Raw genomic sequence first — 278,766 nt, 5'->3', positions numbered from 1 at the left:
CACAGTGGACCTCCCCCCACCCCCTGTCCGTGGCCACTGTGCTCTCCCTGCCCCACTGACCTGGAGGCAGGGGGCTCTGTCCTTCTCCCACCAAACCCCTGACACGTTAGGCTGTTCTCCCTGGCAGCCACGTGGGGAGCTGCTTCCAACCCCAACCCCAGCCCCTCCCTGCCACTGCTCTGCAGTGCAGCAGCTGCCTGCGAGAGAGAGCTTGGCTGGGGGAAGCAACTTCCCCTCCCTGCCCAGGCTGGCTGCTGGACAGAGTCTGAGTGAGCCAGAAACATGCCGGGGGGCCCCTGAGCACCTACGAGTGTAAATCCAGAGTCATGCAACAGCACTGGAATCTGGGGGCCAGAGGGCCATGACCCGCCCCCCCCCCCAACTTTTTAACATGGATGTAATTTGGGGGCAGGGTGGTGGCATTGCTCCCCTCCCCCTCCCCCAGCTGCATGCCTTGGGCAGGTGCAGAGCAGGCTGTGCCCACCTTCATGCCCCCATTTGTACAAGCACTTACAGCAACTGTGCACACAAATCAAGTACGTGCACTTGTCCTGGTCAGTTACATTATTTGTACGGGCAATTCTAGCATGGCAAATGCAAGTCGGGGCAACGTTGCACGTCTAGTTTTGCATGGGCCCGCCAACAAGGTGGGGGAGAACAAGGAAAGCAATTGCCCAGGGGCCTGGCGATATAAAAGAGCCCGGGGCGGGGAGGATAGAAATATATCCTCCTCTCCTCCACAGCCCTCCTTCCCCCAAGGCCCCTGACGCTCACGTGCTCCGTCCCTTTCCTGAGCTATGCTGATTTATTATGCACCATGCAGGTTCCTGGGCGAGGAGATGATACCTGTTACTCAGCTTCATCAATAATCTCCCTGGGGAGACTCAGGGAACCCAGGAAGCTGAGTAGCAGATACCACCATATCAGCTGCCTGGGGAACCTGCATGGTGCATAATAAGTCAGTAAAATCTTCCAGCAGAAGCCCACTCAGGCCTCCTTTCCTAGGGAGCTATTGACTGTTTTGCCCTGGGGCCTGGAATAGTTGTGCACATTCCCCTGAGGTTTTGCCCATCAATCAGCCCCAGCAGAGGGATGGGTTTTTATTTCTTCTGAGTGTGATGAGATTCTCCGATCACCCTGCTGGAAACTGGCACATGACTGACATCGTTAAGAAGGCCCCACAATCCAGTCAGGATGTGGTGATAAGAGAATGCATAGAAATACCCAGTTCCTATGGGCAGAGCCGTATTGGTTTATGTTAGGTGTGTACAAATTTATACATGTGCCTTATTGAAAATCAACATCTTTAGATCCAGGACCTGCAGACCCCGAGTTCCCCTGTCCATGTTCCCAGGTTGTAACTCCAAATGAAGGTGTCAGTACGACATAAGCAAATTGCCTGTAAAATCTCTAGCTCTGGGTCATGTGCAGCTTTTAATCATCCTCGTCAAGCGAGGAGATCCCAGGAAAACAGCTGCTCACTCCCACCCCCTCTGCCATCTCAGTGCTGCAGTTTCAGTTTGACTCAAGGTATGGAGCCCTCAGTGAATCTCCCTGTGCTGAACTCAGCTCATCTTTGTTTCAGAGGGTTGGGAACAACGCAGCAGACGTCAGCCTAGAGTATGAGGCTATAGATCCTGCTGCAGACACTCACCAGACAGGATTTTACGCCAATGCCGAGATCCTTCCTAGCTCAGTGAATCCTGACAGCAGCTACGCAGAAATCCAGCCCCACAGCCAGGTAGGAAGAAAATACAACAGCCACCACCAGGCACTCAGGGCTGTAGTTGATTCAAGATCACCCACTCGGGACTCTGAGTAAAACACTTAACGAGGCAGGGAACTCCCCTACCTGCCAGCTCTGCAGACTTAAGATAGACCATTTGACTCATTTAAAACTGGACTCAAGACTACAGGGCCCAGTCTGCAGCCCTCACTCAGACAAATCGTCCCAAGCACTTCAATGGGGCTACCTGCATGAGTGAGAGCTGCTGGGTAGATCCACAGCATAGGAAACAATCCGGAGGCAGCATTGGGGTAGGCAAGATGACCTAGTCAAGTTTTTCCTAGAAGAAAGTCTCCCTTTCCCCTCTGTTCTCTGCTAGAGCAACTCCACACACCACAGAGCCTCCTGCACCTCCCTTCACTTACTCAGGACACCGGAGCAGGGGCCAACAGCAGGAACAGGAACAGTTCTTAGGGTGCTGTGCAGGCCGACACCAAGCTGCCAGACAAACACGTCCCCTTTGAGAGCTCTCCCCACCCCCAGCTAACCCCAGCCAGCCGAGTTCCTAGTGTCCTCAGTGTTCTAGGAGGCAGGCTGGCTTTCTCCTTTCCCCTTTCATACCAGCTCAGGAGAGGAGCCACATTGCCCAGTTCACAAGGCCCATAGCTCAGAGCCCAGCGTGAGAACAAGGCGTCTAGGGCCAAGGTCAAACTAACCACCTAGGGCCTGCGATTGCCAACGTGCAGTCGAGTTTCAGTTCCCTTTTCTCCTGCTTGCTTCCTTTTCCTGTTTATACAGCTCAGCCGCAGGGCAGGGCTCCCCGATTGCACCCAGATTGCTGTGGCTGAAAGGGTCAGTACACCCGGCCACAGCTACTTTAGGGATCTCAGAGATAAGTCCTCAGTATACAGCCCAGACAAAGTCACTGGGTTAAAGGGACCCTCTGCAGTTCATGAAGCCAGGGTCTGCTCAGCTGCGGATACTGGGGCTCCTCTCCTAGCAGCGTCTCTCTGATCAATGATGTTTTTATTTCAGGGTGCAGCAGGGACAGAAGAGGTTTCCTATGTCACTCTGACGATTTCCACCCCTGACCAGCAGCCCATCTATGCCAACACAGAGCAGCGCCCCAAGGCAGTGCATCCAGCCAGTCCCCCGGAGAAAGTCCTGTACAGTGCTGTGGAGAAGCCTAAACACTAACCCTTGACATTCAGGGGGTGTTGGGGTGTGAGGCTGCACAGCCCTTATCCAAACGGCTTGATCCCTACCCAGCAAACTTTGAAGCAACAGGTTTCATAACGAAATCTGACCTGTACAAACTCTGGCAGCTGTTGTAGGCAGAGAAGCTATAGACACACCCAGACTGTAACTAGAATCTGTTGGTTTGTAAGATGGACAGGTGGCCTGGTGGTATTGAACGGTTGCTGTTATCTTGTGAGAAGTGAATTCAAAGAGCCAATTGCTGGGCTTACGAACAATAACTTCTGAAAATTTTACTAAGTACCCCAACACTTAATATTCCATGGGATTTTATATTGACAGACTAATGTGAGCCATACCTTGGAAGACGAGCTGAGTATACAAGGCCATGATAGGACAGATGTCAGGTCTAGTGTGGGTAGGGTTACCACCTTTACACCAGGGGTGCACACCTCAAGTATGTACCTGGGCTAGAGGTGATGTTGGCCAAAGCCAGGAGGCTTTGAGCGGATGCCAATGCTGGGGAATATAAAGCACCGCGCCAAGTTTTTTGCCATAGATATGAGAAGAGGAAGGGGTGAGAGAGAGAGAGATAGGGAAGGAGGGCGAGAGAGAGAGAAACAGGAGAAGAGGGTAACTGGTGAAATCTGGGCCTGTCATCGTTGTCAATGTCATTGCTCAGCTAGGGCAGTGAAATTGCCAAGTTTTCTGGGCACCGGGCTTTGAGCCAGGGAGGGGGGCTGCAGCCTGGCTGCCAGCCCAGGAGGTGGGCAACTGCCACCCAATCCGAGCTGGGGCAGAGGAGGCTTCCGCGCCGGCTGGGACCCAGGGATGTGGGCAGGCGGCTGCTGCCCGTCTTCAAGCCGGGGCGCTGGAGGCTGTCCCTTGGCTCGGAGCTGGGGCCCGGGTGGCTGCCACTCAGCTGCGAGCCCAGCTCACAAGACTCAGGAGCTGCCACCGGGCGGGAAGCAGGGGGCTGCCACCCACCTCGGAGCTGGGACCTGGCAGGAAGTGGGCAGCTGCCACTCACTTCCCAGTTGGGAGCTGGGACCGGGTGGGAAGCGGGCTGCTGCCGCCCGGCTTCCCCAGCAGTCGGCAGCTGCTGCCCGCCTCCCCTTCACTCAGTTCCACCCCGCCCCCTCCGAGTACCCCCTGCCTGTGTCTCGCGTACCCCCAGGGATACGCATACCACAGGTTGAGAAACTATGCTCTAGACTATTGCTATTTTAGATGGGTGCTATAGACTCAATAAAAACAAGGGATGAAAGTTCTCTTGTGTATACCTCATTTATCAGACGGGAGCTGTGACACCCCCACCCCCCATTGATTTATTTCCTGCCACCGCCTGGAAAACAGTGACTAGTTATCATAGTTTTGGGTTCATAACCCTGGGTAACATTCCCACACACAAAAACAAACAAATAAAAGGCTTCCATGAAACCATATTTTTTCAGTAAGAATTTTTTTATCATATCTAAGGATAAATTAAACATCTTGAGATATGTGATTCTACCGCGTGGGTTCATATGTTGCTGCTCTTAGTTACTGTTTTATGGGGCCCATTTTTCTGCAAGTCTGGGTGGTTCACACGGCAGCAGGAGCTGATTTACACACTGCCCAGGGTGAAACCTGCAAATAAGAAAAGGCTGGGAATATTGTATATTTAAAGCGAAGATTTTGAGTGTGGAAGTCAGCAGCAATTCAGCGACACCCTGCTAGATCAGCAGCTGTTTTCCACCAAACCCTGCAACAAAACCCCAGGCTTTGTCTCTGCTTCAGAGTTAGGTCAATATAATTAGGTCGACATAAGCTGCCTTATGTCAGTGTCTACACTATAATGCTGCTTCCACTGCAGTAAGTGGCCAGCTGCACTGACAGAATAACTCCACCTCCATGAAAGGTGTAGCACTTATGTCGGTGTAGTTAGGCTGATGCGGTGTCCGTGTAGACACTGCATTACTTCCATCAGTTATTGGCTGTCAGCCCTGAATGGGACTCATAGCTGTGAGCCCCTGCCCCGGATCTGACAGCGGGCATTAGGGGGGGCAGCTATGAGCCCCGTGCCTACAGCTGGGGCAGTCAGACCCAGGGCTGCCAGGCTCCCCCTGTTAGTGTCCCACAATGCCCCACTTCAGTTGGTGGAAGCACTCCTGGTGCAGATGTGCACTGCTAATAGAAGGAGCAAGTGTGGACATGAACCACCGCTTTAATTACTGCCGTGGCTTTACAGCAACTTAACTTAAGTTGACTTAATTATGTAGTGTAGGCACACCCTCAGCTGGAGTTACTGCCCTCCCAGCCTTTTCTGAGGGACGTGAGGCAGCTGAGACTGCGGGAAGGCTTACAATGAAAGATGCGATTAGGCAGCCCGTGGATTTTCACTGCAAATTCCTACCATGGAAATAGGGGCCTAGTTCTTCCTAGTAACACCAAGAAAAAGGATTTTCCTGTAACAGAATCAAGAGCACAAGGTTGGAGGCCAAGGGGAAGCAGGGCAGAGTCTCCATCAGAGACAGTTACACCCACCACACATTTCTTGTGACTATAAAGAACCTGACATTGGGAGATGCGGGGACTTACTGGTGTGAGGCCTACTCCACCATCCACTCCAGATTCCAGTTCAGGGACCCTCTAATCAGCAGCCAAGGTCTGTTCCCAGCTGCCTTTCCCTGAGCCCCCTCCTACCTTCAGCTGGGTCTTCCCTCTGTCCAGGAAGTCACTGAAAAGTACTTCCCTACAACCTCCTTCTCTGCTAGCAGCTTCCTAGCTTTGTAGAAGCCCTGCCTGTCTCTCACAGGTGAGCGTCTCTCAAATTAGCTGCCTCCAGCCTAAATTTCCCCCATTTGCAGGCTAGTTGGCTGATTGGGCCCACTTGGCCTGATTCGGCTCTTGCAGAGCCAGTTTGGAGATTACACTCCATCACACACCCTGATTAGCTGGACAGAAAAAGCATGTCTGGAATACGTGAGAGACCATGAGCAACACTGCCCACAACTAAAAACATCTCCTGTAATGGTGTTCAGCCTCCAACCCTGCATGGTAACTGAATGCTGAGAGTCAGATTCAGCTCCCCTTACTCACACTGAGTAGCAGCTTACTACACAAGTAGCCCATCATTGATTTCAAAGGGTCTATTTATGGACTAAGGCGTTACTCGATGTGAGCAAAAATATCAGAATCTGGCCCTGAATTTTTTACACTCCAAGATTCCCTTCCTTTACCATTAATGTGTCATTACACGGGAGCATGGCTTGAGAGCTCTGGGGAGCCAGCTCCGCTCTGATCTCTCTAGGATTAGTTATGTGTAGACAGAGTTGGCTCATTTCAGTGTCAATCAGTCCCCTGGGACCAGCCATTACTAAAAATACTCTGCAGTAACTTCCCCAAATGTTCTAGTGCAGCAACTGTACGCTGTGGTGCATTGCACCGCTCCTGTACAATAGGGCAGTACGTTTTCATCTGGGCGACTCTGCTGACAATTAAGGGTTAAGGCTGTTGTGCCAGTTGGTTTGATTTAGCAGCTACTCCAAATTGGGTTCCGTTCATTAGGCGACATCAGCAATAAGGTGAAGGAGAAGATCAAGATTAGCTCAGAGGGCTGTGTCTGGGAGGCAATGGGAAGTTGTCACTGACCAGATCAGTAGATTGGGTTTGGGTTGCTGGAACTTTGCTCTAATGATTCTGATCTATTTTCTGTCTCAGCCAGCTCTGGCAGGAGAATCTATGCAGAGGGACAAGAAAATCAACCTACCAAATTTGGTAAGGCAGATCATAATATGTCCTGTTACCATCCCATCTTACATTCTGTCCTAGGCAGGTGCAATGTCCCAGGTGGAGCTGGGCAAATAATGTAACCAGGGTTCTGCAGATTCTCATTCAAACTTTGAAATTAATTTGTTTCAGCCATGTTCGGGTCCCTTTAACATTTGCTCCCTGCAAATATTCTAGGGAACAATCATGAGTACTCACCCCAGAAAACACTTCAAAGGCCATGCTCATCCAGTCAAGGAGTAGAAATGTACAATGTGACCCACCTGTCCAATCAAAACAGCTAACATTTTGAATCGTTACAACAAATTGCTCATGTACAAGCTACAGACGAAGAGTTACTCACTGAAATTGTTCATCAAATAGTTTCTAATAATAATTTAAAAAAAAACAAACCCCTGAAGTAATGGAAGAAAGTTCAAACTAACCAAACAAATCACTCAGTAGGAATTGTTCACCCAGCTCCATTACGGGTTAATTTGCTTCCCATGGCCTTGCAGCTCCTGCAGCCATCTATAGTGTGATTGTGAGATGACAAAGTAAGAGCAGAAAGGATTCTGCTCTGTGATTAGCAGTAGAATTTCTCAAATCTGTTTCAGGGGTGATAATGAGCACGTCTGGACTGGAAAAAGTAGCTTACGCCATGCAACCACCTGGATACACAGTTCTGGAACCTTGGCAACACAGAACCTGGGCACCAAACCATGGCGATGTCTGTGTCAGTTCTCCAGTAGCTAAGAAGCACCAGATGTCTTTGTAAACAAAACACGGCCCAGGGGCTCTGAACACAGCAGCCCGTGGGACTGCACATCATGTGAGAGATGCTGGAGGGTGGACCTTCAACCGGGGACTCCTTAGACTGACTCACATCTGGACTTCACTGATTTGCACCAGTGACCTGCTGACTCATTTCCAAGAAGAGAAACTGAAGAATGGAGAAGCTCTCAGTCACACAGGAAATAATTTGGTTATGTAGGCCCCTTGGCCACAGCAAGTGTAAAACAGAACAATGAGTCACAACAGGGTGTGTATTTGGAGGCTACTGCAGCACACACATTGGCCGTGTAATTGGTCTCATGCCTTCGGCTGCCAGTAACTCATTGACGCAGTCCCCACAGTGGCTTATCGCTAGTCCAATACTGCAGGGCTCATGGAATATGCCGTTCCATTGTAAGAAGTCGTGAACCACACACACACACCTTGGGCTCAATTCTTCACTCACCCCAGGGTAAATCCAGGGTGACTCCATTAAAGTCAATGGACGAGTGTCTCCCCTACAGTACACATCTTTGTACTCCTCCGTCAGAGCACAGCTTCCTCAAAGTCAGCGGATCTCGCTATTAGAAGGTCATCCCAGCATGGGGGAATCATTGGGTGATGTCCAGCTTATATTGAAATTTTCTTACATAGTAGCTCTTATGTCAGGTTTGCCCCTCTCATTTTTATCCCTGTATGAATCATAATGGACTGGACTTTCCAAATCTCAGGATCCCAAGGCTTTGTGCATCTTCATGCAGAGTTTGCCTGAACAATACAGCAATTGTGCACACAAATGAGGTATGTGCATGAGCAAACAGTTAGCTGATTTGTGTAAGCAAGCATAGTATGGCAAGTACAGTTTAGGTGCACAATTATTCCTGCATTTTCACGTGTGCCTGGGGGCTTTGACCATCAATCAGACCCACAGGGTGCAGGGATTTTTGGGGTTCTTTGAGGCTGGTGAGATTCTAGTGCTGGCCTGCTGAGAATTGATACATGGTTGTATCTTCATCCAGAAGGCCCACCAATCCAATCAGAATGTGCCGGTGGATGGATTCCAATGGGCAGAAGCATATTTAGTTAAGCTAGGTGTGCAAGAGCCTGTGCACACGCCTCATTGCGAATCAACCCCTTAAAACCCAGGACCAGCTGCCTCCAACGTTCCCAGTCACGCTCATGCTGGCACTCCAAACAAGTGTCTTTATTACACTATGATATAAGCAAATTCCTTGCCTTTAAAAATCTCTTGCAGCTTTTAAGTGCCCTCAACAGGAGGGTGGGTCCCATGGGGAGAGTCACTCGTTTCCAGCCCCATATCCCTCCCAACAGCAACATTCTGACTCTGATTAAGGTGGGATCTGTAGTGTGTGTCTAGCTCTTTGTACTGCACTCAGCTCACCTCTCTTTCAGGGGGTTGGAAACAACGCAGCAGACATCAGTCCAGAGTTATAGATCCTCCTGCAGACACTGACCAGACAGGAATTTACACCAATGCCGAGATCCTTCCTAACACCGAGAGTCCTCACAGCAGCTACCAGGAAATCCAGCTTCACTGTCAGGTAGGAAGAAAATGCAACACAGCTGTGAAGAGCTCAGGGCTGAAGCTAATTCAGTATCACCCATTCAGGGCTGGGAGAGTCTAATGCTTAACAAGCTAAGAGAGCTCCCCTGCCTGCCTGCCTGCTCTGCAGACTTCAGATAAAAGAACTTGGCTCATTTAAACTAGGAACCATGGGCAAAATAGGGACACTGGGCGCTGTAGCTGGGCCTACACAGACAACATAATAAAGAGACCGGAGTGGCTTGTGTTTGAAATGCTGGACGAGGGTTTATAAAATCTAGATTCAATTCTCAGCTCTGCTACAAACTTCCTGAGTGAGCAGGGGCAAGAAGTGATGTGCCTGATCTACAAAACCGAGATAATAATACTTCCCTCCCTTGCAAAGATGGTGTCAGGGTACGTGCACTAATGCATGTGAGCAGCTCAGTTACTGTGGGGGTAGTGAGCATAGGAGTGTCTAGAGAGAGAACGTACAGGCTTTAATTCAGGAGTCATTTTGTTTCTTTATTCTTGTCGCTGACCTCACCGACGCTATGGCCAACTGCAAGAGATCCAAAGTCATAAATCAGACCCACAAAATCATCCGATTTGCCTCAAAACTCTTGGGTTTTTTTAAATGAAGATGGTATTGGGGGTTTTGCTGGGTTTTTTGATTGTTGAACTGAGCGTGAGTGAGAGAATTCACGGTGCCCACTCTCCCACATTTATTAGGTGTGGTGATTTTGTTCTCCACTGCAGGAACTCTCACCCCCACCTCTGTATCATTTCAGACCCATCACCAGCCCCCCATCAGTTGTACTCCCACCCAACTCCTACTCACCCCCAGTAGTTCAGCCTCCCCCCTCCCCCAGAAGTTTGGCACCCCCATCCCAAGTCAGTTCAGCCCCCACCCTCACCTCTGCTTCTCCTTCACCCAGGCCTCAGGGCACTGCAACAGGGGCACCTCCCCACTTCCAGGCTGGGAGGAGGCAGCTCCAGGGGTTTTTCACCCCCCTCTGCCCCTCCCCCAGCTGGGTGGTGCAGAGGAGCAGAGGAGCTGTCCCCTTTGCTCAGGTGGGGGGGGGGGGGACGGGACTGGAGCCAGCCTCTTTCTGCTCCCTCCTCCCCTCCCACGAGAATGAGCTGGGTTGCTGAGGGAGGGGCGGGGGCAAGAGCTCTTCTACAGCATCTCTGCTGGGTTGCTTTGCCCCGGGAAGCGAGCAAGCAGACAAGCAGAGGGGTATTTCCCCTCGCTAGAGGGCTGGAGCTGCTAGATTCATTGCGAGTGGGTCCAGCCTGGCTGAAATCCCTTCGCTCACCAAAAACCCTGAGCGTTGGCACCACGGGACACAGTCAAACCTCTGGGCTCCACCTCCACTCTCAGCCCCCTTGTTTTCTTGCTAAACCTGCACGAGCAATGCAGGAGTTTCAGGCTGTGCATTAGCCACATGCTAGTGGCCAGCCGGCCACCGCTAGATTCCCCTAAGCCCACGCCGCTAGCCCGGATCGAGCTATTAAACGGAGCACTCCTTGCGGCAGGGAGCATCGGCTCCTGCATTCTGTCTTCTCCAGCAGAGGCTGCAGATCTCTCACGTTGCGTGTGGGGCCTAGTGTGCAGGGAGCTGCGCCCTTGCGATGAGGTGCTGCACGCGCTTAGCTCTCATTTGAGGTGAGGGGGGTGGAGCACCCTGAGGCAGGCACTCAGCAGCCTTTGGGAAGCCAGGTGATTTCATTTAGCTGGTACAGATGGGGTTTCTTCCCCGGGGGGGGGGGACACGCCTTCGCAGCAGGGGATACTAACGCCTTTAAAACGGCAGTGAATACACTGCAAAGCAGGTGGATGGGTTCTTTCGATGTTCACATGCAGCCCTGGGAGTTCTCCCTCGGAACCGCTTCTCTTGCCGGCTGCGGATGCCCCGCTTTCAGAGCTCCCACCCCACGCCCCATCGACTGAGGCAACACACTCCCTCCCCCGCCCGGCTGTCATCTCTGCATTGTGAGGGGACCAGGTGTCCTGACTGTCTGAAGACAGCCCCATTTTCCAGCAGCCACTCCCAGAAACATGGAGCTCTGACAAGGGGCACAGAAATGTTAGACTCATCAGCTGCCCTCACGCTCCCCGCCTAGCATGGGGAGCTGCTGCAGACTCTGGGAAGCTACTCTCCCTAGCCCCTGGGAGACCAGCGGCAGCTGTGATGCCAGGCAGCGGCACCCAGCTGATACCACCCCTGCCACGCCCTTGGAGGCAGTAGCCCCAGGCTGTAGGAGCAGGGTGTGCCCAGCACCACTGGGGCCTAGCCAATGGTGGCACCAGCCCAGGAGGTGGTGCATGGGGGAGCGCCAAGGGGTCCCTTTAGTTTAGATCTGTGCCCAGCAGGGGCAGGTAGAGGCACGGACACTATGGAACTATTCCGGGGAAGGTCTCCATTTGCTGAGGGGGGGAGTTATGCAGTTGTTCGTGTGCTTGCAGACTGGTGGATGGACAGGCCTATCCAGATTCTCAGACAGAGCCCCTCACTGCAGGACCTGAGGTACACCCCCACCCCCCTTACTCCCTTTGAGTAGCACCTCGCTCGGTGAGTAGTTCCACTGCAAGCCATCGGAGTGGCAAGGTACTCTCCAGCATGGACGGGGGTAGCAGAATCTAACCCTAACTATGTCCTGCCAGGCGAGAGAGCCTGGCTGGAGACCAGGGTACCAAGAGGACAGCCCCCTGCCTCTAGGAATGGAGAAACAAGCTGGACAAACGCACGCGCAGCTGTACACCTAAAATATATTCCTATTACACGCACCCCCCCCACAGGTTCCAATCTCCCGGCACTCTCAGGAGACAGGAAGCAAAGCGCACGCCAGAAGAACCGGAGGCTACAGAGGCTGTGTTTTAATTCCCCCGCATCCTCTGCAGTCACTCGCTCTGCGCTCACAGATCGCAGCAGGCCACACCCAGACTGCAGGGCCTCAAGAGAGCTGATAGACCTGATGCTCCAAGCCTCTTTTGGTACCGGGGAGTTTCTGGAGGATCTTCAAGGCTTTGCCACATTCTCTAACCGAGAGAAAAGAGACCATTGAGAGATTGGGGTGGAAAGGAGGGATTGCTGCCGAGAATTTCACCTCTGAAACCTTGATTAGCCCTCTGCCCCCCCTTCCCCCCCACGGAGATGTACAAAGCTCTGCCTTGGGAGGCCACGTTCTTCATTTCCTGCACTTCTTCCGGGCTAGCATATGCCAGGCCCATTTCTTACTGCGCTACAACCCATCTGATCTTATTCACGTCACTCCTGGTGCACCAGAGACCCGCCTTTGCCACCCAAAAACAAGCAGAGGTGACCTGGAGGAGTTTCATTGCAGAACTGCAGCAAATCAACCCCTGAGACTCCGCCACTACCCCAACATCTCAATCCACCTTGGTCATTATCTCTGATCCCTAAATCTGCCCTGTACCTGGCGACAGCCCCATCTGTCTGTTCCTTGAGCATCAGGATTTTCAGCACGTGTGTGTTGTTCATCCCCAAGGTGCAAAACGCCCTAATGACCTGCAGTGAGGAGTTACACACACAGGTGAGACCTCTGCTCCTGCACACCAAGCACCGCACACAACACTGAAAAACATCACTAACCTGTATGCGAACTTCCGGACTGCCGTCCAGCTCCAGCATTTCCAGCAGAGTGAAGAACACGTGCTTATTGCGAAGACCAAGGACACCCTAGTGACAGCAGACAGAGAAGCAGAGAGTCACGCAGCGCTTTAAAAGATCAAAATCCAGAGCGGTGTGAACAAAACCTAACAGCGTGATGATTAGTTTCCAAAGCCGGTTTGGCACCACATTGTGCTTCTCATTGGCACACGTCGATCATGCACAGGAACATTCCACCAGGGGCGGTTTAATGAGTGACTGTAGTGCTGGCGGGAGAGGGAGATGGAGATCAAAGTCTTCTGTTTGCCCCCAAAACAGCTACAGCCGGGGGTGCAGTATTGCCAGTCCCCCACGTCGCTGCACCAATGCACCTCAACCCTGACCCGGGATCACCTCCAGGGCCGGTCCCTCTCTGTGTCCAGTCAATATTTGGACTCTGCCAATACGGACGCAGTTTGAGAGATGGACGCTGTCCAGCGCAAAATGAAGAGAGAGCCGACCGGCCAGTGGGGGGTAATTGCTTTCACTAGCCAGGAGCCTCGGCTGCGTTTTGCACCCTGAGAAGGCTCCATGGTCCCACTGGGGGCTGACCGAGCTCTGAAAGGAGGCTGGCTGCGGGCAGAGAGAAGGAGGTGGTGGTGTACCAAGAGATTAATACACGGCTCGTGGGCGAAAGGAAATCACATAGACAGCGGGGAGTCCTAGCATGAGGAACCCCGGAGCGAGGCAGGACAGACTGGACTCAGCACGCAGAAGCCGGTTTGGATGTGGAAACACAGGGAAGTGACGGCCAAAGGAAAAGGCAGGTGGGGATACAGCCCGCTCACCCCCATCACCCACACACTGCCTGTAGGGTAACCTATGCCTGAAAAGTCTCGTGGTTCAGGACAGAAGGTCACTTACCAGGGAGACCACAGCCTGCCTCCGGCTCACCTTGCTCTTCTCCTTCAGCTGCCTGCCATGGTGAACGCAGCATTACCGGAGGGAAATGAGGATATTTCTTCCCCTACTGCAGGATTTAAAGGGAGGGCACTCCCGCTATGCTTCCATCTTCCACCTCCACTGTGAGGGGATGCAGTTCCCATCCTTTCTACGTAAGGGACCATGGTGGTGCCCTGGCCCTTTAAACCCCTGGTTTTCCAGCCTCAGCTGACTACTCTAGGTTACAGTGGGAAGTTAAAGTTCTGAGAAAGCCGGATCCTCTCCCCAGCCTTGTGCGTGGAGGGAAAGAAATCCTCTTAGCTGTTCCCAGAAATCTTGCCCCACTTTCTGTGGGGTTGCTGGGTCTGGGCCTCAGATGGCTCCTTGCCTTGAGATAGCCCCCAGCCTCTCTGGCAGCCACCCCCTTCTGCCTGAGCTGCAGCCTTTCCTCCCGCTGGTGCTAGCCAGGTAATTAGCAGCAGGTGAGGAGGCAGCCGCTCTGCACAGTAAGCCCTTGGGAGGGGCGTGCCTTTAATCTGGTCTCAGATCATCCAAAGTGAAACCGTTTAAACCCTCGTGTTTTTAAACTTCCCCTGGTTTTGTGACATCCACCAAGGTGATTCAGTGACTTCCCCGGCCCCAAACCTGGGGGCATGAGCTGTAACTCTGGGTGCGTCTAAATTTCACCCCACACCCACTGGGGGAAGAGGAAGACTCTGGCTAGCAGGCCAAGGCTCTTCCCCCTCCCCCTGCAAGCTGCCACGTCTGAGCCCTCCCTGGGCTTCTGCCTTGAAGTCGAGTCTCCACTAGACACCGTCTGGCCGGGAGGAAAGGCTCAGCCCCTGGAACCGTGGGAACCAGGAGCGACGCGAGCGATCCAGTGAAAATCAGCCCAGCAGGCAGGTTCCTAAGGACGTGGGCACTGGGAAAACACCGTGGAAACAAACCCAGACCACCCCAGCAGCCTCTGGGCTTTCTTCAGTGCACACGGTGGGACAGAAGCAGGAGAGCACTGGATCTCTTGCTCTTCCGCTTGCAGCTTACTTCTCCACAATATCCCAGATTCGCCCCTTCATCTGCAGAGCTGCCACAGCCATTGCCACCGTCTGTCTCACTACCTGTGAATGGGACAGAGTGGTGGATCCGGGAAAAAGATGCCGCGCAGGCTGTGGGGGGAACATTTCAGAGCCGGCAGGGGGAGGACGGGGTGTGTGTACATGGGGAGGGTCTTTAGCCTCAGCCCAAGATCTTTTCAGTGTTTTGCTGACCCCACGTGAATTCAGAGGGAACTACAATCAGATCAAAGCTGGGATTAGCCTAAACCAAAACCTGGCTCTGGGTTCTGGTGATCTGGATCCAAACCTCTTGGCTGGTCTCTACGGCTCTAATGGCTAAACCCCAGACTGAAATACCCCTGGACTTTGGATCCTGACGGTGCCTTGGGCCCGTATTTCAATGTAAGTGAATTCACTAGCACATCCTCAATACTGATGGCCCCCCAGAGAGAGAGGTAGTTGGGGTGGAAGCTTGTTACATTAAATCACTTCTTCGGAGCCGGGAAAGCAAGGGGGTGGGTCCGTGACCCTGACACGCTCTCTGGAGAGCCCCTGCTTGGAAAGGGAGCCAGCTACCTGATTTCATTGTGATTAAATCCTCCACGTCCCAAACCTCACCAGAAATGGTTCCTGATGCAGCTTTTCCACTAGCAGCTGAAACACCTCCTCTTCCAAGCCTTCCTGTCGGATCGGCTCCAGCCCGACGGTGCTCAGCAAATTGGCGGCGTCCGCACGATGCTGCGGGCAAGAAGCATAAAGAGAGCGTGCCGGGGCGGGTCAGCCCCTCCCAGGCCCTCGGTGCAACACAGGCAGCGTCTGTGTCGGCATGTTGTGGAGGAGAGCAGTGAGAGGGGCTCTGTCTGCCAAGTGAAGTAACTCCACATCTCCCCAGTCTGCAAGAAGCAAGTGCCCGGGCTAGGGAGCCGTGCCAGCAGTGCCACCAGCCAGATAGATCATTGCTGTGCCGTTAGCCCAGAACGGGGGACTGAGGTGGTGCCATCCTAGGAAGAATGGAGACCCACTCCGGATGTCCCTTTAAACCAGAATCCAAGAGCCTCTCCGATTACAACAGACAAGGAGCTGTGGGCACTGGGCACAGGGACGATAGCAACCAGATGTTTAGGCAGGAGTCTGAGGGCACATCAATAAAGACGCTCAGACCTGGGGGCAGCCAGAGCCCTACCTACTGGCCAAAGGACATGTGGCCAGAGAAGCCAGGCTCCTACTTATGGACACCTGGAGCCCAGCAGTGGGGGTCCTGAATACAGGAAAAGGGTGGAGTGGGAGGGAAAGAAATCCTGGCAGTGGGTTAGCTTGCCTCTCCTGACCCCCAGAGGATAAGGAGGGCAGTCGCTTTGCCTCCTCACCTTGTACACCGGAGAATGGCGAAGCTGGTCGAGAAGGGCCTGGATGATATCGGCGCCGACGACCGTCCCGTGCTTCACCAGCATGAGCAATGCCTGGGGGGGGAGGGAGAGGAGAGAGGGGTCAGAGACATCGAGGAAGAATTTGGGCCTCAGGGCCAAACACGTGTATCAATAACACGCCCAGTTTTGTACTCAGCTCTGTAACAGGTTCTCCCACCCAAAGCCGGGGCAGCCACTGGCAAAGGGAGCCCCTTGGGGAGGGTAGCCGCTGCACATCTGCACAGAAGGCAGAGAGGGGCGCGGCTGAGCAGATGTGCCTATCTAGACACACTGAGCACGCCGAGATAGTGGTGTCTGGATCATCACCCTGAACCAGGTCACGGATGAGGGAACAGCCTGGGGCCACCCCACCTCTGCTTTCATCTTCCCCGGGGAATGGAAAACAATGGGCAAAGCATCTGGGAAAGGTTCACGGGTGCTGGACTGAGGAGAGGATGGAAGACAGAGACACGTTCTCCTTATGTGGTCAGGCAGGATCCCCACCTGCATTTTCTTCTTCCTGTTCTCCTGGGTCAGGCACCTCAGCAGTGCCTCATGGGCAGCAGGATTGGATGCATCCAGGTACACCAAGCAGGTGGCTGCGGGCAGGACCGAGTCATCTGTGGGGTCCTTTGAGGCTGCCAGCTGCTCTAGAGTGCCAATGAGACTGGACTGGGCACCCACCACGCTCCGCTGGGGACAGAACGGGAGAGCAGTGGTGTTGATTGCGCTTTATCTCATGCTGGGGCTGCCGGTACCAGCACCCGGAAAAGGCAAAGCCTGAACCCTTCGGTCCAGTTTCAACAGGAGGCATCACCTTGGATTGGGGAACTGCAGCCCACATGTGGAAAGCCACCGTCAGAGCAGCGAGGACATCCTTTCTCTGCGTCGGGCTTCCCTTCTTCAGGTGTCTGATCAGTTCCTTCACTACAGCAGCATCCAGGCAACCTGCCCCGAGCACAGCACAAAACCAGAAGACAATGGCCAAATAAGAATGCCAGAGCCAGACAGCTGGCAGCTTGCTGGGAATCGGGTGCCAGGGGCAAACGCAGCAGAGTGGCAGGATGGTACGCCGCCGATTGCCGCCCATTGACACAGTAGGCTTGGGATGACGTCTCGTGCAGGAATATAAAAGAACCCAGGAGCAGAGAATAGACAAGAATCCCTCCAGCATGGGGCGCGGGGGGGGAGGGGGCAGTGTCCATGGAGAGGGCTTCAGACCTGAAGATTAGAGGCAGACCATGGAACCGGCCAGGTTTGGTGGAGGCAGGTCCCTCTGATCCTCAGTCCTAGCCTGCCAGGGTGCCTGGACCCCATTTCCTCGCACCACTTTTCTACAGAGACGGGCCCAGCTGCAGAGTGCATCAGACCGGACCCAACTGCAGTGGCTCAGGCCTTTCTCTGCAATGAAACAGCAGCCACCAGGCAGGAGGAACGAGCATTCCTCAAGGCTGGCCCCCTTCCCACAATTCCCCCCATCACGGGCGCAGTCTGCATTGGGTCAGAGGAGTCCTCTGCATGACCCCCTAGACTCTAGGGCCTAGAGGATCCCCTCAAGGAGAAGAGCCAGTGTGCACATTTCTTCCACAGACACAGACACCCTCCGCCCTTCTCTGCCTTCCTTTCCTCCACCCATTCTATCCTGCCTTGTGTCCCTCCACCCACCTCCCCTGCTCTGTCACCCGCTGGCCAGTGTCTACACACACACATTCCCCTCTGCTCCTGGCAAGCAAGCAGCTGCAAACAGCTCCCCCTGCCCTGTCCTGGCTCTCTAAGGGCAGGAAGGGAGCAGCCCTGCTCTGAGTCCCCCACTGGCTCCCAGGTTATAGTCTCCGAGCCAGACCTGATGGCACAGAGCCATCCTCTGGTAAGGATTAAAGCTCGCTCCCCGGCTCTGATGTGCGTCTCTGCAGCCAGCACAGCCTCTCTCTCTAACACAGCAATGGAGAAATCATCACGTTCAGTCCCACAGAGCTAAAAATGCTCCCGTGACAGGAGGGATCTGAGTGCAGGGACCCCGCCCTGTGCCACGGTGCCTGGGGCTGTAACACAGGCACACAGGACTCACATTCCTGAGCAAATAAGAGCATCTGCAGCCTCCCCTCCTTACACACTCCAGCTGCCCTTCCCTCACACACTGACACCCTATTCTCCGGCCAGGGCCCTCGCTCAGGACTTCCCCTTGTCACTAGCAGAGACTCTGTTCTGGATCCTGCCCCATGACCCTTTGTATCACAGACCTCCCAAATCCTAGTCCACAGCTCTCCTCACTGCCCCTGCCAGGCACCATGGCATCCACACACCCCATCACCAGACCTGCCTGTTCATGTCTCCTAGAACAGACCCCCAGGAGCCACAGACTGACACAACATCAAGGATTCTCTATGCATATAATGTCATTTATTTAGCCCAAGAAATGTTCCTGATGTGCCTAACCCTCCCTTCCCTGGTCTACGAGATAAGTGTGTGCCAGGACTCACTGGATGGAGACTATGTAGAGAGAAAGCGTAATACATGTCGCTATATTCTTTGGGGATGACTAGTCACAACCTGCACATGGCTTCTCTTTACCGCTTTAGAGTACATGGTGGATCCCTGATCCCCAAAACCAGAAAGTGTAGCACACACCGTTGTCCCAAATTCACATGTATACACACCGGTGCTTGACCACATGATACTTACAAAGTAGTTCTCATCTTCAAAGCACTGTATGGGCAATAACTAGTTAACAGGCACAACACATCTGGGAGGGAAATGTTATCCTCATTTTACTGACTGGAAAAATGAGTCCGGGAATGGTTTGCACAAAATCATACAAGGAGTCGATGATGGGATTAAAACTCAGGAGTTCCTGACGCTTGCTCTTGTATTTAGGCAACTGCACCATTCTACCCTACGTATTATGAAGTGACTCGACTCTCCAGAGTTAAGGGTGTGATCAGAGTTCAATTATAAACCCAATTTTCATTCCCACTTCTCTACATTCAGAGAGGGAAAGCACTGTTGGCTGGAAAAGGTGGATGATAAGAGACAGGGTGGAGTAAAACCTTTTCCATGAATGCCAAGTAATTTAATGAGACAATATTCAAGTTACAACTAGATGAAAGTTAGTCTCTTTGCACAACTGAACACATAACTCCTGTTTCTTCAGCCCTTTAACTTCATAATAGAAACATTTACACACATCAGTTGTACATCTCTAGATCTCATTTCAATTACAGTTAAGACTCTTTTTCCCTGGTAAAAAGGACCGTTCAAAAATGTTGTCTAAACCAGTGGTATGATATAGGAAAGGTTGGATGAGAACAATCAATAATCCAAGTGTTATGTGTTGTTCTCTGGATTCGGGGACAGAGCTGCAGTTGGTGTGAATCAGTTCCACTGGAGCTATGCTGATTTCCACCCCTTATATTCTCAACACAATCACAGGAAGATATATTACTTACATAGCAGCATTAGGTAGCAGACTGTTCTTTATGTAATGTCTACTTAATCTGCTCATTAAAATGTTAGCATTCTGCAGTTAGAAGAGGTGTGTATGCAACAGACCTTGAAGGGTATTGTTCTGGAGTTTGGTGCCAGGCAGCTGTAGTTGCTATAGAGATATTAGTGCTGTGAGTATGGAAACAAGACTTTTTAAAATCAGTTTCTCACTGGAACTCAGAGGCTGGAGTCCTGGACTATATTTTTAGTAGCTACATTTTAGGAGTCTGAGTTAAGGGCTAGGAATGTAAAGTTATAATGTTCACATGTCTAGATGTATGGTGGTGCATGTCTGAACTATAAGGAGTTTAGGAGCCGTAACACTAAAGTGCCGTTACAATAAAACTGTGCTCAGATGCATGGTTATTGTATGCCTCACTGATCACTTGGGAGAGAATGCCCAGACCAGAGTGGCTGGTTCAGGGTCTCTGTACCCAGATACTTTTGGTCCTGCTTTGAGCAGGGGGTTGGACTAGATGACCTCCTGAGATCCCTTCCAACCCTAATCTATGATTCTATGGCATCACTCCAGGGCAAAATGAAGGTTGGATGCCTTACCTGCATCTCTTTTACATGTAACCATGTCTCTGAATTTCCTGAGCTTGTAATGCTTGGCTGGGCACTAAGTACAAGTTGCATTCCTATCATGTTCTATGACTTTAGTTTACTGACACATACGCTCAGCCTTAACTCCATCTTAATGTACAGTTTTTTTCTTGGCATTACCGTAAGTTTTTGTTTCCCAACATAAGTGTTGCTGATTTTATTTAAGCTAGCATTTCTTGGTGTCCATGTTTTCTGACATGTCTATTACTTACTGTAACAACCATCATTTTAAGTTACAGAAGTTTTTTGGCTGGTTAATGACATTGCTGTGCTCTGCAAGACACTTCAGACATCACACATGCAGTTTCCTTAACACGCACTACAAGTTAATAGGACCAGATTCCTTTACACGGTAATACGTATGTATTGCAGCCATTGAGTATTACACTGGAAATCCTGAGACTGTGAAGACTGATGCTGTCAGAGGGAATGAAAGAGCAGGGAGAATTTCCTCTCGCTGCAGAGGGACAGGCCAATACCCCAATGTCTAATCACCTTCCCTGATCCATGGGTCAGAGAGCTGGGAGAGATGCTGCATTGACACAGAAGAGTGACTAGGGAAAAAGAATCACTCACCCAGTAGAACAAGGGTCCTAGTTACTTCATATCGCACAGGCAGATTATTGCATACCTGTAGCTAGAAGAAACAGATACCCTTAGCAGGTTGGCCAAAAGCCACTTAGCATAGCACTTCCTGTCCCTGCAAGTCTAACCTTTTACACAAGTTTTCTGTATTAATTAGGGTATCAGTATCCCAACGACTGAATCGCTCCCCAGCCTAAGAAATCTAGTCTCCTTGCCCAGGAGTCTGCTTTCTCCCTTTCCCTGATAAATCACTCTCCCATGTCCAGAATCCTAGACTAATCTAGCCAAAGGAGTGCAGCACGCTCACCAGCCTGGGGGATCCTGCACAGCCTCCGGGATGCTGTGTACTGAGTGATGCTGACTGAGCCATCTTCCTGCCCCAGGCCAAGCGCTTCAGGCCATCTCCTTCCCAGCGCACCTCCCCTTCCCACACTAGATGCATCAACCCCATGACTTTGCAGCACCATGAGTCTGTTTCTCCAAACCAGATCCCATTATGGACTGGTCAGCAGAGCGACCAGCCACGAGAGGAAGAGATCAGGCCCCCCTTCTTTGGCAGTGCGGTGTGAGGCACTACAGCTGAAGTAATTAAAAACACATTATAAAGAGAATGAACGTCCCTGTGGGTTTCACCTACAGTGTTACGAAGCGCAGACAGGACAAACTCATCAGCGATCCTAAGGCAGCCCAGGGCCTAAAGACACGAATGGCAGAGAAATGAATCTTCAGGTCAGAGCAATCATTAGAGACGTCGGACCCAACTCCTAATGACGCCCAGCCCAGCCCAGAGTAAAATCAGAGATAGTACGACAGCCGCCTTGAGATGAACACACAGCAGATTGCAGTGCAGGTCTCGCAAGAGGCCATGGGGACGGGGAGCCAGGGGTCTCCTTGCAGCCAGCCTAGAAAGAAGCCTGGGGAATGGGGTAACATCCATCAGTTACCAGGACCTGGAAGAATGCCTCCAGGGGTACGTCTACACTGCAAAAAAAGCCCCACAGCTCGGCTGTGGCTGGCCCAAGTCAGCTGAGCGGGGCTCATCACAGGGCTCAGGCAGCGGGGCTAAAAATAGCAGTGTAGACATTTGGGCTCAGGTTGGATCCCAGGTTCAGAGACCTCATGAGGGGGGAGGGTCTCAGACCCTGGGCTCCAGCCCAAGCCTGAACATCTACACACCTCAATTTTCAGTCCCACAGTCTGAGCCCTGCCAGGCCCAGTCAACTGACCTGGGCTCTGAGACTCGGTGCTGTGGGTTTTTTATTGCAGTGCAGATGTTCCCCAGGTAACTGCTGCCTTTTGCTGCAGCTAAGCCCAATGAGGTGAGTGCAGGTGAGGTTATTTAATGACTATGAAGGGCTACCTTCAACTCATTGATTTACGCATTGTTAAACTTGAGTCCTTCAGCCTGTCATTGTGCCTGGGGTTTCCCCTGCTAGCTGGGGAAGTTGGAGGGAATTTAGCCATCACCAGATCCTGCTAGGTTAATGACCTTACACGCTATTTGTAGGGACATCCGAGGGATTCTTCCTTTCTCAGTGCCACCCACACTAGTTGACTTCATTACAGTACAACCTGGTCTATATTAAATGAAAGAACCATGGGCATTCCGGAGTTCTACTCTGCACCGATAAGGCCTCAGCTGGAGTATTGTGTCCAGTTCTGGGTGCCACGTTTCAGGAAAGATGTGGACAAACTGGAGAAAGTCCAGAGGAGAGCAACAAAAATGATTAAAGGTCTAGAACACATGATCTGTTAGGAAAGAGTGAAAAAACTGGGTTTGTTTCATCTGGAGAAGAGAAGACTGAGGGAAGACGTGATAACCATTTTCAAAGGACATAACAGGTTGTTACAAGGAGGAGGGAGAAAAATTGCTCTTATTAACGTCTGAGAATAGGACAAGAAGCAATGGGCTCAAATTGCAGCAAGGGCAGTTTAGGTTGGACTTTAGGAAAAACTTCCTAACTGTCAGGGTGGTTAAGCACTGGAAAAAATTGCCTAGAGAGGCTGTGGAATCCCTGTCATTGGAGGTTTTTAAGAGCAGGTTAGACAAACACCTGACAGGGATGGTCTAGATAATGCTTTGTCGTGCCTTGAGTGCAGGGACTGGACTAGAAGATCTCTCCAGATCCTTTCCAGTCCTACGATTCTATGATTTCTCCTCCCCCTCTCACTGCCGGGAGACTTGTGATTTGTTCCAGCCGGGGTTTCTCTAGGACTCAGCTGGAGTGGTCTATGAAACAGGACCGGGGTTAGTTACATCCTAGACAGAGATGAACGAAGTCCTGTACGTCACCTGAGCAGCGTAGATTTGCTCTTGTTCCACAGAAGAAGTCAAGCTCTTTATGAGATCCTGTGGGCACACAAGGCAAGAGAGCTCTGATGTATTAATGGGAGATGGGTTCACAGCACTCCTGCAAATGTTAGCTACATTCTGAAAAGCCTCTCATCCCTTCTTTGTGGAGCATCTGTAACTGTGAACATACCCCGGGTGCAACACGGTCATTCGCACTGCCAAGTACTGGTGGTGACTGGTAAGGAGAGGAAGGAAGGTCTGGGGGCTAAGACACAGGACTGGAATAGGGAGACCTGGCTGTCACCCTTTTGTAACCCATGATTTTTGGCTCCTGACCTTTATCCTTTGCAACTTCTGCATCTTGATCCTAGGATCTGTATCCTTCCATTTAATCTTTTTTGGGTATAAACTGTGGATGGACTTTAGAAACTTTGAGAGGAGGAAGTCAGGCCTGGCCACAGAGAAGAGGAGAAATAACAGGTTATTTCTCTGCTGAATTTCAAGCACATCTAACACGTGTTGTGTTTCACATCTGGATTATGGAGTCATGGTATCTATAGAATCTATGCAACAGAAATCCATACATGTCCTGGGTGCAGAGCTCCTTATTACACCACATCTGATGCATCCATGAATTTTGGATGGGATTAATTAATGGTATTAGATCAAGCCTCATTGTGCTAGGTGCTGTACATTCATATAATGATGAAACAGTCCCTGCCCCAAAGTAAATAGCTGAGACAGAAAAATGAAGTCTTACACCCCTCCCATCTGTAAAATGGGTATCTGAGGCCCAGAAGGATTAAGGGACTTGCCCAAGCTCACACAGGGAACGAGTGGCAGGGCCAGGACTCTCACAAGACCTGGTCTAGAGCCCTACCAAACGGCCACCCCTTCCTCTCCATCTGCTTCTCATGCCCAGTGCTGCACTACTTGGGATTCAAATCATGCAGGGGATTGTTTCCCAGCTTAAAAAACAGAGAAAAAAATACAAAAAGAAAAATGGCTTTCCCTCCCCACTGTCATTTTGTTTCAGAATGACTCATGGAAGCAGCTCAATCGTCCCTACCAAAATAAATTAGGGGGCACATTTGACCTGGCAAGTATCCCCTCAACACCTGTTCCATTGCCAGAAGAACCTTGGGATCTTTAACCACCACAAGGACGTTGGCGTCGCATCAGATCCAGGAGCCGACAGCACCAGCACTCTGGTTCACCTTAACGCCAGGTTGGAGCAGGGGTTCAGCATTGACTCAGAAGGAAGAAAGCTACCCACCAAGTTCTCCCACAGCACACCACAAACCAGTTCCCAGAATGGCTCCACTGGTGAGGCACTAAAAACCCTGGGATACGCCCCCAGAAATGCTAGTGCCAAACATGTGTAGCTGCGGCACCAGTGTGGACATGGGTATATGGGGTGATGTGGCTCAGCAGTCTGGACTCTTGGAGGCAGGTCTGGCTAACACACACCTGCCAGTCAGGATGTAGGCACATACTGCAGTGTAGACACCCCCTAAGTTAGTAACACCACATCCTATGATTCACGGCAGTTCCCTAGAGCACTGTTTCTCAACCTTTTTGATACCAGGGACAGGCTTGCTGCCTTCCTAAGCTGTGTCAGGCAGATCTCAGGGACCGGCGCCGGTCCACAGAGCAGTCATTGAGAAACACTGCCCTAGAGGTCTCCTCTCTAAGTCCAGACCCAGCCTAACTCTTCTTAGCTTGCGAAACTTTGTGGGCTCACAGCAGGCGATAGTAGGGGAAGAAAACTGGAACTGCAAGGGTAAATTAGGCAGGTAGAACGTAATTACTCAGGCTGGAATGGGTCTGAGACTCTAGACTGAGCTCTGCTGGAGAGTGAAAACCTGCCATTATGTCTCTTACTTTTTCTTCTCCATCATTGACTTCCTCCTTTTGGCCTTAATCTGGTACACAGATCGCTGCCTCAGGCTAACCAATGATGGCTGCTCCACCATCCACGGCTGGATAAGGCCATGCTGGATGGGACTTTTCCTCCACACAGATGGGGGAAGCGGGAAAACGTCACGAGGAGTCTGAGGAACGAGAGAATGTTGTTTTAAAAAAAGCCCCATCAGTCTCACCACCAAGATGACGGCTTACAGGAAAATGCCAGATTGAGCCATAGGAACAAAGCAAATCGCCCTGGCTGTCTGAAATGTATTTCACAGGCTGGTGCAGCATCTCTGCATCTGAGACTGTGGATTGCGGTTTCCGGGAGAAAATCTAATATTTAGCACTTTTATCAACTCCTTCCATCTGAGGCTCTAAGAGCAATTTACAGACATTAACTAACTCTCCCAATACCCTGGAGAGGGAATATCCTGTGCTCAGTTTCATGACACCCCTGCCCGGAATACCATCTGGGATCTCCTGTGCCTCTCAACTTCTTTCTCCTCCTTTAAATTCCTCATCCGGACTCATCTTTGGAGTCAGCTTTCCCACGCTGATCTCAAATGTGGTGTCATCCACTCCTGTCTGCTGGCCAGAGTTTGTTCCTTTAAAATGGCAAGCTATAAAAAATAGCTATGCAGGGCCAGATCATCATCTGGTGTAAATGGGCCAAGTTCTGTTGACTTCAAGTGGGGCTACACCCATTCCCACCGGCTGAGGATTTGTCTTACTGTCTCTGAAAATCATACACACCAACCACAGATATATAGTTTAAAAGACATTACCAGGATGTAAATGTAACAGGTGCTCTGCTCCCATGATGAAGAGCAGAATACAAATCACTAGACATATACCAAAGCCTGTCTCATGATGTTTTACCATCATAACCTTTGACCTTCCCATACTCCCCGCCTCACACACTCCTGTTTGTCTTCCCGCCTGTGTTATGTCTACACAGATTGGAAGCGTCTCAAGATAAAAAGGTCTCTTTTACTCCATCTGTAAAGCACTGGACACTTGATGGTTTAGAAATAATTCCTGTTTTTAGGTACAGGTGGACTTAGGCACTGAGCGGCTAAATAACGTCCTCGCAGTCACTCAGCAGGTCAATGGCAGGGGCAGGAATGGAACTCAGGAGTCCCGTGGCATCAGCCCCTCTGATAGAACAAGTACGCACCCATGGTGTTATCACTTCATGGGTGAAAACAAGACTGGCAGATACACTATTCTTTTCTCCAGTAAAGACATTTTGCTCCGGACCCCGCCATGAGGGAAGCCTGAGAACTCTTCCTGGGGTTAGGGAAAGAACTTTGGGAAGAGACCCATGATTCCCTTCTCTGCAACCATGAAGTCTCAGGGGCATCAAGAGCAGCATCAAGGACCATACCTGGTGGCAGGAGGGCTTTAGCAACCTGATCTCCAGCTCCTTCTTGCCAGCTGAGGAAAGGAAAAATATTAAATTACCAGGACAGTGACTGGATGTTGGGCTCTTTCCCTTTCAAGACTGATCACACGACTTCCTGGTCCTCAAGTCCTCACCTGCTCCAGTCTACAAGCTGTCTGCATTACATGAAGTAGCAAATGCCCTTGAGTTAAGGCTAGCATGTGAAAGACCACACTGGTTCTCTCCATCCCAAGCAGAGCCCAGTCCTGGGAATTTACTCCTTACGATTATTTAATATCTGTACAGGGGAAAACCAGCACCTCTTCACAGAACAAACCAGGGTCTAATCCCTGCTCTTTCCCCAGCAGTGTAATTCACCTGTTTTCTCTTCTCTCTCAGTCATAGGCCTCCAGGACATCGTTCCTAAGTTACTGGCACCTTGAAGCCTCTTCAAGGGCATCTTTATACCCCCCATTTCTGATCCTTCCCGGGAGCCTCAAAGCCGCTCTAGAGAAATCCCTGACATTGATCTAGTGAGCCACAGGCTACTGCAGTGGGAGAAGTCACTGACGGACTGAGATGCTGTGGTGAGACCCCACAGTGCTGCTAGGGATTTGCTTCCTGGCAAGAGTCCCAGGAGATGGCCTTAGGATGATGTCATAAGAAGTGACTGTGATGACATCAGCACATTCCTCCACCTCCTTAGTCTCTCTTCCAGGCAACATGAAGTCAAGAAATGTAGGCAAGTAATATCAGATGAGAGAGAGAGAGAGAGAGAGACCAAATCCCAGATAACTAGGGGTCAAGGAGAAGTCAAAGAAAGAGGAGAGAGGCATGGTAGCCACCAGGATTTTGATACTCATTATATGGGACATGTTTTCACAGCTCCCACTGGCATTTTCCACTGTGGGGGTCTGATACAATGGTATCTATAGAAATGGGGTATTTAGAAGCATCACTGGCTAGGAATTATGCATGGGGCTGTAAACCTCTGAATTCTAACCTCTTGGGCGAGTCACTTCACCTTTCTGTAAGTCGGTTTCTCTGTGTGTCAAAGGGGAATACCTGGCCCTGAAAAGCAAGTTCTAACACAGCTAGATGCATTTCTCTGGTTGCAATGCGATAACTTTGGAATGCCAAATCGGATCGACTCCAGAACGATTCAGGGAACGTTGGAGGCATCAGTGGGGACAAGTCTGTTGATTTTGGTGCAAATCAGAATGCTAGAAAAGCCTGATTCTCAGGCAAATCAGGGCCCCTTGACAGCTTGGTTCTGCAGGCGGATGAATCTCTGCCGCCCCCTGCTGCCGCCTATGTATTCAGAGGCAGCATTTTAACTTGCAGCATGTGGAGATTATCTGTAGCCTGAACTCTAACAGAAATAACAGAGCCTTACAAGGAGGATTTGTGGCATTTTATACCCACTGTGCACTTGCCTTGTGCTGGTGCAAATTACTGCACTAGGGGCAGGGCATCAGGCCCCTGTCTGCAGCAAAACCAGCTTTTCTGGCTTGCTTTCACCAGCTTCCTCATTTCACCTCCCACAGTAGGAGAAGGCAGCCTCCCTTCCCCTGACCAGGAAACGCAGGCCATTACTGCTATCTTGACTCAGTTCCCCCCTAGGTCAGAGCTCACTTTGTGTCTCTCCAAGGTGCTAATCAATGGTGATTAGTTCGGCTCTGAAGAAAAGCAGAGCACTGACAAAGTATAGAGAAAAGCACACGGTGAAGTTGGATAAACAAGAACTGTCCTCACAAGGGCTCTGATCCAGCTCCCACTGAAGTCAGGGGAAGCTACAAGTGACTTCAATAGACACAGGCACGGGCTGTGGAAACACCCTGAAGACTGCCCCCAAATCTGCGTCACCAAATATTGTTTAAGAAACCTGAACACCTTCGATAAGAGTGACTCCTCTTGAGAACTCCCAGCTGCACGTTCTTCTACGGCATTGTGCACCTCCTGCCCCAGGCTGCAGCAGCAAATCCCCCAGACATCTTTCTGCATTCATCCAAGCGCTCTCCCAGTCCCAGGGAAGAGTGTTCTTTGTTTGCCCAGCAACCTTGCTTGGCTCCTGAGGTGACTGGTTACATCACCTCTCCCAGAGCTGCTTAGTCTGACCTGTGCTTTATCATCCTCTACCTCCCCTCCCCTTCTTGAAACAGCTCCTTCCAAAGGGGTTCTCTTAAGTGCACTCTTCCTCCCAGGGCTGGGCAATTTCCCTTTTCTCTCTCCCTGCCTGGCTTCTAGGGTCTTAACAACCCTCCAATAACACCTTAGAGCCCGACTTTTGTTTGACAGAATTATTCTCAAACCAAGCTTGTCTGGGCTTGTCCCCATACATTAGCCTTGGAAGCCAGCCTGCTGCTGTGGGATACCAGCGAAGTGTAACTATACATCAGCAAGTATTTGTGAGCGGGAGGACAGGTTTGTCAGCATAATGAAAGCAGTCCCCTAGAGCGATGGTCCACCCTGGTAGTTCTCATAGGAAGAAAGAGCCCCAGCAGCTGATCATGGGCAGCTCTGGCGGCTAAATCCGAGCTGTCTAGGTGCACCTGAATAAATCAGCTCTCGCTCAGCCTCCTTAGGATCAAATCCTTTAAGGCACGAGGCTGCCTTCAGACACCGAGCCCCAGGTGTCTGCTAATCAGAACGGAGGTGAGGCAGTGTGACCAGACAAGAGCTGTGCATTGGTGCAGGATATCCTTGTTTGCGGTTTACAGCCTGTTAAATTGTATGACAAGGCGCTGAGAGGTTTTGTTGCTTGATGGGGTGTGATAGAAAAGGAAAATCCAGTAAGTAAACCTGAAACCCCAGGGAGGGTTTGGTTCTTGTTTAATGTGGACCAGGCTTGTCAGTGCTCAGCCCCTATCACAGGGATTAGCTTTTCAAAAGCTCTTGGCTCCCCTTGGTGTGACACTGGCCTGTTAGAAGAGCTCTTGTGGTTGCATGGCTAGCTGGGCCCCTTTCCCTCTTCTGAGGGCATCCCGCCAGGTGCGGGGCCTTGGGTTTTCACCTCTCAGGGACAGGATCCTGCATTTCTCACTCTCAGAGTGGGCCCGGGCCTCTGGGTAGCAAATGTGTGTTTGCTACCTGTGGCTATTGCCTTTGGGAGCTGTGACCAGGGAGTGAACAAAGTGACCCAAAACAGCCTCCTTAACACAACATTCATCTTAACAGTGAAAGAGCAGCATAATAAGAGAAAAGGGTTTTTAAAACAATAAAAGTCTGTATGCATCTGTTTTACCTAAAGACTTAGGTAGGCTTCTCTTACCCTGACATCTATAGTGTGGGGGCAGACTGCTCCCCCGTGGCCTCTGCCTCAGTTTCCCCCTTAATTGCCTGACCTCCTCAAGAGAGTGTCTGTCTTTTTAAACCCTTCTGAGGCTTTTCATCCTCTCTCCCTACCTCCTAGGGGTTGAACTCTCTCCTGGGCAAAGCTTGTCTGGCAGGGGGTCAATCTCTGGTACCCATGTGAATCTCTTCATTGTTTGCCAATAGCTGTGACTATGAGGCACCTCTTCCCCCCCCCCCCCCCTTCTGGGTGCATCCTGGAAAATCTGACAGGGAATTAACACTGTGAATACAGTCAACAATGACCCAAATCAGATGCAGAAATCCTCGCTTCTTACAGCCAGCTCCAAATCGATCACGTTCTCGAGAGCCAGCATGCACATAGGTTTTCCCAGTCACCTTGTACACACGCAGTAAGTTGTCCATGGGCCACGCGCTCTTGTATTTTGAGCAGAGGAAGGTGAAGGCCAATGTCAGAAACTGTGGTAGAGGGGCTTGAACGTCTTGCTATCTGAGTATTTCTAATGTGCTTATCACCATCGCATCCAGGCTGCCATGTGGAAATAAGGCCAGACCGAGCATAACCCATACACAGCCAGTGCTGGTGTGCAAAGGGGATTGCTGCAAGGATCCAGTCACAAGTCGTGCTCTGTTCACTTCTGTTCCCTACCCTACGCTCTTCTCTAATGTCCAGTGCAAACGGGGTAAACGACTTAGGGGGGGATGTCACACATTTTAACAAGTGGTAGGTTGGGTCCCTGACAGACCTGACGACTCTGAATCATTTTATGCTCAGGGCTCCTTCTCCTCTTGCAGGTGTCCATGCTAAGAGTGTAGTGCTCTGCCTCTTCCCAGACATGTCCACCCCTTTTGTCTCTAGCCCATGATGCACTGGACTCAGACACTGAGCCGAATCCTGCTTGCATCTACCTCAGTGTAAATTAGGAGCTTATGCTGCTGCAGTTACTGGGGTAACCCTGTTGTAAAGCTGCTGGGACCGAGAGGAGAATCTAGCCCAGTGGATCTAAAATCTCTGTGATTTGTTCTAGGTTGTTACAAGCTGCTTCTCGTGAAGCAGTGGATTTGGACTCTTTGCACATTTTTTGCTGCAAAAGGTTGTGAAAGGGCCCCATGACTTCAAAATTAATTGCCACTAGTTCAGCAAGAGGTCCCGCGAATGTTCAGTAGGTTCACTAGCTAATTCCCTAAAGACCTTGGTATGCTGCTTAGACAGATGTGCTGATCAACAGATAGTCAATTCTTCCAATTATTCCCTTACCTGCTGTTCATCAACACCCTCTCTGACAGTCTTCATTACTCCGTTGCTTTATTTTTCCTTTTAAGGAATGACTTTTATAAATCCTCTCACAGCTTCCGGCACTTGGCCTCAGAGCGGCTGAGGGCCAATCCATGCCCAAGCACAGGGGAGATCTACAGGGGAGCAGAAAGTTCTGTACATTTTCACTTCCCGAGTTTCTGACAGCTTGTTCCAGCAAGGAGCAGAATCAGGGATGGAACCAGGAATTCTGACTCCCAGACCCCTGATCTAACCTGCAGTCAATACTCTTGTTTGTTGTTCAGTGAATCATTACCTTGCAGGGACAGAGTGGCCCTCCAACCCCACGGGTAACCCAAGATCTATAGGAAAAGCTCCATGAATCTCAAGGCACCAGTCTGAGATTGGAAAATCCAAGCAGAGGGCCCATCCCTATGTGTTGCTCCTTATTTGCCTCCTCCCCTGGCAGCATGGTTTCCTTAGGAGCCAAATTCCATTGCCCTTCACCCAGGACTGTACTTTGCCTCTCTCCCAGGGGGGGAAGGCAGGGATGCCAGGTTTGTATAATTTCTGGTGGTGCCCAGAATGGGTCCAATTCCTGCCCCCCCACACACCTTCCTTGTAAGCCCCTAGGGGGACGGTACCGGCCAGGCCCACGCTGGAGTGGGGTGGGGCCAGGAGGTGAAAAGTGCATGAAGGAAAAAGTGAGTGGCTGGCCTGGGCAGGGTGGTGGGTGGTGGTATGGAACCTTCCCCCTCCAGGAGCCTGTTTGTATCCAGTCAAGGTTGGTAGTGGGTGAGACGTTAGTTAGAATGTATTAACTGGGACAAAGAGGAAGCTGGGATGGGAGAAGGGGGCGGGAGGGGAGCATTCCAACGTTTATGTTAAATCATAGGACACTTGGTACGTATGGACTCATACAACTAACTCCAACTAAAAATACGTCAGGCTCTGTGGAAACAGCAGCCAGGGTTTGTTATAGTCTGTGGCATGTGCCATGCTGGTGAGTTTGTCCCTGCAATCGCATGCAGCAGTCTGTGATCGCATGTGTACACAGCTAACACAAGCCATCAACGAGCCACATCTAGGGCCGAAGGGATCTGAATTCACATCCTTCTCGCAATGAGTGTCAATGAGACACTTATTAATCTCACTTTACATTTTAAGATCTACCGCAACCATACTCTCTCCCCTGCTTAATAAGGGATGCTTGCTCACGTCCAGCGGTTAGAGGGGGGTGATCACCCACACCCTATTCTTTGCAAGTGTTTCTGTGACAGCAGTAAAACATTCTGTATACTTGCAGACACACCCACAACTCTGGACTTGACGTGATCTATGGTGACATTATTATGTATAGGCTCCAGACTCTACATCACCCTCTGCAAACACTAACATTAGGTTAGCAAAACCTCAGGCCCATGCCCACCTTCTTCCTTAAAACTGTTTTCCGTTGCTCAGCGGAGGTGAAAGGCAATATAGATGGTGGTGCACACTTTGCTAATTGAGGCCTGGTTAGCACATCTGGGAAGCTTCACATCTGGAGGAGAGAAAAGAGAGCAGTTCACTGGCTGAGGAAACTCAGAAATCTTTACAATGCATAAAACATACTCTTCAGACGCAACTAAACACACCTTTATGGAAGAAAGAATAATCTTGGGGGCATGCCCAGACCTTTGCATGTAATCATAGAATCATAGGGCTGGAAGGGACCTTGAGAGGTCATCTAGTCCAATCCCCTGCACTCATGGCAGGACTAAACCATCCCTGACAGGTGTTTGTCTAACCTGCTTTTAAAAATCTCCAATGATGGAGATTCCACAACCTCCTTAGGCAATTTATTCCAGTGATCAACCACCCTGACTGCTAGGAAGTTTTTCCTAATGTTCAACCTTAAACCGTCCTTGCTGCAGTTTAATTAAGCCCATTGCTTCTTGTTCTGTCCTGAAAGGTTAAGAACAACAATTTTTCTCCCTCCTCCTTGCAACAACCATTTATGTATTTGAAAGCTGTTATCATGTCCCCTCTCAGTCTTCTCTTCTTCAGGCTAAACAAATCCAGTTCTTTCAGTCTTGCCTCATAGGTCATGTTTTCTAGACCTTTAAACATTTTTGTTGCTCTTCTCTGGACTTTCTCCAATTTGTCCACATCTTCCCTGAAATGTGGTGCCCAGAACTGGACACAGCACTCCAGCTGAGGCCTAATCAGTGCGGAGTAGAGCAGAAAAATTACTGTTTGTGTCTTACTTAAAAGACCCCTGCTTATACACCCCAGAATCACGTTTGCTTTTTTTGCAACAGCCTTACACTGTTGACTCATATTTAGCTTGTGGTCCACTATGACCCCCTGATCTCTTTCTGCAGTACTCTTCCCTAGGCAGTCTTTTCCCATTTTCTACATGTGCAGCTGATTGTTCCTTCCAAAGTGGAGTACTTTGCATTTGTCCTTATTGAATTTCATCCTTTTTACCTCAGACCAATTCTCCAGTTTGTCCAGATCATTCTGAATTATAATCCTATCCTCCAAAGCACTTGCAACCCCTCCCAGCTTGGTATCATCCACAAACTTAATAAGTGTACTCTCTATGCCATTATCTAAATCACTGATGAAAATATTGAATAGAACTAGACCCAGAACTGATCCCTGCGGAACCCTACTCGTTATGCCCTTCCAGCTTGATTGTGAGCCATTGATAACTACTCTCTGGGAACAGTTTTCCAATCAGTTTTGCACCCACCTTATAGTAGCTCCATCTAGGTTATTTTCCCCTCGTTTGTTTAAGAGAAGGTCATGCAGGACAGTATGAAAAGCCTTACTAAAGTCAAGATATACCACATCTACCGCCACCCCTCTATCCACAAGGTTTGTTATCCTGTCAAAGAAAGCTATCAGGTTGGTTTACATAATTTGCTCTTGACAAATCCATACTGACTGTTACTTATGACCTTATTATCATCGAGATGTTTGCAAATTGATTGCTTAATTATTTGCTCCATTATCTTTCCGGGTACAGAAGTTAAGCTGACTGGTCTGTAATTCCCAGGGTTGTTCTTATTTCCCTTTTTGTAGATGGGCCCTTTTCCAGTCTTCTGGAATCTCTCCTGTCTTCCAAGATTTTGCAAAGATAATCGCTAATGGTTCAGCTATCTCCTCAGTCAGCTCCTTGAGTATTCTAGGATACATTTCATCAGGCCCTGGTGACTTGAAGACATCTAACTTATCTAAGTAATTTTTAACTTGTTCTTTCCCTATTTTAGCTTCTGATCCTGCCTCATTTTCACTGGCATTCACTATGTTAGACGTCCAATTGCCACCAAACTTTTTAGTGAAAACCGAAACAAAGAAGTCATTTAGCACCATTAGCCATTTCCACATTTTCTGTTATTGTTCCTCCCCCCCTTGAGTAATGGGCCTACTCTGGCCTTGGTCTTCCTCTTGCTTCTAATGTATTTGTAGAATGTTTTCTTGTTCCCCTTTATGTCTCTAGCTAGTTTAATCTGGTTTTGTGCCTTGGCCTTTCTAATTTTGTTCCTGCATACTTAATTGTTTATGTTCATCCTTTGTAATTTGACCTAATTTCCACTTTTTGTATGACTCTTTTTTTTAAACTTTTAACATCTCTTGGTTAAGCCAGGGTAGTCTCTTACCATACTTCCTAATGGTTAATGGTAATCCCTATTCTGTCGATGCAGCTGGAACAAGCCAAGGGAAGGAGAAGGGACAGAAGTGGGATGCAAGTCAGTGACCTTTCCACACAAACCATAGCCTGCAGATGCTACTAAAAACAGGCCAGGGAGGCACAGGCAGGAGAGCAAATGCAAAAAGCACCACACAGCGATCCAAGGGGCCGGGTGCAATTAACCAAGTCAATGCACCTGTCTCCAATCAGGGATAAGGTGTCTCAAACGAGGGCTAAGAGGGTGCAGGCCAGCAGCTGGGTGTGGGGGGTCCAGCGGGGGAGGTGAGTGCCTCTCCCTGCCTTGACAGTGTCTATAGCGCTCCCCGTTCTTTCACCGGGGATTGATCCAGCACCGCCACGTGGCTAGTCCTGGCCCCGGGGCGTGTATCTTGGCCTGGCTCCCTGGGGGAGGCGGCGGTGGGTGGGTCCCCGGGCTGTGGGGCGCACGGTCCCTGCAGAGCCGGGGACTCGGCTGTGACTGAGCCGTGGAGCCTCTGTGGGAGCGGGGCGGGGGCTGGCTCCACCCGGGACACGGTGCATCCACCGGGCCAGCTGCATTCTCCCCTCCCCCCACCGCCCGCTCCCGTGCAGCACCAGGACTGCCCTAGCCCGCCCCGCTCAGGCCTGGGGGGGATCACAGCCCCTCCCCCTGCGTGCGCGTTCCCGCGGGCCGCCGCCGTGCGTGCGCTCGTGCCCGCGCGTCTGCAGGGCTGGCTGGCTGGCGCGCCCCCGCCGCGGCGCCCGGCCGGAATGAAGATGGTGGCGAGCGCCCGGGTGCAGAAGCTGGCCCGCCGCTACAAGCTGGCCATCGCCAGCGCGCTGGCCATCCTGCTGATCCAGGGCCTGGTGGTGTGGAGCTTCAGCAGCCTGGAGGAGGACGAGCGCGGGGCGGTACGGGGCGCAGCCGGGGGGGGAGCGGGGCGCTGCCGGGCGGGGGAAGGGGGCGCAGCCGCGGGGAGCGGGGGCCGCTGCGGGGTGCGATGAATCGGGGCCCGAGGAGGTGGTGGGGGGTGTTACAGCGCGTTAGGCGCTGGTGGGGGGGCTGCTGGGAGGAGATGGTGCATTGGGCTCTGGGGTATCTGCTGGGGGGGCGTGCGTGAGGGGTTGGGGGGCTGCTTGGGGGGGGACCGTGCGTGAGGGGTTGGGGGGCTGCGGTCGGTTCGGGCCTGGGGTGACGGTCCCAGGGGGCGGGTGATGGCAGAGCATTTGGAGCCCCCCCCCTCCCCGGGGGTCGGACCTGGAAATGGGGGCTGTAAAGTGTTCGGCGAGGGAGGGTCTGATCTCGGGGTGGGGCGGGGGGACTGCAGCGTCTCGGGGTCCGGGAGCTCGGCCGTGGGGTGTGGAGGGCGCGCTCGGGGCTGGGGTGTCTGACCTGGACGCTTGCTGTGGTGGTGCATTCGGTCTGGACGGGGGTAGATGGGGTGTTGTTGCTGCTGCGTGTGTGGATCTGGGGGGTGCTGTAGTGAGTTGGGGTAAGGGAGTAGGGCCTGGCCTGGAGTGGGAGTCCGGCGGAGGGCGTGTGTCAGGGTGCGTGGGATCTGGGGGAGGTTCCAGTGAGTTCAGACTGAGGAGGTCGGATCTCCAGAGCAGTATTCCCCTATGTTGCCATATAGATGGAGGATCAGGTGCAGCGAGACTGTCCGGATTCAGGGCTCTGCTGTGAGACCGGGGTTGTTAACGGACCATTCCTTGGCATCCTGCCTTTCCGAAGCAAGGGGAACGTTCACCAGGAATCTTGTTCTGAGAGGCTGGTCTGGGGCGGAATATTTGTATGCATCACGGTGGCATAATGATGCCTTGAATTACATGTTGCCCTTCATCTGAAATGTTCAGAGTACTTTACGAAGCCGAGTAAGCCTCCTCGTCCCCTTTTTACATATGGGGACGTCGAGGCAAGGGCAGGTGAAGTGGTTTGCCCAAGGTCACCTACTGAGCTGGCAGGGAATAGAAACCAGATCCCTGGACCATATTGTCTCATCCTGTAGGGCACTCATTCATATGGGTCTGTTTATTACAGGCATGTAGACTATGGCTCTGCCTGCTATATCTGGTCAAACCCAGTTCAGGTCAGTAGTGACAAAATGCCATTTCTGTCAGACATCTGTGATTGAGTTGATGGTCTCGGCGCAGTTTCTCATGGCCCCAGGTCTGCCTGACAGCTGAGACCCTCGCTGGCCGTCTCAGTTGAGAAGCCCAGAACTGTATGGGCCATAGAGACTTAACCGACCTCTTCCCCCGTTGGACACACGACTGAAGCATATCTGGGTCAGCATAAGGAAGTGCTTGTACTTGTGTTGTCTGTTGTGTTCCTGTTCTACAGCTGATTAGAGGCTCTCTGTCCAGACCTGTCAATCCAGCACCATTTACAAGTACTGAATTCATTGGGGGGGGGACCATATACTATGAGTTAGTGGTAAGATCTGGGCTGGGGGAGATTTGAGGGAGGGCAGGCTGATGAATCGGATTGTGCGACAAGGGTGGAAGGTTTGAGCTGGGGAACATGGGTGCACACTGCTGTTGTATTACAATATATCCGCATTCTGGGGGTAGCTGAAATTAGAAAGTTGTGATATCTGTGGGGCATTAGGATTCCACCTTTTCTTTATGGAATGGATTTCATGCCTTTTCTGGTGCTTGGTGGGATGATAGGGATGGGGAAGTTTTCCAGGATTCCCCAATTTTTCACGGGACTAGCAAAGATGTGGTCAGCTGCCCTTGGGCACTGGGTAGAGAGGCAGGAATAGTTGCGGGATCTGGGATGTAACATGAGAGATGCAGGGAGTAAAGTATTTTTGGAAGGTAAACCTGGCCTAAAATTGCCACACTCCCAGCAAATCTCACTTCTAGCCGTGTGTGCACTGTTGTGAGTGATGCTGGTTGGTTTGATGGGTGGCTGGATGGGAAATGAGACCCCCTTCTTGTGCTGCACCTACCATGCATTATCATTGCCATGTGCCAGAAAACCAAGTGGCTTCTGCAGCCCTTAAGGCCCCAAAAGACTCCATTGAAGCTATGGAATAAATGTTGGTGAAAGGAAAAACCTCCCATGATACTAAGACATTGTGGGCCATGGGAGGCAGTGTGGGGGAGAGAGACTGGGACAGAATTAGGAGCCAGGAATTCCTGACCTGCAGACCTGGCTCTACGACTTGCTCTCTTCTTAGCCAGTTAATGTTTGTGAAGCACTCTGAGAACTCCCTAGTGTTAACATAACTGTGTCTGTCAGTCTTGTGCCCTTCTTCAGAAAGAAGTGTTTACTCACCATTCCTTCCAGAAGCCTCTTCTCTTGGCTTTTAAACTTGGTTGGAATTTACCTGATTCCCATACAGCCCTTCCCAAAATCAGACTGGGAAATTGGCAGGTTTTGCCGATGCTCCGGATCATCTTGTCTGGAAATGTGAGTTGTAGTCTGCTTGTTGGTCTGATGTTATGGGCATTAGGGCACAGAGGAAGCAAAAGCCATCCTGAGCCTTTGCTCAAAACCTGAACCTGCTAGCAAGTTCCAGAGGAGTTCAGTTAACTTCTCTTAAAAACTAGCTTTTCACTTTCACCCACCTCTGCTCTTCCTGACTGTGGCTGGAATGGGAGGAGCCAGAATACCAAGGTATTTCTGTCAAATTTGGAAGCGACAGAAGGTTTCCCGGAGATCCTGTGCTAGGATTACCAGCCAATTTTGCAGACGTGAAGGACTTGGAGAGTGTGGATCCTTCTAGTTGCTGGTTCAGTTTTCGCTCCCCCCTCGCTAATGAACGTTCTGTCCCAGTATTGCAGGCCCTGCCCACCTCTGCAGTGAACCAGTTGTACTCTGCTTTGGAGACTCAAAGGCTGACAGTAGCCCGTAAAATGCCATGGACCATCTGGAGCTTTTGGTCACTTGAGGCAGCCTTGTCCTTTTCCTCAGGGGTCATTGCATTTGGCTGGAGTTTCTGCAGAAGGCTGCAAGGACGGCTCTGCTGTTATTGCAGCCAAAGGCCAAATGTGAACCAATGTCCCCCCCAAATGAGTCTGAGTTTACCCACTGTGCCATCTAGCTGCTCTCAAAGCAGCTGCTTATAGCTGTGGTTCTTCTGGCAGGAAGCTTCCCCTGATGTCTGTTTCCTCTCTCCTTCCTTCCCAGCTCTTTTTGCTCTGGTTTTCAGAGAAAGTGTCACACAGGGAGGCTCTAAATACAGAACATGAGGGAGGCTTCAGCTGGAGACTTAACATACAAACTGAACAAGATCGCTGGCCTTTGCTGAATCTGTTTGTTCACAGGTCCAGTCCTGCCATCAGAACTGCTTGCTGACGGGGGTAGGCCCACCCTAAAATTGGCTTCATTTTGGCTGGTTTCTCGCTCTCAGCCTGCATAGTAGGGCTGAGGTTAAAGGCAGGGAAGATAAAAGGACCATCATGCATTGCCCTTCAGACAGGCAGCATCTAAAATCCTATCACAATTGTGCCACCTGTTTCCAGTTCCTGGACAGGCCACCTCAGCGTCCACTGTCCAGTGGAGAGCCACTGTCCAAATCCTTCTTGAGATTACAGGGTTCTTCCTCTGTGCTTACAGCTGGAATCTGATCTCCTTTGTGTGTGAATGCCCTGTTAGCAAGGATCAAGGTCTTGACCTGCAGGTCAGGCACGCAGCATCCTGCAGACCCATATGGTTCTCTCTTTGAGACTTGCCGTGCTCATGGAAGGCGCTGGTTTGACAGCTCTGGGCGCCGTGGGGCTCTCTGTCCGCAGATCGGGTACTGTACAGCACTGAAAGCAGCAGTGACAGCTTCCTCCATGTCACCTTGCCTGTGTTCACCCCTGGTGGGAACACCTGTAACCTGAAAAGTTAACTCAGCCTCCATAGCATGTGCAGTCCTTGGGTTTCTGTGCAGGGGCTAGCCACCGGGGATTGCAGTGACGACTGTCCTGATGTGGGTATCTGTCTGCTAGGAACTGGGCCAAGGCGAGCTCCTTTCACACGAGCTCCTGAACAGCCTGGGCTATGTACAAACTGGTGACTTACAGATGAGAAGCTGTGTACCCTATTCTGATTCCCTTTAAGGCTCCCCGTCCCGTTCCCCACCCACTGAGCATCCAGGCCTCTCAAGTATGTATCCTTCTATGGGCATCACACAGCTCTCTGGATTATTATATTTAGTTGGGATTCCTCCAAATTGCAGTTCAAATGCAGCTGAAGTATTACCCTTAAAGTCACAGTCTGCCCGTGAATGCACATACAGCATTTCCCATCGCGTTTGCTGGGGACTGTGTGTACACAGCGCGATGGCAGGGTGGCCCCTTTAGGCTAGATCAGATTTGAATGTGTGGAAAGCTTGGGTAAGCCACAGAATAGCCTTGTAAATGCGGAGGAGGAATTGTGATTTGGGAAAGGTCCATTATGTCTGATTCATTTATTTAATCTTCCCTCTTGGCTTGATGCTCCTCAGTCCCGATGGTTAGAGGCTGTGACTAACCTGGGCGTTCGTATCACACCCAGCACGGTGAGATCTGGAAAAGCTGCCCCTGAAACAGCGTTTCTCAAAAGTGGCCACGGTGACGGCGTGTGGCTGATGGGCCTTTTCTTGCAGCCACAGCCTCCTGGGTGGTGATTGGGGGAGGGGGGCAAAGCAGCGGCCCCTTCCCCAGGTCCTCCTCCTGCCCCCCTCTGGAGCCACAAACGCTGGAGGAGCAGGCAGCCCGTGTGAGTTCCCTGCCGTCCTGGGGGTGGTAGGGCTTGGGCTTCCGGCTTCAGCCCTAGGGCGGCAGGGTCAGTCCCCCAGTCGCAGGACTTCAGGCTTGGGTCCTGGGCTCCGGCTGTGTGCAGCAGGCACTGGCCCCAGCTCACCACTCCCCCCATCTCCTCTGTCCCCCTGCTGTCTCCGTCTCCAGGCTTTGGCCATGCACTAGCAGATGCTGGCCTCAGGCTCACCTCCCCCATCACTCCTGGCCCCTGCTGTGTCCTCCGGCCCCAGGCTGTGGTTGCAGGGTGCCAATCTCCATCTGTAGGGCTCTGGGCTCCAGCCCCGGACCTGGGACTCACCACTCCCCCTTTGTCCCTGACCCCTGCTGCCTCCCTCAGCCCCCATCTATGCCCCCATTTCCCCTAGCTCCCCACTACCTCCCCATCCAGGCCTTAATTTGTCCCCCAGCTGGCCTAAGTCTGCTGCTGTGAGAAGTGCTTGTTAATATCCCTTTTCACTGCCTCTCAGCTAGCCAGCTGATGTGAAAAGTGATATTAACAAACACTTCACAGCAGCAGACTTACTAACTAGCAAGTCTTTTAAAAAAAAAAAAAAAAGGGGGGGGGGGGGAAGAGCACGCAAAAGAAACAACAACAAAAGACAAGAACACGCAAAGCCCCTTATTTGTGTTTCTGTTCTGTTTGGGTCCAGCAAAGAATAGAGACAACTGGACATTATTTTTGTTGTTTGATCTGAAAAAAACAAAACACCCTACATAAATAAATTACAATGAGTTGGACGTGTATATGTGCATATTTATTTGTTTTTCCTAAATTTAATTAGGTATTTTAGGGAAAAGTGTCAGTGTGGCCCCGGAGCAGGAGTTGGTGGCCACACTCTGAGACCAGCACAAACTGTGCTGTGTGAACCCCTGCTCTAAAATGTCCTTCTCTGTCGGTGCACCTCAAACGGTTGCATGGATCTTCTCCAAAGAGCTTGCTGCTAAAGAGACGCACCTGAGTCCATTTTAGGTATAAGATTTAGAGGTTCAGAGTTGCATAAATAAATGGGAATTGGGTTTCCAAATGTCCCAGGCAGCTTTGAAAAATTTCAGCATAGGATTTTAGTTCTTTAATGAACGCTCCCTGCCCCCGTTTGTATTTTATCCTTCCCCCACAATGACTGCAACCCAAATGCAGTGACATCACAGGATACTTAGAAAGCAAAATGGATCAGTCCTGATTTCATTGCCCAAACTGAAGGAAAAGCAGAAAATAAAATTAAAACAGTTGGCATCCGTGCTGAAAAGTAAATTTTGGATTTGAAAATAAAAATTACTTTAAATCGTGGTGATGTTCGTAATCCAGGTGAGGAAATGAGTTTGCAGATGATTTGCCGAGAGGGCCATTTTCCTTTCATTATAAAAACGCAAAAGGCCCTTTCTACAAACATTTCTGCATCAGAAGCTAGCAGCCATTCTCAACGGAAGTGACGTATTTGTGAACTCCTTGAAGAAATGAGGAGCAGAGTTGAATTGCTCCCCTGGTCTTACCATAAGCAACTTGTTCTGCCGCCAGAACCCCCCATGAGGAACATGGGTCTGGTGAAGGTTCTGGAAGGTGAATAGAGCAGGTGTGCCTGGGCTAGTAAATGTCTTCTGTGATGGATCTCCAATCCTCATCTAATAATAGGTTGTATCATGGGGATACGTGTTTCAAAACAGGCCGATCCAGAAGAAGGAGGGGCACAAATTAGTTGTGCTACCGATATCAGGACTTGTCAGGAGCTGTAATTCTTATTAGATTGCAGGAGTGTCTAGAGGCCCAACCTGAGATCAGGGCTCTGTTGTGCCAGGTGCTGCACATACAGATATTAAGAGAGAATCCAGCCCCAAAGCGCTTACAATGCAAATAGGCTAGCCAGACAAAGGGGAGAGGTGGAGCAGAGTGATTATCCCTTTTGCTATTCCCCCATACGCAGATGATGATCAGAAGGGAATGAGAAAAGGAAAATCAATCCTTTGAAGTAACAAGTTGCAACAAGATATTTATTTCCTAAATCATTTCTCCACTGCGGTATCTTTGTGCCGCTCTGCAGAAGCGGAGGAGAGTCCCTTGTGGGCAGTTTCCATGCCACGCAGGATTTTGAAGGGAGCATGTATATACCTGGGTGAGGAATGTGTTAGAAACGTGCCCGAGAGACCGTCCCTTTGTCAGCGCTTTCATTGTACTGATCTCACTGGTAGCATGGGTCGTGGTATGTCCCAGCACCAAGCTCTCTGCTCATTTACACTGCGGTGAGGTGGGCTTGGGTGTTGAGGAGGAAATCTAGATCCAACAGGTAGGGGAGATAACAGGAGAATGACCTACTGGCAAGCTCTAGAAGTTGCTGCCCGGTGGAGATGGGGCAGATAAACAAGGAGCTCATTCTCCTGGGAACCTCGCCAAATATGCTGCAGAAGTTTTAAGTACAGCTGAGTGATGTAACCGGAGTAATTCTCGTCCTTTTTGCTTGCTGGCTGGGGTGGAGGGATTACTTCAGTATGGTTCAGTAATTAGAGTCTGCTGAGTTCATTAACTGGCAGCTGGAGGAAGGACAGGGGTATTTCCTCCTCTTCCTGCTATTGGGAAGGGGAGCTGGGCACGCTCTGTCAGCCAGGGGCCAGACCACAGGCTCCTTCTGGGAGGGATGAATCCGACTGGAACTATGTGGTGGCATTTCGTGAGGTCGGTGCTTCGAGCCCGGGAGGAGAAGAGGGAGAAGTGAGGAGAGCAGTGGACACTTGTCTCAGCAACGTCTCCCCTCCCCGCCGTGTCACGAGAGCTCCGGTTTGCATGATACGAAAGACAGTTTCGTCCTGAAGGATGTCATGGGTCGGAAAGTGATAGCGAGGGCCGGGGTGTGGGAGAGTGAAGGGAGCATGGCTGGAAACAGAGACGTTTCCACAGATGCTGCGGGGAGTTGAAATCTCAGAGTAAACAGAATGACTTTGCTCCTGATGCCTTGAAGGGGAAAAGGAAAATTAAAGCCAGTCTGGGCAAGAAGTTCTGCAACCTGCCCTGCACGCATTCCTCTGCCTTGCCTTCATCCCCGCCCAGTTCCAGGTGTGTCTCCTGCCCTGCTTGCTGGGTGCCAACGTTTTCTCTGGCCTCCTGGAAGCCCACGGGCAATCCTGCCGGAGCGCCAGCTCTAGAACGTGGGATGGATTTGCTCTTCACTTGTAATCTCTCTCTGCTCCTGTGACTCTTATGCAGAGAAAACAGGTTTCTGACTCCCTGAGCAGATGGGCCTGTGAGGTGACTAACGCACAGCTCTCTCTGCCCGTTCTGGGCTCTCTGCGATACGGGCTTGGAGTGGAAGAAGGGGACGTTTTCAGCCTTGCTCACGCTGGTCTCGCGGAAGGAGCATGGCCAAGAGATGCATGTTAGAACAGCACCTCCGATCTTCAGCTAGCCGGCTGATCCCTGCGTGGCGGGGGAGCAGCCCCGCTCACAGAGCTGCGTCGTTAAACGAAGCGGTTTGTTGATCCAAGCGGGACATCGGCTCTGTATTTCAGCTGACCTGGGAACGGATGTGTGCACAGCCAGGGCCTGGAAGCTGCATGGGTTTCCAAGCCCCCACCTTTGTGCACCCTGGTCTGTCTCGGGTTGGCACTTCCCAGCGTCTGCGCCGAGTAAGGAGGCTGTTGAAGGACACCGCTTGCATCTGTTCAGTCCCTCGCCCTGGTGATGAACCAGTGTGTCGGCTCAGCGATGCTCTTCCCGCACAGCACGCCCTCTGACGGGGGCTGCCCTACTGTAGTCTGGGTCTCTGGAGGTACCTGTCCCATAGTGCCCAGCGCTGTTGGTGGGAGATGCGGCTTTGGGGTAATTTTCAAATGCAAAGCAGTGCCGTGTGGGGTTGCACGTGGAGGACTGGCTGAACTGGGGCAGCTGCAGCACTTCAGCCTGCCTGTCCGTGCCCTTATCAGCCAGACCTGAGCTGATCTGACTGTCAGGTGAAACAATCGATGCTTGTCAAATGCCGGGACAGCTGCTGTTAGGGTGGACTTGAGGCATTGTCCAGGCACTGCAGGCTTCAGAGCGTTTCAGCAAAGGGCATCAGCAATGCTCCTTTGTCTGCGGGAGCCTAGGAAAGCGTGTCCAATGACTAGCTGTGACTCCCCCAGCACCTCCGAGCTCAGTGGTGGAGCCTTGGGAGGTCTGATTCGCCCACGTTCTCTCGCTGTTACACCCGCAGTTGTTCTGTTTTATTCAGACTTGGTCATTTCCTCAGCACAAGAAGCGTTGCTGCCAGAGGCGTTTCTCCTGTCTGCACCCTGCACCAACATCCCTTCACTTTGCCCCATGGTTGGCCCCCGGCCTTCAAATGCTGTACAGCTGTCGAGACCTGACGGCCCCTGCACTCTCCTGCTGCTTTAGCATTCACTGGAGAATGGCCAATGGGCGTCTAGTTTGGTTCCTGTCTCTGGCAATGGCTAATATGGCAAAGCAGAGAGATTGCCGTGGTTCTGGCTTCACAACCATGCAGCCCCCTCCCGTTTTCACCACCAAACTTCACCAGCATCCGGGAGCGATGCCCTCCTCTCCCCAAGGCTAAACGGTGTCTGCTAATCAACCGGCCTGGCCGAAATAACTCCGGGTAATTAACCGATTCCATTACTCATCAGCTTGGCTCCTTGGCAGAGCTTGCTGAGGGGATTTTCAAAGCAGCGGGAGATCCCAGCTCCCTTTCAAACTCCCAGATCCCAGCTCACAGACTAGCTTCTGTGCACCAGAGCTTCTGAAGGGAGTGTGATTGATTAAAGCACATGGGTGCTAATCTAGCATGGACGCACTGTGTGACCTTAGACACAGAGATCAAGTACCTGGCCCTTTTCCACGAGTAGAATAACAACCCTTTGACAGGGCTTTGTACCTGGGATCTCACTGTGCATTTGGCGAGGGTGGCCTCCCAGCCCCTCTTGTGAGGCATGTAACTAGCATTATCCCCATGTAGACTCATGGACTTTAAGGCCAGAAGGGACCATCGTAATCATCTAGTCTGACCTCCTGGACGTTGCAGGCCACAGAACCTCATCCAGCCACTCCTGTAGTAGACCCATCTAGTGTCTCCTCTCCGGCTGCTGGAGATACCTGCTAATAGCAGTCACGGATGGACCCTCTGCCGTTGTAGACAATCTTGTCGTATCATCCCCTCTAGACATTTACCAATCTCAGTCTTGAAACAAGGATTTTTGCCCCTGCTAGTCTGCTGGGAAGGTTGTTCCAGACTTCACTCTTCTGGTGGTTAGAATCCTTCATCTGATTTCATGTAAGAAATGAGGAAACTGAGGCACAGTGAGAGTTGACTTGCCTGAGGCCCCCTGGAAGTCAGTAGTTGTGTTAGCTAGGAATAAAATCCATGCCTGCTGGCTCCCAGCCCTGCACGCCAGCTCTGAGACCACAATGTATTTATAGTGCGTCCAGCACAGCGGTTCCTGAATGCCTGCCTTCCCTGGTCCCCGCCTCCCGAGGAGATTGTGAGGGGGGTTTAATGTTTGTACGGCACATGGAAAATGCAATTGCTATTTATGTGCAAAGTTCTGTTGCTCTTAGTGCTTGGAGAGGAAGGAAGGGCTTGTGGTTAAAGTCTTCAGCTGGGACCCGAGAGATCTGGGTTGTGTTCCCGGCTCTGCCACAGACTCCCAAGCCTCTGTGCCTCCAGTCCCCATTTGTACAGTGGGGATAATAGTATCTCCTTTGTAAGCTCTTCTCCTCCTCGCTGAGGGCAGGTCTACACTGCACACTTCAGTCTAATGGCGTCACTCAGCTGGAGTTACTCAGCCCATGGGAGAGTGCTCTCCCGTCGTCTGAGAGCATCTGCCTCAGAGACGCTCCAGCGGCACTGCTGCACATTGGTAGTGTGCGTAGGCCAGCCCTGAGCATGTGTACAGCACCTAGCACAAGAGGGGCCCTGATCCCAGCTGAGGCCTTTAGGGGTATGTCTGCACTGCACTGTAAACCCAGATCTGTGGGACCCACACTTGTTGAGTTGGTGTTTCCAGGCCCGTGCTAGAGCATCCACACTGCGTCGTAAACCTGGGCTTGGGTGTGGGACCCCAGACCTTGCCCTTGCGTCCACGCTGCACTATGCAGATCTTCTGACTCGGGTGTGCAACTGCAGCTGCGTCCACACTGCAGAACGACAGGGCTTGGACTCAGGTCTCAGCGCCACTCCCCTTGGTGGGTCCTAGGACCCAGGTCCTGAGGACTTGCTGGCCCGAGTCAGACTGATTTGTATGTGGACGCTAGGGGAGGTTGGGCTCAAACCTGGCTCTAAGTAGAGTCAGTGGAGATGTACCCTAGTGTTCCCATGGCACCTCATAATTCTAATAACGAGAGCAGGACACTGGCTGTTGGGGCTCTGGAATTCTGTTCCCAGTTCTGCTACTGACTTGCTTTGTGACCTCCGGCCTGTCACTTATCCTTGGCTGTCCTAGAGCTTTATCTCAAGGTCGCGATTGATTGTCTCCCTCCTTCTCCCCCCATTCCCAGCACAACCATCCCTCGGTTGTGTAGGGCTCCTGGCAGAAGTCAGTGTAGCCGTGCCTCCGTTCCCCTGTGTATCAGTGGGACTGGACAGTATTCACTCCCTTGCAGAGGGGTTAGATAAGCGAGTGTCTGTAGCCTGTGCTGGGGCGGAAGGCTGTATGGCCGGGGGAGCTGCTGCTAATGATAACGAGGCTGTTGCAAGCGTGCGTGGGGAGAGATTTCGGGATGCACAAGTTAACGTTTCCCTTCCTTTTGTGTCTGATCAAACTTGGAGCAGGGACGGCAAAAAAAGGCCAGGCTGCCCGAAAACAGCGAAGGCTCCAAAGATTCGGACAGCTCGGCCGGTCGGCGGGGCAGTGTGAACCGAAAGCACGGGCGGTGGAAGGGCCGCCCGGAAGGCCCTGGCGTGCTGGTGGCGAAGGTGGTGAGAGCCGTCACCGTGAAACACAAACCCGGGCGAAGGCTCCCCGTGGCGCTGGACTCCTTGAGCCGGAGGAACTTGACGGACCTGCATGGGGAGGCCCAGTTGGCCGTCTTCCAGCACGGCGACACGGGCAGCGTGGAGGGGGCTCCCCAGCCCACCGAGAACAGCTTCACCCCCAAGTGTGAGATCACGGGCAAAGACGCCCTCTCGGCGCTGACGCGGGCCGTCACCAAGCAGTGCCAGCAGGAGATTGCCAACGTGGTGTGCCTGCACCAGGCAGGGAACCTGATGCCCCGGGCCGTGCCCCGGCACTGCCAGCTGTCAGGTGAGTCTCTCCGAGCTCCCAGAACAGCCTGGGCCTCGGAAAGACGCCCTGTTAGTGCGCCCCAGCCCATCGTTGCCCTGAATCTGGTGCGGGGGGGGAGAGCCGAACGTCCTGCCATGCACCATGTGCATCGGCTGCCCCTTGCCTGCGACGAATGCCTGGATTAAGGAGGCAGAGATAATCCGATCAAAGCTATGCCAGCCTGTTAGCCTAAGGAACCTCCCTCCTCAGCGAGGCTAGTTTCTCCGGGTGGGTTCGCTCGCAACTGCAGGGATGCAACGGAAAATCACAGATGCGGCCCCCAATGTTCCTGCCTTGGGCCCCCTCCCCCATTGTTAATCGAGAAGATTGTCCCATGGAGATGATGCATCCCGGCGTGCATTTTGTACTTAGTCAGTGTCCTGGCCCTGGCGGATGGCGGGATTTATAGTCCTCCGAGCCCCCCTCTTGTAGTGGAGATGGGGGTGATTGCAGTCTGCTCTTCTTGCGGTCAGGTGTGTCCCTGGGGCTTGTGGCAAGATGAATTTGCAGCCCTAGGTTGGGAATGCTGCAGCTCGGGGGCTGAGCAGTAAGAGAACTCTGTGCTGCCCTGGGAGAACAGCGGGCAGAGGGAGCTGGAGTGATGGCCGCTTCCCTCCCTCTCCCAGGGAGAGGGTGAGCTGAGCCCGGTGTGCATCTGCTCTCTGTCCCGCAGGGAAAGTCAGCCCCGTGATCCAGTGGGACGAGAGCAGGATGCACCAGACCTCTGCGAGCAAGCCGGTGCGGATCGCGTACGTGCTGGTCGTTCACGGGAGGGCCATCCGCCAGCTGAAGCGGCTCATCAAGGCTGTGTACCACCAGCAACACTTCTTCTACATCCACGTCGACAAGGTAGGAGATGGGGGGGGGTGTGGAGGCGGGGGGAGGGGAGCTTCGCAAAAGGTCACGCAGCCGTGGAGGCTGTAGTAGCTGTGGAGTCAGTGGAGGACGTGCCTGAGGTAGGCAGGAGGCAATTGTAACGATGCCCCTGGCTGGATCGTCTGCAGGGACCCGAACCTTGGACTTCAGGGTCTGAAAGCACGAGGCGCTGCTGTTGGAGCTAAAGGATCCACTCCATTAGCTAGGTGGCAGAGCAGGGTAAGCCGCTGTACATAGTCTAGCCAGTAGAGGGGGACAGAGAGCCCCGCTGTGTTAGCGTGGGTCACGCATGGCGCCCGCAGGCGTGTTCGGGCTATGGTGATGGGTGAGCGAGTGGCATGGCAGGAGGGAGAGAGGGAAGCAATTGGGTGCCGGGGCAAAGAATCCTGGCTGTAGGGCAGCAGTTGTGCAGGAGGGGGTGGGGTGGGGAGATGGGCACTGGAGGCAGCACAGAAGGCAGCGTGGGGAGGGGAGAGATGGAAGGTTTGGCAGGGAGGGCTGTGTCAGTAACGCGCTGTGCTGGGGGGCACGGTGCCATGGACGTTGCAGGAGAGGAAGGTCTGGCTATGTTCTCTTGCCCCCCCCCCCCCCCCCCCCCCCCCCGGGTGTCCTGTCACCCCAGAGGTTTCTGCTCCTACAGGGCACATTCCACCTCGCCCGCCCCAGTGAGCCTGCAGCAGACGCCCCGCCCCAAACCTCCCTGGCCTTTGCTCTCTAACGATCCCTCCTTCTGGATTGTTGCCAACAGTTCTCGGGGACTCTCCACCTCCCCCATCCCGGAGAGAAAACGAGCGTTCCCTTCCTCCTCCTCCTGGTTCCCCTCCCCGGCCCTGACAAAGTCCAACTCTCATGCAAAAACACTGAGACAGAGGCGAAACGCCTCCCTGTCCCATAGCTCGTAAACCACAAGTGAGCCGAGTGGCTCAGCTCTTAGCGCACGCAGCCGAGATGGCAGGCGAGAACGGCAGGTGTTGCAGGGGGATTTATTGCCCCCGGCGCCCAGTGGTGTCCCAGCCTTGTAGCCCTGCTGCCAGCAGCCCAGTGGAGAGGGGCTGTCAAAAAGAGCCCATTGTCATCTGCGTGAACAAGGGGCTTATTGCAGGATGACTGCTGCCCTGGCTCTGCTCGGCGTTGCATCTCTGTCCTCCTCAAATTGCTTCCGTGACCTGTCGGAGGGGCTTTGGCTCCCCCAGCAGGACGGGTTCCGGAGCGGGGCCAAGGTGCCCTGGCAGCAAAGAAGTGGCTGAGCCTTTCTGGGTGAGCCCAGCGGGCTGTCAGCCCAGCTCTCTGCTGAGATTCGGAGCCTCCCCAAGCGTGACTGCAGATTAGAGCAGGCCCAGCTGAGTAGGAGGCAGGGCTCAGCGGACTAGCAGGGGCCAGCACAGAAACTCATCATGAAGGCAGGCTGGGGGGCACCGGGTACCAGGCAAAAAAGACTGAAGTACCGTGCAGGCAAAATGTATGTAGTGTTTAGAGCAGGAGCCGGGACCCCTGAGTTCTGTTCCTGCCTCTGTTGCTGATTCACTGTGAGATCTTGGGCAAGTCACTGAGTCGCTGTGTGCCTCGGTTTCCCCACCTGTACAATGGGGCAGTAGCCCCACCCCCGTCTTGGTGAAGCTCTCGCAGGAGGATGCTGTGATTCTCCAAGGCACTGATTAGCTCTGGTTGACGTCAGAGGGAGCTTTAGGTGCTCAGCACCCCAGTGAATCAGGGCCCATGTAACTGGGCGGCACAGAGCTGAGTCCCACCGTTGCTGGGAGGCAGTGCTCTGAAAAGCCCAGTTGCACACACAGTTCCTGAGCTGCAGCCTCTGCCCTTGCAGCGCTCCAACTACCTGCACCGCGAGGCCATGGAGTTGGCCCAGCACTACCCCAACATCCGGGTCACGCCCTGGCGCATGGTCACCATCTGGGGCGGCGCCAGCTTGCTGAAGATGTATCTGAGCAGCATGAAGGACCTGCTGGAGGTGACGGACTGGCCCTGGGACTACTTCATCAACCTGAGTGCCACTGACTACCCCACCAGGTCAGCAGCGGGGAGAGAGGGTTTCCGGGGCCGGGGGAAGAGAGGCAGGAGGGAAGGAGCTGTTTGCTGATGTAGCACCATGGAGCTGGAATCTCAGCTCCCCGCCGGATCTCCCCCCGGAAGACAGTGGAGATGGCCACTGCTGGCTGGGAGTGGAGGTGGAAAGGAGGAGAGAGCTGAGGGGCAAAGAGGGGTGCAGACGGAACCCACATGCCCTAGAAGGGAGGGAGGAGAAGGGGGTCCGGGGAGCCTGTCTGCACTGACCCTCCAGCTGGTGGCCAAGTGTGGTGAGGGGAGGCCCAATGACAGCTGTGGGCACAGTGCGACCAGGGGACAAGGGCAGCTCCGGGCCTGATCCCCCTCTGCAGGAGAGCCGAGGGTCTGGCCGGGAGAGCGGGACCTTGGCTGGGAGTTTATCCTGTTCTGTTCCTCGCCCTCTGAGTGCGCAGTGGAAATGCGAACTCATTCTGCCCTTATTCGCCCTCATTAGGCGCCAGACAGCCGAGAAGGCGGATTTGCAGCTCTGCCTGTCCGCCAGCTTTTGACCTCGGTGTCTGGTGGCTGTGGCGATCACAGCCTGGCTGTGTAAGCACTTAGCCCTGGCGGCTCCTGTTCCCACACCCTTAACGTGCTCTCGTTCATATCGCTGCTCCCTGCAGGACCAACGAGGAGCTGGTGACGTTCCTGTCCAAATACCGCGATAAGAACTTCCTGAAGTCTCACGGCCGAGACAACGCCAGGTAACCTGGGGGCGGAGGCAGAGCTGCTGGGAGATGAGCTTGGGGGTGGGGCAGCATGGGGGGTGAGAGCTGAAAAGAAGGGGGCACTAGGACAATGAGACCAAGCAGCTGAGAGAACAAGTCCTATCTCCATGCAGCCCTGTGTAAATCAGCATTTGCTTTAATGGGGCTGCCCGGAGTCACGCGAGTAGAGGATCTGCCTCTGCACCGTTAACCTGGACCTTGTCACGGCGTCCTGGGAAATGCCCCCGCTCCTGTTAGCGAGGTGACCTCTCCGCCGCCGGGCCTGGGTGGCTCTCCAGAGACCACGCGCCCTTGACTCCACCCCATCTCTGCACAGGTTCATTAAGAAGCAGGGCCTGGACCGCCTCTTCCACGAGTGCGACTCCCACATGTGGCGGCTGGGGGAGCGGCAGATCCCCGAGGGCATCGTGGTGGATGGTGGCTCGGACTGGTTCGCGCTGACGCGGAGCTTCGTGGAGTACGTGGTCTACACGGAGGATGAGCTGGTGTCCCAGCTGCGGCAGTTCTATACCTACACGCTTCTGCCAGCCGAGGTGGGTGGGTGAGGAGGTTGCCCCGTGCCTGGTGGGGGGCTCAGGGCTGGCTTCACGGCAGGGATTTGAGTCTCTCCCGGTTGTATCATGTTCCTCCTCTCGGGAAAATTATCCTGCCTTGGGGCCCGATCCGATTCTCGTTGCCCTGGTTGCTAGTACGGCTAATAGCACATTGGGCTGCATTAGTAGGAGCACTGCCAGCAGATTGAGGGAAGTGATTATTCCCCTCGATTCCAGACTGGTGAGGCCTCATTGGGAGCATTGTGTCCAGTTTTGGGCCCCCCACTACAGAAAGGATGTGGACAAATTGGAGAGAGTCCAGCGGAGGGCAACAAGCGGAAGGCTGGAGCACATGATTTATGAGGAGAGATTGAGGGAACTAGGCTTGTTTAGTCTGCAGAAGAGAAGAATGAGGGGGGATTTGATAGCGGCCTTCAGCCACCTGAAAGGGGGTTTCAGGGAGGATGGAGCTAGGCTGCTCTTGGTGGCAGATGACAGAACTAGGAGCAATGGTCTCAAGTTGCACTGGGGGAGGTCTAGGTTGGATATTAGAAAAAACTTTTTCCCTAGGAGGGTGATGAAGCACAGGAATGGGTTACCTAGGGAGCTGGTGGAATCTCAATCCTTAAAGGTTTTTAAGGCCTGGCTTGACAAAGCCCTGGCTGGGATGATTTAGTTGGGGTTGGTCCTGCTTGGAGCAGGGATTGGACTAGATATCTCCTGAGGTCCCTTCCAACCCTCATCTTCTATGATTCTATGAAGTCAAAGCTGCCAGCGGCTTTAATGACAGCAGGATAAAGCCCTCTAACTGCTTTGCATTGATGTCCTGCCCTTGGAAGGTCCTTTGCGTGCGTGTGTGAGAGAGAGAGAGAGTGGAAGCGGCGATAGGCATAGAGGAGGGTGTGTGATGGGAACGGACGGCGGAAGTTGGGGAGACCCAGCCAAGCACAGAGCTGGAAATCTGCTGCATTCCCCATCACTAAGCTCACCCCTGGGGCACTCTGCCCTGGCGGAAGTGACAGGCTGTCACTGGTGGTGAGCAGGGCAGGCTCTGCTGCCGACCCATCTCAGTTACACGTGTTAGGTGCCTCCAGCCCCTGCTCAGTGGCTCTCATGGCGCTGAGTTAATGTGGAGCTGCCCCAGCTGGACCAGTGACCGTGGAGCTGCCGTCGGCAGGTTCTGCGTTTCTGTCTCCTAACGATGTCTCAAAAGCAGCGAGCTGCCCCGCAGAGCCAAAGTTGCTTTGTGTTTTGGCTTTGACTTTCCTGCCTGCCAGCACCCTGTGCAGAGGCTGGCTCCAGCTCTGCCTTTTCCTCTTCGCCCTCCCCGGGAATAAAGGCCCTGCAAGCGGAGCTTCTGCAGACTTTTCTGGGGATGATTCTGGAGGCTTAATGGACGCCAGCTTTGCTCGCTCTTCTGGAGCTTTGCTGGCTCCATGGGGCGAACGGGAGCCAAGGCGTGTCTGGGTCAGTGATGTGCCATCCAGGGTCTGATTCCCCTTGTGCAGCCATCGAGACCTTTGCAAAGACCTTTGCACAGGTGTCTGTGGCTGCACAGCATGTGGGGCAGGGGAGAATTGGACCCACAGCAAGCAGACGTGCTGAATGAGAAAGTGCTGTTTTTTGGCGGGTTTTTTAAGTCCCTGTTTTAAAACTCTAGCCACCTTTTGTTCGTTGCAAAGACCCACAGATATGAGCAGCTGAAGGGGCGTGAGGGGCTGGTTCTGGGGCACATGCCTGGAATCTGCCGAGCGAGTTGAGGCGTGTTCAGAATCAGACCACCCCCTGGATCCATCACAGGAGGGAGCCAGCTGGGAATCCCAGGGGTTTGCAGACAGGAAATATTAAAGGCTTTTGTCCCACTGAAACCCGCAAAGCTCTGTCTGTTTAAACAGCTGATGCTGGAAGTCTCCTCCTGCTGGGATGAGGCACAATGGGGTGGGCGGGGGGGCAGGGGGGCCGGGCTAGCAGTGATCTCCATCATCGGGGCTTGCTCCGTTGCTCATTGTGGGTCCTGCCTTTTCCTCTGTCTGCGCAGTCCTTTTTCCACACCGTCCTGGAGAACAGCCATGCCTGCGAGACCCTCGTCGACAACAACCTCCGGGTGACCAACTGGAACCGCAAGCTGGGCTGTAAGTGCCAATATAAACACATAGTCGACTGGTGCGGGTGCTCCCCCAATGACTTCAAACCTCAGGACTTCCTGCGGCTACAGGTGAAAATGACCCTCCTCTCCCCCGTCTCTTTCCACCCTGCCTGCTTCTCTCCTCTCACCCCCCCCCCCTCTTTTGTCTTACAAGCAGTTCCCTTCCCAGTCCTAGATCTCCTTCCCTCCCCTCCATACAGATCTAGTGCTTGGGCAGCAGTCCCTCTTGCCTTCCTCCATAGGCTTTGGTTAAGCAAAAAAGTCATTTTTTAAACCTTAATTTCTATAAGGAGGAATGTTGTTAAACCTGGTGCTGATCTGTCTCCTTGCAAACGTGAGGCTGACCAGGACAGGCCAGAGAGCGTGTGAAGTAACACATGCAGTCATCCCAACTGCAGTTAATCTCTGCTAACTGTGCACTAAAACCCTGCTTCGATGTGATGGAAGGTCCTGATCCTGCAATCTGAGCCACTCAGGCAGAACTCTGCACTCACACAGAGCCTCCCTGGAGCTCCAGGGGGGCAGCGGAGTTCACTGGTGGACTCCTAAATTGGTGAGCGAAGTGATGCAAATAAGACCTGTCAGTAATAGGCTTTTCCAAGATATACCGTCCAGTTACAAATATTTCTGGAAAACAAACTGATCTGCCCTTCGAGGAACGTTTTCATTGATTAAGTTGGGAAGAATTTTCATTCATCTAATTCATGATTTAGGCCATTGACTCTTTGCTTGTCTCTTGGCTTGTGCGGTAGAAATTGACTGGTTGAGATTGCTGCTGTTTGTCAGCTTCTAGTTAATGTCTCTGCCGCTCTAGCAGCGGTGGGTTGCCAATGAAATCGGGAATGCCCGTCTCTTTTCAGCAACTCTCCAGACCCACGTTCTTTGCCAGGAAGTTTGAGTCGACGGTGAATCAGGAAGTTCTGGAGATCTTGGACTCCCACCTCTATGGTAACTACCCACCCGACACGCCAGCCCTCAAGGCCTATTGGGAGAACGTCTATGACCGTGTGGACGGGCTGAGCGGGCTCAGTGATATCATCCTGACTGTGTACACGTCCTTCTCCAGGCTAGGGCTGCAGAAAGTGACCTCATCCCAGATACAGAAGGCGGAGAAACTCTGCAGGTAGGAGATCCTGAGATCCCGGATCTGGATTCCGAGTAGTAGGGTCACCTCCCAGCACTGTGGGGTTGTGAGCATGCTAATGGTGTCTTCTCTCTAGATTTGAGGCCCAGGGCTTCCCATCCAGCGTGCACCTGTATTTCTACGACGACCGTTTCCAGGGTTACCTGGTGATGCAGGAGGTGCAGAACTCTGGGACTGGGCAGGTGGAGTCTCTGGAGATGTGGCTGATGTTGCGAGGGGCTCTGAAGCTGGCAGCTCACGGAGGACAAACTAACCGATTACAGAACCTGGAGGTAGGATACCTGTGCACTCCCGTCTACAGCCGTGGCAATCCCTCTCCTTTCCAGAGCTATCTGAACCCTCCAGCTCCCCCATTTTCCCTTGCACTAACTTTGCCCACCCTGGATTTATCTTAATTTTGAAATCAAGGTGGGATATTTTTCTTAAAGATCTGCTCTAGGAATTATTTGGGGGAGTTCTGTCTAGGGCCTGTGTTAAACAGGAGGTCAGGCTAGATGACCATGGTCCTTTGAATGTATGACTATTAACAGTGAGTGAGGCGGGGACGGGGGTCAACTGGAGATTGCCTCTTTAGAAAGTCAAGCCCTTGCCCGGCAGTTCTGCATTGGACTTGGGAGCGACTCGCTGGAAGGGAACGAAGAAGAAAGATTCCAGGGTGGAAATACTGAGCCAGGGAATTGGGAAAAGGCTTCTTGGGCAGCAGCAGGAGCTGAAGCCCCCTGGGGAAGGCTCTGGGGCTATCGCTGCCCGAATTTCTGAGTTTGTTCCTTTGTCTTATGCAAGTGTATTTCTACAGCCACCAGCTCCTATAAGGCAGGCAGGGAGAGCGGCTGGGATAACAGCGCAGGGGTAAGCAGGGGTTTCCTGTGGGGAGCTCTGCTGGAGCCGATAGGAGGCTGTCCAGGGAGGGTGCAGGAGAATGCAACCTGGCACTCCAAACCCATTGGCTGGGCCATCCTACGCTCAGGCTCTCAGCAAGGGAAATGCCCTAGGTAGGGTGGCTGAGGCAACACACCCCATTTCATGAGGGGCGGGGCTGCGAGCATGGCTGTTTTCTCCGAATGTTCAAGCCCTGCTCGCTCTGTGACCCAGCCCAGTCTGGTGGGCGAGAGACCGTGTTGCCTTTTCCTGCCAGGCCGGGGGCACATGCTTCGAAGTGTGATGTAAAAACAGAGGTGGCCGGGGCCTCCTAACCTGCAGCCTGCTGCCCGACTTCGCCCTCCCTTCCTCCCCTTGCAGGTGGGCACGGAGTGGGATCCCAAGGAGAGGATCTTCCGGAATTTCGGGGGCCTGATGGGGCCTTTCGACGAGCCGGTGGCCATGCAGAGATGGTCCCGGGGGCCCAACCTCACCGCCACCGTGGTTTGGATTGACCCCACCTACGTCATCGCCACGTCCTATGACATCACTGTGGATGCGGAGGTGGAGTTCACGCAGTACAAGCCCCCTCTCAACCGGCCCCTACGCCCCGGTGTCTGGACCATCCGCCTCCTCCAGTTCTGGGAGCCCCTCGGGGAGAACCAGTTCCTGGTGGTGCCACAGACCTTCAACCGCAAACTCCCTGTCGGGAAAGGTAAGGGGGCTCGGGGGGTGGCTGCCTTCTGCCAGACACCTCCGGGGATCAATTGTACCTGGTGGCTTTTCCTTGCCCACTGAAAACCACTGGGCCTATTCCACACAGGCCACCAAGCAGCTGCAGGTGGGTTGGTCTGGGCTGGGAGCTTAGGATTTGTCTACATGGCGAGTTACTGCACAGCCAGCCAGTGGACACTTCTAGAGGGCAGCGAAAACCCCGCAGCACCCCACGCTGCCTGCTGGGACTTTCACTGCGCCCTAGCAATGTGCATCGGGGGTATTTCTACCCAGCAAGTCCGCGCGCTGTCGATTCGCCCCCTGGCTGGCCGCGCAGGAACTGGCTGTGTGGCCGCGAGCTGAGCTGCCGTCCTGGTGACGGATCGAGCCTTCGCCACCTGTCACGGGGGGAAAACCTAGAGTCATTCTCTCTGCTGGTGGAAATGAAGTCAGGCTTGCTCCAGCCATTTAGGCCAGCAGAAGGTTTGGTCCTGCAGAATCCACGTTGGCTTGAGCTGCCTTTAGACATCAGAAAATTGCCCGTCCCCAACAGAAAAGGCCGTTTTTGTGAAAAGTTCTTACCTGGGAAATGTTTGGTTTTCATGGGGAGGGGGCAACTCTTCCTCTCCCCCACCCCCCTCGTGACCAGTTCTCCATGCAGCCATGGCCCATCCAGTTGTTGAGGAAACCAACCAGCTCCATACAAAAGCCAAGTGGAAACGTGGGCCGGAGAACTCGGCCATGTGACCTGTGGCTTCCTCAGACTGCAGGTCCTAGCATGCCCTGCGCCATCTTGTGAGCCTCTTCAGTCCGCCCCTCCACTCCCCCCGGGATCTGGCCGTGTGTTGGGGGTGGTCTCTTCTCTTCTCCATGTGGGTGAGGCACGGGCCAGGGAGAGGATTAGGAGATGAGTTGATGAGTGCCTCTCTGCCCTGTTGAAGGGGATGGTGGGAGGAGGTCTTTGGGGACCGTGTCCGTCTGTCTGTCAATCACCTCTCCCTCCCTCTGCCTTTTGCCCAGATGACAGCAGCTGGTTACACGCTGGTCCCCCCCGCAATGAGTACATGGAACAAAGCTTCCAGGGCCTGAGTGGGATTTTGAACCTGCCGCGCTCGGAGGAGGTGGAGAAGGAGGCTCTCCGCAACACGCAGCTGACAGGCAAGGCGCTGGAGGACTGGACGGACAGCGGCGTCGGCAGCTTCTGGTCGGTGGCGGGTGTCTGCGTGAGCGGCTCCTCCAGCTGCTTCTCTCTGGAAACCTGCAGCAAAACCTCCTGGAGTTCGCTTTCCCCAGACCCCAAATCAGAACTGGGGCCCATCAAAGCTGACGGGCGACTAAGGTAGCAGGGGCAGCCTGGGGCAGATCAAATGGAACAAGGGAGCGTCCCCCATGGCGGACGTGGGGGGGAAACGCACACGCACCCCCAGGGGGGGATTCTCTTGACTGTCGTCCTGTGAAATTGCACCTTATTCACTCGGGGAAGAGAGAGAGAGGAACCTTCAGGCTGCGGAAAAACTTTCCCATTTCATTTTGGGGAGAGGTGCGAGAACAGGAGTTCCTGGGCACTGAGTGGCCAGAGAGAGCCTGCGGGGTGCCCGCCATCAGGGCAGCTGGAGGAGCGGTGTATTTATTGAATCCCTGCAGGTGTGACTCAGGTGTTCGGGCGGGGGGAACCTGGGTGATCCGCTGGCTCTGCGCTAAACCCGGCACGTCCTCTGCCCTGCCCCCTCTCCATCCGTGGCTGAATCTCTGCGGGATCAGGACTCCTGCTGCTGATCTTCCACATTCCTGAGCAATTGCTGGCAGAGAGCTCTGGGGACAAGGGTCCATGGGGAGCACCAGAGGCAGGGGCTGCCACTCAGTGGGTCCGAGTCCACCCTGCCCGTGTCCTTGGAGGAGCTGCTGCTGGCTTGATGCCTGCATCTCATCCCCCTCCACCCTGTCCCCTTAGTTTGTATTTTTATAAATATATAGATAAAAAATATATATGAAGCAAAGTGCAATAGCGACAAAGGGCCCCGCTGGCCAGGCAATCTGTGACTCATCTCCCCTCCACTGGAATGTACTTTGGGCTCTCTGTGGTACTGGAGGGTGGGGGAGGGAGTTGTTTTATTTCCTTGTGATGGCTGCTGGGAATCGAATCTTGCTGTCCCTGGGCGAGGGCCCTGTGTCAGGCGGGTTCTCTAGCAACTGAGTGCCAAGGCTCCCTGGAATGGAGCCGCCAACTGTGCCAAATGTTCGCACGGACTGGTGTTTCTCATGCAATGGCTGGAGCCTGGGAATGGGGAATGGAGCCGGGCTCACCCAGGTCACTCCTACTTCAAAGGCTGAAGTCTGATAGGTCCCCGTTGACTCCACCTGCTTGGAGAGCGGCTGCAGGGGCTGGGCACTGGGACTTACTGCTCCCATCCAAAAAGGCCCAGCCAGGGCTGCTGCTTCAGTGGATGAATTAACCCTCCCGCCCCTATAAAGCATCTTTCCTTCCCCAGACGGGTGCTCAGTGCTGTATCCTGTTAGCCCAGTCCCTGGGCTCGGTGTCACTTTCCTTCCCCTGGGTTGGCAGAAACCTCCAACCTCTCCCCATACCTGCCATAGCTTCCACAGCGAAGAGCCACGGGTTCGAACAGCTTTGCCCAGCCCCTCCCTACTTCCTTCCCGTTCAAGCCTGTGACTAAAGCAGAGAAGTGCTAGTTTCCCCCTCTTTCATGGGGCCTAGAGACCAGTCCTCAGAAGCTGCCCAGATACTACTGGGATGGGGGCCTTATAAGCCACCTAGGTGAAGACCTCCTCCAAGGCTTGAGGACTGGGCTTCCCCACACAACATTCACGCCATGTAACCTGTCTGCAAGGCCCCCTTGCACATGAAATGTCACAACCTGAACCTGTTTGGTTCGATTCCTAACCCTGGGCTGGTCTCGGCAGGTGGGTCCCAAAAAGCTGAGACCCCTCTTGAATTCTCCCAGTTGAATGGTGATGACAAGATCTGGGGTTTGTCGTTTTCGAGTTGTCCAGGCAAATGGTCCAAGATTAATTCTCTGGCCGAGGAGCAAGCCTTTGTGTGCCATACTGAACTGCAGAGAGGACGCACAGACTGACTGAGTCAGGTACTGCCATTGCAAAGGAGCTGCGGGTGGATGCTGTTCAATGGGAATGAACCTGACTTTCAAAGTTCTGATCCAGATATGAACTTACCCAGCATTCAGGGATGTGCTGATGGGGGTGGGGTGTTGATTTGACCCATTCTAGAGCCAGGGCTCGCTTGTGTTTCTCCAAAACCTGGGGCATGTCTGGATCAGAGGGGATGAGCTAGGTTCATTTCTGCTTTTAACTTGATCATCTCCCCGTCTCTGGTTTAAGTGGGGTGAGGGGGATGGTGCTGAACGGGACGTGGTGGAAGATGAGTTCCTTCTTTAGTCCAATGGGGTTCTCCAGACCTCAGGTCCCCTCTGGAATATCCCAGTGGGGACTGACACTACACCTGTGCCTATGCCTCACCCCCTCTGTTCCCTGGCTTGTAGCTGGGCACTTGAGTCAATGGCACTATGCCTGGGAAGGGACTCGTCCTGGAACGTGTTCTGTGTTCACAAGTAAACTGGTGTGCTAGGAAATAAGTGGGAGAAACGATGCAGGACTTGGAACCTGTTCCAAAGAGGTAACGCTGAAAGCTTTGTGTCTGAAGCATTATGTAAAGTTGTCTTAAATATGCAACACCACCACAAATATAGCTGTATCTCTATGGCACCTTGTTTCTGTTCTTCTGGTGTTTCCTGGAAATGCTGCCGCAGTTCCTGTTGAGATGTGCAGAGCCAGACCAGCTCATCCATCCTGGGGCATCCCTTGAGGGACTGACACTTGCTTCCTCTGTTTCAGTCCCTTTTTTTTTTAACAGCTACTCTCTCTATTGACTGGGGCCATGGGCCACAGAAGAAAATGAAACTGTGTGCAACAACTTTGCGCAACAGCCTCTGTTAACGCCTTCATCAAAGACTGGAACCTCACTGAGTGTTGGTTAGGGAGTTTCAGCATCTGTCACCCATTTCAAGAAGTGTCGTTCTGCAGCTCTCCCTGCTATCCACCCAGTGCTGTTTGCCTTGGATTTGTTTTAGACTCATAGACTATAAGGTCAGAAGGGACATTATGATTATCTAGTCTGACCTCCTGCACAACTCAGGCCACAGAACTTCACCCACCCACTCCTGTAATAGACCCTAACCTAAGGCTGAGTTATTGAACTCCTCAAATAACGATAAGGTACACAGAATACACCAGCAAGTGACCCGTAACTCATGCTACAGCGGAAGGCGAAAAACTCCCAGGGCCTATGACAACCTGCCCTGGTGGAAAATTCCTTCCCAACCCCAAATCTGGTGATCAGTTAAAGCCTGAGCATGTGGGCAAAACTCACTAGCCAGATGCCCAGAAAATTCTCTCTAGTAACTCAGAACCCACCCCATCGAACATCCCTTCACAGGCTATTGGGCATATTTACCGCTAGTAATCTAAGATTACTCTTTTGTACCCTGGGCAACTGCTGCTTCTGCGTCAGGACATTGCTTGAGGCCCGACTCAAACCCAGGAGGCAAACTGCATGTGAGCTTGGGTGCTCTGGAAGCTGTGGGATGAGAATTGCTGGTCCAGAATGCCTCTGGGGAGCAGATATGGAGATGTTATGCCATATAGTGTTTCCCTACTTCCATTTGCTCCCTAATAATAAGATTCAGTGGTGACAGGCACTATATAAAAATAGAGCGCAATACATATTCAGAGAGTTGAAGGAGTATTGGCAGGGCTCTGGGACGATTGGGTTTTATTCTGGGCCATACACAGACTCCTTGTGACCTTGTACAGGTCATTTCACATGTTAGTGACTCAGTTTCCCCAAGTGTAGAATGGCAATAATGCTGCTGACAATATTTCACTTGCAACTGTGGGGTGAGGCTTGATTCATGAACGTTTGTGAGCAGGTAGAGATGGTCCAAGGGAGGTGCTGGCGCCTATTAATACATCCAGATCCTCTTTATTAGCCGTCATGTGCATTCTTACACCCCTGGGAGCAAAGAGCTGGCTGCCTCCTTGAACTATGTCAGAACCATCTGACAGTCTGAGTCTAAGGACAGCTGATAGAGGAAATGCCACAGGGTTTCAAAGCATTCAGAAAGCAGCCTGTGGAACAGCACCACAGAGACCATTCCCATCTAGCGGGCAAATAACACAAGATGCATTAAACAAAAGCTGCCTCTGTTTTTTCCCCACATACTTGGTTGATTTTCTGTGCGTAGCCACAGCCCTGTGTACTGTGGTCTTCCTTCCTGGCTTTGAATGGAAACTAATTCAAGAGTGCTACCCTTTACACATGCTGCCCATGTTCACACTTAAAAGCAGACCAGGGTGGATTTTGTCTTCCAGTGCTGTGACCATTTTTATTATTTGTGTTTACAGCAGCACTGAGCAGCCTTAACCAAGAGCAGAGCCCCATTGGGTTAGTGTGGATTTGTACAAGCAGCCCCCACTCCCAGAGTTTACTGTCGAACTAGACAGACACAGGGTGAGAGGAGAAGCAGAGGGAAGTGAAGTGACTTGCAAAGTTCACATAGCAGGTCAGGGGCAAGCCTGGAATAGATCCCAGGTCTCCTGGGTCCTACTTCTGTTCCCTGTCTGCTGGCCCATGCTGTCTTTGTTACTTGAAGATTTCTAATCCATGCTGCCACTTATGTGTGGAAGGCTCTCCCTGAACTGATCTTTCAGGTCCTACCTCTCCAAAGCCCACCAGCCTCAAAGCTGTCAGGATACCTTTAAGAAATCAGCCGGCTAATGAAGGGCAGATGGGGACATTGGCACTTTATTTTTGTAGTGCAGATGCATCTCTTTGATTGTATCTTCCTCCTGCTCTTTGTATATTGCTTGTTGGCTTTAGACTGGAAGAGCTTCAGTGGGGAGGATCTGGGGTTTGTACATGTACAGTACAATGGAGCCTCTTTCCTTGCTGGGGCCTCTGAGTGCTACTTTGCAATAGAAATATGAAATACTCCCTGAAGACGTGGAATGGAGCAGTGTTACTTTCTCTTCTTTCATTTTCCACAGGAGCATCTTACAAACCTCCAGACGCTGCTGTGAGCATGAGGAAAATAATACAGGTGTTTTGTTTTTGTGAAAGGTGCTGATTACAGAGTAGATACAGTTCAGACAAAATCAACACCCAGCATCTCCTTCCAAGATGCCTGAATTCTAATAGAAAGGGACCCTTTTCTAGAGGCAAGAGGGAAACTCAAACACTGTTGCAGACATTTGGAAAGAATGTGGTACTCGTGTAAAACGAATGGGCTGAGTTTGCAGTGGTGGCAACTCATGGCAGCTGGTGGTTTTCTTAGTCATACAATTTCATGAGATTCTCACTTCTTTTTAAAAAGAGAGCTAAGTTTTCTAGCCCTTTGGTTTGTGGAGAAAAGCTGGCAAACATGAACTCTAAAGGCTTGACCCAGAAGCCACACTATTTAAAAAAATATATATATTTTTTAAAGCCTTCATGATGTGTGGGGCCTGCTTCCTGATTTTTAAATGCTTGAGGTTGGCAATAATATGCACAGTAGGCAGCTTTATCATGTGTGCAAGTCCATTGGCAGAATCAATGAATGCAGGCGTGGTCTGATCGTGTTACTTAACATTTGTACAGCACTCATGTTCCAGCATTAACCAGTGAACGTTTATTTGTTTGTTCTGTTACCCGAGCGGTGCAGCTCCAGCAGAGGGAGTTCCTTGCAAGAGCTTACATGAATGCAAACCCTAAATTCACTTTAAATGAGCAGGATTTATACAGCCTCCTTCCCAAGGGCAATGAGGGTTTCTAGAGGGGGGTGGAGGAACATTTCGAAAGGCAGCTCCTAACGTCTTGTGAAGTCTTCCTCGTTTCTTTCCCAACACAGGTATAAATAAGTTAAGGGCTCCCGGGACGTGTCTCATTCAGCTGGAGGGAAACTCGGGTGTTTTAAAACCATCTCTCTCCGTGGAGGAGGACTTTGTCGTGAGTTTCGGTGAGACACTTAATGTGTCATACTTTCGTTGTATTTTTCCTCCTTTGTTTAAACAGTCCCCCGAAGCTAGCACGGGGGAAGGCCCTTACAGAAAGGAGAGCCGAAGTATGTGGGGTATGGCGGATAACATATTTAGGATATGTTTTCAATGTACTCGCAGCCCCTGTGTGGACTGAAGAGGTGCTACTGGCTGAGGCTGCATGACACCTAATGGGAGCTCAGTACAGCTGTAACCTACAAGACTGACTGATTGCTGCACCAAGATGCACAATAAAATCCATTGATAATGGGGAGCTGGAGGCGGGTAAGAGCGCCTCTCTTCCTCCCCACGTGCTGCGTCTCCACGGCAACCGCCGACACAACGTTCCATTGGGAGAATGTAGCAATTTTCACTCTGAGCCAATCAAAGCCCAGCGGGAAGATTCAGCCGCCAATGAGGAGCGAGCGGGGGAGGGGTAGGAGGTGGAAGGTGCAAAGATCTACGCGTGAGCCTGGCGGTACCTGGTCGAGCCTGGCCCAGAGCCCAGGAGGCTCGTTCGGTCCCGTCTTGTCCAGTCCGTGAGGTACCACTTGCCAGTGAGTCTGACTATCCCGAGACTGATCCAGCACCCACAGTTCGGTTGTGTGTGTGTGTGGGGGAGAGATGCGCTGCGGGTCCAGGCTGAGGAGCTGCAACAAATCGACCCGGCCCAGAAGTTATTGAACCTTTGAAGGGCTTCCCCGAGGACGGGCTACCGGTTCCGAGCCGAACCGGGCCATATACAATCCTTTGAAGAGAGAAGACGAGGCACAATTCGAACAGTGCTGACAGCAAATAACTTTCTCAAGGAAAAAGGGAGACCAGAACCCAGCAGACCCAGGTCATTTGCATCAAGGAAAGAGAAAGCAAAAGCAGCGTGCCAAAAGGAGGAGACTCCAGAAGCCATAAGAACCAGGTCAGAGGGGGAAGAACAGCTTGACCAGTTTCTGGTGGATTCCAGTTATCAAGAGGGAACTCAGAATTCAGCCGAACCAAGTTCAGGTCTCAGGGAGAGGAGAGAACCCAGTCACGTTATCAAGGAGATGTATAATTAGGGCCCATCACAGATCCAGCTCATCTTACCAGAGGAAGGTGAAAATACAACTCAAGAGGACGGGGTCACATTAGCGGATGAGAACAGAATGGAGGAAGAAAGCAAAAGTTGACTTAGGATTGATTGTTGTTGAGAAAATAAGGCTAGATCAACTTGATGTGAGACTGGATTCAACCAAGAAGTGAGTGAGGATAATTAGGAGGTGGCTGAGCCAAGATCAGAGGGTTTTGGGGGTTTTTTTTCACCCAAAGTGTGGTTGGTGTTTCTGCGTGTAGCCAAGTCTGGTTTGTGTGAGGCGCCAGGAAGCGGAAGGAGAGATCAAATCAGGCAATGCCAGAGATGATCCAGCCCAGTGATGTGCTAACACCCCCTCCCACTGCCAGCGTTTCCATGGACAGCAATGTAGTGGCCATCATCATAGCTGCAAGTGAGTACCCCACCTCCCCTGTCTCTCTTTGTGTTCCCTTCAGTGGCATGAAGGTGAGGAGCTGTTCTTACTGCAGCTCCTTGCAGAGAACAACAAAACTCTCAAACGTCCCCTCTTCCCCCAAGTAAAAATCGCTTTTGTTCCCCTCTTCCTGGGCTTTCCAGGCTCCATTGTCATCTTTTCAGCGAGGGGAGTCTCATTTCTCCACAAGTGCTGCATTTAGGTTGTTGTGGCATGTCTGTGCCATCAGGGTTGGGAATTCTACTCTCTTGAGTAAAAGCGAAAGGTGCTGGGGGTAGGGAGGCAGAGAGAGGGAGAGCACACACCCACCCTTACATCTGGGTTCTCAGAAGGACCCAGCACCCATAGCTCCCATTGGATCTCATCAGAACTTCAGGTGCACAGCATCTCTGAAAATCCAGCCCGTAATGTGCCTGGAGAGTGTGCGAGGGGCAGTTTCCGTGGGTGCTTTTTTGCTTGGAACATGAGGTTATTTTTCTTTTATCTGACAAACATTTTGAGAGGCCTCAGTTAGGGGGAGAAAACTTGCCTTTGCCATAGGCTGGATTGGGGCAGCTGTGCTCGTGTTAATTGGTCTGCCTTGAAATAAGCATTTTGTTTGATTCTGCTTACCTGGGGTTTTATCCCATGTCCATCACAGGTTGTTCAGAACAGCTAGCGTTGGAGCGCCTGATTTCCAGGAGAACCATTAAAAAGCAGACCTGCTATTCCAGCCAATAAAGAAAAGGCAGGTTTCCCGCAAGTGAGCAGCCCATTCTGTCAACCTGTATTGACTCCCTATGGTGGAGGGGAAAGAATTCCCTCCTGTCAGCTGGCATGTTCCATGAAGACTCCGTTAGGGAGGAAGATTGGGTCCTTTAGTCCAGTTGGAAGTGTGATCTCTGAGTCAGGGTGTCTAACCTGAAGTGTTTCACCAATAAAATCTGTTGCAGATCCCAGAGATAGACAGGACGAGACGCTACACTTTCTAAACACCATATTTCAAAATAAATCCCCCTTTTATGTACCTGCCAAGACCTGAGTCCTGAATCCCATGTTTTTCTGTTACATTGGAAAACACCAAAAGCTGCTTAATAGCAATATTCAGCCCTTCTAGGGCACCTTGCCCCAGAGGATTTCAAAAGGGCTTTACATACACAACTGTATTATGGTAAATTGCACAACACCCTTGCCATGTAGGGAAATATTATCCTCTGCATTCACAGAAGGGGAGATTTGAGGCTGGGATGAGAGGAGGGACTAAGTGATTCTCTTGAGGCCACACGGCCTGTCAGTGTCGGAGCTGGCACTAGAACTCAGGAGTCCTGATTCCCACTGTCCTGCTCTAGCTGTTTACACTACCTCTCCTGAGGACTGTAGGAAATGTTTCTCCTCGTGCTGTGCTAATTTAAGTGTCAGTGATGTAGCCGGGAATTCCCAGAACCCTGAGCTCTGGTCCTGGCCAGTGTGTCAGTTCACTTCTAATGTGTTATGCTAGGCAGTCTCTCCTGCTGTCTTGTGTCCTCAGTCCCTTTGCCCCTGTGTAATTAACATGAGATTTCACCTTCCAGCCCTCTCTTGGTTGCAGGCATGGAGGCAGAGGGAGAGACAGAGCCCTTGTGCGAAAGCTAGAGCAGGAATGTGGTCTGATAGTTACAGCTGGGGACTGTGAGTCCAGCCTCGAGCTTCTGCTCTTGGTTCTTCTGCTGATGCGCTTCTTGACTTATAGTGGTTTGCTCATCCTCTTCTCTGGTGTGCAAACAGACTGTAACTAAGACCCACCTCTTGAGAGCTGGGAGAATGAATGAGAGAGAATAATCATCATCATCAATAATAATACCTAGCTCTCATACCCTGCTTTTCACCAGTAGGCAAAGTGGTTTGAGATCCTTGGCTGAAAGGGAATGGCTTATTGGCTTGTTCTGATCCGTATTAGGGCTCCTTCCATTCTGCCCAAATGAAGGATAAGTGGGCACGGAGTCCGTTTCAATAGAGCTCTAGCTGCTGCACCCCCGGCCACGTAGAAGGAGTATTTGCCACTCTATAGGGAGGGAGGCAGAGATACCACTGCCCAACGGGATTTTAAATGTGCTTGGAAAGGAGAGAGGCAGCTGCTACTGGGAAATGGGCTGGTAGATGGCTGAGCGTAGGCCACCTGGCTCCTTGCCCTGGAGCTCCAGATAGAAAAAGAAAGAGGGGAGGTTTTAAGGAGAATCCGGGGTGGTTGTGAGCTGCGGGGCATTCCAGGCCAGCTGGTGAACTTGCTTGTTCTCTCTTATCTTGGCAGCAGTTTCTTCATCTGTGTTCGTAGTGGCGATATTGGTGCTGCTACTGCTCTTGTACCACCGGGACCCCCTATGCTGCCAGTTCCTCTGCTCCTGCCGGTTCTTTCAGAGTCCCAGCCAATATGTAAGTATCCTGCCCATCTGTCCGGCTGTCCAGTCTAATACTCTTGTGTCCTCAGCCTGGCTTGAATATGGGCAAATCCCTGACATCTCTGTGTTGTGCTGGTTTGGAGTTGGATTGCATTTTGGAAACCAAGCAGCAACCTGTTTAGAATACCCTGGTGCGCCTGATCGTCCAGCCATTGTCGAACGGCCTCATTTTGCAGTGCAATGCCCATTTCATAGTCCTCTCTTGTTGAACTATAATGTGTTACACAGAGGGACTCCCAACTTCTCTGCTTATCATTCATTCTCTCTCCAAACAAAGCCCCGCTAGAAACCCTTGCACCCAAACCCAACCTGCCTGACTGTAAAGTGTTCAAAAGCAGCCAATCAGGAGGCTCATCATCAAGGTCTGAGATGGGTATCAGATAACACTCAGGGTGATTGACATCTGCAGTGGCCTGGTTGAGTCCCACTTCCTTTCATGCATTTCTGTTCAGAGCCCGGCTTTGCTGCTCTCCTTCCCTTCCCAGGGAAAGGGCACAGTAGGAATGCTACTGGGAAGCACTGTGGAAATACAAGACGGGGTCACTCTCTGCCGCTGGTTTGCCAGCAACTTGCTCTATGCTCTCCACAGCTTGTGCTGAGGGAGCTAGTCGGAGCCAGAACCCAATTTCTCATGTCTAACGTGCAGGGTTTGGGGCTCCAGCGGAGGGGTGGTTTGGAAGGGTACGAGGCTGATGCGTACAGAGTGGGCTCCAGATACAGACATGGGTACCATGTGCCAAGAAGTAATTAGTTTTCCCTGGTCCTAACTCCAAACTCAGGGGAGCAGAGGGACTAGAGTGATAAAGAGAAACTTCTTCGGACAATGAAAGGCAAATCTAAGAGTCCAACTCAAGTAAGTGCCATCACGGGCTGAGAACTTCCCCTAGCAGATCATACTGGAAACAAGGGCTGCTTTGCCGCCTTTTCCTGCACAAGAGGGGACCAGGGAGAACCCAGCTGGGTCACTGCATCTCTTTCCTCTCTGTTGTTCCAAGGAGATGCTCTCCAAATTGATATATTTAGGGGAGCAGCCAGGAGCTCCCAGCAAACATCTTTGTTCCTGTTCATGGAGGTTGAGCTCCTGTTTTCAGTGAGATGTGAATTTTCAGGAGGCTTCAGCACATGCACCTGTCACACCTGTTCTTTGTGGAGTCTCCACGTTCCCCTGCAGGATAGAGTCCCCGGGAGACCCAGCAGGTAGTGAGCAGCTGCCCTCCTGCACATCAAGCAGATTGCAGTGCAGTTGTGGTGAGAAAAGTGACCATGGCACCATCTCATGCCACAGAGCTGCTCTTTCTGGAGATCCAGAGCCCTCCCTGTGCCTGGGTTTCTGACCATTGAGATGCATTAAGCTGGGTAATAGTTTCCTAGGGGAAGCAGTGGGAAATCTACTTGTTTGGGGATTGTAAAACCAGTGTATTGCAGGGAACAGCCCTATATTTGCAGGGAGGTGGATCAGGTGACCTATTAGTTTGGTTTTGGGAGCGTGAGCTGCTATTCTGGCATCTGCATAATCTAGAGAACTAAATCCTGCTTCCCTGTGCTGTTGTCGCTGCAGAGTGATGATGATGTGCAAGCCAGAAAGAGCCCACGCTGAACTACAAAGGCAAAAGCCATTCTTGTGTCTGGCTCCTTCGCTGCTCCTTTGTGGTAGTTGAGGATGAAGGGGAGGGGGCTGCTTGCGGCTTACATTTGAAATGTCAAATCTTTTGCTAGAGGACCTTCGCAGGATCTTTGGAGGACCCCCAGATATGAGGCTGCACCTCTCCTTACCTACCTACTAAGAGGGGATGTGGGTTCCTTTAGTCTGTATATGGCCTTGTCTTCACTACAAGAAAGGCGTGTTCTTAACTTGAGGTAAAAGCCTCGTGAAGATACTGCCTCACATCAGTGAGCAGTGCAAGTTGATGACTAGGGTTTATCTTGATCTGCTAACTCATGTGGAAATCCAGGCTTTTCACTAGGATTCTAGATCCTGTCAGTGAACTTGAATTCAGAAAAGCACCCGCATCCCTTTTTTTTTTTTTTTGTAGTGAAGACAAGGCCTAAATCTTTTCAGCTCCCCAGGCATCTCCCCAGGGTCCTCCTGCAGAGACAGCAGAAATGAGGAGCTGATATTTGCAAGGTAAACAAACAAGCAGGGAAATATCTGAGGCCTTGTCTAAACACACAAGCGGTCCCACTTTAGCGCTACCACTCTGGTTAAAGCAATACCACCCTTCCACCCCCCTTCCAGTCGTGTGGACACAGTTATATCGGTATGAAGGCACTTTTGTATCAGTGTAGCTTATTACCATATGGGAAGGGGGAATAAGCTATATGGGTGTGATGCACCTCTATAACTGCAACCAACTAGGAGTTATACCGATTTCACTATTTCAGTTAAAAAAAGATTATGTACCCCATACCAACATAGCTATACCACTGCAGAAACTTGAGTGAAGACCAGGTTAGACAGTCTTTATAAGCAGTAAAGAGCAAAAGTAAATCTTTGGTTTGCTTTGCAGTTCATTTTTACAGTTCCAGGGCTGATCTTGCTGGACTGGCAATTAAGAGGAAAAAGCCATGTTTACCAGTAAACAGATCAGATTTTCTCTGACGTCATTAAGAGACAATGCAACCCCACCATGCTGTTTCTGTAGAGCCACTTCCAGCTGCAGAGGCTTACGTTGGAGAGAGAGCCGCAAATGTGCTGATTCCGACAGGAAAAGAGAGACAAAGAGTTGATGAAACATAAAACCCCTGACTGCTTGTAGTTGGTAAAGATCACATGACACTTTTCGCAAGAGTAGGAGTGATTGTCCTTGGCCAAATTCCAGTGAGGGCAGTTACAATCTGCCTCCTCACTTCCCCTGGAGATTGCGTGGAGAAGTTATTCTTTGCTGGAAGAGAGAGGTGTAGTTGGGGCACGTATCTGGGAACAGGAAACTGCCCAGAACTCTAATCCTGACCCTGCCACCAAGGCTTTATTGGAGAAATTGACCAGAATAGCTATTGCAGACTGGCTTCCCATGCCAGTGTTCTTATTCCAGAGTAAGGGTTTGTCTACACTTGAAAGTTATTTTAAAGTACAGTAGGGAATGAATTTAAAGTGCAGTTGCTATTATGGAATAATAGCACCTCATGTGTTGACACTTATGCCAGAATTAGAGTGCCTCGTTCCTGTTTTGTTTAATCCATTTCCAAAGTGGATTAAGGAAAAGGAACTCTTGTTCTGGAGTAAGTGTGACTACATGTCGGGAGCTATTCCGGAGTAGCAATTGCACTTTAAATTCACACTGTACCTTATTTTGAAAGATCTTCTTAGTGTGGCCAACCCCTTACTTTTGCTGTGGCCTTGGGCAAGGACTTACCTCTTGCACTGGTTTTATACATGCTAAAGGAAAGGTGCTCTCCCTCTCTGTCTGTCCCTCCCCCCATAGATCAGTCAAACTAGCTTAACTTGATTGAAAACTCCATTTAACAGTAACATGGACACAGGGTTTGTACCGGTTCAAATTGAGTTAATCTGCTTCTAAAAGGCTAGCATAAGACCGATGCAACACACCACACTGCATTAACTCCACGCTTACTGCAAACTCAGGAGTCTCGCAAGTGGCCGAAGTTTTCTGCAAATTGAATGAGTTCAGTCTGCATCGCTGTCTGCATTCTTCAGTGGCTATCCCGTGTTGCTTTGCAGTTGACCATTACTGACCTGTCTGTTTACTGTGTGCCCTCCCTTGCCCTGGTGTCAAGTTCCCAGGACCACGCCTCCCTTATTTAAAAGTGAGTGCAGGGCCAGAGTTTGCCCATTTGCTCCTGGCTTAGAGGGCATCTGCGTTCCCAGTTCTGCTCCACACACCTCACACGTGCCCATGCTGCTGCTTGGAGGCGTGCGGAGACCCTGGATCTCATCGCCCTGGGGAGAAGCATCAACGCAGGAAGCTAATAAAAACCTGTTTGTGGAGTTTGCAAAGCAGATGTCCCTAACGGGTCATGACCAAGATGCCTGCCAGTGCTGGATAAAGAGCAAGCAGCTCAAGAGGATCTACCTTAAAACAAAGGATGTAAGGAAAACATTGGGCAGGGGACACGTGAGCTGGTGGTTTTGTGAAGATCGGGACAGGATTTTACCCAGTTTTATACAACACCCAACCCGGACAGTTTGTGGTTCCTGCTCGCAGCTCTCTCACCCCTTGCCCCAAGACCAACCAGCAAAGCTCTTTGGAGAGCGAGCGGGATGAGGCCAGAGAAGAGCTCTCCCCTCAGAGCCCAGATCTGCTGGGGACTCAGGGCTGTGATGCAGCCTGAGTCCGGCCCTGCACCAATGCGGCCCGAGCTCCAGCCAGCAACCCAGGCCGGGACCGAAGAGGAAACGTTGGCGTGTAAGCACCTCCCCGTCCAATGTGGTGCTGTTACTGAGCTCGCTTCTGTGGCGGGGGCCCCATGGTGCAGCCGGGGCATTACACATGTGAGCTGGGAACCGTTCTGAGTCTCACCTGCCTTCTCCTTTCTGCCTACGCTCTCCATTCCCCCCTCATCCCATCTACATTCCCAAGATGGTGGCTTCTCCGTGCTGGCACTCGGCCTCTGTTATGTGCAAAAGCCCCGACCATCACTTGTTCTCAGGCCCACGCCGTGGAGGGCACTTACCCATCTGCCTGTTTTCCTTTCCCCTTCCCTCAGCTGTCCTACCCGGCAGATTCCTGCTCCTTCCCCCCAGCTGGGTGAGAAGTGAAGGCATTGGTTGAGGAACCAAAGGGAGAAACGCGAGCACTCGAACCAGCTTGCAGCAGTGGCCAAGGACAGCGTGGGAGTTGCCAGGGAAAGCATTGCCATAGCCAAAGAGAGCAAGGAAAGGGACAGGGAGGTGCAGAGGCAGCTCCTGGAGGCTCTATTAAGCCAAAATACACTGCTGCATCGGGACCCAGCCATGTTCTTCAGCCCCTGGATAATGCAAGCTGCCAGCACCACCGGCAACTCCTCCCTGCTGGATCCACCCAGACATTCCCCTGGCACCTCCAGCCTCTGGGCACAGAGAACACTTGCAGCTGGGAACCCGGCTCGTTTGAGCCCTCCAACACCGCGACGAGATTGAGCTGCGTCACTTCATCCCCGAAGCCCTGCGGACAAGAAGAGGAAGAGCAAAGGTGTAGACCCACCTCTGCCTCTAACCCCCTTAGCTGTTCTGCGCTGCCCTGCCCTGCCCTGCCCTGCCCTGCTGTTGTTTTAATGGCTTTTCCACAGTTGGTGGTTGCTGGCTTGGTTTGTTAATTGTATTTTCAAAGAAGTTGTTTTAATGTTGGTTCAATTAAAATGTGGTTTTTGATTTGTCACACTGCTCTTTGTTGTCTCATAATGAAAACCGTTTAAAACTCATCGCTGTACTGGTGCCAGAAATCCCTTTCCATACAGGTGAAATAATTCATTTTAAGATCCCACTTCCAACATCCATAGACTGTAACACACATGAACCCAGCCTCCCCTCCACGGGCTAACAGCTCGATGTACAGCCGCGCATTTTCAGGTGTCAGATTCAGAACGTGAACAATAGGCATCTCATGTCTCCCCAGCTCTCCATGTAGACAAGACAAGAACAGATTAACACCTTTAACTTAATTTTAGTAGGTTACGTTAGAGCCTATGGTAGCAGCACACATTATATTGTGCAGCAGGGAGGGGCAGGGGAAATTTTGGCCAAGGATTCTCAGGCAAACTGCTATTTCTTTTTTAAGGGTCTTGGGGTCTTTAACATTCATAGAGAACAGACCCTGGGCTTTTAAAATCATCTCTGAAAGATCTACACAGGATAAACTGCAGGGAACTCAACTTCTCTCCCTTGTAAGGACAATGGGTTGAGTCCACCTTGCTGAGGTGTGAACCAAAGGTTTTTTTTCCATTCAGGAGATGATGACTTAATGGTGTGGATATCAGGCTTAAAAGCAATAGGACTTGGACTTGTCCTTCCTTATGGACTATTAGTTGCCAGCCTTAATAATTCTGCTGGCCAGACCAGCAGTGCCAATGCTGCCAAAGAGCATACACATGTGAATGGTGGACACGAGTAGCAGCGGCATGTGCTGGGCTTAGGATGGTGGAGGGTAAGTGGGCAGGAAAGCCAAACAGGATAGGAGACCCAGAGGGGAGGTATCAGGACTATTTACAGAGCTGCACTATTCCGTGTGGGGAGTGTGGAAGGCAGCCAGTCAGGGCTGTTTCCACAACTTCGCTCCTGGTCCCACGCCATAAGGTCTCAGTATGATAGGAGCGGTTACAGGAAGTGTTATGGCCCCTGGGAGACAATCTGCTGAGTGCGTGCAGCACGCCACGCACCTCCCTAACCCGCAGCACGCACACAGAGTGCCAGAGATGGACTCTCACCTTGTATTCATTTATCTTCCTTTCCCTCCCCCTCATGCCATATAGGATTGCCCTCCTCCATACTTCAGCAGTAACCAGCGGCTGGTGGGACCCCAACCTGGAGCCCGGCAATTGGAGAGCGCTGCCGACAATCCTGGGGTGCAGGTGAGGTGGCTGTGGGTACGGCGTCTTCCCTGATGGGGTGGGGAAGGGTGCTTTGGGGAGAGGGCTGTTTGTATTAATTTTGATGGATTAAATGGGCCCAGAGAATCAGCGTTCTTAACCTGACCCTGTCCCTGTCCGACTTTAAACAGCATTCAGGGTTTGGTATCAAGAGACCTGAGTCTGCTTAGTACCATGGCAAACACACCATTACAAATCTTTTTAACCCTTTATTAAAGATACAGAAAAGGAAAAACAGTGAAAACATGTGAAATGTAAAGAGTTAAGGAAGGTTAAGAACACTCCTTGTTTCCTTTCCCTTTAGCCAGAGACAGAGTTTGGAAGGAAGCCCTCCTGTTTTTGACAGACTTGTAGGTGGGATTAAAGATGATAACTGGAGTGGTTGGTGAAGTCTGATCCCCTTTCCTGAAAGATAAAACAAGACAAACACACACCAGAGGGAGGAGAAAAAGGGTCCCTCTCTTTGGCCTGGGCTTGTCAGGACAGTTCTCAGTCTCAGGACAAGGCAGGCCCAACAGTGGAACCTGGAGTCCCAGGAGAAGATGGAGGTTGCAGCATGATGGTAAAGCTTGCGCCTTCGCATCCACCCATCTCCCAGCCCAGCAGTTGTCAGCAGACAGCTTCTGATTTCCCTCCCAAAGTCTTGTCTTTTAAGGAACCCAAAAGGGAGCGATGGGCAGAATAGCCTATTCCGTCATTATTTGGTTCAGCAATTAGGCCTAATTTCTGGCACACCAATTTTGTTTCCGGTCCCACACCCCTCTTGTTTCCCAGGCACGATCCAAACACAGCCCTCCTAGGCCTTTTTGTTTGTACCAATCCAGCCCGTTTCCCTTCTGCACTTTGTTGTGGGTTATTGTGGCATTTTACCAACTTCTTACAGTTGCGCTCACAGTTAGGATAAATTCGTAGGCCCAATTATTACAACCGGGCTGCAAAGAGATCATGACATGTGGTGGAAGATGCCTTGGGTATGGAGGCGGGGGGAATCCTGGGATGCAGGGCAGGGTATTTGGGTGTGCAGCAATTCCTGGGTGTAGGATCTGGATAAAATCCCCTTAAAGGTGGGTGTAGGATGCCAGAGAGAACAGTCAGATTGCAGAGCTGATTTGGGAATCTCCTGGGTGTGAGTGCTGCAGGCACAGGATTGCAGGGAGAACTGTAGGCACAGGGTGCCACAGACACCCGTCTCTCTGGGTGTCTGAGCACTGGCATCCTGAACAGAATTCCTGGACTGAGGAGGTCCCAACATCCTAGGTGCGCTGCCTGACTCAGACACAACGTGACATGTTTCCATGCTGGGTGGCACTGGGTATTTCTAGGGAGATGAACTATTCTGCGTTGGACCCGCCAGCAGCTATCAGCTCCCTCCCTGGGAGCAGCTGCGTCTGCCAAGCTACGAGAGCGTGCGGAAGAAGGATCGCCAGCGGGAGATCCATCAGATGATTGCCGAGCGGTTTGGGCTGTGGGCAGACCCCTCCCAGGAGGTGAGTGGAAGGCTCATTCAGCTGCCAGAATCCTGCCTCTGACCCTCTAGGAGCACAGCCATGTCCTCCCGTCATGTCTCTTTATAGGCCTTTCCCCAACACTCTCTGCAGTGCAGTAGTGCAGGACTCGGCTCTCTGTCTCCGCAGCTGCCTTTCTCGGCTAGCTTGTGTCTCTGGGAGAGGCGCACAGGGTTCCAGGAAATTCCATCTTTACCTTTCTGCAGGTTAATGATTGATCCGGCCCCAGTACATCTGCAGGAAGGCTTTCCCAAAGCCCTGCCTGCACTAGGAGAGGGGACAGGGCTGCTGATCTGTTTGAAGATGGGAATGTTACTTGGGGATCTAAAAGGATTCCAAGCCCTTCTTTTCTCCCCTCCTCATGCTGGCAGCTCTCCTCACTGCTGCTACTGTTGAATGTCTTTTTCCCCTGCCTGGGATTATTCACAATGTATTTGATTGTGAGGCTTTGCCTGTTCCTCACCTTCCAACCCTTCGGCCCCCCCAGCAGACTCTGAAAAGCAGGTGTTCTGGCTGAAATATCCACATCCAGGTGAGATGGGCAGTCCTGGGGCAGCACCCCAGGAGGGATAAGTCTGTTTAACAAATGGCATCCTCTGTCTTGCCACACCAGGTCTGACTGGGATAGAATAGAAGGCTCTGACTCTTTTAATACAGTAGGTTTCCTCCACTGACTGACCTCCTTTAGAGATTGAGCCGTTAAGCCTGTATCCAAAAAATAATCAGTGCAGTTGACACTGCACCACCACCTAGCGCTGCCTCCCGCTAGCACTTTGCACATGCAGCATGCAGTACGTGCACTTACTAAACCCTCCTACCCCCTTGTGAGGCAGAGCACCGGAGGTAGTGAGAAGGTCAGGCCTTGCCTGAGGGGGGGATGGTGTTAGAGCCAGGATTAAAACTCGGCAGTCTTGGCTCCTAGCTCTGTACCACGTCTCACCTCAAACTTATTTCTGTGCAGAGGTGGAGATGTTTTAAACACTCAAGCCCAGATCCTCAAAGATATTAAGGCTCCTGACTCCCATTGATTTCAGTGGGAGCTAGGGGCCTAAATACCTCGGGGGATATGCGCCGCAGATACTACAGTGATGGGCACAGTATAAAAATCTGAAGAGTCAGGTCTGGCTTATAGAAACTTACAAATATAAGCAACAGCTGGCATGAAAATGTATAGTGGGGGCAGGGAATATGGAATGGCTGATTTTATTTTAACAGGAAAATAATCGCTCCAGAGGGAAGATTTCCTGAAAAAAGGCTTTTAATAGAAATGGTGACAGGTCCCTGAATTTAGCTAGCAAAAACCATAGCTGGGGCTGAGAAGACACCAGCGGAGTGGGTGGGATGGGCTGGAATAGCTGTATTGGATTTCCACCTAAACTCTTTGGCAACAGCAGTTGATCTATAATCTCCTCCTGCACAATCCTCTGGGCAGCCATGGGGAAAGTGCTGTTGTTCGAAGAAGAGTTTAATGGAGAGCCCAGAGTATTTAATTGCAGAATTGTGGCAATGGAGTGCAAGGACTCATTTAAACCTGTTACGTAATATGGGGAAATCTTCACCAGTTTATTTCTGATCAGTGTAACGGACTCCTCTTTCCTCTCTCCTAGCAGCCGCCTCCCTATGAGCAAGCCCTAAGGCATCCTCCGGCCCTCCCAGGGACTGGAGCAGCATCAGAGTTACCAGATGGACACAGCTTGCTGGACACCTCCCAACCTCAAAGGAACACAGCAGTGTAGAATGGGAATCAACCCTGGAACACCTCTTCTTCCCTCTGTGGCAAGGACAGCAGTGCCTGTGATGTGTCTCCCTTCCTGCTGGGTTGAGTAGAGCACCTCATGCCTTCAGACAGCTATACACACAGCTGAGAAACACGTGTGCAAATCACAGGCAAACCAGTGATTTCCATCCACTCGCTCCCCCGACAAGAATGAAGGTGGAGTGAATATCAGGATCTACCAGCCATCTCTCCCCCAGTGGAATAAACCTGCAGGGATTTCTGCTTCACTGTTTCACTCTAGTAACTTTATCTTAACCAAAGACCATGGAATAATCCCCAGCCATTTGTTGTATTTGAAGGGGCAGAGCAAAGATGATGGTCCACTCAGCCAAGGATTCTCCCTGGAGGAAAGGCAGGTGCCTCTTTCACTGTAACAAACACCTGTGTGAGGCTGCAGCAGCTACTGCCAAATACTTGAAGTATTAAACCTGAGAAGTGAGGCTGCTCCTCGTCAAATGCTTTATCTTATCTACTTCTTACATTGTAAAAACATTTAACTTATCAGGAGGGGATCCTGACCTGCAAGTGACAGAATGAATGTATTGGTACTATAGCTGCTATCATCAAATCATAGCTACATGCTCCACATCCACATTCCTCTGGGATTTAAAAACGCTGTGCGGTTGTAAGTTCAAACAAGATAAAGGTTCAGCGAGGGCTACGATTCTGAGGACTGTATAGCCAGTTGCTCCACCATGCTGTAAGCAAAGGCAGAGAACAGCAGCATTTCAGAACAGCCGGAGCTGTGTGCCAAGACATGGAGCTCAGAAACAATTAATGTAACAGAGGTCTTTACCCTGAAAGGTGCAAGGGCAGAACCGTGCTGATAACCCAAGTTACTCAGGTCCCCTTCATAAACAAATGGGGATTTGAGTTCTGTAGAGCAGATAACCTAATTATGCCAATGATGATGTAATTGCAACTCAGATTTTCACCTACTTTTTTGTATTTCAGAACAAACTTTTAAAATGTTTACGATGTTATAGATAAAACAGGACCGGTCAGATCACCAGATGTCTGGGATGTGACACTGAGTGCTGTGGAATGACTGCAGACTGCAATGTTGTTGTTTGGGTGTTGTCCTTAGGGTACAGCTCTTTGCCCCTTCAGCTGATGAGTATGAAGCTCTCACAGACTTCTTCATCCAGTTGGGAGTTCCAAACTTAGTCGAATAGCTTTGAAACTGTGGCACATCACCTCCTCTCAGTAAAGGGGACATTGAGGTAATCTGTTGGTTTTTCATATCTTAATATCCACCTCCTCCCTACTCACACTTCTTGTTTTGTGGTTACAAGACGGGAAGGGGAAATTTTCTCTTGCAGTATCTGGCACCTAAACACAACAGTGCCTGAGAACCAGGAGCGAAACTGACTAGGGACAACTAGAAAACCAACAAATCTAGTTTTACCATCCAAGGTGAGTGGAAGTGCAAAATATAATTAACATGAAGGACTCAAAAAAAAAAAAAATGATTTCAAGTTTACTAATCTAAGGAGGTTGGAGGCCAGGATAAGGATTTTTTTTAAAGGCAACTATGCCAGAAATTATAGGTACAGAAGTTTAACATCTTGAATAATTAAAACCAAACATTTTAGAATTTAGCTAGCCTTGTTTTTTCACTGGCTCCTATGCACCTGAACAGTGCTATGAGTTACAAATACAGGAGGGACTCAAAAGCCGGAAAAATTGCCTTGGAGTGAAGCTTTAGAAAGTTATGAAAATATTTCTATTGACCTTAAGTTTTATTTTTTTACCATAATCAATGTGACAGTTTCCCTTTTAAATACACATCAGGGCAAGATTGGGTGTGGCTATAATTCTAAAGCTATTTCATGATTCAGAAAAACATTTTATTCTCATTCTCTGAAGCTGTCTTTTGGACAGTGAGCTCCTGGAATTCCCTTTTCTACCTAAGCAGACAGGAGTGTTACAACAAAGCTTCTGTGTGAGGTCTGTATCTTTGCCAGTACAAGTAGAGCTCACCATGTGAGAAGAACTGGTTGTTTGCATCTCCTTGGACTTTCCCCTAAGAGCATAACCATGAATATTGGAGACAGCTCCTTCTGGTACTTGTTCATGCCAATAAGCTGCAGCATTGGGCATCCAGTAACTCCTTGCATGCAGGTTTATAACTGCTACCAATATGCTGCAAACTCTTTCATTAAGAGGAGGGAGGTGAAGACAGAAATTCAATACAACATCTGATCCCCACCACAATTAGCTCCTGCCTATTAGAAATAATTATCATAGTTAGCACACAAAGAGGCATCATCATTAGACTGAGTCAGTAACTCCTGCATAATAATCCTGACTCTGTCTTCCTCTGGAGTCTTCAGCAACCCTGTGCCTCAGTTTCCCCATATCCCATGGGAACAGCTGCTTTCCCACCTCACAGAGGTATTGAGAGTTAATGTTTGTAAAGTGGTTAAAGATGTACTCATCTTTATCCTTATTTTACCAATGGGGAAACAGAGGCAGAAGTTGAAGCTCACTGCTACAGAGAGAGTTGGTGCCAAAACTGGGATTAGAACTCAGGTTCCCAGTCTTGGACTGACTCTTTCTTTCCCTCCCCACCATCCTTTTCCCCTTTCAGAATTCCCCATGTACATCAGGTACATCAGGCAGTTAGGACAGGACCCATTCCAAGGAATACTGAGAATCAAAATGGCCGTACCTAGAACTGGATAATTCCTGTGCAGAAATTGCAGTATTTCCTGCTGGATTGGAATACGGCTGTCCAGAAGGGAAATGCAGCTTCACTGACCCCCCCACTTTCCCCTTCTGTTTTACATTTATTCCATGAACACCCTCAAGATATTCGAGAATCCCAGAACATTTATTTTATATATAGTTCGACAAACAACATCAAGGCAATCTGGATTACCTTGTAACTCTCAAATTTACACCCAGTGAGTTCCAGGAGCAGGAAAGTGGAATCACAAACAAGTCATTTCAGATCTGGATGAGTCCTCCAGACATCTTTTTGATTGGGTGCCAGGTTTGTCACGGTGATCAGTCCCACCTCAGCAGTCATTACTGTGTGAGGCCTCAGATCATGGTAACTAGCTTGAAGCTCCCCACTTCTTTGGTGGGGACAACATTGATGAAGGTTTTGTAAAGTACTGCCCCTCTGGGTAGACAACAGATCACGTCACTGCTCTCTTGGCTTTCGGGTGGTGGCACGTAGACCTCCTTGGTGAATCGCACAATCCCATCCTCCAGAGCATAGAGAGTTTTGTTACAACCTATCCCCACCTGGAAGAGATGAGCAGTATATTGTTAGAAAGGGAAGGAGGTGTTTAGGTCACTAGGTATTTAACAAAGTGGATCGAGCCATTGGTCCAACTAGTCTGGTGTCTGGACTTCAGCAATGGCCAGGCCTGATGTTTCAAAGGAAGGCAATACACACTAGCCACTAGGGAACCGCAGACAATTCTGCACGCTGTGGGGATGAGGGAGGAGAGATTATTCTAATCCTGAAGCCTGACAATTGATTACCCTTAACTTCAGGTACAAATCTTTCAATTGTAATAGTCAAAATTCTCAGTTGTTTACTAACTCTGGCTCATGCTCTGACATGGTTTTGGATGAACTATAAGAAGTGTTTGGTGATGAAACAATGATTTCAGGATTCTGTAGAATGCAACAGAGAAGAGCCCTGATAAAGAGAAGCGGAGTTAAGGCTTGATTCTGCACTTTGCTCAGGAGAATTGTAGTAGATGAAAAAGTAACTCACATGAGCCCCTGGATGCCAGCGTATCACCCGCTGGGTGGCTAATGTGTTGCCTGCATGAACAAAGGCACCTGCAACAGAGTTATATGGATTCAGATTACAAAAGAATAAGTGTCTCTATAGCCTGAGAGCTGGTGGAATAAGAACTGCTCAAGGGCTCACAAAGCCAGCCTTGCTTGGGATGTTTAAGAACAAATTATCCCAAACTCTAAAAACATTTAAACTAACAATGCTCCTACCAGGGAATACAGGGCAATTGCAATGGCAAAAAGCAATTTTAACCTTTGAAAAAATTAGTTTGAGGGTACAAGGCATTTTCTGTTTGCTGCAGGCATTTTTTTTTTATTGCCTTTTACATCAGTTTTTCTATCAGCAAATCTACCCTAATTGTTAGGCACTCAGTTACAGGCATCTGTACTTTGGCTTCTACTAAGCCTCATAATTCTCCTCTTTATAAATACTTGAAATGCCCAGCTTCTGAGCACAGTGTGAGGGGAAAGAGCACTTAACTTATCAGGTGCCCCCTGTAGTGTTCCTCCTCCCAGCTTCCCCAGAGACAGGCTAAGTTAGAACCAACGCATGTTTCTTATTGGCAACTTCAGTTTGCTGCACGTAGGCAGATCTGGGAGTGAGCTTGTGTCACTTGGGCCTCCTGCTGGCTACGCTCACAATGGTGGTTATGTATGCAGTGTTGTTGCAATTAATGGTGGTTAAACCTTTGAGTTTCTTTCTTTTGTAAAGAGTCACAAACAACCCCTCCCATCTGAACTCTGAAACACATGGCAGTTTCACATATAACATTCCCCAATAACCTGGTAACTGGTGGAGAACACATTCCAGAGTGTGTAAAGCAGCTGGACGGATGGACGGACAAACCGACCTACCATCTGTTTTCTTGAAGCCATAGCGTTTCCCTGGACTGCGACCACCAAGATTTTTTGAGCTGCCTCCACTCTTCTTGGATGCGTATCTCACCGCAACTGCACTCACCTGCGGAGCAGCCAAAACTGTATTTGAAGGAAGAAAACATTTTTTAAAATTATTATCTATAACAATGAATTCAAAATGGGGCAAATATTTATTTTCCTTTTACATCAGAAAAATACATTAATTCAAAGCTCAGTCATTTCAATACAAATGTCAAAGCCAAAGGCAGAAAAAAACCCTTAGAATAAATGTATTAGATAATTCATATTTAACCCATTACGTGCATCTCACACAACCAAGACGTACTTCAGAAAGCATCCTTCTATCTACATGGAGCAGCAGAACTCTTAGCAGTGCATCTAAATGCAAACATTCTGCTATTTTATTTGTTCTGGCCATGCACTTTAAATCCCTGAGCCACAGAAACGGTTACAGAAATCAACAATCAATGTAGTCTACTGATACGAGCACAGAACTGGGATTCAGGACACATGGGGTTTATCTTCCACTAACTTGCTCTGCGAACTTGAGACAAGTCACACATAGTATATGCCTCAGTTTCCCCATCTGTCAAATGGGTATTAATATTTAATCTCACGTTTTAAGGCTTAGTTATTTAGCGTCGGTAAACAGCCCCACATAAATGTCTGTAAAATGCTATATTTAACAGCCCCCATAAATGTCTATAAAAATGCTAAATTTCGTTGTCAAGACCCTGATACAGGATAATACATAAACATGTATATAACTACTGTCCTAAATAGGAATGAATTTAAGCACATCCTCTAGTATCCAAGGCCTGGGATAAAAAAATTAAGTTGTTACAGTAAGTGATTCATCTTTCCCCTCTTTGGAACACGTCGTCTTTTCACATCACAAAGTTCTTCCATTAAAAACCAAATACACAAAATCCATTGTCAATAAATACATTCAAATTTTTAAAATCAAGAAAGTCTGACTCTTTTTTGAGTTCCATTTCATAAGACGTGTATTGGATATAATCAGTTTTTTCACACAATCAACAGCCATTTTCTCTTTATTCTAAATCCTTCTATTCAGCTGTCTAAATAGTGTGCTAAACAGTGGTTACCACAAGAATCTCATCTCTTTATTCAATGAATAGCAGTGGATTAATTTCATCTTAATTAAATTATCAGATACCCTGCAAACTACAAAGTTTTTTTTTGGGGGGGGAAGGGGAGGGTGTCTTTATAAAGAACTATTCACTATATATGTTTAGAATACATTAAGTAAAAGAAAGGTGCTGTGGCTTAGAGAAATAGCAGTAGAATAGGGAAAACTAAGTAATGGGATTTATAGAGCTCCTTGCTGAGTATTTTTACTAGGAGGGATTAAATTTAATCCTTATCTAAGAAACTAACTACCTTTTATTTCCAGTGTAATTATTTTGTATTTTAAAATCACACAGTGCATTGGTATAGTATCTCATGTGATGACATCAAAGCACTTTACAAATATAAAGTAAGCCTCACAACATAAAATGTAGTAGGAAAGTATTCCCATTTTATAGATGTGTAAACTAAGGCACAAAGCTCAAGGGACTTGCTCAAAGTCTCACTATGAACAGTGACAAAATTCTGAGTCCCTCACAGAGAATGCCCTGCCAGCAGCTCTGGTTTTTGTTTTTTAAATAAAGGGCTTGAGCACCACTGCTGATTTAAGCTTGAGCACAACTGCTGATTGGAAGTGCAGCAGCATGGCACACAGAGAGAGGCAGTTTCCCAAATAAGCAGCTGCCAAGCCATGTAAATTTAGTTTACTTCATTTCAGCCAAAACCAGCCTTTTAATCTCCATGTGAAAACTAAACAGTAGTCAGTGCACATCACAGATGTACAGAAAACAAAACTGCAGGTCATTGGTCTGATTCCAGCCACCCCATTTGCCCCAGGCTTGGTGTGCCCTGATAGTACCAGTGGTGAAGGTACCATGGCCTGTTATGAAAAATTCAGAGCCTCAACCAAGTGATGTGCTGGTTGGAAATGTGTATGTGAAATTTCCTGGGTGAAACAAAGCTAAGCCCCCTACTTCAAAAACATTTCCAGGCCAATACACCATTTCCTTCCTCCAAATCCATGTTTTTTTCTACTCCAGCCCAGCACCTATCAACCCAGCACACTTCCCTTTCTACAGTATCTGATGGAGACTCTCCTAGGTGGCTTCTCTTCCATGCAGCTGTTCCTCAAACTCCAATAGATGGGTGCCAGGTTTGCCTCTGGCTGTAAGTTGAAAATGTATAGGGGTTTGGTTTTTTTTGGAAGGGGGAGTTGGGGAGCAGGAGGAACTGCAATGAAAAAATGGTTTTAGAGGCCTGCTCAAAAATGTTAAGATCAGTCTTCAGCCTAAGGCCAAGCTGGTTGCTGACACTAAAGCAGTTGCTGTACTATGGAGCCCCCACTCCCAAAATCCTGTTGTCTCTGCTACAAGAGGAACTTCCCTCCTCCATCTGCCAGCCAGAGTGCATGGGGGACATATTACACGATGCCTTGTTGGCCACTCCAGCAGCGCCAAAGAGACGGTGGCAAAGTTCATGCTGCTGCTCTACTGAGAGGGAGCCCTGCAGCTGCTGCAGCGCAAAGGTTCCCACCTCCTCAGACCCAGCTTGAAATCTGAAGAGGGAGCTCCCATTTGAGAGGGAGACTAGCAGCAACTCCTTGATCCACTCTTCCTAGAGCCAAAATTTCCTAACCCCATCTGACCAACTCCTCCACCTTAAGAACCAATGGAGACCTATTCCCCATCTGACCTCCCAGCCCACCATTTCAAAAGGAAATGGGGGTTAAGATGACAGGGAGGGACAGGAACAACAGACTCCTATTTTAAAAATTAAGAACTCGGATTTTCCTTCTTGGACACAAAGGCTGTTACGTTAAAGGGCCCACGTAAACCCATTCCAACTCATCCGTGAACAGTAAAAAGATAAACTTGAGCAGGTGCCGGAGGATTCCCTACAGCACACTCCTCAACGGGCCAATAAATGTAAAACCAGAATAATTCCACTGTAGTCCATGTGCAACCAGCATTTATAACATATATAACAGATGGCACCGCCCTGCCCCTCCAGCGCTAACAGCCGTAGGCCAGTCACTGGGATCGGGGGCTCACTGCCCGACCCCTTACAGCGTCCCCCTACCACTGCCTCTCCGCGACTACCCTGCACCCCTCCACTAATCGCCCCATCTCCTCCTCGCCCGGCCCCACACCCGACCTCCCCCGATCCTCCCCCCCTCCCCCAGCCCCACACCCGACCTCCCCCGGCCTGCCCCATCGCCCCCTCTCCTCCCCCGGCCCCACACCCGACCTCCCTCGGCCTGCCCCAGCTCCTCTTCCCCCGCCCCCCATTTCCCACCCAGGCCCCTCCCCCTCCGCCTCCCCCCCCCCCCCCCCCCCGGGGCCGACGCGCTCCCCGCGCGCACTCACGCAGCCTGTTCCTCGCCCCCCAGCTCCCGGCTAGTCCCAGCGCCGCCGCCGCCGCCATCTTCTGGCTCCCTCACTTCCGCTTCCGGGGTGGTGGGGACGCTTCCGGCGGCCGGCGCTGAGTGCCGGGTTTCCGGTCGGTCGGGAGTGGGTGGGACGCGGCGGCAGGTTTGAATGCGGGGCGGGCCAGGCTCGGACTCCTGGGTTCTCTCCGCGGCCCGGGGGGGCCGGCGGTACGGCCCCTCCCCAGGCCCCGTCTGCAGGACGGCGGGGGGTTCCGAGGCTGGGTGCCCCCCCCCGTGCTGAGCCCCTGCCCGCCGCCGGCCGCTCGTGGCTCCACTCCCCGTGACTCCGGTTCCGAGAGGCCGCAGCCGGCGCCCCTCGCTCGCTCGCCCGGAGCCGCCACGCGCCATGTCCCTGGAATCGGACGGGAGCGACGCCGAGGCCCTGCCGACGTTCACGTTCCTAAAGCAACAGCTCCCTGCGGCCGCAGGCGACCGCCGCCGCCAGCCTCCTCCCGCGGCGGGAACCGTGGTGATCTGCAGCTCTGACTCGGAGGGATCCCCGCCTCCTTCCCCTGGCGGGAGGAAGGTCCCTGGCAGGCAGAGGGGTGGCCGAGCCAGCTCCCGCCAGGGTGTGAGTGCGCGGCTGAGCAGTGCGAGTGAGGAAGAGGAGATAACGCCCTTGTCTGAAAGGTTAAGGGGGAAACTGGTGAACTGTAAATCCTCCAAAACGAGTCTTTCGCTTTCTGAGTGCCAGCAGCTGGGCCGCAGAGATGCAGCGCGTCAGGCGAGGGGTCCTGTGCTCCCTCAGCACAATGAACAGGTGGTTACCGAGTACAGAGACCAGGCGCTGCCAAAGGCCTTTGACATCCAGAGGAGAACCCCTGCCTCCTCCTGGGAAATGGCAGATAGTGACCCAGACGATGCCACACGGGATTCCAAAAGGCTGCCTTCGCACCGGCCTCCAGTTTGTCTATCAGACTCTCCAGTGCAAAGTAGCAGGTCTCTGGTGGCAGAGGCAGGTTCAGAAATGGCCTCTCCTCAGAAGAAGTCAAAACGCAGCCAGGAAGAGAGGAAGAGAGAGGCTGGTCAGGCAGCGTTGCAGAGGAGGAGAGAGCTGGAAGTGCAGAAGGGGCAGCAGGAGCAGGAGCGAGAGAGGAAGAAGGCTCTTGCCAACATAGTGAAGGCTCAGCGACCAGTGGAGTGCCTGAAACACATAACCGTGGTGCTGGATCCAGGTACCATCTTTCATCTCTTTGTCAATCCTGAGTTAATTGTCAGTCCTCATTGTGGACTCCTGACCTTTGCACCCATCTCAGTTCTCTTACAGGTAGAAGGAGGGGGGCAAATCCTCAGTGCTTTGCAGTCCATGGACTGTTGCTGTGTGATTGAGAGTCAGGCTGTTCCCTGTAGCATCACCTGGAGGAGGAGGGCTGTGTCATCTCAGGTAGGGGACCACAATGACTGAAATTCACACCTTTTTCTTCCTCTGTGCTTAGCACCTGGGGTTGTGTTGCCTGGTAATCTGCTGTTACTGGTGGTACCTTTGTGCTGTCTGTGAGCTACCCAGAGAATCTTAAAATGAGACTGACTTCTTTTTGCATGTGAAACTTCCCACTTGTTCTCACTAGCTGTCTTCTCCATACTATGTAACCAAACACTTCAAGACTTACCTCTCCCATCTCATCTCTTTTCCAGTCCCAATCACCTTGGCTGCTTTCTTCTCAAGCTTCATGTGAGCCACCTTTATCATTTCTGGAGGAAGATTTAGATTTCTCTTTGTTTCCTCTGTTTGGTGTGCCACAGAGTTCTGCTCCCAGTTGTACGTGTCTTTACGTCTCTTAACTCTGTAATGTGTTTTTCCTAGGTTTAACCTTTGGCATTATTTCTAGTGAGATAACACCCATCTCCACACCTGATTTGACTCTCTCTCTAATTGCTTGTGATGGCTCTATCAACTCCAGGCTGAGCCATAATTTTCTACTGCTGAATGTTCCAGAAATTAGTCTTCCTCCAGAGTTTAAAAACTCCTTTATTCCATGTCTCTGAAATCACTAAATTTGGACCATAAGCCTTGGCTGCTAGTGCAGACCTCTTGGAATGTTATCCTTGATCTGAACGCTTTCTGTTTGCCTCTCCCCTGAAACAATTCCAGTCATTTTCTTGGCCTTACTCCTCTGAAATCCTTACCTGCATCTTCAATCCCTTTCTGGACTATTCTAAATCCTTCTTCTTAAATCTCAGCTATGCTTTGGCCAGACTACTCTTCCTCCTGGAAGTGGAACTGTTACATCTCCATCCCACCTTCGCTGACTTCTTCTCCACCTTTGAATCCAATTTCAAATTCTTTCGTTGGTATTCAGGCTTATCGCTAGACATTCTCTCCATAAAACTTCTGAACTTGTGCCCATCTACTCCCCAATCACTCACTTCTCTTTCTTGTTCTCATCACTTCCCAGAAGGATAGCTGATGTTCTCTTTGAACTGGAACTTGCTTCCCTCCCTCCAAGCTACTGTGCGTTCCTTTGTTGAATCTTCCCTAGAGTGACTCTATGTAAAGCAGATAGAAACTATGTATTATGCTATATAAACACAATGAATTGTCCAGGTTCTCAGATCCTTGCTTTCTTCTGAACTTTCTTAATGTTTTCCACTTTGGTGTCACATTTCTCTGCTCCTTACGACCACACTAGTCTCTTGCTGTTTCTAGCCTTTTGCATGCTGTCTCTCTGATTACTAATAACTGATGCTGCATGTGCACTATAATACTCCTCAGCAGTCTGAGTAACTCTGCCTTCATGTCTCTCTTTAGCCATCCTGGCAGCGAGCAAGAGCATCAGCTCAAGGGAGGTGGATCATTAACAAGCTTTCAGACTGAAATGTTTCATGTGTGGCTAAACCCCTGGGTATAAATGAAGCTAGGATCAGAATAGGATCAGTTTCACTGATGCTTTCAATCCAACATGTGTTCAACTCTGGGTAGGTTGAAGAAAGCAGCTGGATAGAAGAACCCAATATCTTGGTTCTGCTTCGCCTGGAGGATTTTATATCTATGATCTATAGCTACAAACAGGTGAGGTTGCTCGTGATTTCTATGTGCTGTCTAAATGTGCCTGAATCAACAGTAGGGTTACCTATTTCTCTTTTTATGGAGGTTTGTTTTGGAGCCTGAGGGCAAATAAATCTTTTCCTGTTTTAAAAATATATGAATGTCCAATGCTGTCAAGCCTTCCAAACAGGTGAGAATGGAACCCCCCATTGCTGCTGTATTGAAAGGATGTCTGGGGAGTGCAGAAATTTCTCTGCAGGCTGAGGGGTTTGATGTAACTGCAGCACTGGAACCTGAGACTCCAGTTCTGCAAGTGGATCTGCGTGAGCAAACCTTTACATATACACAGTTTCAGCTGTAGAATTGGGGCCTGGAGTTGCTCTTTGCTAGAGCTGTCTTGGCCTGTATGATCAGAAAGGGGTTAAATGCTATTTTCTGACTCTCTTTGCAGGAAGTCCATGGTGGCACAGCAGGATCAAAAGAGACTTTACGGAGCTTTGTGGCCTGTGTCCTGGAGAGAGCTCCTGGAAAAACTCTAGCACTGGCTGTAGTTGAACTAGAAAAATATTTCAGGTTAGAATTCTTATTTGAGATTTCTATGCTGTTCTTTGGAGGATAAGTGCTGGCAGTGGCCCCAGCTAGAGTGCCACAGGTGTTCTGTATCATTACTTATGGGATTTCCTATAATCCCATGAAACATGAAAATCATGTAACCAGAGTTCCTCCACTGTTTCATGCAGCATCTCCTATTGGGGAAGGCTGGTAACTATGAGCTCTCCAGCAATCTGCACTCCTGCATCATTCCTACAATGTCTTCTCATCTGCTCCAGTGCCAGCAACACTCCTGAGCTATTCATTTTCTTCTCAGATCTCACAAAGGTCAGTCCCGGAAGAAGCTGCGACAAGCAGTGCTGAATGGAAGCCGAGCTGAAGGACCGAGGAAACAGAAAAAACGGAAGGAAAAGAAGGATTCTGGCCCAGAGCTGTCCAGGGTGGAAGTGGAAGAAGTGGGTAAACTTGGAGCGTTGTTCTCCTTTCCTGGCTCTCTCAGTGATTTAGCATTTTACCTGAGAAGACCCACTCTGGGGTAAGGGGAATTCAACGCTCCTTAATACGTGGGTTTGTGGGTAGAGCATTTCAGCCTCATCTCTCTAGCACAGGCAAAGAGGAACTGACCTGAACATATCTAATAGAAACAGGATAGGCCCAGGGATTCTGCTGCTAGTGAGAATCAGTAGTTGGTTCTGTGTCTTTCTCTTGGCTCTGTTGTGTCTAAGTCCGTTCTCTCGCACTCTTCTTGCAGCTAGGGAGGCAGCCTGAATGAGATAGAGATTTTCATCTGTGATTAGCTGCTAGAAGACCTAATGCTGCACATGAATCTCACCTCCCAGGAGACCAGCATGTCTCCTCCATGTCAATTCCAGAAGTCAGTTCCTTAATGTAGATTTCTGATGTAACCCCCATCATTCTTTCCAACCTCATAGATAACCCTAACCAGAGTGTATACAATAGGTGACAGTGGACACTGGATGGGGTAAATGGTGCAAAACAGAGGTCTCTCCATGGAGGAGTTAATTTGCTACAACTGAAATAGCATTAAACTGACATGTAATACATTTTTCTATAAAGCAACCCAAGAAGCAATGGATAAAACATCCCAAACTGCATCTTTGAATGCTTTAAACTAGCCATTCCCATGGAGATAGGGCTGACTTGAGGCAGCCTTCTTGTTCTCCAGCAGGCTGTAATATGGGACTGGGGTAGTGTCCCAGAAACATCTTGCCCCTTCTGATGCGAAGTCCTATGAAGGCCCCTGTCGCTCCACAATCTTGTATGTGTTTGTTGGTTTCTTGATCAAGTGTAGCTATTTTTAGAGGCTTCTTGGGTTCACATCCCTTCCCAAAACATCCCCTGAAGCAAAAAGGTTAGGGATTGGATTTGAGGCTGGTGCGTGTGAGAGGAGGTGATGAGTCGCCTCACTCACTCTTGGGCCCTCTCTCATCTACAGGCACTGGTGGATCTGCAGCTTCACACAGGAGTCCAGCTTAGACTCCTCGAAAGTTGGAAGGAGCTTGGAGACTTTGCCAGTATGTTCACCAAAGCTGTAGCTGAAGCACCATTCAAGTGAGTGAGAGTATGGGATTTATTTCGTGAGCCATCTTGCTTTTGGGGATATGCTCAGGAGAGGCCTCATTTCCATGAGTATTGGAGGGGACTGTCAGTCATGTGATCTTACTTCAGTGCTTCACAGTATAGTACATTTTTCAGATATGTCTTTGGTGCCAAAAAAAAAAAGTGGGTGTTCTTAACTCAGGTTAGCAAATCACATTAAAATAGCAGTGAAGACACAATGACTTTAGTTGAACTTGGGATAGCAGCATGAGTTAAAGCCTGTAAGGCAGCTTGGGGTTGAATGTGAGTTGCTAACATGAGTTAAAAGCTGAGTTGTTGTGTCTTCACTGCTACTTTAACCTGAGTTAAGAACACACTTTTTTCATAGTAAAGATGCATCTTCAAAGACCAGGCCGTGCTGAGTTACCATTGATGAGATGCCTTAAACGCAAACAATGTTAGCGCGTCTTGCATTGAAACAGGTGGTGCATTTGGGGTTACTTTCCCAAGAGCTTGTTTTGCCTACTCAGTATTGGAGTCTGACTTGAGAGTGTCAAGTAAAGCTATTGTCAAGCTGTGTTTGGCGGTGGAAAGGGGATGTAAATAAGGGTGGACTCTGCCCTGTAGCTGGATTCCATTGCTAGAGCATCAACTTCTATGCTTGACCCTGAAAATATTTGTGGCTGAGAGGTGTCACAGAGGCAGAACCCTATTTAATGAATGACCATAAGAAAACACTGTTGTAATTATGTTCTTACAGCCGCAATCTCACAGGTCACTCCCCAGCAGCGTAAGGTTGAACTCCATGATATGCTCTCATCACAGCAACTTCAGCATTTGGCTGACAGCAGCATCCATGAACACACACAAACCTTTAAAATGCCTTTATCACTGCTTATAACATCCCTTTGACAGCTTGAATTCTGTTTCCCAGATTGCATGTGCATTGGTTTGTCACAGGGTTGCTCATGAGTGCTGGGATATTGGTGTCGAGAATAAAAAACATGGATTATTTGGGTCAGTTTCTGCCCTATACCCAGTCCTTTTTGTGCTGCTCCAATAGCCCAAAGGGGACCTGAGGCTGCTCTTGCTAAGGGGAATCCTGGGTAGAACAAAGCCAGCATAGTTGCCTCTGTGCCCCTTGTTATAGCTGGTCCTGCTTCCGACGTGCCAAGCTCTCTGGTTATTTTCCACTGCAATAAAAGGATCTTGCTAACACTTGTAGGGAAGGTACGTCAGATTTTGAACATCTACCCTGATACCATTGATCTCTCTAATTCTAGGCTGGATGTGAGGCTTCCCTGATCTGTGGCCATTGTTTTTCTCTCCTTATCTACTGAGAGATGCAAAGATTGGTTTTGTGATTGTCTTGTTCTCCTTCCCTTCTATGCCCTCTGCAGGCTAGAGCGAGAGAAGACAGGCTTCTCCTTCTACCTGGAGAGTGAGTGGTGTGGAGGTGTGAAGGTGGACCGCTCAGGGAAGGGACTCTCGCAGGTTTGGAAGAGGCAGATCCAGCAATTCAACCGGGTCAGTCTGGAGATGGCTAGCGCTATTGTGTCTGCCTACCCTTCCCCTCTGCTTCTGAGTCAGGTAAGGGCACTCCCTGCTTACTGATAAATTGTGTGCACATCGCTCACTGGTGCAATGAGGGGAAGAATGTGACTTATGTTAAATAACTTCATAGAGATTAATTCTGAGACATTGATCCCCTGTCACCTTAGAGTACTTTATCTGAAACACCCAGCCCCCTCATGACAGTGTGTGGTGTAACTGTGGCAAACCCTTTGTACTTCCATAGCACCTTTCAGTGGTAGTTGTCACAACACTTCAAAAAATGGGCATTATCCCCATTTTACAGAAAAGAAAAGTGAGGCACAGATTGTGACCCAGCCTCAGCATTCCAGTAAGTGACAGAGCCAGGAATAAAATTCCGGTTTGCTAATTCCTCTGCTCTAAGCATTAGGTTGCAGGTGAGGGAGATACTGACGCCAAGAAGGAGAGCTGTTTATATGGGACACTAGAGTAAGCTGTGGAAAAACTGGGACTGCCTGATAGGCCCTTTTCCTGTTCATGCCAACCTTTCCTCCCTCCCCCCAGATATTTGAAGTAATTAGTAAGGAACTTTCCCTTGTGCTTTTGGCAGGATGTATCTTAAACATGAATGTTTCAGACGGGAGGCACACCTGCATATGAAAATTAATCTGGAATAAAGCAGGGTGTAAATTTAAATCAGACTAACAACCTGTGGATGCTCTGATTCCAAAATTAGCTTTGGCTTGATCTACTTTGGAAGCGGATTAATATAATTTGGGATAAGAGCATCTACACTTAGTCAATCCAGAATAGCTATCCTGGATTAACTCCGTGTAGACAGGCCTCTCTCAATTTGTTGAAACACCTCTCACCAGTGATGACTGATGCAGAGTTTGATTCAAAGGCTTTAAATGCAAGTGATGGTTAACTTCAGTTCACAGAGATGCTGGAGAAAATGACTTCTCTGCATCTATTGGCTTTGGCAGAAAGTCAGACTGGTGTTCACAGCAGAATGAAGAGACGACCTCTATCTTACTGAAGTTCCTTCCCTCACTTGCTTGAATAAGAGTTTTCAATTGCAGAGAGGGAAAACAAATCTCCAGTCATGCATAAGTAAAGCAACCCTGGCTGTTCTAGGTGTGTCCAGGCTACAGTTTTTTTTCTGTTGCAGTTGTGTGCCTGACAGTCCTAACAGTGCACGTAGTCTGTACTTATTGAATTCCTGCTGACAGTGGGCGATGCCTCTTGACTACCAAGTGAGGTCTGGAGGGAGAACTGATGAAAGGCGGGTAAAACATGAAAAGGCTGAAGCAGTGAAGGAACCCTTCCCCTCTGATGTCCTTTGTGGACAAAGGAACATGACAATGGATGAAATCACCCTTCCTTTGTACTGTTTGTAGGCCTATCAGAGATGCCTTTCAGAGCGAGAGCGACAGAACATGCTAGCTGACATACCTGTGCGCCGTGGCGATGGTGTGACTGCCACATCTCGGCGGGTTGGACCAGAACTCTCCAAACGGATTTATCTGCAGATGACCTCTCACAATCCTGACCTCTCTCTGGATGTCACTGGCTAGCCCCAGAAGACATGGATTTTACTGATTGCCTGGTTAAAACATATTCCTCTCCCTTCTGGGAAGAAGTGTTTTAGCTAATGAATGGAGTCCTGGTTCTTGCTTTAAAACTTAAAATCCACTGTTTCTCCAGCCTGCAATGGAGAACACGTCCCCTATGGCACAAGGATGCCTGAAATACTCTACCCGTCTGGTTTTCAGAAGGCACCTCAACATTTTCCTTGGCCAAGGCTATCATACTGCCCTCAAGTGCAATAGTGGTAGCTTTTCTGCCTGTGATAAACTGCATTTTCTGTCCTTGGGATAAATCTTCTCTACTCTTAGAAGTAGGTGGTTTGCTCTTATCAGGACTGCTGTATAGGGCCAGGTCTCTTCATGAGTCAAGCTATTTCCCGTGTCATCCTTTAAAGAAGCCAGCTGCCACTATTTGCCCTTTCCTATATCAATGAGCTTAAAAAAAAACAAACCCTACACCTAGTAGGGAATGGACATTGGCTCATTCATAGCTGTCTAGTAACACTTGCTGGAAACAGTACAACCCTATAGTCAGTCCCATTAGAGTGGGAGAATTTTCTCTCTAGTGCATAAAGGAAGAAGCTTTTTCCCCCTCTGCACCCTTCAACAATGAAAGATGCTTTGTACCCCACTCAGGTACAAAATTTAGAGCTGCACTGACTCAAAGGCTCTAGCCAAAATTTGATCGACTGGTGCCTGAACTCTGATTTATGGATTAGAGAATAAGCTGATCTTTAATCGGCTTCATTTTCAGCAAGAGATGCTTTAAGATACGGAGCATCTGCCTGTGGATATGTGTATTTAACTTCCCCTGAAGCCATCAGCACTCAAATGCATGTGGGGGGGCAGCTGAGGTCTTTCAATATTCATGTAACAAAGCAATGATTGAAATGAGTGCTAAGTAAAGTCAAATATTGTGCAACGCATATAATTATCCATTGCACTAGTGCCACTTCAGAAGAGAAAATATCCATTTTTTGTTACTACATCTATGCTGGGATCAGCACTAGAGTTAAATGATTTTTTTGCATTGCCCTTAATGCTTTTGGGCTAGTCATGCTGTTAGTCTGTGATGAGTGCTACAGCTCTTTCTGCCATGAGGCAAACTTCATGAACAGTTGTTGGGTAGAACACTCTCTACTGGAGACAACCTTTACCTATGATGGGATATTGATGGTTCATAGTTGCAGCACCTCAGCATAACATGCTATTCAGATACAAAGCAAGCACCTGTTGCAGCATGATGGTGATAGTTTATGGTACAAAGGTTAAGATATTTCATGTATGAACTTGCCTCTGAGCATTAGGTAGTGCGCCCCTGGGGCACTTAGGGCTGTATCTTCCCTTTAGCTGAAAGCCCCTCGCCACTATCTGTTACAGTGGAGCTAGGGTGCAGCAGCCGTAGCTTTTGTCCATTTGCATTTAATAGCACAGGTGACAGCTTCTCCCAACAGCACATCAGAGGAGGAATTAAACACTGGGAATGTGAGTGGAGCAAGTCCTCACGTGGTCATGCAGTAATCCCACATGCTACTGTACAGCAACAGAACTGCTGTGCTGCATCACAAGGGCATAAGACACCAGACGTAGACTGTTACACATTAAACACTTGGGCAGTACAATCCTATACAGCTAAGGCCATGGGAGACACTGTGACCTACCACAGTGAGGATGCTAATGTGACACTGGCCAGCGTGAGACACTTAATGGACTTTAATGTATGGTGGGCTCTCCACAGCCCGGCTGTCTTACTGACTATCCTACTGTCCCCCACTGATTAGTACTGTGCCTAGCATAGGGTGGCAGGGAAAGGTTCCATTACCCTTCTGGAGCCTGCTCTGGCTCAGGGAAAACCAAGTTTTTCCTTCGTATAGCTTCTTTGTTGGCACTAGTTTGCTCAGGGTCATGGTCCCATTATGGTGTAATAGTAAAATATCTGTTAGCAGGCAAGACCCTAATCAAAACTGAGACCCTGTACAAACGTGTGTAAGCCATGTAAATATCCATCTTGGAATCAGACACCAAACTGTTGCAAAAACTGTTATATTGACACTGCTGACAATTCTTATTTCAATAGCATTTCATGACTCCTCCACTCTGATGTATGAATACACAGCCATCCTACATACTTCAATTGGTCCTGGAGTGGGCTTATATTCCTATACCATACAGCCACACCACCACTGATTTTAGCAAAGGTTTGCATGAACAAAAGTGTCAGCAAGATGGTTACTCAATCAAAATACTCCACCTTCTTTCAGGGCCATAGTTACCCAGAAGGCTTTCCTCCCTCCTCTGCTGCCTGGCAACCTCCTGCTCCATTAGTAAGGGAGAGTGTTAACATGTTCTAATTTAATGTAGGCAAAGGACAGGAGTTGCAGACCAGCTGAGACACAAGCACAACAAAAATGATCTAAGCAGTAGTTCTGCTCGATTCTGAATGGACCAGCAAATCCAGTGCTGACTGATTAAAGGCAGTTTCACCAGAACACAATTCCATAGGAATTCTGGCTGTGTCAATGGTGGTAAGAGACGCTGACAATGCATGTGTCCAGGTGGCAGCGTCACTGCTGCGAGTTCTGATGTAATACATTTTGCACAATTTTGTGGCTTTGCAAAGCAGTTACCACATCCTCATAGAGAGCATTCACGCTGATGCACAGAGACTGACTCTGCAGCTCCGTCACCCGGCAAACAGCCACAGTACTAAGGGCACACAGCAATATCAAAAGCAGCAGCTTCAATAATGCTTGGAACCAGGAGCGCCTATGCTGGGGCAGCTGAGATGGATGAGAGGCTGATGAACGCTCTGTAATGATATAAATTGAGGAAAGAGAATGGAAACACCAAATAACGCATCAAGAGAAATCTGTATCATGTAAGCATCCTACATACCTATACGAGTCCTTTATGGTAAGATGCTATGCCACATGTTTAGCTCTCCCATAACAAGGAACAATTACTACACCATTTCAGATATCCTTAAGCTTTCATCTGGTCTAAACGTAAGTACAGGCCCCATCCACAAAGGATGAAACATTTCATATTTTTTTTCAGGAAGCAGGTATTTTGATCTCTCAGAAAAACAACCATTCTGCCCGCATCCAAAATTATCCAGATGAACAAACAGCTTTGAAGATGATGAAATGCATTAAATTCATGTTAAGAAGCCTTTTTTGCCAACGAGCTCTATACGTGCACATATTTTTAAAATATGTTCAATAAAGTCTTTTAAAGGCAGAGGAAATATTCGTTAGCAGCAATTGCAAAACTTTGAATCATGCACGTAAGTAATCAAGATCTCAATTGCAAAGATGGTGAAGTTCTGCTTGTTCTCCTAGAGCTATTCATACGTTGAAAGATTCTGAAATAACTGCGACTGTGGCCTGTTTCCTCCCCCCGCCCCCTTGACTATGTTTGATACAAGGAACTACTTCCTAACATTTTGCTACATAATCTGGCACTATCAAAAGCATGGTGGAGCTGCAGGCAGGCAAAACTTCCACTTATTTCCCTGTCACTGCCAAAATATAGATGAAAACAGTTACACCTCCTCCTTGGTGGATATTTCTCTATTGACTCTATGATTGACTTACTTGGGATCTCACTGGTTTCTCTTTTTGTTTGCATTTCCATTTCCTGCCTTGCAGCTCTTAGTGCATCATATTCCCGTCTCCTGCGTTCCTTCTCTTCTGCCTTCTCTCGCCTCCGTAGTTCCTTCTCCTGAGCCTCCCTTGCTCGCTGCTCTGCTTCACGCTTCTTCTCCATTTCTGTGGACCAACACAAACATTTTTTTCCTTTTGTAATCTCACTGTATGACTGCTTCTTCCCCACTTGGAGGGGAAAGCAATTAAATAACTGCCCCATTTTATTTTCCAGAAGTGCTGCATGCACTCCTTCTTTCAGATCTATTCTTCCCTGGAAGCAGTCTTTTGTGAGTTAGTGAAAAATCTACACATTCCTCACCCCTTACACTTTGTCAATAGCATCTCTCATCCAGAGATCTCACCACTTTACAAGTATTATCTTAGCCCCATAATACCATGTAAGAGGCAGTGTTCCCATGTTACATATGCATGAAATGGAAGCACAAAGGTCAAAGGGGCACAACTTAAATTTTGTTAATTTTAAAGAAATCCTAGTTTGATAGGACACTTTATATAGTATGCCCTGTTTAATTCCTTTTAAAAAATTAAGGGTTCTTCTGACTCCAATTCATATTCTTAAGGCCCTGTTTTGCAGAAAAGAAGCTAACCATGCACTGAGTATTGTCAGATGCAAAAAGTATATTGAAATAAATGTTTGTCACTAATTTTTCAATTATAGTAATCTTAGGTATTATGATTCAGTTTGTTAGCCTTCCTTTAAAGGTACATTTACATTCAAAGTTGGAGCCATAATTTATCACTGGTAACAGCAATTGTGCAAGCACTTTTGTGGACAGATCTCATGCATTTTTAGCTCTTTGAGGTAAAACAACCGAACCTTTTCTGCACTAGCACTTCTACTTATGGTGAATTAAAGCTCTGAACTTAGTGTAGACAAGGCCTACATGAAATATTCAGTGTGACTAGCAGTAAGACTCCCGTTCTCTTGCTCCAGCACTCAAACCACACTACCTTTCCAAAAAGAAAAGAAAAAGAAGGTGCATATGAAACACGATCCCCTTTAAGATAAGACAGTTCTCCAGTAGGATATATCAGCGTGGAAATCACAATCTCCAAGGCATACTGACGTAAAATCAGCCTCTAGGTTCTCTGGGTCTCCCAATACCTACTGGGAACCCAACAACCCATCAGGCCTTCCTATGGTTACCCAAATGATCCTCCAGAGACCCACGCGTTTCCTCTAGAGTTGGTCACAGGCTCCTCTCTCCTTTCACAGGTTTAAGCAGTTGGTTATCCAGGGATCTCTTTCTCCAACTCAAAACAAATTCTGTTGGTCAGCAGTGCCATGATATTTGAACAGTCTTTGTTAGCTGCCTTTGAAGAGCAGAATCAGCTGGTTTGGCCATGTAATCACTGGAAGCAGAAAAGAGCTAGAGTGGTAAGGGAGTTGGGGCTTCTTGTGCCTACCTCGCTCTGCTTGTAGCCTTCGTTGTCTTTCTCGATCCTGTTCAGACTGGATAGCTTTCATATGCTGCAGCACCTTCGAGATCCAAGACAAAAGCATGAGATCTATGCAAAGATTCATTGCACTGTCATCTTAATGTGGAAATAGCGTTACAATGCACCCGTAAGGGGGAGAAGGAATGCATTCCTCTGGGATTGACATCTAATTCTGTGGAGCAGAATACAAGTCCCAAGCGGCTCTTACACCAATGCCACAATATCCATGTTTGCCCCTGACAACCTCCATACTAAAGGAATGCATGGTCAGTACAAAAAAAACTGTCATTCAGTGGTGGGACCAGATAACATTTCAATTTATTTTAACAAATAGAGACACCAGACTGATTAAATGAGTTAAACATGAAAATGAATGATACAACCACCCACTTGATTTAAGGGAGACTGGAATAGAATCTAGGAGCCCTTGCTGCAGAGTTTAGGTCCAACTTGCCTCACAGCACACAGGGCTTTGACCATGAAAGTGAGGTAACAGACATGTTAATGATGAAGAAAGCTGTATAACAGATACTGATTCCACTTTTTTACACAAGAGATGAACCCCAGCCTGATGATGTCATCTACCAGGATACATACAAGTCTGATAAAGGAATGTGTACTAAAATCTGCATTGGGTTAGATTCTCAGCCAGTGCAATTTGGCGTAGCTCCATTGAGACTTCCATTACTTTGCTGAGTGTTCGAAGCACTGTCTCAGCTTTGGTCCCAAAGATGCTGCTACAGGATCAGACAAAATCTCACCATTAAAGAAATTCTTGCAGCCTATGCGCTGGTGCTTGGTGTGTGTCCACTGCTCCATGATCACATGGTTTTTCGGAGGCTGAAAAAGGTGATGTGATCCCTGCCTGAGGAATGGCAGAGAATTGCAGCAGCATAGGCTCCAATCTCCTCTAGCCCTGCTCCGTGGCTCCAAGCAGTAACTCTTTACACAAGCCTACAGATTGCCAGCACTTCCTCAGAAGTGCAAACCTGGGGATGGATGGTTTTTCTGAGTACATCTTTTTTCCTGGTGATCAACATTTAAATGCTCCCTCTTAATGCCACCTCAGGCTTAGAACCCTGCTTAGCTCACTTCCTAGATCTCTAGGGTCACGGCCGTAGTGAAATCATCACAGGATTAACAGTGTCATTGAATGGGACTCATTCCCTCAGGACCCTCCCTCATTGCCCTCCTGACTGATACCTTAAAAATTGCCATGTTGAGAGCCTCCAAGCAAGAGGAGGAGAAAGAACAGCCAAGGAATCCAAGTAGGAAGATAAGAATAAAATGCAGAGCAGTTTCCTTACTTTGATAGCGGCCTGTTTACACTGCTTCTCATCCAGGCAATCTCCTGCCACTTTGGCCAAGATAGGATCCAGGGGGTTGTCCTTCAGATCCAACCACTTCAGATTCTGCAGGAAGGAAATACAAATGGGACCAGGATAAAGTAGGCAGGCATCAGTACAGTCATAAACAAAGGGCACAAACAAGGCTGTGTTTATTCTAGAGAATCAAAGCTGAAACAAAGAGCTATTTGTCACATGAATGAAAGAGATATGGGAAACAAGTGCAGATTTCAAGCAGGAATCTAACTGTAACAGAACTGTGGATGTTTTGTCAGGGCAATGCTGCAGATCCCAATTACCTTTTGGAGCCCACAGTGGTCTGCTGGCAGAGACTGACATTTTACTAGAGAAATCAACTACAGAAGAATCATGAGACTCTGGGCTGCACTCCAAGACCTTATCTGAACTGCCTAGTAGAGGGGTTTTACCTTGAGCTGTGCAAAACTGACTGGCAGCATGACTAATCGGTTGTTCAGGAGGTCCAGGTGCTGCAAGTTAATCAGGCGACCAAAGTCTGAGGGGAGCTGCTGAAGCTGATTTTTACTCAGATCCAGTTTCACCAGGTGGGTCAAACTGCAGAAGTCCGACTAGAACCCAAACAGAAGTGAAGAAGTTTATAAGTTTGTCAATTACCTTTACTAAGGTATAACAGATGTAGCAGCTGTCAAATGCTGCACCTTGCAGGGAGCTGAGGAAGATCCACATGGGCTTGGGCTCATTACAAAGTTGTTTGTGTGATGGAGGAAAGTTACCCTCTTCCCCCTCTACCCTGGGACTGTGAAGTAGGGAACAGTGGATACCCTCCTAAACAGGGCTATACATAGCAATATAATTACAATGAAAATAAGACATTCAACAATGCTGTTGGTATCTAGCTGACAGAGCACTTTGGAATGGAAGCTGCTGTAATCTTCACTGAGTACACTCATTTTCTACAAGAAAGCACAGCTAATATGCTGTGCCAGCCAACCTCAATAAAAATCAGTCACTTATACTGGCCCATGTGTAACGGTGGCAATGCCACTCAGCCTCCCAAGAAGCTAAGAGAACTGATAGTTACCACACTCCCACCTGGTCCTCCCATGCAGAAGGATGATAGTACCTTTCAAAAGATATTTCCAAACAGACCCCACCCTCCTCCACAAAGCTTCTCTCTCATCTTACCGGTAGAGAAGTGAGGCTGTTACAGGACAAATCCAATATGGTAGCCTTTGGAAGGGCAGCCTGAAAAAGAACCAAGGAAACCTATATCAAAGCTACACTACTTTAATGCATTTGATACACTGCTGTTTAAGTTTCCATTTTAGTCTTTAAGATTTCTCCCCTACATGGAGTTTTAAGAATTCTCCAATTGCCACCATTCAAGCTACTTTTGAGAGTCTCTTACATCTCTCTCAAATTCAGGGGCTTATGAAAACTGCTCCCCAGGAAATAGGTTCTTCACCCAAAGCATCTGTTTAATCCACAATAGTTGGGAACCCTCTCTTCTTCAGGCCAGTTCAGCCACCAAAAGTCCAGAAGACAGGAAGAGTTCAAGGTTTCATAGCCCTCTCTTCCCCTTTTCTCAAAACCAGGAGAAACAGAGTGTGTGCCTGTAAACACAGAACTGGCACAAATGCACCTTGAGCTGGTAAAAACCACAAAACTTACACAGGGCCCAATGCAATCCCAGGAATCACCCCCACCTGCCCCCTTCTCCCCACCAGGACCAGTACAAAGACCTAGTGTAACTTCAGAGACTCCCCTGAAATATATTACTTCCCCCAGGAAAGACTCATACTGACCAGCTCTTTGACTGGCACCTCATTCAGGTCACTCAGGCTCAAGTCCAACTCATTGCCATCAAGTTTGTCTTTCAGGTTCACTCCTTTTCCTCCAGCTTTTGCCATGATCCTATTGACAGGTAAATAAAGAGTCTCAACTGGCTCAGCAAAGAGCCTTCCCATTCTTGGGAAGGGAAAAAGAAAAGGAACAGAGGAGGGGGCACCAACAGAAATTAACAAACCTACCTATTTTCTGTTAATCTGTATCTACCTAACAAGTACAGCAGGAGTAGTGACAGGGATATTTTGGTCCCCCTGGGCCATTCAGATCTTGCACTGATTCGGATGTCAGAGTGTTTACCAATTCATGCTAACTGTAGATGTGGTTTTTGCAACCTGTCTACTGGGAACTGGACTGACAGCCCATCAATGCATTTAGCACAGGATACTGAACAGCCCACCAAATGGGAACAACTACTGGTCGTTCTGCTTTACCAATTCAAGCTGGATACGGCCTGTCAACCTAGATGTGAGAAGCCCGAAAGAGATCATCAGTGTAGGTCATACCATGCACCCTGAAGCCTTTTCTGACTGAATGAGCAAGGGTTTTATTTTCTCAGAAATAACCCAGCCTCCTCTAATGGCAGCCTCCGTAGGAGCTCATGCCAGCATCTGCGCACCCTGAGAAGAGTGTGAGGTGTCTGTTTGTCCCACTGCCTGAGGGGTTGGTTTGAGTTTGTGGTGTTTTGTTGTTGTTTGGGGGATGGCGTGGGGGATGTTATCCCCAGGATGTTTTTAAAGAGAGCTCTCTGTGTGAAGGGGAGAAGTACCGGGGTGGTAACGTGATCTGGAGTGGATAGGGGTGAAGGAGGCACCGCTGAACAGGGCGTTCGCCCGGCTCCCTCGCTCTGCATCCCAGCACAGCCCGCCCGCACTGTGCTGCTGGGGAGGAAAGCAGGAAGGCGGGGCGGGGAGCATCCCCTCTGGGCCCGGGGCTTTACAGACACGAGCCTGGGTCCCCTCAGCCCCATCCCCCGTGGGAACACCCCGGCCAGACAGGGCTTCCCCCCAGGGGCCAAGAGAGAGCCTCAGACTGCCAGGCCTGCGCAGGCCCCCCCCCAGACATCCCCCAGTGCCCCCCCGATATCCCCCTCCCCCAATGCCCGCAGGCCCCCCCAGACACACACCCCCAGAGACCCCCCTCCCCCAATGCCCGCAGGCCCCCCCCCGAGACTCCCCCCTCCCCCAATGCCCGCAGATCGCCCCCCAGGCGCGGACCAGAGGCGGCGGAGCGCCCCCTCCCGCCGGGCCCCTGCACTCACCGCGCCGCCCCAGCCGCCGCCGCTCCACTGCCAGCCACTTCCGCATCCACGTCCCGGCTTAGCCCGCCAGCGCCAACGAGCCGGTCCGCTCGCCAAGAGGGCCCCGCGCTCAGGCCGGAGGAGGGGGCACGGCGGCGCCCCCTGCAGGGCCGGCGCCTCCCAGCTGCGGAAGGAGAGGGCGGGGCGAGGGGAGCCAGGTGGTGGTGGGGAGATGGCTCTTGCTAGCAGTCCTGGGTGATACTCTTTCCCCCTTAGTAGCTGTGTCTGATGGCGGCTCTGAAGCCCCATCATTAAGCCTGCACCGCAGCTGCAGCCGTTAGATAGATCTGACACTCCTCTGCTTAAGTTTCTGTTTGAGTCTCTCAGATTTCTCCCATTCAGGGAGTTTTACGAGTTCTCCCATTGCCACCCGTGTGATCTCTCCCACTCCCACTCTTAGTCCTCATCAGATGCTCACTCAGCCTCGGGTGTCTGCTCCCCCTGAAACAGGTTCTTCCCGCAAAGCAGCAACTTCATCCTCCATCTACTCGATTTATTAGATCACTTGGGAACCTTCTTTTCTTCAGGCTACCTACAACCAGGTTATTCCGGGGACGAGGGAGCTCCGCATGTGAGTCCAAGGGCCCATGCAGGCGATACTGGCTGCTAAATCTCTTTGCACACGTGTGTTGATCTCTGTTTACGTGACAAGCCTGGCTGCTAAAATAAACCCCAGGGACCAGCCTTGGCCCTGGTGTGACCGAGATGTCATGGATCCAAGGGAGTGCTATGTTTCCTTAAACTAGGGCAAGAAATTAGCATCTATGCTCCCTGTGGAATTGGCTTTCTGTGGTCTTTCCCTGCTTATCTTGCCGTGGGGCTGCTTGTGCCTCAGTTTCCTGATCTCTGTGATGTGGTGTGTACCACACACAGGCCTTAAAGGGGTTAATGTGGGGTTGAGGGTCTAATTAGGATACCTGGCTGCACGTGCAGGGAGAGCCAGGTCTAAATGAACAAGAAGCCCAGCTGGGCAGGAGTAAGCTGGATTTTAAAGCCAGGATGTTTGTAGTAGAAAGGGATGGTAGAGTGCCTAGTCTGCCTCTTTGCAGTTGCTTTCTGGGAGTAGAGGAAAGAGGGAGAATTAGCACTGGAAGAAGAGTCAACCCAAGAGGAGTTGTGACAGAAGAAAGCCTGAGAGGACTAGGTAGGAAGAAGCCTAGGGACACTGTAGCAAGGGGTTGGACTGTGTAGACCTTAGCTACTTGTTATAGGGTGCCTGGGCTGGAAACCAGTGTAAAGGGTGGGTCTGGGTTTCCTACCAGCCCCTGGGAAGTGGTATAGGAATGTTGGAGGTGCCTGCCAGTGGGTCCAGAGAGATTTTTGTTACCCTGGGGCAGGCTATACTTCTGACCTTTATACACTGGGAGTGTGTCCTTCTTAGTGTAGGGCCTGGGGCCTCCACCTCTTACAAGGGGAAGCTGCATGACTCTGGTATTTCAAGACCATGTCCCTGGCTTCAGCACCTCTGTTTCTCACCATGGTTCCGTCAGCAGATCCAAAGGAGCTTGGATCCCTGTTGGAGACTTACCTTCTTAGGAGCCCTGCAACCAGCTGATGTTTCCTGGGACACAGGACAGCCTTTTCAAAATGATATCATTTATTAGTCAGCTGGAAGACAGTATGTAGGTACACTCCAGTTTCTGCTTATTCAGCTAGGTGAGCTCTGCTTTGCCCCAGCCTGGGAATAAAACTGCATGCTGCAGGACCACCTCTCTGTCTTGTCATCCTGGATACTGCCCTGCCCTCCCTTTGAGCAGGATCTTATTGTGGTCCCCCAACACCTTTGTCTCCAGTTCCAGCTGTGTTGTTTTAACATGTCCTGTCAAGTTAATGGTCCAGTCTTTGATCTTCCATTGAATTTAAAAACTATATATAATATATAAAATTTTGATGCTAATAATGGTTTTTTAAGCAATTTTCTAAAGACTTCTAGTGATATAAATGTTCACAGTAGCAGGAAATGATGGGGGGGAGGGGTCAGACAATTATTTCTCAGTAGATATTGAGATTCAAAAATGGCAAGTTGTGTTAATGGTTTATAAAGCATTACAACATCATATGTCAAACATACAAAGTTCATATCCTTAAATCAACCAATCACACCTGTTTTTATTCATTTGCTAGTACATTTGTAACAAGTCTAATTCACTGGGTTTTGACTAAGTTCTCAAGCAGCATCTTTTTCTTTGCTTATCTTTAAATTTTGATCAGTATTGATAGAAATATTTTTGGTTGGTTTGTGCATGTACAATGAAATGTATCCTCTATCCCAGGAAAGAAATGAACTCCTTCATGCTCAATAGGCACCCATACAAAACTGAGTGGGGAAACTGAGTCATACATACATTTCATGACAGTACAGGAATTTCTCGTGTTTTCCATGGTGGTGACCCACTGTAAGCAGTGGGCACAGGGCTTGCTTGCACTGTGACAGGCCACTAGGCCTCCCTCTGCCAGAAGGAGTCTGGAATTAGTGCTCTGGCTTTGAAGCTGAGATTGGCACTGAAGGCAGCATCCTGCTGAGCCCTGGGGTGAGTATGAGCAAAGTGCTTTCTCACCACCTTTACTGCCTCACTGCTCGGGGGGGGGGGGTCAATGAGAGAGTAAAGGAGGCTGCTATGGAGCCAAATTAGGGGTTCTGCTGTAGGGGAATCAGCCAGTGCTGGCCCTGTTTTCTGGGGCCCTGCACAAAATATAAGAGGTGGGGCCTTGAGAAGACACTTGTAACCTCCCCCAGCACGTCAGGGGATGGGACTGTCATGATTTGGGGACCACCAGAACAATAAGGGATTCTGTCACTAATCTGCCCTTTAGCTCTGGGGCCTTTTATGCTGTGCTGCTATCGTTCAATTTCTTGACAAGCATAAGGTCTCACCCTGGCTTTCACCAACCTAGTCCCTCTTTGGAGGGTGACACCAATAGCCCTTCCAGTTGTGACATCAATAGCCCTCCCTGATTTTGTAATAACTAGATATTCAGACTGTTCCCTTCTACTGTGTCAACCCCGAAGGCACGAAACTAGCCGGATACCAGCTCACTTTAGTATACACACTCCACACAGTTGTACATCAGCGAGCTGCCTGGGATAAAAATAAACAGAGATGAAACGGTAAGGGAAAGCAAACATATACAAGTTAGACAGAACATAAACATAAAAATGCAACCTCAGGCTTTACACTTTTTCATATTACATAAAATCCCTTTTCTAATAAGTTACCTATCATCTTAAAACAATTTCCCAGTGTATCCCTTAGCTACAGTGTTCACATGCACACTCCTGCCTTAAGATTGTACCCCCAGTTCTGGGTGGTTTCAAACTCCTTCCACTTTAAAAGGATTTGCAGTTTTTTTCTTTAGTGCCAATAGATATTAAAAGTGGGAAAACTCCCTCCTTTCTTGGGGTTTTGTTTTAGGTATTTGCATTGATGTTCTTCATTGTTTTTTCCTGGGCTGGGTGTTTGTTTGAAACCAGTCTCATCTGATTGGTGAGTTAGCCTCTCCCTACTCTCTACCTGATTGCTTCACTGCCCTCTTGTGAAGTGATGCTGAAGTCACACCACAGTTACAATTATAATTGTCTCTATGTATACACATATCTTGGTAACCTGTATACATATCTGATTTTGGCTATTAAGTTTGGTGCATTACAAGCTTTCATAAAAGATCTTACGTGATGTACCCTTACTGTAAAATAACATAGTGTGCAATCAGTTGGGTTAACTGCTTATTTTGCAGTTAAACCTTCTATTCTCCCCTTGGACTGCCTGGACCCTAATTGTTGTAGGCCTGTCTTGATATGAGTATCTCCACATAGGTGAGGCCTCGTTTCTTGGGAGACAGATTAGAGGTAAATGGATCATCAGGCTGGAAACAGAATATCTGTACTAGCTCTGATAAGGTTACCACTCAGGGTACCACTTACAGTGAACAAGATAACAATGGATAAGAAGTCAGGAATGTAAAGATGAGATAAAGAGTAAGTCATGCATGGACAGCGGATGCTGTACAGGGATTGGTTCCTACAAAGTGACTAAGCCAATTCGACATATCGGTGCTGTGACTCAGATCTGCTCGTCAGAAGCAGGTAACGTATACACCCCTTAGCGTGAGGATCACAACCAAGCATTAAGGTAAAGGGCATTGCAAGGGTTTAAATATAAAGAAGTTAGTACCATGCTGGAGAAGTAGGTTAAATCTAAGAGCAGACCCTATGGACTCCCCAGAGAAGTATTAGGGGTAGACTGGGAGCAGGTAAAAAAGGAACTCCAGAGAGTGGTCTTGGAGGTGGGAAAAAATAATGTTTGGCAGAGGATAGCGGAGCTCCATTGAATGCCACAAATAAAGTATTGGCAAAGCACAGCAAAGGTCTGTTACATGTCACCGACATTTTCAAAAAAAATAGGACCCATTGGCAGCCATGGAAAAGTAGTATCTACATTATTTCCCTAAGGCAAAGAAAATCCAGATCAAGGCAGCAGTTTCACAAGGATTATTTCTGGTGGCTAAAACTTTACAAACAAAATCTGCCGCCTTAAGGAATGAATGTAAAAAGCATAAAGAGCAAATGAAAGTTGAAAAGAAAAAAAAAAACTAAATGGGGAAAAAAATCCTAAAAGGTCAGGGAGAAAACAATGTCTGTTACCTGCGTGGATAATCCAAAGTAAAAAAGGAGCTGTCTGTCAAGAACTGTATTTAGTGAGTACAGCTTTGCCGGCAAAGTGTACTAAGTTAAATAAGTGTAAAAAATATTTAAAAATAAGCTTAAAGTTGCAAATAAACACTGCAAAGTTTGAAGGGAATTCAACAGCTGTGGATTGTGGACATGTTGGTAAGAATGTGAAAAGAGAGTGCTTGGTTTAATGATAAACTTGGTTATGGTAGTATAACTCTGTGCAGTCATACCTGGTAAAACCCTTAGTAATAAAACAGAATATGCACAGGGAAGGTCAGGTGGTGATCTGTCTGCTTTTTCTTTTCCCCATGAGAAGACTTTATAGCCATTCTGAAGAAAATGGGCCTTTCTCAATGAACGTGACTGTAAGTGACCAATTGTGCTGACCACTGTAGGCAAAGTAACAATCTAATTTAAATTATTGAACTATAAATTATTTAATCAAAATCATTAAAAAGGAAATAAGGATTCCTATATGGCTTCAAAATATATTGTAGAAATATAACTGGGGAGGGCCTTAAGAGCAACGCGGGCATTAATCAGCTCAAATAACTGATTGATTCCTTCCCGCACCCCTTTCTTCCCCCCTCCCCTTTTTTTTTTACTATCTAATTCTGCCTCTCAAGAGTGGGCCAGAATTAGAGCCTTTATAGGGGGTATGAACTTCTTGGGAACAGTGAGGTCCGGTTTTTCAGGATTCTCCCTGTGTCCCTACACAACAGGGTATTGGGACCAGGGGAGGACCAGAGGAGGTAATCAGGTAGAGATGGTGGATCAGCTGTTCAGATCATCCAGACATCCATCCCTTGATGGAGCCAATGGTTCCCTATGGCCCTCAGGGCAACACAAAGGGCAGAACCCCTTGACCTCCCTGCCCCAAACTCCAGCACATGGGGTAGATTTAGCTAAAGCCATTTAACAAAGTGGTGTAGAATAAATCTCAAGGTAAATAAAACAGTATCTAATCTCCCATAATACTTGAGAAGCAGCTGCAAGTTTCAAGGATCCTGCATCTCTGGCTGCAGCATTACCCTAGGCCTGGGATGACTCAGATCCAAACCTGCAATGCACAGTGCAGTACTGAATCTGTGCACTTGACATGGCCATGGGCCACATGTAGGTCCAGTCCTGCAGTGCTGCCCGTGACAGATCTCTAACTGACTTTAGTGGGAGAAGGACCGGGTTCTGCATCTGTAAGGAAAAGGCTTGCCTCCTTTGCTTTGCTGCAGATTGCCAAAAATCTTAAGCATCCAGGGAAATCTCAGTGGACTTTAGGCTCTGGGTTTTAACCAGGTCAGGAACACTTGGCTCTTACCTGCACTAGGTCACAGTTACAAAACAGGTCTGCAAAGTCTCCCCACTTGGAATTAATTTGGAGGCAGATTTTAAGACCTGTGGCTTAGTTGGAGACAGTTAAAATCTTACTCAACCCTCAGATTTCACTCATTCATACAGTCACTGTTTTGACAACCTTGACCGTATGTCCTCATTTCGCCAGAGGTGTTGGTCACAAATTTCTGCATATTACCTGGATTAATGTGTAACTGGGATTTAATCTGAATGTGGGAAGGTTAAACTGACATGTGATTTGTTATTAATTATTTGATTATACTTATTGTAAGCTCTTTGAGTCAGAGCCTGTGTTTTCCTCTGCGGTTGTAAAGCACAGTGCGTTTGGCATGCTGCCATATGTAGCACTGACAGCTGACATGGTGCTTTATCAATAAAATACATTATTTTTGCCCTGAATACCTTATAGTCAAAGGCTCCAATCCAACAAACACTCATGCACATGCATACATTTACTCCTGTATTTACCTGTTGATTTCAATGGCACTAACTCACATGAAATAAAGTAACGTGAGTTAGTGTTTGTTTGCTGGATTGGAGCCAAAGTAAGGGAGACAAACAAGACAGGACCCAGGGCTACAGTTTAGGAGAAGGCAGATGGAAGGAATATCAGTGAGGTGGATGGAGGTAGGGATTGCTAAATGAACCTACACTTTGGGTCTCTAATTCTCTGCTCTTTTACCGTGGCGTTAAATCAGGAGTAACTCCACTGAAGTCTGTGGCATTTGATGAGTGTGAGAATAGACTCAGATCCCTATGGCCAAGTTTGTCCAAAGTGACTAGTGATTCGGGGTGCTTCCATTTTTGGATGCCCAATTTGAGACACTGTCAAAGAGCCTGACTATCAGAAAATGCGGAGCACTCACCCTCTGAAAATCAGGCCTCTTTAAGCTGCCTCTAGCTGAGCACCCAAAATCAATAGTCTCTGTTGAAAAATTTGGATTCTGCATTTTAATTTCCCAGTTTTTATTCCCACTGTGCTGCAAGGAGGGCGGCTGTAGCTTGTGGAAGGCTCCCCAAGAGGCTGAAATGGGGCTCTGTTGTGCTAGGTGCTGTACAGACACATCATAAGGCACAGTCCCTGCCCCAAAGAGCTTGCGTTCTGCCAACACAAGGTGGACAAAGGGTAGGCAGGAAGCAGAAGCCCAATGAGGTGAAATGACTTGTTTGGGACCAGTAACTGAGCCAGAAATAGATCCCAGGTCTCCTGAGTCACAGTCCAGTGCCCACTGGTAACATTATTTCATTACTGTTCATTTTGTACTTTAAAGCAGTAAAATGTTCAGTTCCTAGCACTGGCACAAGGGTTCATTATTTCTGTAAGTGCTAAGTATTCACTGCTCTTGCTAGGTGTGGCGAGGCAATTGGAAGTATAGGCAGGCTTATGTCGACAGCATCTCTGCTCCTTGCCCTCACACTGCTCTGTCCCACTTTATCAAAGAGTGTATTTAAGGTTTGCCATGTCTACGTTTCCGTACACCTCCAATGAGCTAACGTGGAACTCAATGCTCCAGTTCAAGGGGTCTGTGCCAGCACATCACTGACCTTGCTAGAGGAAAGTGAAGGCAGGAGCAGCCTCCCGATGTGAGCGAGCCTGAGTGACTGACTCAGAAAGGGGCAGCAATGCCAGACAGGCTGCTACATATCAACCTCATCCACCCCCCAAAAAACTGCTGTGAAACCTACCCTAGACGTGGCTTAATGCTCCATGGGCTTTGGCAATTCTTAAGTGCATACAGTGCTGGTTGACACTGACTGAAATGACAGTGCTGGTGAGGGCGGCCATCATTTTACAATCAGAGTAATTTTTGCAGCACTCTATGTCCCTAAAGTTCAGTGCTGCAGTGATGGGCATAGGCCTGCTTTCTCCCTGTGTCTGGGTTTTGCACAGAGCTGGGTATCTCTGTGTTCTGGGGCTGGGTGTCTGACTCTGCCTTGTTTCCTTAGGTGTGGGGATCATAATTTGGTGTTTCTGGAATAACTGTGCCGTTCCCGGCTGCTCTGCCTATGCCATGGAGCAATGTGGGGGGCTGGGCTGTGAGGCACAGGTGTTTGCCTGGGGACAGGGAGATGCATGACTACTATGCACACATTTGAAGCTAGTGGTTTGGCAGATGATGGTTGCACTTGTAAAGTGAACAGGGCTGAAGGGCATTTGACAGGTTATGTAAGTGAACAGGGTGATTCTGGGAAACAGGCCAAGTTGGGGGCAGGCAATTTAAGATTAGATGGAGGGAAGTGAATGATAGGGGAGAGGAAGTTTGGAGAATAAGTAGGGTAGGGAACACATTTTTAAAAAGGGACAATTTTGGATGGGGGATGGATGCAAGTGGGCCAGGCTGGGGAACATGTAAAGGAAGCAGATAAAGGAACAGATACCAGATGGCAGGGAATAGTTGTATGGTGGGGCGTAATCCAGGGTAGAGGGATAGTTTGGGACAGTGGCAAGACCAGTAATGAGCTTCAAAATTCTCAGTCTCTGTATTCATCCCCCTTGAATTAATTGTCCTTGATCTGTGTGTGTGTGTGGGGGGGGGGGGGGGGCAGTGATGTTCTGCCAGTAGTTTAACAAGGAGCTCACAAACATTTCCCGCTTAGCTTGTGCAACACCCCGTGTCACAGAAGAGTGTTGGAGCACGACTGGTCTTTAAGCTCTTTGTTTAAACGGGAAAATGACGTTTTCCCACCAGAGGAACCAAGCTGGCGGGCAGCAGCACTCCGCAAACAAATTGAAATGAAGCAGCCGCAGGTGTCCATGTGTTGCTTCTAAGAAATACTCCGAGTCTATTGATATAATCCCAGACCTGCCAAGGTACATGGAGAGGAAGGGATGCAGACTTCACAGTAAATTCTGGAGGGACAAATCTTCCCCAAGGACATCCCAATTACCCGTCCCTGATGCAGTCTGCCCCATTCCAAAGGCAAATCATTATTTGTATGAGCCCCCAGTAACATCCCATTTCTGGCAGGCTGACTGAGCAATATCTTGAAGTGTGTGTGTGTCCCTCCAGCTGGGGCAGGGACATCTACCAAATCCTCCCTGCAATCTAACCAGGGCGGTGGAAGCTGTCGAGAAGTGCCGCGGGGCTGGTCAGACAATCGGTAGGGCTCCAGCGGCTGGGACAGAGCGGAGTCGGTCGTGTGGAGTTGTGAGGGCTGTGAGTCGCGGCAGACTCACGGTGAGTCGCGGTGATGTTGTTGTGCAGGCAGCATCTCCCCGTGTGCTGGCCGCTTTGCTGCTCATGGACCAAGCCAGGCTCTTGTCCCCGGGGGTTTCCAGCCCGCACAGAAAGGAGTGAACGCTGCTTATGTCCGTCCGTGTGTTTTTACCCAGGCCCATTTGCCCCTCTTTTCCTGTCCCAGCTATTACCCGGCTGTAACAGGTTTTCCCCTGACTCTCCCCAGCCTGCCTCGCCCGCCCCTTCTTTACTTCCCGAAGGTTTGTCGCTCCTCTGGTCGGCGGACGCTGCCTCTTTAAGAGGGTTTCCCCTGCCTGCCCCCCCGCGCGGCGTGCCGGCTGCCGGGCAGAGATAGTGTGTGCTGCGCACCGGGAGCGGAGGTGCCCGGCCAGGGCGGCGGTGTGGGTGGGTGGCTCGCCGCGCACCCCCCTGTCGAGCCCGGTTCGGGGCTGAGTGCGAGCTGGCTGGGGAGGGAGCGGACCCTGCGCGCAGAAGTGGCTGGGAAAGGACATCTGGGGTCTGAACTCGCCTCCGCCTGCACGCGAGTTCCTCCAGTGCAGACTCTTCCCCGCGCGCACCCCGCCGCCTGCTCCGCCCCCCCCCCCCCCCGGGGCGAAGCTGTTCCGCGCTCGCAGCTGTTACGCGCGGCGGGGCGGGGTGCGCCGCGCCGTGCACCGCCTCCGAGTCCGCTCCGTCCTCTCCCCACAGCCCAACTCGCCTGGGCTGCAGCCGCGCGAGTGAGGGGCCCGCCCGCCGGTGGCTACCTGCCTTCCCCGGGGGCGTGGGGCTGGGCTCTGGGGCACAGCGCCCTCTTCCCCGCCATGGCTGGCGCAGCCCGGCTGAAGCCGGTGGCTCGGGAGGTGCTGACCGCGCTTGGGAAGTTCCCCGGGGTCCGGGGCGTGCAGCGGGTCAGGTAAAGCCTGGGGGAGCGGGTGCCAGGATGGGGGTCAGCCTCGGAGCAGGGGAGGGGTAGTTCAGGGCTAGCTGGGAGGGGGGCAGGTGAGGGGTGGCGCTGGGGGGTGCTCTATGGGCAGTTTGGGAATTGTATGGGGGGGATGGAGCTGGCAGAGCCAGTTTGGAGGTGGGAGGGGCGTGTGACAGTTGGGGTAGTTGGAAGGGGGGCAGATGCCGAGGGGGGGGTGCGAAGAACAGCTAACTTTCTGCCAAAGTTCTCCTTCTCTGTATTAAAGCCCTCGTCCCTCCTTGATTCCTTTAAGTCAGTGTTTCTCAACCTTTTTGGTACCAGGGACTGGCTTGCTGCCTCCCTAACCTGTGTCAGGCAGATCTCAGGGACCCGCGCCGGTCCATGGATCTGTCGCTGAGACACACTTCTAACTCCCCTTTTTCCCTACAGCAGCGTGTGGTGGTCAGAGTCCTTTGGGTAGTTCCCTACAACTTGGGAGCCTCATGGAGGCAGTGCTTAAAGTGTGTGTGTTTGCGGGGGGAGACTTGTAAGGGGTCACAGACCTGGCTTTTTATTAATAATTGAGTTGGGTCTGTGAGGGGCCCGCTTTATGTCCTGTGTTACCAAACCTGCACCCCTGGATTATGCTAGACCCCCTCCCCCCCATGCCCTCAAGACACACACTTTTTTCAGATCACTCTGAGCACTGGCCGGAGGCTGTGACTTTGGGGACTGGGGGTTCACAGGTAGGAAGGGCATCACCTGTATGTCCAGAAACAGACTTCTCAGTACAGTCTCCCGCCCCAGATCCAATCTTCCCCATCACGTATTCTTGATGACGATGATGTAAAAACCTCTCTCAAGTGGCTCCTCCAGCTCGTTCCGCGTTACTGATCCCAGGGGTTGATTTTGCTTGGCTCCGTTGCTGCTCCTTATTGCAATCCAACCGGAGCACCCTGGGGGTGCAGCATGGAACTGAGATGGACGGGACCTTACAGTGTGTGGATCCGCAAGCTGTATGGGGCAGAGGTAGAGGGGGCATTAGGTAGTGAGTTGGTCCTGTGCAAGTTGGTTGGGATATGAAGCTGCCGTATTATGGAGCTGAAAATGATTCTTTGTCTTGCTTGGTTTTAAAGCTTGCTCTGGGATAGTTGGTGAGGAAGGGCAGGTAGCTGAGTTCATGGCACTTTCAAATCCCACCTGCCCTACAGGAAGGGAGTGGCTTTTTCTGAACTCGGTTGAATTCAGCGGCAAGTCCCTGTAGTGCAGGTGAGATTAAGGTTCATCCCAGCAGCAAATGGGAGGAAATACCCATTTTCTTTTTCAGCATATAATTTCTAGCTGTTCTTTTACAACAAAAGATAGGGCCAGGAGGGAGGTGTTTGTAGGTGGGATCAGAGACCAGGCTGGGATTGGGACTTCATTCAGTGGCAATGAAACCTGACAAGCTGTTCTCATGAAATTGCAGCTGCCTTTGCATGGGAAGATAGGCCTCCTTGCGGTCTGGAAGCCAACCCACGACTGTCATTAAGTAAGGGTGGGTTTGGATTCAAGGTTCTGGGTGTCTTGGGGCCCAACTGTAGTTTTAACCAATAACATAAAAATGTTTCTTATTGAAACTCTTCAGAGCAGATTTTTTTGTAGGGAAGGGAGGGTGCAGTGGAAACTTTAAGTCAAAATTCTACCAGAATTCAGAATGCAAAGGCTCCATTAAAACTCAGGAAACTTCCAAGGCCTAGATTCCTAGATCATAAAGCCAGAAGAGACCACTGACATCATGTAGTCTGATCTCTTGTATAACACAGGCCATAGGATTGCCCTAAATTAATTCCTGTGTGAACTACAGACTATCTTTGAGAAGAAAATCCATTCTTGGTTTAAAAATCCCCTAGTTCAAAGCAAAACATTACTCTGTTTCTGGGCAGTAAAACTCGAGATGGGATCGTCTAAAAGTCTATTTTAAAGAGTGGGAAAGATGTGAGGGAACAAAAGAACGGGGCGAATTTTCCTTCCCACCACCACCCTGCAAAAATTGCAATTTAGTGCATTAGAGCTGCTATGGCAAGGCAGTAGGAATCTTCCCAGAGCAGGTGGAAACTGGACTGGGGATGAGTTCGTGAGCCTTCCCTATTGTGAACCTGACCTTTGGAAGCTTCCCAGAGGGGAGGATGCCAGACAGGGGAATGACCTTTGTGGTTGTGATGCTGGAGCCCTCTTGTGTGCTTAGCATGTGGGGGCAGAGAGTGACATAAATGCATTGCTTCCCCGGGCCCATGCACACTGCACCAAGTCCCTTTCCCTTCCTGTGGTAATTTCTATAGGGCCAATATTAGAGGTGAAGAAGAAGGAAGCTACTTATCTTGAATCTGCACAGCCTCAGCCATCTCTCTGAACTTGCTGAGATAAACACATGCAGCTCCTTGCCATATCTGAGAGTGTCTGTGTATGCACCATACTGTCCGCCTGTCCCCACCAGGGAGGAGAGCTTTTGAGAGCTTCCAGGACTTAGAGGCCCTGTTCCTGCAGGAGGAGGAGTTGGGGCCTTTTCTTGGTGCAGACGCCTGAACGGACATCCCTCGGTCTCTGATACGTCTGTGCTCAGTTGCCCTTTCCAAAGGCTGCTGGGAGCAGAGTCTGTTCTGACCCTCAGACATACGGGCAGCAAGGTCCTCCCCTTTGCAGGACCCGCTGTTGTAGTTGGCTCCTTCTCGGACACCAGAGACTGTTGCTAAGGCAGTGTGTGTGCTCTCAGGGAGAGTGCTTTTATCTGGCAGCCCACTCTGCTCTCCTAGCTCTGATTCCTTGGCTCCAGACATCCAACAGGAAATGTAGGGAACAGCTAGATTAGACCTGCAGTCTGTCAACCCCTGTGTCCTGCTCTGACAGAGACAAGAGAAAGAAGCGGGGAGGAATTCCTTAACTTCCATAACACAGGTGACTGGAGCACTTGCTGCCAAATCCCGTGCCTTTCTTTTTAGATCTTTCATGTGGAAATGTTCTTTCATTGGCCAGAGGGTGTAGAGACTGATTGTGTAATTTCAGGGTGGAATTAGTGATGATTAATACTTTGCATGTCGGTTCCTTCCATCCTATAATCTCAAAGCATTTCCTGAGCTCTTTGTGATCCTTACAGCTTCCGGAGAGGTAGGCAAGTCGCATCGCTCCCATTTTACAGATGTGAAAAATGATACTTCCGAGGTCACAAAGCAATCTGTGGGCCTGGGTGATGCTGGAAGGAGAACCAGACTTTTTGGATCAATCTTACTCTTCAGCCATGAGACTGTAGTTCCTATTCCATACACTTACTGTGTTTTTACATCTTCAAATATTAACCAATTCATCCCCAAACACCCCTATAAGATAGGTGACTAACCACTATACCTATTTCACAGATGGAGAAACTAAATGGAGGGATTCACTGCCTAGTTCAGGGCCACACAGTAATTTGGTATCAGAGCCAGGACTAGATCTCAGGAGTTTAGTCCCCAGTCCTATACTCAGTCCCCTATAGCAGTGGTGCCCAACCTTTTTCAGTCAAGAATTGTGGAGAAGATCAATCAGTGACCCAAATTCATGCTGTTTTGTTGGCAATAAACGTTTTTATAGGGTGGCACATAGTCAAGAGTGATCTTTCTCTTTATTGATTTTTCTGTTGCTTAAACAAGGTTCAGTTTACTCTCCAAGAGCTGTTTACTGGCTCCACTCCCTACACTTTTAGTATCCTATCTGTATAACCATAGTGCTATAAAAGTTGCCATGACTTTCTGAGAATCATTGCCTGCCCTTAACATCCAAGCTCTGTGCAACCATTAAAAAAGGGAGGGCCAAATTCAGCCTACACTGAAATCTGTGGTGTTACACTGGCTCTCACAGGACTGTATTTGAAGTAGAGGGTTCCCTATCCAGTCTTAACCCGGGGGGGGGGAGAACAAACATGCTAAAATGATAAAATAACAAACTTTACCACTTTGGGTTGCTCTCTCTCTTAGTGTGGTCCTTGTGCTGTGATGAATGCTTAGAAGGATCCCAGATACATGAGTTGGGTATAAATCCCTTCTGTCTTTCTAGTGGGCAGATTGGTAACACCTTCTCTCCTCGATGTGAAGCTATTGAGGAAGACCTGTATGTATATTCCTTTTTGGTCATTATTAGGGAGCTGCCAGGAAAACAGTCTGCTAACTTACCACATTTTTGTTTTGTTTCTTTTGATGTCAGCATCCTGTGCAATATGAGAGCTACTAGGATGATATGATTTTTATACAGAGGATTCTTGCATTATCAGCATCATAAGGCATGAAAATCAAATGGAGTCTTTTTCCCCCCCTCCCTTTCCTACTGCTTTCATTTCAGCTTTAGCCAGGCACAGAGAGGTTAAAAACATGCAGTGCTTGGGAACAGCTGGATTGTGTGTCATCTATTCAGCGGTAAGCAAAGGCCTACGATTCAGGAAGTCCTGGTTTCTGAACCCGGGTGTGAATCTGAGATCTCGAGCAGGTGGTGTGGGCCAGTGTTTGGAAAAGTGATCGTGATTTGGAGTGCTTCGGTTTTGGGGGCCCAACACACCTTGGGCCTTAACTTCAGAGGTGCCGAGCTGAAGTTTGAGATGTGGATGCTCAGCCCATCTGAGAATCAATCTTGAGGCGTCTTGAGTTGGGCACCTAAAATCGGTAGCCGCTTTTGAAAATGTTGGTCATACCCCCTGTACCTCAGCTTCCTCCCCTGCAGAATAGGGATAATCCCTCCCTCCTAAGGTGGTGGAGAGGATGAATGAATGTTTGTAAAGCACTTGGAAGATGAAATGAGCTACATAGATATGAGCCAGAACAACCTCATGTGCTCTGTTATTAGACACTGGGGGGTAGAGTCTGTCCTCACTTAAGCCTGTGCAGCTCTATTGGAAGTAGAGGCAGAATTTGACCCTGTAACTAGCTCTTCAAAATGCAGGACCCACTTGGGACCTGAGAGCTAGTTTGAAAAGCAGCCTGTAGCTTATTCTTGCAACTGCTCCATGATCTCAGGTTCTGAGGATGACTGACAGATCCCAACAAGTGCTCTTTAGTGAGTGCAACATTCCAGGAGGATTTTCTCATGATAATCTGTTAATCTTTCATTCATCCTATTTGTTGGGGGGGAAAAGTCACTGCCATACAGACTTGGGGCTAGATCCTTATGTGGTTTAAATTGGCTATGCTGACTTTCACCCAGTGAGGATCTGGCCCTTAAACTTCCCATGAGAGAGTTTATCAAGCTGACGGGAGGGACTCTGGTAGATTCCCAAACCAATTAATGCCATGGAGAAAATTCTCCAACACGCAGAGTCACATTCTGGTCCCACTGGAGTCAGTGGAAACAAGGATTGACTTTGCAGGATTGGAGAAATGGGGGAAGAGAAAAGAAGGGTGAAAACATAAAGCCCAAGCTTTCTAACCCCTCCTGAAGTGGGCAGTGCCAGCACATCACTCTTTAATAGGCAATAGGGGCAGCCAGTACGAATAGTGTTTAAGAGAAGATAGTCTATCTGTTTTTGTGGGTGCGGCTTAGCAGGAGGGACTGGATTGGGGTGGGTTTCCTCACCCCTCATCGTCCTCACTTCAGGTTCCCTTTGTTTCTTTTGAGCCACATGATGCAGAGGTATGTGCAAGTCCATTCCCCGCCTGTTAATAGCTGTTCCCTCAGGCCAAGTTCCCATGGAAATGGCAAAGGAGATGGAATGCTGGTGCCATCATGGACTCTTCAGGCCCAATCCCATGAGGTGCTGAGCCTTGGGTCCCAGTGATGTCAGAGGAGTTGTGGATGCTCAGCAGGGGACTCTTGTATAACCTGTTCATGCCAGTCTCTCCTTTCCACCTAAATCTCTGTCAAGGAAGGCCGTGTTTATGCAAGGAGCTGGCACGCTTGACTGTTCCCAGTACAGCTGAGGTCAGGAAGAAAATGAAGGTGTTTGGCTTTAGTGGGAAGAGAACTTGATCCTATGATAACTTTGCCCTTTACTGCTGTGGGACTAAGGGTTGGTTTTCAAGACTCTCAAGTCCTGTATCAATTGAACACCTCAGTGTGGGCTTCTCTACGTTGCCTTCCAGTGTACCTCCATCCTGGCCTGCAGGGACCTCTGCCAGTGTGAGTGAGGGCCATAAAAGTGCCTACACAGATGGAGTTCAGACCGATAGTCCTTGCTCTGTCGAATAACAATGCTAATGCTAGGACTGCTCTGCTCCTGGCAGCAGGACTATTGACTTGGGGCCGCTGAGCAGAGATCAGGAGATAAAGGCTTTTGAGCTGCTCTTTGTTTGAAGCAGTGGTCTAGCAGTGAAATACTGCAGCAGTTTCTGAAGAGGCGCACCCTGGCTTTTCCTTGGGTGAGGATGAATTTCTTCTAGGAAATAAAAAGTCCCTATATAAAAGCCTCTGTCCTAGTTTATTTACATGACCTGCCTCAATAGTTTCCAAACAATAAAAGTTAATATTCTCTAACATTTGCCTTTCTTTATAACCCCCTATTTGCTCCCTTCTCTCACGCTCCCTCACCCCTGCCATGCTATCCTCCTTATGCCCTGTGTGTAAAAGTCAGCTGGGATGAGTAAATAGGTGCATGTCAGAGGCCAAAACTTGCCCCTCAATGTTTAAGGATAGAAACTGGCTGGGGGGAGGTGGTTTTTCTTTTTTTCAGAGGCAGACGAACATGTCTGTGCAAGTGAAAGACAAATACCAGTCAGAATATTGCTTTCACAAAGTCCCACACAGTTCGAATGACGGAAATCTGAGCTCCCTCTGATCTGTGTTCCTCCCTAAGAAGAAATCTTATTAAACACATTAGTTCTCCTTATAGTTTACCAGTCATCTGTGTACACGCCTCCAGCAGTCCCATAAGCCAATGAATCCAAGGGCTATTTATTAACCCCTTCCCCCCTGATTTTTCTTTAATTCAGCAACAGGGTGGGAATTGGGTGGGTGATGTGGGAGGCAAAGCAGGAGATGGGGAAGGAGGAACTGAGGAATCAGGCTAGCTGAAATGGCCAAGTGAAAATTGCAAGCCCTGTGCAGCTGAGCTGGCTAACCCAGAAGAATTGCAGTGGTGGGCTGGGGAGACGAACTGCCGAGTTGGCTCACGGAGTCTGTAAGAGTTACAGCTTGATGATGATGTTACAACCCTTTGATCAAGTCAGGTGTTCTGATCTTCATTGGTACACTACCATGGAGGGGTTAAAATAATAAAAAGTACTTCTTGTGCCCCTGCTCCGCCCTGTCAGCCTCCCCATCTCCATGAGCCGTTTCCGCTTGCTTTCAGGATCAAGTTCAAGCCCCTCATCCTCTGGCTCAGTGCTCTCCACCCCCCGCTATTGCTTAGATCCTTGTTTCCTCCTACAACTGGGCCTCACATTCTTCACTCCTCCCAGCCCTCCTCTTCTCATGCTTTCATTTTCACGCTACCCCATATGCTTGCAACAGCATTCCTCTCTGCCTTTAAAGCCTGCTGCTTTGGCTCTGCCCTCCCTCCTGATCTCTCTGGTGAGAAGATCAGCAGCTTCTGCTTTTCATTGTTACTAGCTACAAAACTATAAATCCTTGGGGCCTGTGACCTCTCGCCCTGAGCTGGTACACATCTGTGGTGTTATACACCGATGCAGATCCTACTGTGGGATTGCCCCTTTATGGTGACCTGACTTTGATTCCCCCCCCCAGCGTTTTTAATCTGTGTAATTCAAACTTTCTGTCCTTAGAATCCTCTTCAGAGAGAGATGCTATGTCTTTCATCTGACTTTATTTTAACCCTCTTTGTCTCTCACTTATCTGTTTTTACCCCATGAAGTTAATCCAACATAAGGGACCTTCCTACAAACTCTTGTTTTTTAGTCCATATCCTCAGAGCAATTTCCACCTTTTCATTTTCCAGGCAACTCAGTAATGATTAAAATCTTCTCTCTGCTTCACACCGTGAAAGGCAGAGATCATTAGCTGTCTAAAGAGCACAGCAGTGATTTGAGAGAGCTCTGGTATCAAACAAAGTATCTGCAGCGTAAAAAATGTTAGGGCTGGCCCAATGGTTTAGGACTAGCATTGTGTACTCCCTGTGGGAAACCACAGTTTGGATTTCAAGCTCTAAGCAAGCAGAGCTAGGCACCCTGGGGCTGGAAGTGGATCATCTTCTGGCGTTGGGTGGGTTAAGAAGGGAGTCTCGCTGTAGGGAGGTCCCTCCTAGGCTGCCTTCTACATTTTCAAAAATGTCCTTAATTTTTGGATGCTGCTTTCTTTCTACGTGAGACACCTAGGACCTGATTTTCGGTGCAGCTGAGTGTCCATAGCTCCCACTGGTTCCAGCTGGAGTTGTGCATGCTCACTGACGATACGTCTACATGGTAACTGGTGTGACGGCAGCACCTGTGGATGTACCCCAGCTAGCTTTGATCTAGCTAGCTCAGATAACAGTAGCAGTGAAGTGGTGGGAGCAGGGGCTGTTCAAGCCTGCCTGGGACCCTGGGTATGATGCACTCAAGCAGATAGCCCTGGCCTGCCGTAGGTCAGCGCTAGCTTGTGTTGCGGTCACACCTCTGATTGCAGTGTCAGCGTCCCCTGACTCTGAAAATCAGGCTCTCTGTGTGTAGAAACGGGCAACCAAAAATGGAGGCAACGTGAAACCAGTGGCTGCTTTTAGCTGAAGGAGCAGCATTGATTGGCCCTGTGGGAAACTGGGTCCAGGGTTTGTTTTTTTTAAAAACCAGCGGCAAGTTTGCTGTAATTTATAGCACCAATTGCTGTAATATCTAGGAACCTTTTAGTGACGTGGGAGGACAACGCCTAGCCTGATGTTTATTTGTAAGGGGCTGGAGAGAAGGACCTTTCCAGTGCAACTCTGACTCATCCCTGTCCCCTCCGTTCTCCTGATGGTGGACCATATCTTTATTGCATCAAAAACTTAACTACACTCAGGTTCTAGTTCAGCTGGGAGGAATGCATTAAACAAACTCCTGCTGTTCTATCAGAACAATAAAAACTCTGGCACCCACACTCTGTGTGTACGTACAGTGCACAGCGGCCATAAGACATCTCATTCTGCATTGACTGTGACAGATGGCAGGGACACGACCTGTTCCCTGGTGAACGTGCCTTCCTCTTCCACGGGTGCTCAGGTGAAGGACTATAACATGGCTGCTTGTGAGACAGATGGTGGAGAACATCAGCTTGCATACCCTGAGTGGGACTGGACTGACGCCCAGGCTGAGCAGTTTCCTGTTACTCTTTAGCCTACCTTATTTGTGTTAGTTTCTGCTTATAAACACTGAGTCAGGTCTTCAGCTCGTGTAAATCAGCATAGCTCTGTTGAAATGGAACTAGTCCCTTGTAGGTCAGCTGAGGATTTGGTCTGTTACCTCTTGAGGAAAAGCGCTTGCACCTGTGTTGTTTAGACTGAATCAGCCTGCCAACTTCCACTGATGGCTTGGTTTCAAATGACTGGGGAATTTAACCTCTCCAACTGTTTGTTTTAAAGATTTCCATGTTTGCCATGAAAGGTTGAAAATGTAACTTGTGTTCTGATGCCTTCTCCTCCCTCCCAGCTCTTTCTTGCACATGCAGTTAGCAGCCTTCTGCTCACTCGGGTACTTAATTCTTTCAGGTAGAATTGAGAGCAAGGATACTTGTCTGCACTCTGGTGAATGAGGCTGAGATCTTTATGGGCCTCCTTTTCAGAGATGCTGAGCATCCACCATGCCAGATAAAGTCAACAGGTGAAGTGGGGCCCGGCAGCTCCACAAATCAGGCCCTACGTGGCAAATGAACCAGGGAATGAGCTGAAGTCTGGTAGAAATATTTACAGAAGAGAGTTCAGTGTCCTCATTCCTCTGCTCCTACCTGCCCAGAGTAAAGCATGAGAAAGTCAGCCTGTGGCTTTCTGACACTTGCATTCTAGAGACCTGGAAGCACAAGATGAATCTGCCAGTAGACTTGTAATGTCTTCTTGGCCAAATAAAATGCAAGGTGTTTTTCCACAGGTACCTGCTGGTACCAGACAGGCAGGAATAGCTGAGAAGCCACAGAGAGAGGAAGGATGGTCCAGCCTTGGACTGGGGAGACTTGCGTTCAAATGCTATGCCATAGACTTCTTGTGTGACCTTGGGCAAGTCAGATAGCCTCCCCATCCCTCAGTTTTCCATCTGTAAAATGGGAGTGCAGTGTCACAATTCAGGGCAACTGCACCTGTATTCTCCCTCTATGGTCCACCCAGCACACTCATTCTCAGGTTTCTGGCTCTGTACCATCACCTCTCTTGGATGGAGACATGCACCTCTCTCCCTCCAGACCAGGGTTTTTCCAGGCTGCACAGTCCCCTGGCTACCCTGTGAATTCCCCAGCAAATCAGACTGCCTGGGCATGTCTCCTTTGCCGTCTCCTCTGAGACTGTAAACAGCATCATTGCTCAAAGATATGTTACCATGCAGCCCTTTCTAAGCAGGCCCATTGATTGTTAAGGTGAAAACATCACACAGAAAATATTAAAAATAATGGAAGAACCCACACCTGTTCTAATAAGCTTAGCAGAGATCAACCCAACTCCCACAAGTCCTTCACACCCCACCAGAGTTTTTTTTCACCTGTGGTCACAAGTTCATAAGAGCTCTTAGCCCTGAACAAGCACCCCGCAGGAACAGGCCAAGTCCTTCCAACCTGTCCCAGGAAGGACTGGGGCCTCCCTTGGACAGAAGGTGCTGTCCATTTGCTGGATCCAAAAGCAGGCCCGAAGTCAATTTAAACATAGATTATTGATCCAAACGTCCTTTCTTTGTCTGTCTGTCTGTCTGTCGGTCTCTAAAGAATCCAGTTTGAAACAGTGTAGGCGAGCCGCTCCAGGTGATGGTATTTTTTGGGAGGTGTTACAACCTGAGTGAATTTGCCCAATCACCCCCCACTGTTCTTAGTTCATGGAGGGGCTGTGGTTCCCTCCCCCATGGAAGTACATACAATCCCTGGCCCACAATGATATATAGACTGAATTCAATAAGGTTTGCCCAGGAAGTTGCGATGGTTGTCACACGCCGCGCTTCCCTATCTCACAAAGATCTTGGGAGGACAAATACATTCGAGTGTGACGTTCTCGGACAGTATGTTAATGAGGGCCATATAAGTACCATAGACAGATAGTTGTAGTCTAGCCAAGGGGTTCTAGTGGCACTGTTTGTAATACAGCCAAAAACACTCTAGTGACTAGACCTCTGTCTTGTTGGGATTGAGAGTCTCATGACCTGTAAATCCATTGTATCTACTTTATAGTGCAGCAAAGCCAATGTGGGCATAGGATGGCCTCCAAATAAGGGCAGTAACCTAGGGAGCGCAGCCTGGGTTGAGTATAGCAAGGAAGGTCTTTCTGGTGACTGTCTCCCCGCTGTTGTTGATCCTCGTCTCTTCCTTCACAGTGCCCTGCACGTCGATGCACCTCCCAGCACGCCTGTAGCAACCAACAGCTACATCCAAGGCGGTGGGGACATTCCACTGCTCACCAAAACTGTGGGTCAGTGCCTGGAGGAGACCGCTCATCGGTTTTCAGACCGCGAGGCCCTGGTGTTCTGTCGAGATGGGGTTCGGAAGACGTTTGCCCAATTCAAACAGGAAGTGAGTGGCCGTCTCGTCTGTTACAGAGTCCGGTCCTCTAGGTCACCACCCTTTAGAATTTGCAATCCCACCTAATCACAGTGTTAGCGGGTGGCTTGCTCAGCCAATCGGAGAAATGAAAAAGTGACTTCGTCCATGGATTGAAAACAGAGGTTGGGCTTGTTTGGTTTGGATTCTGGTCCTGGCTTTCAATACATAGCAAAGTTACATGTTGGTTTATCATCTGATGTGCGTGATAAGATTTGTGTGTGCTTACCCTATCTTCATGGGCTACTCTGTGAGGAATGAGAGCAAAGGCAGTGCACATAGAAGTACTCATGTGTACGGCAGTAAATGTACATTCTTAGGAAGTGGTTCTCTCTCTGTGTCTGATTATCACGGGCCAACCCCTGAAGTTTTTAACTAGCACCTAATCCAAATCCCACTGATTTCGTTGTGACTTGATTTTCAGAGGTGCTGAGCACCTGTAGCTTCCTAGTCGTTATGCAAGTAAAACTCTCATTAAAATTAGTGAGTTTTGCCTGAGTAAAGAATGCAGGACTTGGCCCTGTTTATAATAATACCTATGAATGGACATTCTGAATATGTGAACAATGTTCCATGTGTAAATGGGAAGGTCATTTCCACTAGATTTGCTCTGTGATCTTGGATGTGATGAATAGCCTGGGTTAACCCAAGGTGTTCACATACTGCTTTTTGTAGATTTGCTAAAATTTTGTTAGTTTACAAGAATAAACTCTATTCGTGGAACTCACGATTTTAAAAAAACATTTCACTGACTCACCTGAAAAAGGCCCATTAATTAAACAGAGAGCCCTACAAATAGATTTTATAAGCAGTTACATGGACTAAAATCTAGCTCATATGGAAACACCATAAGGGAAGACCATCAAAAAATTAACGGAACATTACTGTGGACTTTGGACTGTGTGTGTCCAACCTCATCTGAAAAGCATTTGCCGTTAGGCGAGATAAATGATCTTAATATAATGCCTGGGTTTTGACTTGTAGATAGGGTTAAAAAAATGAGACGGGTCAGTTTTCTCATTAATTTGCTTTCTAATCCAAATTATTTCAGAAGTAAGTAATGATGCGTGTATGATTAAAATGCACCCTGTACACGGATCCAGCAGCACCATGTAAGCACTATTTTGAGGGCCTATGTTGGAGTTAAAGGCTTTGACTGCACAGGAATGAAATTCACCCTAACACGTCTGATATACCAGATTTCCAGCTGCCTTTGTACGCATGTTTTGAGTTTGCTCCTCATGGGCTGTCAGTCACCCGATAAGTGCGGGTGGTCTGCTCTTTGTAACTCCACTAGGCATTGCTGTTTATAAAATACAAAATGAACAACCAAGGAACAAGCTGCTGGACTGTGCAGTAGTGCTGTAGACCGCTTGATTTCAGTTTCGTAAACTGGGTGCTAAAATGATGCTCAGCTGCCTTCAAGTTAGTGTGCGAGAGATTAAAATGCCTTGATGCGCCCTGTGAGGTGACCTCTTTCCCTATCTGGCATTGTATGTGTTTTGCAGGTGGACCTGGCAGCAGCTGGACTTCTGGCTGTTGGCCTGAAGAAGGGAGACCGGCTGGGCATGTGGGGTCCCAACAAGTATGAATGGGTTCTAATGCAATTTGCAACAGCCCAGGCAGGAATCATCCTGGTAAGGAGGCTTGTCTGTCTGGGCACCTGGATTTTTTTAGGGGGAGGGGGAGACAAAGAGGAAGATCTTGGAGAAGTTGAATAATGTGCTGGGAAAGGGAACTGAAGTGAAGAGCGGGAATAGATGTCATGCAAGGCCCATGCAGCCCTCATTATTCTGACCCTCCATTACCCAGAAAAGCAAAACGCCAAGCTGGTGAGAGGGCAGTGGGTAACAAGCTTCCCTGGGACATAATGTACAACTGTTGATGGCGTGAGAGAATGTCTAGGGTGCCTCTGGATGAAAATCCATCATAGAAGGTCCCTAAATTGTCTGCCCTGCCTGGAGATAGAGTCATCACCTGAGAGTATCGTCAGGGCTTTGTCTTACTTAGATCAGAAGGTCCTCTGGGCAAGGCCTGGAGTGTGTCTTCCTGGAAGTTTTGTATAGCATCGCCTGCTGTGATGGCATTCAAAAGATATTGTATTAGACAGGGTAAATAGATGGGTTTAGCTTAGTGGACTACCGAAAGACTAAATTTGATAGCGCAACTCCGCTTTGGTGGCCAAAACTCTTCTGTGGGGAGTTATCTGCAATAGGGAAGTTTTCACTCTGTGTGTTATCCAGAAAGGAATCTGATTGTCCCTAGAAATGTAGATTACTACGGTGTAATGGGCTGAACATGGGCCTGGGGGTCAGGGGTCCTGGATTCTATTTCTATCTTTGCTATTGACTTGTCACGTGACCTTGTGCGAGTCCTGTGGCAGGATGTTAGATGAGGTGGGTTCTGAGTTACTGCAGAGAATTCTTTCTGGGTGTCTGACTGGTGAGTCTTGCCCATATGTTCAGGGATTTAACTGGTCACCATATTTGGGGTCGGGAAGGAATTTTCCCCCAGGGCGGATTGGCAGAGGGCCTGGGGGTTTTTCACCTTCCTCTGTAGCATGGGGCACAGGTCACTTGCTGGTGGATTCTCTGTACCTTGAAGTCTTTAAATCAATATTTGAGGACTTCAGTAACTCACTCTTAGGTTAGGGGTCTAGTACAGCAGTGGGTGGGTGAAGTTCTGTGACCTGCGTTGTGCAGGAGGTCAGACTAGATGATCATGATGGTCCCTTCTGAGCTTATTGTCTATGAGTCATTTAACTTCTGTGCCTCAGTTTCCCTATTTGTAAAAATGGGCATAAATGGGCTTTCCTGGTTCACATGAAATTTGGGAGGTTATCCTAATCCTGGTTGTCCTATAGAAGCAAGAAGCTGTGAGTGTATTTCACAGGGGTTTTTTCCTCCAAAGTACCTTTCTCTAAGACTTACAGTAAGTGGTTAGGAGATGAGGTCTTTGAGGCTTTTTCAGAGCCTTAATTAATTCTCCTGTTTCTTCCCCATTCCAGGTGTCTGTGAACCCTGCATATCAGGCCCAGGAGCTGGAGTTTGTGATCAAGAAGGTACTGTAGGCCAGTTACGGCTAATGCCACTTGATTCTGCCCACAAACACTTGGAAACATGGAGATGTTAATGGCAGAGGGTAACCATGGGAACTGTGCCAGTGAAAGAACTTCTGACCAGGGCACTCGGGAAATTCAGGCAGCAGAAAAACGTCTTTCTGGGGCAGCCTGTGTGAACAGGGCCGGTGGGGGGCCCCATGGCCATGCATGCAAAGGGGCCCCATGGTGCAATGATTTGTGAATGCCTAGAATGACACAAGAGGGGGGCAAACAGGCACACAGGCCCCCACAATAATTGTCAGAGGCACAGAACTGCTCCGGCCTGGGGACACGGGGGATGGACAAGCTTCTGCCAGGGCCAGAACAGGACGGAAAGAGCGAGTTCCTACCGGGGCCGGAGGGGAGAACAGCAAGTTCCTCCTGAGCGCTGGAGGGGAAGAAGAGTGAGCTCCTCCTAGGGTGGGAGAGATGGGGAGGGGCACAAAACGTGCCCCTCCCATGGGGTCAAATTTAAACTCCTGCGCACACCCCTGCCCAGGACTGAATCTCCTCCATTATTGTTCCTTGGGTTACCCTTCTCACCCATTCCACAAGGAGACTCCCACCTGCATTCCCCTCTGGCTGCCAGCAGCTGGTTCTCGTCTAGGTGCTGAGGATACCACATGCGTGCCAAGGGTCCAGCACAGGGTCGGTTCTTCTCACCTTGGACAGCAAAGCATGGGGAGTGATGATCCACTGAGAATCTGTGCGCATGGGTGACTGCAGGCTGTTGGGGCAGCGTCCCTCCCAGAGCCAGTTCTAATTCAGCTAGCACTTGTGAGCTACCTCTGTCTGTCTGCGCTCTTGGTCTGCTGCCAGTGCGAAAACACAAAGCAGCTGCTGATCCCACTGACTCTTCCCCTGGCCATAACTGCAGGATCCTGGCACTGCTCTGGAATTTCCTGATTTTAGTGATGAGACAGCCACAAACTTCCCTTGTTTGAGCCTTGTGGGCTGTTAGTTCTGTGTGTACAGTAGCAGTGGTTAGGTATGGTAGATTCAGAGGGTGAAATCCTGTCTCCATTGAAGTCAGTGGCAGAACTCCCATTGACTTCAATGGGCCCAGAATTTCACCCCTTAAAAAGTAGAGAGGGGAAAATCCTCCAGCCACTTTAACCACCGAAGACGGATTGCTCCCAGCAGTGCATTTTCTAGTGCTATGCTCAGTCTGGCTTGGCTCTTATACCTTTGTCCCTGTATTTTATGTTCTGTTCCCATGCGACAATTGCTGCTATGGTTCAGGTCCTCACATGCCTGCCTCGGTTTCAGAGGTGCGTGAGACTTTTCCCCAGCTCTGTGTGACACCATGCAGGGTAATGATTAGTGGCTAAAATGTTCCGGTTTCTAATCCCCAATAATGAGGGATTAAAGCTATTAAATATTTTGTGAATAAAATGAATCTTCCCAGATTAAGGGGCCTCCTGTTTTAACTTGTTCAGTTTGGGAATCTAAAACCCAAGTACAATAGGAGACAGAATCAAAATGCCGGACTGGATCCTCCCAGCCACCCCCCATGCCAATAGCAGATTGACATGGAGAATGTGCAGAAGCAACAGGCAATCTTTCTCCCACTTCAGTGCCCTGGAAGGTCAGCTCCTGGGCTGCGTAGGAACTCTCAAGTTGTTGACATTTTAAATCGGTTGTGTTAAACTCACCAACGTGGCTTCCCCTTTTTGGAGTCAGATGGAACTTTTCCTAGCAAACTGCTGTCTCTTCCTGCCCTGAAGTTTTGGTGCCCACCTGCAGCAGAGGGGTGGGAACGCTGGCTGCATTTAGAGAGAAGTGAAAGATGGTCTCTCGAGCATGAGTTCTGGGGGCCTGTTTTAGCTGTGAGTGTTGGCACCAGTGGGTTCTCCTTGTGGTCACTGCAGCTGTTGTTTGTATCATGTGTCTGAGCCATTTCTGGCTTTGTTTTTGCTTTCCATTCTGATTAGCTCTGTAGGGACAACAGTAGCTTCCCTTTCCTCCTCCAGAACTTGGCTTTTGTTTTTATCTTGGTCTCCTTGGGTCAGATTCTGCTCTCATTTACACTGGTGTAAATCCAGAGCGACTCCATTAAGGTCAGTGGAATCACAGTCTGGATTTACAAAGGGATGGCCAGGAGCAGAACATGTCGTCTTGATTTCAGTGGGACTTGCTTGTATCCTGTGGCATTTATGGCTGTTCTTTGTAGCTTTGGCATTAAGGCTGTTTGCCTGTCTTCATCTCCCTGTCTGTCCTTAGATTGCCGTTGTTTGTTTAATGGAAACCTGCAAAACAAAAACCCTTCCCTCATGGGCTTGGGCTATAAAAATAGATTCAGCACAGAACCCAGCAGCAGTCTCATCCCTTTCCTGACACTGCAGAGTAATTCCCTCCTGCATACAATGGTAAATAGCCTATTTTCCAACTTGCTCCTCTCTTCCTTTGTGCCCCTGCACCAGATTTGCAGGGCTTGATTGTAAATACAAATGGATCATGGCTTTCCCAGTGCAGGTCCTTTACAGAAAGAGCTACCACTATCTGTTGCCAACATCTGTTCAGAGGTGCCCAGCTGCAGCACTTGGATGCTCACATACCACCTTGTCTGTAAAGATAGCTTTGGGATTTCCAGATTAGTATCGTGGCTTGAACTGTCTAACCCTGACAAATGGACACGGATCACGGTGTCCATGGAGTTAAAGGATATGTCTATACAGCAACTAGACACCCACGGCTGGCCCGTGCCAACCAAATCAGGCTCATAGGGCTCAGGCTACAGGGATGTTTTGTTGCTTTGTAGACTTCCAGGCTCAGGCTGGAGCCTGGGCTCTAGGACCACGAGGGGTGGGAAGTTCCAAAGCTGCCGCAGTCCAGAAGTCTACAAAGCAATGAAACAGCCCTGCGAGCCTGAGTTAGCTGGCATGGGCCAATCATTGTTTTTTCTTTGCTGTGTAGACAGAGCCTACGTTAAAAAGCCCCAAACTTCCTCGTACAGATGAGGTGCCCTGGTGGTTTCGGTGTGACCTTTCCAAAAGTGAAAGCACTTGTTGCTCTTTTCCATTGGAAATCACAGAGTAACATGCAAATAATTTCTGGATTAAAGCTGGCATGTCTTGGCCTCCTCGTAATGTGGTGAAGTTGGGGTTGGGGTGAGAGGTGACATTTGTTTTTCTGCGAAGCAGAAAGGGAACTGCAGGGTTTCAGCAACATGCGAAGACCAGGAAGCTACGGAAACCCACAACTGCACATGCAAATCAGGTATCTGACAGGCAGTGCAGCTGTGTGCTCGCTGCTCCGGCAATGTGGCTGTACTGGTTTGAGCCTCTTGCACATACCTCTGTGTAAATCAGGAATAGCACCACTGAAGTCTAGTAAAGCAGTGGAAAGGCGAGGAGAATCAGGCCTTGGTTGGTTAAGCAGTACCTTTTTTAAACCCTGTCAACCCGATACTAAAATCAGGTGTAAACTGGCTTTCAATCTGACATTGGCTCCCTTTGTGCCAGTGTCACCTTTGGGTAGATTGTTCCTGCCAGCATGAGATTCAGAAATGGTACCTTAAACGTAACTTACAGTTTACATGCTCTGGGCCAAATTTAGGCCTGGTACAAGTGGGTGTGGCCCCGCTGAAGTCTGTGGTGTTGCACCTGCCTGCACCAGAGCTCCGTCTGCTCTGGGCAGAGAAGTGTTGAGAATACTGAGCATTAAACCTCGCCCTGCAATGGGTGAGAGCTTGGATCTCGGGGTCACTGTTCTGCTGGGAAATGGGGTTGCTCCTGGGGGCGGGGAGGACAAGAGGGTTGGACTCTTTAAATGTCATCTGGTGTGGGGGAGCGGTTTGTCCCCAGCCCCAGCGATAAGGCTGCGCTATTGGCAAAGGCCAATCCGCCTCCTCTCCAGTGAGCGTCTCAGCCATCTTACAGGATGGTCCCTTCTAGGAAGGGGCTAACATGGTTTGAAAGCTCAGCCTAGACAGGGGCCGTTGTAACATGGGCTCATAGCCGAACAAGTCCTGGGAAGAGCCCCGGAGGAGGGTTGAACTCCTGCCTTTTGGTTTCTCGGGCGCTGTGTGGTTTTCCATCAGCAGTGAGTGCGAGTGCCGGGCTGTCAGGTTTCCAGGGTCTGTTCATTACTCCCTGGGCAGTGGGTGTCATCTCAGACTGACTTCCCTCTTTTCCCACGCAGGTTGGCTGTAAGGCCTTGGTGTTCCCCACTCAGTTTAAAACACAGAAATATTATGAGATCCTGAAGCAAGTTTGTCCTGAGCTAGAGAAATCCAGTCCAGGGGGAATAAAGAGCAAGAGGTGAGTGAGAAACACCAGAGATCCTCTTGCTGTCCCCCAGGGCTGCGCCCTGCAGTCTGTCCTCACACTTGCAGGGGGACAAACCTACTATTGAACCTGGTGGATAATCCCAGAGGAAAAGAGGTCCCACACAAATATCTCTGTCTAGGCTTTTATATCCCTGTTGCACCCATCACTGTGGTATCTGAGCACCAAGTAGACCCCAGATCACTGGCTGATAACATCTGGGACCCGCTCCCTTCCTCAGTTAGGAATCAGCCACAGTAATTCATTATCCGTTCCCAGCAAACAGAGGAGATCTTGCCTAGACCTCGCTCAGCCGGATCCGAGTCCCCTGTATTGCACACAGTTCTCCCACGTAGCCTGTCTTCCAAAGAAGAGAAAGGAAGAGGCATCCAGTATCGCACTATCCCACCTGAGCCTTCTTCATCAGCTCCTGCTTCCCCTATCCAAATGACACAGGGGCTGGTAGGCCCAGCCCAGGTGTTAACCCCTCACAGCACACAAGCGCCAATGCCGTCTGTCCTCTTGACTCCACCGTTGCTGACTGTATTTTCCTGTGTGTCAGGCTGCCGGAGCTATCCGCTGTGATCACCTTAGATGCCAAGCTGCCTGGCACGTTCCAGATGAGTGAGGTGTTGCAGGCGGGGGACAGCAGCCATATGAAGCAATTACGAGACATCCAGCAGACTCTGTCCAGCAACGAGCCCATCAACATCCAGTTCACGTCGGTCAGTACCACACGCTGCTCTGCCCTGCAGCGGGCACCAGATCCGGTGACCCCGGTGCTAAGCAGGCTGCTCTCCTTGATGCCTGGTCACTTGGGGCGGTTGCTGCTCCATCTTCCCTGGCCGTTTGACAACAGAATTTAGGAGGCAATTGAGGATTTTCCCCTTTTCTCCTCCACTCCTGGGGCTCGCCCCTTCCCCAGGGGCTGGCTGACGGCAGGGTGAGGTGGGGGGCCTGCGTGCCATGGAGCTCTGATCCCAGCTGCAGTCGGTCTGTGTCATGGCATTGGTGGTCCGTCGGATCAGAAGCTGCCCTGTCTGGAGGGAGAAATAAAGGACAAGACCAGCGCAGAAATCTGCGGAGGGAGGGGGTCACCGCGGAGAATCAGTGCACCTCGCCCTTTACAAGGACGGTCCTCTGAGAGATCTGGTAATGCTCTCCCTCTTTCAGGGGACGACTGGAAGCCCCAAAGGAGCCACCCTCTCTCATAGAAACATTGTGAATAATGCAAACCTGATTGGCTTGCGGCTGAGACTCAATCGGCAGGTGAGTCTCCTCAGTCGGCGGGGGAAGGGCTGCGCTCTTGCCCTAATGGGCCGGAGCACCTGGAGAAGGCAGATCGCTCCCCAGCAAGATGCAGCGAAAGACACGCTTGAGTGGCGGGTGAGGGGTGCTGAGGGCAGTGTTCGAGAGGCGCTCTAAGGCACAGGTCCCCAAAGTGTGGGATGCACCCACAGAGGAACCTTCGAGGGGTGCGGCAGGGCCTGGGCCAGCGCCCACGGGGGGCAGAGAGGAAGCGCCACCCAGCCCTGCTCTGGCCCTATCTCCACTTCAGCCTACGCTCCCAGCTGCGGCCCTGCACCCCGCTCCTGGTCGTGTCCTGGTCCTCGGTCCTGCACCTGGCCCCAGGCCCCGGCTCCCAACCCCATCCATGGCCCCGGATCCTGGCTTGCGGCCCCAGGGCCCCATCCCAGTCCCAGCCACAGCTTGGGCCCCAGCTCCTGACCCCCGACTGTGGCTTTGGTGCTGCTCCTGGCCCTGGCTCCTGATTGCAGTTCCTGGGGGGGCTGCAGACCAGGTAAAGGGGGGGGTGTGACCCCAAAAGTTTGGGGACTGCTGCTCTGAAGACTGAGTATGGAGATATGTTGTGCGGCCGGGGTGCCAGCAGAGGGCACTCTCACAAGGCTGGGTTTGGGGTGCAGTGACAATCCAGGCAGTTCCTTCTGCCTTCTATCCAGCCCCATATCTTGCGTTCACACCCTGTGAATGTGAGTGGCTCAGGGAGAATCCTGTGCTGACGCCCATGTGCTCCGGGCCTGAGAATGGTTCAGACACAGACCATAAGGTCTCTCTCCTCATTGCTGTCTTTGTTTGGCTTGATCCTAGGAAATCCGCTGTGCCATTCCTGTGCCCCTGTACCACTGCCTGGGCTCTGTTGGAGGCTGCATGGTGATGGCTGCGCACGGCTGCACCATTGTCTTCTCGTCCTTGAGCTTCGAGGCGAAAGCTGCGCTGGAGACAGTGGCTCAAGAGAAGTGAGAATCAAGGGCCTTTGCATGTCACCTGCAGTGTCATTCACCTCACCGCAGCTGTGCTGGCAGGCAGCTCCAGCTCCTGGCCTCTGGCCTCCTTCCCCACTATGGCAGAGGCAGAGTCTCTTGTTTATCTGAGTCCTGTCCCTGCCACACTCAGGAGCCTGTGAAATGCCTCCCTGTCCATCCCAAGCATAGAGTGGTTGCCCTGGTGCCAACTGACTCTTGGCTGGAAGGCATGGCCTCTCCTTGTTTGGGTTAGTGACTGGTGTGTGTCTATACAGAACAGCCACATTCTCCCTCCACCACCCCCTCCTCCCTAGCAGTGGCTGTATTTCAGAGATGCTCTCCAGGTGTGTGTAAAGCTAAGGGGATGCTGCTGCATGAATGAAAAAGTGCCTAATAAATCTCTTATTCCCAGGCCTGCCTTGCAGGCTGAAAGGGTTGATGCAGGCACAGTGCAGAGCAGGGTACGTGGTCCTTACTGCAACAGGCTCTAATTCTGCAGCTTTGCTTTTTCTCTCCTGTCCCTTGAAGATGCTCCCATATACACGGCACTCCAACCATGTTCATAGACATGCTCAGCCAGCCTGACTTCGACAGCTATGACCTCTCAACTCTCCAGGGAGGTAAGTATGGCAAAACCCCTGGTAACTGAACTCCACTGGTTCTTTGCAAGGAAGCCAGCTGGGCAAGCAGACACTCCTGGGCTAGGCTGTGCAAACAAATCCCTATTGTGGAAGAAAGATTCATGTTCCATGCTCTGTCACTGTTAATTTGATAGTGCACTTTCCTACCTTGATGATCTTCTGCTCAGGATTTACATATTTCTAGCACCTTTCTCTTCTCTTCAGAGCAATTGCCTGATGGTGTGAAGGTTTACGGGGGGTTACCCAGCTGTTGTGTCTGATGGCAACAGAGAGGGAGGGGATAGCTCATGCCAGAAGGATTATACTTGTTTGACTTCCATACCTCCATCCACCAACAAGTGGCAGCAGACACCTGCTGTACTGTATTTTGTATGCGTTCCCTCTGGTGACAATGGGCAACGCTGCAATGGGTAATGAATTTCCTACATGAGAAATTTCCTGCTTGTTTAAAATTGCAACCCATGTTTTCAGGTAGCTAATGCACAGACCCATTGCATGGGAGCTTTCCTTTCTCTCACAGAGCATCAATAATAAAAATGTCCTATAGCAACAGCTGAAGCAAGGAGTGGTGTAGAGCTTGTGGGCCACATTAGCCCTCAGAGACTATGGTGATGGGTGAGTTAGAAGTACCTGGATTGACCCTCTGAAACTCCCTGGTCTCTGAGGAACGGGCCTGTCCCTACCAACTCTATTGATTACACTGAAAATTGACTTTGTCTCCGCTTGTGCAATATGGGTCTGATGATGAAGGTTGGGTACTACCCTTCACTCTCCCACCATGGAGCTGGTCCCTCAAGTCAGGAGAGAGGCTTGCAGATATAGGGGTGGGGTTGGGTGGGGAAACTCACCCTCCCGCAGTGTTTGTGTTCCTGAACTGAATGAATCTTTTTTTGCCAGGCTTCAGCCGGGAGTGAATCTGTACCGTAGAATTAACTCTCTTAACAAGTATACTAGGCCAACCCCCCAACGCAGGCAGGGAAATGCACAGCTCTTGTTGCCATGCTGGGACTCTGCTTCTAGAATAATTAGCACCCATGGAAATGGTAAAGCATGTACACAGGACCCAGTGCATCCCAAGGGCCTTGCCAACCTTTAGATCTATCTGTACTGATCCCTTTTGGTGGGGTTTCCTGTGGAAGGAGGGTCTCCAAAGTAATGCTCTTGCCTTCTCTTTTTCAGGAGTCATTGCAGGGTCCCCTGTGCCCCCTGAGATCATGAAGAGGCTTATGACCAAGATGAACATGCGGGATATTGTGGTGAGTCACTTTCCATGCTTGGGCCTGGGCGGCTCCCCCGAGTGGGACCCGGGAACCTGAGCATGCGTGACTTATGTACATAGCGATGGAACTGGAGGCTCCCTAAATGAATGTGAACATGTGTGATGGGGTGCAGAGTTCTCATGTGCCTTCCAGTCTTTCAAGGGGGTACAGGGCAGAATAACAAGACTGGGCAGGAGATTGGAGGCCCAGCCCAACTGGGGACAGGGACAGGAAACGACAAGGCAGCTACTGTGACAAGGGAGAGCTTTGCACCCAGCGTGACAGTATTGGGTTGTACCCCCCGGCTGGGACATGTTTCTGTTTATTTCCTGGTTATAGCAAACAGTTCTGTTTCCCTGTTGTACACGCTGCCCCTGTATACTCAAGGATAAACGCTGAGGAAGAACCTGGCTGAGTCAGAACGGGGTGTGTTTTGCTGCTGAATCAGCCGGTTCCCTTCACCAGCATGAATGACACTCACACGTTTGATCTCCTCTATGATTCACACACACGCCCTGAACGTGAGCCTGGGACCGGTCAGCTCCAGTGCCGTGCACACTGTTAGCTTGCTTGTGTATTCACACACCCAGTGCCTGAGAATGTGGACTTGCACACCATCACTGAGCATGCATATGTACCCTCATTCCTGTGCATGAACAGTGGGGTGCTCTGAGTGTCCAGGCTGGGCCCATCCATCATTCAGTGCCTCCCTTGAGGTTTAGCTGATACGTTTTGCAGCACGTTGGTGTAGTGGAGCACTAGCTCTTTCTGGGTAGTCGGCTCTAGATCCCACCCTCTTTATGCTTTTGAAATACAGATCTGGGAGTACTTGAAGGCGAGTGAGTGTGTACACCCTGGTCATTTTGCTTTAAAGGAAATAACTTCCACCTTCATGCTGGGCTGCTTGTGAAGGCCAAGGAAACACACTGATGTGATGAGTTAACCACATGGGATTAGAAGTCAGATTTCTCTTATTGCTGGCAGCTTCAGGACTTGCCAGTACCAAGGGTTTTGTAGGTCCCTGAAGTGTGCTCTGGAATGGAGCAGCATGAAGGGAGCATGGAGCAGCTGCTCTGAAACAGGGTGACATCTCAAGGGAGATCTGCGGTTTTGCTTCTGTTGTGAAACTGTTCGGGCAGACTTTAAAACACCAGGGGCCAAATTCAACTGTGCCGAACTCCATAGCCTTCATTGGGGTGGCAGCCATGTACTTTATGTGTGGCCTGCATTTGGCCCCACAAGATATTCTCCACCATTCCTACAAAGTGGCCAATACTTGGAATGTGAGAAACGCCTCTTTCGGCAGAGTGGAAGGGCTAATTTTGCAGCGAGTCACCAATCCTCAGGCAGACACATGGAAACTGCTGAGTTCATCTTTGCAGTGAGAGCTTTATACAGAAGATGTACATAAGAAAATATACAATTTGTTTTCTATATAAGAGTGAAAGGAGTTTTCATCCTCCTAAGAGTCATTTACACTCAGTTACAGAGGAATAAATATATATATTTATATAAATCTTTAGGATAAAAAAATGCAGTTAAGTTGAAACTGTGGTATTGTAAAATCCATGACAATAAACCACAGTCATCCTGTTCTCCCGCTAGGCTTTCTGGGTTAAGGGCGGGAGAGGAGGAGGATTGGAGAGCAAGATCACTCCCCAGATATAGGCTGATGTGGTGCAAACCTCTCCTCTTGCATGTGTAGGTACTTTGTGAGGCCGCCTTCCTCTGGGGCGAGAAGAGAATCCAATCTCCAAGCTATTTCAATGTTGAGGTTCCCCAACAGTAGCAGGTCTCATCCCTGACCTAGAGAGAGCACCCCCTGCTGGACTAAAAGGGAAACTCACTCCCCATGTCCACTGAACCCTGGACATTGCTTTACCCGTGGTCCTCTGCCCTGACCTGCAGGGATCACCTCCTCCAGGTAGGAGGAGGATTCTGTCTGCATGAGTTGAGATGGGATGGCTTTCCTGCTGGAGCAGTCGGGGGCTGGGGGAGGAAGGAATCCTTATGGCTTTTTATCACTTGCATCCCACTGGAAGGAGGGGGATGGAGACAAACTAGATGATCAGGGACATGGGTTTAGGCTGCCTCTGGGAAGATGACTGTGTTTTACTGGCAGGATCTAGGTTAGCTTGTCTTAGCATTGTCATGCATAGTTTAGTTTAAAAAATGCCTCTTTTAAAATACATAGATGTCAGAAAAGATGGAAAATTTGGGTTCCATCCTGCAGTCAGCAGATAGGCAAGGATCATGAGGAGGCTGGCGGTGATCAGCTACATCAGAAATGTTTCCTGACAGATGGTCGAAGCTTACAGGTGGACTTGGAAAGAGTCAGTAGTTTTCTGATTGGTTGAAGCGGCTAGTCACCTGGACTAGCCATCCAGAGCCTATTGGGGGGAAGGAGGAAAAGAAAACAAATCTACCCATTTAAAGGTTTTTCACGCAGATCAAGGGACTCGAGGCTTTTTCATGGTCTCATGAATGGCGTACACCACTGAGAGTCAGGAGTCGCTTGACCTCGTTTTCAGAAGTGCCAAACAACCCCAGTTTCCACTGGACATGAGGCTGATGGGTTCTATTACCTTGCTCTGTGACTCTTTTAAGTAACTTACCTAAAATTTCAAACTTGGCAGCCTCAGCATAGACACACGAGACCTAAATTTTTAAAAGCAACAAATGATTTTGGTGCCCACATTGAGACACTTCAGAGAAGCCTGATTCTCAGAGCCCCTTCCCTCTGAAAATCAGACCCCTTTGAGATGTTTCAAGGTGGGCACCTACAAGGCACAAGTCATTCCTAGAGATTAGGCTCTCAATCGACATATATGGGCGTCTCAGTAGGTGACTTGACTTAGTGGTGCTGAGCACCCACAACTCTCAGTGAAAGCAGGGGAAGCTGCAGGTATTCGACACTTCCAAAGATCAGGTCACTTACATGCCTTAGCATGGATTTACGTGCCTAGTTTTAGGCATCCTTGCTTGAAGGTATTTAGTTTTCTCATCTGTAAAACGGATAAATACTCCAACTCACAAGTTGTGAGAATCATCAGCTCACTGATCGTTCGTAAATTACCTTGAGGTCCTCAAATGAAAGGTATTCTAGAAAAGCAAAGTATCATCATCATCATCATCACCACTGTTTTGCTGTTCCACCCTCCCGGAAGAGGGATCTGGAATGGGGGTTTGGCTTCCCCCTCTTCCTGCCCAAGAAGGGAGAGTCTCCTAGGTACAATAAATTAAGCATTGTGATTTAGAAAAGTAAAGTTTCCACCTCCAGGGCGGAAGTCTACCAGCCCTGCCCAGAATGGCTGGTACTGCCATCTGTAATCCATAAAATCTGCCAGCCATCCAGGAGTAATAGCCTCACTCTGGGAAGGGGAGAAGAGCTGCTATCTCCTCTGGCACTTGGGACATAGAACTTTGATTTCTCCATTTATTATCTATCCAGGGCTGTAGAAAACAAAGTTTGGGCCTGGTGAACTGGGAATCAGATAGCAACAGTAGCTGCCCCCTACCGCTTTCTGTTAGAGCAATACAAGTGATTGTTATTCTTACTTAAACAGTGTCATAAAGGTGCATTGCGTGTTACAAACCAAAAGAAAAAAGGTCCCTGTCTACCCAGCTTAAAACTTAGACTCTGATCCAAAGAACATAGAAATCAATGGGAATTTTTCCAATGACATTAGTGGCCTTTGATCCGGCCCTAAGACAAACAAAACACTGACCAGCATCTGAGGCATATGAGGGTGCAGTAACAACATTGGTGAGGTGCTTGGTTTTATGAATGCGTAAGATAATACACCCAGCAGCTTTCAGTAGAGGAAGATGAGTACATGATGTATTTGCATTTTCGGTGTCTGGACTGAGGATAAACGGGATCTTTGCTTGGGGCCAGTCAACCCTATCTCCTGTGTCAACTTCTCCCTTTCTCCTCCCTGCTCTTGCATTCCTGCTTCCTGCACAGACTTTCTGATTCAAAACCCGTTTGTTGCCCCAGCCCTCCCTTCTCTGGGACACAGCTCTGGGCTCAGGACACCATGTTCCAGGACACAAGGCCTTGTTTTTAAGTGATGGCTTTAAATAAATAAATGAGGTGCTGAACAAGGTACAAGATGGGTGACTGTGGTGCCACGTTTCTGTACTGTGCCCTGCCAGTGGGTTTCAAACCTGACCTGGAGAGACCTTTGCTAGGGTCTGAGAGTAGTCCAGGCTCCACAGCCTACGCAGTCACTGGCTTCTTTACTGAGAGTGCCAGCAAGAGTGCAGGTTGGGTCATGGATGCTGTTCCACTAGAAACTACACTGTGGCCACCAGCTTATTTCACAGAGCCCACTGCACAGCTGTCTGATGGCAAAGATTTCTGGTCGTTACCAACCTGGACCGCATTTGACTGAGGCAAAAGATTGAGTGTCCGTCCCATCCCCAATCCTCCGACCCATCCACTTCCCCCAGAAAGACCTTTTGGAAAGGAAAACTAGAAAAATAAAAGGTTTAAAATCCCAAGTCAAGAAAAGACTGTGGGCTAAATCCATGCGTTGATTTCATTGGGTCTACAGCAGGGATGAATTTAGCCTAATGTTTAAGGGTATGTCTGCACAGCAAAGAAAATCCTGCAGCTGGCCCATGCCAGTTGGCCTGGGCTCACAGGGCTCAGGCTGTGGGGTTGTTTCTCTGCTGTGTAGACTTCTGGACTTGGGCTGGAGCCCAGGATCTAGGACCCTGTGAGGTGGGAGGGTCCCAGAGTTCAGGCTTCAGCCCAAGTTTGGAAGTCTACAGAGCCAATGGAACAGCCCTGGACCCTGAGTCTGCATCGACTGGCATGGGTCAGCTGTGGGTTCTTCTTTGCTGTGTAGACATAGCCTAAATACTCATTTCACCTTTACTTGCCTCCGAGGCCTGCGTTTGAGAGTTTGTTTTTGCTCTGTAGAGCTGGCTCCATCACAGACACTCAGGATAGAATCTCCATCCCGGCTGTAGGAGGCCGTGGAGTCATCCACGGTTGCTAGGGCAATGAAGACTCTTGAAGGCAAGCCGGTCTGGGAGGGGACAGACTGGCTGGAGCAGTCAGGAGGGTGTCAGCAGAGTGAAAAGAGGGCACAAGTGAGCACTCATTTAGCACAAAATCGAGATGCTGAGAACAAAATTAATCAAGTCACCAAAGGACAGCTGAACGTGAGCTTCCAGTGTGATACTGTGGCCCAAAGAGCTACAGTGATCTTTGTGTGTATAAAAGGGAATCTGGAGTTCAGGAGGGAGGTTATATTAAGTCTGTATTTGGCACTGGTGCAATTGCTGCTGGAATACTGTGTCCAGTGCTGATAACCACAGTTCAAGAAGGATGCAGATAAATTGGAGAGTGTTCAGCAAAGAGCCACAAGAATAATGAAAAGATTGGAAAATATGCCTTTTAGTGTGAGACTCAGGCATGTGTTCCATTTAGCTTAGCAGGGGGAAGATTAAGAGGTGACTTGATCAGTCTATAAGTACCAACATAGGACACACAACTTTGGCAATAAAGGGCTCTTCAAAGCTCCTATTGCTGGACGTTGAAGCTAGACAAATTCAGACTAGAAATAAGGCACAATCTGTTAACAAAGGAAGTAATTAACCATTGGAACAATGTACTAAGCGTTTTGGTAGATTCTCCACTGGACATTTTTAAACTCAAGGTTGGATGTTTTTCTAAAAGATATTCCCAGTTCAAACAGGAATTACCCCAGGGCACTTCTCTGGCCTGTGTTATACAGGAGAACAGTAGATTATTAAAACGATTCTTTCTGGCTCTGTAACCTGTACGTTTAGGTCTGGGCAGGTAAATGGATTAAGTGTTTTGGAGGCAATCCTTAGTCTCAGTGAAGTCCATGACTTCAGGGGAACCAGGATTTGATGTAAGTCTGTTGAGAAGAGCAAGGAGAGAAGAAGAAGAATAGGGTGTGGTTGTGAAACGCTTCTTACCTGTTTAATGGCGACTTCCTTTCCGGGACCTCTTGCTGGGCAGTTTGCAGCTGCGGAGTGCAGCCGTGTCTCTTATCTGCTGTCCTCGGTACTGAGATGGCGAGGCACAAGCCACATCCGGGCGGGAGCGGCTGGACTCCAACCACCTGGGGAAGGACAAACAAAAAACCCCTCGGCTTCAGAAAAGCACAAACCACCACGCACCTGGGCAGAGCTGCCAGGGGAGGTCAGAAGCTTCAGTACTGACCAAGGGTCAAGTTATTGGTATTGATTCTTCCTCCTCACTTGGCACAACTAACCGGGACCTTCCCCCAGTACCTGCTCAGTGGGGAACAGCTTGGGTAGGGGAGATAGAAAAGTGAGTGTCTCTTACTTGCGCAGAGCTGCGAGCTGACAGGAGCAGTGCCAAGGGTTGTTGGACAGGGTGAGGTTCTCCAGGCTGCTGAATGGGAAGTTCCCAGGCAGCTGGGTAAGTTTGTTGTTCTCGATGTGAACGGTCTTCAGTGTGGTCACTCCAGCAAATGCTTTATCTGAAAACTAAAGCACAAGGGGAGATGCTGATCACTGCGACTTGGGCCGGTGAGAGGTGTTCTCCATTCCCCAGGATCTCAGTGACAGCAGTGGGTCTGGAGAAAGTGGGAGAGGATAAGGGGGAAGATGGGAATCTCCTCTGGCCTCCTGGCGGGATTCAGGAGGCAGAAGAGCCGGCATAGAGGGTGTTTTCCTCCTTGAGCGATGGATTTTAGTTCCTCCCACCTCAGGGTGGCTAAAACCCAAACTCCTCCCCATTTTTCTCCTTGCTTTCCACAGCCCCCTCCCTACAGCCCGAAGAAAAGCTGAGGTCTGGCCTGTCCTATTTGTTTCTGAACCATGCTCCTCTTCTCAAAATGGGCCGAGACATTCGCTGGGTACAAACCTTTCCAGGGCTGGAATTCCTCCGAGTGCCAGTTGCATTCCTGCCTGTGGAACTGTTGATGGAGGGAGTGTTTGTGGAGTCTAACGGGCCTGTAGGCTTTGGCAGAGCCCTGTGGAGTCTGAGCGGAAAGTTACACTTGGCTGCAGAGTGCTGTAGAAGCGGCGGCAGGGCAGGCGTCCAGCACCTCAGTCTCCTCACCTCTCTCTCCCCTCCCTGATGGGCTGTTTGCAAGTTTGCGTGTTCATGGCCTATGGGCAGGCTTTCAAACACTGCCCCCTGCACGCACCTGGGAGTAAAATGCAGTGTGTCGGAGAGAGAAAACTGCCCATCGTGTACCTCCTGCCAACCCTCTTCCCCCCAATCCTCCTTGTCCATGGGCACTTAGTTTGGAAGAATTCCTGTAAAATGCAAACCCACTCAGCACAAACTTCCTTAGAGCCCATTAGTTACAGAGGGAGCTGTTGACTGCATGGGTGCTTCCCTCAGCAATAACAAACTTGTTTTCTTCCCCACTTTCCTGTTCTTTTCAGAACCATGGGGAGGGGAGGAAACAGATTTGTTAAGTCCAGAGAAGCATCCATGGATCCACTAGAAAGCTCTCCATGTCAGATACCCATCTGTGTATTTTCACTTCTCGCTAGCTCGCTCCTCCGACATGTCCCCATCAGTGTGGGACCTGGCTCCTGCAGCTATGCCACCTCAGGCTTCAAACTCGTGATATCTCACAAGCCAAGCAGCGTCAGGTTGGATTAGTCCTTGGATCAGAGACCGCCAAAGTCTTGCAGCAAGTAGAGTTGGGAAGTCAGCTGGTGGCAGTCCCCTACGGCTCAGCACTGAATAAATCCCAGCGGGTTCTGCTATGCTGTTGCCAGTGCTTTCTCTCTGATGAGATGTGAAATCAAGGTCCTGACCGCTTGTGACACTTTGTGCAGCAGGGGTGGTTAGCCCCAGTGTCCTGGCGAAATTCCAATTTGGATAATTCCACACTGACCACCTAAATTCCCCATGTGATTTCAATCTGATGTGGTCTTCTGCTTCACCTCCTGTTCCAAACTGTTTTGTAATGCTGCCCTGTGCTGTTAAACAGCTGCTGTGCTTTATCCCAGAGCTTCAAGCACTTTGAGGTCCTCCAAGATGGTCATTATGTAGATGCAAGATTATTGTTTTGTTCACTTTTTTTGTGGCACATAGCTAATATGGGCCTGAGCCCTGCTAGAAATAGGTGTCATGATATCTTTGGTTAAAGCTTCCAAGAAGAGTCAAGTCTCTTTGTTTCCTGGCGTGGGAGAGGATTTCCCCAGTACCAGATTTGCAAGATTGTTTAAAATCTCTTCCTTCCTGCTGTGACAGTGGTGAAGTTAATTGCAACAAAGACAGGGGTTCTTGAATGGAACCGTTTCTCATACCTGAGTCACTGTAGAATTTTGAAACCCCACACGGAAGAATCCAACCCTATCAGAGAAAAGGCTCTGAGAACGGTATTTTGGGGAGGGAAGTGGCTGGAACTCAGGTGCCACCACCCGTGCATGCTTTAAGTACTGCCATCACCTGGCTGCTGTGTCTGGGGAGGCCTGTAGCATTGTAAAGTGACTTACATAGATACTTATGGGTCATATGGATACAAGGCCTCTGGCAGGTGTGAGGAGAAAGCTGTAATTTGGGGGTGTGTCTACACTGCAGTCAGAGGTGTGGCTGCACTACATGTAGACATACCTGAGCTAGTTTTGATCAAGCTACCCAAAAAGCCAATAGCAATAAAGCCGCAGCAGCACAGGCTAGCTGCTCAAATAATTACCCAGGTGGGTTTGTACAGCATGTGCTGCCTCCTGTGTTACGCGGCTTCACTGCTACTGTTATTCAAACTAGCTAGATCAAAGCTGGCGCAGGTGTGTCTACACACGGAGCAGTCACTCCTCCGACTGCAGTGTAGACATACGTTTAGACTGGAAAAGTGAAAACCCTGGGAGCAGCCATGGCTGACAGTGGTAGGAAATGGTCATCAAATGGCACTCCTCTCTCTCTTGTACTAATCGAATGGTCCAGACTTTGTTAAGAGGACGCTTTGCTGCAGGAGGTGCCATATTTCAAATGAGACCTCAGACAAAGTTCCTGTCCACTACTGACCACTAGTCGGTCATTAAAGAGTCCATAGCACCTTTTTGCAAGGCAAGGGGTGTTAACCCTAGTTTCTTGGTTAATTTGTATAATTCTGCTCTGCCTCCCTAAAATCCTTCTGCAGTTTAGAATGGATATGGCATTCTTTTCTACTTTTGCGTACAAAGGAAGTGGTGTATGCACTGTTAAATAGCTGCTGGTTCCTCCCCAGAAGGGACCGCATTGGTGGATGAAACAATTCTTCTGTATAGCTTGTCTACTAGTAACATGCGATTAGATCCTTCCAGCTGAAAGACGCTACATGAGATGTGAGACAATACAAGTTTTTTACGTTGTAATGTTATTAAAATGATGTCCCAAAGTATGAAAGGTGAGGGGACAGTCAACTTACAGAGTTATACTTAGACAACCACATTAACACAGCAATGCAGCGCAAGGTAATATATGTAGCAAAGAACTACCATGCGTCTTTTGAGCAAGTTCACCACTGGTGAGAAGGAACATAACTCTATGGCAATAGAGTGGCAATGACACACACTTACGTCAGCAGTGAATAGACCCTTCATCTCTAGCTAGCAATCTATTGATCAAACAGATTGAAGAACTGAATCCAAGTCTGTTTGTTGTCAAATTCCATTCTTATGCTCAAAGTGCTGTTCTCCAGACTAACATGGTCACTACATAGCAAGACTGAATTCATAGACTTCCAGTTTTGTCAGATAATTCCTTGCTGGTGTAAAGAGCACTTGCATCTGTAGAGGTCCCAACATCTTGGACTAGTTAAATCTCATCAGATACCAGTTCTTGTGTCTCTCCATCTAGTGTCACATTTAACCTGTACCTTTTGATTCATGCCTGATGAGACCAGATAGAATCTGAGTTGATGCCCACAGTAATGACGTGCCAGCATCACTGAAGGATGACATGCTCGTCATCTATGGAGTCCTTTCATAGATGTGTCAGCAGATAGCTTTCGGGTGAATGAGCGGGATTACATCTGTAATCTCGACAATGGGAAAGATCTAAAATATCGCCAAGGGGAAACGGCTGCTGCTCTAGATGCTGTCCTTCTCCACCTGGATACAGTCCAGCTTCCTAGCTTGGCGTCTGGGCTACTGTATTGCCCTTTATAGCATGGATGCACTCTAACACCCAGCACCTTTTGGCAGCTTTTTTGGGGTCTGTCCTTCTGAATGCAGATGCCCAGCACTTCCCAGCACCGTCTGCTGCTGGCTCAATATTGCTACAAGCTGCTTTTTCTTTTTCCCTGGGATATTCTCCATACCCCTGCACCACATGATGGGTACTGCATTGCTGTGACTTGCTGTCCTACTTCACCTGGATATGCTCCATCCCTTTGCTTCTTGGCACGGCATCCTGGGATCATCACCCGTGCCATCCTTTTGCATCCCAACAGGGCATTGTGGGACACTGCTGCTTTGAGGTGCTGTCCTTCCTGAGCTGGATATGCTCTTTTACTCGCCCCCCCCTCCCCACCTGGCATTCCAGGGGTCCTGTTGCAAGTAGCTCCTTCAGCATGATGCTCCTACTGGTGGTCATGACTCTTTCCCTGAGAAGAAGAGGGGTATTTTGCTGGGTTACCTGAATGTCCCACCTGCTCTCTGGGTAGGAACAGGGCTTCTTTGTAAAAGGCTGCAAGAATTTCTCTTGAGAGATTCTCAATAAACAAACCTTTCTTTATAGAGTGTAAAGTTGGAAGGGGGGGGAAAGTGGAAGGTCTTCGTGTGTGCACAGTCTACCTGTCTGCACTGCACTAGGAAAAACTGCCGCTATTCATAACTCTTCTGGAGGAATCCCCCCCCCCACACACACACTTTGAACCAACAGCAGGTACCCAGGCTGGAGCTGAGGAGACAGGGCAGTTAAGCGCTCCAGTCCACTGTGCCCTGACAATGGGGCAAACCCCTATCTCCCAAGTTTGGGGTTCTTTGCTTGTTTATTTCAGAGCACCAGAATCCATATCCCACTGCCCGAGCTAGAACCCACCACCTTTCCAATGGGACCAGTGAGCCCGGGAGAGCTTAGCATCACAAAGCACAAGAGGATGGCGTCCTCTCATTTTTACTCATCACATGGATGGTCAAAGATTCAGTTGCCTTTTTTTATTGCGAGTCAACCCTTCACCCTTCTGCCGAAACTGTGATCCTGATTCTCCGGTCCCTCACTTCTGTGCGGATCAGGACAGAAGTCCATGGAGTGGCAGAATTGTACGTGAGAAGAGGACCAGGCCCTATGTTTCAGTTTGAAGGGAAGGGAGAGGAACTTACCTTTTCCAGGCTCATGTTGTCCAGACTGAGTGTCTCCATGTAGCGCCCGAAGGACTGGAAGGCATAGTCGGGAATGACTTTCATGGGGTTGTGTGACAGTTTCAGGTCCTCCACTACCCTCAGCTTGCTCATTGCAGCCCCTGGGTAACTGCTCAGCTGGTTCTTATCCAAGTGGAAGACGGCGAGGTTTTCCACGTCGTCCAGGGCTGCGGACTGGATGGAAGAGAGTGAGTTGTCAGAGAGGTAGAGCCAGCGCAGGTCCTTAGCACCGCTGAAGGCCCCCGATCTCAGCTCTCGCATCTTGTTGCTGCCCAGCTGCAGGATGAAGAGGTTAACAAGGGGGGAGAGGAGACCCTTGGGCAGGTCTGAGATCTTGTTGTGGTCCATGTATAGGTAAGTGAGCTCAGCCAGGTCGTCGAAGGCTCCCATCTTGATGACGCCGATATCGTTATTGGACAGGTACAGGTAGACAAGCTGCTTCAGCCCCCGGAAGGCGCCGCTGGAGATCTCCTTGATCTGTGAATGCTGGAGGTGGAGGGACACCAGCCCTTTCATCTCCCTGAAGGCGTTGGTCGGCAGGACGGGGAAGTTGTTCCTCTGCAGGTTGAGGAGCCGTGTTTGCTCAGACACCTTGGGGATCTTCTTCAGCCCAACGTTGTCGCAGATGACGTGCTGGAGTTCTCCGCCATGGCAGTGGCAGCTTGGGGGGCAAGCCTGGAGGGTGGGGAGGAGGCACAGCAGGAAGCTGAGGAAGAAGCCTGACCCGTTCATGGCCAGAACTGGGATCAGTGTGAGAGAGAAGAACAGCAGCAGCAGGAGGAGGGAGAAGAGAGAGTCTGCAGCAAGCTGAACACAGCCCTATTTATAACGCTATTAAAAAACGAAATCCCTTCCCACAAACCGCAGGCAGCAGCCAGACGCTGACTTGGACGCAGCTGACTTTGGGAGCTCAGTGTGAATTTAACCCCTCTGGCTTCTTCAAACCTCCACTGCTCTGCTGCAGAGACCCTGCTGGGGCAGCTTCCCCCATGGGACAGGGAGGTAAATGGACAGAGAAAACAGTGTGTGCACCTGCTTTTTCGGGTGGGATCTCTTCACTCCCCACTGAAACAGGTGGTGATAAAACCCTAGGTGACTCAGAGATGGAGATCTGAGTCCAGGGACAGGGGTGCACAACTCTATCTACAGGAAGACGAAACCTGTCCTCCTTCAGTGCTGGGCTCAGGGGGCCTGGCCGCAACCATTAACTGGTGTAGGGCCCGCTTCTCCTGCACTGATGTTCTCCAAGTGTTTACTGGTGACATTTTAACCTGGGCTGAATCTTGAACTATTTTCAGATGTTTTAAAGACATCCAAGGAGGCACCTTTCCCTGTTGATATATGGGGACAAACCCTGCCCTGGCATCCTTATTCTGTCCATCTCCCACTTAATTCAACTGGAGTTTGCCTAGGCGAGGACTGAGTAAGATTGGGAGCAATTTGGGGTAGATTGAGTGTCCCACTATATGTGTGGACAGTCCCTAGCGTAGTGGGGGTGCTACCGTAATGCTAATAATGGAGGAGGGCTTCAGGATCTGTCATGGTCAGAGAAAGACGGGGCGGGGAAAAGCCTCGTTCCTGCTGAGCTGGTCACACTCTGGCAAGCCCATGACTGAAGGGGAGCTAGCCCCATGGTGATATGGTAATGGAGAAAGACTGTGGTCGGCCTCTGTCAGAGTGAGCTATGGTCAAGACGCGGGTACTGGGGGCAGCGGGTTGGGCACTAGCACACCGTGGCTTTGGTGATGAGGGCAGTGGCTGAGGCCTCCGTGATGTGGCGAGGCAAAGAGCTGAGGAGCCGGAATGGACTAATGGGGTCGTGACCCCAATGATATGATAGCCCGTGGAGCAGTGGCTAAGGTGTGATGTGGTATTCAAGTAGCACCTGGGGCTTCTGAGATGGCGGTGGGATAGAGGGGAAGACATGATGACTGGGGCTTTGGTGAACAGCTCATGTAACATTAGTGTAAAGGCGTCACAGAGTTGGAGCAGGAGGTGGGGCCTTGTTTGGCTGCTTTGGTCAGGTTAAGGGGTTACAAAGAATAGCAATGAGGAGATGAATTCAAACTCCCGAGGGTGCCCCTTGCTGTCCTCCTGGAGGGGAATTAAGTGAAGAAGGTAGGATCCCTGGGTCTCCCTCCTTTTCTGAGTGTGAGAGGGAGAGATCAGGGGAGGAACTGTGGTGTGGAGGTTGTAAATGGAACATTTTGAGCTGGTTTCTAGCCAGTTCCTGGCTGTAGCAAACAACCGAGAGCTGAGCACATAACTGGGAGCTTGTTGAGGCTTCCACCTCTGAAGCTGGCTACAAAGTCCCGATGGAGTGTTTATGGAGGCGAGACAGTCTCAAGAAAGGGAGGAAATCCAAGGGCTGACACAGAGACTGGCTTATTCACAGGGCTCTCTGGGTTTTTCCATTGTTGAGATATGGAATAAGCCATCCTTCCTGAGCATGTTCCAGAGGGTGTTATGCAAACTGGTTGACAGCATCCAAGCCTCTGTTCTGCAGATGTACATTTTACTGGGGCTGTTGTTTACTTTTTTTTTTTTTTTCCCATTTTGGGGTGAACTTTAGTTCTCTAAAACCTTCGAGCCGGCTAAGATTGGCTGATTGGAGGTGTAATACAGACAATCTGGTGCAAACCTTGCAATGCAGCAATTCCAGTACTCCTCACTCCTGACGTGTAGCAAGCTGCCATCCAATGCCTGGATCCTCTTCTCCATCCTCAGTATGTGAGTAGTTCTCACTGACTTGCCTCCTGAGATCGAAGAATAGAGGAACCCTGGGTTTTAGAGCTAGCTATTCTGTGATCAAACCTCTGTTAAACTGATGCCACAAAACTTGTTTGTTTGTGGCTTAATAAGAATTCAAACCTAAGTCTCTAGAACTGAAAGGCGAGTGCACTGATCACTCTCATACCTAGTTTAATGCAATTTTGTTGTTGTCGTGTTGGACCCAGGATATTAGAGACACAAGATGGGTGAGGCAAGAGAAGTTGGTCCAATAAAAGATGTAACCTCACTCACCTAGATTAACGTCTCTTTGAGATTCCTCATCAGGATTTTGGAGCAACTAAAGAAGCATCACCCCAGAAATTCTCTCACAGGCTTTCCGCTGAACTGGCCTAGTGCAGGCTGGGAGCTCCATTGTGCTGTGGAAACCCCCATATAGCATGGGAATGATTAGGAAAGCAATTAACTCCAAAAATGTCATCTTCTTTCCATCTCTGAACATGCTGTGGCTTTCTCACACTTACTCCAAGTTATTTGCTGAATAATTTCCATAGATAATGACTGAACTGGATCTTGTGTGTGATCTGTTCGTTGTCAGCATTTGAAATGCAGGCTGTTGTGGTTGGACACGCAGGTCACATGGTGTATCTCTGTTCCTTGGTTGGATAAGCATAACTCAGAGTTGGGTTTCCTGTATGAATACTTGCCATTATACCTTTCAATATTCACTTTCCCCATCTTCCCCACAAACAATGTTAATAGTTTGCTTTCTGTGGACATTCCTGCCAGCAGGGGTCAGATTAGGAATAAAGATTGTGGTTCTGCTTCCAAACTCCGCCCACAAAATAAGCCCCGCCCATGACCCATGTGTTTCACCTGTGGGCTGCCAGTGCTTTAAAGTAAGGGAATTTTGGGCTTATTGTTTAAAGAGTGGGTGGGCATTTCACCCACTTGCAGCTCGTGGTTTTTCTGCTTAGCTTTGGGATTGATTTTTTTTTCTTTTTTTTCCTGGGACCATGCCTGATGATGCAAAGACACAAACCCCGCCCCCATGGCCAGCGTGATGATGCAAACCAGGCCCCACCCTGCTCTCTAACCCCGCCCCCTACTGTTTTGGATGGCTTTATTAGACCAATCAGGCTTTGTTCTGGCCCCATTAAGTGCAGCTCTGCAGGCTCCAGTGAGCTCATTGAGCATGACTCCCCCTCCGTGGGGCATGAGCGTATCCCATGAGCTCTGCTGAGTTCCTGGAGCCTGGCTGCTCCCTAGCTGGGAAGAAAATAAAGGGGGGTTTGCTCCCTGCAGCAAAATGAGACATTGCCCCCAGTTAAATCGTGCCGCTGTCACCCTCCTCCTTTCTTCCACCAGCAATAAAATAGATAACAATGGTGACATTGAAATGATCAGCACTGGACCTCTGAGTTAACCCCTCACTGAGATGAATGGGGCAGCTCAATCCTTTCGGAGCTGTTGTTCCTAGCTCCCTCCAGACTCATCCCTGCCTCCCGGACGTTTTTGAGGCTCTCTTTGCGACCACAACAGCCAGAGAAGTTTTGAGATGAAAGCTGAGTGGTTCTAGAATGCGACAGTCGGCTCCGAGAGGTGCCAGCTCGGCATATTGATGCCAACTGGCTGCTTCTGAGCCTGACTATTCACTGGATAGTCATCAAAAGCAAACACAAAAGGGGCACAGCTGCCATCTAAGAGAGTTTGCTTAACTATTCAAAGCCTTTTTCATGATGATTTTACTGTCCTCACCCAGCTCTCCTCTGAGATTTGTTCCCCACTGTCCTGTCTCAATGCTTGGACTTAAGGAGCTCCCAGTAAATAAGGACACAGCCTCGCCCCATCACAAACCCCATTGAAATTGTTGTGCGAGTCTGACCCAGCCCTATTTCTCCATGGTGGTGTGAAGGAACAGAAAGCAATTCCAAAACTCGCAGCATGAAGAACCCATGTGTGCTGATGGAAACCTTTGACTGTCCCCAGATGAGGGCCAGTGGGTACCCATTGGCCAGACACCTGTCTGACACCACTAGACAAGGAATTAGTTAACTGGAATAGGAAAAGTACAGGGGCTGAGATGCTAGAACAAAGAGGTCTGATCAGACCTCCAGCTGCTGTTAGATGATCAGGTAACAGCAGTTGTCATAAGAGCTATTTTCCATCTCCATCTGGCCAAGAGATTGCAACTGGTTTTTGGATTTTTTTTTTTTTTTTAATGCTTTCCCTCCTACCATCTGTGCCTTTGTCACAGCAAGATTAAACTCCTGCAGTGCATGGAGCTGCACCCTCAGTCCTTTCAGAATTGGACACTAGCACAGAGGGCAGGAGCCTACTTGCTAAGAGTATGTATCTCATCACGAGCATGGCCATGCTACCTGCCCTTCGGCTTTCAGGTGGAGTTTAAGGTGGTGGTTTGGAGTTGCTGGGAGGGTGTTCTTTATGTGGGGCCCCGGCCCACATCCCTGTCCCAATGAGCCTGAATCTCTTCCTTTCTCCTGCTCACTAGAAACAAAGGTGCGTTCTTAACTCAGGTTAGCTAACTTGGGTTAATATAACCACGAAGACAAGGCAACTCGGCAGGTTTAACTCATGTTTGCAGCTCAAGTTTAAGCCCAAGATGCCTTATAGGCTTGAACTCAACCTGAGTTCAGTGCCTGAGGTCACTGTCTTCCCTGCTGTTTTAACCCAAGTTAAGAACACCCGCTTCTCTTTGCAGTGTAGACATACCCAGTGTCGGTCTTGTGTATTTAGATTGTACACACTTTGAGGCAGGACTGCCTCTCCCTATGTCTGTGTACAGCACCTAGCACAATGGGCCCCTGCACACAACGGGCCAGGCAGTAATGCAGTTGCAAGGGGGCTGTTCAAGCTGAACATGATAGGATTAATTTCATCCCTAGGAAGAGTCTCGCCGTGCTGGGCACCCTCCTACAGCCCATTTGGCACAGCAGAGGTTAAATGGATTGTGTGCCTTCCAGTTGAAACATATCTATTATGGGACAGGGACTGACAGTGCTGCTAGGGGAACAGAGTCTGGGCTCACATTCCACTTTAATGCGTATAAAAGTTTAATAAAAGGAAAATTCTTTCCTCTAATGTTTTCGACTCCCCTGCGTCAGTGAACAGATTCTTGTGGGAGACTTGGGAGCAGGTTGGCGTCCTGCGCAAGCTGGCACCACGCCCAGCTGCTGGGCAGGGCCCATGGGCTCCCAGAGGTTTGTATTTGAGCTTCTTGCTGCCAGGCAGGCAGGAGCTGGTATTTATTCATGGAATTGCACAGGCCTTGAGTGGGGAGGGGAAGGACCGGGCAGCAAACAGGCAATGAGCCTCAGAAGTTCACAGCTTGCCTGATGCATGCCAATGTCTCATGGGTGGCGTGTGGTGTGATGGTGACAATGGGTCCAGTGTTAGTGTTCCTTTCGCTGGGGCAGGAATGCCACAGTGTACTAGGACCCTGGACCTCGGAGATCCCCCAGGACCAGCACTGCTAGGACATCTCAGAAGAGGCAGGATTATCTTGCAATCCCCTCTTTCTTAATTGATTAACAGTTCTGCAAACATTTGCTGTTCTACAAAGAGCGTGAATCCGGTGCCTAGTCATTTGTGAATGAGTGACTCTTCTCTGCTCCTCCGCGGAGGCCTTTGTGGGCTAAGCCAACAAATACACAGCTTTTAAAAACAGAATAAATATAGGGCAGGGTTGTTTCTCTGGTGTCTCAGGGCAGGGCTGTTCTGGTGTCTCGGTTTAGCTCAAGGAGACTGTCCATCTCCTTCTCATCCCCATGTTTTATTTTTAGTCGCGTGTCTTCCTGCGTAGAACTTGATGCACTAGAAACACCCCACACTAAAAGAGCTCATTGTCCTGTGAGCCAGCGTCCCCGTGTGAATTCAGCTCTGATTCTGCGTTCACGCTGGTGTAAATCAGGAATAACTGCGAGCGGTAGAACTACTCCGGTGTAAGAGGGATTTGAGGCGAGGCCTCTGTCTGTAACTGGAGGGAATAGAATAGGGCCAGATTCTAGCCACCCCTGTGTTGACGCACATGGGGCTTCTCCCCCACTTTGCACCCCTGCCCAGGGGCTAGTCAGAATCCCAGCATAGTCCCTGCCTCCTCCTAGCGCTCCCACAGCTATGGGGCGTCAGGAAGGGGGCGAGAGAGAGCAGAGCCATGGCTTCCCCTACCCTCTGCAATGGCCGAGAGCACAGGCAAGGGAAGCCTTGGTGGGGCAGCCCTCACTGCACTGCCTAGGGCTCGGGACCTGGTCGGGCCCTCTTCTAGCGCTTGCTCTTTATGGGGGAGCTCCCTGCCCTGCCGTTAGTAGCCAGCCAACACGAGGCAGCTGCTTTTGGGTGGCTGTAAGCAGGGCCACACACCACACTTCCCACACACCATCCACCACCATCCTGTCAGCTCGGCTTCCTGCTAGCAACGCCTCGCTCTCGGCTGCCTTCCTCTCTGATCCCTGGCCACCTCCCCAGCTCCTCTTCTCCGCAGCTCCTTGAAGCCCCCCACCCAGCTCTTGGTCCCCCTCTCCTCCCCCCCCCCCCCCAGGCACCTGCCTACTAGTCAGCCTGCCCCTTGGAGGCGTTGGGTGGTCTCCCACTTCTTCACCGAGTATCTTCTCCCTTGCTGCTCGCCCACACACTGCGAGTGCCCCATTTTCCCCTTGCCACAACCCTCAACCCCCCTCCATCCTCCTGCTGCCAAGAACCTCCCTTTCCATTCCTGAATTAAACCCATGCACCACCCAGGAATGGGAGGGGGTGACAGCTCTCCAGAGTGGGGATCTAGCTGGGTGTCCCTGACCAAAGTCTCCTCTTCCCTTCCCCTCACGCCCCAGAAAGGGGAAGGATCTGAGTGGTGGGTGGCCTTACAGGCCACACATGCTGCTCTGTGGCTGAGGCCCAAGGGGCTGAGTGCATTCAGAACGGCGATCGTTAATAGATCATCTAACGGTCAAGATACTGAACCAATAAAGTGACACATGCAATAGGTGAAGTTTTAACCCCGTGGAAGTTGATGGGAATGCTGCCATTGACATCAGTAGAGCGTGGATTTTACCAGTTGGTCCTCGGTTTTACTTCTTCATGGGATGCCAGCAGCTTGGAGCCTTCAGATGTGCTCCAAGCCAAGGGTCCCTTGGTCTTTCTTTCTCTCCTCCTCTGTCTCTCTGTGCTTTCTCTCTCTTGGTGTGCTTTGTATTCCCCCAACCACAAGTTGCCCTCTCCCCTGTCAGGTCAATGGGTTAGTTGCATAGGGAAGGCATTTTTTTCAAGGTGTGGATAAAATACCAAGTAACTGTCACATGCTTCATTGCTCGCCAGTGAGTGGAGTTTCTGAAACTCTAGCCCGGCTGGGGAAATACTTATGAGCCTCAAGAATGCTAATTGGCGTGGAAAGAAGAGAAACAGCTTTAACTCCAAACCACCGGGAGCAGTTTGTCCCGATGGTAAAATAACAGGAGGGTGATTTTCAGCAATGCAGGAAAGCAGCTGTCGCCTGGGTTGAGTCTGCCAGGCTGGTTTGGTTACTGGTTTTGGAAACAGCCTACAACACGTGGACATTGCATTGGCCATCTGCTCTTTGGGGGATTCTTTAAGCCTCTTCAAACTGGGATTGTCTTGTGAATCTGGCTGGGCGGGATCTCCAGGAGGATGACCACCTTTGGAGAATGGTCCTACAAGGCAGACTTGTTGTTTGACCTAGAGATGATACTGTCGCTATGGAAGAAAATAACATCCATGGTGTAATGCAAGTTGGAACATATCCAGAGTTAGTGGTGGGGCAGGAAAATTCAGGTTTATCCCATAACATTTGGAATGGAGGGACAACTCCAGAGAGCTTGGGATGCCCACGCCAAAGTCTGCAGAGCTCAGCCCCATTTCCCCTGTGAACATTTGAATGGGGAACAAGAACGGGGATGAGTTAAGGGCAGTTTGGAGCAAGCTACCAAGGGAGGGTCTGGAATCGACTTCAGTGGCGATCTTCAAAGCTAGACAAAACATCCGGCATTGGTTCAGGATAATTAAATCCATCCTCTGGATCACAGGGGGATGGACTGGAGGAGCCAGCGCGAGAACCCTCAGCACTTCCTTTGGTTTGTTATTTGACTTTCTATTGTTTGTTACGCCCTCTTCGAGGCCTGCAAATCACTTTTATTTTCCTGGCCAATTCCACCCTTCTCTCTGGGGCCAATACTGTGTGTTCTCCTGTGTTGTTAATGGGATTGAAATGAACAGGGCTTTGGATTTTGGTTGGTGTCCCAGTATCACTGTGCAGCCCTGGCACTAGTGTGTAACTACTGCTGTAGAGCGAGCAGGGTGAGCACAACATTTTTCCCCCCGTCCTTGCCCTCCAAACAATATAATCACAGGTTGCAATGACACAGTGCTGTTACGTGGCTCTTAGGGCTCTAATTCTCTACTGCAGTCCTCCCCCAATGGAACTCCAGTTTGAGTAAAGCAATGATGAATCAGGTCCTATATTTGCAACCTATCAGCATAATTTGAGGGCAAAAGGGAACAAGTGTTTTTATTCCCATTGTACAGATGGGGAAACTGAGGCACAGAGAGGCAACTTGACTTGCCTAATATTGCCCTACCGGGAAAAGAAGCCAGGCATACTGACTCCCAGTTCTATGAACTGAACCACTCTGCTTCTCAAATGTTCGCTGCGGCGACTGGAGCAGGATTTTTTTTTTAAAAACTACAGTGTTGCCTGATTCACAGTGGCCAATATTTAAACAGTGTTAGCTGGAAATGTTTGTAAACTGTGTTTGGGAAAAAAAGCCCACCACATAGTTCTGCTAAAGTAGTTTTTATTCCAAGTTTAGATGGAGACTCAGCATTTACAAAGAAAAAAGCATTTATCACCAAACATAAACTGCGACACTGCAATTTTAAAATCACCCTCAGCATTTCGGATCTAATCCAGGAGGTGATCAGCTGGCTGAAGATTGGTCGGTCCCGTGCAGCCCTAGCAGGGTTTACGGTCGGCTGTGTTACTGTACTCGCTATAGCTTCCTTCAAGGCAAAGGATCCTGGGGAGATGGTGGCTTCTCCATCATTTGAAGCCTTTCAATCAAGGGTAGAAATGCTCTAGCTCAAACAGAAGTTATGGGCTTGATGCAGAAGTTACGGGGTGAGGTTCTCTGGCCTGGGTTATGCAGGAGGTCAGACTAGATGATCCTAAGAGTCCCTTCTAGCATTGAAAAATCCATGAATCCCCAAGGACATCTTCAAACCTAAACTGACATACGTATTTTATACAAGCATCGTTTCATCCACCAGCGACATGCAGCCACCTCTGGGGTGGAACAAACGGCTGTGTGACAGCATGCCGCAACCATTCCACAGCAGTTTGGGAAAGAAATTAAAGGATATTGCACTGAACCTGCTGGCTCATTAACAGGCATTGCATTATCCCTAATTAGTCTCCAGCAGAAAGCTCCACAATCCCCAGAGTACAGGCAAGGAAAGTACTAGCTGAGGTCAGAAGAGACCAGACTCCAGGGCAAGCTGGAAGCTGCATGAGAACAGAAGCAGCAGCCATGAACACCAGCCTGGTGAACACCAGCCTGTGGGGACAAGGCCTGGATGGGAAGGCTGGATGGAGACACACCTGTAGCTGGCCAGTAGCCACAGCAGGAGAGTAGAGGCAGCAGCCTGACAGCAGAGGGACGGTGCAGAGGGGCTCCAAGACTCATATTGCCCTGGTACTTGATTGCCCTTAGGGGCTGAGTTGAGAACTGCTGGTTTATCTTTGCTAACTTAAAGCACAGTGCCCAGGGGATTTACATCTTTGATTTCCAGCACCTGCAGGAAAGCAATCTCTGTGACTCACTGAAGCGTCCACGCAGTGAGCAGAGCCCCAGGAGGGGGGTGGGCTTAGAGCCTGGCGAGCTGAATGCTTGGAGCGCACGTGCCTCTGAGCTGGTACCCAGAGCGCGTTCCCAGAGACATAGAGGGAGGTGGTACGGCCAGCAACAGCCTGCACTGGGGCCAGGTGCTCTGCTGTAGCCAATTGAAATTGTTAGTGTGGCAGAAAGTCCTGTCTCAGTGTTTGGCTGGGACTCTTGGACCAATACCCCAGCCTCCACCAAAGGGCGCAGCGGGGTTTTCAATAAGCCTTGAAGACTTTGGTTGTGTGTCTCCTCAGTAAAATGGGACGCAGGTCCAGCCACAGAGCTCTCGCATCTAGTGGGTGGGAAAGAAGCCCTTTTTAAACGTCCAGCATTGCAGGTTTCTTCCTGGCTGTTGAACCGTTATTAGGTCTTGCTGGAAAAGGATGTTCACAGGCGCTCGCCTTGGGTCGCCTGGGCTGCAGTGATACAGCAAGCTGGTAACTGCAGTACCTGTGTCAGTCCCCTCCACACTGCAGCTAAAGAAGAGGCTTCGCCCCAGAGAATCCATCCCAGATGTTACCCTGAGCCATGAGCACGCTTACCAGCTTTTCAAAAGCGATTAGTGGCCGGGCACCCAACTGGAGGCATCTGAAAGGCTCTTGCTTTTCAGAAAGGGCTGAGCGCTCACTCTCCGAAACACAGGCCCATGTAAGACACCTCAAGTCGGAACCCCCCAGAACAAGGTACCTCTAATTCCCTTTGCAAATGGTGGCCTGGAACTTGAGCGAGTGCTGTGTGGAGACCCAGGCAGTTCAGAAGTTACTCCGAGCCCTCGGGAGGGTTGTCAACAGTGGGGATCAAACCTGGGACCACTGGATCTGAAGTCATCAGCATCCACTCCCAAAGCCGGGGCTGTTTGCCAAGGCTGTAGCTGGCTTATCAATCACTATATGTAGCCCACCCACTGTTAGAGGAGGACAGCGCCAAACGAAATGGGTGCGGGATGCACAGACGTGATCAGTAAAGCTCAAATGTGTACCTCATTGTCGAGTCTCAGTGCTATGATGTAGGATGGTCTCCATAGCTGGAGACACACGAGCCATCCCAGAAATGCCAACGGTTAGTCAAAGCTTCACAGAAGTACCCTTCACAGTTTATTTCTGTGACAGGAGCTTCTGACCTTGCAAATTTACAGACTGTTGAGATGAACAAAAGAGCTGGAGTTTCCCTTGAAGGAAGGAGTAGCCTGTGGACACGGTGTCTCAGAACCCACAGCAGAGGGTAGCATTCCAGGAGCCCTTGTCAGTGTGATGCCTGCCCCGCTGAGATGCTTTTTGTTTGCAAATGCAGCTGCACTGAGCGCTCCGGGCTGTCTCTTGATGTCTTTATTAGGGGACCAAGGGTGTTGATGCCCATGCGCAAAAGGATCGGAGCAAACCTCTGTGCCAACAGATTGACAGTGTGGCGGCCGCCAAGAGGCCTGGCATGGGACTCTTTTAGGGCACACTCTTTCCAGGTGGCAGGGTGTAGTGTCCAAAGTGTCCTATTGCACGGCACAGCCAAGGTGAACCCTGCACAGCGAGAGTGCATGGTCATGGGGACACAACCAGAGAGAGAAGCCTGGGGATAGGAATATAGCGCCAGACAGGGATAGCCAGGAGCAAACAGAATGAGCTTTGGGAGAAATAGCAGAGGCAGGAAAGACCATGTGAGACCAGAGGGTGGGGAGGCAGCATCTGAGATCCTCAATGAAAGGCAGGTGAATTGTGAGAGTAACTGTCATTCCTACAGGCCTTGGGAGATAGGGAGGTTTTGAATGTTGTTAGGCTTGCTGTGATGGAGCGGAGGCAGGACCGTGGCAGGTGGGTCCAGTCTCATTGCTCCTTTGACCTCCTGGGGGAAGATTTTCGATAGTGTCTTCAGTGGTAGTAATATCTGGAGCCGCCCTGACGTGCACCTGAAGATGGGAGCATTCACCTGATGCCCGATGACCTGTTGTGAAGAACTCCTGCATCCCTAATGGCTTCTCCTTTAGTTACCGCTAGTTTCCTCCACTTTCTCAGTAGAACTTGGCTGTTTCTATTTCCCAGCAGAGTTCCTGATGCATATCCCCTCACCTTTGTGTTTGCAGGTTGCCTATGGGACCACAGAGAACAGCCCTGTCACCTTCATGGGATTCCCACAGGACAGCATCTCCCAGAGAACCGAGACAGTAGGGTGCATCTTCCCCCACACAGAGGTGAGCATTATCCTCCCTACCTTCCCTGCTGCCCCGACTTTACAGTTCCGAGTAGCACACAGCTGCTGTCGCCCATCCTCACTTCTTGAGCTGCAGCTAGTATAGGCTATGTCCCCTCTATCGCCTGCCCTCCTAGCCTCACTTCCACCCAGATGGGCTTGCCCCATGCCTGAAAAGCCTGGCTTTCGTATTTTGCAGGCAAAGATTGAGGATCCCCAAACAGGGGAGGTTGTCCCTCTGAACATCCCTGGGGAGCTCCAGATTCGAGGCTACTGCGTCATGCTGGGGTACTGGGAAGACCCCGTCAAAACCAAGGAAGTGATCACTGAAGACGGATGGTACAAGACTGGGTGAGTGTGGGAACTAGCCAGAATCAACTCCTCGCCTGTGAGCTCTGTTCTGGAGGGAAGGTGCAGGTATATGGCAGGGGATAGGAATGGATGTGTTGATGAGTGGGAAGCCGTAACTTCTAATAACAGGCCAGAATCAGCCCTAGTGGCAGCATGCTCAACTCCATGAACTTCAGTGGAGTCGGACCAGTTTACACCTGGGATGAATTTGGCCCATGGCATTTAGTACAAACCATTCCTGGAGACAGGACACTGAGCGAGATCTGTCTTAGCGCAGTTCCCATGAAATGACCAGGTGTGGATGGGGAAAGGAGAGGAATGGAAGCAGTTCCAGTATCGATTGAATTCTGATGCTTGTGCAGATTCCTGGAAATAAGAGTTATTGGGAACCCTATGATCCCTGCATGAGATTCTCTCCTTGGGGTTGCAGAAACAGTGATGCATCCTCTACAAACTGGGTGATGTATTGGCCAGTCACCTCTGGAAATTCTAACCCCCTCTGCACTGATTGGATGGATGAGCCGTTCTTCCAGCCAGCTGGGAGATCTGGAACGACCGGCAATGGAGTTGACTCTGGTGTTGTTTCAGGGACATTGCTGTCTTAGACAAATATGGCTACTGCAAAATTGAAGGTCGTTGCAAGGACATGATTATCCGTGGAGGGGAGAACATTTACCCAGCAGAACTCGAGCAATTTCTACACACCCACCCCAAGATTGAGGAGGTGCAGGTGAGTAGGACAGATAGATGTGGTGGGGGAAGGATAATTGGCATGCTGCCATCCAGGACATTTGTAATGGGTCTATTTGTTTACATCCATGCTCAGCTTTTCACTCAACTGGAGATCTCATACATAGGGGAAGGATGACTTTGGGCTTAAAATACAAGAATGAGACTAGAACTCCTGGGTTCTGTTCCTGTGTTTGTCACAGACTCACTGAAGTTTGGGCAAAATCTCTGCACTCCAATTTCCCATCTGCCAAGTGGGATGGTAACCCTTCCTTTCACTGACGTCGGTAAAGTGCTACGAAGTCCTCCTAGGAAAGGCCTTATGGAAGGGCAAATTATTATTAACAACAAATTGTGAACTAAGAAATCAGGCTGGACTCTCTTCCCATATTGAGTCACTGTAGAGGAGTTACACTGAGGGTGCCATTGTCTAACCAGGAAGAAGTAGGATGCAGCTCTGGCCAGCTACTCCCAGTCTGCTGGGAACGTCTTCCAGTTCTCATGTCAAACCACTCCTGGGCGTGCGGGCCGGATGATCAATTGTTGTTAACCCCATAAATAATCCAGTTCTTTAATTAATGCTGCGTTTGCTGCAGACCAGCATCTCAGTGGAATAACTCCAGAAAAGCTGCCGTTTCAAGGCTTTGGGTCACTGCGTTGGGATTCAGCAGGGTCTCTGTTTGTCTGGAATTTCAGGAGGTTGGCTTGGGTTGGTGAACGGTGGGAGGGGAGAGGGGGAAATTGTGCAGCCAAACTCAAGGAGAATCACTCTGGGGAAATCCAGCTCCTTCGTGGCATGATCTGACCTATCTAGCTCCGTAGGGAGTAGGATTGTAAGCTCAGCCGTGATGGGGTTTTGCTGTGGATTGTGGGTGGGGCTGGAGAACAGAGTTTACAATATTAATAAGCTTTGCCCTTCTGTAACCCCTGTTGTTTGAGGATCTCCAAGCACTCTATTTAATTAATTAAACCTCACAGCTCTTCCTTTGAGGCAGGGAACCTATTTTACACATGGGGAAATGGAGGCACAGAGAAGGTTGTTCAAGTCCTGGGAATAGAACCCAGAAGGCTTTGCTCCCAGTCTGCTTTTCTAATGGCTAGACTACAGTGCCTGAGCAAGGAAAACAAAAGGGGGCAGAGAAGGGGACAGAGCACTGAACCGAGCGAGGGAAAAGGAGCTTCCGGTGCCCCTTAGGGAAGAGAAGGGACCAGATAACTCTTGGAAGAAGAGCACTTCCCAGGATTGATGTGTCCCTCTCTCCCTCCCTCCCAACCAGGTGGTTGGTGTGAAGGACCAGCGAATGGGAGAAGAGATCTGTGCCTGCATCAGAGTGAAGGCCGGGCAGGAGTGCACGGCAGAGGAAATTAAAGCATTCTGCAAAGGGAAGGTAGGATCACCCCAACCAATCCCAGGCTGTGCATGCATTTCCTTTGCTTTTCTCAGCAACTCAGCATATTAAGGACTTAATCCCCAGTTGGTGTGAATTGCCACAGTTCATGGAAGTCAGTGAAATCTTCTACCCCAGCTGGGAATCTGACCTAAAACCAGTCCCAGATATTCCTGAAGTGAGCAGTGACTGCCATAACCCTGCTCTTTGTATCCAGGGGCGACAGACGCTGTATGCTATTTCTTACAGGCTGTAGCTGTTGACTCTCTGTTTTCAGATCTCTCACTTCAAGATCCCTCGGTACATAGTGTTCGTGAAGAAATATCCACTCACCATCTCAGGGAAGGTAAGGGACAGCCCATGGCCGGGGTGCTGGTGCTCTGGGGACAAGCTCCCCATGGCTATCTCCACTCTGACTCTGTCCTCAATGGTCCAATTCCAGATTCAGAAATACAAGTTGAGAGAGCAGATGGAGAAGCAACTTCAGTCCTGAACACAAAGGTTGGAGGGTCGAAGAGAAGCACAAATGGACCCACCTCTGCCAGTGTGGCGTCTCTCAGTCCGCACCAAGCCAAGAAGAACAGCTGGGAGCTGATTCCCGCAAACCTGCCCCTACCACCCCATTATACGGCTGGCTACCTGAAGTGAGCCTGATGCTGCTTTCAATTAAAACAAAGAAACCCCTTCTTTTTCCAACTGAGATCTGTTCATAAAGAAGCAGAAGAGTGGGGGGTGGAAGGATGGAGGATAGACCAAAGGAGTGCATGTCCAGACTACCAGGTTCTGTTCTGACTGCCACTCGTTTGATATGGCCTCTGTATGTCTCTCTAATCTTTGTATGACTCATGATGATACTTCCCTACCTCCTAGGGGGATTGCAAGGCTTAGGTCATTCATGGCTGCAAAGTGCTTTGAGATCCTCCGGTGGAAGGTACTAGAGAAATACAAATGATTCATGTTTAAATATTAAATGTTTTGCCCCGTAAGAGCCTGACCCTTTGTGCAGGAGTAGGGCACCTGCACTTCAATTCCCTGGCAAAGAAAATTGTTGCGTCACTCAGAAGGAAGGTGGGACGAAACTGCCCCGTACCTGCTACCGTCAGGGAGTGATGATCTGAATCAGGAGAAAGGGCTTTAGGAAAAGTCATTCTCTGCCTCAAGCAGCCCTTCCTCTGAGCTCAGCAGGGGTGGTCATGAACAGCAAACAGGGCCCAGACTGCCTCAAAGGTATTTAGGCTCAGTGGAAGTTAGGAGCTGAGATATCTTTGAGGATCAGGGCCCAGTTCCCAGCAGCTGAATGGAAGGGACAGGGTCAGAGGACGGTTCTGTTCCCATCCCTCCCGCAGGGGCTTTGAAGTGACATTAAACTCTCGCAGCATCAATCACACAACCGTTTATTTCTGCCTGGAAAGGATGATTGTTAGACACGGTACAGAAATGCCAAACGGCCCGTCCCGTTGGAAGCACGAGGCAGAGCGTGCCCGGGACGGTGGTTTTACGGGAGTTACATGGCGTCTCCCAACCATGAAACACCGAGCAGAGAGGCGGCAGGCCGAAGCTCCTCTTCCCCTCCGTCCACGGTGTCCCACTCCAGCTGGAGATCAGATAGATGACTGCTGATCCTGCACCACTGACCCGACCTTCTCTTCTCCTGGCTGCTTGCTGGGCAGCTGCGGTGGCAGAGCTGCAGCTCCTTATGGATTCATAACACTTTCTAAAGAGTGCTAGGGTGGTCCTTGAACTCCAGGCAGTGGCTTCCTCCTACACTGGATCTGGAGAGCACTGAAGTGTAGTTGAGAACAAGATGCTCCAACAAGGACCCTGAGCTCTCTTAACTATTAAAGTGGAGGCACTTCTGCAGTGGAAGAGATAGGGGAGTTCCTGTTCCAAGGGGTGGATTTTGTCACAGGAGGGAGCCTCTGAGCCAGCCCCTTGCCATTCCCATTTCTTCCAGAATGTGTATAAATCCTGAGTCACTGCTGGCTGTAAAGTGCGGCCTCCTGCTCTGACTGCAGGGATTGATGGGGCAAACGTAAAGCCTGTTGTGACTGGCCTACCCAATGCCCAAGCGTTCTTCTAGGGAGAAAGGGTGTTCTAGCCTCTTCGATCCCCCCTGTCCAACGTCAGAAACATACACACACAGGGAGGAGCAGCCAGCGCGAGCAGGGGAGGGAGATGGGACAGTGGATCGTTTGTTGATTACCCTGGATCTTGAGTCTCTCAGCTGCAGGTGGGCTCTACCCATGGAAGCAGATCCCCAGAGCACAATACCCAAGGTCTGTGCTTCGTATCTGAAAGAAAATAAACGCCACAGTTGGTTTCAAACCCAGACGCTTTGGGCTGGCAGTTCTCTTGACTTTGTGTGTGTGTGACACACACACACCTCCCTCCCTCTCTATTTATTACTGGGTGTTTCCACCTATTTAACTGGAGGTGGAAAGCGTGCCCTTTTCCAACCTGCTCTTGTTGCTGCATTCATTGGCCAGCAGGTAACATGGACGTGCCCCATGCACTCCCGTCACTTTGTCCTGTAGCGTGTCACTCCTGGGGCAAGGCTGATGTGGGCAAGGAGACTTGAATAGTCTCCCCACTCAACCTGTGCCAGTGAAGTTAGCTCTGGACACGCACCTCTCCTTTATTCCTACTTCTGAAGAAAGCCAGTTCCCTCCGCCAGGCAGACAGAACTCACTGCCCTGTGTTTGTGTTTCACAGAGGGAGATGGGGATAACCCAGGATTCTAGTGACCCAAAATTAATAACATCCTAGCAAAGATATGGTAGAGCTACAGTCCTGACATCAAAGGAAACAGAGAGACAAGGTAGGTGAGGTAATATCTTTTATTGGACCAATTTCTTTTGGTGAAAGAGACAAACTTTTGAGATGTTGACCCAGTAAAAGATATTACGTCACTCACCTTTTCTTTCTAAGGTCTTAGGACCAATCTGACTACAACAATACAGCAAACAATCAAAGGAAACACATTTTAACTCCCCTTCCTTCTTGGTATTAACACAGGGGTGAGTAATGCTGTGTCTCATTAGAGGAATGCTCCTCACTGCCCATTTCATAGCAGTGCATTTCATTTTTCACAATTCTTATGTTTGATGGAAGTGCTCTGTATACTCACGAGGACTGGTGAGCCCTTCCTGATTGACTGTACAAAATGACAGAAAAAAACATCTTTGGCGAGAAGGAAAACCAGGAACCATTGTGTTACCCTGCAATAAATACATAAATAATTGATTACAATCAGCAAATCAGGATACAACCAGCGCTGTGTAAAACTCGCTATTCACCCCATGTCTCTTCCCGTCGCCTGGGACATCTCAAATGGGTCTTCAAATTTATGAAGCAGAGCAGCACAGCCAGGAGATCGTTAACATGATCCCAGGTTGCGTGAGTTACATCTGAAGCCAAAAATCTAGCAACCCCATGAGATCTGTGCTCAAATATTCCAGCAAAGGGTCGTCAGTGTTTATGTGGCTGCCAGCCTGACAGAGCCAGAAGGACCCACAGACTGGTACAGAGTGGGCAGCAGCAATGCCTGTCCTCCCGTAGCATCTTCCCAACGTGCCTCTCTCTGCCCACCTCCAGGTCATATTCTCTGGTCCTTGACCATGATTGCCATCTGTCAGGACTGGTGCTTGGGCAGTCAGAGCAGGAGCCAAAGGCAGGAGGCAAACCAAAGGTCAGACCAGGGATGGCATGAAGGCGAGAAACAGGAGCAGGTCGAGAAAGCAGGAACCAGGGCTCAGGAGTCAGGCAATGTAGGCAGGCTTCGATGTGCCAGCCAGCCAGGATTTCACCGAGTTGCATGGGGCCCTAGGGCTCCCAGTTCTCCAGTCACTAGTTGAGCTATCGGGTGGTGGACCAGGTTCAGGGACCCCCGGATCCTCACACCATCAGGGATTCAAGAGCAGCCGTCATTGCCACTTGTGAAACTGTTTCCTTTGAAGTGGACATCTATCGCCTGGGAACTGGACAGAGACCACTCGTTCTTCCACAAGGGCCTCCCACTGGCCACCACAAGGTGGTAGCATTTGATCACTAATCCTCTGAGCTGGATTTGAACCCGTGACCTAGAGCTGAAGGCTGCTACCCTTCCCTCCCCACCATCCAGCAGCTTTCCCTCTGTGTGAGCACAGGCACCACCAAATGCCAGGAGAATGCTGCACTGTGCATGAGTATCGTCTTCTGTTGCAACGACTCCCTCTTCCCCATGGGCAGAGCCCAGTTCTCAGCTTGCACGTACCTGGAGTGAAAGAGCAAAGACTGAATGAAGGAAGAAGGAATGAAGCGCTGTCGTTTCCATTCTCCTGCTCTCTCCAACTGTGCTGTGCGTCTTTCTCTTTATAGCTCTAACCCAGGAGGAAATTCCAAGCTGACCTCTGCTGTTTTAGGCTGAGTCAGAGGGACGTGTTACATCAGATTGGTGGGAAGGCATCCGGCTCTGCTCCTGCTGCAACTTCTCTTTTTCGAGGGTTTGTTCCTCTCTGCTGCAGACGTGATTCATTTCTCCAGAGCTATTAAAAAGAACAAACTCAAAAAACAACCCTTTTAACGCTGACATTGAGCCTGCACAACTACCTGAGCTGGGGCTGAAGAAGGGATATGACTGATGCTGTGTGGGCTGGGAAACTTACTCACCCTGTGATCACTTGAGTTGGTGAAATTTCCTGAGTGCAACTAAAGGGCAGAAGCAAAGATAAGCAGTGACTAGTGGAGCAGAGGTCGGAACTACCTCGGGTGACTAGATAGCAAGTGTGAAAATTCAGGACACTATTTTTTTTGTGCGGGGACGGGGGAAGGTTATAGTTGCATATATAAGACAAATCCCATAATATCGAGATGTCTGGTCACCCTGGGGCTACCCCCCTGGATGGTGTGGGGTGGGTAGCAGCACCCCATGGATGGGCACCAGTGAAACTCTCCACTGCCTGATAGAGGCGATACACCAGTGGGTGATGTTGGCAGTCGGAACGAGGGAAAGTGATAGGAGACAGAAGAAGAGGTGATGCCCCCTTAACTGCCAGGAGGGAGGACAGCCCTTGCCAAAAGAAGAGATGGGGCAGGCACAGCATAACAGGAGAGTTGATGCTAGGCAGTGCTGAAGAATGTGCCTGGGCCCAAGAGGTGGCCCGGCCTGTATTTGTGTCTTTTAATCTCTGCCCCAGCTCTGCCGTATTGGAGCTGAAGGCACACAAGAGCTGAGTGCGTGCGGAGGGCAGGAGGGGCCGTTCCAGTGCACGACTCCTTTGTGGACAGACTGTGAGAAGCGGTGGTGGGATGTCTGCACATCCTAGCCCCTTCTCCAGGAGACAGGATTTCCTGTTGCCCCTCTGATCCACGCACTTAGCCCATATTCTGAGCCTTGCCGGCTGATTTCCATCAGAAGAAATGGACGATATAAGTCCAGTATTTGGTGCAGCGCTGGCTATTTCCCAAGAAGGTGCACAAAGCCCTGTTTGCCTGAGCACAGTGGGAACCAACAACAGCAGGCAGTTTTCTTGCTCTCAGTTTCCAAGGCTGCGCCTCCACCTGTCCTGTGCCCAAGAAGCTCTCACACACATCTTGCTCGTCTAGTCCCCAAGGCCCTGCCTTTGCATCCAGTCCCAGGGAAGCCCCCAGGACCCTCTTAGCCCTGCTCAAGCTTCACGATGCAGCCAATTGTCTTGCAGTAGCTTCAGTTGTCTCCAGCTACCTCACCCCGGCCAGGGTCTTCCATTTAGCCTGAGAACAGGGGGGTTAAGGATGTCGGTGATTGTTTATAGGTCAAAGACTAACTTGATGGCTGCCATTAACACCCTGCAGCATCACACTCATCATTGAAACACCTTTCATGCCTAATCACGTGTCCCTCAGGCAATGGGAGGGATACCGTGCAGAATCTCACTGCCTGAAAGACGGGGAATTTCATTTGTGTTTCTTTAGAAACTTCCATCCGAAAAGGCCACTGCTGGGGCTGACTTGGGGAAAACCCATCCTCAGCCCGGCTGTTGCACAACAACCGGAGCTGTCTTGCGGCATAGATGAGAGCAACAGAGCCTCTCGCGTGGGCTGGCTCAGGTTTAACACGCACGCTGCTGCCTTTAGAAGGGTGGGTGGCATCACAGCCCTAGTAAAGGCAGTGCTAGTTATGGATCAAGCTGGGAAGAGCAGGCCTGACAAATCCAAGCCTGGTTAGTTTCCTACAGGTTCAAGAACAAGACATGGTGTCCTGCAGCATTCCACCTGGTATTCCAGCCCCGGGGCTTTTCTGTAAGATGGCGGGAGCTAGATGTGTTGGTTTCACTCCTGTGAGTGCAACCCAGGTCAGCAGTGAACAAAGTTCTTTCCTAGGTAACAGCCGGCTGTTGTCCTACACCGCGAGCCGGTGGGCCCAGGGGAGATCCTCTGGGAGAAGTGGCCCTGTCACTAAAATGGCCATTATGTTTGCTCCTTTTATTGGCTGCCCTGGCAAAGAGGCCTAGGACTGACTGGGCATTGAGTGAATTATTTTCTCCCAGAAGAGGGGTGTGAGCCTTGGCAGGGTAAGATGGGGAAGCCTTCGCTGCTACTGCCTGTGCTCTGTGCACACACTCAGGGGAGAGAGGACAGCCAGGGAACCTCAGCCTTGCTTTCAGCAATGTGCAGAAGCAAAGTGTGATTGGTTCTGATCAGCACTTGGATGAGAGGAGCAGCTTCAGAACCAGGCACGCTAGGGACCTACTGCACCGGGAACAGGGAGTCAGATAAGACCCCTGCATCCGTGGGACTCTCCAGGGGAGACTCACACACATGAGGGGGCCCCAAGACCCATGTGGTACTTCCCTCCCCGTCTGGCCTTGGAAAAACTGCAGAGAGGCCCCAGCCCGTAGCAGCGGTTCCCAAACTGTGGCTTGTGCCACCAGCAGATGGGGTCGGGCCACCCCTAGTATGCGGAGGTGCCATTTTGCTCTGCCCGGCATGACCTTGCAGGTCTGGTGTATACGAGGTCACACTGTGCGTTGAGCAGAATGGTGTCCTCCAAGCTGGCTGGGGTCCCGGCAGGAAACACTTCATTAAAATGGGGTTGTGAGGACAAGAAGTTTGGGAACCCCTGGCCTAGGAGCAGCTGCAGAAACCGTCGGAGCAGGGAGGGACCCGCTGCTTTTGAGACCTTTTCTACAGTGTGACGACTCTCTCTGCCCTCTGCTGATTGCTCTGGCCCTTGGCCCCCCCCAGTCTCTTCCCCTCTGCTTCACTCCACACCTGCCCCTCCTCCCCTGCCCTGTCTCCCTCTCCCTTCCCTTTTCTTTCCATTGAGCTCGTCCCCTCCTAACTAACCCCACCAAAACCAAAATCTTGTGCCCTTTACACGATGTTTGCTGCTTGTGTGCATTACCCCTCCCCCGTGTCTGTCTCCTCTCTCTGATTGTGAGATCGTTGGGGCAGGGACTGCCTCGTACCCTGTACAGTGCATAGCACAAGAAGTAAGCTGGCCACAGGCCCTACTGCAATCAACACGATCAATAAGACAAGGGTGCTGCAGGAACTGGCGCTGGTGGCACTGTTCTCTCTCAGACACGCTTAAACCAGTTTTCCAGCATGGGCTGGGGCAGTGGCATCTTTCAAAGGAGATGTACAAAGGTGATATTAGCAGCTATGTTCATAGAGGCAGACTGTGGACCTTAAAGATCACACGGCACTTGAAGTAAGAGATAGGGAATTAGCCCCAGTGTCCTGGCCAAATGCCAGATTGGGAATTTATCTTCTGCCCAAGTAAATTCCCTCTGCTATTCTGGCCAGCTGTTTATTTCCTGCCCAAGATGTTTGTATGGTGCGGGTGGGCTCTGTTAAAATAGCTGCCCCACCCCACCCCACAGAGAGCTGCTTTTCAGTGGTGGATACATGAAATGGTTCGTGCATTGGTAGAGTATTTGGGATCCCCTGAGAAAGACACGGTATAAAGGTGCATTCTTACTGCTGACAAGCTGGAGCGGCTCCAGCGCTAAATTCACTTGAAACTGTCTCGACAGGTTATGGATCCCCCAGAGTCAATAATCAGTCAGTTGGATAATACAACAACATTTTATTAAGGAATATGGGGTACACGCTGTAATACTTAATACGTAGCTGAAATGATTATCATATAAAGCAGGCAGAGAAACAGGCAAAGCAGTTACTTTTTGTATCTCACCACTAGGCACAGAAGGAGTCGCATGTCGTTCGATACGGGCCGGCTTTCACGTTTCGTGCTCAGAGTACGGGAATAGGAGAAGCGGGGCGGTCCAGGTGATCAGGCTGGCGAACGCTTTCTCAATTTGGGCATGGGGCGTACCCCTTTTTATACTAGAGAATGCATCACAAGTTTGGTAGCTCTGGATTGGGGGAGGGATATACATTAGTACGTGGCAGACTATGACGAGGCCTGTGGCCTTGGGTGAAGCTGTTATGGCACGGGATACATAGCCCGTTATCTGTGGGCAACAAAGACACTGGGGTGCGTAGGCGGTTTTCTTATAGCAGCATAACAACTAACTGCTGTAAACAACAGATGCAGCCTAATAAGGTCAGGTCACGGTTTTACTGTTGGCACCGAGCGGGCGGGGGGCGAGGGGTGGGCATATGCTGGGAATTCTGCTGCAACAGAAACCAGAAGGAAAAGAGACTCCACTGGGAAAGGAAACCCAGGACAGCACAGCAGGCTCTGCGGCTGCTCCTCACGCGACACGGGGGCTCCTCACCTCGCTCTGCTGGGCAGCAAAAGGAGGAACGGCATTCACGGTGCTGGGCACACCTGGCCCTCGGCAACATTGATGCACTTTCCTGGCAGGTGAGACCTTCAGAGTTCACCTTTGACCCAAGGCCAAGCAGGAGACGTGTGAGCCCAAAAGAGTGCTGAACAAACCCTAAAGGTGGGAGTTGACAGGCCCAGTCTCTCCCTTGTCACTAGTATATAATGAGATGTATCCCCCTCACCTTTGTCATTATTTTAGCCCGTTGCTACAGCTGCCCCCTGCTGTTTGGATTGGGAATTACTGGTGGTCCCAGCAGAATTGGCCTTTTGTTGTTTATTTGTAGATTTATCAAAGTGGGCCCAGGATAAAAATCTCTGTCCACGGTCTACACAAACCTCCTTCCCCAAAGCACCACCTTAGTTCTCCTAGGCAACAAGCAAAATTCTCAGTAAACAGATGCACTTTGCCTCAGGCCCTGAAGGTCAAGAAAGTCAAGCTTTGTCACACCGGTTGCCCAGAGGTCAAATCTAGATGCTGTTAGCAAAAGCAGCCCAGTGGATCCCAGCCATGGCAGAGGGTCTCTGTGCCAGACAGGACCCAAACCATAGAGAGATATATTGCTCAATGACACCTCTTTAAACTGCAGCTGGAAGCAAACTGGAAGCTAATGTGATCTTTGGAGAACAGGTATAACAAGCTGCATGGGCTTAGAGATGCTATGTGGAGAGGCAGTGTTTCCTAGTGGGTACTGCACTAACTGGGTCCCAGGAGTTCCATTCCTGGCGCTGCCGTGGGCCCACTGGGTAACCTTAGGCAAGTAACTTCACCTGTCTGTGACTCAGTTTCCCCACATGGTATGATACTGGCCTTTGAGCTCTACTGATGAAAAGCACTGTGTAAAAGCTATATGGCGTTGTAGCCGTGTCGGTCCCAGGATATTGGAGACAAGGTGGGTGAGGCAATCTCTTTTATTGGACCGGCTTCTGGTGGTGAGAGACAAGCTTTAGAGCCACACAGGGCTCTTCTGCAGAGCTGGGAAACCTCTGTTTAAGAGCTAGGTATTATTATGTGAACAGGCTGCTGTGTTCTGCACTCACTAGAGTCCCCGTGGCAGTCAGGGGTAACTTCCAGGAGAGGACATGGCCATGATTCAGTCTGCACTGATTATCGTTGTATATGGTAACGGAGCAACAGCAGCTCCTCTCCTTTGACATTTGGTGAAGCTTCAGAGGAAAATCTCCCCCACCCCTAAATTCTTTTATCTGGCCCACCCTTTCCACCATAAAGCTCAGCTAGTCTGTAACTTACCTTGATTCCATTTTCCAGTGTATGTGTGTGTTGTCCACACATGCTACATGCAGCCTGGTTTAGCAGACAGGCCACTGGCTTGGGAGGCTGGAAACATGGGTCCTATTCCCAGCTCTGCCTCTGATCTACTATGGGACGTTAGGCAAGTCATTCCCCCGACCCCCTCCGAGCCTCAGTTTCTCCATCTGTAAATTGTGGATAGTACTTTGAAATTTGTGGTTGAAAGGTGCTGAATAAGCAGTAAGTATCGCTAATTATACACACAGTGCATACCAGAGGAACACCACACTGAGGAGGCCTTGAAAAGGCCATGACCAGCCAGACCTCCCAACAGGGCTTCAAAAATCACTCATTTACTCATTGCTGGCAAGAGGGAAAGTTGCCCTGGTGATTAAGCTACTCACCTGTGTGTTTGCAGAATAAGGGCCTGCATACATACTTTGTATGTACCAGATTCTTGGCTGGATCTCCTGATTAGAAAGTCCAGGCCTAGAGAGTATAAATTAACCAGACACAGTATCCTCTTGGGAACATTCCAGTCACTTAATTGTACTGGGAAACACGTATTGTTAATAAAACTGCTTGGTTTTTAGTACTGAATCTGTTCGAAACGGAGAGTTGCATGAAAAACACGAGTAGAAACTCCAGCCCACATGCCCGATGGAGCTGCCTTCTCTAGGCTGAGGTGTGTGTCCTCATTCAGGAACTTTTTCACAGGCTGGCCAGTGTCATGCACTGAACTACGGGCACAGCACGACACAAACTACCAGCCTGCTGCCTGTGTGTGCGCTGCTGTTCAACACTGAGTCTGTGCTGGGCACCCAGAGAGCGAATGGGAACTCCTCTAGCAGGGTTGTTACAGAGATCGGGACTTAATTCATCCCAAAGCCTCCTTCGAAAACTCAGCCCAGCACCCTGCTCTCCTGCTCCCCAAAGGCCCTCACCCCTCAAACTGTAAAAAGGCTCTTTCTTCAACCGTTCGTTCCCCTCTTTCATTTTGTGGGACTGGGGAAGGCTACAAGAGCGTGGCTAGAAACGGGGTGAGGGTAGGTTAAGCCTGGAGTGGGGGTGGGAAGGGGGGGGAAGGACTGAAAACAGGGTGGGAGTAGGAAATGGGGGACAAAGGAGGGGCTGCTACGGGATGAGATCTGGGTGAAGTGATAGGAACAGGGTAGGGAGAGCTATGGGGTGGGAACAGGACGGACTATAGGATGGCTGGCTGGAATTGAACCGGGGAATAGGGGGCAGGTGGCTGGGGTTGAACCAGGACGGACTAGGGGGCGGCTGGCTGGGGTTGAACGGGGGGACTTAGGGGGCGGCTGGCTGGGGTTGAGGTCGGGCTGTGGTGAGAGGTCGGGATGGGTGGGGAGCTGTGGGGCGGCTGGCTGGGGTTAGGCGTCAGGGGGCGCTGGTTGGGGAGGCGATCGGGCCGAGCGCGACACTGGGCGGTTCACACGGCCACGCCCGTCCCGCTCCGCAGCCACTCCGGCTCCGCAGCGCGGTTCCCGCCCCTCACTCGGGGACAGCGGAGCCGGCCTGCCCCGTGACTCCCTCCCACCGGCAGGCGGGGCGGCTCATGGCGGTGCCGGGCTGGCTGCGCCCCGGGGCCCGGCTGACCGCGACCGTGCGCAGCTGCCAGACGCCAGGTCCGGCCGGCGCGGAGGCATCGGGCGCGGCTGCACGCAGCCAGGCGCCCCGGCGCGCGGAGCCGGCCCCGCGGCAGGCGGCCCTCTACGTGCACGTGAGTCTGTGCGCGGTGGGCGCGCGCGTCCGTGGGGGTGCACGCGCCCCGCTCTGAGCCCTTGGGAGTGCGCGCGCCCGGGTGCACGCCAGTGCCGTGCAGCACGTGCCCGTGCAGGGTGACGCGCCCCTGGCGGGGGGGGCCCTGGACTGGTTGGGTTTTAGGCTTGCACCGGCTCTGCCCGGCACCTCTGCATCCTTCAGCCGCTGGCGGGTGGCCCGGGCCGGATAACTGCAGTGCAGGGCGCGCGGCGGGGTGTGCACGCGGCGGGGCTGCCCCTGTAAGATCGGGTCGGTAGCAGCCGCTGCCCTGGGGCCGGCTGGCGGGCAGCTGCCGGTGCAATGCCCGGCGCAGGGGGACGTGCCTGGGCTAGCTGGGGTCCAGGGAGGGCCCTAAACAGAGCGGCTGGCTAGCGCCTCGGGGCGATCCAGGCGCGTGCCCAGGTGGCTAGGCCGTTCTGACACTGCTCGCTTCGGGCACCTCCCCCGAGCGAGCTGGGAGTTACACCGCCTGGCCGCAGGGCAGACCTAGCCCTAGTCGGGACACGGCTTTGGACTGTCTGGAGCTTTGGGTCTGAACTTCTCCCCCACGAAGAGTGTAGGATGGGGCCATTCTCTACCGGGAAGGACATTTCCCCGGGATCTGCAGCCGGTGAGGTCTGTGATGTGATCGTGGGCCTGGATCCAATAGCTGGAAGTTGAAGCGAGACAAATTCAGGCTAGAAATGAGGCTCACGGTATTTAGGGCAGTTAACGACGAGGACAACGTGCCAAGGCTTCCAGGGCACTGACTGGTCCCAAGGAACTACCATAGCAAACATATTAACAATGCAGTGATCTGTGCCACGCAGGAGGCCAGGCTGGGATGATCACAGTGCTCCCTTCTGGCCTTAGCGTCTATGAATCCTGCTCCCCGTCTCTTAGTGGCCGTACTGCCAGAAATGCTGCAGCTACTGCAACTTCAACAAGTACGTTCCCCGGGGCCTAGATGAGGCATCCATGAGGCGCTGTCTCACTCAGGAAGCCCAGACTCTGATCCAGCTCAGCCAAGTCCAGAGGTGGGTCCTGCAGCAGGAGAGGGGAGGAGGTGCTGATGGGGAGAAGGGGGGGGGGGGTGAGTGGGGTAAGGAGCGGTTTTCTGTGACCTTACACAGAGCCCTAACAGAAGGCAGGGAAAGGGGCACATGAGGGCAGAGGCTGTTTAAATCTGCCCTGCTGTATGCCACAAAGGCTGCGCTGGCCTCTGCGTTGGAACCAGACCCAGAGCTGCCGCAGGTGGGGCATGGCACCTTTGATTCTGTTCCCCTTTCCTGTGGTAGCAGGAGCTGAGCTGGTTGCTTTACAAGTAGGGGCCCATTGAAGTAAGAGGGTGGGGATGTCCTGGCTGGAAGCGGGTGTCCCCTGGGGCATGGCAGGAGGATTCCTCCGCTGCAGTGAGTCTGGAGGTGGCCTTTCATTCCACGAGGCGCCGGGCCTCTCTCCCCTCCGCTCCGCAGGATCAGCTCGGTCTTCTTCGGCGGGGGCACCCCGAGCCTGGCCAGTCCACTCACCCTCGCTGCCGTCCTGGAGACGGTCTCCCGCTGCGCCCACTTGGCGGCAGACGCCGAGATCACTCTGGAAGCCAACCCCACCTCGGCAGGTGCCTCGCAGCTGGCGGCCTTCCGGGCGTTGGGCATCAATCGCCTCTCCATTGGCATCCAGGTAAGAGAGCAGGAGATTTACCCACCTTATCCCTCACGCCCACTCTCCCGCCTGCCCCCCAGGCGCCTCTCTCAGGGACACGCTCTACCTTCTCCCGCAGGTTCTTGCTCTGTCCCTCCCCGCCACTCTCCCTCCTTCACTCTCCTTCTCCTTCTCAGTCTAACGTGCCCTTCTCATCCCTCTCTGGGGCTTCCCCTTGCTCCCTCCTTCCCCACTCCCGATCCCTTCCATACCTGGCAGGCAAAAGCACCTCACTGCTCATTCTCGTTCTCTGCAGTCCCTGGACGATGCAGAGCTGAGGCTCCTTGGGAGGAACCACACGGCTGATGAGGCTCTGGGTACCTTGGAAGAGGCAAAGAAGCTGTTTCCAGGCCGCACATCCATTGACCTCATCTTTGGCCTCCCCGGCCAGAGTGTTGCCTCGTGGGCTGGGAGATTAGAAGAGCTGCTTCAGCTGTGCGATGACCACGTGTCTCTGTACCAGCTGACGCTGGAGAGAGGCACCTCCCTCTTCAAGCAGGTCCAGGCGGGCTCTCTGCCCGTGCCCGAGCAGGAGGTGGTGGCGGAGATGTACGAGGCTGCACGGGAGATGCTGCGGGATGCAGGGTTCCGGCAGTACGAGGTCTCCAATTTTGCCAGGAATGTGAGTCTCTCCTCTCGGCCTGTCCTTCTGCTGTGCATCCCAGCTCTGACGGGGGAAGAATGAACCCAAATCGCTCAGAATGACGTTTTGGCTTCTGTGAACGGCGAGAGGTTCTGAGCTCCCCTAGCAGGGGATGTGGGCCAGGGTGAGATCTGGGGGAGCAGACGTGGCCAAGGGGTCTCTCTCTGGATGTCAGGTGTGCTGTGGGGACAAGTGCGGAGCATGCTGTCTGCTAGCAATGTGTGCGGAGATTCCCTCTCTTAGCAGGGAGTCGGAGGGGGTAAGGGGACTGGACTGTCTTCTCAGCCCAGGAGAGGTGGGAAGCCCAAGCGATGTACTCTGCACACTGTGAGGAAGATAAACCTAGAACCTCACATGATGGGCCTGATCCTGCTAGGGGCTGCGCGCCTGCAAGTCCCGATGATTCCAGTAGGGAATCACCTGCAGGAAGGCTTGAGCATCTTGCCGGATTGGGTCCCAAGAGATTGGATTCCTTTTCCTGTCTTACGATGTGTCATTTTCTCCTGCAGGGGGCGCTCAGTGCTCACAACCTGTCCTATTGGCGAGGCAGCCAGTACATAGGGATTGGGCCAGGTGAGTTCTTCCTTGCAGCTCCCTGGGGAGGCCAGAGGAACACGGGGTCTCGCCCGATGGGGATGTGTCCAGGGCTACAAAGCAGCCTCTTTAGTAGGGTCCAGTTGACCTCTGCCAGGAGCTGCTGCGAGGCAGCTCAGCCTGCCAGGGTTCCTGTGGCCATTGCTGCAGAGCCCTGGGTGATGACTGACCCTTGCAGGACACCAGCAGTCCCATGGCTGACATAAGGGGGCAGCGCTGTTCTGGCTGTGATGAACTCCAGCAGGGCGGGAGGAGATGCTGCAGAAACGCCTGTCTTTATCCCAGGAGCACACGGGAGGTTTGTGCCGCGAGGAAATGGCGGGAGCCTTCGGGAGGCCAGGATACAGACCCTGGCACCGGACAGCTGGATGAAGGAGGTGCTGGCCTTTGGACATGGGACCCGGAAGCGGACTGCGCTGAGCCAGCTGGAGGTGTGAGTATCGGGGCAGGGGCAACAGTCAGCTTACCCCAGGTGGCGTCTGACTTCTCCTCCGAAGCATCTTGGTGCATGTGGCCTTTCCTGCAAACTCCTGAGATAAAATAACCTGCATGTGGTGCTGGTCACTTGCTAGGACTGCCTGGGTATATCTCGCAATCATTTCCTGGCCCTCGCGGGGCTTTGCACATTGGTGCACCTCGGTCCCCCACAGGTACATATCAGGTCTCCTGTGGGCTGCAAGACTTTGGTCTAGTTTCGGTTGTTGGGCTGTGCAGGTGCTGGGTGGTGCTGGTGGGCTGTGATATGCAGGAAGTCAGGCTAGATGATCTGGCCTTAAACTCTGTGACACTAACAAAGCGGGAGCCCAAGCCTGCTGTTCTCTTGCTGCTAAACTATGAAAGCCAATGGGAGCTTTGCTGTCTGGGCTGCAGGCTCAGGCTCTTGAAGGAGAACAATCTGGGCAGCCGTTTCCCAGTTGCACTCAGGTGCTGCCTTTGCCATCCTTGCACCTTCAGCCCCATATGCAGGACCTCTTCTGGAGCCCTCCAGATGAGGCTACATAGCCCTACAGCATCTCTCTTTGTGTTGTAGGTTGGAGGAGGTCTTGGTTCTGGGGCTCCGCATGGACGTAGGAATTACACACAAGGTGAGTGCTGGCTCTTGGTTTAGCAGCCTGCCCTGTGTGGGTTTGAAGTCTTAGAGCGTGGCTGGGAGCGGACAGGGCCACCAAGAGGAACCATTTCCAAAGAGAGCTCTGTTCAGCTGCTCGGCAAGGAGTGGTCTGTTATCGCCTGGGACGCTGCACGCCAAGCCGCTGGTATGGAGCAGCTCAGGAACTCACGGGGATTCCACTAGTCTGAATTACCAGGGTGTCACCCCCTGCCCCAAGGCAGCTGCTCTGGGCTGAAGGCCCCCAGGAGCAGAGTTTTAAAAGTATTTAGGTGCCTAAAGATGCAGCTAGGCATTTGAAATCAAAGGGAGTTAGGCACCTGGGTGCTTTTGAAATTCCCATGAGGTGCCGACATGCCTTTGAAAGTTTGGCCCAAGGTCATCAAGTCTAAAAGATGAATTCAGTAATTCCACAAACCTTCATGGTCAATAATCTTCAGGTGCTGGTCCCAGCCCATGCAGTAGGGCAGGATTTGATTGTATGTGGATGTTCGATATTCCAGTCCCACGCTCGGCTCACATACTGCTGGGCACAGTCAGGGCCCAAGCATAATTTTTTCAGGCCCAGTACAAACTTGTAACATGAGCCCCCTCCCACAACATACCCCCTCCCACAACATACCCAGCCCCATACCCCTCGGGGCCCCGGTAAAGTGTACCCTTTCCTCCCCCATGTGGGGTCCCTGGGCACAGTATACAATGTGAATGCATTTTAGTATAATGGATGCTGACAGCGGAGTGGCTGTGAGCCGCTGTATGATTGGCAGCGGCTCTCACACAGGTGGTTGCTAGAGCCTGTTCATTGGTCAGGACTCATGAGTTGTCCCTTCCTCTAGTCGTTGTCATGAAGTATCGTGAGACCCTGAACTCCTAGTAGAGACAGACAGAGGCATCTCTGTTTAACATCTCCCCAAAGGGCAGCGCAGTCAGTGGAGTGCAGCATCAGCTCTGGCTAGGAGCCTGCGTCTTGGGTGCATGGGACTTGGCAGACAGGTTCTCCCACCAGAGCCCTGACGTCTAGGGCTGAGAGAGGCGTTCAGTCTCCATTGCCCATTCAGCCATGGTCTGTTAGAGGCAGGTGAATTACGCACTGGCAGGGCTGGATGTCCTGTTAGGCCCAGTAGGCACGTGCTTAGGGGCACTGGCATTCTAGGAGTGCCTACACAGTGGCGGATTACCTCATGGGCCAGTGGGGCCCATGCCCAGGAGCCCCGGCCAATTTGGGTGCCCCACACAAGTGCCGGAAGGAACTCTGGCCCTGCCCCTGCTGCTTCTCTTCCCCCTGAGACCCTACCCATGGCCAGGCCGGAAGCCATGGATGAGCATATTCCCCCCGCCTGCTGATGGCCGAGTCTGTCGCCCCAGCAACTCCCTCCCCATGTGGAGCTGGCCCAGCCAGCCCCTTCCTCCCCCCATGTGGAAAACACAAAAGTCAGCTGTAGGTGGGGGAGAGGGGCGCTGAAGATGCTGTGGCTCCGGGTGTGTAAAGTGTAAAGCTGGCCCTGCCCACTGGGCCATGCTAACAGCTCCTTGGACTGCATGCCCCAGGCCAGAGATTCAAAGGGGCTTCTGTCCAGCACCCCTACAAACTGCACTTTCTGGCACCCTCAAATGGAGATGCAAATCCTGTCGCTTAGGCAGCTGAGCACCTGATTCCTCTCTGCGATCCGAGCTTTCATGCTGCCCCCATCACCTCCGCATCTGGCGCACACAGGGATTGAGCCGCCTAAATTAAGGGTGCACAGCGCGTGGGAGCTCTGTTTGCAGGAGCAATGCAACTGCAGAAAGGAGGGCAGCGCTGAGAAAGGCTCGGCCTCTCGGAGAGGCTCCTCTCCCTCCCTCCCTCTCTAGAGCTTTGTGTGGAATTTGCTATTCGGCAGATGAAACTAACCCATGAAATAAAAGATCAAAGCCCGATGAGTTCTCCTCGGTCAGTATTTGCAATGAGTCTCTCCCCCGCTTCCCCACCAGCACTGGTTGCAGTTTGCTGCCAGCCTGAGCCTGTGGGATGTGTTTGGAACCTCAGCGGAAGTGAAAGCGCTGGAGGATCAGGGCCTGCTGCTTTTTGACAATAGGTAAGGGATGCTGTGTGGCATGGGGGAAGGGCCCCATTCTCTGAAGGGCAGGGGTGATCCATGTCCTGCTGTTTTTCCAGAGGGCTCAGGTGCTCTTGGAAAGGTTTGGCTGTGCTGGACTCTCTGCTGTTGATCCTCCTCACCCAGCTCCAGCAGTCCTGGGCAGACAGAGCAGCTCATGGGACCTGAAGCCTGACAGCTGTCCCAAAGAGGAGGCAACAGCTTGCTCCAGCAGTCCTGGATGGACAGAGTCCCTGAGCAGGGATCTGAAGATCTTGCATCCAATCTGGAAGGCACTTCAGCAGGGGAGGCCAATCCTAAGTGTCTGGAGAGAACCTTTGCTCTTGGATGAAGGCCGTTTGCAGCCCTCAGTGTGCAAAATCCAGGACTAGGGCCAAATCCAGGCCTGGAGTAAAGCAGTGGAACTTGCACCTGCTCATAGCAGAGAGGAAGCTAGTCTTTTGTTTGATGTGCACAGTATTTGCTCAGTGGCTGCTACTGAAAATAAAGAGTGAAATGCATTTTAATTTTCGATTGAATGGACGGATACATCATAGTCTGGGCTTCAGTGATTTAAACCATTTCAGCGAGGAAAGTCATTCTCTTCTCTGCAGACAGCGTGTGACACAGTCTCCCTCCAGCAGAGGGAGATAAGGAGTGAAGCAAAAATACTGCAATGTCAAACCCAGTCCTGGGAAGAATGAGCAGATCACTTCCTGCCTCCCCCCAGCATGTGCGTGCGCCTGTCTCCTGCCCCCCTGCACTAGCTCTGTAGCTCTTTAGTTTGTTTTGACCTTCTTACGCTGGTAAAATAGATGGGCTGTCTCGCAAAGGCAGGGGTTATTCTCTTTGCCTTTCCCTTGGGCTCTGCAGAGTAGCCTGCTGGTCTCAGCAACTGCCGCTCAGTCTAACTCCTTTCACCCCAAGTCTAAGTCCTTTCCCTTACTGCCCTGGATACTGGAGCCACAAGCAGATGGGGAATCACAGAGACCCACATCCCCCAGCCCCAGAAAGCTGGGAGAGTGCAGATTCTGCAGCCAAGAATAATTGAGCCCCTTTTTCTACCAGGTGCATTAGCTGCTAGGCTATCAATTCACTTCTGGAGGGAATTCAGTGCTGCAGTGACAGCACTGGGGAATGAAGTCGTTTTTGCCCAGCGAACAGTTATAGCATAGGCACTGGCAGGGCAAGGCTCTCCTGCCCCATCCTGCTAACTAGCCATAGCCCTGACCTGGGGCTGAGAGGGGAGTTTGTCTCCAGTGGCCCTTTTCAGCCCTTGGCCTCACGGCTGAATGGAACAAAGGTTTAGAGACCTGCCTTTAGATGCTGCTGCTTCATATTACAATAGCACAGGATCCCAGTCAGGATCAAGGCCCGTTGTGCCAAGTGCTGTATATACATGTAATAAGAGACAGGGCCTGTGCTTACAACAGGTCAGCGACAGCGCTGGGAGTAGCACCTGAGTCTGTTGAGTCTTGGTCCAGTGCCTGGCCCCCAGGTCACTTCCCTTTTAAACCAAAGCAAATGCAGCTATTACGGCACAAAAGCTTGTGCTTCATTGTGAACCACATATTCCCTGGGCGCAGGAGACAGGTGAGTGCCACATATCTTGGATCAGGATCAGGCCTGTTATATTATGCCTTGCTGTGGTGTAGAGTTTAGGCAGCCGTCGGAAGCTCTTCCAGGGCTTTGTCGAATGCAGAGTGAAGCGCTCAGGCACTCCTGCTGATCTCATCGGGTGTTCCGCTTGCTACATTCATGAGTAAGAAGATTTTGTTTTTAATAAACCAGTCTGCAATCGTTGGTGCCTGACTGAGTCTGGTAATTGCTGGTTAGCTGTAAGATCAATAGTGGGATCCTGTCATAGATTATTCATGCAGTTTTCAAGACCTGCTGGCAGTTGTTTAAATCGAGAATAATCACTTAAAAATATTAACTTGATTTTATTTGCAAACAATTGATCATGAACTCCTGGAAGATGAAGAGGTCAACAGAAAAGCAAACTGCCCTACAGACCAGAATGTAGAAGGGATCAGAGTTTTAACTTCTCATAGAAAGCTCAAACAGTGTGAATTTATCGCCCCTCTCATTCTGCATTGTAGGACTATAGTCAGCCTTGGGAAGGAGAAGTCCTTGTGTGGTAGTGGAATATTATGAATGACCTTCTGGCCCAAAGAATGCTACAGTGTCATAACAAAAGTCTATGTGTACTGAGCAGTTCCAAAATAAGATAAAATCCTGGGGCTCTGTCCTATATGTGTGGTTGCACAAGCTGTATTTAGATTTTTTTAATAGGTGTTATTAAAGATACTCCAGAAATATAGGTCCAGAGTTTGCCTGGCACCTTCTTTGTTATAATTGGTGGGGAAAATTTCTCTGCATCCTCACAAGAGGAGGGCTTGTCCTACGTCAGAGATTATGAGTAAGCCATGTGCTGGAACAGTTGTAATTATTTTGGATTGCAAATTCTAGGTCTATGTTTCAGATGTTTTTGTAGCGCCATTTCCCATCCTCCACTGCTATTCTCCAACTCATAGTGACTGAGAGAAAGTAAAATTTTGAGTGAGCCTGCAGAAATAAGGAATTTATTCTTATTCTTTATTTGTTTTTATTATGCAAATGCTCAGAGGCCACGTCTGGGATCACAGCCCCATTGGGCTAGATGCTGTCCAGACATAGAGTAAGAGATGGACCGTGCATGGAAGAACTTACAAGCTAAGTCAGACAAAGAATGGGAGATAGGAAGTGAAATAATCAAAAGGAAACACTTGCTGCCATCTGTGGCTTTTGCTAAGGAATCGCCTACACATAAGAGTTAAGCAAAGTTAAACTCCCTTTCCCATAAAAAATCTGCATGGCCTGGTGGTCTTGTTAGTTGGCCTCCCTTTGACTGGATTTGGAAAACCAAAGCCATTTTTCACATCTGCAGATCAGCTGGTGCATGGCATCTCTGAATGGGTTCTATAGGAGGCAAAACATTTTTTTTTTTAAAAGACCAATCAGTTGGCTAAGGATTGTATTGTAAGGCTAGATCAATCTGCACGAGCTTTGGCAGAGAAGTGACTTAGTTAATATTTAGCCCTACTATGGTGGTGGGATCCAGAGAAAATAATGTTCTTCCTGGTGATTTCCAGGGCTGTTGATATAATTGATTATGCTAGTGAACAAATAAGGACATTACCAACATCAGGTGTGTTCGCCTCCCCTCCATTAGGAGTATGGGCGGGGGAAACGGGAATAAAGTTTGCCAAATACAACTAGACAAATGAGCATATTGTTCATTCAGTAACACCTCTACCGCCTTGACTTCAATGGGTGTAAATGAGAGCAGACTTTGGTCCAAAATTGGTAGGGAAAGAAATGTTGAGTCTTTGAGAAAAAACTATATGCAAAGGAGTGCAAAAATCAGTACACAATATTGGGACAGTGTCCCTATGAGGAAAGCACACTCTGTGGATCACTATGATCGTTTTTGTGAAATCCATCAGAGCCAATTTCAATCCACTCGCATTCAGATCTAATACACTGGGCACAAGAAAATTCCTGTTACCAGTAACTATTCTGCATCCACATTCAGGGCCTGATCCAAAGCCAAAGGAAGACAATAGAAAAACTCATTGATGTCAGTGGGTTGTAGATCAGGATTGAAAAGGGCAAGAGGGCCCTTTGTGGAGAGATGAGAAACAAAAACACACATTGCTGTTATCACTCAGACCAGTATCTACCATTGATTTGGAGTTACTCCTGATTTACACCAGAGTAAGTGAGAGCAGACACTCCAGAAAAATAAAAATCTGATGAGAAGGGATGTACATATGAGGACCAGATTTCAGCTTTTAAAAACTTACATTTGGTCTGTGTTAAATTATGGCTGTGAAATATGGACAGTCAAACAATCGATAATTAAGAAACTACATTCCTTCAAATTATGGTGTTATAGAAGAATTCTGAAAATATCACAGACTAACCAATGAAAAGGTATTGGAGATGACTGGAACTTAGCAAACACTGGTCAGAGATCTTATTAAAAGAAAGGTTTTTAATTGTCAGGGCATATTTTAAGAGGTTCCATGGGCACTGCATGTTTATGGGCCCTGGAAAGGAAAGTTGATGGCAGAAGAACATGAGGCAGAACAAGAAGATTTTGAGTGGGGAGATGATATCCTGGGTGGATCAAAAGGATGGTTCATCCACAAAGAGGTTAGAAAAGAATGGTACAGAATGGGCTACCACTGTTGCAAACCTGCAGTAATGGAGATGGCACAGAAGAAGAAGATGACATAAGGGCAGACAGAGGCTCATTATTTCTAAAGACTTTTAATAAAATTCACAGTCAAACATGTTTCAGGTCATTACAATTGTTGTTATGGGAGGTAGCATAGTCTGCTTAGCAGAGAAGAAAACTGGAAACCAAGAAAGCTGGGTTCTATTCCAGACTGTCAGTGATGCATTGTTTGACCTTAGGCAAGAGACTTGACCATGTTGTGACTCAGTTTCACCAGCTGTACAATGGGGATAATATCTAAAGTGCTTTGAGATCCTCAGCGGACAGGTGCAGTGGAAGCACATAGTATTAGCATAGTCTCACTAATGAAGGGGAAATAAGACATCTGAATGGAATGCAGTGCGGTGATGAGGTGCAAGGGCCCAATTATTCCTCATTGACACCCTGAGTGTCATTAATTATTGGCCTAACAGGTTGAATTAGTAATGTCATGTGAAATTTCACCCACAGCCCACGTCCACTGATTAGAATGAATCCCCACTGGTGCTTCCTGAAGTGCTGAGGAGTTTGCCACCCAAGTGAAATACATGAGTAAGCCTTCCCTGAGAAGCAGTGACTCATGCTAACAGTCTCTGACACGTTCCCCTCTCGTTATCAGCCTACTTGGTGCCATTTGGTCTTTGCTTTTGAGGCAAAGGGGCCAGTTACCTCAGTGCTGCTCTGTGAAGTGGTGAGGAATGAGTTTGGAGCTGGCAACTTTCCATCTGTGCTGATAGGAGCAATCCTTTGAATTTGTCCTTCAGTATGCGCTGTGTGTTGCTCTAGGAACAGTGAAGGAGTTGACTATAGAGGATGACATGCTGGATTTAAAAGGAGGGTGCTTTGCTAGAAAGAGTAGAAAACCTACCTTTGGAGAGAGTCCTCTAGCCCCAACTCTTTTGAAGGGGAGAGTGGCACAGGAGGTGGTTTCCCCACCTATAATGTATCTCTGGGGCTAAGATGAGGCTACCCAAACTCATGTCACCAAAGGCCTGCCAATGCTACATAAATCCCGGTGCCTTGAGCTGAAAAGTCTTTAGCCTGAGCCAGTAAGGTTTCTAAAGTAAATATATGGGGACTTTCTTCTGTTTCCCTAATATAAATTTTCCTGTTTGAGTCTAATCTAGGAAAGCCCCACTTGGGTTAGTTGCTAAAGATTTGCTACTGGAAACTTCTGGAGAGGATAACATGGAATCTCCCTCAGCCTGGACTGCAGAGAAATAATTTTGCAGTGCTCTGTGCCTTTGGCTTGAGGAAGCTCTGGGTGTAGGGAGATGCAAGATCTCTATTTGCACATACAAGTGGGTGGTAGTGATGGCATTGAGAGTTGTGAAGACGTTGCTAGTTTCACTCAAGGCCTGTGACTGGTGCACTCCAGCTCTTACCTTAAGACATTAGAACAGAGCAGGAATTAGCATCAGTACCTGTTGGAAGGCATAAATGCCACAAAGCATTTGTCCCATCATGCTCAGTTGAAAACAGCTTCACTTGATCAAGCCCATAAGATCCATCACAGCAACTCTGAGCTCCTCAGTGGAAAGAGCCTAAGCCTCAGCCTGCTCTTTTCCTCCAGGTGTTTGCGCCGCATCCGCATGCCTTGTCTGATCACATGGCGGTGCCATGAGCAAAACAGGGATGGGCCTTTGAGCCAGAGGAATGTACTTGCCTGGAGAACCTTTTACAATATCTGTCTCTCAGTATGCAGCTGAGAGGAACTTTCTGTCTGACAAGCTAGTGTGTTGCATCCTGGGACCTGAAATCACTCTGGGCTGCACCACTAAATTATAAGGGAGGGTAGATGCCATCTGCTCCATTTGTGGGCCCTTGAACTTCTAGCAAACTGCCAGTGTGGCCCCTCTTGGGCAGTTCAGGTGCCTTAGCCTGAAAATAAATGTCTCTGGAACGAGCAGCAAGCTTCCTGTTGTAACTTGCTCTGACTGTGACCTGCCCTACCTGATAACACAGAAATGCTTGCAAGGGCATTTGACATTGATTTCTGGCAGCATTTCTTGCTTTGTGGACGTTGAAGTAACCCACATCAGCAGCTCTGTTTCATGCAATAAATTGCAAATAAATATTCAGAAGAGGGAGCTTCCTCCAGCCATGCTCTCGAGCTGTTGTCATGGGTGGGGTTTTGCACCATTTTGAGAATATCAAGTATTTGGTCTTCTATCCCAGGAGCCTTCTGTTCCTGCCTCTTCAGCATTATCTAAGTGGCCAGAAAGTGTGCCCATTTACATCAGAATTGGGATTGCTTTGAAGAGAAGCAGAAGACCCCAATATCCTGAAGGCATTTCAGTCTAGGAACACCTCTTTATTACTCTCATCCTCTCAGATGAAATTAACATGGTGACAGTATCAAAACCTGCTGTTGTGAAGACAGGTTATTTTAACAGGAAAGGTTTTATGAACTCAGGCCGGGCTCCTGTAGGTTGCTAAATACCTTAATGTTACTGACTTCAACGGGAATTGGGGAAACTCTAGTGTTCAGTTCCTTACAGGATTGGGCTTCATGTTCCCTTTAATTTGTCAGAAATTATGCCTATTGATGGGGCACTCATTGCCAGACTAATTAGTCAGAGAACCCCAGGAAACGTGATCAATACCTGCCAAGAATCCGCTGTGATCATATTGATTCATGTTAAATCTGTTTCTCAATATTAGGAAGCACCACATTGCAAGACACAATCACTGCGATGAGACAGACTTAAGCAATTACATTTTTGGTCACCAAATGGTGCTGGAAGTAAAGTATAATGCAAAGCTCTCAGAAGCCAAATCTGTGAAATAGGTCTTTAAAATGTATGATGAAGAAGATGGAAATATTAAAAAGGCACAGCAATAAATAGCAGTGGAGGAAGCTGAAAAATAAACAATGTGCCATTCATTTAATCTGTGTAAATTTTGATATCTTGGTTTGAAAAGTCAACCTTTCTTATATCTTAATATGAAGCACTATTAGCACTCTTTTTTTTTTGTGGGTGGGGAAGAGGTACATTTGGGGCTAAAACATGGCTGAAAATGGACATAAAAGAGCTATATTCTTTTGTATAGCCAAGAACTATGAAGAAGAGGTGAGTCAAATCACACTCAGGAATTCTGCAATCTGCTCTGCTGATTGCCCTCATCTTTAAATACAGGGTTGCGGTCCAGGGAAATGACTGGGCCCAGCATGCAGTGGTTCAGCGTGAGCCAGGTGCCACTTTATTATGATGGTGCTGTGCATTCCACAGTGCTGGAAGGTCTCAGCAGGCAATGATCCATCATGAGCCAAGCAACACTTTAAAACAAGGGGGTGGGCAGACTAGGGAGATGACAGGTCCTAGAATACAACCTCCCTCCTTTAATATGGGGGCAAGCTTTAGGAATAAGTCCCAGCATGCACTGGTCCAGCTTGAGGAAAGCAAAAGGCATTGCATGTTGGGACCCAGCCCCATAGCTAAGGGGTGACATGACGTGGACTGCCCCCCGCCCTGGAAATTTCTTTGCCTCCTCACCCCTGCAGAAATAAGATGTTGCATGTTTTTTCCCTAGTTTCTTAGCCAGCCTCAGATGCATGCTAGTAGGCCTAAGACCACAGAGTAGTAGTTACAGTCCCAATGACTGAGATGTGGGGAGAGAGGGGATGTTATTGACTGCTATAAGAAAGGATGTGTAACCCTGGGAAGAAAGTGTCTGCAGAGAACGCCTTCTGCATGGAAGCTTGGAAAGCAGGAACATAGCGTTCTGTGCTGGAGTTCCTGTGATCAGATGCTGCCTGGCCTGTTTGAAGAGAAAAGGAGGCGAGGGGAGTTCCTTTTGAAATGAGAGAGAGCAGAAAGCTCCTTTGGGAGAGCATGAGAAAGCATGAATGGGTTGCCAAGAACTGGAATGCCCCTCTGTGGTCCAGAAGAAACCTTCAATAGACTGTGTAGGGCAGTGGTCCCCAAACTGTGGGGTGGACCCCTTATGAGGAACATCTGCGGGGGCACAGTGGGGCCTGGGCCAGCCCCTATGGGGGGTGGGGAGGGACCACCACCCAGCCCTGCTCTGCCCCCAGCTCTGCTCCAGCCCTGGCCCAGGCTCAACCTGGCACCCGGTCCCTGCTGCGATCCATTCCTGGCCAGGGGGGTGCAGACACATTCTATGACTGTTAAGGGGGGTTGCAAGAGGAAAGGTTTGGGGACCACTGGTCTAGGGGCTGTGAAGTAGAGCCCTGCAGTGGGACTGGGATCCTGAAGGTCCCAGAAGACCCACTGCCATAATAGCAGGACCAGGTAAAATGTACTTTGTTGCGGGCACTGGGTGGGATTGGGTGGGCAAAAAAACCCTGATTCAGGTAATTTGCAGGGAAACACTCTCATCAATTTACCACGTAAAAATGCTGTCTGAATTTCATTTATATGTATAATATATTAACGGAGTATGGTTTGTTTGGGGAGGGGGGTTAGTAGCAGGGGGAAATCTGTCTTTCTTGAAGGATTGGCTGGTCCTTTGCAAGTGGCAGTGGGATAAAAATGCAACAATGCAGGAGCAGGGGCTGCAGGATGGAACTGGAGCGAGATTTAAAAAAAATAATCCCGTACGGGGCTTTGCTGTGAATCTACTGCAGAGCCAAGGGGGAGGCAAAGATTGCCTGGCATCAGGGCTGCGTGCCCTCTCTCCCCAGCCATGGGGGCTGGTTAAGACCCATCTTCATGTTGCGCTGCTTTTCTGTCACTCGGATCACCCCCCCCCTTTGGTGCAGAGGCCCAGCCGCGTGTGCGCGGGGAAGCTGCCTTGCTGAGAGGCGTGTGGCCTGGAGGGAAGGTGTCACAAGGCTGGAGAGAGCCCCATGGGCGGGAGGCGCTGTGGAGTCGCCCCGGTGGAGGGGCCAGCGGCATCCCTGCCCTGGGCTGTGGGGGTCACTGCTGAAGGGTGTGGGGCAAAACATGGGCACCGCCCTACACAATGCAAATGCTGCCTCTTTAATTGCCCCAGTCCCCAGAGCCACCACCCTCATTGCTCCCCTGTGACCTATGGGCAACCAGGTCTGTCCTTTGCCAGCACCAAGCAGCGATTGATATTGCGCACGCGTAGACTGACGCAGCCTTCCCTTCTCCCCCAGCCCCGCCCCGACTGGTTCGCGCCTGCGCACAGCCGTAGCCCACCGTCCGATGACGATTCCAGGGACTTGGGAGCCCTCCCCCCCGGACCATAGCGGGCGGGAGGCGGAGCTTGCCTCTCTAGGGAGCGACGCAGGCGCCGTGGCGGCCCGCTGGAGGCGGAGGGGTTGCCAGGGCGACCGGCTCAAGCTTGCTGCCTGCCCGGGCCGTGCGGGATGCAGACCTCGCCGCCGCCGCCGCCTCAGAGCGGGAAGAAGGAGCCTCGGGGCGGCCGCAAGGTCCCCTCGCTCACCTCCGTGTCCGAGGCCATCAACAAGTCGAGCAAGAAGGACGCCCGGACCAAAACCCCCCAGGGTAGTAGGGGCGGCGGGCGGTAGTCCCGCCCACGGGGCGTGACCCGAGCGCCGCCGCCGGGCCTCCGCCGCCCCCCAGCCAGGAACCCTTCCCGGGCACCGCTGCAGGGTCCCTCCACGCTCGGGCACAGTGACGGGGGAAGGGCCCGACACCCCCTCGGGCGCTGACAGGCACCGCGTGCAGCGAAGAGGCGCCGGCATCACTGCCGGGGAGTCCCCGGGGCACGGGGCCGCTCTGCCACCCACCAGGCTCCCTGACCCGGCGGCGCTGCAGATCCTGCCGCTGCCCTGGCCGTGCAGCCAGAGATCCCGCGGACGGTCTGGCAGCCCTGGCGGTGTCCCGTCGCCCACTCTCGCCACGGCCAGTGTCTGAGTGGATCTCGCGTTGCCGTGACAATCCTGCCGTGGACCCAGTGGGAGACACAGGGCTGGGGGTGTTCGAGTGAATCTGAGCTTGCTTTAATCGCACTGCCAGGGCCACCTGCTGAACATGACAGCCAGTGGTTCGGATGCCGTGCCTTCACTTTCCAAATGAAATCTCACGGCCTCCTGCCCCTGAGTTTATCCAGGCAGTTAACCAGGCGGTATTTTTAGAGGGAGGCAGGACCCAGCAGGCTAAGTTTTCCAAAGGTTGCACCTGTGTTGGAGACATCCAGTGTGTCTAACTGGAGGCATGGTAAGACGTGCTTTAACATTTCCAGCACGAGACAGAACAGGAACACATGCCTCCAGTGAGATTGCAGAAATAACTGAGCAGGTGTGGATGGCCTGGCTAGTCCTACCTCAGTATACATGCAAACAGTTTATCACAGACACACCTTGTATCCATATCTGATCCACTCTCCCAGATAAATATTGGAATCCTAGGGAGGATCAGTTCCAACTACCAATTATAGTCAATGAGAAAACTGCTACATCTGCCTCTGTGAAGTGCAGTGATCTCATATGTTTTCAAAATACATATTACATAAAATCTGAAGAGGGTTTCACCTGATATTAGGGTGTACAGAGGTGGGCTGGGTTTTTTTTTGTTTTTTGTTTTTGATGTTTTCATAGGATTGGAAAAATAAGACTGCCATTCCTAATATATTAACATTCCTGTCTCAAAAATCAATAAAATTTGACTGACTCTTACTATTAATTTTCTTTCTGGTTGGAGAAACTTTAGTTGCTTTGAATGAAAGGTGGGGAAAGCCTTTTACAGCTAGGATTGTTTATTATTTGAATTGTGGTAGCCCAGTCAGGGCTTATTGTGTTAGGTGCTATCAAGCACATAACAAAAAGATGGTCCCTACCCTGAAAAATTTACAATCTAAAGCTAAGAGGTGAGACAAGGAAGATAATAACTGACAGAGGGTGCACACGGTAACAATGAGAATGCCACAACTCAGGACATAAGCAGATCAGATTATCAAAGCTGTGATGATCAATGCATTTATGAGCCGCAAAAATATCTCTCTGAATATAAAAATCTGATATTTTTGCACACACTATTGAGTTTTTGTTTAAGGACTATCATGAAGTTGTGTATAACAGTATGTTAAAATTCTCTACTTCCATTTCTATTTGAAACAGGAAACTTTTGTAAAAGTTCTTTCTATCCATTCTACGTTGTTACCTACTGGAAATGTACTACTTGAAAATGTATCTCATTATGTCTAATCCAGGGTGAAGCAGATGGGGCAGATGAAACCCACTGTACCTGTTCAAATCATGTGGGATACCATGATTTGCTGAGCACAGGCAATGTTGAGTTCTAGTTTTCCATACACCTTGAAAACTAGTCCTGGCTTTAAGGCATTCTCAGTTTGCCAAGAGAGACAGATGGGGTTTTCCCAGGAGAGGAAGGCAACATTTTTTACTTCTAGTACTTGTGTTTCAGATAAGAAGAGGGTGAAGACATTTGAGCAGCCCTCCCCACCCATTCAAGAGGAACCCGAGCCTGTCAGTTCTGTCCTGCAAGGAGATGAAATCCAGGCTCTGGCAATCAAGGTGGAAGACCTAGAGAAGGTGGGTATAAAATCTTGTGTCCCTTGTCACAGGGAATAGCTGCTTTCACTGAAACTCTCCCTTTATACTGAATGGGAGGTTGGGAGGGAGCTCACCAAAACAAACTATAGGAGCTCTGCTTTTGTTCCACTTGTCTCTGTTCTACTTCTGATGCCTTGTCAAATCATTAGAATTTTTAGTTAGTTTGGTGAAAAAGCTGCTGAAAGTGGAGGATTAATTTTATACTGAAATCTTAACAAATGTCAGGATGAACCATCTGGTGCATTCAGAATCACACTTCCAACTTTTTTGTTTCTTTTAAGATTTCCATAGTTTTGAAAAAAAGATAGCTCTCTTACAAAACCCAAACTAAACTACTACCTGCTACCAAGCTGTGGTGCAGAAAATTTTTGGGGGGAGGCCACTCAGAGTGCATTCCTCTGTCCCATCAAAGCAGCAGAGTCAAGATAGTCAGGACTTTACTTATTCTAATAACTGTAGCTCAATACACCACACCTTCGTGAGGAGAACTAGACGCGTGCAGACAGGCTTCATCAGATCTTGGTGAGTTCTTTACTTTCATGCCCTCCCCAACAAGATCAGAAAACTGGAGATGAGGCAGTGCTGTACCTAACCTCATTGGGACTGTGTATTCTGTTTCTGTAGCTCCATACTCCACGCCTTCCCCAAGAAAGGGAGAAAACTCCTATTACCAGAAAGTTTCTTATTCGAAGACACAAACCACAAGAGGCTGGGAAGAAGGCACAGCTCCTGGTAGCGTATCCTGCTGTTACTGAGGCATCCAAGAAACCACTGAGTTATTCTGGTAGGGTTAAACTTCAGCTTTTGCCTGTTACTCTTGGTTTTGCTAGAACTACTGTGGCTAGACCTTTGAGAGTCTAGAAATGAACCTGATACCTGAAATTCTTGTAGTCTCCTATATTGTTTCTGTCCATTATGTTTAATGAAGTGTGCTCTGTGATCTCACACAGTCTCTCTTGCTTTATTGTAGTGCCAGAAGGACCATTTGTTGATAATTGTGAACAGATTCTCCCCCACAACATCTTAGGAAGTCTCAAGGAATTCAAGAGAGAAGCCTTAGCTAGAGGAAATACTGAGGTTGGTTTGTAAAGTTGTGAAAGGGCTGCCATGCAATGCTGTCTTAGAGATAGAATGTGTGAGTAGAGCTGGATGAAATATTTTTGACGAATAGTTTGTTCACTGAAAAATGGACTTTCAGTCAACCCAAAACTATTAGTAAACTTGTCGTTTTCAGCCTAAAATTATTTTTTGGCTAGATTCACAAGGGGATTTGTGTGGCATTCAGAAACTGAGGAGGAGGTGGTGATGGTGCCCCTCTTACAACCAGTAGTCCACTAGTTGGAGCATTCAGTTGGGATGTGGAAGACCCAGGTTCAAATTCCTGCTCTGGTGCAGGGATTTGAATCCAGGTGTCTGCCTTCTCAGGTGCGTGCTCTATCCATCTAGCTATTCGGTATTCTGGGGGAAGTCTCTATCTCTTCTGTTGAAGCTTTCCACTTTTCATGAAATATTGAAATATTCATTGGGCCAGAAAGAGAGAGAATTCAGATTCTGTAGCCTGGCTAGGGTATTCACTTAGGAGTGAGGACACTTTGGTTGAAGTCCCTGGTTCAGAGCAGGGATGCAACCTGGGTTGCCTGCCTCCCAGGTGAGTCCCCTTGCCACTGGATTATTAGGGGCACCACCACCAAGGAAACTGAAAAAAAAATAGTCAATCAAAAATGATTTTTTTTTGGTTTGGCCAGTGAACTGAAAAATCTGTTATTCACACAGTTCTAATGATGAGTGCAGTATCCTTAGGTTCAGAAAATTCTCTGGACTGAAACATGGTTTGCCCATACAGGAGGAAATTGCTTGCAGCACAGCTGCAATGCTATGCTTAGTAAGTCCTCTCTGGAGAAGAGTACCACAGTAAGAGGAATTGCATAGTTCCAGGCCCCAGTTCCATCAGCGGTTCTGCTGAGAGCACCAGTGCTGAGTAACACAAGGAGAAGCTAGGTGACTGGACGTATCATTCTTTATGTCTGACGACTCAATGTAGTATAGTCCTACACAGTCTGCAAGTGATGCTCTAAATGTCAGAACCTCTGTTGATCCAGAAGTGGTTGTGTGTAGAGCCAGTACCAATCCAGAACATGCTTTCTTTACCTCTTTGTCCTATTTGCTTTTGTCGTGCCTGTGCATGGATGGATAGGCTAATCTAACATTTTAATTTCCATTCAGTTAGCTGAACTGATTGCAGACTCACATCTGGATGGTACAGTGGCAGCTTTAGAGAAGGACAGAGAGAAACATGAGGAAGGGAAGAGGAGAAAGTCTCTCTGGGCCCCACCATCACAACACAGGGCCCTCCAGAACTGGCATCATAATGTGGCACTAAGGAAGAAGCAGCAGAGAATTCTGAGTAGTGAGTAAAGCTGGGGCAACTTCATTGTGTGGAACTCCCTGTGTGAATCAAACACCATTTCAGTAAGTTATTACTGCCTCTGGAAAACTAAGGCCTGGCTGATTTGGGTAATTCTATTGCCGTGCAATTACCCTCACATTTTCAGTACTCCCCATGTGCTGTCTGAGGTGGTTCAGAACATTCAGGCTGTGAGGACGTTGACTTGGTTGCTGGAAGTAGCAGTGAGGCAGAGTTGGGATGGTGGTGACAGGAATAGGATTACAGTGAGTTAAAGTGTTGGAAAGAGAGGGAGCTGGAAGGAGTGAGGCTGGTTTTTCTGGAGACTCTGATTAGAGGAAGAGATGATTCAGTTTTGCTGTTTTTTAGAGTTTCTTCAGAAACCAGAAAATGAGCTGCTGATGAATCTCTCAGAGGATTATAGACGAGTCCAGGAAGAGCGTCATCTTATCGACCGGAGTCTCTCTGCTCTGCATTATGGGAAGGTGAAAGCCTGACTTCATCAGAGTTCTGATTATTTGGGTCTTGTGAAAGAGGGGGTCACTTGGGCTAGGATGTTAGTGTCATGAATAATACTGTTGGGGCTGGCACTGAGGAGTCATCTTTAGGCCTCTATCAAATCCACTGCAGGTCTGAAATGAATTGTGAAGTTTTCAGTTATTTCAAAGAGAAACCTCATTTGATTTAAAAATGGTGGTGGTGTAAAAAGTATTGGTGAGATCTAACTGCTGCTGCCCTTGTGGGTTCCTTGCCAAAGAGCTTTAGTGCATGGGGCAGTGCCATGCAGTGAGCCTCCTAGTAAGAAACAGCAGAGGCTGGGGAGATGGCATGGTCATATGCCAGAAATTACTATCACCAGGCAACAAAGATCTAATGGCATCAGGGCTAGGTGGTAGAGATTCCCATTGGGAAGGTGCTTTGAAGGGGAATGTTCCTGGGCTAAAACAAGGGAGTCATTTGCTGTGTATTTACAGCACTAAAAAAGGATTCACATCAATGGGAATATATTGTGTTAATATAATTTTATCTTTTATTCAGTCAAAGTGTCCATTTGGATTAAGGAGAAATCATAATTGGTTAAATCTTACAAACAAGATGCAATGCCTTCTGCTTAGTTCCTGTGAGACTAACAGACAGGTTATCATTTCATGGTGATGACCTTCTTTTTCCTCCCTAGGGCTACCGTGTAGGAAGTGAGTTCTGGAGCCAGCCTGAGTGTATTGGAGATGAACTCACTGGTCTGATGATGACATTGACCCAGAGGGAGCGAGGCTACCCAGAGCCTATCACTCATGTAGGGAAACCTGAGATTGTCCGAATGGAGATGGGTGAGGAAGTGCATGGAGGCACAACATAAACAGGGAGGAGTGTGGAGCAGCAAAGATTAAATATCCAGTAGTTTTAAGTGCTGCAAGGCAGCTCGCACAACTAGGGTCTCTTCTGACAGTGGGAGAGTGACACTGACAGGGGACTCCTAAGATTAAGCTCACGCTTATAGAACTGTGTTTCTTAAGAGATAATGTTAGGGATATTTGAACTGTTGCAAAATCAAGGGTCAGGGAGAAAGTGAAACCAATAGGCTTATGGTGTGTAAGCTCTGAACTCACATGTGATTAATTCCATAGGCTCCAGAACTTCAAAAGAGTCCCCTTTCCGTTTCACCTGGGATAAGAGTCTCTTCCTGAAGTATCGACAACAGGAGCTAAAATCCATCCTAGAGGAGCTGGATTTTCATCACCCAGTAAGACAAATGGACTCTCTCTCAAGCACAAGGCACTGTTCCTAAGGCGGCATACTGTGCTTCTCTCCTTCCTTATCAAAGGATATACTATAGCATAACTTGACTTAGTCTGACTTCTGTGTTACAAGAAAAACTAAGAGATGTCCTTTTTCTTTTTTTATGTCTATTATCTTTTGTTAAGGACTTAGATGGCCTGGAAGTGATTGGTAAAGGGCAACCTTTCACATCTGTCTCAACACAGTATTTCCCGCTGTGCAAGGAAAATAAGGAAGTCACCACTGAAGAGAAAGAGATCCCGTAAGTTATGTTTGATGACAATGATAAGGAATTGTGGATACTGACCAACAGTCTTTGAGGGTTTCCTCACTTGTTCTTATCCAGAATGGGCCATTTCTCCACAGAGGGTAGGGAAGTGGTCCAGAATGACTTTAAGAAAGCCAGAATTAGCCAGTGGAGAACGCTCCCTGTGCAGAGGGATTCTCCACCGGTGGAAACCTGAAGGAGGTAGCTCCACTGCCTACACTACCAGATGCTCTCCTCACCCAGATGTGAGGGAAAGGAGGGGACATGTTGAGAATGTTCCCAGGTTCAGTGTAGGTGGGAAGGGGAGGGGTCTAGTGGAGTGAAGCACTGGTATGGTCAGTTCTCCATTGGCAAAGTCAGAGGTGCTCCTGTGTAACTCTGAACTAGCTCTGGGGCCTGGTGGCTGAGGATCAAGGAGCTGAAACCAGCTTCCTGTGGCCCATCCCCTTTCCACTCACCGTGCCCTAGATTAGGCAGGATGGAGAATCTGCCTCTAGTTATTTCAGACTGCGCATCTCCTTCTGGTGTCTTCAGTCCTCCATCTTCATCAGATATGTTTCTCCACTCCTCGTGGACATTATTTTTGATCCATTCTTTGCTGGGTGCTGCCTCTTTATTAAGTAATCTGTCTCCAACCTTCCTTAGACAGGTGTGCTTGTCCATTTCATCAGCATGAGTTCCATCCTGCCCATTTCTGGTGGTGACAGTATCAGTCTATGATTGAAGTTCCTGCACCCACTCTGGAAGCTGCAGTTCAGTGGCACTGTCTGTAATCAGAGGACTCTGTGATTTGATGAGTTTTCAGTCTGTTGGCTACAGTTAAACCCTACAGATGAAATGCTTAATCAGAAATGCACCCACTGTTTCTTGGTTAATATGCGTGTTTTAAACAACCACTCTGTTCCTCAATACTTGATAATAATTTGCTTGAACAGTCCCAAGAGAACATTTGGCTGTTGGTTTGTTTGGCAGTGACCCCTTAGAAGATTATCCAGATGTGGTTCCAGAACCAGTATTGGGTCCATCTTTGATGTTCTGTGGACAGCCAGCTCGTTGGCTCAACAGCACCACTTCTCACAGGGTAAAATTGCGGTTTTGAAATATGATAAGGCTATGTTTTCTTTCTTTCCCAAGTCAGAGCTGTATAGTGAGTGTAACCAGCAGGGATTATTCTGGACATCAATGGGTGGTTACTAAACTTGTATTTGCTTTCGAGGGATCTAGAAACAGAGACGGTGCTCTGTTTACCTGTTCAACCTCAATCCATCTCCTGATAGTGGCCACTGGATGGGGGTGGGGACAAACAGTGCCTTGCAGCACTTTCTGTCAAGACAGATCTTATAGTTTAAACACCCAAGCTGTAGCATCACTCCATTTGGTCATGGGAAGGCAAACCCTGTGAGATAAAGCAAAGAACGTTATTTTTTTCTCTCTCTCTTCCCCACAGGATGAAGTTGGCATTTCTGCCCGGATCACCTTTGAAGTTTTGGCGGGTGAGAAAGCTGAATCCTGCCTGACAGTAAGCAATGATGGCACAGCTGCCATATGGTATGATTGGCGGAGGCAGCCCCAGTCTGTTACCTTTGAAGAAACCAAGAAGAAAGGAATGCAGTATTTTTACTTTAACACCAGACAAGGTGAAATGTGGATCTTAAAGATTACCCTCTGGGCTTTATACCCATGCCAAAGCAAACGTGTGATGTGGCCATATTCAGGGCGTTATCTGAGGATATGAGTCAGACCACTGTCAAAGCAAACATAAATGGTGATTCTCTTTAAGAAGCTATCTGGGGCTCCCAGAGCAGATTAATGCCAGAGGAGATGTGTGAGAAAGATCCTTTTCAAGGTGCTTGGAGGAAAAAGGATGAGTCCCACCCAGAATTTGTATGGGTAGAATATCTAAAACCCCATGATTTTCTATTGAAAAATTGGGGCAGAACGTGTACTGAGAGTGTTTGAGAGTAAAATTAGGGATTGGAAGTGTGAAGATTAAAAACCCATTGGGCAATCTGATGGATGGGAGTAAATCTGGAAGATGGATGGAGATATTAGGTGTGATATCTGGCTGAAAAACAGCAGATTGGCATTAAAAATAAGTAGATTTGTGGAGTAGTTGGAGGAGGATTCAACTGGATAAGAGAACTCTCGTAGACAAGTGACTGATGTGCTCTCTCTCTTATTCTTAGGTGTAATTCTGCCTGGGGAGACTAGAAACTTTTCCTTCTTCTTCAAGTCAGGGAATGCAGGAATCTTCTGTGAATCCTGGGAGTTTGGTACTCATCCCGTGTTATTAGGAGGGGCTGTCCTGCAAGTATGCCTGTGGGGTATTGCTGTATATGAGGATAAGTTGTCTGGCCTCAGAAATGAATTGGAGGTAACCAAGTGGTTGTGTGAATATGAGCTTCAAACTCAATGTATAAATGTAGAATATGGTATGGTGTGGGTGCTGGAATGTTTTTATTGCCATAAAATCGGGACTAAGAGTGAGATTATCAGTTATTTACAGTACAACCTCAGAGTTACGAACACCAGAGTTACAAACTGACGGGTCAACCACAGACCTCATTTGGATCTGGAAGTATGCAATCAGGCAGCAGCAGAGATAATAATAATTAAAAAAAAAAAAAGCAAATACAGTACAGTACTGTGTTAAACATAAACTACTAACAAATAAAGGGACAGTTTAAAAAAATAAAAAGATTTGACAAGGTAAGGGAACAGTTTCTGTGCTTGTTTCATTTAAACCAAGATGGTTAAAAGCAGCATTTTTCTTCTGCATAGTAAAGTTTCAAAGCTGTATTAAGTAAATGTTCAGTTGTAAACTTTTGAAAGAACAACCATACTGCTTTCTTGAGAGTTATCAACATTTCAGAGTTATGAAAAACCTCCATTCCCGGGGTGTTTGTAACTCTGAAGTTCTACTGAATATAGCACCCAAAAGTGTTTTCTTTTTTTTTTTTTTGATTTTCTAATTGTAGTTACTTAGGTAATTGCACAAGCCTTCCAAATGAAGTGGCAGCAGCACTCATTACACATCACCTCAACCTATTTTCATGCCTCTTATATAAAATCAAATAATGTCCATCCTAAAATACGTTTTGTCCTTTTAAAAAAAAAAAAAATCCTATAACTTTTTTTCATTTTTTAAGTTTATTAGTTACTGATATGGATGGAGTTTAATGACCTGCAGAGTAAAGTCAAATTAAATAATAATTTTAAAATGATACCATCATCTGTAAAATATAGATGTTTGTATGATCATTTTAATGACCACCATATCTGATGTCAATACTGTATGTCTGTGTATTTATGTGTCCTTGTGACTGGGCATATGTGTTAGTGCATGCCTATAGTAGTGTGTGTGTGAATTTATGTGTGTGTGTATGTGGATCAAGGAATCAAATCTCTTGTGGTTACTGTTGTGCCCCAGAGTGATCTGGCTGTGCGAGAAGTTGCTGTCATAGTACAGGAGAGTTTGAAGGAGCTGCTTGATCAAATTCGGACACCGGAGCGAGTCCCATCTCCTGTGGATGCTTACATCACAGAGGAAGAGTTATTCCAAAGGAAGAATCCAGAGGTACAGCTTGCCATTTGATATTTTACACTGAACTGAGCATAAGTACTTGGGAATGATGGTGCTATGGCCTAGAGCATAGTTTCTCAGCCTGTGGTACGATTACCCATGGGGGTACACGAGACACAGGCAGGGGGTACACAGTGAAAAATCCAGTGAAGGGAGGTGAGTGGCAGCTGCTGACTTCTGGGGAAGCCAGGTTGCAGCTGCTTGTTTCCCGCCCAGTCCCAACTCCCAGGTGGGAGCCCAGCGGCAGCCTCCAGTGCCTTGCGAGCTGGGTTTGCAGCTGGGTGGCTGCCACCCCACACCCCAGCTCTGAGCCAAGAGACAGCCTCCTGTGCCCCAGTTTGAAGACGGGCAGCAGCTGCCTGTCCACATCCCCAGGTCCCAGCCTGCGTGGAAGCCTCCTCCACCCCAGCTCGGAGCAGGTGGCAGTCGCCCACCTCCTGGGCTAGCAGCCAGGCGGCAGCTGAGTGCAACTTTCCCAGGTGGCAGCTCCCCTCCTTGGCTCAAAGCCCAGTGCCCAGAAAGCCAGGCAGAGAGCCCAGCGGCTTGCCCAGACCTGGAGCGGGGCTCTACCCCAGGCTTACTTGTCAATTTCACTGCTCTAGTTGAGCAGTGAAATTGACAACTATGACAGCCCCAGATTTTACCAGTATAAAAATGTTAAGAGGGGCCCACACAGTGTGATTTGCCCCAGGCCCGCACCCCACTAGGGATGGCCATGGAGAGCGCTGCTATCCATTCTGGTGGGCTGCTAGTGCCTGCTCATACCTCACAAGTTCCTGCCTGTGTGAGGAGAACACCACATGACCCCGCCATTAGGCCATAGTGATTAGCTGGCATTGACCTTTGCTCCTATATGGAGGAAGGAGGGGAAAAACAACAGGGGATTTTGTGATCTGCCACAGCCACATAGCACTGCATAACTCAGAACTCTCCTGCTTTACGAGAAATACAGTCGTCCAGCGATAAAGGGGAAAAAGACTGTGTTTCTCAGAGTGGAAAATTGAGTGTTGGGGTACTTATTAAAATTTTCAGAAGTTAGGGGGTACTTGCTACTTAAAAGGTTGAGAAACACTGGCCTACAGTCTGGTGCATCTCAGAGTTTCTAAGCAGGATAGATTAATCTAACTTGTTGATTTAATCACTGGATGGTGTTCTTTTTTGCAAAATAAGACTTGTCTCCTCTCTATCTTTTCCTTTTCTTTTATCACAGTTGCACTATCAACACCAAGTGGTGAAGGAGCTCCATGAATTGTGGAGGCAACACATGAATTTTCCCTCAACTCCAGAGGAAGAGGAGATTTCGCACCAGAAGACCGTAGTGCAGCCAGTCTCGGGCCAGAAGTGCATTGTACAGGAAATTTGGTGCCGAAAGAGTGTTACAGAGATTGCACGTCAGAAGAGCATTACGGGGGAGATCCCACAGTTGAAAAGTGCTGTGGAGGAGATCCCGTGCCAGAAGAGTATTGTGAAGGAGATCCTAAGCCAGATGTTTAATGTGGAGGAGGAGGAAGTGAGCCAGCCAGAGTGGAACCTTTCCTTTGAGGATTTTAAACAGGTTCTAACCCTCTGTCCTTGTTAAAGTTGTGATGAGTTGGCAAGGAATGGAGGTGTAACTATTGTTTGAGATTTGCTTGCTTGGGAATGGTCTAGTATATTCCAGCTCCCAAACAAATGAAGTCACGTGTGTCTCCAGAAGATTGAATAAATCACAGCATTAAGGGGAGGGGATGATTCACTGAGTGTGCATTGAAAGCCCAGCAGGGAATGAATCATCCCTCAGCACTGCTGACCATGTCCTGGGTGTTCTTATGAAGAAATTCTTGAGGGAGACTTTATAGCTCTTGTGTGGTAAAGAAAAAAGAATTAGATAATATTGTATATGTTCTGTGTGTAGTTTTATTTAGCTGTTGGAAAGTGAAATTTTTTAGGGAGGAGGAGAAGCCCTTGTTGCTTATCCCAAGATTTAGAATGTGAGGAGTCGGTTCATGATCCAGCCCCCTCTGTTCCCTCGTACTTGAAAAGTTCTTGTCCATCAGAGGGATTAGGGGGCCTAGTGCTCACAGCACGGTGCAGAAAAGGTATTTTTCTCACTGCAGTGCCAGCTTGGACTTAAGCTGTGCCAGTCTGGACTCTTATCAGCACAAGTTTTGCTGCAGTGCGCTGTTGGAAAACCTGTCTGTTGCTTTTATAGCTTTAGTCCCCATTCCCTGCCATTTTGAATCACCAGGATCCCCATTCTAGCTTTGAAGCTGAGGTTGCTCACTGTGCTTTCTATCCCATCAGGCTTTGCAGTTAATCCCTGAGGAGGAAAAACGAGAAGCAGCCCTGTCCCAGCTCAATAAGGCAGCATTGGAACTTTGTGTTGAACAGAGGCCAACTCAGTCAGACCTCCCTTACCAAACATGGTATGTTACCGTTGCAGAGAAAACCTTTTCATACAAATACCCTTGCTTTGTCAGTAGCACTGGCAAACTCCAACAGGGAGCAGACAGCCATGTCCAGCAATATGACTTCTATCAGTCCTCTATATATCAATCCACCTCAGCTTAAGTGTAGCAGCTGTCCAACTCCTAGATTCCATTTTACTCTGGAAATAAGTCAGCATGTTGAACTCTTGCTGCTTTGGAGAATACCTGAGATCTCTTCATTCTCCAAGATTATTAGCTGGCAGAATATTCTGTGTTACCTTTATGAGGGCCTCACCTGGCAGGCACTTTTCTTTAACATTGTACTTGAGAAGGTTGTTGCATCCCATATTCTGTCATTCACTCTTACTTTAGGGCTGTAAATACACTAAAAGTTTCTCTTCACCTGTAAATTAGAAGGACACAGAAATTCCAAGATGCAGATGTGAGTCTGATTCACATTGACTCATGTTGAAGAGGAAGAAACCTTATTTCACAACAAAGCTTTAGGGATTCAGCTGACCTCTGCTCTCCAAACTGTTGAGAGCCCTGGAGGCTATAACTTCATGAAATAATTTTCCTGAAGCCATTTGTGCACAGTTGTCAGACCTTGGATGTTAGCACACTGAGTTAGTTGGAAGCAGCAATAGCTTTTAATGGTTGTAAGGTGTCTTGGTTCATGGGCACTGGGTAGAACAAGATGTTGGAAGAAGCAAAAACCGTGCTTTGTCGCACCCCTCCTCCCCCATGTGCATGTGAATGCTTTACTATCCAAGTTCTGGCCATGGCTAGTACTGACGATTTTGTTTCTCAGTTTCCAGCTCTGGCGTGAAGCAGTTGATGGTCTGGTGAGCCGCTCCCTAATCCTGAGATCCCTGCTCGGCATGCCTGAGAAGGACACTTATGTAGAAATTGTTCCAGAGGAAACAGGTAAATGTATAGTCTTAGCACACCAGGCTTTAAGCCATTTAAGCAGGTTTTCCTGTCCTTTCCGTTGGATTTCAGTTCCATTTAATTTCAGGCAATTTACTGAGCTTCAACTGAAATGGCTGCTTGAGCACTTCCCCCACTGAGCCCTTTGTGAGGAATTGTATCAGAAAAAGTAGTCCAATGTATAGTACTTCTCCTGATCTGCAATATGTTCTCTTAAAGGCACAGAAACCGGTTGGCTTAGCATTATTATTTATATTTCTATTAGCATTTAGGCCTGTTTATCACACAGACTAATAAAAACTATCATTATTGCTCCTTTACATGCTAGCCCTACTACATATTTATTGCTTCTTATATCCATCCTTAGATAAGACTATACCTGAAAAATCAGTTTGTTGTACGAATGCCAATTTGCAGTATGCTTCTATAAACATCAGATAGAAAGGGGAAAATACATTGTAATATAATGTATTTACAATGCACAGAGGCATTGAATTTGCAACTCTGTTCTGGATCTTGAAACAATGCCTTGGGATCATTGGAATTGTTTTATTTGCAGTGGACTCAAAGCAGATTGTAAAAGGAGGAAAGGAGGACCGGAAAGCCTTGCAGAAAGAAGAGAAGAAGACAGCTGGTGGAAAGGAAAAAGAGGACAAAAAAGGAGCAGCAAAGTCAACAGGGAAAGAGAGAGAGGTATGTGGTGGGAACTGAGAAGACTGGTTTCTGGGAGAGTGTGTGACAGATAACAACCAAGAGTTTGTGTACAGGGCTTGTAAATCTCCATCTTCCTGTGAAAGAGTTGATTTCCTTTCTCTTGAAAGAACTGCTGTCTCTGATGTGCAATTTGAAGGATGCTATGGTCCTGCCTTTGTCTTTCTGTGTATGATAGGAACGCCCAAACAGCAGGAAGACAAAAGGGAAAGACGAGAAAAGAGTAAGAACTCCGAGTTTCACACGGGAGGTGAAAGAATTGACCTCACCGCTGGATAGTGTAGATTCAGACCAAGTAGAATCTCGCCAGGAACCAGTAGATCCCATTGTATTTGAGAAATACCATGAAAAACTTTATGTTGAAGTAAGTCTGGCCTGGATCCCTTATCTTTCCATGTTTCTCTTTCTCCTATCTTTTTTGTCACCTTTTTCAGTTGCTTTTGTTCTGTCCTGTCTCCTCTTCTTTCCTTTTAACTTAGCATGAAGCTAGGCGGACAGCTGAGCATTTCGGCAGATTAAGAAAACTAATGAAGAAATTCTCAGCAAATGACAAAGCCATGGCAGTGTTCACATGGGCTGTGAGAAAGGATGCCTCCTATGTCAATGGATCCCAAGTTGGAATGATTCCATCATGCATTCAACTGCATGCCCCAGTTCTGACCTGGATGTCTTTGGCATGCTTCTAGATTCTTGAGGGATCATCATACTTAATTATATGTCGGATAACGTTAAACACACTTTCCTTTAGTTTGGAAAGTTCCAGTTAGGGATAAAAATATGTAAAATCCAGATATTGCTTGGAGCATTACAAGCACCATATTGGGGGCGTGTATATAAGAGAGATGCTTTTGCTTCAGTCAATCCGTCTCACCAACATTTGCTATCACATTTTCATTTTATAAGGCTCTTTGTATTGTTTTCTGTTCTAGGTCTATGGGCTGCTGGATTCAATGGTGAGCAACATGGTTTTTCTACTTGAAGAGCTTAAGAAGAATGCCCAAGAGCAGGAGAATGAAGCATTTTCTGTCTAAAAATACATTGTTGCTGTTCTTTTAAAGAAATAAATATCCATGTTTATACAGATCCAGTATAGTCTCCTTTTCTGTATGAAACTGCCAAGTGACTTAAAAAACTGATCCCTAGAATGGCCTCATCTCACATTTTGCTATTGGAGAGTCCAGAGAGACCATTCCTAGGTCAACTGTTGTTTCTACAAAAAATTATTGACGAAGGAGAATTCATGCATTGGGGTGTCACAGACTCGGAAAGGGACGAGACTAAAAGAAACTGGAGAAATTCTGCCTAGGGAAGAGAACCGAAAAGTTCCAATAGCTCGAGGCACATTGCCCGTCTTTGTTTCTCAGTCACCTGTCTAAGAAGCCAGTGAGGAGAGAGAGAATGCACCAAGTGTTCCTGAATTCAACCATCATGACACCAACACAGAGAAATGTCATTAGAAATCCATCTTTTTTAAAATTTTCATCCGTCCCCTTCTGTCTGGTGGAACTCCATTGAAGTTGGTGGAGTTAAACTAGGGATGATTTTGATCCCTTGTGTTTATTTTTCTGTAACTATCTCAGTCCTGTTTTTTCTGTGGTTTTTGAGTGAGTTGAGAGTCACATTTTTTTTTCCACCCTGAGGCCTTCACACAGCTGCTTGCCAAGCCTCCGCCTGTGACTTCTCAACAGTGGAGCCCTTCAGAACTAGCTTGGACTGGTTAGGATTTGGAATCCAGGGCTTCCATAGTGAGGCTTTAACCTTTTGATTTTGCATGGCCTTTTCTCCTGTTTATCCCTGCCAAGGATTTGATCAAACTGATGGAACACTGGCCTCCCAGTGGAAAGGTCCCCCTCTTGTATCTGGCCTTCCTACCTGACTGTCATAACACTCCACGATTAAACAGGAGCATCCTCATCCTTCTCGGCAGCATCAGTCATGCTGTAATTTAGTATTCTCCAGCCAAGTGGGCCCTTTTATGACATTGTTCCCCTCCTCAGTGGAGTATGACATTGCTAGTGGAAATAAAAGCAGCACTCCCCTCCCTAGATATGAAAGCATCATCCCACAAAGGAATGAAAGGATTCCAATGTAAAAGTGCTACCATTCAGTCACCTGCTGTGTCTCCTGTTGATAGGGTTCTCCGTTTCTGTTGATCTTAGCATACATGTCTCTCTCTGGCCACCTCAATGTGCCTGTCTCTTACTGTGGGCCAAATTTTATTCCCCTTACTCCCACAGCTAGTCCCACTGGAATTAGAATAAATGGAATTGACCCTCTGGGGGAAGAGTGCAGGATTTAGCCTTATGTTAGCTGCTCTCTGATTATCCCCTCTCCTTGGGAGTTGCTTTCTTCTTCATGTGTGTCTGTCTGTGTTTCCCCTGCTGCCTCCTCCGTCTGGATTTCCTGGTGTGCGTGTCAGTCACAATGGCATCTTTTTGTGGAATTTATCAATTTAACATGTTTACCTGTGGATCAGAGAATTTATGCTTGCATGGGGCATCAATATTGTCCTCCTGAATCTCAGGGAGCATCCATTTGAGCCTCTTTCAGAATGCTTATTACACTAGCTCATTCGCCAGATGGTCTTTCTAGATGCCATAACTTGGGCTGGGAAAGTCAGTAAGCCTCAAGCACTCGTGGCTGAGCTTCCCTTTAACGTTACTCAGAGACAAGGTGGGGTTGAAAGCTCATCCTTTTTTCATCCTGAAGAGGGTCTTGGTTCAAATGGAATTCCAATCAGTTAATCTACCTATCTTCTTCCTGAAACCCCATTGTGCACCAAGAGAGAAAAACTTACACACTGTGGATGTCTCCAGAGCCTTACTTGATTACATTGACAGAACCAACCCAGTCAGACTGTCTCCTTGTTTCGCTGGAGCCATAGCCAGCCACTCAAAAAGTCCGGTGATTCATTACAGAGAATATCCTACAGCACTTATGCAAGCCATCTCAGTATGTTTACCAGTTGACTGGTATATCTCTCCTTTTGGATGTTAACATTCACTCCACCAGAGCTCAAGCGACATCCTCCACCTGCTCCAGGAATGTGGCAATATCCTAAATTTGTAGGGCAACAACATGGAGTAACTCACTGACCTTTGTCAGACACTACCCATTGGACTTAGCTGCTAGATGCCAACTTCAGGAGAACAGTGCTACAGTCACTAGCCTCATGTCTACCATCTTAAGGGGACACTGCTTGCCAGTGACCTACAGTGGAATTCACATTGACATATGCTCACAGAAGAAGGAACCGTTCCCTATCTTACAGTAACTGTGGCTCTTTGAGATGTAGTTGGTGCGGATCCCACGACCCACCCTTCATCCCTCACTTTTCAGAGTCCTCAGCAACCCCAGGCTTTGAATTGTGAGGGAGGGTCATGGCCATTCTGCCCTATATACCCATGCATGGGAGCATGAGGAGGCACAGGGCACCTACGTAACCCCTACAGACACTGCTGTGCAAATACTCTGATCTTGCACGCTTGGGGCACATGCACCCCTGCAATGGGATCTACACTGATAACACCGTCTCAAAGAACCACAGCTAATGTGAGTAGTCATTCTTTGTGTCATGTTGTTTTCCTCCATCCTTGGTGTCTGTCAGTGCCTGCTAGTTTTGAGTAGTATGTTGTCTCAGGGAGGAGATTCTGTTTCCTTACAGCACCTCATGAAGGAGTGTGTCCTTTGCTGAGCAGGTGGGGCTCTTGAAAGGAGCAACCCTTCATTTTCATTGTGTCTCACTCTCTCCCAACAGGGGTGGGAACTAGATTTTCTGCTTCCACTAGCAGTGTGGTGGGTGGTGTCCATTTCATCCCACGTGGCTCTATAGCTGCAGAGTTGGTTGAACTCCCTTAAGAGTGGGTCATTTCTTTAGCCAAAGGGATAATGGGTGATCTAGATCCCAGGCTGCCAAGCCATAAAGGTCAGGCAGGAAGGATCCCTTTTCCTCCTCCCTGCTTCGGCATTTATTGGTATTTATTTAATAATTTATAGTGTGGCATTTGAATAATAATTTGCAGGTAGCATATGACTATAGCACATCTTACATCAGAACACAGACATTCTCAGAAACAGGCAATGAAGATAAAGAAAAGACAGTGCCTCAGCCTGGCCAGATGGTATTTCTCTTGATTTATCTCCCCTGGGGGATGCCTAAGGTGGATCTGTTGGCCAACTAGAGAATTTGCTCTGCGTGTGGATGTTCTAATTCAGAGGCAGGAGCATGATCTGACATACATCTTTCCTCCTTTTCCCCTGGTAGGCAGCCTTTCAGACAGCAATGACGTCTGAGTTGAGGGTCATCCTGATGCGACTCAGAGTGGCCCAGGAGGCCCTGATTGCTGTAGCTGCTAGGTATCTTCCCAGATTACCTTCTCTCATGTAGCCTGAGGCAGACCATTTGGGTCCACGGCCCAATTAAACATGAGTAGCCTGCTTACATGCACCTTGGCCCGGATTTGGCGTGGGCATACGTGGACTGCTGTCAAAGCTCCCACTCTTTGTGCATCGTATTGTGAAGCCGTTGGAGGGAATTAATTACTGATTACCCATCAGAATGTCTCTGCACAGAGGCTATAGTCTCTGTTAAGAAGCTGGCAGGGATTTCTAACATTTAAAAAAAAAATGGAAATTCTGTCAGTGATTAAAATAGTAGGCAGCGGTGGGGAGAATGTGGGTGGCGATGATGACAGCAAGGGATATGACTTATTCTGTAATGTCACCCAGTGCCTCACGCCCTGAGTCAGACTCAGCTAGCTCCTCAGGGAAGGGCCAGCACACTACAGATGCAAGCCGAAAAATCGCACTCCCACAACAATTCAGAGGCAGTAGGACACGCTGAAAAAGGAGGGCTGCTCCTTCAGAGAGTCTGTTCCCAACCGCAGAGCCTGGAGAATCATCACAGATGCAAGAGAAAAGGGGCTCGGGTGCCGCTGAGGTGGCACTGTGACCAGCTGGCGGAATCTGCAGCCCAGGACTACTGTAGAATGCCGGCTTAAAAAAAAAAGTGACTGGCTGGAAGCCAAAGGGGACATGACTGAGCACTTAAACATCCTCCACCTTCGTGACGCTGTGTAGGGGCCCTGCCGTCATTTCCTTATTGCATACAGAGACTAAAGGGTTAAAGAGAGCTGTGAGTGCCTGTGAGTTCTCTGGTAACCTCAGAGGGGCATATCATTGAGGGGACAAGAAGAACTGGGAGCTTTTGTAAAATCTGTGGTCCTGAAGGGGTTAATGAGAGCAGCAAATCCTTCCTGTGTCCTGTTAGCAGGGAGACAGACCTGCCCAGCCGGCTTAGCAACTTTCACACCGTGTGCAAGAAGCTGAGAGAGAGAGAGAGATTTCTGACAGTCTCAAGGAATAATCTACAGCATAGCTCTCCCCATCCACCTCCCAGCACACGCTGTCTGGTCCCCAGGGCTCCAGGGAGTAGCGGCAAGGAGGGGGCTGTAACTCTTTCTGGATTGGATGGATTTGGGAACTCTGGGATTGAACCTGCAGCACCTAGCCTGGACAGTCCTCTGCAGGGAACAGTGCTGCCTCCAGTACAAGAGCTGATCGCACGCTGCGGAGGGGAAGCTGCTCTGAGTCACAGACGAGAGGAAGCCAATGCCAGAGGTAAGAGTCCCTCTCCCCGTGCCTTGCTGGGCCAGGATGTCTGGGGACAAGGAGCTGTCCTGTGAGGAAGATCCTGTGGTAAGCAGGAAGGTGACTGGATGGCAGGGGAGGCAGATGGAAGGAGGAGGAGGAGGAGGAAGGTTCTGGATGCTGGAGTATCTCTGTCTGCAGTGAAGCACATTTTCATTTTCATCACTAGTTTGGCAAAACTGTAGGATTTTTTTTTTTTTTTTTTAACAGAGCTTGGGCCCTCCTGCAGTGGACTGACTGCCGGAGTTTCAGAGATGAGGCTGCTTCAGGATGGCTGAGGTAGGGCAACCCCTCCCCTATTGCCCCCGACCCCACTGCTCCCCGGGGGCACTGGATGGTGGTGATGGGGGGTGTTCACTCACAAGGCATTCAGCACCAGACGGATAGAACAGCACAGGGGAGCTTGCCAGGGTCAGGGCTGGCTTGAAGTGTATCCCCAGCTCCTAAACCCAACCCCTTCCTTCTGTGTCCACTCCCCCTCTCTGTCTCCTCCCCAACCCTCCCTGGTATCCCACTGGTCATCTGAACATTGTAGCCACTTCCACTCAGTGCAGACTTCCTGGGCTTCAGCTCCTGTCTACAGCACCATAGGCACTTGCCCTGGGACATCCCTTGTTTTCTTGAAGGGGTGGGCCCTCCCGCCTGTGAAATACCCATCCTCCAGCACAGGAAAAGGGCCAGGAGTTCCAGGAGGGTCCCACCAGAAGTCTGGGAAGGAAGAAGATGATCCTGGGGGATTATGTAATTCCCCGAGCTATCGCAGATCTGAATGGAAGGCTCTGCAGCTGAGGGGGTAAGTGTGTGCCTTGCGTGTGCCTGCATGTAGTGACATGAACACGCATCAGGGTGGGCCCATGTCTTCCATTTCATGCTGAGTAGGATTTTCCTGAGCATTTGTCAGACTCTCTCTTCCATCCTCCCCCCGACTCGAGCTCCATCTTCCCCCCCTTTCGATCTTCGCCAACTGTCAGAAGAGCCCAACCCCTTCCTAGGTTCTGTCACTTACCCCTTCCCCTCCCCGATCCGCACGCCCCCATGAGCCTGGCGCACGGGGGGCAGCCAGTGGAAATGGCCTTTGGGAGCTGGGCCGCAGGGTTATTGGTAGCATCTTGGCACGAGGTAGAGCAGCCACTTTGCCAAGTGCTGACTCCCTGCGCTGTTGTTCTGATTGCTGTTTGGATTTCACCTGCTTTCTTCTCTTTGCTTTGGGCAATGTTCTTTCCAAGAGGGAGGGCCCTGCACCTTCCTAAAGTTAACAAGACTTCTCTCATCTTCCTCTTTTCATCCCCATCGGTCTCATTTCTCTCCCATCATCATCTGGCTGACATCCTGCCTTTCCCTCTCTGTCGCCCTGAGTCTTTCCCTCTGCTCCCTTTCCTCATCTCTCTCTCTCCTCTGTCTGCCTCCTGCCACTCTTCCCCAGTCATTACTTATCTCTCTTCCTCTCCCCTTCCCGATCTGTCTCTCCCTCCCTGTCTCCTCCTAGCTCCAGCCTCTCTCTCTTTGCCTCCCATGGCCTTCTCTTCCCCACTTTGCTGGGATCACTGAAGCTTCCTGGTTGGCGGAGACCCTGCAGTTTGGTTCAGTGCCGAGACACTGTCCTTCTCTCCACCTGACAGCGTTTTGCTCAAGGTCACTGCAGTAATTCCATATGAGGCTGCCTGGTGCTGCCTTATCTACCACACGGTTTCTGTTTCACTCTCTTTATATTCCTGGGGATATTGTGTTCGATAAAACTCACTGCTTTTAACACCGTTGGCAGCACTCCAGGCAAAAACACTCTCCCTCCCACAGGCTGCCACCTATGTTTGACTTTTCTTTTTGTCCTTGTTCATTCCCGTTTCACTGGACATCATAAAAAAAAAGAAAAAACAACTTCCTGGGAAGTTTTGAAAGCAGTTGAATTCTTGCACAAACAGCTTGTATTGTCGGCTGGAGACAATCCTGTCGTACTCTCAGGCTAGCTGGCACATTGGGAATGTCCAGACTTGCAGCTTCTACAGAAGAGGGAACCTGCTGGGAGCTAGAAGGGCATGTCCAGAGCGGAGGCTTTGATACGAAGGAGAATTTAATCAGCAAATGCCTAGCATTCGCCAGCAGGGAAGGTGGAACTTTATCAATAACCTTGTTGCAGTCAGAAGGGAAAGTGCTGATCTTGATCCCAAAGAGCTGAACTTGATCAGCTCACTTGTTTTTAAGCAGTAAGGAGTGACTGTCTCCCCCCTGTGCGCTGCTGTGTCTGGTTGCAGTCATTCTACTGGCATTTAGCCGCACTAAGATCTAAAGACAATAATGGGTTGGGCTGGGCTGCACTGTGAAAGGAAATCAATACAGGGAAATGTCTTGAAAGAAACTTATTTAGTCCTGTGAGCCATCTCTGCAGATTCCTCTCTCTCTCTCTCTCTCTCTGACTCTGTGAGCGATATGCCCACCCTGGCTGGGGAAGTCTGGCTTGTTCTTCACCTAGGGCCATGGGGAGGCAGGGCCTGTCCATCCGAGGTGTTCTCTGAGCAATTAGAGTACATGACTGGTGTCAATGGAAGGTGGTGGGAGATGTGTGCTCTTCGTGGGTGTGTACATGGGAAGCTATTTTCAGCCCCGACTCTGTCATGGAGAAAATGAGATCCCTAATGAAGGGTATAGCTGAGTCACTTAGGAAGGATAAGGATGAAAACAAGATGTAGCAACTGAATTCCAGGGAGAGGTCACCTCCCCACAGTTGCCTCTCAGGGTGTAAAGCCAGGAGGTGAGGACTGACACCACTGTGCCGCCCCGCTCTTGGGAGTACAGGGTCAGGGGGTGAACCCACTGCCCCAGTGTTCCCAGTCAGAGTGGGGAATTGGGATGGGATCTCTGTCATATGTCAGGTTTGTGTTTCCTCCTTGGGTCAGTATGGGGAGTGCTGGGCTGTGATCTCCAAGTGTACGTTAGCTGGAGCATGAGAGTTAAAGGGAAGTTTGGTCTTGTGCACAAGCAAACCAAGAGGTCAGTGGGGTAGCTCTGCAGCTCATGGCTTGCCCTTTTCTCCACCTCTGCTGAGAAAGAGAAACTCACAGGATCCTTGCTGGGATGGTTTAGTTGGGATTGGTCCTGCTTTGAGCAGGGGGTTGGACTAGATGACCTTCTGAGATCCTTTCCAACCCTCATCTTCTGTGGGTTTATGATTATGTTCCTTCCATCATCAGAGCACTGGAGTGGGGGAAACTCCTGCCCTGATTTTCCTCCCTTCCAGAAGCTTGAGGCCCCACAGATTGCTCAGAGGACAGTTAAATGACTGCTTTAAAACATCACCACTGGTCTATGCTGCGGCCATCATCATTGGTGCAGAGTCACGGGTCCCAATTTCCCTACGGTTGACATGGCTTCGAAAACATCATTATAACATGTGTCGTCTTTTCATCGCAACAGGGATGAGGGTTACTTTCTACATGTGCAAGTCCTGTCCCTTGGACTCTGGAGGATGACTTAGCTGCTCTGCGTGTGTGTGTGTGTGTGTGTGTGTGTGTGTGTGTGTGTGTGTGTGTGTGTGTGTGTGTGTGTGTGTGTGTGTGTGTGTGTGTGTGTGTGTGTGTGTGAGAGAGAGAGATGCTTTGTGCTCATTCGAGAGAAAATCCAAAGTAAAATGTTCTCATCTTTCTGCACCCACCTCCTCCCTGTATCAAATTAATTCTTCCCTCCACCTCCTCCCCCTCCTGCTACCTCTGCTTAGATATAACATTAGCAGGTAGGTGGGCTGCAGCACGGCAGGAACATGACAGACACTGCATAGTGAATGCATTTGTTTGAAAAGAACTTGCAGTGAATTTCGAGCAGTTGAGTGGGGCTGGCACCTCCTTTGGTATCAGGCACAGGGGCAGCACGAGGCAATGTGGTCGGGTGGGCGGAGCCCAAGGCCCGTGCCAGAACCGTGTGTGTTCTCATCTCAGATCTGCCACGCTGGCTCGCTGGGTGTCACTTGACCTCTGCGTCTCAGTTATCCCTCCCGTCATGTCAAAGGAGGATCACAGCCTTTCCCTGCTTAGTGGGAGCCTGGCGAGGACTAATTGAGTTAATGTGTGGGGAGTATTCAGGGTTATTGTTACAGGATAGACAAGAGTAGTGCAAGGTCCCTGCACCAGAATGCACCTTGGCAGCTGGAGAATAATTCAGTCTCCATGGCCTACTCAGCTTCTCCACTGAGACTGACAACAGTGGGGAGTTAGCACCACGTGTGGTGGTGATGTGGACACCCAAGAACTGGACAGAAATCACCACACTTGTTTCATATCCACCACTAAATGCTGGGTCCAGGCTATATCTTCCTATGCTTCAGACAACAGGGGCTCTGTGAAAAGCATGTGCTCAGACCCAGAGGGGGAGTATTGCTTGGCGTAGCCCACCTTCAGATTTACTGACCCCCATCAGGAAAGAGGGGTTAACTCGGTAATGCCACGAGAGAAACTAGGAAAGAGAGGAAAATGTTTGGTAAACCTGCCAGTCGCTTCATTCCAGAGATGCAGGAAGAGATGTGCCCTGAACAGAATTCCTGCGTCTCTGTACTGAACCCAAAGTCTGGGGTGAAGCCCTGGCTCCGGTGAAGTCAATAACAAAGTTCCTGTTGGCTTTGGCGGGGCCAGGATTTGGTCCCTGGTTCATAGAGAAGCTCTAAAAAGTTCTATTTATAGTCTAAGAATCTCGGCCTTCCCAAACCTCAACATTCGATCAGTGTGACTTGCCTAAGCACTCCAGAGTTTGGGATGCTTACCCAAAACGCCTGGGTGCATGGAACTGGATTGGACATCTCGTCATCTCTAGCACCTTTATTTCTGGTAGGAAATATCATGAGAATAGGCTCTCTTGTGGCATTTCAGCACCTGCGTCCCTTGCTGGGATCCCGAATCAACCCACAAGCACAGAGACTGGTCACTTTGAGTGTGGGGTACAGATTTCTTAGGAGAAAGGTTCTTAATTTGTCCAAACGGATTCGCTATTCCTCAGTCTTGAGCCAATTGTTCTCCAACAGGAGAAGGCCGTGGATAATTTCGAGGAGAAGAGTCACAGTTCTGACAAGTGACTGCCCAAACAACAGCATGGGATTCCCTATTTATTGCCTCTCAAAGAAGTACATTTGTTGAGTTTACTTGTAAAAAGGTGGCTGTTCTTCTGACTGTAAACTCTGCCAATGCACACTGGGATCTGAGAGTCATGCTGGTTTTCTTTTCCTTCTATGGCTTCATCACCAATATAAAAAACCCTGTAGACTAAAGGCAGACTTCAACCCAGATGCATTTGGAACTTAGTTAACAATTCTGATGATGCACAGAATTGACAGAATGGAATCTATTTCCTTTCCCCATAGTGTGTTTCCATTGAGAAAATAGTATAAACTTATTTTTGCCACTATGTGTGACCCAATACATAGAGGAAGCAGATCTTTGGGGGGAGAATGTGTCGTTTTTAGACAGTCACTTTTAGGAGCAGAACCACACAGTAAAATCCAATCCAAATATTTCTGTAGAAAACAAGATGAGATATCTGGAGAAACGATAAGAGCTGACTATTTATTTTCTATATGCTTTTTCCTTTGGATTAATCTCTATCAAATTTTTTGTTTGCCTTTAGCTGCAGTAAGTAGCAAGGTTAAGTCACAAAATGCAAGGATGTGTGGACTAGAAGAATGATAATTTTTCATATTACATTTAATATGTCTTCATGATACACTTTAAGGGTAAAAATTGCTGAAGGTGCTGCCAGAGAGCAACCGAAGTGCATTGGGAATGGAGATTGGGTCCTTTTTTCACTGGCGATTGTATTTAACCCTTTCTGTCTGTTTTCCAGGTCAATGTAAAACCTGGCGAGCTAGAGCTCTTTCACTGGTGAAGCTGGGACTGTGATTCTCCCACTGGGTCTCAGACTGTTTATTCCTCAGTCCTTCATTGCTTACTGCCAGTTGTGGACTTTCTGCAAGGTTCAGCCATGACTACCTCTGCCTTGCGCCGGCAGGTAAAAAACATTGTGCACAATTATTCAGAAGCGGAGATCAAAGTGCGTGAGGCGACCTCCAATGACCCCTGGGGCCCACCCAGCTCCCTGATGTCGGAGATTGCAGATCTGACCTTCAACACGGTGGCTTTCGCAGAGGTCATGGGGATGATCTGGAGGCGGCTGAACGACAGTGGCAAGAACTGGCGTCATGTGTACAAGGCACTGACCCTGCTGGACTACCTCATCAAAACTGGATCGGAGAAGGTGGCCCATCAGTGCCGGGAGAACCTTTACACCATTCAGACCCTGAAAGACTTCCAGTACATGGACCGCGACGGCAAGGACCAAGGCATAAACGTGCGGGAGAAAGTCAAGCAGGTCATGGGCCTGCTGAAGGACGAGGAGAAGCTGAAGCAGGAAAGGGCTCATGCCCTGAAAACCAAAGAGCGCATGTCCGTTGAGGGCACGGGTATCAGCAGCAGCCAGCAGCTCTCCTATGGCAGGCGGACATCACAATATGGAGAAGACTATGGCAGGCCGAGGGGGTCGCCATCATCTTTTAACTGTAAGTGCTGCAGACTGTGGCTGGTACAGCGAGCGTGGGCATTTCTGACCCAAGGGCAGCAGATCTCTGGATGTCTGAAGTTCAGAAGGAGCATTTGGGCTCACTCTTGTCTATCTTATCTATTAACACAGCGGCTCAAGACCCATATTTGTTACTCTACTACATCTCCCAGATTCTGAATTTTTCCCTATCTTCAAGGCATTATTAATCAATAGGTTAGCAAGGCACCTGGAAGACAGAATCGAAGGAAGCACCACAGACACATACAGTCTCAAACACCGGCAGCTCGTTTATGTGAGGCGGTTCCAACTCTAAAACATTCCTCCAGCTGCTCTTTTTTTTTATATTTGCCTCAGATACTTCACTCCAGGTCCCTATCCTCCCACCAAGCTGCCTGCTTTGGTTCCACTAGGTGGAGTCCCCCTGCCACTGTGTATAGATAATTTTATTCCTAGAATACTGAGGGGTAATTGCTCCGTTTGCATCCTGACCCCAGTTCCCACCCTTCTCCTTAGCTTCACCCTTTGCCTGTGCTCAGACTCCAGCTTCCTAAAGGCAGGCTGTTTCTCTGAGTGCTCTGCAACATCCGTGACGTGAGGAGCAGCATCCCAAGCATTTAGAGGAGTTGCTAAGCATGAATGTTCTGTAGCATGAGCTGGGTGGTGGGAACAAGGGGCGAGCAGAGAAAAGTCCACTGAGAAGGGGTCGGGGGGGGTTGATCATTGCTGTTTGACTCCTAGAAACATCCCAACTGCAGCGACTCTGGTTTTCTTCCTCCTCTTCCAACATGAACTCTTCCTCTTTTTTTTTTATCTCAGCCTCTTCCTCATCCCCTCCACTCACCTCGGACCTGGAACAGGCAAGACCCCACACTACTGGAGAGGAGGAGCTGCAGTTACAGCTTGCACTGGCCATGAGTCGAGAGGAGGCTGAAAAGGTAATGTTTGCTGCCCCTCGCCTTTGGAGTGGTCTGGTTGCCTGCAAAGGCATGGGGCCCATCCGTGACTGCTATGAGCAAATCTTTCCAACAGCCGGAGATTGGACACCTGATGGGGAGGGCTCTGAGTCATTACAGATAATTTTTCCCAGGTGTCTGGCTGGTGGGTCTTGCCCACGTGCTCAGCGTCTAACTGATCGCCATATTTGGGGTCAGGAAGGAATTTTCCCCCAGGTCAGAGTGGCGGAGACCCTGGAGATTTTTTTGCCTTCCTCTGTGGCATGGGGGTCACTTGCCGGTTTGAACTAGAGTAAATGGTAAATTCTCTGTAACTTGAAGTCTTTAAATCAAGTTTTGAGGACTTCAGTAACTCAGCCAGAGGTTATGGGGCCTATTACAGGAGAGGGTGGGTGAGGCTCTGTGGCCTGCGATGTTCAGGAGGTCAGACTAAATGAGCATGATGGTCCTTTCTGGCTTTAAAATCTATGAGTCTATAGGATCATGGGGAGTAGGACATGCAAGAGAGATTTCTAGGCTCTGTCAACCCCAGTGCTGATGTGCACAGTATTGTTTTCTCACTGGCTGCTCCAGGCAGACACTGCGAGTCAGCATATCGTGGCATGATAAAGATTTATTGCCCTGTTGATGCTCATTTCATATACTGTGCACTGTACCAGTGCATCTTAAATCAATACCAAATGCTCCCAGAAAGACAGAAGCAGACCATCTAAATCCTTTCCTCTGTGTGGTTGCCTTGAAGATGAATGGTCCCTTTCCTTGTGCCATCAGGTGGTTTCAGAGAAGATAATAGAAACCAGCCTGGAGATGTGGAAACAGAACTCACAGCAGCTCATATGTAATTCAGCTGCTCTAAATACATGGGGTGAAATCCTGATGATATTGAAGTTAATGGAGGTTTTGCCATTGACTTCAGTGGCACCAGGATTTCACCCATTGTCTTTCATGTGTAAACTACTCTGATTCTCTTACTGTAACCATGAAGGTTTTGCATGGATGTGCCCAGAATGATTCTATTATTTCTTTGGCAAATACCAGGGAGAACCTGTGTCCCATAGAGAGAATGGGTTTTGTACCAGGGATTTTCTAATGTGCTGGAGAACTTGTATGTGCCCTTGTGACACAAGCTGTGATTTGGATGTGGTTGTGCTTGTGTGTGTGCTTCTGATCCCTGAATTTATTCCACTTGACTGTGTTTAACTGTCACTTTGGATCATTTAAAATGAAGCTAGACAAAGCTCTGGAAGACACCACAGAAAGCAGTTCGGCATTGGCCAGGGGAAGCGGAGGGGGAGGGTGGACAAGATGACTTAATGGGTCTTCGCCATCTCTCTGTTGTATTGATCGTGTTAGAGTCAGCCCAAAATCCCAGCATAGAGCCTGTGTCCTTTATGCACTTTCCCCAGCTCTCTTATCAGCAGATCTGCTTCTCCCTTTCTAGGCAGAGACTGTTTGTTTAAACTTTACACACACACAGTTTGAGATTAACACCAACTAGCACTGCTCTCTCAAATGATACTGAGGATATTTGAGGAGAACAAAGCCACTAAGGGACACCACCTCCTTGGGTTAACACCTCCAGGAAATGGGCTTTCCTGTCTCACTGTTGTCTATATTTAATTTAAGCTACGACCAAAGTGTCTCTCAAATGCCTTCTTCTAGCTTAGCCTCTGGTGGTTGAGGTTGTCCCTGTGCCAGGACTGGCTCTAGGCTTTAACGTTCCTCTTTATGCTGGAGCCACACATAGTTGCTGAAGGCCTGGCTGGCCTGATTGCTACCTACATGGCAATCATCCCTGTTTCTGTGCAAAATAGTTATCATTTCCCACCCTTCCCTTCCTGGAAGCTCTTTGATGGACTTAAAGGAACTTGGGTCCCTATTTTTCTCCCAGAAATGTAGCTATTTATAGCTTCCCAAACCTTGCCAGTGAAGCTGCTTTGCTTAGTGCTGAACGAACGTGCTAATCAAAGAGAAGCCCATTAGAACCACCGTTAGGCAGGCCAGGTGCAACTGCGGAAAGAGGGAGGCAAAGGGGACATTTGTCGTCCTCCCCAAACAGTCTTCAGCGGTCCCTACATTATTGTCAGAAAGGCCAAAATGCGAACAACGTTATCCAATGTTAAACAGTGGAACAGCAGCAGATTGGAGAGTCTTCAACTCTTCCTCCTTTATATAAATTCTAAATCGCAGCAAAACACTGACACCGTCGCCAAATTTTCCTTTTTTTTAACTCTTAAAATCCAAGGGTTTCCAGAGGTCTAACTAGCCCCTGGACTCCTGGAAGGTTGGTTGTTTCTTAAATAGTGACATCCCAAGGTCCTGAAGTATTTGCCTCCCCACTCCAAGTGATTGGACCCTAGAACCAGGCCTGCGTCTAGGCCACACTGCTTCATGCAGAATAGCCCTCTTCCACAGCTCCCAGGCTCCCTCAGCTCTCAGGAGTTCTCACAGACCATCAGGCCTTGCTGAAGGGATATGAATATGTGTGACTTCATGCCCGGTAGCTCTGGTTCCGTCTGCATGTTTGACCTCTTAGTGTGGAAGGGACCAAACTGTGTGTTGTTCACCAAGTCCAAGTCTTCAGCATAAAGGGACATGGTGAATGTGCAGTCTGCTCCGGTCTCCATTGTAAGACTGACCCATGATATAAAGGGGCCTCCCAATTTGGTAGTGTTTTACACTGAAGACAAGAGCCAAGTATTTTCCAACATAAGGTGTAGCAGCATTTCACTGAGCTATTGGATGAACTTGGACCCCCTGCTGTTCCAGCAGTTAGTGATGAGATGGAAGGAGGGATGGAGTTTATTGCAGCACATAATCTGTTTATTTTTATCATTATTTGGGAAAAGAAACATGGTCCATAGTTGTGAGTATGTGACTGGGAGTAAGGAGGTCTCGGGTCTTCTTACGGGCTGTACCACTAAATACACTATAAGATCTTTGCTTAACCTGTCTATATTTCAGTTTTCCCATCTGAGAAGTGAGGCTAATGCTGTCATCATAAGGATGTTGTGAAGATTAACTAGTAACACCTGTAGAGCTCTCTCAGATTCTCAGAAACTGCTATAGCCATGCAAGGAGCTGTTGCTATTCTTTATCATCACGGTTTTTAATGGCAGATCTGCTAATGATGTTCCCCTGGGGATAAAAGAGCAGAAACATCCACTGAACTCCTAAGCAGTTTGTAAAGTGGTTAGCCTTGGGAGGGGCTGCTCTTCTTACGCTCTGACCTCAGCAAGGGGAAAAGGTGTCATAGTGTCACTGAGGAAGCTGTACAGTTATAGAGGCCTGAGAAGCCAGACAGCTAAAAGTCTAAACAAAACTTAAAACCATAAACACAATACAAGATAGAATAGAATATAGGGCCCAGATGAGTGAAGTGGCAAGGTGCTTGTATGGCAGATAATTGTGGATACATAACATCTTACATTAATATAGCACCTTTCGTCCTGAAGGATCCCACAGTACTTTGCAAGACAGCATCACTGAAGTGCAGCCACCTCTGAGGTGGAGTGCAGCAGCCAGCTTATGGCGCAACAGCGGGAGGACGGAACATTTTTGATGAAGGACACTGAGGCAACCCTTCTTCTTAAGAAAAGTGCTGTGGGATCTTTTATGTTCATGTAGTACAAATGGGGTCTTGATGTTAGGACCTCATCTCAAAGACCCTGCATAGGAAACTACATGCATATATCTAAAAAACATGAAGGGCTAAGTCAACCATGTTGGGATTCAAATGTGGAGTTTCAAGGTGTCTGTGTTTCAAACCAGAAGCTTCTAAACCAACCCCTCCAGCATTGGATTGATGGGCAGACTAGTGGAGAGTTAGAAGAGTAGATGAATAGGTAAACAAAATACTGGGTGGGTGAATGGATGGAGGTTAAAGGAAAGATAAAGTGATTGATGAGTATATGGAGGAAAGATCAGAAAATGGATCAGACAGATTGGTGCATGGATGATGGAAATAATAGACATTAAGATAAGTGGATGACTAGCTAGATGGAAGAATGAGTAGCAACAGATGAATGGCTAAATGGCTGAATAACAAGACTTATTATACAACAGGCAAGAGATTGAAAGACAAATGGCTATAAGGAAGGGGATAATTTGTTAGCAAATCTAGAGACCTGGTGTCAAAGCAGCAATTTCATTCAGTTCTCCTTCATTGGCAGCAGCCACTTCCTCCAGCCACCAGCACAGATGAAGAATTGCAATTGCAGATAGCGCTCAACCTAAGCAAAAAGGAGCATGAGAAGGTACCCCACGCCCAGCAGATCAAAGGGCACTTTCCTCTTCTTGGATTCTAGCTTCTTGAGTTGCTAAATGGGCCTTTGGAGTATTAAACATTGTGCAACTTTCTGCCTAGCTTGGTGTCTTCATAGGAAGTGGTGTATCCAAATCTTTCTGCTTCTGGTGCCTGCTTGGCTGTAAACTTACTTTCACTACTCCTAAAGCCGTGCGCTGATTTATTATGAAATGTGCAAATACATCAGTGAAATTAAACAAGGCTGTTGGCTAATGCCCGAGACTGTAGCACACAGCAACCCCTGACCTTGGTCTCTCTGCAGAGAGTCGGTGGCACATCAGTGATCATTTATCCTGTGTCTTTACTGTTCACATCCCAGACATATGCACTGTCCATTTTGACTGCAGGAAGTGAGGGCATGTCAAGGCGAGAACTCACTGCTACAGAAGGCACTGGAAGAAACCCACCCAGGTACAGAGGAGGAAGAAGAGGATAAGCCGAAGAAAAATCAGGTGAAAAGCTTTAGCTGGTGGTTTGGATGGCTGTGGATATAATATATAACGGAGTACAGAACATTTCATCTCTGGTCACTGGTTCCAGTCTAGCCTAGATTGGTGACGATCAAAGGGATTATTACTTCATGGTTGTACAGCGGTGTATGTGACCTGATCCTGTGATCTCAGTGCAATTCTTCATGTCTGCATGATTTAAAAAAAAGAAAAGACTCTCCATAACAGTTAACACCTTATTAGCAGCCTAAACAGGGAAACTGAATGATCCCTTTGCCCTTTGGACTGTCCAGTGGTGTACCGTGGGTCTCTGGCACTCAGAGGCCAATGCTCACATTTGCGCCTCCCCCCCGTCCAGGCCTCACACGCCCCCCGAACAGGTCAGGAGGGGTCCTTGGCTCCCACCAGACGGTGTCACTCCCCCACCTGTCCAGGGGGTCTGTATCTGCGGGCAGGGGGAGAGGCACACGCCATGTTCCTCTTCCTACACCCCGGGGGCTATCTGGTGCTGCCTCCTGCACTTATCCTCCACATGGTGCCTGCCTCTTCCCCTCAGAGCCTCCTGTGCCTCCTGCCCCCGCTAGTGGGATTGGCCCTCCAGGATGGGCTTGAACAGACTGGGAGACACTTGCTCAGTCTCTGCTCTGCTGTATTTGTTCTGTACATAAGTAGATTTTAAATGACCTATTTCTTGACACGAGAGAGGAGCCATATCAGGCCATTCCTGCCCAGCTCTAAGATCTCAGATTAGGCTGCTTCTCTGCAGGAAGCATAGGATGAGGCCTGGGGTTACCTGGGAGAAATCCCTCTAACAGCTTCTTTCCCTCCAAAAGCCATACCAGGCAAGGCCTTGCAGGTATTCCTGACCCCTAACTTGTTTCTTTATTCTCCTTATGTTTCCAGTCCTCTATTGTGGAGCTGGCAGACATTTTTGGACCAGCGCCAGTAACTTCAACCCATGCTGCAGCTGACCCATGGGATATTCCAGGTGGGGGCAACTCTCGATCTGCTGATGCTTGGGAGAATGGCAGAACTTTCTCCCCGCCAGCTCTGTCCTTGTCCAGTTCTTGGGAACCTAACCGTAAGAATCTTTGCTTGTGTTCTCTCTGCCTGTCCCTTCCCCTTATCCTCTGCTCACTGCGTTCTCCTAGCAGCTTTTAACCACATGAGGGGTATTTAACAGAAACAAGAAAAGAAGGAAGGACAAATGGTAAACGCAGGCTGATTACAACATTTGTCCTGCCTTCCAGACGCATTTTGCTTCATGCTTTTCTTTCCCAATTACCTGCTCTTTTGTTTTCTTTCTTTCTTCTGTTCCTCTCTACCCCCTTTGCCCCACCCCTGCCATGTGTCAGTTCTCTCTGCAGTGCCTTTGAATGATTCCCTGCCTGTGTCCCACAACTTCCTGTGTGTCTTTCAGATCTAAAGTCCAATGTGGAACCAGCAGGCACCTCTTGGGGCCCCTCTGCAGACCCCTGGGCACCAATCCCCACTGCATCCGGGAATCCTCTAAGCCAGATGACAGTGTCCACCAACCTAACTTCCACGGGGCCTTGGGATCTTCCTCCCATAGTCTCCTCTGATCCTTGGGGAAAGACACCCCTCTCTTCAAGTCTCTCATCAGCAGATGCCTGGGTAAAGGCATCCCCATCTTCTAAAGTTTCTGCTGATGCAACTTCTGCTGCTGATCCTTGGGGAAGTCCCGCTGACAATCCTCCCAAGGCAGGTAAGAGAAGCTCATTTTGTTCTTCAGTTTTCATTGCCACTTGAAGCTCGGGATTGTTCTTCCTGCCATCCTCCTGATACTTACCAGCACATCCCCTTCTTTTGGGATCCAGTTTCCGCTGATCCTCTCAAAATCTCAGCGCACACTTCCGTCTTGTATTTCCTTCCTAAGGAACGTCTTTGATGGGCTGCTTTGCCAGCTCCACTCTGATCCCTGAAGAAGGAGGAGAATGTAGCAGATTTTTCACCTAAATCATTAGCACGCTAGAAGACCTAGACCCTCTCTTAGGATATGTCTATACACAAAATGTGTTTGTAGTGAAAGCTACAGGTACAGCCCCCTGGGAGAGGAATAACAAAACCACAGATCAGGTCTATACAGTGTGTGGTGAAAGCCCTTGCAATGCCCAAAGGGGAAACCACCAGGAGGAGTAGTGCATGGTGGAGGAATTTACATTATCCCGCCTGGGAAAAGAAAGCTGCAAGAATTAGACTGCACAGTGTGATGCTTTCCAGATGTTATTAGTGTTGGTAAGACCCACATGAGGGAAACTGAGCCCCGAGGTGTAGAAATACAAATTTGCAGACAAAGAATGCATTCTGAGAGAGCAAGGTTTTAGGGCTAGATTCTGATCTTAGTTACAGTGGTGTAAACTTGCAATAATTGGAGTGAAAGCAGGGGAGGAATAGGTATTTACAAGGAGCCAGATTCTGATTACACTAAATAAATTCTTAATGAAATTACTCTGAATTGAAATCCACGTGAATTAAATCAGAGCCTGGCCCCCTAATGAATAACTTTTCCTTTCCTTAATTATGAATTAATTATTATTATTGATGTATTATTTGTATTGCCATTGTGCCTAGGAGCTATAGTACCAGGTCCCCACTGTGCTAGGCATTGTGCAAACACACAACATAAGGTAGTCTCTGCCAAACAGAGCTGAGAATTTAAATATTTCTGAGCAGCAATTCTTTCCTTTAGAGAAAGGGATTCAGTTAACTGGGACTTTTTTTGGGTTGCCAGCATTGCTCGGTCTATGCAGGCCTCAGGATAGAAATGAAGAGCGACGTTGTCTGTCTTACATAGTTTCTGGAGTCGTGTGGTCATGCTGTCCCTACAGGTCTGGGATTGGTCTGAACACACCTTTGTATTGCCTTCTGAAGCACTAACAGTCAGGGGCACAGGCCTGCTGGGTTGCAGAGCATGGCATGTATTTGCATGCTAAGTTTCTCTGTCTCATCCACTAGCATTGGTTGGTCAGTGGGTCATTGATTTGCACTTGGTGGCTCATTCAGGACTCCCTGACTTATTTCATCCCTTTCTCCCTCTCTCCGGTGTTCTATGTTCTCCTTAATCCCTAATTCCCCATCTCTTCCTGCCTTGCCTCCTTCTTAAAATTGACTCCCTCTGTCCTTCATCTGGTGTTTTCCTTTGTCTCCTCTCTTCCCCCCCTTGCTTCCCTTCTGGGTCTGTCTGTCTCTTTTCTTCCTCTCAGCTTCAGGTGATGCCACTTTTGACTTGTTTGTGAAACCGCCAGAGCCGCTGGAACGTGAGGGCGCACAGGCCGCATCCTCTGTCAAATCTAACAGCCCTGTTGGTAAGAGAGTCCTAACAGACTGGGGGGGCTGGGGACAGAGGGGTAAACAGGGCAGTGTGGAATGGTGGGGAAGTTAGCTCACATGTCTGCAAGTGAGGGCGAGAGCTTCCCTGTGAGTCTTTGTCTGTGAATTTTATCTCAGGGCATACAGCTGCGTTTCTGAATGATGATAACTCACCATCACGAGTGGCTACTGGCCCTGAAGCCTCTCACTGTTACAGCGCCGTACAATTTAATCTCTCCATTAGATTTTTAACAATTCATAAGTGTTTGCACATGGACTAAGGTCAAGTCCACGCAAGCTACTGTTTTTCCATGAGCTAGAGATCCTTGCGGTCAGATGGGGCAAAATTCCATATACATTAGTCTTCTGAGTCTGGCAACCAATGCATGCTGCAAACTGCTGCTGAGCAAACAGAGGAAGCAACTTTCTGAAGCAGAAACTGCTGCTTCTGATCTTGATTCCCTGCAACAACTTTCTGGATTAAGGAAAGGTTGTTCCAGATAAAAGGGAAGCATTTGTGAAGGAAATCCATGTGTGTGCTTTGTGATGCTTTAAGACATAGAAGTCAGCAGCAGAGAGAGGCAACATCACTTGGCTTACGGTACATTCAGTCTGCAGGTTGCACTGTTCTGCTTCTCTCTCATATGACAGGTCCACCCTTCTACCTGTTGCTCCCTTGAACAGGGCCCCCACATGGGGGGGGAGGGTACACTTTACGGGGGCCCAGAGGCCCTGGGAGGCCCGGTCCAGGCTGCAAATCCCATTACCCCCATTGCAGGAGGGGGCCCATGTTAAAAGTTTGAACTGTGCCTGAAAAAATTATGCCTGAGCCCTGCCCTTGAAGTTCATTATCCCATCTCTGTTACGTTATTAAGTCTCTTCTGTTTGTTCTAGAATTGGACCTTTTTGGTGACCCGATTCCCAGCACCAAGCAGGATGGAGCTAAGAACACAGACAGTTTTGATCTCGTGGGCTTAGGGAACTCTCTTGCTGACTCTGACAAAGAGAGGAATGATTGTAAAACTCCAGAATCCTTTCTTGGCCCAACTGCCTCCTCCCTGGTGAATTTGGACTCCTTGGTCATTGCCCCCCAGTCTCTGAAGTCCCATAATCCATTTTTGTCAGGTAGGTTGGTGGCTCGGGGGCCCCAGGCAGAAAGGCCATTGAAGGGTGCTGTGCGGTTTCTGAGGGTATATCTATGTTGCAGTGTAAGATCAGGGTTCAAACTCAGACTCAGGCCTAGCCCCCTTTTGTCTATGCACAAAGTGTGCTAACCCAGGACCACATGGGGCTGAAGGGTCCAAGTCTGAGCCAAGCTGGGACCCAGAGTTCAAGCCCTGTTGCTCTGCAGTGCAACGCAGCCCCACTGAACTCGTGCTCTGGGAATCCGCAGAAAGTATCTCACAATCCCACGGGCCGGCTTTCTTTACCAAGTGTGGTGAACAGTCAGGTTTTTCCACACTGCACCATGAACAAAAGGCTAGAGTGGCCACATTTTGGAAAAGTGCTAGGAAGTCTGGGATATGGGCGGTAAGACTTGGGCCTGCACAATGCAGTGTAGATGCTGGAGTCCCAGCCTGGGACCCAGGGTTCAACAACTCTTACCATGGGGTTACAAACGAGTGTAGATGCTCAAGCCCTAGGTTAACAACCCATGGTCTGCTAACTTGAGTTCTACTAACTCTGGGCTTACGTTGCAGTGTAGATGTACCCTGAGGCTTGGGCTATGTAAGGGTGACAGATGGGACAAGCTGATGTGAGCAGAAACAGAAGGTCACAAAAGGATGGCGTGCGGACCCTTGGGAACAATTACACGATGACTTGGTTTAATGTGCAGCACCTACAGTGACTGAACTCTGCACCTTGCCCTTAGTATCATAGCGAAAAACAAAACCACAGTAAAGTTCTGATCTTGGCCAGGAAACTTGGAGGTCAGCCTGAAACTCATGGCAGAGATTTTGGCTTAAATGTAACTCCTTCTCTGTTTAAAGCTAGATTTTTCAGTCTTCTTTCTGAATTTCTGGGGTTAAGTCAAACCCTGAATGTTCCTTAATAGCAGTATGTTTTGAGAGCCTAGAGTCCAGGGATCAACCTGGACTTTTAACCCTATCCCCGACTTCCTGTCTAGTAGACTGTATCCCTGCTGATGCTATGTACTCTCTCCTGACAGGTCTCAGTGCACCTTCTCCCACAAACCCGTTCAGCAGCAGTGACCAGACCAAACCGACACTCAATCAGATGAGGACCAGCTCCCCAGTGCCAGGCATGGCCATGGGGATGACTATGAACTCCATGACCTACAGTGCTTCACTCCCTCTTCCACTCAGCAGCATCCCGTCAGCACTGACCCTCCCCGTCTCCATGAGTGCCTTCCCGCAGGCCGGAGCAGGGCCGTTTCCAGAGCTACCCAGTAATCTGCCTCGGCCTTTGTTGCCACTGACTGGCTCTGCTCCTCCCCCTCCTTCACAAGGGTTGATGAACCCTTTCCTCTGAAGTCTCTGGATCTGTGTTATGCAAAATCTCTCTCATCCCTCCCCCGCTGTTACGGAAATCCTTGCGTGTCCTCATGCAGAGGCCTTGTGGGCACCAGTTCATTAGTTGTGATGGAGGAAACCATTCACCTGCAGCTCCTAACCCAACACCTGCCCAGGTCCCAGAGACCCAGTTAGCATGAATCTCCTTGCTTGAAGTGCTATAGAAGTACCTGTTCCAGCATGGTGGGCAAAGGATGGCTAGATCTGCCTCTGATGGCAATAAGGGTGCTCATGCTGTAACCTGGCAGTGCCATGATCTGCAGAGTAGATGGAGGGTCCCTGAGAAAGGGCTTCAATTATCCAGGGCCCTCCACTCTCCAGCATCTTGTGGTAGATAGAGAGCCCAGTATGAAGCATCTTAACAGACATCTGGTCTCCACAGGTCTGGGCCCTTCAGTGGGAAAGAGGAATCCTTCTGTAATCTTCAGGGAAGGTGCAATCACTTGAGACTTGCAGCCCCAATGCTTGCTGGAGTTCAGGACATTCTCAGGGCCAGAAGGAATATTCCTTAGAAACCCTTTCCTCTGCCAGTCACCTGTATACTTCTCCACTTGGTTGCTGATCCTGGGAATCCTCTTCTCCTGCTGTCACCCATAGGTTCCGCTATTTGGATGCTAATGTTTGGGTCCCTCTTCTCTGCCTGCCTTATCCAGATATCTCCCTCCCCCCCCATTTGGGTGTCTTTCTTGGGAGACCTGTTTCTCTGTCACCTCAATGTTACTCTGCTTGAGTGCTGGTCCTTGGAACTCTTTTCTTCTGCTGCTGTCACCGATACTGTTCTCCATTGGGTGCTGACCTCTGGAACTCTGATCCTTTGTGGCTCTTCCCCATATGTTCATTGGCCTTGGTGCAGATCCTCACAGCCTGACCCCATCCTCCTAAAACTCAGCAAGAGACAAAACCCTGCTGAGACAACCCAAACAGGCCTGGATACCTTCAGCTACTGGATCCCAGATTCAGCCATTTAAGCTCTCCTGCCAGTACTGCTGTGCTGTGTAGGAAATACATTGGTGGGGCTAGTGGTAGGTTAACATCCTGAGTGCCAGCTGTGTCCTACTTTCCGCACTCCATGCCAATTCCATTAGAGCCCTCTGTAGAGGGAGGTGATAACTGTGAGACACTAATACAGCAGAGCGAGGGGTGATGGGACAAGGAAGAGGGAGTTGCAGTACAATCGTTAGCTCTTTAGTGCATATGTTTAACACTTCTCTAAAGCAGCAGCACAGTACCAGAGACTTTATGGCCATAGCAGAACTTAGGAAGACATGAACTGACTGTAGAACAATAAAATATTCTAGTGTGCTTCGATGCTGGGCTTCTCACTTCCAAGGAAATTGGTCTGGGCTTTACCCTTTATTTCCCTTCCTGAGTCTTCAGAGGGGTTTGTCTCCTCCTCCTGTGTCTTTTACAGTCTTCTGCCCATCAGCCTCTTCCTAGCAATGCCTGCCCTCTGGATCCATGGCCATGCCTATTTAGATAGCTGCCCTGTCTCTGCCATTCACACTTGCCTTGCATCTTGGGTCATCATTTACACCAGCGATACTCAGGCTGAGGCTCAGGAGCCACAAGTGGCTCTTTAACGCATCTCCTGCGGCTCTTTGCGGCACACGATATCACAACACTGTGATTTAATTGTTAACCAAGCTAAGTTATTAGCCAATCAGGGTGCTTTGACTGTGTTATTAACCAATAGTAGTTGATAAAATAATACTTGGTCAGTCATTTTGCTGTGATGATAGTGTGTGTACATAAACTAAATATTTTCTCTGTCATACTCTTTAAATATGAATATATAGTACTATAGTAAATAGGGTGACCAGATAGCAATTGTGAAAAATAGGGACAGAGGGTAGGGGCTAACAGGCACCTATGTAAGACAAAGCCCCAAATATCAGGACTGTCCCTATAAAATCAGGACATCTGGTCACCCTAACAGTAAATGAAACAATGAACTCACACTACTGTGGCTCTTTTAGGTAATGTTGGCTAATTTGGCTCCTTAGACCGCTGAGGTCTGAGTATCCCGGATTTACAGCATTGCCAAGTGTGTTTAAAACGCTGCCATTCTGATTTGTTAGCATTTCTCACCCACTTTGCACTAGTGTCAATGCCACACACACACGGGCCTGGATGGATTTATAAAGCATCTATCACAGCGATGTCAGTTTCCTCCCAGAACTCCTGCTTCTTGTTCCCCCTATATGGGATGGGAGTCTGTGCTGTGCCTCCAGGTGGCTTAATGCCACCTTTGCGCCCTCCCTATTCTGAGCTGCTGCAAGGGGCAAAATGGTCCTTGGTGTAAATTAGATCAGTGAGGGTTCCCCCTTGGGCAGTCTAAGGGCTGCTGCAACCCAGACTCCCTGGTGCACTGGGCAACACCCCATGCCCAGGGACATCCCCTGCACCAGGCCTGGCAAGGGAACCTGCATGTTGTAGAGATGCCCACAGTGAGCCAATACACCAACTGTACCAGGTGCATTTTCCCCCAGCCTTCTGCAGGCTGTTTCTGGCCCATGCATGCCGGCACTTAGGGTCTGGAGCAGGGATGAGAATCTCACTGCTGATCTTTTAGCAGTGCTGTGGGCTTTTTATTCCCCATTCCTGAGAAATGCCCTTCTCCTTTTCCCCTCCAGTTGTGAACTTCCTCCTCCCATCCTGGAGCTGACTCCAGCCCGGCCTTGTCTCGGGTCTGTCTGACCTACCAGTGCTCAGCTGTGCTTGCCTCCCTCCCCCCCGGAATCTTTTGCCTGGCCTTGTCTTCTGGGTGATTTTGCAGAGCAGGAATTTGAGCCGTTCCCAGCTTTAACGGAAAGAGGGCTATCTCTTTAAAAGAATGAGTCAGGGCTTGTCTTCACTTACCTCGGAGATTTGGCGGCAGTCGCCCGGAGTTACACAAACGACGCAAAAGACGTCTGTAACTCCCGTCAACTTCTGTGCTTCTGTTCTGCACGCTGTCTTCACTGCACTGCGCCGATGGGAACCGCGTTCCCGTCAACGCAGCGCTACGCCACTTGAGAAGGTGGTCTTAATATGTCGATTTCTGGATTGACTGAACGGGTCTTCACTGACCACTCAGTTGATCCAGTTAAGTCGATCTGACGGCGGTGAATTTGCCGCCGTCAGTAAAGACATAGCCTCAGGAACTTGCTGCCTGGAGCTCTGACGGACAGCCATTATTTCGGACAGAGCCAGGCCCCTGGATTCTCAGTGCGAGGAGCACCCTGCTTTCTGCTGGCCTGCAGATCCTCTGCACGTGGATAGGACAGAGGGGATTTCAGTTCTGGCTTCGCACAGGGTGTATTTCTGCCATTCGCTCTCTTGCCCAGCTAGATTCCTTTGGTAGCTCTTTGGAGGTGGTTTGTTGTTTGCCTGCATGAGGGATGTGGGCATGACAACTCCATCTTCTCCTCTGGAACAATAAACGTGCAACGTCCACCAGCTCGCAGGCGGTCTCCGCTACAGCCCTCTGTCCAGGAAGCCTTTACGTTTAGCCAGAGAGGCAGCCGTGGAGGGCAGAGGAGCAGGCCCAGGCTGGGCTCCCCACTCTCAAAGGCAGCGACAGCGCACTAGATGGGCAAAAGCAACTGGGCAGCAGGAGTGGCTGTTTAATATCATCTAGCTGGAAAACACAGTGTTCCTCCCAATACACAATCAGAGTCCACTTCTGTTTGTGACAGTTTTTGTGGTCCCCAGGCCTGAGTCACCTTGTTACCCGTCTCCAGCCTGAGGGATCTGCCCTGAGGCAGCTGGTGTCCCTAACACCACTAGCCTGTCAGTCACTCGAGCACTTCTATGGGCAAGGCCAGCCCTGACTTCGCTTTGCGGGTTAACAATACCTGCAGCCCAATCAATGCCCAAGTCCCTTTGAAGCATTCCCCTTGTGATATCCAGCCCCTGCCAGTGGTTACTCATAGAAATTTCTGCTCCTCTACCCCCAAAGGAGCAGTGCACCCCTCTTTGCCAGTTATACCTTATACCCCCCACTCCTGTGTAACATGCAGCACTTGTAATAAAACCAAAGGTTTATTTAAGAAAGGACAGCCATTTACAAAAAAAAGTGTGAGTGATGGAAACAAATGGTTATAATACAAAACCAAACCATAAAGTGGGGAACTAGGGTCTACACTTACCAATGGTTACCTTTCCTAGCTAATAAAGGAGGTTCCCCCCCACCACAGTTCAGTCTGTTGCAGAGCTGGCTGGTTTCCCCAGAACCAGGATCCAATTTTTCATGAGAACACCCCCCACTCTTCAAGATGCCTGCTCAGCGAATGGATCCAGAGGACCTTTCTCCACCATGTTATACTGAAACATCTTTACCCAGAGCCAGGGTGATTCCCCATCTGTTGTAATGTTCCTTTTGAACCTCCACATGATTTTGATTGTTTGTTGTCTCCGATGGTTTTTCATTGAAAGTCTTGGGGTGGAACAAGGCTAGACAATTGAGCCTGGCCTTACATCAGTAGCTAACAAGGGCAGGGTGACAATTCCCTCCTGTTTGAATGGACTGTGTCACTGAGACACATTGGCCCCTGGTGACTAACTTTTACTCCAAGTCCATAAAGCAGATTTCAATATAGTTACATTATTCCTTAAATATCCCCCATACATACATCTCACGCTGATTATTTCTCTAGATACCTTACATGCTACTCTTTATGGATAAATATCCTGACTGATTTTGTCAGGTCTGAGGTAAGAGTTGTTTACAAAGAACAGGGAACTCTTTGCCAAGGCGCTGCCGGGTCACATTATTGTTACTCATGCTATGAATTTCCCCAATCCTTGTAGGACATGAGATGCTCTGACCAAATGAATTACAGTAAAATGGGAAGTTCCTTTGCACTATAACAGAGGATCCAGTTCTGGCTACCACCTCAGACTCTGTACACTGCTCTGGCAGCATATAGGGGCTGCAGGGCTGTTATGATCCTGTACAGTCAACGTAAGCGGCCCTACACTGCTGCCCTTACAGGTAGCTCCTAGTGCAGGGGGCATGCATGGAGACAGGGCAGTAGCATTCTGTCTTTGCAGGCCTGAAATCTGCTCTGCATGTGGATCTTTTCTGCTGCAAAAGCTTTTTCTGTAAATGTTATATAACAACCTCCCCCCCCCCCCCCCGCCCCACTCCCTAAATAGAGGCACAGCGGGAACAAAATAGAAACAATCCACCTGGATTTAGCAGAACAATCATGTAATCAGGTTCCCTGTGCTCCAGGCTCTGCAGCAACATTGTACACTTCAGACTCAGGGTTTGGAAAATTCAAATCAGCTCACTAAAGTGTTGCGGTTTGGCAGAATGATCACTCATCTGGTAATTACCAAGCAGTGCTGCTTGTTCCATACCTTGATGACAACAAATATTTAGGACTGTCTTCCCTTCACATCCTGCAGCAAACAAACACAGATTCGGGGCGGGGGGGGGGGGGGGAGACCAGCCCATTGTAGCACTGAATCAACCCCCTTAGCAAAAATGTGCTCTGCCTCCCACAGTATCATTAGTAAACTCGAGTAAAAGGACAGCATTTTGCCTTCTCAGGCATCTTTTTTCTCCTCACTGCTGCACAAATGGGAAATCGATGATCAAGAGCTAACAAGATGCAGGTGGAGGTTAATGTGGCCCAGTCCTTCGCCTTTTTGGTGTGAGCTGGCAGGGGGCACGTGTGAAGGGTACCCGATGGCACTTAAAAAGCAGATCAATGCTGAGCCGTTAATTGAATATTAAGGCAGCTGCAAAAGGCACCTGGAGTGGAGCACCCCCTTCGGTTCAGAAAAGCTGATGTTGAGAAGAGCAGGAAAAAAACGGCACAACAAACCCATCAAGCCTTGTTATTTTTCTAGGAGTGATGACAAGTGAGTGCTGGGCCTCCCTGCTGCCTCTCCATCCAGCGTGGGACTATGAACAAGGAGGAACTAGCCACGCAGAGCTGGCTTGTGATGTGATGCAGGTTGTCAGGTGCGCTATTCTGCTGCACTCGAATTTCTGGCAGATTGTCTTCTCTCGTGTACTGGATGAATTTTATTAATAAAATATATCCTTATTGTTTCTCTGGGTGAAACACCAAATTATTATAGCTGACGCGTAAGTGCAAATGGTTGGGAGCTGTTCCTCTCTCTGGCTGTGCATAATTCATGTTGTTATCCATTATGAGCAGCCACAGGCGAATACATCCCTTGGGCCATATTGCGAACTCATAGACAAGAACATTGTTCGCCATTGCTTTCCCAAAAGACCTTGGACTCCAGGGAATCATGATATGGATACCAAAGCTCAGAGGAAGTGGGTCCATAAGGGACTGTTCATTGTTCCCTGGCCTTCAGGACCTTGACGGCCTAATAAATAATAATACGTCGCATTTATCCAGTGGTTTTCATCCACAGAGCTCAAAGCATTGTACAAAGGTGGGTCATCATCATGGTCCCTATTTTATAAATGAATCAGAAGTTAAGGGTCAGATTTTTAAAGGTATTTAGGCACCTAAAGATGTAGATAGGCACCTTAGGGAATTTTCAAAAGCACCTGGGTGCCTGACTTCCATTGACAGCAAGTTACCTTGAGTTAGCTGCACTCATTTTTCTCTCAAACTTGAGTGAGAGCAGCCACACTGCGAATTAACACTTGAGCTACTATGTCCCTGCTGGCGCTGCACTCACTTGTGTGAGTCATTAAGATTTCTGGGGTCGTATCCCATAGTTCTTTGCCCTGCAGAAATTAGAGCCGCTCTGTGGATTCTTTTCCAGTGAACAGTGGTAGAAGTTATCTGTCCTTTCTGCATACATGGGGGGAATTGTGGGAAGGCGTTGGAGGACTAGTGGCACGCTGATGGAGCTAGCCGGCAACCATGCTAGAATAGTTGTGCTAGCAGCTGACAAGTTGTGCTGGCTCCAGCTTTAGCCCACCACTGCACTTCAGTTAAGGGCTTTTGTGTGTGGAAGGGACTCAAGTTAGGGGGCAACACTTGGGTTCTAACACTAGTTACCTTTGGAGTGAAGACTGGCCCGTGAGGGTGGCCCTATACCTCCAGATATGCTGGCCTAGTCATTACTGCACATGGGTGAGGGATTTGTGGGTGTGGCTGGGGTTGGGAGTCGAGTTAAAAGGAACAATCCAGCTATGTAGCAGAACCAAGGCCAGAGGTGCCTTTGAAAATCCCACGTCCATTCTCTGCCGCTAGAATCTGTTGCTCCACCAACGGAGGAAACAGCAAAGGTAGGACGTGCTGATGTGAGAGACCCATTATAGTTTGCTGCCCACTTAACCTTCTGCAAAAGGTTTCAGTCACAGAACAGGCCATTTTGAAGTGATCTGGCCCAGAGAAACCCTGATGATTTCAGAGAAACTAAGAAGGAGCAGGGGCAGTCTGTCAAGTCATTCGGACAAGTCGGCCTACCCTGATCAAGCAATTTTGAGGGATCAGTGGTGTTTTATGCAACTGGTCTATGAGTGGGAAAATGGGCTCAGCCCACATATGAGAAGACAGCCATCTACACTGGGAAGTAGCAGATGGTGGTGGCAGCTCTTTTTTTTGCCAACCCACCAGCATAAGGGCATAGAGACACTAGAGACATGGGGAAGGGGTGAGGAAACAGGAAAAAACTACAGGGATATTGTGGCCTTGTCTTCACCAGTAAAAAAGGTGTGTACTTACCTCATGTTAACTACCATGAGGTAACTAACAAGGTAAAATCCTAGAAAGACAAGGCAGTTGCAGTATTAACACATTAGCAGGTGGTGATAAACCCTGGCTCCCCCAGAGTATACCCGTGAAAACCACAGACTGCCTTGTCTTCCCTAGGATTTTACCTCGCGTTAGTTACCTCATGTTAGCTGGCATGACGTTAGGACACACCTTTTTTCCCTAGCGTGGATATACTCAGGTGGTGGCTAGGGAAGACATTATGGATTATCATCAGCTCTCATGATTTTATCATCTCATGATATCTGGCATTTTCCTGACAGCCCCTGCTCCTGGAGTCACCATGAATCTCAGCTTTCATTCTAAAAAAAAGGAAGTTTTTCTCTCTCATGGTTGCAGAGAAAAGCTGGAAAATGTGACCCCCTAAAGGTTCAAAGCCGAGAAGGTGAATAAAGAGCCCCCCAACTTTATCATTGTTTTCAGTCCCCTGATTTTGTGGGATCTGACTCCTGCTTTTTGAATACCTGGTGTTGGCAATACAGGCATTGGCCTGAATGGGCGCTATGAGAGGGGGGACTTTGTGCAGTGCAGGACAGGATGATTACCAGTCCCTTATTTGATGCCTAATGTGACTGCTTTGAGCAGAAGGTTGGACTAGATGACCTCCTGGGGTCTCTTCCAACCCTCAGCTATGATTCTATGACGGTCCCATGAGCGGTATCCAGCAGCGTAGGTGTCGCTGGGCCCTGCATTCCAGCAGTGATGACATAAGACTAGATGTAATGGATCACACAATGGATACATGAGGATACAAGAACGGACGTCACAGTGGCTCAGACTGATGGTCCATCTAGCCCAATATCCTGTCCTCGGACAATGGCTGGTGCCAGATGCTACAGAAGGAAGGGACAGACTGGGGCAATTGATTGAGTGATCCATTTCATCCTCCAGTCCCAGTCCGAGGTTTAGGGCAGAGCAGGGGGTTGTGTCCCTGACCCATTTGGCTAACAGCCACTGACAGCGCTCTCCTCCTCGGACCTAGCCAATTCCTTTTTGAACCCAGTTACACTTTGGCCTTCACGCCATCCCGCGGTGAGGAGTTCCCCGGGTCGCCTGTGCGCAGTGTCACCGACCCTGCGGCCTTGGGTTTGCTTTAAACCGGCTGCCGGTGGCTTTCAGGGGCCGGCCGGGGTGTCGGGATCTGGCCCGTGTGCCCCGGGCACAGAGCCGGAAAGGAGGAGCGCACACAGGGCCCCAGGAGTCAGACCTGGCGCGGCGGGGCTCGGGCTCAGCCCGTCCCGGGGGCTCTGCTGCTCCGGGGCCCCGCCGCCCCGAGCGCCGGCGGACGCGGAAGGCCTTAGCTGCCGCCGGGCGGGACCGGTCCTTCCCTGCGGGCCCAGCGCCGTCCCGCCCGCTCCCCTGGACAGCCGCTGGCGCTCCCTGCCGGCCTCCGGCTCCGTCCTCCCAGCCCGAGCACGGACTGCAGCCGCTCGCTGGCGGCGGCCATGATCTCCGCCCCCCTGCGCCGCTGCTGCCGCCGCCTGCTGTCCCGCCGCGCCGGGCCGAACCGAACCGCCTGGACTCGCAGGTACCGGGGCAGACCTCGGGGAAGAGCCCCAAGGGAGCCGGGTCAGGGGCTCGGCCCGGTTCGGGAGCCCGGAGGCACTGCCGACAGGGTCACAGGCAGCCCCCACAGGATCCCCGAGGGGAGCAGCCCCCCCAGTACCGATCCGGGGGCGGTGGTTCTGTCTGCCCCAGGGGGGTCCCCCAGTCCCTGGTACCGATCCAAAGGATCGGGGGAGGTTGCGCTGTCTGAGCCAGTGGGAGCCCCTCGTCCGTCTGGAACTGATCCAGAGGGGGTGTGGTTCTGTCTGTCTCGGTGGGGGTCCCCCTCTGCCCCTGGTACTGGTCCACAGGAGGTTGCTTTGTCTGACCCAGTCAGATTCCTCCCCTGCCCCGGTTTGGTGTTGTTCCAAATGGGTGTGTGGTTCTGTCTGACCCAGTGAGATTCCCCAGCTTGTCTTTGATACAGTGCCAAAGAAAGGGTGGTTCTGTCTGTTTTGGTGGGATCTCCCTGTGTTGCTGATACTGACACTTGGGTGGTTCTGTCTGACCCGCTGTGATCCCAGTCTGTCTACAGTACTGATCCCAGGGAGATGTCTGACACAGCACGATCCCTTTGTCTGGCATTGGTACTGATCCAGTGGGGTGGGGGGGACAGTGTTCTCTCCAGCCCAGCATTCTCTCCCCTGTCAGTCCCTGGTGCTGAGAGTTTGTCTGTTCACTGTGATCCTTTAACAGGCTCCCCCTAGCCTGGGCCAGAGAGTTTCATGATTTGTATTCTGGCAGTACCTAGGAGGCCCATTGTGCTGAGAATGAAAAGACAGGCTCTGCCCCGAAGAGCTAATGTTCAGTGCATGACAAGAGACAATGGTGGAATTCAGCAAACAGATGGGGTGGAGGACAAGGTTACAACAAAGTCCCCTATCAGTCCTATTGCTGGTCAAAAAAAATCACCAGCCCCAGTATATCCCAGAGACTGTGCAATGTCAGGATCACCTCCTACTAATCCCCCATAGGAACGTCTACTCCTCCTGTCTTTCCTTTCTTGGCCCAAGCTTTGTAGTTAACCTTCCCTTCTCTCGCTCCTCTCTGCTCTGTCTTCCACACATAGTCCTGTACCTGGAACACCCTTCCTGACCTGCTCGATTCTGTCTCTATCTTCTCCTCCTCTTTTATGGCCCATTTTAGAAGTCACTCCATTCACAAGGCCTACCAGCCCCTTGGTCTTCTCTGAAATGATGGCAAGAGAGTGAAAAAAATGAGCCCCACAAAAAGCATGGCACCCAAAGAGGGGACCCCCTCCCCCAGCTCACTGAGCATGTTACTTCCTAGCCTTTGTTGGATTGTTGCCTGTTGAGGTTGGGAACTCCTCCGAGAAGAGACCTTGTCTCTGGATCAGTGTGAAGAGCATCTGGCATGTTTTGGAGCTGTGTAAATGTAAAGTCCCTGTTGCTGGTCTCCTGATGGAGTGTAGCCTGGCTGTGGCTGTGAGGTGCCAGGAATGTGGATGAGGCTAGGAGGTGAAAAGGAGAGATGTTCTGGGGGGAAAGTGGTTCAGCGCAGAGGATCCTGAGGACTGAGTTTCCTTGGGGTGCTAGGAGGTGGTGTGTGCTCCAGGTTGGGGCGCTGGCCGGAGACGTGGGTTCAGTTGCCTACCCCACCCTGTGTGACCTTGGGTGAGTCACTTAGCCTTTCTGTGCCTCGATTCCCCAGCTGGAAGAATGAGGCAGCTAACTGTCCCCTACCTCCCAGGGGTGATGTGAGGCATGCACATACTGTTGGGATGGAGTACAAGAACCTGCAGCAGAAGGAGGTGGCAATTCTGAGCTTTATCCAGTGGCTGGTCTGTGTTGAACATAAAGGGAAGGTGTGTGTTAGTGGTTTTGGCGTGTGCTCAAAGGGGCAGCGAATCTATGGGGGGCTGTGGGCTGTAGGGAGAAGAGCCCGGTAGTGTTTTGGGGTGCGGCTAAGGAGGTGGTATTTGGCTGGAGGGAGAGTTCACAGCCTTCCCCTGCTGCAGTTACAGGTGGGCTGTGGGAGTGGCTCTCAGCTGGGCTGTGACACAGCTCCCGCATCACAATGGCAGCATTATCACTCCCTCCGTTGCCCACTGGGGGCGTGCTTGAGCTGGCGTTGTGCTGGCGGGGCCCAAGTCACCTCACCTCGATGGCTCAGAGCCCCGGGGTAACCCAAGAGGTTAGTTTCACCACTCACGACTCCAGCCTTGGGTTTGCAGTGAGACGAACCGGCAGCGTTCACAGACACCGACTGACCACGCTGCTGCCACCGGCTGCGCGGGTGTGTACAGGGACCTCGAGAAGCCTGGGCCATGTGCTGGTCCAGTCCTTAGCACTTCTCAGGACTTCGGTGTCTTACACGACTTTGGGGATGAGTGACGTTAGCAAATCTTTGTGTTCCTTGTCACAGGACTGTGTTTCTGAGCGGGGGCCCAGCCATGGCCACAGGAGGGAAAAGCAGCCGATCCAGCATCCATTGTTACACCAACCGTCTGATTAACGAGAAGTCTCCCTACCTCCTCCAGCATGCCCACAATCCGGTGGACTGGTGAGAGAGCCTGCTCCTCTTCTCTTTCATTTTATGAACAGTGAGCTGGGCAGCCTCGATGGGTTGGATGGCAGCTCAGCTGTGGCATTTAAATGTGCAGCCCGAGGTTTCCATTAAGCACCTTTGTGTGTATTGTGGGTATCACCTGGAGGCTATGGAGTTCTCGCTTCATGTCAGGCGTGCTCAGATTTGTGATGACATCGTGGGGCCGGAGGTGACCATGTGCTACAATCCAGACCCCTGAATAGGACTTGATTATCCACAACTAGCACACTGATTGCCCCCCATTTTACACAGGCCTTCAGCCAGTGTAAAATATATCATTATAAAATCCAGCAGCCCTCATGGCAGAAGCCTCTTTCTTTCTTTTCTCCCAGGTACCCGTGGGGCCAGGAAGCCTTTGATAAAGCAAAGAAAGAAAACAAGTTGATATTTCTGTCAGGTAACCCAAGAACAAATGAATTTAACCTTCCCATGCGTGGTTATGTAAATTACCATGCTGTTTTGTCTCAGGCTGGTGTGTGAATGGCAGAGTAGATCCTTTGAGAAGATCGCCTGATAACCTTGTACTGTGTATCAGCATGAGAGGATCAGACAGTTTTAGGGCTTGTCTACACAGAGAAGTTATTCCAGAATAAAATAGAGTGTGAATTTAAATGACGATAGCTATTCCAGATTACCTTTCCGTGTGGATACTCTTAATCCAGAACAAGAGTGCCATTTTCAGGTGTTGCTTAATCCACCTCCAAAACGGATTAAGCATTATCAATTCTGGTTAATCCCCACATGTAGACAAGCCCTTAAATGGACACTAGTTTAAATTGGGCTTCATCCAATGGGCTCCCTTCTTGTTTACCAGAGTCTCTGGGGCAAAATCATAGGCGTTAGAGATGGAAATGACTGGGTGACCTAATCTGGATTCTCCCAATGCAGACTCATTCCCTACAGTTTACTCTCCAGTCTGATTAGTAACTGTCCCGTTCAGTGGGGATCTCCTCACTTCTCTTGGGAGAGCATTCTACAATGAATAGATTTCACCAGTAGGATATTTGTCCCTCTGTTCAGTTTGGAACCTTTCTGTAATTGACAATGTTTGTTTTCAGTCGGCTATTCCACCTGCCACTGGTGCCACGTGATGGAGCAGGAATCCTTCAAGAACAAAGAGATCGGCAAGATTCTGAACGACAACTTTGTGTGCATAAAAGTAGATCGTGAGGAGCGACCAGATGTGGATAAAGTTTACATGACCTTTGTGCAGGTGAGGAGGTGGGTCTGCCGTGGGATAATAACAAGAAAAGGGGCATGCGTGACTAGAGTTGTGGAGAGAACCTCTCTACCACCCTGGGTTAGACACACACTATGATACCAAGCGAGATGATCATTTATCCGTGATTTTTATTGCAGGCTACCAGCAGTGGAGGGGGCTGGCCAATGAGTGTGTGGCTGACTCCTGACCTCAAACCCTTCGTAGGTGGGACGTATTTCCCTCCCGAGGACGGAATTTACCGAGTCGGTTTTCGGACGGTGCTGCTCCGAATTGCAGATCAGGTATACATTTTTGCTAGCAGAGATTTTGTGGTAGGTTTTTGGGTCCTCCTTGGGAAAGTACAGCACAGAAACCCGGGACTGCCATTGCTATTAGCATTCATTGTTTGATTTGGAGGGTTGATGGGGAAAATTGGATTTGGGGTTGGGATAGTGGGGCTATGTGGACAGGCAGACTAGATGCGGGGAAAAGAGAGGGGCCAGTTAGTGGGAAATAACACTGGCTGATGAAATCTGCATAGGGAAGAGGCTCCGAGCTCTGGATGGGTTAGAGCTTGATTAGAATTTATCCGGGGAGGGGGATCATTGGGTGTTGGACCAAAGAACTGGACCAGGGCCTGAAGACAGAATCTGGATTTGAATAACACAGGGAGCCTCATCAAGAGGGGACAAAGATCATGAGCAGCTGATGGGGCAAGACTGACCTTCCGGCTCTTTCATGGTCTCCCTCCTAGTGGAAGCGGAACAAAGATGCCCTTTTGGAGAACAGCCAGAGGATTATGGCGGCGCTGCTGGCCAGGGCTGAGATCGGCATAAGAGGGGAAGAATCGCCCCCACCTTTCCCAGAGGTGATGGCCAGGTGTTTCCAGCAATTGTCTGAATCATATGACGAGGAATATGGCGGCTTTTCAGAGTTTCCAAAATTCCCCACGCCAGGTCAGTCCGTTGTCTCCTGGCTGAGCCATCCCAACAGAAGGGTGCAGCCCTGGGCACGGAACTGACCTCAGGTCCTTGGCTTTGTTATTGTATTGCAGTCAATTTCAATTTCCTGTTCACATACTGGGCCCTACACCGGGCTTCCCCTGATGGCGCACGGGCATTGCAGATGGCACTGCACACTCTCAAGATGATGGCCTATGGTGGGATTCATGATCACATTGCTCAGGTAAGCGGAATTGGGTGTTAGACGGCCCAGAGTGATGGTTCTTGGCAGCATCTCGCTTGAGTTGCATGAGGTTTAATCACACTGGTGACCAGGAACATGCTGGGCCCTAGTGTACGTGCTCTGCTTCTATCTCTGCAGGGATTCCACCGCTACTCCACCGACCAGAGGTGGCATGTTCCCCACTTTGAGAAGATGCTGTATGATCAGGGGCAGCTAGCAGCGGCCTATACCAGGGCGTTTCAGGTAGGCCCACTGTAACTCTGAACCCTAGGGATAAATCAAGGCTCAGAAGACTTGGCCACTGAGCAGAGGCCTGATCTCAGCAAGAAACAACTCGTTTCGGACTGCTAGACTGGAGAGGGTGCGTGGTGCGGGGAGGACTGGGAAACTTGCCAGCTGTCCTCTGTCGCAGAGGGAGACGGAGAGACTGTGTTCATGGCTAGCCTCATCCCAGTTCCAAGTTACACCCAGACATGCCTGGGGGAGGTTGAGATGGAGAGGGGCTGCTGCCATGCTTGCCCTGACAAAACATGGTGATGGGGAGCCGCAGGCATGCAGACAGGCCTCCCCGGAGAGAGGTGCTCCTGGCACTCACCCACCGCTTCGTTCCACAGAAGCGTGATGAGAAGCTGATAGGGGCGCCTAGGGCCTGTGCTCAGAGGCGAGAGAACATTGCTGAGCAGTTGGATTTACATGGCATTATTCGGGACTAGGGATTTCTGAAGAGGAAGAAGAACAAGAGCTGGCTTGTCAGAGCAAAGCCTGGTGACAGGGGCTTCCTGAGACAGAGGAAATCTTAGCCAAGCCAGCAGGTGGCTTCTTCCCAGTGTCTTGGGACCCATCCAGCACCTTCCCCCTCCTGACAGGCTCTGCCAGCTTCCCCAGCCCCATTTTCTGCCCCCTTCGCCCCCATGTCCCAGGCTTAGCCCCTGAGCTACCTAACCCCACCTGGTTAGAGTAACACTGTGACTTTGCAAGTGCCCCACTTAAGGGCCTTTGAGAGTTTTTCAAAGGGGCGTGGGTGTGAGGAAGTAGCATTGCTCCCATTTTACAGATGGGGACGCTGAGGCACAACAAGGTGAAGTGACGTGGCCAAGGTCACACATCAAGTCGGGGCAGAGCCAGGACTAGCCCTCAGACCCTTACTTTATCCACAGGACAGTTGGCTCCAGTCAAAAACTCCATCTGATCCTCTGGCAGTCCTGTCCGGGGCGCTGAGGGAGGGCTGTCTGAGCTGCGTGCTGGCCAGGTGCAGAAGCTGCTGCACAAGCACCTGCAGGTTGCCAGGTGGGAGGAAGCGCTGGGCTGGGATTTTGGCAGCCACCAAAGGCGGTTAGGTACCAGATCATTTCAGTGACATTTGGGATCTCGACTCCTTGTGGCTCTGGAGCATCCCAGCATGTTTCAGGGCAAGTGCCGTGTGTGTGTGTCAAAAAGGCCAGATTTGCAGCAAGTCAGCATCCCGTCCCCCGTACAGGCAGTGGGAGCGCACAGCTCCCCTCTGCAGCCCTGCCCACATGCCCAGGCCTCACTGGGGACTGTCAGCAATGGGTATGGTGACAGCAACGCTGGTCGGCTGGCATCAAACTAGGAACCACGTTCCCCACAGACCGCTGAGCAGAGAGTGCACGGGAAGAACCGGGCCCTCCCAGCCAGCCTGGTGACTGCTCGGCCCGGCCTGAGCCCTTTGCCTGGCCACAGCTCTTTCCCACCGAAGACAGGCTGAGGCCCTGAGGGAATCTGGCAGCAACATCAGATCCAGAAGCTGCTCGCTCTGGTACTTGACGGGGGATTTCTTAGGGTGCTTCCGGTGTGTCAGGGTCCCTCCACCCTTCCCCACAGTGGGCAAGTCTGGACTGTGTTTGCGCATTAATCGGTCCCCACTGAACGGGACCCCGTTAGCTAACGGCTCTGGAAACGCTGACCTAGACTCTCCACCGAAGTGTGTCCCAGGGCACAAGTGGTGGTGGTTTACCCCGGCCGAGCCTTGGGGTGCACACTGGGGGAGTGTGTAGCTCCCGATGTACACAGGTGCTAGCCACCTCGAGTTAACCGGGGATTGGGGAACTGGAGTTACAGCAGGGCCCAACTTCGAGTCTAGACATACCTGGGGCCTCTCAGCATCCCTACCCCACTCCGGTGTAGCAAGGTCCCTGTACCAGCCCCTCAGTGGCTCTCTCTGTCCCATCTCAACGCACTTCTCTGCCAGGCTCAGTAACACCACCCGTTTCCTTCTCTCAGCTGACAGGCTGGGGAGGGGAGCCTGTGTACCAGGCATGAACCCCGGGTCTCAGAAACAGGGGCGGAGAGGCAGAGAATCCTACAGGGGAATAGGAGGGGGCAGAGAGCTGCAGAGGGGACGGGGAACTTCGGGTTTGGGATGTGTCCTAGGAAGAGTCTCCTTGTGCTCCAACTCCAATGCCAAGGGCATGGGGCAGGAATGTCTCAGGAGCACCAGTGTCATGCATTTGGGCTGCAGGCATGAAGGACGCCCCTGCGTTCACCAGGCCCCCAACCTGACTGGAATAACGAGGCGCCTAGAGGAGGGTGCTGGCGAGGCTGGAGTTAGCTTCGCTTCACGAGCTGCCTGCACCCCCCATTATGCCGGGGAGACTTAAACTTGGAGTGAGAGGGAAGCTATTGAACCTATAAACCATCAGCCAAAGCACGGCGCAAGTGGGAAGATGCCTTCCCCAGGGACAGGGCAGAGCGAGGACACGGTCCCCATTGTGCACTCGGCTCCCCCAGTACTGTGGCAGGTCTAAATCGGCAGAAGAGAGGCTGTGCCTGGACATACCAGAGCAATAGAGAGGTCTATGTGTAGGCCCCAAGTACAGTGGATCTGAGGCCCCTGGTTACCTGTCAACTGCAACGGAGGCGGATGAAATAACTGGCCTCTCGATTGTCCCAGGAAACTCTGCTTGTCTGCATGTTTTCTGTCTGAAGTCAGGGACTCCAGCCACGCTCTGTCGGTCTCTGGCCAGATGGCGATTCCTGCCTTGCCTGCCGGCCTCCAAAGGTTTTTGCTGCTGAGGTTTCAAACACAAGCAGGAGTGGAGCTTCAGGTGGGACATTCTGGGCTTGACTTTGTGTAAGAGTCCGAAGGACGTTACCTGCTCTCAGCAACCCAGCGTAAATCTGGGGTAACTCACAGACGCCAGCAGGATTCCCTGGTGTGACGGTGAGCAGGCTCTGGCCCTCCAGCCAGTCCTGGGTGTGCAATCCTTGACCCGGCAGACGTGCTGTTCCCCTGTGTCAGCTCTTTAAATCATAAACGCCGAATCGATCCTCTTAGCATAGCTTTTCCTCCCTTTATTATTCCCGGAATAGAATCCTCCTTGTGTCTTAAACAGATTTCTGGCGATGAATTCTTTGCAGACGTTGCTGCTGACATTCTGCTCTATGTCTCCCGAGATCTGAGCGACAGGGTAAGTCGTCACCTTAGCTCCGGTGTGGGATCACTTGCCTCATTGCTGCCGTCACATCTGGTGGCTCCTGTGGTTTGCCAGCGATCAAAGTCACTGACACGGGGGCAGTCAGATCCCCCGCTCGCTCTGGTGCGCAGGCTGTGTCGGGCCAGAACACGGAGCCTGTGTAGCCCCCACCTCTGCTGGCTGCAACAGACTGGTCTATGCCAGGTCTATCTCAATCTCTTTCCCCTGCAGCGCTCCCTGCTGTCTGGGACAGACGGGTCTGTTCCTGTCCTAGCTAGGTATGCCCATGGCCCTCATCGCTGTTGTTCCTGAGCGCCTCAGAATCAGTAAGGGATTTTATCCTCACAACACCCCTGTGAGGGAGGGAACTATCATCCCTGTGTTATAGAGGGGAAACTGAGGCACAGGGAGTTTCAGTGATTTGCCCATGTTCAGACAAGAAGCTGAGCCACCAACTGAACCCAGATCTCTTGCATCCCCAGACCAGTGCCCTATTAACTACACGGCTATATCAACATGTTATACCTGGAGCATCTCCCTCTTCTCTGTTCCTAGCAGTGCCTCATGCTAGCTAGCTGGGGCAGAGATTTCTCTGTGTTCAGAGTATCACTCCCCCCCCAGCCCATTCCCTGCAGCACTTCTTGTTGACCGGGGTGATCAATTACAGCAGCTCATTGGTACCTTGCTAATGTGTGTGTGGTAACGGGGCGTCGGCTCTGCCCTGCCGGAGGGGCCTGCGTTAATGGTGCATCTGCCTGTTCCAGGCTGGAGGGTTCTACAGTGCAGAGGACGCAGACTCCTACCCGACAGTCAAGTCCAAAGAGAAGCGGGAGGGGGCGTTCTGTGTGTGGACAGCAGAGGAAATACGGCAACTACTTCCAGAACCGGTGGAGGGGGCCTCCGAGAGGAAGACGCTGGCAGATGTCTTCATGCATCACTATGGGGTTAAGGAGGGCGGGAACGTGAGCCCAGCGAAGGTGAGGTGGCCTGAGGCTATAGGGAGGGAAGGGAGACGGGGAGGGGGGGACACTGGAGGAGACTGGCCTCTGATCTGCACTCACACGCTGCTCTGGACACTGGGATGTTCTCGGAAGACGTCCTATGGAGACACTGGCAGTTAGCCATACTGGGAGGTGGGCATACTGGGATGGGGTGATACTTGGCAGCTGGGGGTACTGGGAGGAAGTGACTGGCAGCTGGGGGTACTGGGAAAACACCATGTGGAAATATTGACAGTCACGCGGATAGACGTGGCTATTGGGAGGAAAGCACACTGGTGGCTGGGGGGAGTGGGGGGGAGTGGTGTGGGCTGCTGGGGCATGGGGAGGGAAGCACTGCTAGCGAGGGATCCCTAGAGAGCCATAGTGGGGTAAAGATGCATTAACCCATTCAGGTCTGTGCTGGGACACAGTCCTGGCTGTTCCTCTGTGTGGGAGCGAGGTTCCGCAGAGCACTAGTGCAGGCCTGACTGGGAGCGCGGCCTCGTCCGGTCCCTGAGGCCGGAGGTGCGATGCCGCTGGCTTCTCGTTTCAGGACCCGCACAACGAGCTGCGAGGGCAGAACGTGCTGCTTATGCAGTATTCCCTGGAGCTGACGGCAGCCACGTTCGGTCTGAGCCTGGAGCAGCTCAAGCAAATGCTGACGAAGAGCAGGGAGCGGCTCTGCAAAGCCCGGGCTCACCGACCACGGCCGCATCTGGACACCAAGATGCTGGCGTCCTGGAACGGTGAGAGGGGGAGTCGCTGGGTGTGAAAGGTGCACACAGCTCCCGGGGGGTCACGAGGGCTCACGTTCAGCCAGTGCTGGGCTGACGTCCCTAAATGCACTGGCTACAGAAGCAGCCAAGAGGCCTCATCTAAATCTCTGGAGAGTAACCATAATCCAGGGCTGGACTGCAGCAGTCTGGGGCCCTAGGCACAGCCCATGACATGGGACCTCCATTGCTCCCCACTGCACTGTGGCACTGTCCCCAAGCCATGGCTCCCTTCCATTTGAAGGGGTATGGGGCAGCTCACACCTCTTCGAGCTGTTGTGTGCAGACTCAGGCAAGTGTCAGCCCACTTGGGTCTCCTGTTTAAGCTTTTCTGTGCATCCCCGAGGGCTAGGAACGTAGGCATTTTAAAAATGAAAGCTGAGATTCGGCTGTTATCACATGACTCCAGGAGCAGGGTCCCCGCGCCTGGACATGTAGTGCCTGAACTCTAATCCGGCCCTGCCATAAGATCGTCTGTTCAGGAGGTGTCAGCCCGTCCAGACACAGACCAGCCAAGAGAGTGGTTTGAGGGAGGCCTCGTTGAATGAATTGTCCCGGACAGCAGGAGGTGCTGCAAGGAATGAGGCAGGGAGTGACCCAGGCCATAGACCAGACTCTGGCCCAGCCAGCGGGAAGCAGAGCAGAGCCTACAGTCCCTTCTGGACCCCTGAGTTCAGGGCCTTTAGGTCCCAGTCATGGCCCTGGCTGATTCCCTCCTGCTTAGACTTGCCCTTTGGCTCTGCCTCCTGGCCCGCCAGTCCCTGCAGCGAAAGGGCCAGGGGGCTGCAGAACCTTCCAATAGGCGGTGTGGGGCGGGGAGTCTTGGGGAGGTGTGCTAGGAGGGGCGATTGCTCGAGGGGTCCCTGCGTTTGTTACTTCACAGCCTAGAGCCGGCTGCCACGAGGTTTTGTGCTGGGAGCTCAGCAATGGGGCGGCTCCATTCCAGGCAGGGCTAAGTCCGGCTGCCCCTCTGCCCTCTGTTCCCTTTCTGTCCCTCTTGCCCCCCTTCCCCAGCCCTGTGCGCAGGCTTTCCTTGCACCCCCACCCTTCCCGCCTCTGGCTGCCCATGGCCTCCCCACCTCCCTCCCTCGGACCCCTCTCTGCTGAGCTCTGCTCTCTGTTTGTAGGGCTGTGACCGGGCTTCACCTCCGGGGCATCTCCAGTGCCCTGGGTCCAGCTGGGAGCTGAGAGCTCCCCAGGGAGCATGGGGAAGGTGCATCTTCCTCCTGGGAAGGCGTCTGGCAGGACAGTGGCCCTGCATCTCCTGCAGGCCTTTGGTCCTGGGTGCTGCGGAGTTACTTTCTCTCTGACACTCTCTGCCCCCCGACCCTCGGTGTCTCTGCGAGCAGCAGGGTTATAATGGAGCCAACCCAGGGCTGGGGCGCTCAGGACTGTTTGCCGAGCCTGTTCTCCCATTTGCCGGCAGGGGGCAGCAGAACCTTGCTCCTATTTTCAGTGCAGCATTTTCAAAGGCTGCGTAAGGCGGGTGAGCTGTCACAAGTGTCCGTGGGGTGTAATAGGGTGGCAACGTCGTGGGTTCAAGTCCCGGGCCAGGATCAGCTCCCAGGGCCAGCCCTGACACTGCTAGCCGGCATGGCAGGGGCAGGTTCAGGTTTCTGCCTGTCGCTGGCACAAGCCCGGTGTCCCATGGCACGGAGTAACCCTCCCCGTGAATCAGGCTGCATGTGAGCTGTCCCGGAGCCCGAGTGGCTGCCGTGCAGTGACCGCACGGCGTGACTGGAGCACTGCAGATGGGAGCGACTCGGTATCGCACCAAAGGGGCATTTCTGAGCTGTTTCCTGGCAGCTGCCACTCTGCTGAGACACGACTGTCTCGGGGGCTGACGCTGGTTGTCGGAGCCTGGGGCTGTCCTGCTTCCAGCCTGGCTTCAGCGTTAGCGCGACTAATGTGGGCTGTTCAAACGAAGGAGTGACGCTCGCTGGTCAGTGAATGGCCCCTGCTGGCCCAGTCCCAGCCTGAGCGAGGCTCTTCTCTCTCCGACCCGTGCAGGTCTGATGATCTCGGGCTTCGCTCAGAGCGGGTCGATCCTCGGCCAGGAGGAGTACGTCAGCCGGGCCGTGCGGGCTGCCGACTTCCTGCGAGGCCACCTGTTTGATGCTAGCAGCGGGAGGCTGCTGCGGAGCTGCTACCGGGGCAAAGGCAGCTCGGTGGAGCAGAGGTGAGTGCAGGAGCAAGCAATGGGGAGTGCAAAGGGGGTATCTGCCTCGGGCACCGCTCAGAAGGACAGGGCAGGGGGCCATTCCCATCGGAAGGTGCAGTGGTTAGGAAAGGAACCTTAAACGCTGGTGTTTATCACCAGCACTAGGGAGGCCGACTGTCTGTCTGATCAGTCTGTCTGTCTCTTTAATCTGCCTCACTTGTTCTGCTGCCTTTCGAAGGTGTCTATTGCTGTGGTGTCCGGGCTGCGGTTTCTGTGAGGAGAAGGTTCTCTGCGTCCCTTTGAGTGTCTTCTACCCCATTCCCAGCCCCCCTCTGCTCCCCAGGGCCCCATGTCGCAGGCCCCAGCCTTCCCCTGTGGGGTCCTCGCACCGCCCAGCCTACAGGCAGCCAGAGGGGTCACTTGTGGACTGCACTTGCTGCCCTTCGGCCGCTCCCAGCTGCTGCCAGGCTGGGGAGGGAGAGGCTGACGCTGGCGGGTGATGCAGGGCATTGCCACTGGTCTAGCAGACTGGCCAGTGGGCTTCAGTCTTGGAACAAGGGAGCAAGGGAAGGATTGAAAAGCAGGGTCCCAGCCAGACCATGAGGAACGTGACGTTCTCTGATGCCCTTGAGCCCGTGGTAAGTGGAAAGAACTCTGTGCACAGCTGGACGGACCCTCGGTCTGGGCGACTGTCCAGACGGCTGCCCATCCAAACCGCTGTCTGTGTGACCATGCAAGCCTCTCTTCTCACACATCTGTCTCCATGCAGCCCTCTGCCCTGTGTCCGTTCAGCTGTCTGTCTGCCTGCCCCCTCTCCTCGGGGCTGGGGTTCTGCTCGGTGCGGGGAACGGGGCAGGTCTGTTTCCCATGTGTGTGTCTGGGGCGAGATTAATTCAGCTCAGGGTGGATGGGCTCCCAACTGAGCTCAGAAGAATGAAGGTCAAATCCTCTCCCGTCTCTGGCTTGGCTTTCCTTTCACTGACCATTCTCAGGCCTTTCCCCCTGCTCCCTGCAGGATGGCAGCTCAGCCAGCGGCCTGAGTGTGCACAGATCAAGGCTGGGCAGGATCCATGTATCAAGGGTCAGTGCTAATTGCTGCCTGGAGGGAAACACTCAAGGGGCCTGCTCCAGACAGCTTCTGCCAACCCCCTCCAGCCCACCAAGCCTCCCTTATTGTGTGTGCACGCCCCTGTGCAGTGCCTTTGATCGTGTCTCCCTCTGATGGCTGGCCCCTCTCACAGCCTTTTAGTTGTGGCAAAAGGTTGCAGGTTAGCGCGCGCGCGTGTGTGTGTGTGGGGGGGGTGCTTTTGTGACGGATCATCTTCTTTGCGACCCCTGCTGGCACGTGGGGGGGTCTTGATGTGTGCTGCCACAGTTCGTTACACACGCACCTGCAGAGCGATGCACACATGGTGCAGATGCACAAAGGGTGTGTGCAGGGCAGGGGCAGGCCCAGACGTGAACGCGCACACGCACGCGTGCATGGCTGTAGGAGCACACCTGCGCACGTCAGTGCAGACAGTGCACACGCAGCAGGGGAGTGCGGATCCAGGTGCTGCAGCGATATCTGCCAGACCCCGACGACCGCCACGCTCACCCAGGCACCCTTGGAGTCCAGTCGCCAGCCAGGGGCGAGGGAGCCGGCCACGTGGCTCTGAGCTGCGCGGCCCCCCAGCAGTGGGTGCTTTCTGAATATTTGCCAGCAGCTCTGATTAAACAAGGCGACAACAGACAACAGGAGCTCTTCAGTCCAGACGAACCCCCTTGTCCCTCCCCCTTCATTTGTTCCTGCCTTGCCACTGCGGCCCTCTTGGGCAAACACGAATTAGGCTTGTGTCAACAGGGATTAAGACCATTTGAATGGAAGGTTTCGTGCCTGGTTAACGACTTACCGCAGCGGGGGCCGTGGGCAGGTGTTTGTTGACCCTGTTGTTTGCCTGGCAGAGCTCCGGGCTTGGGGGCGGTTTGGAGGCTGTGTGTCGCTGCGCTCCAGTTAACCAGGAGAACCGGGTCTCTCCCGCACCCTCAGAGAGGCCGGCGCCCTCAGCCCACGCCACGCGCCCGTGCGAATGTGATCGCGGGGAGCTAGCCAGGTTCCGTTCACCCTCCACGGTGCTGGGACGTCCGTTTTGGCAGACAGAGCAGCCTCCTTTCTCGCTGGTTTCGAAGGGAGTTGAGGGGCCCAGCCCCTTGTAAAGTCGGGGGATCAGGCCTTTCGTATCTATTTGGGTATCCCGGTGGTTACTTTCATAGCCCTGTGGGAGATGGCTGGCTGGGGACCATGTGCCGGCAAACTGGTGTCAGGTTCAAAATAATGAGCAGATCCTCCGCCAGTGTAAACTGGATTCGCTCCGATAAAGCCAGTTTGAACTAGTTGAGGATCTGGCCCAGGGTCGGGTCGTGAGCTGACCACACACTGGGGTCAGGAAGACATCTGTTCCATGGGGCAGTGTTCCCCAGCTGAATGCCCCAGGGGAGTGGGGATCATCTTCCTTCCAGTGTTAACAGGCATCAGAGACCAGGGACGGTTGGCCCATTCCGGTGTAGTGGATCTCACGTTCTTCTGTCCCTCCCTTCCCCATCTGTCTTTGTAGCGCTGTCCCCATTCAGGGCTTCCTTGAGGATTATGTCTTTGTGATCCAGGCTCTCTTTGACCTTTACGAGGCCTCGCTGAACCAGAGCTGGCTGGAGTGGGCTGTGCAGCTCCAGCGCAAACAGGACGAGCTCTTCTGGGACTCGAAAGGCTTTGCGTATTTCTCCAGCGAGGCTGGCGACTCCTCTCTGCTCCTCCGCCTGAAGGATGGTAAGTACACTGTAGAGCCGGGCTGGGCCCCCAGACTCAACTGGAGAATGAGGGAGTCTGGAGAAATCATTTTAATGTCATGCCCGGCACAGCTGTGTTTATGTGTAGGACCTACAAGAAGCTGGGTTTTCGTTTTCCTTGGTTGTAGTCTTTGATATCACCAAGAAGCAGAGAGTGGGGTACCCCAAAAGCAGCGGAGTCCTCTCCCGCTCCCTACCAGGCTTTGTATGGTGGTGCCCTTCATTGGCTAGCAAGGGTGCAGGGTGTTGCCCGTCGATGCTAGTCCTTGCTTGGCTGCAGAGATCGTTGCAGGCCGACATGGTCACTCTCTGTAGCTTTCCCAGCCTGGAGGGGGAGCGGCCCAGCTCCGGACTGGAGCCTGGTCTCCAGCATGGCAGTGCAGGACACTAACCCTGGAGCCACTGAGGCGCCTGAGGCTGTGAGTCATTGGGGGCCTTGCTAATGTCTTTTAACAAGCAGCTTGGGTTTGACTTGTCCATGAGGAAGCTGAAATAGGCCCCAGGGAAGGAGTTCCCAGCCCCTGGATCTCTCATGCTTTGTCCCTAGCTCAGGTCTCAGGGCTGCAGCCTCAGCAGACGTCTCCCCTGGGTGCATCACAGAGCAGCAGCCCTGGGGAGGCTGAGTGGTGCCAGGCCTGGACACCCAGCATGCTGACATGCGCCTTTGGCACCGTGCTGCGGCCGCCCTCCCGTGGTAAGAGCTGCACCGAGGGGGCACTGGGCTGCGGGGCTGACCGGCTGTTGTCTCCCTGTAGATCAAGACGGCGTGGAGCCCTGCGCTAACTCTGTGGCCGTTGCTAACCTGCTCAGGGCAGCCTCTTACTCTGGCAACATGGAGTGGGTGGAGAAAGCCGGGCAGATTCTGGCTGCCTTCTCGGAGAGGCTGCTGAAGATCCCCGTGGCCCTGCCAGAGATGGCCCGAGCCACCGTGGCCTTTCACCGCACTCTCAAACAGGTAGGGCGTTTGGCCATTGGATCTGTGCAGTCACAGACATGCCTGCTGCTCCGCCAGCGTGGCCTGCTCCAGACCTTTCCCTGCCTCTCCCCACCCTGGGCAGAGCGCTGTAGATTGTAGGGGAGCTCCTTGAATGCTGGAACCCTGTCCCCATGCTGCCACATGCATTGTCCCTCACCCAGGCTGGGGGGATCTGGCCCTAGAGGATGGGCTGAACGAGGAGAATGTGATGTGATGTGTGTGGATGAGTAGGGGGCATAGGGACAAAGATGAAGGGGAAATAGGCCTTTCCTAGCGTCATCTGCGTGAGCTGCCTCTTGTCCGCATTGAACTGCTGGGGAAAGGGGGATTCAGATGGGCAGAGATCTTATGTTGGGGGAGTTGTGGGATGTGAGAGGGGGATGGGTGCGTCTGTGTGAGCTTGCCCTGGCCCATATGCATGCGTCCTTGTGTCTGGGTGTGCATCTGGATTTGCGCGAGTGTATATGTGCCTGCCTGTTTGCGTGTAATTGTGCCTGTGTGCGCCCGTGTGTCTGTGTTGGGGCACGTGTACATGTTTGCGTGCATGTATGTTTGGGCACGAACTCATGCACGTGTGTGCTTCTGTCATCTTGTGGTTTTGCACATGTCCATGTCCGTGTGTGTCTGTGTGCATTGTGTGCGTTTGTGCCTGCGCATGCATGTTGAGATGCATGTGTGTGTGTGTGTGGGAGGGGAGATGCTGGATCAGAGCTAGCCCTCTTTGGAGCACTGTCCCAGTCCTGGTGTGTGGCAGAGAGTCAGACAAAGTGTTCCCGGGTGAGTGGTAAGAGCCTGTCGCCGCTGTCCTTCACCGGCTCTAGAATCAAATGCAGGTCCTGGGCAGACGGGGGCGGAGTCCCTCCCCCCAGCTTTCCCTTGCTTTTGCGCTGTTGCCATTCCAAGTTGGCTCTCAGGAGCGAGCATCCTGCAATATTGGTGGTGTATTTTGATCGATCATAAATCAACGCCTGGCCTCGACACGTACACCCACCCCTCCCTCTTAGGGCAGCTCCTGAGAGCTGGCGTGACCGTAATGCAGATTTACACTGGGCTCTGTCTCTAGCCTCCAAGCAATTCATCCCGGCCACTCACACACCCAGCGCCCAGAGGCTGCGGTGATGGGCAGGCTCGAAATTCAGAGACCGAGAACGATTCCCGTCGAACAGACGCTCGCGTGTCTCCTTCCGGCCTGCCCACCCTACCACAGCTTGTGCGGTGATCCTGCCTGGCTAGGCCGAGCCAGTGCTTGCAGGGGGGAAGCCCAGGGCTGATGATTCAGTAGGGGGCTCTTCCCTCTGTGCCAGCCCTGAACCTATGTCCCTGCAGCCCTGTGCGAAGAGGCCCTTTCCTGCTGCCGGCGCTGGCTTTCAGATGAGACGTACAATTAAGGCCCTGATCACTTGTGCTCAGTAACGCCCCCCAGGGCTCTGAGTGCATGTGAGTCCCAGTTTCCTGGCCAGAGCCTAACATGCAGTGATATTCTGCGACCCAAGTTCCTCCGGCAGTTTCAGTCGAACGAGGCTCCTTTCTTCACGACTGGCCTGCAGCGTTTGCGGTCGCGTGCAGAGCGCCGTGAAGCTGCAGCCGCGTTCCACCCCAAAGGTGGCTTCATGTCGGTGGTGGGGGAAGCGGCCCCTGAACAGTTTGTCTGTCAGTTTCTGTGCCAAGCGCCTTGGGATCCTGGGAGTTAGGGGGGGGAGCCCGTGGACCAGGTCTTCAGATGGTGTAAACACCCTGGGGCGCCGCTGACTTGGGGAGCTGGCCTAACGGGGGTGGGCTTCACAGCCTGTTTCCATTCACCTTGCTGTTCCTTTCTCTGCGGACAGGTCGTTATCTGCGGTGCCTCAGAAGGAGAAGACACTAAAGATCTGCTACGCTGTGTCCACTCCATCTTCACTCCAAACAAGGTACCTCTCCACAGCCAGCCAGCCAGCCCCGCTGCCCTCCGGCACAGGCTAGTTCTGCTTCCCTGCCTCTCTTCCCACACCTTGCTGTGGCTTTCTCTGCACCATGCTGGATGCCTGATGCTCTTTCTCCCCCCACCCGCCTCTCTTTTAAAGGGGTGCCCTACTTTCCCCACACTCCCTCCAGCTGCTGCGCCTCGTTTATCAGGTTGCGAGGCAGGGGCCATGAAGCCCACTCCCTGGGCGCCTCTCCCTGACACAGAGAAATGGCAGCAGCGGCTCTTTCTGTCAGCCCGTGCCCGGGAAATGAATTGTTACAACGGCAGCGATCACACAGCATGTGTGTTCACATGGGGCTCCCAGCGCTGCTGCCCAAGGAGAGAGACTTATTCCAGGGCGCATGCACCCTGCCCAGCTGCCGGCAGTGAATTGCACATGCATCTAGGTTACTGAACTCAAGAACACAACTTCTGCCTGGAAATGCAACATCTTCTGAGCCCCCAGCTCCCCCTCAACTGTAACCCTTCAGACTCCCCCTCTCCGTTCCGGTGCCATGAACCCGCCCAGACCTTGGTGCTCTCTTCCAGCCATTTAAATCCCCAAACCTCACAGACACGGGTCTCCCTTAGACCCACGCTCGGTCCCAGGCCCACAGAGCCGCCCGGAGCCAAGATCCACGCGTCCACTCTCGGGTCTATGAGTTCCCACGAGCCCAGTGCTGGCCCTGCTTTCCTCACCCCCCCCAGTGCCTCGTGCTGTCTGTCCTATGGGCTGGGGGCAGTCAGCTCTGTGCAGTACTGTCGCCTGGGTCCTGGGCGTTTGTCATTGACGGGCGTGTTGAATGCAATCCTTTTAGATGTTGAACAAGCCTTTGGTGCTCGGCTGTTCCTTGCAGTTAGCAGTTACTGTATTTTAAGCATCCCCCTGGGGAGGGTAGGCCTGGGCTGCAAGATCTCCCCATTGCTCCCTTCCGGTTCTGCTCTCCCAGTGGAAGGGAGTTGATGCATCTTCACTCCTGATTAGGCTGGGTGGTTCTGGAGCATGGACTGAGCACCCCGCCTGGGGATGGGAGAAGCCGCCCGCCTGGCCGTGGGAGTGGAGTGCCGCGCTGGGCGGGGAAGGAGCTGTCCGACTGCTGTGGCAGAGGCAGAAATCCCTGTGAACAGTGCGACCACTGGACCCCGTGGCAGCTGTCATGTTCAAAGGGCCGTGTCTTTGCCCCTTTGATTGACAGCTTGCTTATGTGATGGCATGTCAAGGTGAATGAGACAAGGCAGAGGGAAGGGAGGGAGTCCGCGCCAAAGGGGAAGAAAGGTTCGTAGCTGTGAACTGTTGGACTGGGTTCATTGCTGACAGCAGCAGTTCAGAGCCCTAGTGCCAGGATTCGCACGCCCAGACGCACGCTGGAGCGCTAGTGCCAGGATTCGCGAATGCACGCCAGAGCACTAGTGCCGGGATTCGCATGCCCAGACGCACACCGGAGCGCTAGTGCCAGGATTCACACTCCTGCCCCTGAGCGTCCAAGGAGCTCTCCCTGCATTTCTGCTATGACATACTTACTCTCTCTATTGCTCCGTGTGTGAGCCCTGATCTGTTAACAGGCTGGTTTGACTCAGTAAGCTCAGACCCTGTTCACATCATAGCCCTGACATGATGCCATGGAAGTGAATAGAGGTGCAGGGATAACTCCTCAGCACAGCCTCCAGGATCTCAGTCCCTGCCCAGTGTGTATGTCTGGCAGGACACCCAGCAGCCGTGACGCTCTCGCAATGTGGCCCCTCACTGCCCAGCAATCTCTCCCTTGCACCCCAGTCCCCATCCATGCTATTGGCATTGCCAGCCAGTCACTGGCTCCACTAAGTTACTCTCTGGTCTGTGTCTGTAGCAGCCTGGTCATTTCCTGGGCTTCGTCACTGCAGCTCTGGTGTCTGTGTGGGATAGTCAGCATCCATTCTGTCTACACAACAGCCCTGTGCCCTGCCCTGGAATCTGGTGCCCCTTAGAGCTAATGTAGATACGTGCCAGCGGAGAATCAGCTGTTTTTACTCAGGGCTCTGGCAGCTTAAGGGCCTCCAGGGTGGGAGGTTGCAGCAGTGGAAAGTTGGGTCCTGGGGGGAAGCCAGTGCGGTGCAGTGGGTGCTGCTGGCTAGGGGTCAGTGTGGCGCAAGGTGGCTGGGGGTGCACAGATTCACCTGCAGGCTGGGCTGCCTCCCACAGAATTTCCCCTCCCTTTGGGTGACTGCCCTGTGGGCGTGGGAGGATCAGCAGGCGTGGGAAGGCGTAATGAAGGGAATGTAGCACCTGGTTGCCCAGAGCCTGTACTTTCCCTTCTGGCTCCAGCATCTCTCTGGTGCTGGCTCCATATCAAGCTGGCCTGTCCCATGGCCCCAGTGTACCCTGTGCCAGTCCCTGTTCTGCTCACGGGGTCTCTTTCCGTTCCAGTTTTGTTCCTCCCTCTCTCCCTTGGAAGGATTAAAGTCAGTGACCCACTTTGCAGGAATTGAACGTACTGTGTTGGCAGCAGGAGGCTGAGTCCTCTGGTGCCACTGCTAATAAATTACTCCCTTTTCAACAGCTGTGCCAGCCTTTGTTCTCTGTAATCAGAACAGGTTCCATGAGGGGACATGGACGACAAGCCGACTGGGGAGCGTGAGCAAATCAAATGGCATGGAAATTCACTTCCTTTTTACCTATTTAATTCAGTTTCATCCAACTGCAGCATGGCGCTTTGGAATCCAAAGCCCAGCTGTTCGAGACATTCCCTGCAGCATTGCAGAGATAGGTGAGGGAACATCTCTTGGGTTTGCCTTTCCCACAATACCAGGCAGGAAAGAGCAGGAGGAAGATTAGTCCCTTGAATGGGTTTCACGTCAGAGCCTGGATTTATGGAGATGGTTTCCAAGGAGCCCACACTTTGGTATTTTAACTACCAGTGGATTCTACGTTTGGCCTAGTCACTGGGGGCGGGAGCTGTGACCTCGAAGGATTGTGTGATTGAGATCAGGGTAAGAAACTGCAGCTGATTTTTGGTAATGAGTGGAGGAAGAGTGAGAATTTTTTGCCCCATTGTTTGTTGGCACATCTGTTAGTACCCGAAGAAATGAGCAGCCAGCTCCATTTCTAGCAGATCAGTTCGCAGAGCCAGAACAGGTGCCCGCCTTCCCCTCCCCTTCTGCCCCCGCCTTATCCTCTAACAACAGCTGTTGCTCTTGTGCTCACTTTGATCTCCTGGGACTTTCTCTTTCCTTGCTTCATAGAAAGGCGCCTGAGCAGGGTTGCACCTGGTGATGGATTTGGGTTATCCTCTTTGTGGATCCATGTAAATTGCAGCTGGATATTGAACAAAACTACATGCTAGTGTTCTGTTGCATGGCTCTCATTTGGTTCCTAGTGAAAATCGTGGCAGTAAAAGACCCTTTCCCTGTCCCTCTAAATAAATGTTGCTTCTGACATGATGTGTTATTTCCCCTTCGTTGCATCACATCCCAATCTCTAGGATCACTTTGCAGAATGCAGGGGGAAGAGACTTGCTTTGGAGTCTTTCTATGTGTCTATAAAAGATTCCATTAAAAAGAGCACAGAAGCCCTGGAGACTGACTGACTGACTGACAAAGCAGAGAGAAGGACAGCCCCAGCAGAGAGAGGACTGCGCTTTGAAATGGATTTTCAGTGCTTTTTAGAGCAGCAAGTTCTGAGGCACTAGTTCTGCAGCACAAGCTGACAGAACTGGCATTGCTGAGATGCAGGCTGAGGACAGGGCAACAACTTTGTGCCACAGGATATAAACAATGACCTGTAGGAGAAGACGCAGGAAATGACCACCTGTTGAACAGGAAGTGACGTGACATCATCAGGATGGGGCGTTGACTTGTCCATCATGTCATTCATAGCGCTGTGCAGAGGACAGAAACTGTTTCAGGATGGAGTATGAGATTGTGAAATTTGGATTAATTTCTATTCAGAACAGAATGCAAAAATTTCAAAATTCCCCAGGAAGAAAAACTTCATTTCAGATCAGTCGAAGCATTTCGTTCCTATTTCTATTTGAATTTAATAATCTATAATAAACTACACAATTAAAAAAATGTTGAAGGAAAAAGTTGTTCCCAGATAAATAGTCAAAACTTTTTGTTCTGGAAACGTAGAAACAGCCTTCTTTGATGTGGTCAGGACTTTTTATTCCAGATTTTTCTCCACGGAGAAATTTCTGTGAAATCAACATGATTTTGTGAAACGTTTCAGTTCTGACGGAACTTCATTTTCCAATGGGAAATAGTTCTGGCCAAGTTTTTCTGACCAGCTCTGGTCGTTAGTTGGGGATGCGAGAGGGACTCTTGTCAGTTTTCCATAGGGATGGGCCTAAACTAGAACCCTGGATTCCAACCCGCCTGAAGTTTGTGATAGTTTGGATTGGACCTTCTCAAGTTACACAGACCTGGATCCATCAAGGCTTCTCCCAGAGCTGGTGTCTGCAGCGAGAGGGGTACCATGTCCTGCTCAGCCTATCTGTAGTGGACAGGATGTCAGAGGCCTGCACCAGTCATGGTGACAGCTGCCTCTCTCTGTTGTCTCCAGGCTTGGGGTGAGAGATCCTGTCTCTTCCACACAGATCTGATGTAATTGACACTGACAAGGAGACAGAGCTGCTGAACACAAGCGACTCCTGGGTGCTACCTTGTCACGTTTTGATAAAATGGTGCTGGAAGCAGAAGAATCGAAGCTGAAGTGTCCTGCGTATCTTGCGACTCTCTAGCTCGGGGCTGCAGCCAGAGAAAAAGGCAGGCGCAGCATCTCTGCTGCCACTGGAGGGAGAGAGGCAGCGCTGTCCCTGCTGATGCTGAGAGGTTAAGTGCCAAGGGAACTCCAGACAGGAGCCCAAAGAAGCCTTCATGCTGCTGGGTCTCATGGACGTGACAGCGTTTGCTGCTGCTGGGGCATTTGACACGCTATGCTGCTGAAATGGGCCAGGCTGTCAGCCTGAGGACTGACATCCTCTGATAATGCCCCACATTGGCCGTGCTGGCAGCAGCAGCCCAGGCTGCCCCATACCATCCCTCCGGCATGCCTCCGGTCCGACGTGGAGAAACCCACCTCTCAGGACGAGAGAAGTGCTGTTAACTCAGTCTCCATTGCCCCTCGAGTCCCGGGTCACCAAAGGAACTGGACTGAGATCATCAGCTCATTTCCCAGCCACTTCCAGTCATCACCCGTCGGGGCTGGGTTCAGCAGAATGACCTGGCAGTGAAAGGCTTGGGTATGTTTAATGAGCAGCGGCGGGATGTAATGCCGGCCGCAGGTTGCCATGGAAACGCAGGCTGCAGACTCCCGGGGCCTGACTCTCCCCCTGCCTTGCCCCTCAGGCAGTCTCTGGTCCCCGAGGGGAGTGGTCCACACTCACTTCGCACCTGTGTCCAGGCCTGCCCCAAGTGCGGGCCAGGGAGAACCAGGCCACAGGAGAGTTCCTGCAGGGAGGATAAAGCTAGTCCTACGTGCCTGGCAGCAGTGCCGCCTCTCCAGCCTGCTTCCGCTCTCTTGGTGCAGAGCCCATTGCGAGAGGGGGCAATTGGTTGGCTCTTTTTCCCCACCTCCTGGAGCCTTCTTCTGTTACCAGGAGAAGAGGGACAAAGTCCGCTGCCTTCCAGCCACACTGCTCAGTATTTAGAACAGAGTCAGAGCAACTTTCCCTTCAAACGAGACGGTGGCAGCCGGAGCCCAAACTGCCTCTCCTCCTCTCAGCAGAGGCATCACGTCACCTCAGGAGGCTGCTCTCCTGGAGGACATCTCGGGCTCCTCCGGCCTTTCCTGGCACACCCACCATTCTTCATTTCTCTTTCTTCAGCCCATTCACCAGCCAAAGGCCAAGCACAAAGCTCTTGCTTCAGAGACGGCGTGGCTCTGCGGAGAAGCAGTGTCAGGAGTTTAAGAGACTCAGTGCATCTCCTGACACCCCCGCCCACCCACCCATTGCTGGCAGGCCCCAGGGGGCTAGACTCGTTTGCATTGATGTAATTAACTAGGTCGTTCCAGTAATGAATTCCTCACAAACGTCACAGCAAAATCTTTTCTGTGCTGATAGAACGCATTGAGGGAGAGGGAGCTGGTGAATTTATATGTCACACCAGTTGGGGGGGGGAGGGGGGGGCACCTGGCGCAAGGGAGCAGCGGTTGCTCTCTGAACCTTTGGGCGCATCAGTGAAGATGCTGAAGGATGTGTTCATTTAACCCTTTACTATGCTGACCTGGGATAGCAGGGACCCCGGCCTGTTATTTTATATGGCAACATTTCAGGCCAAGGTGCAAAGAGGGTTAATGGTGATAGCGTCCTTCATTTATCAAGCATCCTTCATCCCATCTTTAGACGCGTAACCAACTGATGGAAGATCTGGGTCCTAAAGGCTCACTTCTCCTTCCCTCCAAAGTGCAGCCTCTTCTGGGGCAGAGCACAGCATCTCTTTAACAGCCATCAGCAACGCTACCCGGCAGCTTGAAACAGGAAGAGACGCAGAATGCTATGCAACTTAGGGTGCGAAGGGAAATTAGGGAGATCGATTTAATGACCTGAGCGGGAGTCTTGGCCAAGGCACTAAGGTTAACAGCTCATCACTGGAAGGAAGACACGAGTTTGTAACAAGGAGGAGGGTAATTAACCATTAGGATAGATCACCAGAGGCTGTGGTAAAGGCTCCATCACCTGGATTGGGTGTCCTTGTGAGAAGATGCGCTGATTCACCCACAAGCTGTTGGGCTTGATGCAGGAATTACTGGTGACATTCTCTGGCCTGTGCTATGTAGGAGCTCAGAGCAGATGATCGGAATGGTCTTTTCTGACTTTAAACTCGACGTGTCTATGAAAGTGCCATGGGATCTATAAGCACCACAAGCGGCAAGGACCCCAGTCTGACCATTCATCTGAACCGTGGCCCCTCAGAGAAGAGCCTGGATCGAAGAGTTCTCCTGAGCTCCATGCTGCTAGGGCCAGATCAGCAACGCCCAGAGATCCCTTTTCAGCAGTCCGGGGAGAGTCAGTTGTGACATGGATCTTGCTTGTGGTTTTGTGTAGTGGCTCGAGAGCTGGGAGTCCTGCAGGCTGTTCCTCACCTGCTGCTGAGTTGCATCGTGATCACGGGCAAGTCACTTCCCCGCTTTGTGGCTCAGTTCCCCCCACCTCCCCCTGTAGAACGTGGGTAACGGTCCTTGGCTTGCGTGACACTTGCTCATAGGGTCACGCTCACCCTGGTGACACGCTTTGAGCTCAAAGGAAGCTGCATCCATGCAGCTTTGTCCTTCGTTACTCTTTCAAGGGTCCCTTCACTCAGGAGGCAAGGGGGTCCAGGCCTGCCCCTGTGGCTGTGTGCATGCTGTTGTGCTCTGAAAGGGGTGGACGAGCCATTCATTGAGGTCTCCTCTGAATCTCAAGGAGGACGGGCTTGAGGGGCTCTTGCTGATTGGCTAGAAGGGGGGGATCCAGGATTTTACCTGTGAGCCGCAGTCCTCCTTGGTCCCACTGATTCGCTGAGAACGTGCCCTGGATTCCCCACTGCTCCATGTCAGCAGGGGCTGGTGGATTGGGGAGGAAAGAGCCGCTGGTTTCTTTCTCCCCTAATCTGACACAGTGCTGGGGCCAAGGGCAGTGGGCCTGACCGTGGCAGACAGATGTCAGTCTGAGCCTGCTGCTGGGTTAATTCCCTGGCCTGCTAATGGCCTGTGGGGTAATTATGGAGGATTTCATTATCTCCGTTCTCACTCGTGCCGGCTCTGCTTTGTCCAGGCCCAGCAAGAGGACCTCAGGGAGGCTGCGAGAAAATGAATAATGAATTTCAGATTGGATATGAATTGGTAATTAATCACTCCTGGAATTAATTCCAGACAAAGCCAGTGGGGAGCTGGGGGGAGGCAGAAGAGGGGGTGGGAGAGAAAGGATGCCCATCCTGAGCGGGAGGCAGAGGCAGGGCAGGGGCAGCTAGCTCCAGACCCCTGTGGAGGAGATGGGAGCAGCTGAATCGAAGGCATCCTGGGTGAGGGCTAGTCCTTCGGAGGGCAGCTGTGCCGACTGTGTGACGAGGGGGCCTGCCCAAACGGAGGGGAGCGGGACAGGACAGTTGTTGGGGGGCTGTTCAGAGGAAACGAGTGAGGGAGGGACTTTGAGGCATGGCAGCCATGTCGAAGACAGGACAGAGGGGGGAAGCCGGCCGGGTCTGTGTGGAGGAGGCTGAGGCCTATCAGTGAGGAGTCTGGGGAAGCCTGGGGCGTTGGCAGAGGAGCTAGGAGAGGTGTGGCCGGGGCCTGGGGCAGGTGGGGGGCTGTGGCTCACAGCAGGGTTCAGTGCGAAGTGGGTGTTGCTGTGCCTGTGGGGTGTGTCAGCGGGTGGGATATTTGCCTGCCTCTGGGTTGGTAGGTGGCAGTTGGTGGGGGTGTGTTGTGGGGGAGCTGATGTGTGTTGGGTGTTAATGCGAGTTGGGGTGATGTGTGCAGTGGGTTGCTGTTCTAGCGTTGTACGTCCGTGCCGGGGGGCGTTTTGGGGGGCATTGGTATGATCTGTGTGGTGGTTGCCGTACTAGGGTGTGATGAGGTGTGTGTCAGTGGTTGGGTGTGTGTGCGCGTGTGTATTTAAGAACTGATGTGCTCAGTGAGAGAGTTGGTCTGTATCACTGCTGGGGAGTGTGTGCACTCAGGAGTTAGTGGTGGGATCTATGAGATGGTTGCTGTGTGAGGTGTATGTTTTGTTGGTGTGTGTACATACTCTGGGGTGTGGCTGTGATCTGTGTGGTGGTTGCTGGGTTGGGGCGGGAGGCGTGTGTTGGTGTCTGGAGTGTGCTGGGTTGGGGCGGGAGGCATGTGTTGGTGTCTGGAGTGTGTACACACTCAGGGGTGTGGGTGTGATCCCTGCTTGCCTGCCGTGTGTGCCTGTGTGCTTGTGCCTGTCTCTGGAAGCGGCACGCGGGGAAGCGGGGACGTGCCGTGAGCTGGTGAGACGTGCGTGCTGCCCGCGGCTGGGCGCGTGGGGATGAGAGTGGCATTTTGCACTGTGCTCCTGTATCCACAGCCCATCCATCAGGAAGGCTCCCGCGCTGTCAGCTCATCCTGTCAGGTGCAGCGGGAGAGGGCCCCCTGTTCTCTGGTACCTTGCTGATCACACACATTTCACACCCGCCTCTTGTGATCTCAGCAGGACACGGTCTCTCCACTACTCTCTCTCCTTCCCCCAGTCCCTCCCTCCCTCCCGGTCTCCTCTCCTCTTACAGTGTGGTCAGCGGTGGATCCCTGTGCGGAGGGGAGAAGGGCACACCTGACCCTGTAACATCCCTGGCAGAAGCCTTTTGATTTCACCTTGGCCTGCCTTGTCTTAGGCTTTACCCAAAGGCTGATCACCCTCACCCCAGGCAAACCCCAGCGAAAGTCCCTGGTGCTGGATAGTCCTGAGCTTCTGCTGCCGTACTCTGCCCATTAACAGCCGTGATCCCGTGGGGCTAATCACAAACAATCTGTCTGTGGAACAGATTCATTAGCCCTGCAGCCGTTTATGACTCTGAGCTGATAATAGGATTTCTAATAGGGGGTGACCCAGTCGCTTTGCAATGGGAGCTCTGAGCCCCTTGACCTTCCGCCTGCCCTGGAGAGCTCTGCTCTGCCATGGAAACTGACAGGTGAAAACACGGGTGACAGTCACCAAACGTATGTGACGTCTGCCTGGGTGGGAGACAGGCCGGTACCAGCCAGGGAGGGCTGGGAGGCGCGCACAGGGCAGGGAAGGTTGGGCTGCGGTGCAGAGCATGTGGATGCAAAGGCAGGGTGTGTTCTGAGGGCGTTGCTGGCTGAGAGGTAGCTATTGTAGCAGACACAGGCCAGAGCAGAACGAGGATCTCGTTAAAGGGACACAGGTCGGGCTGAGTGAGGAGAAGGGAAAGTCTGGGATATGACGGAATGGCTGGATGGAAGCAGGGTGAGGGCAGACCTGTGGAAGGCTAGACACGACTGGCAGGCTGGGGAGGATGAGGACTGGAGGATTAGGAGATGGCCAGAGAGCTCAGTAAAACACTGGGGCAGCAGGTGGAGTTAAGGCTTTAGGACGGGAGCAGGTGAATTCTTCCGGTTCTCAGCTGCCGGACGGGCAAGTGATTCCCAGCGTGCTGGGACGAAGGACACAAGGACACTGCAGTTCCTTGCTGGCGTTGGAGAACGGGCTGGCCGGGGAAAACGTGCTTCCTTCTGCCCCCCAGCCAGCACATGCTGGCCCACGGCAGAGGAACGTGTAGGTGACAGCGTAGCCAGGAAAGGCAGTGTGGCGGGCACAGACTCTGGTGGGGAAGGAGGATCAGCATTTTGGCTTGAAAATTGCCCAGGTGCCATGTGAACCGTTAGCCATCAGTGGCCGTGTGGTTGGACTGCTTAACAGCCTCCCGGTGTCATTGCATCCTGTGCCTGGGCTGCTCTGCCCATGCCCCCCCGGCTGTGTCCCCCCTTATGTCTGCCATGCTGGAAGATTGTCCCCTCTCCGGGCTCCATGATATCCATAGTGTGTGGGTGTGGGGGGGGGGGGGGGGAGTTGCTTCTGAACGTGAAGTCATTGGCCTGAGAGGGGGCATTGGTTATTTCACTTCTGCCAGATGTCGCAGGGATCTGATGGGAACGTTAGCTCTCAGGCTGGTTTGGATCCGTCCGGGCTGAGGCTGGGGCTGGGGCTCTGCCTCCGGCATGCAGGAAGCTGGCATGGTTTGAAAGTGATTAACGCAGTCGGAGCTCAATTAGAGAAGGTTGTGGGGATGTGATCAACGGGGCTGTGCTCAGTGACACATGCCTTAAGAGCTGAAGGTGGTTCTCTTCGCCGTCCATTCTCTCCTCTCCTAGCAGGTATAGGGGTGATGCAGTAACCACTGGCACTTCCTATGGTGGGAAAGGGGAGCTGACGTGTTCTTGACTGTGTTCTCTCTCTCCATCCCTAACCCTCTCCGTGTATCCCAGGTGCTGATGCTGGCAGATGGGGACAGCACTGGATTCCTGTACCACCACTTGCCCTTCCTCTCCTCCCTGGAGAGGAAAGACGGAAAAGCCACTGCTTATCTCTGTGAAAACTTTGCCTGCTCCCTGCCCGTCACCTCCTCCCAGGAGCTGCGCAGGCTGCTGCTGCTGTGAGCTGTCACCCCCGGCCTCCCCATGCATCCTGCTGTCTCGGTGAAGGTGAAAGAAAATAGGAGAGACTAGTGAAACAGCCGTGGTGACTGTGCATGGACCCAGCGCAGAACCCTGCAATAAAGACACCTTTTGCACAAGCCGCTTCCCGGATTGTTCTTAGTGAAACCGACAAGCAGTCACAGCCGTCGGCGAGAAGCTGTCTTCTGAGCTGGTGTTAGTCTGCATGTTTTCGCATTAACTGTATCTTTTCTCCTCCGCGTCAGGAAGACTCACACTCAACAGTTCTTGAGAGCACTGCCCATGGGGGGCAGATTATGTTCCCTGAGGTCAGATTCCCACTGGCAGGTGGGGTCAGTTCTAATCCTAAACATGCAGTTGAGTCAAACATGAAGAGTCCCCATGCAGTGGAATCTAATCACTGTAATGCACAATCAGGTCACTGCTTTTCTCCAGGGAGGTTGATTACAATTATGTAGGTTTTGCAGCACCCCAGGAGGTTGACCTGGTCCCCATATACGGAAACTGAGGCACAGAGAGATCTGCCCAGGTTACATAGGAAGAGCCAGGAATAGAACCCAGGAGTCCTGACGCCCCATCCCCCTGCTCCAATGTTTCTCAACTGGTAACTAGCAATCCCTGGAAGTGGGGTGGGGGTTGTGAAAGGCAATCCAGGGGGGGATGAGGCACTGGAAATGTTATTACCAAAGAAAGCAAAGAAAATCACACTCCTTGCACAACCTCCCCTTTCAATGCCAAGAGTTCTCTGTCAGCCTCTCCAAACCCACACGCACCAATCAGTCACGCAGGCTGATCATCAGTTAGCATTAATACATTTGTACTCATACCTTGGTCATAAATGCAAGGAAGGCCACAAAATATTTTGAGCTTAAATAAGGGGCCGTGCTCTGAAAAGGTTGAGAAGCACTGGCCTCCTCTAGCCAGTGCCAAAGGGGGATGTGGAGCCGGAGTGTCTGTTTGTCAATAATCATATGCAGCAGTGTCCAATTCCTCTAGGCCCCTGGCAGTGTGGGCTAATTGCGGGGTTCCCAGACTCTTTTCCCTGCAGGCCACCTGTGCAGCTGCAGTAGGCCATGTGGCCCGCTATTACCATTTCATTCCAGCCGGTAAAAGAGAATCCAAACTTCAAGGAGGTGTGGCCATATTTTCTTACCACGTCCCTTATTTTTTTTGGCTGGCTCATTTCTTGTGGCTGTAGATGGTCTGGGACGTTCATTATCTTCACCCTGCTCATTTTCCAATAATAAATCGATCCCTGTCGGATTGAAATACCGCTTGCTGGTTTTTACCGTTGTAACTGGCGTCGGTGGTGTGCGTTGTGAGGTTACCTTGCAGTGAAACACACCATCGTACTCGTGAGAATTCAACTTGACATATCGCAGCCTTTTACAAATAAATAAAAAAAATTTTTTTTCCATACTCTGGCCAACATATGCAGGTCAAAGCATTGCATTTGTATAGCTTTTACTTAGATTACATGAGTCACGGGGAGTTGAAGATTTACTAAGAGCTGGACTAGGGCATGTAGTTGCTCTGGTCAACCACCTGGGACTGTTGCGGCCCACACAGCCCACAGTGTGGGAACCCCTGGTCTAATTCCTTGTGTCATGTGCAGTGGGGGTCTTTAAGAAGCAGTGGTGCAACCTGCAGCTGCTGCTGGTTTTGATTACAGAGCTCCATGTCCTTCTCACCCCCACTGGGGACAGGAGTACAGGCCTGCTGGTGGCGAATAGCATCCTTCAACGCTGAATCCCTGGAGCTCAGGAAGCTCAGTGTGGGTCACTTTAAACGAATGATCAAATGGTGTAAGGTAGACAATAGAAGTGTGGCTAATTGTGTACAGCCATGGGGGCAGGGGCAGGCTGGGACACTGGCTCCCATTAAAACCGAAATCATTGTCGGGCCAGAGGAGACATTTCCTTCAGCGTTGCAGTGTTTGCAGCCAGGGGTGCTAGGACTGGAGGTGCTGCCACACCCCCTGGCTTGAAATAGTCATATCACCCAATACCTCGTTTCCATTGTTAGCACCACCACAATAAAAATTGTTCCAGTGCCCCTGATCGCGGACCCTCGCCGGTGCTGCAGGCAGGCAGTTCATTCCTGCCCACTCCGGGGCAGCTAACAGAGCAGGCGTGAAGCCAGGGAGACTTCTTGGGTCAAGCCCTTTTCGAGCAGCGTTTGCCTGCTGCTGGGCTGCTCTGGGAGGAGCTGCAGCTGTGTCAGGAAAGCAGGGGGTGAATTAGTCAGCACTCAGTCTTCCAGCTGTGCTACTGCTGCTGGATCTGCCTTTGGCTTTTCCCTTCTTTGTAGCTCTCCCACCTGCTTTGCTCTCCTACTTCTGTGCTGGCTCTGCCAAATCAAAGGAGCCAGTAGAGGTTTCGGGGCTTCTAGCTGTCCCAGTGGACCAGGCTACGCTAGTAAATAACCCTATTGGGCCGGACCTGCTACCTTTCCGCTGTCTAGTTCCACAGGTGCAGACACAGCCTCGTGATAGGGTTGCTTATGTGAGCAAGGGACCTAAGTAAGTGTAGCAGAATCAGGCCCACCATCAGAGAATGGGGACCTAATACATTGTCCTGACCATCGGCCTGTCAGCCCTGTTGTCACCTGGGTGATACCAGTCTCAGCTGCTTTCCCCAGAGACTCCAGATCAGCTCCTCCCTGGGAGCATGCCCAGCTGTAATTGATGAGTCTTTGCACAGGAGGCAGAGAGGGGATGGGGAAGTGTGACACTGGAGAGACAAGGCGGTGACTGTGATGGATAGAGAAAGTTGTGAGGTCTCCTGACCCCGCTGCTGTTCCTAGAAGGGAACCAGCTAATAACATTTCCGAACCTGATGGCAACTGCCTCGCTCCCGGTGTAGCAGCTCTGAGTGTGGTATTTGCATTACGTGCCGCAGACCTGGAGCTCAGCTGACCCTGCTGACTGAGCAATGTGTTTCAAGGAGTGCCAATCAAGAGATTAGAGCGGCTCGCCATGCCCCACAAACCAACAGCCTGCGTCAGACACTAGGCTGGGGGAGCAGTGAGCAAAGCATCCCAAGTAGCTGCCGACCGGCCAGTGCTACTGAAACTGGATTGCAACGAAAACAACACTTAGCACTTACAAACAGCTGACTAACACTTTCCTAGCTCTGTAAGGTGTGGATGGGGATGATACAGACAGAGAAGCTGTGGACAAAGAGGCCCAATGGCTTGTCCTTGATCACACAGCAGAGTTGCTGACTACCTGTTCTGGGTTTAATCTGTTAGACAAAAGGTTTCACTCTGTGAACCGTGTAGGAGAGAGACTGTTTTACTGACCTATTTCCCCGCCTATGACCCCCTGCGGGGCAGTTCTTGAAATCTTCCATTCAGGGAGCCACCAGGAGGGGCTGCCTGGACTATTATGACCATCCACTTATGTTTCACTGCATTAAGCTGCCCCCTCAGCGCTTTGAATTGCCTAACTTCCCAGAGAGACATGGGAGTATTCATTATAATGGGCTGTTGATGCTCCATTCTGATTGGTTGCAACTGTCCTAGCACCAGGCTGCAGGTTATAAAAGGCAACAGCTGACGCCTGTCCTTGTTTTGATGCAGTGTTTTTGGAAAACAAGATAGTTGTCAGTTTTCAAAAGTAAGATTTTGTTGTGCAGTGTAAAAGGGTGTCTTGTTTTCCCCCTACTGGCTTTGTGATATAGACCAACCTTGGGACAGAAAAATTAACTTGATCTTTAATCACAGGGAATCCCCCATCGAGGTTGAAATTCCAATAAGCTAACCTGCTTTCCCTGTCTTTTATTTACTTGCTTGTCTTTTTAAACAGGTGCAGACAATACACAGAGTTATAAAGGTAAGTGACATGAACAGGAGGCAGCTGATGGATGTTAACAGCCCTGTGTTACACTAGCAATAGGAAGCCAAGCTGGTGTTTGCTGTAATAAATCAGTAGCAGACAGATGTGCAGGTGAGCCCATCCATATGCTATAGCAGAGGTAATGTGGTCATGTCTGGTGCTGCATTCTGCAGAATGCCAATCCTATAGCAGAGGTAATGCAGCTGTGGGTCGTTGTTTTAGTCTCCTGGTTGCTGTGCTATTGGGGAGGTAATGAGGAGGTCATAGTTTGGTGTTTTAGTCTGCCAGACATGATGCCATAACTCAGGTAATGCAGTCATGTCCGAGGATTTGAGTCTCCTGGATGCCTTGCTCGGGTTGGGGCAGTGGGGCTAGGTCTCAGTGTTAGAGCTGATTGGAAAATGTTTTGGTTTTGGTTTTCTTTTCCTGTGGAAAATTTCTATGAAGATGGAGGGGAGGAAGATCATTTGCATCAACACTTTCTGCAGAAAACTTTGTCTTTTCAACAACAAAACCAAAAACTACAGGCTGAAAACCAAACATTTTTGGCTGAAAAGTTTTGATTCAGAAATGCCACTATGCTGCTTCATGTGGATTGCAGTTTGGGTGTCTCATGTCTCCTCTCCTGCCTGGACTACATTTCTCCTGGTGCACCAGGGCCTCCCTTCTTGCTGAACTGCTGCAGTGCATCATGGGAGTCATGGCTGTGGTGCACCATGGAAGAGGTATTTGAACTGGGGAACATAGTACATAGAGAGGAATGGGGGGATGAGGCACCTGAACTACAACTCCCATAAGGCACCACTATGGCATTTCTGAATCGAAATTTTTCATATTTTGATTTTCGAGTGCTTGGTTTTTTTGATGAAAAGTTGAAATTTTCCATGGAAAACAGACACTTTTAGTGAAAAAAATTTGTTTAGTTGAAAACCCAAATTTTTCCTTCACTAAACAGTTTTGACTAACAATTTTTGACCAGTCCTACACAGTGCTTTAGGGGAGGCTGGTCTTGTTCCTTTTGAAGTCAATGGCAAAACTCCTATCAACTCCAATAGTGCAGGATCAATCCCTAGCAGAGGAAACGCAGTCAATGTCTCAGTGCTCGAGTCTCCCACGTGCTGGAGATACCATAATGCAGTTCATGTGTCCGAGCAGGTGATCCCATGACATGGAGGAAGAAGGATGCATGTTCCATTGTCATGGCAGCCCTGGCTTCCATGTTCATTTAAGGACGTTCAGGTTATTTACTTCATGGAGTTCAGAGAGGGAGATTTTTTAAAACAATCTCTTCCTTCTAGGCAGAAATAAGGTCTCTTTAATTACAGGAGATTCCTTTGGTGGAATGTAAACTTTATTCTGTCCCCCACCCCATTTCTGTTTGCAAACAGGGAAGCACGCTGCTTTCAAAGTCTCTCTGATGTTGTCAGGCTCCCTTTGAAACACAGGCTGCTTCCTGCTTTCCTTTTCACCTCTACAAAAGATGCTGTAATCTAGAATTGCGAGTCGCAAGGGAAGCAAGAGCTTTGTACTGTACGTTGCCAGCTGGTTGTGTTAAGAGCTTTCCAATGGAATATGCCAGGAATCAGGAGTAACTGGCCAGGAGAAATGTCTTTGAAATCAAGAAGGAATTTTGCACCTCATCTCACGAGTACTTTTTACTGTCCAGGAGAAGGGAAAGAAAATAATAAAAAAAGGTCAAACTGTTTTTGGGAATCCATCATAAGAACATAAAAATGGCCATACTGGGCTAGACCAATGGTCCATTTAGCCCAGTATCCTGTCTTCCAACTGTGTTAAGTGCCAGATGGTTGAGAGGGAGTGAACAGGACCGGGCAATTATTGAGTGATTCCATCCCCTGTTGTCCAGTCCCAATTTCTGGCAGTCAGAGGCTTAGGGGTACCTAGAGTCTGGGTTGCGTCCCTGACCGTCTTGGCTAATAGCCATGGATGGCCCTATCATCCACGAACTTATCTAATTCTTGTTTGAACCCAGCTATACTTTTGGCCTTCATCCCCTGGCAGCGAGTTCCACAGGTTGACTGTATGTTGTGTGAAGAAGTACTTCCTCATATTTGCTTTAAACCTGCTGCCTATTAATTTCATCGGGTGACCCCGTGTTTTTTGTGTTATGTGAAGAGGTAAATAATGCTTCCTTCTTCACTTTCTCCACACCAGTCATGAATTTTATAGACCTCTAGCAAATCCCCTTTCGTCCTCTCTTTTCTAAGATGAACAGTCCCAGTCTTCTTAATCTCTTCTCATAAGGAAGCTGTTCCATGGCCCTAATCATTTTTTTTTGCCCTTCTTTTTGCACTTTTTCCAATTCTAATGTATCTTTTGTGAGATGGGGTGACCAGAACCGAACGCAGTATTCCAGGCGTGGCTGTGCTATGAAGTTATATAGTGGCGTTACGATATTTTCTATGTTGTTCTCTATCCCTTTCCTAATGACTCCTAACATTTGGTTAGCTTTTTTGACTGCCACTGCACATAGAGCAGATCTTTTTTGAGAACTATCCCCAATGACTCCAAGATTGATCTTTCTTGAGGGGTAACAACAGCTAATTTAAACCCCATCATTTTGTATTTACAGTTGGGATTATGTTTTCCAAAGTGCATTACTTGTATTTAGCGACATTGAATTTCATCTGCCATTTTGTTGCCCAGTTTTGTGAGATCTCTTTGCGCTTAGCTTTGGACTTAACTATCTTGAGTAATTTTATATCATCTGCAAACATTGCCACCTCACTGTATACCCCTTTTTCCAGATCCGTTATGAATATGCTGAACAGTACTGATTCCTGTACAGATCCTTGGGAATCCCACTATTTACCTCTCCATTGTGAAAACTGACCATTTATTCCAACCTTTTACTTTCCTATCTTTTAGCCAGTTACTGATCAATCAGAGGACCTTCCCTCTTATTCCATGACCGCTTACTTTGCTTAAGAGCATTCGGTAAGGGACTGTGTCAAAGGCTTTCTGAAAGTCCAAGTACACTATATCCACTGATCACTCTTGTCCACAGGCTTGTTGACCCCCTCAAAGAATTCTAGTAGATTGGTGAGGCGTGATTTCCCTTTACAGAAGTAGAGTCGATTCTTCCCCAACCTACTGTGTTCATTTATGCATCTGCTAATTCTGTTCTTTGCTATGGTTTCAGCCAGCTCACTGATTGTAGCTGATGGCTGGTCTCATGATTTTGTTACACATCTCAAGATATTTGGTATTTTTCTCAAAGCCCAAGTTCCTGGAGTCTAGTGATTAGGTGAGTCTTGGCTTTCATTTAAAAAAAAAAATCAATTTTTAGCCCTCGGTGTTGAGGAGAAAAGCTGTAGAAGGTAACCCGAGTGCCCCTAGACCCCAAAGCCAGCAGGCAAGGAAAAAGAGAGCCCTTGTTTGATTATAATTTTGAGACCATTTTATGATTATTTTGGGTCTGCCATGGTTTCTGAATGCTTAGCGCGCTGAAAAGTACCTGCCGGGTTTGCTAATCCAGCCGCTGTAGCTCAAGGCAGGAATATTCCCTTCAGTATGTTTACAAAGACAAGGAAATGTCAATGCAGATACTGCACTGAACTCGATGTGAAGCGGAAGAGCTGAAATACAAGGGCCCAGACGGTCACACATTAATGTTTCAGTGGAATCGTTAACTTGGCTGCGCTGTGTTCAGACAGATCCCGAAAACACTGGACGTCACAGGCTGCCCTCTGTATGCACAGAATTAATGCTCAGGTGCCCAGCTCCTGGGAAACCCTAGCTGCCAGCTCAGTGCCCCTTAGCTGCCAGCCTGGTGCAAACCAGAGTCAGTCAGGTGCACTTCCACCCCTAACCTGCCCCACCGCACATCCCCTGTAGCCAACTTGCTTGTGGCGATGAGGGAGCGTGCTGGGCGTTCAGGAGGCCACTCTGCCAATGGGTGGTTGAGAGCCCTCGGATATGACACACCGGCCAAACCACCTGAGTGTTTGGGGGTAGGAAGCAGAAGCCTGAGGCTGGCTTTTCTCTCTGCAGGCCCTCAGCATGACATAGTCCTTCAAACTCTGAACAGCAGCGGCATGTGACCCTGCCATCCCGAGGGTGTTGTGTGACGATGCCTGCTGGTGGCTGTTAGCTGGGAATGGAATAAATTCTCACCTCCAGAGCTGGCACTGGAGTGAGAGGGCCGCTCCCTTCTCCATCTGCCCGCACCAGTCCCCACTGCAGTGCAGAGCCTCCTATTTAAATTTTAATTGCTTTTGCAGAGTTGAAAAGGAAGGAATGTAGGTTAAGGCAGGAGACAATCCCCAGGTCTCGCCCACTGCACTGTGGCAAAACTTCTATTTAAAGGGCCAGGAGCTGAGCTGGGGAGGGTCTGCAATGAAAAAAGAGAAAGGCGGGAAGATCGGAGCCTTCCCAGCACAGGCAGTGGATGGGAAAATTACAGAGACACCTGCTCAGTGAGGCTGAACATAACTAACACTCCCCTCCCCCCCCCCAAAAAAAGTCTTAGAAGGGATCACTCTTCTTTAACTCAATTGAAGCTGTGTAAAGGCTCGGTGTCTTCCCGACAGATGAAGACATCAGTGTCAGCACCGGTAAGGTTAATCCTTGAGCCAGACACTACTGCAGGAACAGCGGGACCTTGCCCAGCCATAGCTGTCAAGTTCACAGTGCTGAGGTCCCGTAGAGCGCTGCTGTGAATGAGTGCGCGCAGGGGCAGTGCTCTGAGAAGACTGCATCGCTCGAGAAGTATGAATTACCCAGGGCTTTGCAGCAAAGACAGACACGGTGTTGGAGCAGGAGGTATGCCCTGGTCACAGCTGTGAGGAAAGGCCCCCCCAGGGCTCTGTGAAGTGGTGCAAGTTGCAAGATGAGGGGGGTGTCCCCAGGCACTACGGGGAGGAAGCTCACTCCGCTGGAAGGGTAGCAGTTATTCTGTTGGGGCTTGGCAGGAAGTGTCAAAACGTCCTGTCATCAAATGCTCCTTTCCTGTCACTGGCTGAATTCATGGAGCCACTGAGCCAATGACCCGAGAGACAGAGCAGCATAAGAAGCAAAAAGTTAAACTCGCCCGAAGACGTTTTTCCTCATTACTGTTCCTGCCCGTAACTCAGCAATTTCCCTGCAAATTAAGTTGATTTGCTGAAACTGTTGTTTTCCACCCCTTGCTTGTCTGCACAATTAAATTAAGGTTTTGTTGACAGCCGCGGTGCACGGACATGACAAGAAGCAGCGATGTGAAAAGTTGCTGCTCAGTGACTCACATGCTGATTGTGTTCTGTGTTTAATGGGGCCACTGGGCCCATGTTCCCAGCATATGGCGCTTGTGAGCTTCAGACTGGTAATGAAGATGTCATTGGGGTAACTCGTGGTCCAGGGGGAGGGTGTCTGTGTTTAAAGGGCAGGGTTGGGGGCAGAGAGCCCTGATCTAACTCAGTCTTGTGCGGAGCGCCATTGCAGAATGACTAGCTTCAGATTTTATCAGTCATCACTCGGACCCTGAAATACTTCCTCCCGCACAACGCCCACTGAAACTATGGGGCGCCTGGCCCCAGCCAAGAATTGGCAGCCAGATATTCCAAGGTATTTCTAAATGGGGTGGCAGAACCAGGGGAGCAGGAAATATTGTTGGGACTCCACACCTGCGTAAACTGTCTCTCATGCCCGGGGATGAGGCTCGAAGATGAGAGTGGGACCAAGAGCAGCTGGCGTGGCTGCCCAGGAGAAGGCCAAGGAGCAGGGAGTGGGACCCGGAGGGCTGGAATGAGCCAGACAGCAGGTAGGAACCCCTAGGATGCTCCTGCCTCCCCCATCACCCCCTGCCCAGTCTCAGTAGCTCCCCATCCTACCCCTCTGCTCCCCCCATTCGCAGGTAACTCCCCCCAACACACCTAAAGAGGCAGATAAATAACTCCCAGTGGGAGTTAGGCACCAAGGTGCTTTTGAAAATCCCACTAGACAACTCCCTCCATCTTTATGCACCTAAATACCTTGGTATTGAAAATCTGGACCTTCATCCCTTATAAATCAAGGATACGGTGTTCTGCAGCGATAGCCCAATCACCCAGCAACGCCACTGACGTGTGAAGTCAGAGACCCCAACGGCAACGTGGCACGTTTTAGTAAGGGGGGCTTCATGTGGGCATCTGCAGCCTTTTTTAATAAGGGAGGAATTCTGTAGCATTTTGTGGGGTGTTTTAAACAGCGGCAGGCTATAGTATGCTGTGTGTTTGTTTTGGGATTTTTTTAATATATCAGAGAAATACTATAGGATACTTACTAAAGGGAGGAATTCCATTCTCTCTCTCTGTCGTTCTCGCTCGCTCTCTATACATACGTGTGTGTGTGTGTGTGTGTGTGTGTGTGTGTGTGTGTGTGTGTGTGTGTGTGTGTGTGTGTGTGTGTGTGTGTGTGTGTGTGTGTGTGTGTGTGTGTGTGTGTGTGTGTGTGTAATAGTAAGGGTATACTGAAGTATGCTGGTTTTACTTTTGTCTCTCTCCTTTCTGCCCTCGCCTGTCAATCACCCTCAGAACACCAGGTGCCCATGCTGCGTGAATCAGGTCTGTCCTTTTGTCCATCAGAAGGATTCTCAGGCTGTAGTCAGTGGAGTCCTTGCTGGTGATTTGCAGAGATCTGGCAGGTCACATGGTGCTGGTTCCTCCTCTTTGCTTTGAACTGCTACAACATAGTGTTAAAATAAACTAAAACTGCATTAACCAATCATAGAATCGTAGGACTGGAAGGGACCTTGAGAGTTCATCTAGTTCAGTCCCCTGCACTCGTGGCAGGACTAAGCATTATCTAGACCATCCCTGACAGGTGTTTGTCTACCCTGCTCTTAAAAATCTCCAATGACGGAGATTCCACAACCTCCCTAGGCAATTTATTCCAGTGATTAACTACCCTGATAATTAGAAAGTTTTTCCTAATGTCCAACCTAAACGTCCTTGCTGCAATTTAAGCCCATTGCTTCTTGCCCTATCCTCAGAGGTTAATGAGAACAATTTTTCTCCCTCCTCCTTGTAACAACCTTTTATGTACTTGAAAACTGTTATGTCCCCCCTCAGTCTTTTCTTCTCCAGACTAAACAAACCCAATTTTTTCAGCCTTCCCTCATAGGTCATGTGTTCTAGACCTTTAATCATATGTGTTGCTCTTCTCTGGACTGTCTCCAGTTTGTCCATAGCTCTCCCGAAATGTGGCACCCAGAACTGGACACAATACTCCAGTTGAGGCCTAATCAGCGCGGAGCGGAGTGGAAGAATTACTTCTCGTCTCTTCCTTACCACATTCCTGCTAATACATCCCAGGATGTATATGATGTTTGCTTTTTTTACAACAGCATGATGCTGTTGACTCATATTTAGCTTGTGACCCACTATGACCCCCAGATCCCTTTCTGCAGTACTCCTTCCTAGGCAGTCATTTCCCATTTTGTATGTGAGCAACTGATTTGTTCCCTCCTACGTGGAGCACTTTGCATTTCTCCTTACTGAATTTCATTCAGACCATTTCTCCAGATTGTCCAGATTATTTTGAATTTTAATCCTAACCTCCAAAGCACTTGCAACCCCTCCCATCTTGCAGCACTTGCACTTGCAACATCTCCTAATGTTACTTTTCTCTACAAACAATCCTTGGAGTCGACACTGGACTGGTACAGAATTGGGAATAGTTGGGGAGGAGACAGTGTCGCCAAGTGTCATGATTTTATTGTGAGTCTTGTGATATTTTGTGTTTTGTCTGAAAGCCCCAAACTCCTGGAATCATGTGAATGCATCAGATTCTGTTTTCATACTCTTTTTATGAAAACCAAGTTTCTGGCTCTCCTGGTTTTGGGGGAAAACTTGAAAACGTGACCCTAGTGCACCGCCATGCTCAAATACCAGAAGGCCAAACTTCCCCCCGCCCCTCCCCCCCAATGTATTTGGTTTAAAAATCATGAGATTTAAAAGCTGTCATGCTTTTTAATG

The 278,766-nt window shown here is 50.2% G+C and overlaps 13 protein-coding genes and 1 long non-coding RNA gene across 22 annotated transcripts in view; 9 read left to right on the top strand and 5 right to left on the bottom strand.

Moving 5' to 3' along the window:
* LOC137152869 (CMRF35-like molecule 5) overlaps positions 1–4,336 on the top strand; it is a 14,676-nt gene extending 10,340 nt beyond the window's left edge. The window contains exons 6-7 of the mRNA XM_067547831.1: positions 1,586–1,741; positions 2,762–4,336. Coding sequence (XP_067403932.1) covers positions 1,586–1,741; positions 2,762–2,923 — 318 coding nt within the window. The 3' untranslated portion in view covers positions 2,924–4,336. The remainder of the gene's footprint in view (positions 1–1,585; positions 1,742–2,761) is intronic.
* Positions 4,337–11,725: 7,389 nt separating this feature from the next.
* On the bottom strand, positions 11,726–14,649 carry HEATR9 (HEAT repeat containing 9). Of its 2 annotated transcripts, XM_067547829.1 has the most exons (5): positions 14,591–14,649; positions 13,529–13,580; positions 12,608–12,694; positions 12,432–12,523; positions 11,726–12,033 (listed from the first exon to the last, which is right to left on the bottom strand). In XM_067547829.1, exons 1-5 carry the CDS (start codon positions 14,641–14,643, stop codon positions 11,949–11,951), a joined length of 369 nt encoding a protein of 122 aa, XP_067403930.1. In that variant the 5' UTR covers positions 14,644–14,649; the 3' UTR covers positions 11,726–11,948. The 2 variants fall into 2 exon arrangements, with proteins under 2 accessions (XP_067403930.1, XP_067403931.1); XM_067547830.1 differs by lacking the exon at positions 12,432–12,523.
* A 20,566-nt stretch (positions 14,650–35,215) lies between these two features.
* XYLT2 (xylosyltransferase 2) lies at positions 35,216–60,273 on the top strand. The gene is made up of 11 exons (XM_067547493.1): positions 35,216–35,406; positions 46,980–47,451; positions 48,146–48,321; positions 50,171–50,373; positions 51,033–51,113; positions 51,454–51,670; positions 53,709–53,885; positions 54,677–54,939; positions 55,037–55,232; positions 56,200–56,533; positions 57,553–60,273. The coding sequence occupies exons 1-11, from the start codon at positions 35,266–35,268 to the stop codon at positions 57,873–57,875; spliced, it is 2,583 nt and encodes an 860-aa protein (XP_067403594.1). The 5' UTR covers positions 35,216–35,265; the 3' UTR covers positions 57,876–60,273.
* Positions 60,274–64,796: 4,523 nt separating this feature from the next.
* On the top strand, positions 64,797–79,843 carry LOC137152671 (uncharacterized). Its single transcript, XM_067547491.1, has 5 exons — positions 64,797–65,060; positions 67,348–67,469; positions 73,901–73,999; positions 75,340–75,504; positions 77,130–79,843. Exons 1-5 carry the CDS (start codon positions 64,964–64,966, stop codon positions 77,256–77,258), a joined length of 612 nt encoding a protein of 203 aa, XP_067403592.1. The 5' UTR covers positions 64,797–64,963; the 3' UTR covers positions 77,259–79,843.
* A 273-nt stretch (positions 79,844–80,116) lies between these two features.
* On the bottom strand, positions 80,117–85,586 carry MRPL27 (mitochondrial ribosomal protein L27). Its single transcript, XM_067547492.1, has 4 exons — positions 85,399–85,586; positions 81,917–82,039; positions 81,036–81,103; positions 80,117–80,554 (listed from the first exon to the last, which is right to left on the bottom strand). Exons 1-4 carry the CDS (start codon positions 85,454–85,456, stop codon positions 80,348–80,350), a joined length of 456 nt encoding a protein of 151 aa, XP_067403593.1. The 5' UTR covers positions 85,457–85,586; the 3' UTR covers positions 80,117–80,347.
* Positions 85,587–85,675: 89 nt separating this feature from the next.
* EME1 (essential meiotic structure-specific endonuclease 1) lies at positions 85,676–98,705 on the top strand. 7 transcript variants are annotated; one of them, XM_067547485.1, is made up of 8 exons: positions 85,676–86,635; positions 86,717–86,844; positions 88,381–88,470; positions 88,898–89,019; positions 89,315–89,453; positions 90,455–90,570; positions 91,959–92,148; positions 98,565–98,705. In XM_067547485.1, exons 1-8 carry the CDS (start codon positions 85,807–85,809, stop codon positions 98,568–98,570), a joined length of 1,620 nt encoding a protein of 539 aa, XP_067403586.1. In that variant the 5' UTR covers positions 85,676–85,806; the 3' UTR covers positions 98,571–98,705. The 7 variants fall into 7 exon arrangements, with proteins under 7 accessions (XP_067403586.1, XP_067403584.1, XP_067403583.1 ...); XM_067547483.1 differs by lacking the exon at positions 98,565–98,705 and adding an exon at positions 96,738–97,444; XM_067547482.1 differs by lacking the exon at positions 98,565–98,705 and adding an exon at positions 93,492–94,239.
* On the bottom strand, positions 95,946–103,276 carry LRRC59 (leucine rich repeat containing 59). Its single transcript, XM_067547490.1, has 8 exons — positions 103,220–103,276; positions 101,919–102,027; positions 101,299–101,358; positions 100,563–100,721; positions 100,096–100,200; positions 98,756–98,828; positions 97,277–97,450; positions 95,946–96,489 (listed from the first exon to the last, which is right to left on the bottom strand). Exons 2-8 carry the CDS (start codon positions 102,021–102,023, stop codon positions 96,245–96,247), a joined length of 921 nt encoding a protein of 306 aa, XP_067403591.1. The 5' UTR covers positions 102,024–102,027; positions 103,220–103,276; the 3' UTR covers positions 95,946–96,244.
* A 9,582-nt stretch (positions 103,277–112,858) lies between these two features.
* On the top strand, positions 112,859–163,809 carry ACSF2 (acyl-CoA synthetase family member 2). Its single transcript, XM_067547481.1, has 16 exons — positions 112,859–113,372; positions 124,769–124,964; positions 126,500–126,628; positions 127,999–128,052; positions 132,235–132,353; positions 132,922–133,084; positions 133,533–133,628; positions 134,469–134,617; positions 135,152–135,243; positions 136,444–136,520; positions 160,551–160,658; positions 160,857–161,008; positions 161,597–161,738; positions 163,015–163,125; positions 163,403–163,471; positions 163,568–163,809. The coding sequence occupies exons 1-16, from the start codon at positions 113,281–113,283 to the stop codon at positions 163,616–163,618; spliced, it is 1,800 nt and encodes a 599-aa protein (XP_067403582.1). The 5' UTR covers positions 112,859–113,280; the 3' UTR covers positions 163,619–163,809.
* Positions 142,180–148,571, bottom strand: CHAD (chondroadherin). Its single transcript, XM_067547828.1, has 3 exons — positions 147,801–148,571; positions 142,855–143,018; positions 142,180–142,627 (listed from the first exon to the last, which is right to left on the bottom strand). Exons 1-3 carry the CDS (start codon positions 148,569–148,571, stop codon positions 142,486–142,488), a joined length of 1,077 nt encoding a protein of 358 aa, XP_067403929.1. The 3' UTR covers positions 142,180–142,485.
* A 694-nt stretch (positions 163,810–164,503) lies between the features above and the next one.
* Positions 164,504–167,465, bottom strand: LOC137152668 (uncharacterized). The gene is made up of 3 exons (XR_010919568.1): positions 167,378–167,465; positions 166,253–166,343; positions 164,504–165,416 (listed from the first exon to the last, which is right to left on the bottom strand). It is a non-coding gene; the product is annotated as an uncharacterized lncRNA (long non-coding RNA).
* Positions 167,466–174,599: 7,134 nt separating this feature from the next.
* Positions 174,600–183,337, top strand: RSAD1 (radical S-adenosyl methionine domain containing 1). Of its 2 annotated transcripts, none has more exons than XM_067547479.1 (9): positions 174,600–174,873; positions 175,797–175,930; positions 176,369–176,573; positions 176,851–177,216; positions 177,747–177,810; positions 178,117–178,264; positions 178,862–178,916; positions 180,911–181,014; positions 181,162–183,337. In XM_067547479.1, exons 1-9 carry the CDS (start codon positions 174,709–174,711, stop codon positions 181,208–181,210), a joined length of 1,290 nt encoding a protein of 429 aa, XP_067403580.1. In that variant the 5' UTR covers positions 174,600–174,708; the 3' UTR covers positions 181,211–183,337. The 2 variants fall into 2 exon arrangements, with proteins under 2 accessions (XP_067403580.1, XP_067403579.1); XM_067547478.1 differs by having other exon boundaries at positions 181,095–183,337.
* A 7,130-nt stretch (positions 183,338–190,467) lies between these two features.
* MYCBPAP (MYCBP associated protein) lies at positions 190,468–205,907 on the top strand. Its single transcript, XM_067547827.1, has 19 exons — positions 190,468–190,716; positions 192,598–192,725; positions 193,371–193,530; positions 193,717–193,823; positions 194,970–195,153; positions 195,520–195,635; positions 196,328–196,478; positions 196,776–196,891; positions 197,073–197,188; positions 198,167–198,275; positions 198,642–198,831; positions 199,381–199,568; positions 200,625–200,771; positions 201,988–202,332; positions 203,061–203,182; positions 203,997–204,112; positions 204,675–204,808; positions 205,005–205,190; positions 205,756–205,907. Exons 1-19 carry the CDS (start codon positions 190,578–190,580, stop codon positions 205,855–205,857), a joined length of 2,856 nt encoding a protein of 951 aa, XP_067403928.1. The 5' UTR covers positions 190,468–190,577; the 3' UTR covers positions 205,858–205,907.
* A 4,632-nt stretch (positions 205,908–210,539) lies between these two features.
* EPN3 (epsin 3) lies at positions 210,540–228,558 on the top strand. Its single transcript, XM_067547826.1, has 10 exons — positions 210,540–210,754; positions 216,293–217,004; positions 217,823–217,941; positions 222,132–222,215; positions 222,613–222,717; positions 223,618–223,702; positions 224,135–224,440; positions 225,939–226,040; positions 226,939–227,169; positions 228,215–228,558. The coding sequence occupies exons 2-10, from the start codon at positions 216,431–216,433 to the stop codon at positions 228,535–228,537; spliced, it is 1,929 nt and encodes a 642-aa protein (XP_067403927.1). The 5' UTR covers positions 210,540–210,754; positions 216,293–216,430; the 3' UTR covers positions 228,538–228,558.
* Positions 228,559–237,488: 8,930 nt separating this feature from the next.
* SPATA20 (spermatogenesis associated 20) lies at positions 237,489–268,133 on the top strand. Its single transcript, XM_067547477.1, has 16 exons — positions 237,489–237,803; positions 240,206–240,343; positions 240,721–240,785; positions 241,447–241,601; positions 241,748–241,891; positions 242,344–242,545; positions 242,644–242,774; positions 242,913–243,017; positions 246,128–246,202; positions 246,973–247,185; positions 247,742–247,934; positions 249,972–250,140; positions 252,717–252,925; positions 253,701–253,900; positions 255,748–255,828; positions 266,785–268,133. Exons 1-16 carry the CDS (start codon positions 237,721–237,723, stop codon positions 266,953–266,955), a joined length of 2,334 nt encoding a protein of 777 aa, XP_067403578.1. The 5' UTR covers positions 237,489–237,720; the 3' UTR covers positions 266,956–268,133.
* Positions 268,134–278,766: the final 10,633 nt, after the last annotated feature.

Source organism: Emydura macquarii, unplaced genomic scaffold (genome assembly GCF_026122565.2).
Source record: "Emydura macquarii macquarii isolate MOO-44397 ecotype Brisbane River unplaced genomic scaffold, CSIRO-AGI_Emac_v2 contig_1230, whole genome shotgun sequence".
In the NCBI taxonomy this organism is placed as follows: Eukaryota; Metazoa; Chordata; order Testudines; family Chelidae; genus Emydura; species Emydura macquarii.
This window is presented reverse-complemented; position numbering and strand designations above follow the sequence as displayed.

Coding starts and splice junctions, on each gene's coding strand:
- HEATR9 (XM_067547829.1), bottom strand. CDS start 14,643: ATGGCTGTGGCAGCTCTGCAGATGAAGGGGCGAATCTGGGATATTGTG. Junction 12,524..12,607: donor GTCCGGAAGTTCGCATACAG/GTTAGTGATGTT, acceptor TCCTCACTGCAG/GTCATTAGGGCGTTTTGCAC. Junction 12,034..12,431: donor ACAGATGGGGCTGTCGCCAG/GTACAGGGCAGA, acceptor TCTCTCGGTTAG/AGAATGTGGCAAAGCCTTGA.
- XYLT2 (XM_067547493.1), top strand. CDS start 35,266: ATGAAGATGGTGGCGAGCGCCCGGGTGCAGAAGCTGGCCCGCCGCTAC. Junction 48,322..50,170: donor TCTACATCCACGTCGACAAG/GTAGGAGATGGG, acceptor CTGCCCTTGCAG/CGCTCCAACTACCTGCACCG. Junction 50,374..51,032: donor GCCACTGACTACCCCACCAG/GTCAGCAGCGGG, acceptor TGCTCCCTGCAG/GACCAACGAGGAGCTGGTGA.
- LOC137152671 (XM_067547491.1), top strand. CDS start 64,964: ATGCCAGAGATGATCCAGCCCAGTGATGTGCTAACACCCCCTCCCACT. Junction 65,061..67,347: donor GGCCATCATCATAGCTGCAA/GTGAGTACCCCA, acceptor TTATCTTGGCAG/CAGTTTCTTCATCTGTGTTC. Junction 74,000..75,339: donor CCGACAATCCTGGGGTGCAG/GTGAGGTGGCTG, acceptor GGGTATTTCTAG/GGAGATGAACTATTCTGCGT.
- MRPL27 (XM_067547492.1), bottom strand. CDS start 85,456: ATGGCGGCGGCGGCGGCGCTGGGACTAGCCGGGAGCTGGGGGGCGAGG. Junction 82,040..85,398: donor GGGGGCGAGGAACAGGCTGC/GTGAGTGCGCGC, acceptor CTTCAAATACAG/TTTTGGCTGCTCCGCAGGTG. Junction 81,104..81,916: donor TGGCTTCAAGAAAACAGATG/GTAGGTCGGTTT, acceptor ACTCTGTTGCAG/GTGCCTTTGTTCATGCAGGC.
- EME1 (XM_067547482.1), top strand. CDS start 85,807: ATGTCCCTGGAATCGGACGGGAGCGACGCCGAGGCCCTGCCGACGTTC. Junction 86,636..86,716: donor AACCGTGGTGCTGGATCCAG/GTACCATCTTTC, acceptor CACCCATCTCAG/TTCTCTTACAGGTAGAAGGA. Junction 88,471..88,897: donor TGATCTATAGCTACAAACAG/GTGAGGTTGCTC, acceptor CTCTCTTTGCAG/GAAGTCCATGGTGGCACAGC.
- LRRC59 (XM_067547490.1), bottom strand. CDS start 102,023: ATGGCAAAAGCTGGAGGAAAAGGAGTGAACCTGAAAGACAAACTTGAT. Junction 101,359..101,918: donor AGGTGCCAGTCAAAGAGCTG/GTCAGTATGAGT, acceptor GTTCTTTTTCAG/GCTGCCCTTCCAAAGGCTAC. Junction 96,490..97,276: donor AGAAACCAGTGAGATCCCAA/GTAAGTCAATCA, acceptor ATATCATTACAG/AGCGTTCATCAGCCTCTCAT.
- ACSF2 (XM_067547481.1), top strand. CDS start 113,281: ATGGCTGGCGCAGCCCGGCTGAAGCCGGTGGCTCGGGAGGTGCTGACC. Junction 133,085..133,532: donor TCAACATCCAGTTCACGTCG/GTCAGTACCACA, acceptor TCCCTCTTTCAG/GGGACGACTGGAAGCCCCAA. Junction 161,009..161,596: donor GACGGATGGTACAAGACTGG/GTGAGTGTGGGA, acceptor GTGTTGTTTCAG/GGACATTGCTGTCTTAGACA.
- CHAD (XM_067547828.1), bottom strand. CDS start 148,571: ATGAACGGGTCAGGCTTCTTCCTCAGCTTCCTGCTGTGCCTCCTCCCC. Junction 143,019..147,800: donor ACAACATGAGCCTGGAAAAG/GTAAGTTCCTCT, acceptor CTTGTGCTTTAG/TTTTCAGATAAAGCATTTGC. Junction 142,628..142,854: donor CAGCTCGCAGCTCTGCGCAA/GTAAGAGACACT, acceptor GTCCTTCCCCAG/GTGGTTGGAGTCCAGCCGCT.
- RSAD1 (XM_067547478.1), top strand. CDS start 174,709: ATGGCGGTGCCGGGCTGGCTGCGCCCCGGGGCCCGGCTGACCGCGACC. Junction 175,931..176,368: donor CAGCTCAGCCAAGTCCAGAG/GTGGGTCCTGCA, acceptor TCCGCTCCGCAG/GATCAGCTCGGTCTTCTTCG. Junction 177,811..178,116: donor GTACATAGGGATTGGGCCAG/GTGAGTTCTTCC, acceptor TCTTTATCCCAG/GAGCACACGGGAGGTTTGTG.
- MYCBPAP (XM_067547827.1), top strand. CDS start 190,578: ATGCAGACCTCGCCGCCGCCGCCGCCTCAGAGCGGGAAGAAGGAGCCT. Junction 197,189..198,166: donor ACTGAAGAGAAAGAGATCCC/GTAAGTTATGTT, acceptor TTTGTTTGGCAG/TGACCCCTTAGAAGATTATC. Junction 202,333..203,060: donor CCTTTGAGGATTTTAAACAG/GTTCTAACCCTC, acceptor CTATCCCATCAG/GCTTTGCAGTTAATCCCTGA.
- EPN3 (XM_067547826.1), top strand. CDS start 216,431: ATGACTACCTCTGCCTTGCGCCGGCAGGTAAAAAACATTGTGCACAAT. Junction 224,441..225,938: donor TGACAATCCTCCCAAGGCAG/GTAAGAGAAGCT, acceptor TCTTCCTCTCAG/CTTCAGGTGATGCCACTTTT. Junction 227,170..228,214: donor CCATAATCCATTTTTGTCAG/GTAGGTTGGTGG, acceptor CTCTCCTGACAG/GTCTCAGTGCACCTTCTCCC.
- SPATA20 (XM_067547477.1), top strand. CDS start 237,721: ATGATCTCCGCCCCCCTGCGCCGCTGCTGCCGCCGCCTGCTGTCCCGC. Junction 241,892..242,343: donor TGCTCCGAATTGCAGATCAG/GTATACATTTTT, acceptor TCTCCCTCCTAG/TGGAAGCGGAACAAAGATGC. Junction 243,018..246,127: donor CCTATACCAGGGCGTTTCAG/GTAGGCCCACTG, acceptor TGTCTTAAACAG/ATTTCTGGCGATGAATTCTT.